The 288,358-nt window shown below is 39.5% G+C and overlaps 1 protein-coding gene across 2 annotated transcripts; it reads right to left on the bottom strand.

Moving 5' to 3' along the window:
• Window positions 1–68,928: 68,928 nt before the first annotated feature.
• Window positions 68,929–279,255, bottom strand: LOC126259820 (phosphatidylserine synthase 2-like). 2 transcript variants are annotated; one of them, XM_049956861.1, is made up of 11 exons: window positions 278,975–279,255; window positions 269,183–269,284; window positions 262,779–262,929; window positions 248,759–248,890; window positions 234,639–234,803; window positions 215,179–215,297; window positions 198,572–198,686; window positions 175,171–175,316; window positions 80,992–81,102; window positions 72,735–72,824; window positions 68,929–72,252 (listed from the first exon to the last, which is right to left on the bottom strand). In XM_049956861.1, the coding sequence occupies exons 1-11, from the start codon at window positions 279,154–279,156 to the stop codon at window positions 72,189–72,191; spliced, it is 1,377 nt and encodes a 458-aa protein (XP_049812818.1). In that variant the 5' UTR covers window positions 279,157–279,255; the 3' UTR covers window positions 68,929–72,188. The 2 variants fall into 2 exon arrangements, 1 of the variants encoding a protein (XP_049812818.1); XR_007546563.1 differs by lacking the exons at window positions 68,929–72,252; window positions 72,735–72,824 and adding an exon at window positions 117,798–117,881.
• Window positions 279,256–288,358: the final 9,103 nt, after the last annotated feature.

Genomic DNA, 288,358 nt, shown 5'->3' with positions numbered 1-288,358 from the left:
AATTTTATTTGATCCCTTCCGAATTCGGAATTCTTAAAATTTGCTGTGACGTCATATTCTCGGAACTTTTGGAACACTTTGTGTACCAATTCTACATGCTCTTGCCAGGTCTCCGTGGCTATCAAGAGATCGTCTACATACAACGTCACTTTGCTGATCAGTTCTGGACCCAATACTCTGTCTAAAGCCTCTATAAACACCCCAGCACTCACGTTGAGTCCAAATGGTAGTATTTGGAATTGATAGCTTCTGCCAGCATGAATGAACGCAGTATATTTCCTGCTATCACTATGTAGGGCTATTTGCCAATACGAAGCCTTCATGTCAACGGATGTTAAATACTTCACTCCATGAAATTTAAGCAATTGCTCATCTAAGTTCTCCAGCCTAGTGCGTATTGGTACGATGATCTTATTAATTTCCCGCGCATCAAGTACTAATCTGACTGACCCGTCAGGTTTGCTGACAGCTAGGATGGGACTGCAGTACGGTGAATGCGAAGGTTCTATCACCTTCCACAGAACCATTCTATCTATTTCTTTGCGAACCGCTTCCTTCTTTGCCCATGGTATCGCATATGATTTATGGCAATACGTTTGATGTGGGTAGACTTCCATTTTGTATTCATAATTTTTGATTATTGTCGGCTGTTTTCTAAAAATGTCTCGGTATTCATAAATAAGATCTGCTAGTTCTTTTTGTTGAGTTTCTGAAAGACAAGTGGATTTTCCTACCTTCTCGTGGGCGGCCTGTTCGTTAATTATTTCCTTGTCTAATTGTTCGGGGTAAGGAATATCTATCAATAACACAAATCTTCTAATTTTATTTCAACTTGATTCTGTAATTGGCCATTACGCTCTATTGTTGACTTTACAAGATTGACCTTTACACTACGACTGCCCACTCGGAAATAGCAAAGTCCACTGCCTATGTCGATGTTTACTTTATACTGCCAGAAAACTTCCATACCTAAAATACAATTGACGATTAATTTGTCAACGATTAAGAATGTACAGTTTATCGTGACATCGCTAATGGTAACAGGTATTTGTGTCTGCCACTTAATACTTTTTGACTTGTTACCTACAGCTGTCAAGATTTTACAATTTTCCGTTGGCAACACTGGTACTTTTAATGCTTTCGAAACTTCTTTAAATAAACTGCTAGAAATAATATTCGTAGATGCGCCTGTATCTAAAATTACGTTGATAATTATAGTTCCTATCTTTGCTGTTATTACAGCCTGCACGAAGTCACTTACCTTGTCTGGTGCTTTCATCTCTTCTTCACATAGATCATCTTCTACGGTAGCATCCTGATCATATCTTAAAAATAATTGTTTAAGATGTAATGTGTGCTTGTTTGTGCCCCCTGTTGTCAAATCTGTCGGCCGGTGGGGGCTCATTGCGACCGATTGTTGTTTACCGGGGGTGACAAAGGCGTTGCTTATTTACTGTCCGTTACCTCTACGAAGTGTACTGAGTGGTTATTCTGTCGCCAATTAGTTTCCGGACCGCTGCGTGCAACATTTTCTTGCGACCGGCCGTCGCTATTCCTCCTTGGTCTGTCATTCCTATTACTGTAACGATTGTAATTTTCATTTGTGTGCCGCCTTTCATCACGCGGGCCTGACCAATCGTTCACGTGATTTCTATCATTTCCATACCGGCGTGGACCGTAATCTGTATTATATCTTCGGTCTTCACGTCTCTGTGGCGCCGAATTCCTCCGATTTCCGTAATTCCAGTTTCCATTATTTGGCCTTGTCGCATACGGATGCCAACTGTGTGGGTTTTGTCCACTGCCATTAAAATGATATCCGTTACCGTTGTTTTGATTGGTTTCGGAATGTTCATTCCGATTACTTGTGCTCGGCTCTTCTTCGTATATTAGATCAATTGAGTCAAGCACGGAAAGAAAGTATTCAAGGTCCTTCTCCGGTATGGTTACCAATTTTTCGCGTAAGTTCGCGGGTAGTCTGTTTTTCAGAATTTTGAGAACATCTACGTGCGGTATTGGATTGTTCCAATAGCGCGTCTTATTCAAATACTTTTCGAAATACTTTCTCAACCCGCCGTTTTTGAGGTTGAACGGTTGTGGGTTGAATACCTCACGTCGCAGTCTTTCTTGGACCCCAGCAGACCAATATATCTCCAAGAAAGCCCGTTCAAATTGTTCGTAGGTGACGCACTGTTCAGCCATGTCTGTGGCCCACAAAAGTGCGTCGCCTTGTGTGAAGCCTACTACATATCTAATCTTCTGTGCCTCAGTCCAGTTTCTTGGTAAGACATTTTTAAATGCTCTTACGAATACGACTGGATGAGTTCTTCTGGATTCTGTGGAGAAAACTGGAAACTGTCTATGTTTCAACAGGCTCTCATCGACTAGAATCGTCGAGATGCAAGGCGACACGCCTACTGCCTGTTGCAGCACCGCGTTTGGCGAATATCCATTGTTTGCCTGCGCCGGTGCGTGCACATACGCCGGACTGGGCGCGTGATGTTCTGCGTTATTGACATCGTAATCTGGCACGGGCGAATAAGTGTCGCGCTGCCTGTTGCTTGACGTAGGCAAGTCATTTGAAACATTCAGTCTACCCGCAATTTCCTTACGTATTCTGTCCTCGGCTACTTTGATTTCATTACCTAATTTTTCAAGAAGTTTTGTTTCCCGGTCAGTTATTGATTCATTTACATTACTGTTTTCTAAAGTTTCATTTATTTTGATAATGTCCGCGTTGATACGTCGAGTCTCCTGTTTCAGAAAACCTACTTCTTCGTTAACTTTATTAACTTGGTCAGGTATTTCTTCACATGCGGACTGTACTCTGGTTAAATTTAATTGAATAGCCTGTACGTTTTCATGTATTTCTTTTTATATCGTTTGTGTTTGATTGTGTGTTTCTAAGATTTCTGACAGTTCCTGTTCCTGTTTGTTTGTAAGATCTGACAATTTCTTTTCTAAATCATTTGCCAATACATTGTATACACTATTGACTATTTTGATGACTTTGTCTTCGAGCTTTTGATCGATTTCATTGGTGAGTTTATGTAAGCGTTGATCGAAATGTCTGTGCATGTTTTCAAATTGCGTGTTTACACTTGAAAACTGCTGTTGGAACCCAATTTCCATGTTTGACAATTTTGTGTTTGTCATGTTGTGGCTGATTTCTAGATTCGGCAGTTTTGTGTTGGTTGTGTTGTGGCTGATTTCTAGATTCGCCAGTTTTGTGTTCGTTGTGTTGTGGCTGATCTCTAGATTCGCCAGTTTTGTGTTCGTTGTGTTGTGGCTGATCTCTAGATTCGCCAGTTTTGTGTTCGTTGTGTTGTGACTGATCTTTAAATCAGATAATTGCTCGCTCACGTTTGACATCAGACTATATAATGCCTCAAGCTTGTGTGTTTGTATTTAGGCCATTATTTGTTGCCATTGTTTCTCTGTCACGGTCTGATTGAATCGAAACCGGGCTAGGTTCACTGATTTCACGCGAAATATTTGCATCTGATCTGGTAATCGATGCTTCATCGACTGTGTACGAGGTTTCATTTGCAAGTGGTTCGTTATTGTTAATCCCTGTGGAGTGCAATTGAATTGTATTTACTTCTATATTATGTTGTGCTGAAAAACTAATTGCGTCATCATTTACGTCACTATTGTCAGAATCGGTGACGTGTCCATAAACATTTGTCAAATTAAAATTCTCCGATTCCATTGTGAAGCTATTATTTTTATCTGTACTTTACTGAATCTAAATCTTTAAATTCTCTCGCAATTGAATTAATAAAAATATCTCGCGACTGTTATTTGTTGCGCGTCGGAAATTTACAAGATGGCGCACTACGTCTTCTAATTTTGCGATTGTTGAACATAAAAAAGTAATTATCAAAGTTGCCACAAACACTACCAGGACTTTTAATATGGAAAGGAAAAGGTTCTGCTTTAAGTGGAGCTAAGCCAAGGTGCAGCCGCTGCATACGTTTGCGCTTTCCTACCTTAATTCCGGCTGAGCTGTGTCACTCACGATTACGTTAGTTTTGTAAATCCTTGTCCTTGTTCCTTCTGGTTATTGTGCCATCCGTTTATACAGTTAATATTGTTCCATCTTATTCGTCATTTTCCACGTGCGTCATGTAACAGAGAAACAGTAATTAGTACAAGTACATTTGTAGTACAACAATCAAGTACTTACTCCTTGTGTCACCAGCACTGTCCCTGTCAGCGGTCGCCAGTGTGGCGAAATAAATATAAAAATTAAATTTATTGATTTTTTGAAAAGAGGAAACATTATGGATATGGAACTGTAACTTTAGAATTTTTGAAAGGCTTTTTTACGGATTGTATTGACCGGCTTGAATGCGGACAAATACAGTGCTGCGTGAAATATGCCTCTAATATAATTTACCATTCCGATTAATTACATTTTGAATTCTACGTCATTGTTGATTTAATCAGAGTTCTCACCTTAGATGTAGAATTAGTCCTTCTGCCACAATATTAATTCATTAGTCGCCATCGATGTTCTTCTCTTTGTTGACCATGTGTACCATCATGAGTCGGCATCGGTTCACTTCACGAAGACGGTGGAAACCAAGGAATACAATGCTACGTCGCTTTAAATAATTTTCGTAACACTTCGATACTTTTCACTATTTTTTATTCACAAGACAATAAGACTTGCTCTGCTCGTCGCACAAACCATAATTACTAACAAGATGGCTGCCTTTCCGCACACACCAAAAATTACGTCCATGCTCCACAAGGCAACAATCGAAAGTGTCTCTTTAACTCCTTCTTGGAGTATGAAACAAAAGAGAATCCAATGTGAACATTACAAAGATTATAATCTACATGCCTGTCAATTTAATCTTTGGCGCAGCCTTTAAGGTATTGTATGTCTCTGTGTCGGAATGTGTCATTACACAATGTAACTTTGTACAAGTATTAAAATTGTGGTATCGGTAGCTATGATGCCCCAACATAGGTGCGTTCTGGTAGATTGGCACTACAAGAGCTGACGAAAAACGCTGACCACTGTGCCCTCTAGCTGACGCTGTAATAATCATTTTCTTAAGTAGTGGTTTTGACTTTGTACATATGCACTGTTTGTGTTTTCCTTTTCTTTTTCGTTTATAGATGTATAGCTATGGTGCTCTTTTAATCATTGAGAAAGGTCTTTTTAGGCACTTATGGGTTTTATTGTTGTTCTGAAGAAGGTGTAGTTATCTACGCCGAAACATGGGTTAACACTTAACACTAGGTGCGTTTTTCGCAATCGAGGCGGGTATTTAGTTTTTTAATATTCTGCAATTCAATTACATCACTTGGCCTAAGAGATATACAGCGTGCCTATATACTTTCATTCGTGGATTGTGCACATGATTAATAGTTTGATCATTCAAAGGATACTGAATTTCCGAAAAGATGAGATGCGCGCAATTTTTGTTTACGTCAGTGTCAGTAGCTACCTGCTCTCCTGATTCATCAAGAAGTCTTCCTTCAATATACAGACAACTAACGAATGTCAGTAGGAAAATGTTTTCATTTTGTATATCACAATGGTATAGAATCGTTGTGAGTGAAAACTGGTTGACCAATGGTTTACATTTATAATATACGAAGCCTGTAATAGAGTCGTCATCGAGATTTTTCTCATATATTTAGTATGTAATTCATCAACATCTTCTTCTTCCTCCTCTTTGCTGTTGAATGAAAGTTCGCAGAGAAGTGTGTTATTTATGGTACTGTGTAGCCTAATAATGACAGTGTATATCCATTGTGAAGAATGAATATTCTTTTTCAGTTTCTTGTTCTTCTTTGTCTCCATTACTTTCTTTTGGGACATAGTGTGCTGCCTGTCCATTGATGTCCATTATTTTCCTTTAAGTGTAATCACACAATTATTTCTTCACCTTCGATGATCACAAGGTTTCCATCTCGATCTCTACTTGATATACTTAACTGTGGAACGTTTCTTACTACAACCAGCATGTACATGGGCAAATTTAGTGATTCCACAATGTTATATCCAGTTGGAACTGCAGGCCAGAATTGATGTAATCTGTGTGCAGGAGCAGCATTATTAAATGAACCTCCTGAAACGTTACAGTCAATGCATAGGTTGTTTTACGTTCTGACTGTCTAATGGAGATTCTCCTGTCTTTAAGGTTCTTTTTCAATTACATCTCCCTCAAAACCAATACCTGATCCTGTTTTATTTTCTGTCTTAAATGCAACAAACCCCATACATTACTTCTCATCTCACATGGCTTGGGAGTTTTGTTGTAACGAATGTCCCATTTGACACTGATTTTGTGTTTTCTTCTGTATCATCTTTGTAGTATTTCTTGATGTTGATGACTGTTTCCCTCAACAAGGTGGAATTAATGTCATGGGGTTCATCAGATCAATGTTTTAAATTAACTCTGGCCAGAGTTTCCTGATCGCCTAGCTGATTATAGAAGCAGATGTTATTGTTTCTCGATGCAATATTCGGTATGGAATTCTTGGTAAATAAGCTGAGTGAGGCAATTTCTTATTTATGGCGAGACATTTAATGTGTGGTTAAATACAGCAAGTATAGCCAAGTTTTTAGTTGAGAGGCTAAACGTTACACAATGTTACAGTATGTTTTAGAAGACTTTCCAATTTATCTAGCGTTCAGGAACATTACATCTACATCTATGTCTACATGGATACTTTGAAAATCACACCTAAATTCCTAGCAGACCGTTCATTGAACCACCTTTACAATAATTCTCTGTTATTCCACCCTTCAACAGCAAGGAAGAAACGAACACCTATATTTTTCCATACAAACTCTGCTTTCTCTTAGTTTATTATCGTGAACGTTTCTACTTTATGTAGGTCGGCGTCAACAAAATATTTTCACAATTGGAGGAGAAATTTGGTGATTGAAATTTCGTGAAAAGATCCCGCCACAACGAGAAACGCCTTTGTTTTAACGATGCCCGCTCCAAATCCTGTGTCATGTCTGTGACACACTCTCCTATATTTCTCGATTTAAAAAAATGTGCTGCTATTCTTTGAACTTTCTCGATGTACTCTTTTAACCCAGTCTGGTAAGGATCACACATCATGCAGTACTCCAGAAGGGGACAGACAAGCGTAAGGTAGGCAGTCTCTTAAGTAGATATGTTACATCTTAAAAGTGTCCTGCCAGTAAAATGCAGTCTTTGGTTCGCCTTCCCCAGAACATTTTCTCTATGCTCTTTCCAGTTTAAGTTATTACTAATTATAATTTCTAGGTATTTAGTTGAATTTACGGCCTTTAGTTTAGACTGATTTATCGTGTAACCGAAATTTAATGGACTCATGCGGATGACCTCACACTTTTCATTATTCAGGGTAAATTTTCAATTTTCGCACCAGACATATATCTTTTCTAATTTGTTGTGCAATTTGTTTTGATCTTCTGATTACTTTACTAGACTATAAACAGCAGCTTCATCTGCAAACAACCTAAGGCGGCTGCTCAAATTGTCTCCTAAATCGTTTATATAGATAAGGAACAGCAGAGGATATGTAGCACTAACTTTTGGAATACCAGAAATCACTTCTGTTTTACTCAATGACGCTCTGTCAGTTACTATGAACTGTGACTTCTTTGACAGGAAATCACAAATCCAGTCACATAACGGAGATGATATTCCATAGGCACTCGTTTCAATTACAATCCACTTGTGAGATATCGTGTCAAAAACCTTCTGGAAATCTATAAATATGGAATCAATTTGAAATCCCTTGTCCATATGACTCAACACTTTTTTGTGGGTAAAGAGCTGGTTGCGTTTCCCAAGGACGATGTTTTCTAAATCCATGTTGACTATGTGTCAATAGACCACTCTATTCAAGGTAATTCATAATGCTCAAACAATACATATGTTCCAAAATACTGCTGCATACTGATGTTAATGATTTGGACCTAAAATTTAGGGGCTTACTCCTATTGTCTTTCTTGAATATTGGTGGGACCTGTGCAACTTTCCAGTCTTTGGATATGTATCTTTCGTCAAGTGAGTGGTTGTATGTGTTTGTTAAGTACGCAGCTATTACATCAGCATGCACTGAAAGGAACTTCATTGGCATATATTCTGGACCAGAAGACTTGCTTTTATTAAGTAATTTAAGTTACTTCACTACTCAGAGGATATCTACTTCTTAAGTTATTCATGTTGGCAGCTGTTCTTGATTCTAATTCTGGAATATTTACTCCATCTTCTTTGGGTGTATTTAGTAACTCTGCTTTAGTGGCACTGTCATCAGTAACATCACCATTGTTATCATGTAGTGAAGGTGTTGAGTGTGTCTTTCCGTTAGTGTACTTTACATATGACCAGAATATTTTTGGATTTTCTGCCAGTATTGTCATCGACAGTAATTTATATTTCTACAGCGCCACACACGCATCTACTATGGCGCTACAGCTTGTGGCTTGCTGTAATGGCATCGTGAGCTACCGTTCACGCAGGATGCCACAGATTCTGCATAGGTGCACAACTTTCAATAAGGCATCAATTGAAGTCATACGGGCTTGTATGAAAGTTACAGTGCAAGTTATAGCCTTTGAACTGTGACAAGAGTCAAATACACTCCTGGAAATGGAAAAAAGAACACATTGACACCGGTGTGTCAGACCCACCATACTTGCTCCGGACACTGCGAGAGGGCTGTACAAGCAATGATCACACACACGGCACAGCGGACACACCAGGAACCGCGGTGTTGGCCGTCGAATGGCGCTAGCTGCGCAGCATTTGTGCACCGCCGCCGTCAGTGTCAGCCGGTTTGCCGTGGCATACGGAGCTCCATCGCAGTCTTTAACACTGGTAGCATGCCGCGACAACGTGGACGTGAACCGTATGTGCAGTTGACGGACTTTGAGCGAGGGCGTATAGTGGGCATGCGGGAGGCCGGGTGGACGTACCGCCGAATTGCTCAACACGTGGGGCGTGAGGTCTCCACAGTACATCGATGTTGTCGCCAGTGGTCGGCGGAAGGTGCACGTGCCCGTCGACCTGGGACCGGACCGCAGCGACGCACGGATGCACGCCAAGACCGTAGGATCCTACGCAGTGCCGTAGGGGACCGCACCGCCACTTCCCAGCAAATTAGGGACACTGTTGCTCCTGGGGTATCGGCGAGGACCATTCTCAACCGTCTCCATGAAGCTGGGCTACGGTCCCGCACACCGTTAGGCCGTCTTCCGCTCACGCCCCAACATCGTGCAGCCCGCCTCCAGTGGTGTCGCGACAGGCGTGAATGGAGGGACGAATGGAGACGTGTCGTCTTCAGCGATGAGAGTCGCTTCTGCCTTGGTGCCAATGATGGTCGTATGCGTGTTTGGCGCCGTGCAGGTGAGCGCCACAATCAGGACTGCATACGACCGAGGCACACAGGGCCAACACCCGGCATCATGGTGTGGGGAGCGATCTGCTACACTGGCCGTACACCACTGGTGAACGTCGAGGGGACACTGAATAGTGCACGGTACATCCAAACCGTCATCGAACCCATCGTTCTACCATTCCTAGACCGGCAAGGGAACTTGCTGTTCCAACAGGACAATGCACGTCCGCATGTATCCCGTGCCACCCAACGTGCTCTAGAAGGTGTAAGTCAACTACCCCGGCCAGCAAGATTTCCGGATCTGTCCCCCATTGAGCATGTTTGGGACTGGATGAAGCGTCGTCTCACGCGGTCTGCACGTCCAGCACGAACGCTGGTCCAACTGAGGCGCCAGGTGGAAATGGCATGGCAAGCCGTTCCACAGGACTACATCCAGCATCTCTACGATCGTCTCCATGGGAGAATAGCAGCCTGCATTGCTGCGAAAGGTGGATATACACTGTACTAGTGCCGACATTGTGCATGCTCTGTTGCCTGTGTCTATGTGCCTGTGGTTCTGTCAGTGTGATCATGTGATGTATCTGACCCCAGGAATGTGTCAATAAAGTTTCCCCTTCCTGGGACAATGAATTCACGGTGTTCTTATTTCAATTTCCAGGAATGTACAAAGAAGACGAAACATAAATGTTGGATTTAAAAATAGATTTGACACAGGGATAAATGAGGGGAAACAAACTCGTTTATAAAAGAAATAGCATTCAGAGATGAAAATACTGTCTGCATTGGTAAACTATCCAGCAGCTGGCATGTCGGTATCATCTGCAGACATGCCACTCTTCCTATGTTTTAGAATCTTATTGGTTTCGTTGATACAGGCATCCTGGGTAACTAATGATTTGTTTAACAGCTGCCAAATCACACTCTGGAGCTATGTCCTACACATAATGCACAATTTATACAAAGCTTGGTCTGACAAATTATGAGGTTTGTGTGACTGGCTTTTTTGGTTACATAGATTAAGTTTATTTATTTATTCATTCAAAAATCTTTTAAGACTGTCTTTTAACACTGTCACTGATTTATAATTATTGCCCCTCCACACACACACAAACACACACACAATCGCATGCACACACACACACACACACACACAAACACACACACACACACACACACACACACACACACACACACATTTCTGCAGAGAATCAAATGTAGAATACTGTTCTTGTAGTTCTAGAAGCTGCAGAAGTGGACCTGCCGACCACTGTTCTCACTTTTTTCAAAAATGAGATAGAAACACACTGCAATCGGATGGAGTACAGCAGCAATTACTCTTCAATAACTGCGACAGAATGGTCGTTTTTCGAAATACTGCCATCAGGGAGTAGTGGTGGTAGGAAAGTGGCGCGCCAAAGTACAACCAAGCTGTACTTTTTGCGGTGTCGCAAAAGTTGCATAGCTTGAGTTGCGCCACTACAAGCTGGGAGTTCACACATTCAACTGCATTGTGCCACCCGGCTTAACATATGAGTGACGAATATGCCAGAGATTTTCTGCAACTTCGCTACTACAGAGCTGCGAAACGGCTAGCCTATATAAACATAACATACTGTGAAACGATTGTGAATGAGTGTATGGAGGGGACAAGAGTATTCAAAATGCAGTCGTAGTTTGTAGCTTACTGAGGATCTACAAATTGTAGCGCCGATCAAAAATATAATCTGGAAATATCCCCTTTTCGATTTCCAAAGGCTGATGAGATACAAGTTAATAATGTTACAAATGACAAAGGCTCACTTCAGGATGGCTAGTTATACTTTTGGGCATGCGAGAAAATGTTTAAGATTTACGAGTGTTATCCGTAAACTACGACTACAAAGCATGTGGCTTTAACATAGAATGTCCATGGGGGAAGTTGGTACCTTTGCCGTGTAACGGGTAGCCAGCAGAAGGAACGAGCATTCCTAACAATTAACTGCTCGTCTATTAATGTTGTGGTGACTGTTAGAAATGCGCGTTCTCATTCCGGCTTCCACCTAGTCCGAAGTTCGCGCTGTAATTCGCTACCTAAATGCTAAAGGCATGAATGTCACTGCGATTCATCGTGACATTGTTTTAGTTTATGGAGGGGACGTAATGTCAAGGCAGCATGTGACGAAATGCCTACCGGTAAGAAATTTCAATTTTGGAGCCATGGAAATTCACGACGGAAAAAAGGAGCAGAAGGCCGTCTGTTGTGACTGACGACGTGGTGCAGAAAACTGAAGAACATCTTCTCTCTGATCGCCGTTCGACAACTGATGGCCAACATGCTGTTTATCCAAATATGTCACGAAATGTTATTCATAACAACGTAACTGATCGACTAAATTATCGGAAGCTACAGATGCGATGGGTGCCCATAGTGCTTACCAAAGCACACAAAATGAACAGAGTCAGTGCCGCTCGAGAATTTCATGACCATTTTGAGACTAAAGACGAGGACAGGAAATGACACTCGAGCTTAACACCATACTCCAGAGAGCAAACAACAATCAGTGCAGTGGCGCCATACGCATTCTCCTTCAGTCAAAACATTCAAAACTCAACAAACAGCAAGGAAATTTAGGGTGTCAGTTTTTCAGAACAGAAAAAGGGATCTGCTCGTTGATTTTTTGAAAAGAGGTGGAACAATAAATGCTGCAAGATATTCTGAGACCATGATGAAACTTTTCAGAGCCGTACAAAACAAACGTCGTGAGATGCCCGCTCACTATGAGAATCTCTGTCCTTCATGACAACGCGCGTCCGTACACTGCTCGTGCAACATCAGCGTTGTTGACTTCGTTTCGTTGTGATGTTTTAAGACACCCCTCTCACAGCCCCGATCTCGCACCTAGTGACTATCATCTGTTTACTAATTTGAAGGAACACCTTGTGGAAATAGCTCTTCCGACGATGACGAGTTGAAAATCGAAGTGAGGCACTGGGTGACAAAGGTGGCAGAACATGTCTATAACACGGAAATCAAAAAAACCCGTCCCACAAATGGCGAAATGTATTGAAGTAAATGGCGATTATGTGGAAAAATAATGCAAGACCTATACTGTGAGGCATGTAAATTTTGTTAAAGTAAATGCATTTTTTGTACTTCAAAAAATTCTTGTAACCTTACTTGCCGGATTAGCCTCGTTCGTTCACTTGTAGAACACACACATCTATAGTCTGGGAGACGAGTCTTTGGTATTGACAGCTCGGTAGCGTCTTTCCGTTGCCTAGCGGCCTGACTTTGAGAGGGTAGCAAGGGCCACGTTGCCGCTCTGAAACCCGGTCGCTTATGAAACTTACCAGTGTCTCGCGTGCAGGCGGTGCGGTCGTTTGTCTGAAGTTGAATTCGCAGTTTATTTCGTTTTTGTTGTTTTTAGTGTTTCTTTGTAAACAATGTCTAGTGCGGCGGGTAGTACCAGCCCAACACAAGAAGTGAAACGGAGGAAGAAAAGTGTGCTACACACCCAGGCCCGTGAATTCGTGTGCTCTGTGAGGGATTACTTTGAGAAAGAAAAGGACAAAGGTGGGCCCTTAATTCCTGTTGTTCAGGTTGTGAAGAGAACTGCAGCAGCATTGAAAATAAGTAAGAACACTGTTGTAAAGATAGGGAAAGAACAGTATGGTGTAGATTGTGACGAGAGTGGCACAACAAAACTGCACACACTAGGAAAGAAGCGACCGAGAAATAAGCAGGTGACAGCTTTGGATGATTTTCAGAAAGACGCTATTCGTCGTCATATATACAGATATTATAAGAGAAGGGAACATTCCACTCTTTTTAAAGGGAGCAAATTTTCATTGCGTACAGTGTTGAAAGACATAGGCTTCAGCTATTCACTGTTTAACGGACGCAAAATATTAATGGAAAGGACAGATGTAGTTACATGGCGGTGCAGATTTCTGCGCAGGATCATGGGTGTGGAATTCGAAAGTATAGTGTGGTTAGATGAAACTTGGGTCAATGCCAGCCATTCTTTACGTAGAGGCTGGAATGATGGAACGCCCGAGGGGACAATGGCAGTGCCTGTTGGCAAAGGAGGGCGTATTATTGTCTTACATGCAGGAACATCGAAAGGTTTTGTGCCAAACTGCTTGAAAATGTTTCGGTCAAAAAAGACGGGAGATTACCATGAAGAAATGAACAGTGTAGTATTTCAAGAATGGTTCGAGACATCGCTTATGACGAATCTGACAAGTCCATCAGTGATTGTTATGGACAATGCGCCTTATCATTCCGTTGTTCACGATAAGACACCAACCTTGGCAACAAAAAAAGACGATATCATTCAGTGGTTGAAACGGCGAAAAGTAGATTTCAGAGAAGATTTAAGGAAGGCGGAACTGCTCGAAATTGTGGCACAAAAGAAACCCCAATTTCCAACATATGTAATTGACGAGATTGCTAAAAGGCACGGGCATGAAATCGTTCGGCTTCCTCCATACCACTGTCACTTCAATGCAATTGAAGGAGTGTGGGCGCAGATAAAAAATTACATTGCTGCAAACAATAAAAAATTCACGATCTCTGAAGTGGAAACTCTCCTTCCAGCAGCTATCAATAAAGTGACAAGCGAGACGTGGGCTAAAATTGTAAACAGCACTGCAAGTGCCATCAGAGAGGCGGCCAAAACCGAAGGGGTTGTGGAAGAATGCATCGAAAATTTAATTATACATCTGGGAGAGAGCAGTGATAGTTCGAGTAGTGCTGAGGAAGACAATGTCAAATCAGATTCTGACAGTGATGTGAGTGGTGTTTTTCCATTGCAGTAACTACAACGTATTCAGGAATGTGAGGAGGGAGTTTGCTATCGATCTACAACCAGATCATCATATTGTGAGTACTTTCTTCAGATTATAACTCTTAATACACTGACCAATTATTCTGTAGCTTGTAGTAGAACAAATTAATAATGCTAATACTTAACAATGGAAACCAAAACTGCTAATGTTCAACAACTTGCGAAAATAGTTTTCATTTCAGTTGTGAAGTTTAACAAATAACTTTATTATGTTTCAGCATCTTAGATACTTTTACTAAATAGCTCTTATCAGTTTTCGAGCTAATATATTTCAAGCATCAACTTTAAATAAATTCACGCGTACCAATACGACTTGTATTTTGTCTCGCTTTTATTTCTGCTGCTAGAGAATGCGTGTAGCAGACAGGGCGCCGCGTGCTGTGAGCCACGTTCGGCAACAGCGCCGTCTGCCCGCCGGAACTGTCAGTACCAATCACTCGTCTCACGGACTATAATATGGCGCCATAGCTTGTGGCTTCTGTAGTGGCATCGTGAGCTAACCATTTACACAGGACGCCACAAATTCTACATAGTTGCACAGCTTTCAATATGGTGTCAATTGAAATCATATGGGTGGGTGTGAATGTTACAGTGCAGGTTATGGCCTTAGAGCTGTGACAAGAGTTAAATACAAGTAAGAAGAAACCCAACTGCTGGATCTGAAAACTGATTTTGCACAGGGATAAATCAAGGGAAACAAACACATTTATAAAAGAAATAATACTCGGAGACGAAAATGCTATCTGCAGAGGAAAACTAACCAACAGCTGGCATGTAAATATCACCTGCAGACATGTCACTCTTCCAAGATTTTATAATCTTATTTGTATTCGTTGTTGTAAGCATATAGAATAACTAATATTTAATGTAACAGCTGCCAAATCATACCCTACAGCTATTTCCCACATATAATCCACAATTTATATAATGCTTGGTCTCAAAAATTATGAAGTTTGTACGTGGTCCTTTGATCATGACCGGGCCAAATATCAGATGGCGCTATGGTTGGCCCGCTAGATGGCACTGCCATAGGTCAAACGGATATAAACTGCGTTTTTTTAAAATAGGAACCCCATTTTTTATTATATATTCGTGTAGTACGTAAAGAAATATGAATGTTTTAGTTGGACCACTTTTTTCGCTTTGTGATAGATGGCGCTGTAATAGTCACAAACATATGGCTCACAATTTTAGACAAACAGTTGGTAACAGGTAGGTTTTTTAAATTAAAATACAGAACATAGGTACGTTTGAACATTTTGTTTCGATTGTTTCAATGTGATACATGTACCTTTGTGAACTTACCGTTTCTGAGAAGCATGCTGTTACAGAGTGATTACCTGTAAAAAGCACATTAATGCAATAAATGCTCAAAATTATGTCCGTCAACCTCAATGCATTTGGCAATACGTGTAACGACATTCCTCTCAACAGCGAGTAGTTCGCATTCCGTAATGTTCTCACATGCGTTGACAATGCGCTGACGCATGTTGTCAGGCATTGTCGGTTGATCACGATAGCAAATATCCTTCGACTTTCCCCACAGAAAGAAATAGGGGACATCAGATCCGGTGAACGAGTGGGCCATGGTATGGTGCTTCGACGACCAATCCACCTGTCATGAAATATGCTATTCAATACCGCTTCAACCGCACGCGAGCTGTGTGCCGGACATCCATCATGTTCGAAGTACATCGCCATTCTGTCATGCAGTGAAACATCTTGTAGTAACATCGGTAGAACATTACGTAGGAAATCAGCATCCATTGCACCATTTAGGTTGCCATCGATAAAATGGAGGCCAATTATCCTTCCTCCCATAATGCTGCACCATACATTAAACCGCCAAGGTCGCTGATGTTCCACTTGTCGCAGCCATCGTGGATTTTCCATTGCCCAATAGCGCATATTACGCCGGTGTACGTAAGCGCTGTTGGCGAATGACGCTTCATCGCTAAATAGACCGCGTGCAAAAAATCTGTGATCGGCCCGTAATTTCTCTTGTGCCCAGTGCCAGAACTGTACACGACGTTCAAAGTGGTCGCCATGCAATTCCTGGTGCATAGAAATATGATACGGGTGCAATTGATGTTGATAAAGCATTCTCAACACCGACGTTTTTGAGATTCCCAATTCTCACGCAATTTGTCTGCTACTGATGTGTGGATTAGCCACGACAGCAGCTAAAACACCTACTTGGGCATCATCATTTGTTGCACGTTGTGGCTGACGTTTCACATGTGGGTGAACACTTCTTGTTTCCTTAAATAACGTAACTATCTGGCGAACGGTCCGGACACTTGGATGATGTCATCCAGGATACTGAGCAGCATACATAGCACACGCCCGTTGGGCATTTTGATCACAATAGCCATACATCAACACGATATCGACCTTTTCTGCAATTGGTAAACGGTCCATTTTAACACGGGTAATGCATCACGAAATAAATATTGTCCGCACTGGCGGAATGTTACGTGATACCACGTACTTATACGATTGTGACAATTGCAGCGCCATCTATCACAAAGCGAAAAAACTGGTCCAATGACAACATTCATATTTCTTTACGTACTACACGAATATGTAAAAAAAATGAGGGTTCCTATTAAAAAAAAAAAACAGTTGATATCCGTTTGACCTATGGCAGCGCCATCTAGTGGGCCAACCATAGCGCCATCTGGTTTCCCCCTTGAAGCTAGACGAGTTTCTTTCTTTGTAGTTTTTTCGTTTGATGCTTATTTCGTGAGATTTTTGGCCCGGTCATTATCAATGGACCACCCTGTATATTAAGTTTATGTATATAAACATATATTAAGTTTATTTATTTATTCCTTCGTGGGGTATGTCATTGGTTTGCAAATACTGCATGCGCAACCACGCGCGCGCGCGCACACACACACACACACACACACACACACACACACACACACACACACACACACTGCTGCAAAAAATCAAGCACAGGTTGCTTGTTGTTTTTGTAGTTCTAGAAGCAGCGAAAGTGTACCTGCCGACCACTGCTTTCACTTTTTTCAGAAATGAAATAAAAACATGCTGAAATCGGATGGTGTACAGCAGCAATCACTGTGCAATAACTGTGACAGTACTGCTGCCACGAAGCAGTGGTGGTAGCAAAGTGGCGCAACAGAGTATAACCAAGTTGAACTTTATGTGGCGTAACAATAGTTGCGTCTCTTAAATTGCACCACTAAACACTGGGAGTTCACATATGCAACTGCAGTATGCCACAATCTGTGGCGACATTTTAGATGTGTGTGCGAACCTGGCCTTAGTTTCATATTTCAGTTACAAAAAAATATACACTGAAGCGCCAAACCAACTTGTATAGGCATGCATATTCAAATACAGATTACGCAAGCAGGCAGAATACGGCGCTGCAGTTGGCAATGCCTATGTAAGACAACAAGTGTCTGGCGCAGTTGTTCGACTGACTCGTCTATTAGAAACTACAGACGGTCCAAAACAAGGCGCTTAGATTAGCGCTTCACCTATCACGAGACTTCAGCACCGGAGAACTCCACACAATGGCAGGAATCCCGCTGCTAAAAGAGAGATTCCGGCAAGCCGCGCAACGTCTTTAAGCGGACGTCGGAGAACGCTCTCATCCGCGACTTGGGCCATCAAGTCCACTGGCACCCGACCACAAGACGGCCAGTAACGGAACGCCGCAACACGAGCAAGGAAGACCTCTCAGTAGTCACGCAACCAAGATTAAGATCCCAGACGAGAAGACCACGTAATACAGTAGGAGAAGTAGGAAAGGCGTCATTCGCCAACCCTACTACGCACCAGAGCATGAAGTTCCGTGAAATTTGCGATGCAATGCGCAGTTGTTAGATCGTTTACTGCTGTTACAATGGTAGGTTATCAAGATTTAAATAAGTTTGAATGTGGAGTTATAGTCGATGTGCAAGCAATGGGACACAGTGTCTCCTAGGTAATGATGATGTGGATATTTTCCCGTACGACCATTAAAACATCAAATCCCCGATATTATTGGGTCTGGAAAAAGATCCTGCAAGAACGGGCCCAATGATGACTGAAGAGAATTGTTCAACGTGACGAAAGTGCAAACCCCCGGCAAATTTCTGCAGATTTCATTGCTGGGCCATCAACAAGTGTCAGCATGGGAACGAAACGTCATCAATATGGGCTTTTAGAGCCAAAGGCCACCCGTGCACACTTGATGACTGCTCGATACAAAGCTTTACACCTCACCTGGGCCTATTAACACCGACAATGGACTGCTAATGGTTGTAAACATGTTGCCTAATTGGACTAGTCCTGTTTGAAATGGTTTTGAGCAAATGGGCGAGTATGGGTATGGAGACAATCTCATGAATCCATGTACCCTGCATGTCAGCAGGGGTCTGTTCAAGCAGCTGGAGGCTCTGTAATGGCGTGGGGCATGTGCAGTTTGAGTGATATGGGACCCCTGATACGCCTAGACACGACACTAACAGGTGACACGTATGTAAGCATCCTGTCTGATCACCTGCATCCATTCCTGTCCATTCTGCATTCCGACGGACTTGGGCATTTCCAGCAGGAGAATGTGACTTCCCGCACGTCCAGAATTGCTACAGAATGGCTCCAGGAACACTCTTCTGTGTATAACGATTCCGCTGGTCATACATGAACAGTACTGAGCATATCTGGAATGCCTGGCAACGCGCTCTTCATAAGAGATCTCAACTCCCTCGTACTGTTACGGATTTATGGATAGCCCTGCAGGATTCATGGTGTCAGTTCCCTCCAGCAATGCTTCAGACTTTAGTCGAGTCCATGCTATGTCGTGTTACGGCATTTATACATGCTCGGGAGGGCCCTACACAATATTAGGCAGCTGTACCAGTTTCTTTAACTCTTCGGTGTACATACCAGTATATTATTGTGGTTACCTACTAGAGTGAGTAATGAAATTAGTAGTTGAAAGTAATTACTATGGTCGTGTATAAACAGCCAAGAAATTGTTTACATTAGCTTGTCATAAGTAGTTCATGAAAGCAGGGAAACGTTCCGGTCTGCATTAGGCTACTTTATGCAGATATAAATGAAGAGAAAATATTTTACGGATAGTGTAATAATGTTTTGCCATCCAAAATGCATGCCTCTTTTCATAGATTAATCATTCATTTTCACTGCCCAGGATGAGCAAGAAATGGCTTATAAATATGAAAAAGGCCGATCTTATAAAGAACGTATGCAAGTTGTGACTGATGGAGGTGAATTGAATGCATCAGAGAGTACCCTCAATGCAGACTCCAATACAGAGGCTGCACTAGTTGATTCAGGTGCCTCTGAGTTCCTGCAAGAAAGAGATAATTAAATTAAACAGAACAACTGATCACCTGAAGAAGCAATCGATATATAAAGCTGCCAGAATTGTTCATTTACATAAGACGTGCGGACAGTTTTAAAGGTTCACATACCACCAAGAATTACAAGAAGAAAGCTGAATGCAGAAAATATGGCTAAAGACAGGGAGGTACTTAAGACCAAACGGTGTCAGTATTTTACAAAAAAAGATTTACATCCTGTTTTGAGCCAAGTTAGAATATCTATTAAGAGGAAATGTGGCATTTGATTTGATGATAAAATAAATGTGTTTACTTTTAATATGTTATATTCGCAGTACCCATGCATATAAATATTCATCAGAGTATTTGCAACGTCCATCAATTAGAACTTTACAGCAATATGTGGATATATTATAAAACTAAAATGTGGCATTAATGAAAAATGATAAAAGAGTACGTGAAGCACTGTTCTGAAAGTGAAAAATTTATCAATCTGTGTATGGACAAATGATAACGTGAGATTTATCATATGATGTTTCGTCAGATGTCACTGTGTTTGAAAACTTTGGTGACACTTGAACGCCAATTGGCACCACTGTTCCAGTAGTAATGATACATGGTTTGTTTTCAATGTTTGGGCAGCCATTATAAAATTTTCTAAAACAAATGCGAGCCTGCTGACGTATTCAATAAACTATTTTTTTCAATAGTTGAGAGAGGTTGGTACTAGTGCTAAAAGTTGTGTAACTGACAAAGTGTCAGATTTCATTGAATGGAGGAAATGTTTGTGTTTGTGTGAGAAGAGATGTTTTGTGACGTATGAGAGAAAAAAAAAGATTTATTTCGTTTTGTCACTCATCACCTCTTCAACAGAGTCGGAAATAATTTATTCACGTACAATATTTTACATAAAATGGAAAGTGGTGGCTATGGTACAGCTTCCTGGAAAGTGTTGCTGTATGAGAGTGATAGTAAACGCAGTATCTTGTAACCTTATCCCTGCAACTGCTTATGGCACTGCAGATTTTTCAAAAAAATTAATTCTCTGTTTGGTACTTTTAACAGCTACAGCTTTAGAAGACCTGTAACTCTGAAAAATGGTATCACAAGTCATTATGAGAGTTTAACAGTTCATTGAGAATGAAATCTTGCATTTAACCATGGAAATTGGAAGAATCAAATCCAAAATAGAATTGCAAATGACGGTCTCTTCACTGCAGTTGATGGTAGATTACTTCATAGCAGGATGTGATAAATATCTGTTAATGAAGAAGGTAAGCCAAGAAGGGTTGGAGAACTTTTTACCAGCTATCAGACCATAAAGAAGGGTTCTGAAGCAATCCTTTCCCAAAGCAATTCACTGCTTTGTTTAGTATTACTGCACTGGGTAAGCTGGTGATATGCCCATTAGCAGTTGTGAAGGGGAGATTGGAGGAAAGCAATTTCAGATGTTAAACTGTCCAAAGTATTAAGTCTCCTTTGTGCCACATTTACGTGAAACCCAGCATCTCAGTACTGTCTTTCATAGCCAAAGTAGTAGACCTGGGAGAAGAAGACAGTTTGAGACATGTTTGTGGTTATGTTGTGAGAAGAATATTGTCGTTTCATAAACGTGAAACATGTCCTGCCTTTATAACTGATGGTAGCAATGTGTTAGATATTTGTAACAAATTATACATCTATTTCAGAAACCACAAAGATGATAGTAATTTTGGTAGTTTAACCATTTGCAGTGAAGAGCTGTTCATTCTTTTGCTAAAACGTGAAACTGCATTGACTAGCAACTTTGAGAGGTATGCTCAGGATCATCAGGGTGCACTATGACTGTAAGAAGTTAATGAAAGCTGAAAGTTCTCCTCAAGGCTGTCGTGAAAAAACTGAGTTTCTGATTGTAAAATACTTTTTAACATTAAGGCTCTGTTTCATTCTCAAATTCAGTAATGACAAACTATTACAAAACATGAGAAAGAACATGAAATACTTGCAGTTTAGGCGTTTAGGACATCCATTATTATTTGGAAGAGAAATTAAATCTGTTTGCTCTGCCAGTTACTGTAGTCATTTATTTGCACCCGGATATCCTTTACCTATCATTTTAGTGCTAATGATTATAAGACTTTTTAATTAATGGCACTGAAGTAAGCAAATTTTGTAAAAATTAATGTAAATAGATGCTAAAGTTTTAAATGATGTTGTACATGACATGGAGCCTGTATTAAATTTCTCTGAAATATAATGAATGACATCAGTTGAAGAACATCATTTACACATATTACTGCAATTTTATATCATATAAATTACTTGAAATATGAAGCACTAGTATGACTGCATAAAATGTCTGTTATTAATTGCATCTGAGCAGTTTTTAACTTCTGTCAAAGAAAAATACAGCTCAGTGGGCGAAAAAATCTATTTATTAGATTAGATTAGATTAGATTTACTTTCATTCCAATTGATCCGTAGTGAGGAGGTCCTCCAGGATGTGGAACATGTCAGAAAAACAACAATACATGACAAATATTTACAACTAAAACAAATAAGCTAATGTACCATTCCACAGGTCCCAAGTGGAACGATCGTCATTTTTTAATGAACACTATATGAAAGTCATTTTACAAATACTAATGCACTGAATTTAAAATAAAAAAATATTTTTATTTATTTATAAGGTAATAAACATGTAATACAACTACTATAATACTTATTTACAATGAACACATTACTGCACTGAAATGGTGCAGAAGTTACATTGTACTTACACACACACACATTTACAATGAACACACACACACACACACACACACACACACACACACACACACACACACACACATATATATATATATATATATATATATATATATATATCAATGGAGTAGAAGGAGTTGGCCACCAATAAATCCTTTAGGCTTCTCTTAAACTGAGTTTCATTGGTTGCTAAGCTTTTTATAGCTGCTGGCAAGTTATTGAAAATGTGTGTTCGTGAATAATGCACACCTTTTTGTGCAAGAATAAGTGACTTTAAATCCTTGTGAAGATTATTCTTATTTCTAGTATTGATTCCATGAACTGAGCTGTTGGTTTGAAAAAGTGATATATTTTTAGTGGCAAATTTCATTAAGGAATAAATATATTGGGAAGCAGTAGTTAGTATCCCTAGTTCCCTAAAGAGACTTCTGCAGGATGTTCTTGAGTTCACACCACATACAACTCTTACTGCACGTTTTTGTGCCCAGAAAACTTTAGCTTGGAATGAAAGTAAGCATAGTATGCCAGCTTTTTCATTTTTAGCCCGCATCTCGTGGTCGTGCGGTAGCGTTCTCGCTTCACACGCTCGGGTTCCCGGGTTCGATTCCCGGCGGGGTCAGGGATTTTCTCTGCCTCGTGATGGCTGGGTGTTGTGTGCTGTCCTTAGGTTAGTTAGGTTTAAGTAGTTCTAAGTTCTAGGGGACTTATGACCACAGCAGTTGAGTCCCATAGTGCTCAGAGCCATTTGAACCATTTTTTGGAACCATTTTTCATTTTTATATCCTCTATGTCTGACAAAATTCGCATTGCAAACAGAGATTTGTTAAGACGCTTCAGCCTGTGGTGTGCTCTCCCAGTTGAATTTATTATCAAGCTGTAATCCCAAGAATTTAACACTGTCCACTTCTTCTATCTTCTAGTCATCGTATGTTGGTCATATACTCGTGGGACACCCCTTACAAGTTCTGAAATGCATGTAGTGTGTTTTTTCAAAGTTTAGTGACAAAGAATTGGCTAGGAACCTGTGATTAATGTCCACAAATATTTTTTTAGCTGATCTTTCTAAGACTACGCTTGATTTGCTATTTATTGCAATGTTTGTGTATCATCGGCAAACAAAACGAACTTGGCATCTGGTAATGTTACTGATGATGGTTGCAATAATCTAAGCCGGCCGAAGTGGCCGTGCGGTTAAAGGCGCTGCAGTCTGGAACCGCAAGACCGCTACGGTCGCAGGTTCGAATCCTGCCTCGGGCATGGATGTTTGTGACGTCCTTAGGTTAGTTAGGTTTAACTAGTTCTAAGTTCTAGGGGACTAATGACCTCAGCAGTTGAGTCCCATAGTGCTCAGAGCCATTTGAACCATTTTTTTTGCAATAATCTAAGAATGGGTCGTTCGCAAACTAACGGGTATAAAGGAACGGTTCGCCAAGATGAACGGAAGGAGCGAGGAATGAATTCTAACGAACGGTCTTTCATTGTTCACTTCGGTCGCGGCTTTCTATCTGTAGTTCCCGGGAACGGGAAAGGGTCGATCTCGTTCCCGCAGCGGCATGTCGGCCGGTCTCGTTGCAGCCTCGATCCCGTTCCCGTCTCTGTCTGGGTCTCGTCGTTCCACGCATGACCACTCGTCACAGTTCCACTGCCGAGTGCTCCACTTAGCTCAGTATCGCGTTGTTGTTCGTTTCGTTCGCTGCACATGCCCATTCTAGGTCTGTTTCAAACCTTTCTTGAACTATGTACTTCTGGTTCTTTTCGTATTCTATTCAGCGTCCACGACCGGTAATTAAAATTTATTTTATAATTACTTAAGTTACATAAAAATTACGTTATATGTAATATATTCATCTTTTCAGGTTACAAAAGGGCATATCAGCTTACTTCATTATTTCGATAAATAGCAGAATACATACTTTAAAAAAAGGCTTGTCTTTTTGTTATTATACATGCAAAGCAAGTTGGCACGTCACACACGAGTGGCCATTTCCCGTCTTTTTTTATCCAAGGTAAAATAGCATATTCATTGTTGTGGAAGGCAGACCGACTTACAAACGAATGAAGCCCGCGGTCCATAAAATCGAGTGACTAGCCGCATATTTTGTTAAAAGAATATGATAACTTCTACAGTATTATTTCAGTGGCATAGGGTGCGCCCGAAAAATCGGCCCCGAATACTAGACTGCTCACTGTAGCCCACCAATCGTCATCTATTGTTTCGAATTAGTTGTTTGCATTAGCTTATTGGTTATTTTTCTGCATAATTATTAGATGTTTATCTATTCTGCTCGTAGCGGTCAACAAATCGTGCGTAATTGGCGAGCACTCTGCTCCGGGCCGGTTTTTCGTGCGCCACCTTGTATTGTTTCACTGCGATCAGCCACATAACGCTACAGGTGGCGTAACGAGAGGTTTTGCAAAATCACGGAAATAACTTCTACAAGAGTGTGAGAAATCTCTAATGAATAAAAACTCTGTACTCCAGGAGGGAGGCAAGTGCCTCCTCTTGGCGCCTTACATCTTTCAGTCACCTATGATACTAATTTTCAATTTTTCATAAGAACTATATACCATGCACAAATGAACAATGAACGAGTAAAAATGAACGGTCCCAAAAAAGAGCGATCACCAGTGTACTAGTTTCAAAGGGTGAACGAGTTTGCCCATCTCTACAATAATCTTTAAATTCATAGATCTCACATGATGTCACTTAAACTTATTGTAATTTGCATTTGGTGCACATATTTTTACTGCGTTTATGAGTATGTTGCATGTCTGGTTTCTATAGATAAATGCCTAGACAGTTTTAAGGACAGAATGATGATCATGTTTTATTTGAGACCACAAAATAGAACATCATGGTGATTTCATCAAAACCATTGCTCCTGGTATTGAGAGCTCTTAATGATTTTCAGTTACAAGGGTGACAATTATAACATAGAATGTGTACCAAATTTCAGTTTTATTAGAGACAGACAGAAGGGAGTGGTGGAGGCGCTCCAGATATAGTTTTACCTCAATTGAGATATATATTATTTTCATAACTATGGAAAGGTGTTTTACAATGTAGAATGAAATAAACTGTTCTTCCATTTATAGGCAGTGTGGTATCGATAACAGAGAGATGGATAACTAAGTTACATTCTTTCTTCAAAGTGACTTTTAATAGTATGTACTCACAGATTAGTATAAGAAGTCAGAACCAGTACAGGAAAGGTGTAACACAAGGATGTTCACTGTCACCACTGATTTTTATTTTGGACTTTGTAAAAGGGAATGAGGGTAAATAAAGTACTATTATTGCTTATCAGGGACAGAGAGTTAGCACAATACAATTAATTCATGAAGCAGCAGAAGTAGCCTAAAGCGAACAGAAACTGGGTTTTGTGCTAAATGTATCTACAATTGGCGCGAAGCATCATAAAGTACTTGCCAATCACACGGATATAATCATAATCAATTCTTTTTGATCTTAAACATATCTGGCTACATTTTACGTCTTGTCTTACGCGATTTTCAACAATACGTTTACGACTCTGCTATAGTAAACTGTATTAGAAATTGACATAAACAGGAGATGGGATATTACTTTAATTACATTTTCGTATTCGTACTGGAAAATTCAACGCCACGTTTAGTGACTAGGAAATGTGGAAGTAACAGCATTAAAGATAGCAAGTTCTCCGTTTGCACTATGCGTCTTCTGTTACTACAGGCTTGCCACTTGGAGCGTTAGCATTTCTTTAAATGTGAAAAGGTTGCTCTTTTTTCCCTAAGGAGTTCGCGACTGTTTATCTTCTATCTTATGGGCCTAACATACGAGTGACGGTTCACACTGATATGCGATATCGCTTGCGATTGGTCGCTCCCCACAACACCCCCCACACGAGATTTGACAAGCCATTTGCAATCATTATTATGAATGCCTCTATGTCCAGAAGCTCTGAAATGGAAAATGAACTGTTATCTGTAGCAGCTGTTGCTGCTGATTTCTGTATCCCTACTAATACTTGCAAAACATAATTTTAAAATAGACTAGAATTATAAGTTATCAAAACTTGTTTTGAAATGCTTTTCTTGGAAACTGCGGGTTAATTTGCAGAATGTGTTACTTCTCCACTGATGCTAAATGGGTTGTCTAAACCAATACAATTCGTTTCATGTACATTAGTCGTCAGATCCTATTTTATTCATTAGGCTTATTGTTTAGTTACAGTCTTTAGACCTACGCAATTTAGTCAATGTTTCTAAAGAGATGTTGTCAACAGCAGCACTACTAATTACTACAACTCTTGTTATAGATTGTATGAGGGAGAATTAGATTACACATTGAAGCGTCAAAGAAACTGGTATAGGCATGCGCATTCAAATACAGAGATATGCAAACAGACAGAAAAAGGCTGCGGTCGGCAACACCTACGTAAGACAACAAGCGTCTGGCACAGTTTTCAGATCGTTTACTGCTGCTACAATGGCAGGTTATCAAGATTTAAGCGAGTTTGAACGTGGTGTTATAGTCAGCACACGAGTGATGGGACACAGCAATCTCTGAGGTAGCGATGAAGTAGGGTTTTTCCCACATGACCAATTCATGATTTTACCATGAATATCAGGAATCCGGCAAAACATCAAATCTCTGACATCACTGTGACCAGAAAAAGATCCTGCAAGAATGGGACGAATAACGTCTGAAGAGAATCGTTCACTGTGAGAGAAGTGCAACCCATCTGCAAATTGCTGCGGATTTCAATACTGGCCTATCAGCGTGTCAGCGTGTGAACCATTCAACGAATCATCATCTATATGGGCTTTCGGATCCAAAGGCCTATTAATGTACACTTTATGACTGCATGGCACAAAGCTTTATGCATCGCCTGGACTTATCAACACTAACACTGGACTGTTGATGAATGGAAATATGTTACCTGGTTGGACGAGTACAGTTTCAAATGGAATCGAGTGGATGGATGTGTATGGGTATGAAGACAACCTCATGAATCCATGGACCCTGCACGTCAGTAGGAAACTGTTCACGCTGTTGGGGTCTCTGTAACGGTGTGGGGAGTGTGCAGTTGGAGTGAGACGGGATCCCTGATATGTCTAGATACGACTCTGACAGGTGACTTGTACATAAGCATCCTGCCTGACCACCTGCATCCATTCAAAGTCCAACAGGACAATGCGACACCCCACCCATCCAGAATTTCTACAGAGTGGCTCCAAGTACACTCTTCTGAGTTTAAACGCTTCCACTGGCCACCAAACTCCCCAGAGACGAACATTATTGAGCATATCTGGGATGCCTTGCAACATACTGTTCAGAAGAGATCTCCATCCCTCACACTCTTGCGGATTTATGGACAGCCCTGCTGGATTCGTGGTATCAGTTCCTTCCAGCACTACTTCAGACATTAGTCGAGTCCATGCCAGGTCGTGTTGCAGCTCATCTGCGTTCTCGTGGGAGCCCTACACGATATTAGACAGGTGTACAAGTTTCTTTGGCTCTTCAGTGTATGTAATGACAAGGGACTTTAGTTCAACTGGGTAACAGATTTGCACTGAACATTTAAATTAAAATGTCCTCTTAACATTACAGCAGGTATGTATGTCATTCTGTTTAGAAGTCAAAAACTTTAATAATGTGTATAACTATTTCATAAATAACACCTTGCAGAAAAGACGTAAAATGAGCAGAGAACAATATAGCCTTGAACGTCATTTAATTTTTAAATAGAAATAAATTATATATGGCAAAACTCAGGCGATACGCTTCTTAGGTGACCTGGCGGAGAACATAACACGTTCTTGATTTTAGCTAACACGGTATAGTAATCAAAAACAAGGGTGATGAAAATTTGTGATGTCAACAAGGGTAATTTTTCTGCATGAGATATGTGTGGCGTAAAAGCGCACTGCTGATTTCCCATGGAGTTAAATACTGAAGCCACTACTTGTATTACAGTCAGTCATCTGGTAATCTCTTGAAGTCCTTCCATAATGGACTCTGAGGAATGCATTTTAATACTGCCACGTTTATAACGAGGCAATCAGAAACACAATCCCAAGCCACCGAAAAATCCACATTTCCTCCTCCTCTTTTACGTCGTGCTATTCTGCATTTCGCCATCATCTGTCTGTAATGTGTCATAAAGCTTTGTGCATTACTTCCAGCACATTTGGTAGTTTAAATGTCCTATTATTTCTTGTGACAGATCCCTTAACTCTGCTCTAGATGAACTCTATTTGGTTCAGATAGCAGTGGTTCGGTGACTACTGTAAAAATGCAGCAATTTGTACAGTGTGCTCGATGACATGATAATTATTGTTCTCCATGCTTGTAGGACGCTTATCACTCTGGCTCGTGTGAGACCACATCTGTCCTACAAAATAATGGGCATACTCAAATAATTTGCCGCGCGGGATTAGCCGAGCGGTCCAAGGCACTGCACTCATGGACTGTGTGGCTGGTGCCGGCAGAGGTTCGAGTCCTCCCTCGGGCATGGGTGTGTGTGTTTGTCCTTAGGATAATTTAGGATAAGTAGTGTGTAAGCTTAGGGACTGATGACCTTAGCAGTTAAGTCCCATAAGATTTCACACACATTTCAACATTTTGAACTAAAATAATTTCACTTTTCTAAAAAAAAAATGATTGTGTACTGTTTTCTTAATTTCAGCAATCTTTAAGAATCTCTTACAGAATATCGATACTTAAGAATTTATATTTGCAATGAAATCTGAATTTTGCATGCAGTCAGTAATTAGAAACTAGAAGACGTGAATTTTTCGTGAAAAATGACGGTTAAGTATGAGTTAATGAACGTATATTTGATGAATTTCATATTTAAATGATCTCGGTATTCAAACCGAAAAAATATAGATGACAAGGAGATCTGAACTGACACCCATAGCATACATGACCATCATTCTACAACGCAACCAATTATGCTACACATAAACTCAAAATATGTGTGAAACATACTATTTATTAGGTAGTGTTTCCGAAAAACGCTAGAGCTGACTTTTCTCTGTAAGGTGTGAAAAATCATTAAGAACAACTTGTTTCTCGTGATTAAAGGTGTTCCACGTGCATGTTTCACTATGAAGCAGGAAGCAGTATCATCCATTTACATAATACATATTAACAGCAAGACAATCAGAGCACAAGTAGCGTTTACAGATACTATGACTATACATGATATCTGAAATAAAAATTACATAGCTACAGTACAATTAAGAAAAAACGTTGATAGCTGTTAATACATCAGAAAGTCTTAAAGTTTCATTTAGAATATCATAGTAATAAGGATTACAAAAAGGACAACAGGAAGAAAAATAAGAGCAAATAAAAGTCAACACAATGATGGAAATGATGCAACAAAAGATTGAAAATTATAGAGAAACCAATTAACTGAAAATACATAATAGTCATCTCGCTCAATATTTAAAAAAGAAAAAAAAATATTTACACCTGGAAATATTTGAACCCACGCCCTTCAAGTGTGACATTGAGGGCTCTGACTGGAAGAAGACACATACAACACATGAAGTGTCAACTATCAAATAATTTTAATCAGACCATATAAACATCTCATCAGTTCTACTACTACAGCACGAACTCCAAAATGCTAATCACTGAAAAATCGGAGGGTGTATTTTATACTACTTCTACATACCAAAGGTATCTGCAGCTTCAACTTCTCAGAGTATTTCGTGGTCCCTCTATAAATTCTAACGTAAATTTCTTGCTCAACGTGGGCAAAGTGAAACGAAGCAAAACTGCCAACCACACTTGATGTCAGCTGTACCCAGTATTGCAAGCTATCCGTCAGACTGCCTGGGATTTCCATGCGGTCATCGATCGGTTGCTGCGATTTACCCACATACGTACAATCTACAGAGGGATTGGTCACCCATGCCGCTTGCGTGCTTTACATACGATCAGAATCTCTTTGGATTTTCTGCCAGTTTTCGAGACAACGTTTTGTTGTGGAAACTATTACAAGCATCTCGCATTGAAGTCCGTGCTTAATTTTGAGCTTCTGTAAAAGATCGTCAATCATAGGGATTTTTCGTTGTTTCTACAAGTGTTCTGACCTGTTTGGCTGTCGATACTATTTTTTTGAATTCAAGCCACATCTGGTCGAACTTATATTGTTAATTTGGAAGTGGTGGAGATTGTCTCTCAGTAAGGTGTCAAGTGAATTTTTATCTGCTTTTTTGAATAGATGTATTTTTCGTTTATTTTTGGAAAATTTGGAAGTTACAGTACTCAGTCTCGCAGGCAAACGGGCCAATTTGCAGACCCCTATGTAAGATCGTAAAAGGAAAACAGGTTTGGTCCGTATTTGGAGAGAAAAAAAAAGTTCTCCCTAAACAACCTTCCCACACGAGCGCTTACGAATATTACGCTAAAAAACCAGAAATACCAATTACGGGAGATATTTTACCCAAAAACTAAACAAAGATGGCCACGCCTCGGACAATTAGATGACTTGAAAATATGTTGTAGTTGTACGTCATAGTTTTTAAAACGCCTCACTATTTATGGAGGATGTGGTAAGCTGCCGAATCTAACAAAGTACGAGGGTGGTTTGAAAAGTTCCCAGAACGGAATAGAAAAAAAGTACTAACATCTCTGAAACTTTTTCAGTGCAGTCTCATTGTAGATTACTGCACTTGGTCCAACGATGTTCCAGTGCCTTGATCCCATCTCGAAAATGAGTTTCCTCCAGGCCTGCAAAATAGTTGTCAACTCTGGCTATCAGTTCTTTGTTTGAAGTGAATATTCGTCCACCAAGAAAAATTTTCAGTTCTAGGAAGAGAGGGAAGTCTGGCGGGGTGAATAAAGCGGGTGTGGCAACGATTCACATTCGAGTAATTTTGCCATGGTGGAGGCACATGTTGTTTGATCCAGCGTCAAGAGTCGCGTCACCCATGTTGCAGATAATTTTTTTCATTACTAATTCTTAGTTTAAATATGTGATATACCCTTTCAGATGACATCTGGCAAGCGTGAGCAATTTCACGCACTTAGCAATCGGCGATCCTCCATGACCATTTTGTGCACTTTTCCAATGATTTCTGGAGCAGTGACGAATCTTGGCCGATCACTGCGCGGATCATCATCTAAACTCTCCCGACCAAATTTAAATTCATTTGTCCACTTAGCTCGCTTCCCACGCCCGGGTTCCCGGGTTCGATTCCCGGCAGGGTCAGGGATATTCTCTGCCTCGTGATGGCTGGGTGTTGTGTGCTGTCCTTAGGTTAGTTAGGTTTAAGTAGTTCTAAGTTCTAGGGGACTGATGACCATAGCTGTTAAGTCCCATAGTGCTCAGAGCCATTTGAACCATTTGTTCACTTAGCTACAGTTTAATATGAAGGAGCAGAGTCAAAAAAATGGTTCAAATGGCTCTGAGCACTATGGGACTCAACATCTTAGGTCATAAGTCCCCTAGAACTTAGAACTACTTAAACCTAACTAACCTAAGGACATCACACACACCCATGCCCGAGGCAGGATGCGAACCTGCGACCGTAGCAGTCCCGCGGTTCCGGACTGCAGCGCCAGAACCGCTAGACCACCGCGGCCGGCAGGAGCAGAGTACCCCAGTGTATTCTGGAAATCGGCATGAATGTCCTTCGCTTTCATATCTTCCTTTAAGAAGTACTTAATCACTGCTCGAATCTTGATTTTTTACATCTTCGCAAATCACTACACGGGAACAACTACAGAGCCAAGTCACCGCCACAGCTCTCTTCCAAGAGCCCTGACGTGGCATGTGTTTACAGGCAACAGTCCAATGAAAATGAATATCACGTGAACAACTCGTTGCGCTAGCACTGACCTCTCGTGGCGATTACGAGAACCTTTCAAACCACCCTCGTAATACGCAACATTCCCCTCCTTGTAAGATACCAATGTGAACCAGGTTCATTTTGCATTTGGATGTTAGGGTAAAATATCTGGAATAAACACACCCTGAAAATGTGGTACTTCTGGCTTTGTAGCTTAATACTCTAAGTCAATATTAGTAAGTGCTCTCATTGGTAGACTGTTTAGAGAGAACTTTTTTTTTTTTCATCAACTAGAGACAAGCGCATTTTTCCTTATGTGGTCCTACACAGGGGTTTCCGGGTTTACAAATTGGACAGTTTGCCTGCTCATACTAGCTCCTGCCCACCGCGCTCGGGAACAGGTTGCCCGAATACGAATGATCGAAGCGGGCAGACTGGTTGAACGAGTCTTCGCTGGGACAGGGCAGAGGCCGCCCGACCTGGCCCACTCGCTGCGCTGGTTGCAACCGTGTTAACAGCAGCTGATGTCACCAGACATATGCCCACCAGCTGATGGTGCTACACTCAGATCAGTTTGTTTACACCGTAGACGTATATTTCTGGATGGCAGTGTCTGCTATGTTGACATCATTGTAATCCATAAAGGATGCAATAACGAAACTTCGGAAACAGTATCGAGTTTCATGGGAAAACTAACTATATCTACCCAGTTCTGTAATGATAGTTGGCCTCGTAATAAACGATCACGTTTCTTTTTTTTTCCGCTATCTTCTTCATTGATTCAAATCTATATATCGTCGATGAAGAAACAATACCGCATAAGTAGCAAAATAAGAATTTTACACGAGAAACAAAAAACTGTCTAAAATGCCTAATACATTTCACAGTGGCGCTAAATTTGCATCGTAGCACTACAAGGAAATATTGGATCAAATAAAAATGTGAAACAAAAAAATGCGCTTTAGAAAGCGTAATTACGGTACATACGCGGAATTGTCTCGGTATTTATGCCATGATCTTTTACTTACGCGGTATTTGTTTGTCAGTCTCCCGCCAAGACTTGACACATTTACATTGGTATTTGGTGCTGAAAAAGGCAGTAAGAATACGTTTTGGAGCATTAATCATTTTTTGTTGAAAGATTTCATAGAAACATTTTATATACTGTTTACATAGTTCCGATAATGTGTGCACATTTCTTCAAGAAAAATCCTAAACGTCACTCAAAGCAGCAACAGAGAATTACACTGCACTGATACTTGTCACATGCTACCTCCGCGTAAGTTTCATTCATAAGGAATGTTGTCATAATAACTATTACAATCTTTAGGAAGAACAGATTTTAGTTGTTGTAAATGATCGCATTTGGATATCTTGATTTTCAGTCTTTCCTTGTATAGTTTCGAGAAGCAAACATCTCCAAGAATTTTCTTCGGACGCCTCGGTAATTCTTGCTACACCTCGTTGAAGTAGCACTTGTAGTAAATAATACCATTTGGGCGGTTCTGTAGCGCCCTCAGATGGGTATCTGTAGGCTCATTTTTTGCAGCTCTTCCAGGCGTAATTGAGTCGTACAGCCAAAAAATCTTCTCTGCGTAGTTGATGAAAAAGCAATAATCTAGGTAATGGACTTCGTATGGCTGTGGCTTTTTTCTCGCTTCTTTGGATATCATAGCGTATTGGCTAGGAAGTGTAACTTTACGTCCTTTAAGCTTGCACTCAATGGAACTGTGAACTGAGTCACATTCCATCTGAGTATGGCCTTTCTACTAAAACTTTTGTGTAATCAATACTCCAATATCAATTGCTAATCTTCAAAGAGCATTTGATAATATCACATTTCTGTTCTGATATGTGCAGCCGTCAGAATACAGAATGACTTGAAATGGATTTTCCTTAATCGTTCTGGATAGGGTGTCCACGATGCAAGAGGCAAAACATGATGCAACCAAATCACCTTGCGTTTCATCGAACCAATAACATACTGCATCACGACTTTCTAAATTATACATTGTAAAGTTATGAACAGCCAACTTCGTTTTGTAATAAACTGAAGTTACACTTAAAAGTGGAGCTACTTTCATGGCCTGTAAGTCCATGTACACTGAGCAGAGCTTTTGCTGAGCTTCTTTCTTGTCAGCATCTTTTTGGATACTTGCCTCCTCTTTCCGTTCTGTGTGTTGCTTCCACACATCTTCACTCAAGTTACCAAGCTTGTAACTACAACACAAGTCGCTCTGGTCTTTGTTGGGGTAAAATAGGCTAATATTACAATCTTCTAAAATCAAGTTAAAGGAAGCCCGGCTTAATGGTGCAACCTTCTCCACATGACGTTTTTCCACATAATAGTCCATACAGCTGTTGTTTGGATTGTAGAATAGGCTCAAGGTACAACTTCGAAGAGGATTTCCTGCAGTAACGCGACGGAAGTTTCCAGGAATTATTTCATGACGGTTCTCTCATCTCTCTTCTTCGTCTGATTGATTCAAGGTCTGTTTGATTCAGGACTCACCCCATGTGTGGAATTACCCAGCCAACATCGGACAGTCCATTCTATAATCCCAAGAGTATCTTCTTGCATACTTTATGTTTCCCCAGCTCATTTTTCAAATGATAAATGAGCGTCCCTTTTCTCTTGGATTCGCCAGTTTCTTCCCCTGATGACACTTTCCTTTGAACGGATTTCTGGCACATCTCTTAAGTACATATTGGACCAAATTTTCGTGCCTCTCTTGGAGCATCATGAGTGATTTTACCAATTCCACTTCTTTTTTATCCAATATACGCCTGTCCACGCATTCTCAGAATTTTTTTGGCATTTTTCTTCCATTCTTCAATAATGGTTCAAATGGCTCTGAGCACTATGGGACTTAACTTCTGAGGTCATCAGTCCCCTAGAACTTAGAACTACTTAAACCTAACTAACCTAAGGACATCATCACACACATCCATGCCCGAAGCAGGATTCGAGCCTGCGACCGTAGCGGTCGCGCGGTTCCAGACTGTGGCGCCTATAACCGCTCGGCCACGCTGGTCAGCTCTTCCATTCTTCGGGACGTGGTTTAGACTTCCTTTTCCTGTCACTGCTTACGTCACCATAAAATTCTTGGCCTTCACTGTCAGCGTAATTATTGCTCCCGTGATCTTCCGATAATTTATCCAGTGTGTTTGGCAAACAATAAGCACCATCGCATAGCAATGAGTGTGAAGTACTGTCGTCTCTAGTGGAAACTGTGACTGTGGTTTAATTTTGAGCATTGTTGGATACAGCCACTGAAGTTTCTAGATGGAAGAATATTTATAAGACAAAGATGAAGCTCAAATTCATGTATTTATGAGAACGGCGGCATCAGTAATACTTTTAACAATAATTCCAAGATAATTAACCTGCGTCATTAGAATCCCATATACGAAATTAATTCTTCTTAGGTAAATGTAACTTCTGCGTTACGACTTTTCTCGCCTGTTGTTTGTTCTGCATTTACAACAAGAAAGTGGACAGTCTAGAAATCTTTGGCAGAAATGAATAAAGACAGGACGAGTGAAGTGAGGGCGTTCTGATTTATATCACAATAAGACACTTGCGGTGATACTAACATTCAAAGGTGAATAATAAAACAATTTTCTTACCGCTGTCAGTCACTCTTAGGAAAGATTCTCCGCTTTCATAAGCTGATTTCAGCTGAGAAACAATTTCTTCTTCAGCAAAAAGATCGTCATCTATATCGCTGTCCATTATCACGAATGAAGCTACAAACATGGAACCACTTTCGAGCACTGTTAAATACGTAATAAGGCAGTAACAATGTGCTGTGGCTGCGCGCGCTTTTGTATTTACGAGGTATTGTTTACAGTATCCATAGACTGTAGATACGCGGTATTTAATTCTCTACAGTTCCACGGTATTGCCAACTATTTATTTGCTGTCACATACACGGTATTGTTTCAGATAATTTTTTCGTGGTAACTAATTAAAAATTCGGCATTATGACGTTAAGAACAGATGCGCGTATGGTCAACGACATCATCTGACTGAAAAACGAAAAATCGGCAATTTGTCAGTTACGCGGTATTGTTTCTTCATCGACGATATGTGTTTGGCCCCCTAAGAAATTATGATCATAAGAGGGGAAAAATTGTCTTCAGTTCTTACCTGTTGGCTTAATTACAATGAATCTACTCGTTTCGCATCAAGTTTGGTTAGTCCATTTGATGTAAGGTTCCATGTCACTCTAAAATTTCTTTTGCTAGTCACATTTGAGGCACGAACACATGAAATTCTTTTCACCAAATGAGATAGCTTGGGGAAGTGGCTACAGTTACGCTTTCACTCTCATGTGAATCATAGTTCTCATGTGTCCATTCAGGTTAAATACAAGTCATCCTCACCGGTAGACTGAATATGGCATGACCCACAGTCTAATCACTCCAAAAACAGACTTCTTTTTACAAGTGATGTACTAGAATCTAGAAAATGCTATTATACATTAGTTGTGGCAAGGCAGAACTTTAGTGTGTTTGAAGATGTGACTCAAGAAGCATGTGCTTCAATTCCCATCAATCCTATTACTGACAAAATTGTATTACACCTGCTAGGAACTTCAGTGTACAAAACATAAATATATTTATTTATTACTTAACTAAAGAGACACAGGAGGATATACACTGCTGTACCAACACGAATGAAATGTTTGATAAATTCTTACATGCATTCCAGCATTATTTTGCACTATACTTCCCACTCAAAAACTAAAATCATGGAAAATAATACAAAAAGTAGTTGGATCTCTCCGGGCACATAAATTTCACTAAAGGGAAATAGATTTACCTAATAGATAGATAGCAAAGCAAACCAAAACAACTCCAGAATTTGATGCGTATTTTAACAGATACAAACAGATCTTAAATAAAATTGTCAGGAGCTAAGAAAAAAGCCAGCAAGTGAGAACTACATGAAAAGAGACACAAATAAAATGAGGTGTCAGTAGAGACATTGACAAAACACGGGAAAAACACTTAATATTAATCTGCTTGGAAATGGAGACAAATTCACTCTTATCATGCAGAGTAGCTGATTGTGTCGTGTGTATTTCAAAAGGAACTGCAAGCAGTCTGATACGGGGAAAAAAAGGCTTCTGAAAACAGAAATGAGCAAAAAATCTATTTAAATGAAATAACATTCTTTTGTATCAAACAGGAGAAAAGGAAATGCAAATATTATAAAGGAATTGAAATCAAAATTCTCTTCAGGCTTAGACAATAACCCTGATTATGTAAACATGGCAATAGTATTGACTAAGCTCCTACTTCATCTTTGCAACTCCCCATTGTGTATTGCTATTTTTCCAGAAAAACTAAAAATGTTGAAGGTAGTAAGACCTGTGTTCAAGAAGGCAGGAAAGACAAATGAAAAAAAGACTACTGACCAAAATACTGGAGACGGTATTTTACCCAGCAGACTTATTATCTTCATAGAGAAAAATAATTTTGTATGAAGTTCCCAACATACATTCAGGAAACATAAATCAACAGAAACTTCCAGCTTTGATTTTGTTAATGAACCTTATGCAGTAGACCACAAGCAACAAGCATCAGCAATATATCTGGACATCACACAAGCCTTTGATGTGACAGACTACACCTTACTGTTTCAAAACTTGGACTGTGTAGAAATTAGGGGGCTGGCACACCAGTGGGTGATGACATACCTGAAAAGCAGGAGCAAGGAGCACATAGTGTTATGGAAACCATGCATCAGGACGAAAACATATATTCTCTCTCTCTCTCTCTCTCTCTCTCTCTCTCTCTCTCTCTCTCTCTCACACACACACACACACACAGTGTGTCCCAAGGTTCTTTTTTGGACCCAGTTTTATTCTTGATAATTGTCATCAAAGGTCTACAGTCATCCAGAAACTTCCAGAAATATCAAGAATTTATGGACGACACAAATGTATTGATATAAGGCAAAACTGTTCCAGAACTACAATATGAAATACAAAATTACACGTCACACATTGCTGGATGTTTGCCCACTAACAATCTTGCTGTTATAGTGAAAACTGTCGCAATGCACATTCATACCACACAAAATAACCATCCATTAACACCCACTATAAGTCTATTTAATGAGCAATTATACATTGTAAATTCAACTAAATTTCTAGGAATATGTATTCAGGAAAACATGAGGTGGGGCACGCAGATCAATTATGTCAGCAAAAAGCTAAGCACTATATGGTATAGCATGAAACTACTAGCGAGATATACAACAAAAAAAACATTAAAAAATGTATATTATGCTCAAGGAGAATCACTGCTGTGATATGGTATAATTTTTTAGGGCAACTCGCCAATAACCAAAAGGTGTTTCACAGCACAAAAGAGGATTGTACGGACAACTGAAAATACAACAACCAGAAAGTCTTGCATACCCATGTTTAAAGCACTCCGGATGCTACCATTACCATTCCTATACATTCTTAAGGTAGTTACCAACATAAAGAAAATTTCAGAGACTAAAAACAAGATGTACAAATCCAGCTGACCACAAATATGACACAAGGCAAAATTGCACTTTCACAGTTAGAAAAGAAACACACAAAATGGAACGCTGCAAACTGGAAAAAATCTTTGGAGTAAACTTCACCATCACATCAAGACAATAAAAGACACACAAACATTCAATGTGGCTCTAAAAACAGATTTATAAGCTAGATGGTATTATGCTATAAGTGAATAACTTTTAACATAATTTAAATGATTTACCTCTATTATTAAAAGGACAGATGGCTGCTCACTGTAAACATGAAACATTGAGTTGCAGACAGGCATGATGTACAGATGTTTGCAAATAAGGTTTTGGTCAAAGCCTTCTTCAGAAAAGAGAAAGACACACTCATTCACACAAGCGTGCGCATCTAACACACACACACACACACACACACACACACACACACACACACAACCACTACCTCTGAGAACAGGAATGTGTTGAATGGGAGCAACAGTCCAGGGCAGGGCGGGAAAGGGGGAGGGATAACAGGGTGCGGGTGTGGAAGAGGAATCAGCATTGCCTGGTGAAGCATGATGGGACTAGATGCGGCAGCACAGGGCTGGGGGGGGGGGGGGGGGGGATGACGACGACAATGACAGGGAGTTGAAGAGAGGAGCAGAGAAGGACAAAAAATCAGTGGATATGCCTGCAGAGAGCAGCACACAATATCTACATCTACATCCATACTCTGCAAGCCACCTGACGGTGTGTGGCAGAGGGTACCTTGAGTACCTCTATTGGTTCTCCCTTCTATTCCAGTCTTGTATTGTTTGTGGAAACAAGGATTGTCGGTATGCTTCTGTGTGGGCTCTAATCTCTCTGATTTTATCCTCATGGTCTCTTCGCGAGATATACGTAGGAGGGAGCAATATACTGCTTGATTCTTCGGTGAAGGTATGTTCTCGAAACTTTAACAAAAGCCTGTACCGAGCTACTGAGCGTCTCTCTTGCAGAGTCTTCCACTGGAGTTTATCTATCATCTCCGTAACGCTTTCGCGATTACTAAATGATCCTGTAATGAAGTACGCTGCTCTCCGTTGGATCTTCTCTATCTCTGCTATCAACCCTATCTGGAACGGATCTCACACTGCCGAGCAGTATTCAAGCAGTGGGCGAACAAGCGTACTGTAACCTACTTCCTTCGTTTTCGGATTGCATTTCCTTAGGATTCTTCCAATGAATCTCAGTCTGGCATCTGCTTTACTGACGATCAACTTTATATGATAATTCCATTTTAAATCACTCATAACGCGTACTCCCAGATAATTTATGGAATTAACTGCTTCCAGTTGCTGACCTGCTATTTTGTAGCTAAATGATAAGGGATCTATCTTTCTATGTATTCACAGCACATTACACTTGTCTACATTGAGATTCAATTGCCATTCCCTGCACCATGCGTCAATTCGCTGCAGATCCTCCTGCATTTCAGTACAATTTTCCATTGTTACAAGCTCTCGATATACCACAGCACCATACGCAAAAAGCCTCAGTGAACTTCTGATGTCATCCACAAGGTCATTTATGTATATTGTGAATAGCAACGGTCCTACAACACTCCCCTGCGGCACACCTGAAATCACTCTTACTTCGGAAGACTTCTCTACATTGAGAATGACATGCTGTGTTCTGTTATCTAGGAACTCTTCAATCCAATCACACAATTAGTCTGATAGTCCATATGCTCTTACTTTTTTCATTAAATGACTGTGGGGAACTGTATCGAACGCCTTGTGGAAGTCAAGAAACACGGCATCTACCTGTGAACCCGTGTCTATGGCCCTCTGAGTCTCGTGGACAAATAGTGCGAGCTGGATTTCACACGACTGTCTTTTTCGAAACCCATGCTGATTCCTACAGAGTAGATTTCTAGTCTCCAGAAAAGTCATTATACTCAAACATAATACGTGTTCCAAAATTCTACAACTGATTGACGTTGAGATATAGGTCTATAGTTCTGCACATCTGTTCGACGTCCCTTCTTGAAAACGGAGATGACCTGTGCCCTTTTCCAATCCTTTGGAACGCTACGCTCTTCTAGAGACCTATGGTACACCGCTGCAATAAGGGTGAGGGGAAGTGAATTGTCAGGAGGTGACAGAACACAGGGGTGGAAACAGTGGGGTGGAGAGTGTGGGGACAGTAGGTTACCATAGGTTAATGCCAGGATGATTTCAGAAGTGCAGAATGTGCTGTAAGTATAATTCCCATCTATGTAGCTCAGAAAAGCTGGTGGTAGAGGGGATAATCCAGAGCGCCCAGTTTGTAAAGCAGCTATAGAAATCAAGTTTGTTATGTACAGGTGCCTGTGGTGCCACAGAGAAGTCCATTTTTCTCTTGACCACAGTTTGGCAGTGGCCATTCATCCTCAGGGATGATTGGTTGGTAATCATACCAATACAAAAAGCTAAACAATGACTGCAGCTGAGCTGGTATATAAGCTAGCTACTTTCACAGAGTCTGATAGGGGTAGCTTTTCCTGTCACAGAACTGAAATAGAAAGTGCAGAGTGGGTGAACTGGGCAGGTCTTAAAACTGGATCTTCCACGGGGATATGATCTCTGTGGCACGGGATTAGTATTAGTGGTGGTGTAGGGATGGGCTAGGATGTTAATCCCTGCTGTGGTACAGGTTTGTTGATGATATCTTCATGATCTGGACCCACCACCAGATCACCCTACCCTCATTCCTTCACAACCTACACAGCTTCTCTCCCACCCCTTCATTAGGTCACCCTCAAAACAGCATTCCACTTTCTTGGATGTTGAAATCCTCCTCTCTGATGGTTCCATACACACCTCTGTCCACATTAAACCCACCAACGACCAACACTACCTGCATTTAGACAGCTGTCATCACTTCCACACGAAAAAATCTCTCCTATACAGCCCGGCCAAATGTGTAACTGCAGTGACCGGACCTCCCTTGCCCAATATGCTAACTGTCTTAGAAAGCCCTTCACAGACAGGCACTATCCCACAGACCTAGTCTGCAAACAGATTTCCCTCGCCATATCAACAAATTACCCCAATTCTCCCAGCACCCCCAAGAGTCAGATGCAAAAGTGTGCCCCATTCATCACCCAATACCACCCTGTCTGGAACAACTGAACCATATCCTTCTTAAGGGTTATGATTATCCATCATCATGTCCTGAAATTAGGGACATCCTACCTAAGATCCTTTCCACCCATCCTGAAGTGGAGCTCTGTCACCCATACCAACCTCCATAAAATCCTAGTCCATCCCTATGCCACTCCAACCCCAACCCCTTGCTAGAGGGATTGTACCCTGTGGAGCACCCAGGTGCAAGACCTGCCCAGTCCACCCAACCAGAACATCCTATTTCAATCCTTTCATGGGCTTATCCTACTCCATCAGAGGAGCACATTCTCCACTCCCAAACTCATCCCGGCTTCAACCCATGGTAACCTACTGTCCCCACCCCCTTCTAACAATTCACCTCCCCTCTCCCTTATTGTGGGCTGCTCCCTGACAATGCATCCACCAATCCTTTCTCCTTCTCCGCTCCTCTCCTTTCCACTCCCCGTTTTTTCCCCTGCTCTCCCTCCCCCATAGCCTTCTGATGCTGCAGCCCTGTACTGTATATCTAGAGCCCACATTCTCCACCAGGCAACACTGATTCTTCCTCTTCCCTACCAGTACCCTGCTATCCTTCCCCTTTCCCCATCTTGCTCCAGATTGTTGTTCCCATTCAACGCATCCCTACTGCAGTCTGGCAGGAGGTAGCAGTAGTGTGTGTGTGTGTGTGTGTGTGTGTGTGTGTGTGTGTGTGGCCTTTCCATTGGTTAATTATTTCCCTCTTTCTGTTGTATGAGGGTTATCCGGGAAGTAACAGATGTTTCGAAATAAAAAATGAAAAATATGGGAAAAATCAAATTTTATTATGTACGTTATTTTTCTGCACAATTGCCATCCAAACTGAGGCACTTATCATACCATAGCACAAATTTTTCACTATCATTTGTAAGAGATCTGCTGCCACTGGTTCATATCAGCCTGCAGTTCAGCATCAATATGAAAGCAGTGTGTAGCGAGCCATGTCTTCATTGCTGGGAAGAGGTGGCAGTTGCTTGGTGCCAAATCTGTGCTCTATGTCACCATGAACCATGGACCTTCCCATTGGTGGGGAGGCTTGCGTGCCTCAGCGATACAGATAGCCACACCATAGGTGCAACCACAAGGAAGAGGTATCTATTGGGAGGCCAGAAAAACGTATGGGTCCTGAAGAGGGGCAGCAGACTTTTCAGTAGTTGCAAGGGCAACAGTCTAGATGATTGACTGATCTGGCCTTGTAACATTACCCAAAACGGCCTTGCTGTGCTGGTACTGCGAACGGCTGAAAGCAAGGGGAAACTACAGCCATAATTTTTCCCGAGGGCTTGCAGCTTTACTGTGTGGTTAAATGAAGATGGCGTCCTCTTGGGTAAAACATTCCGCAGGTAAAATAGTCGCCCATTTGGTTCTCTGGATGGGGACTACTCAGGAGGACATCGTTATCCAGAGAAACAAAATTGGCATTCTACAGATTGGAGCATGGTATGTCAAGATTCCTTAATCGGGCAGATAGGTTAGAAAATTTAAAAAGGGAAATGGATAGGTTAAAGTTAGATATAGTGGGAATTAGTGATGTTCAGTGGCAAAAGGAACAAGACTTTTGGTCAGGCGAATACAGGGTTATAAATACAAAATCAAATAGGGGTATGCAGGAGTAGATTTAATAATGAATAAAAAAATAGGAGCATGGGTAAGCTACTATGAACAGTATAGTGAATGCAGTATTGTAGCCAAGATAGACACGAACCACACGTCTACCACAGTAGTACAAGTTTATATGAATACTAACTCCGCAGATGACGAAGAGATTAAAGAAATGTATGATGAGATAAAAGAAATAATTCAGATAGTGAGGAGAGCCGAAAATTTAATAGTCATGGGGGACTGGGAAGGTTGTATACATGGAAGAGGCCTGGAGACAGTGGAAGATTTCAGATAGATTATATAATGGTCAGACAGAGATTTAGGAACCAGATTTTAAATTGTACGACATTTCCAAGGGCAGATGTGGACTCTTGACCACAATTTATTGGTTATGAACTGTAGACTAAAACTGAAGAAACTGCAAAAAGATAGGAATTTTGGATATGAGTTGTGGATAAACTGAAAGTACTAGAGGTTGTACAGAGTTTCAGAGAGAGCATTAGGGAATGACTGACAAGAACGGGGGAAAGAAATAGGGCAGAAGAAGAATGGGTATCTGTGAGAGATGAAATAGTGAAGGCAGCAGAGGATCAAGTAGGTAAAAAGAGAAGGGCTAGTAGAAATCCTTAGGTAACACAAGAGATATTGAATTTAATTGATGAAAGGAGAAAATATAAAAATGCAGTAAATGAAGCAGGTAAAAAGGAATACGAACGTCTCAAAAATGAGATCAGCAGGAAGTGCCAAATGGCTACGCAAGGATGGCAAGAGGACAAATGTAAGGATGTACAGGCTTATATCACTAGGGGTAAGATAGATTCTGCCTACAGGAAAATTAGAGAGACCTTTGAAGAAAAGAGAACCACTTGTATGAATATCAAGAGCTCAGATGGAAAACCAGTCCTAAACAAAGAAGGCAAAGAGCAGAAAGCTGGAAGGAGTATACAGAGGGTCTACACAAGGGTGATGTACTTGAGGGCAATATTATGGAAATGGAAGAGCATGCAGATGAAGATGAAATGGGAGATATGATACTGCGTGAAGAGTTTGACAGAGCACTGAAAGATCTAAGTTGAAGTAAGGCCCCGGGAGTAGACAACATTCCATTAGAACTACTGAAAGCCTTTGGAGAGCCAGCCCTGACAAAACTCTACCATCTGGTGAGCAAGATGTATGAGACAGGCAAAATACCCTCAGACTTCAAGAAGAATATAATAATTCCAATCTCAAAGAAAGCAGGTGTTGACAGGTGTGAAAATTACTAAACTATCAGTGTAATAAGTCACAGTTGCAAAATACTAACACAGATTCTTTACAGACAAATGAAAAAACTGGTAGAAGCTGACCTTAGGGAAAATCAGTTTGGATTCCACAGAAATGTTGGAACACGCGAGGCAATACTGACCCTATGACGTATCTTAGAAGATAGATTAAGGAAAGGCATACCTACGTTTCTAGCATTTCTAGACTTAGAGAAAGCTTTTGGCAATGTTGACTGAAATACTTTCTTTCAAATTCTGAAAGTGGCAGGGGTAAAATACAGGGAACAAAAGGCTATTTACAATTTGTACAGAAACCAGATGCAGTTATCAAAGTTGAGGGGCATGAATGGGAAGCAGTGGTTGGGAAGGGAGTGAGACAGGGTTGTAGCCTACCCCCGATGTTATTCAATCTGTATATTGGGCAAGCAGTAAAGGAAACAAAAGAAAAATTTGGAGTAGGTATTAAAATCCATGGAGAAGAAATAAAAACTTTGAGGTTCGCCGATGACATTGTAATTTTGTCAGAGACAGCAAAGGACTTGGAAGAGCAGTTGAACGGAATGGATAGTGATGGTGAGGGAATCAGATTAGGAAATGAGACACTAAAAGTATTAGATGAATTTTGCTATTTGAGGGGCAAAATAACTGATTATGGTCAAAGTAGAGAGGATATAAAATGTAGATTGGCAATGGCAAGGAAAGCGTTTCTGAAGAAGAGAAATTTGTTAACATCGAGTATAGATTTAAGTGTCAGGAAGTCGTTTCTGAAGTGAAACATGAACGACAAATAGTTTGGACAAGAAGAGGATAGAAGCTTTCGAAATCTGGGGCTACAGAAGAATGCAGAAGATTAGATTGATAGATCACATAACTAATGAGGAGGTATTGAACAGAATTGGGGAGAAGAGGAGTTTGTGGCACAACTTGGCAAGAAGAAGGGACCGGTTGTTAGGACATGTTCTGAGGCATCAAGGGATCATGAAGTTAGTATTGGGGGGCAGCGAGGAGGTTAAAAATCGTAGAGGGAGACTAAGAGATGAATACACTAAGCCGATTCAGATAGATGTAGGTTGCAGTAGGTACATCAAGATGATGAAGCTTGCACAGTATAGGGTAGCATGGAGAGCTGCATCAAACCAATCTCTGTACTGAAGACCACAACAACAACATGGCAGATGATCAAACACCTCTCTTCCAAAACTGTGTAGGAGCTCTCAGGTATGGCTGGCTGCATGTATACATGCGTTTGTCAGGAAAAAATGACTTTTGTGCATTTTCCTCGAAACTTGTTTTGTATCGCCCACCTTAACTTTCTTGGTGTCTGACAGTATCCCTCTGAGTTAATTATTATGTTATGTTCAAGAAAATCGATGAGAATCACTCCCTTAGAGTCCCAAGACACAGTAGCCATGATCTTCCTCACTAACAATGTTTGCTCTAACTTCCTTTGTTTCTTGGGAGAATGTGTGTGTCCCCATTTCATTGACTGCTTTTTTGTTTCACAACTGACATTCTTCACCTGAGTCTCATGGCCAGTTAGGACACGATTTATAACTTTGTTACCATGTATGTTCTAATCTTCGCCAAAGTCATTGCTGCAGCCAGAATCTGCTTTTTGTGGTTTTCCATTAGGATTTTGGGAACCCACCTACAAGGCACAAAATTTGTGGTAACAGATCTTCTCTGCCACAATTTCACCCATCAAACTAAGTGAAATTTGGGGAAAATGTTGCATAGGTCCCGTAATTGTGAAATGAACATTTTCATGTATTTTGACATTGATTTACATCACCATTTTTTCAGCCACAAGGCTAGGCCTACCACTGTTTTCTTCTTCTTGAACACTGGTATGGCCATTTTTAAAATCCATGCACCACTGCCTCAGTTGGCTTTCACTCTTTATTTCTTTTCCGTACGCATCACAAAGGTTGTGATGAATTTCAGTCGGTTTGCAGTTTTTTGCCAACAAAAACCATAACTGCAGAATGCACCTCACAAGTGGCAGGATTTTCTATTGCAGCACACATTTTAAAACATCACAGAAACCAAAGCAGCAGAGACACAGAACACATACTAGCACCGCTGGATGTGCACTGCATGTAGGAATGTTATGGTACCAAGATGACAGCTTAGCCCCGCCCAGCCCTGCAATAAACCAGAACATCTGTTATTGTCTGGATAGCCCTCATACATCTAAAATTACTTTTGTTATGTCTTGTACTATATTTTAGATTGTACTGTTATTTTAATGTATTATATTACAATGCTATACTGCACTGTTAACAGTGCAGTTAACATCGACTACAGATTCAAGTGTCAGGAAGTCGTTTCTGAAAGTATTTGTATGGAGTGTAGCCATGTATGGAAGTGAAACATGGACGATAAATAGTTTGGACAAGAAGAGAATAGAAGCTTTCAATATGTGGTGCTACAGAAGAATGCTGAAGATTAGATGGGTAGATCACGTAACTAATGAGGAGGTATTGAATAGGATTGGGGAGAAGAGAAGTTTGTGGCACAACTTGACTAGAAGAAGGGATCGGTTGGTAGGACATGTTCTGAGGCATCAAGGGATCACCAATTTAGTATTGGAGGGCAGCGTGGAGGGCAAAAATCATAGAGGGAGACCAAGAGATGAATACACTGAACAGATTCAGAAGGATGTAGGTTGCAGTAGGTAGTGGGAGATGATGAAGCTTGCACAGGATAGAGTAGCATGGAGAGCTGCATCAAACCAGTCTCAGGACTGAAGAAAACAACAACAACATCAAAAACTGCACTGTATTACATGCCTAAAATCATTTATGATATTGGATCAGTTTTACTGTAATGTACCATTTCTCAACTTCTGAGAAGCATTTAACTTAGTACAACCTCTACACTTATTATCAAAAGTATGATCGTATGCAGTATAAGCAAAATTTGTGACAGGATTGAGGATTTTTTGGTAGGGTGGGCAAAGTGTGTTATCTCGGATGGAGAGTCATTGTCAAATGCAGATCTAACTTCAGGTGCACCTCAGGGAAGCGTCTTGGGGCCTTTGCTATTCAAGTTGTTGTTGTTGTGGTCTTCAGTCCTGAGACTGGTTTGATGCAGCTCTCCATGCTACCCTATCCTGTGCAAGCTTCTTCATCTCCCAGGACCTACTGCAACCTACATCCTTCCGAATCTTCTTAGTGTATTCATCTCTTGGTCTCCCTCTACAATTTTTACCCTCCACGCTGCCCTCCAATGCTAAATTTGTGATCCCTTGATGCCTCAAAACATGTCCTACCAACTGATCCCTTCTTCTAGTCAAGTTGTGCCACAAACTCCTCTTATCCCCAATCTATTCAATACCTCCTCATTAGTTACGTGATCTACCCACCTTATCTTCAGTATTCTTCTGTAGCACCACATTTCGAAAGCTTCTATTCTCTTCTTGTCCAAACTAGTTATCGTCCACGTTTCACTTCCATACATGGCTACACTCCATACAAATACTTTCAGAAACGACTTCCTGACACTTGAATCTATACTCGATGTTAACAAATTTATCTTCTTCAGAAACGCTTTCCTTGCCATTGCCAGTCTACATTTTACATCCTCTCTACTTCGACCATCATCAGTTATTTTACTCCCTAAAAAGCAAAACTCCTTTACTATTTTAAGTGTCTCATTTCCTAATTTAATTCCCTCAGCATCACCCGATTTAATTTGACTACATTCCATTATCCTCATTTTGCTTTTGTTGATGTTCATCTTATATCCTCCTTTCAAGACACTGTCCAATCCGTTCAACTGCTCTTCCAAGTCCTTTGCTGTCTCTGACAGAATTACAATGTCATCGGCGAACCTCAAAGTTTTTAGTTCTTCTCCATGAATTTTAATACCTACTCCAAATTTTTCTTTTGTTTCCTTTACTGCTTGCTCAATATACAGATTGAATAACATCAGGGAGAGGCTACAACCCTGTCTCACTCCTTTCCCAACCACTGCTTCCCTTTCATGCCCCTCGACTCTTACAACTGCCACCTGGTTTCTGTGCAAATTGTAAATAGCCTTTCGCTCCCTGTATTTTACCCCTGCCACCTTCAGAATTTGAAAGAGAGTATTCCAGTTAACATTGTCAAAAGCTTTCTCTAAGTCTACAAATGCTAGACGCGTAGGTTTGCCTTTTCTTAATCTTTCTTCTAAGATAAGTCGTAAGGTTAGTATTGCCTCACGTGTTCCAACATTTCTACGGAATCCAAACTGATCTTCCCCGAGGTCCGCTTCTACCAGTTTTTCCATTTGTCTGTAAAGAATTCGCGTTAGTATTTTGCAGCCATGACTTATTAAACTGATAGTTCGTTAATTTTCACATCTGTCAACACCTGCTTTCTTTGGTATTGGAATTATTATATTCTTCTTGAAGTCTGAGGGTATTTCGCCTGTCTCATACATCTTGCTCACCAGATGGTAGAGTTTTGTCATGACTGGCTCTCCCAAGGCCATCAGTAGTTCTAATGGAATGTTGTCTACTCCCAGGGCCTTGTTTCGACTCAGGTCTTTCAGTGCTCTGTCAAACTCTTCACGCAGTATCGTATCTCCCATTTCATCTTCATCTACATCCTCTTCCATTTCCATAATATCGTCCTCAAGTACATCGCCCTTGTATAAACCCTCTATATACTCCTTCCACCTTTCTGCCTTCCCTTCTTTGCTTAGAACTGGGTTGCCATCTGAGCTCTTGATATTCATACAAGTGGTTCTCTTCTCTCCAAAGGTCTCTTTAATTTTCATGTAGGCAGTATCTATCTTACCCCTAGTGAGACAAGCCTCTACATCCTTACATTTGTCCTCTAGCCATCCCTGCTTAGCCATTTTGCACTTCCTGTCAATCTCATTTTTGAGACGTTTGTATTCCTTTTTGCCTGCTTCATTTACTGCATTTTTATATTTTCTCCTTTCATCAATTAAATTCAATATTTCTTCTGTTACCCAAGGATTTCTATTAGCCCTCGTCTTTTTACCTACTTGATCGTCTGCTGCCTTCACTACTTCATCCCTCAGAGCTACCCATTCTTCTTCTACTGTATTTCTTTCCCCCATTGCTGTCAATTCTTCCCTTATGCTCTCCCTGAAACTCTCTACAACCTCTGGTTCTTTCAGTTTATCCAGGTCCCATCTCCTTAAATTCCCACCTTTTTTCAGTTTCTTCAGTTTCAATCTGCAGTTCATAACCAATAGATTGTGGTCAGAGTCCACATCTGCCCCTGGAAATGTCTTACAATTTAAAACCTCGTTCCTAAATCTCTGTCTTACCATTATATAATCTATCTGATTCCTTTTAGTATCTCCAGGATTCTTACAGGTATACAACATTCTTTTATGATTCTTGAACCAAGTGTTAGCTATGATTAAGTTATGCTCTGTGCAAAATTTTACCAGACGGCTTCCTCTTTCATTTCTTCCCCTCAATCCATATTCACCTACTATGTTTCCTTCTCTCCCTTTTCCTACTGACGAATTCCAGTCACCCATGACTATTAAATTTTCATCTCCCTTCACTACCTGAATAATTTCTTTTATCTCGTCATACATTTTATCAATTTCTTCATCATCTGCAGAGCTAGTTGGCATATAAACTTGTACTACTGTAGTAGGCATGGGCTTTGTGTCTATCTTGGCCACAATAATGCGTTCACTATGCTGTTTGTAGTAGCTAACCCGCACTCCTATTTTTTTATTCATTATTAAACCTACTCCTGCATTACCCCTATTTGATTTTGTATTTATAACCCTGTATTCACCTGACCAAAAGTCTTGCTCCTCCTGCCACCAAACTTCACTAATTCCCACTATATCTAACTTTAACCTATCCATTTCCCTTTTTAAATTTTCTAACCTACCTGCCCGATTAAGGGATCTGACATACCACGCTCCGATCCGTAGAACGCCAGTTTTCTTTCTCCTGATAACGACGTCCTCTTGAGTAGTCCCCGCCCGGAGATCCGAATGGGGGACTATTTTACCTCCGGAATATTTTACCCAAGAGGACGCCATCATCATTTAATCATACAGTAAAGCTGCATGTCCTCGGGAAAAATTACGGCTGTAGTTTCCCCTTGCTTTCAGCCGTTCGCAGTACCAGCACAGCAAGGCCGTTTTGGTTAATGTTACAAGGCCAGATCAGTCAATCATCCAGACTGTTGCCCCTGCAACTACTGAAAAGGCTGCTGCCCCTCTTCAGGAACCACATGTTTGTCTGGCCTCTCAACCCCTCCGTTGTGGTTGCACCTACGGTACGGCCATCTGTATCGCTGAGGCACGCAAGCCTCCCCACCAACGGCAAGGTTCATGGTTCATGGAGGGTTGCTATTCATGTTGTATATTAATTACCTTGAGGACAATATTAATACGAACATCAGACTTTTTGCAAATGATGCAGTTATCTATAATCAAAAACAGCATGAAAGAATAAATAGTCAGTCAAATCTTGATAAGATTTCAAAGTGACAAAGTTTTGTAACTTCCTTTAACTGTTCAGAAATGTAGAAATGTGTGCTCACAGAATGAGAAAACATTTGGTACCCTGTGATTATATTACAAACGAGTCACAGTTATAATCAGCAAACTCATACAAATACGAGGGCCGTTCAGAAAGTAACCTCCGGTTGATTTAAAAAAATACACCAAGTTAAATAAAAATATTTTAATATATACATCTTACAACTACATCTTTGCACTATTTTTCTACATAGTCTCCATAGCGATTGAGGCACTTATCGTATCTCTTCACAAGCTTTGAAATTCCTTCTGCATAAAAATCACCCGCTTGTGCCTGGAGCCAGCCTGTGACCGCATCTTTGAGCTCTTCGTCGTCATCAAACCGCTGTGACCCGAGCCATTTCTTCAAATGCATGAAGAGGTGATAATCACTTGGCGCCAGGTCTGGGCTGTAAGGTGGATGGTTGATAACGTCCCACTTGAAGGACTCAAGAAGGGCCGTTGTTCTGCGAGCAGAGTGAGGACGGGCGTTATCGTGCAGAAAAACGATACCGGAAGTCAGCATACCACGGCGTTTGTTCTGTATAGCCCGTCGTAACTTTTTTATTGTTTCACAGTACACGTCTTGATTAATGGTCGTACCACGTTCCATGAATTCAACCAACAACACCCCTGTGGCATCCCAAAACACCGTTGCCATCAGTTTTCTGGCAGAAAAATCTTGCGAGGCTTTTCTTGGTTTGGTAGGCGAATTTGAATGTGCCCACATCTTTGATTGTTCTTTTGTCTCAGGGTTCACGTACTTAATCCAGGTTTTGTCACCGGTCACGATTCTGTTTAACAATGGTTCTCCTTCGTCCTCATAATGTGACAGAAAGTCTAATGCAGAGGCCATTCTTTGAGTTTTGTGGTGGTCGGTAAGAATTTTGGGCACCCATCGTGCACAGAACTTACGGTAACCCAATCTTGCTGTCACTATCTCATACAAGAGTGTCTTAGAAATCTGTGGAAAACCAGTAGACAACTCCGACATTGAGAAACGTCGATTTTCATGAACTTTTGCATCAACTGTCTGAACGAGTTCGTCAGTCACCAATGATGGTCTACCACTCCTCTCTTCATCATGAACATTTTCTCGTCCACTTTGAAATAAACGTACCCATTCACGGACAACTCCTTCACTCATAACTCTTGGTCCGTACACGGCACAAAGCTCACGATGAATAGCTGCTGCAGAATATCCTTTGGCTGTAAAAAACCTTATGACAGCACGCACTTCACATTTGGCGGGGTTTTCTATTGCAGCACACATTTCAAACTGCCACAAAAACTAAACTAGCGCAGGTACGACGTTCACTCGACCACGGCTTGATGCCGACTGACCTGTTGAGTGCGTGAATGCACAGATGGCGTCGCTACTCCCCCCACAACCCGCACTGTGACCAATCGGAGGTTACTTTCTGAACCGCCCTCGTACCTGGGTGTACCAGTTTGTAGGGATATGAAATGATCATGCAGGCTCAGTCAAGGGTTAAGCAGGTGGCAGACTTCAGTTTATTGGTAGAATGCTGGGGAAATCCAATCAGTCACAAAAGGAGATTGCATAAAAATTACTAGTGTCACCAATTCTTCAATACTGCTCAAGTGTGTGAGACCTTTACCATATAGGACTAACAGAAGATATTGAACTTGTACAGTGAAAGGCAGCACGAATGGTCACAGGTGTGTGTGACCCATGGGCGAGAGGGTCACAGAGATGGTGAATAAACTGTACTGGCAGACTTCTGAAGAGGGATATAAATGATCCTGAGAAAGCCTACCTACAAAGGTTCATGAACTGACTTTAAATGTTGTCTCTAGGAATACCCTACAGCCCACTACCTATTGCTCCCACAGGTGTCATGAAGACAAGAAGAGATTACTGCCCTCCACATGCAAATGGAATAGGAAGGAAGCCTAATAAGTGGTACAATGGGATGTACCCTCTGCCATGCATTTCACAGTTGTTTGCAGAGGACAGATGTAAATGTAGATGTAGAAGTGTACAAATAAAACCCATCATGTATCAATGATTTGAAGAAATGGATGTTTAATAAAAAAAACCCACAGAACTGAAAACATGGCAATGTGTTTCCACATACAATTAGATGTATTATACCTGGTTCTTATAACTGTGGAAATACAAATCTGATTATTAACCTTTCCCTTCATGAAAATGATCTCAAATTTAAGTGTGTGTGTGTGTGTGTGTGTCGCTTTGTAGTGTTTCGAGAATTTCTGCGTAAATTCTAGAACCACTCGGCCTTCCACCATCTCGAACACATGATATTTTAGATGTGAGAGTGGGATTATAGAGTCCTACCTACTGTGTGTCACATGTTTGTGTGTGAAGGTTTGAAGTTTGTTGTGAGAAGACTGTAGACATGGCGGTCGAACAGTATTTGTTGGTCGATCCATGGAAGTCGTAATGAAAGAGCAAGGAAGAACTATGAAACTTCTGGGTTATTCTGTGCTGTTTTGTAACTGTGACTATCGTTAGTGACAAAGAACAGTGAGTTGAGGAGGACTTTTATGTAACTCATATTTTGGACCTGCTGGAGGCAAGACGTATTTTACAATTTGTTTGTAATAGAGTTGTGGTTGTTAAGCCAACTCTTTTCTAAATGTACTTAAATCTGTTTCTAATGTGAGATGATATGAGTGACTTACAAGAAGTCAAATGTTTGAATGCGAAGTGTGAATTTTGTTCATTATGAAGCTCAGATACACCGATAGTTGTTGAAAAGTATTCTTCGAGTACCTAATTATTTCACAAGCAGATAGAGAGTCTATAAGGTTCCTGTAACTAGCACCATTCTTCGGAGAAGTAGTTTATAGAGATTCCAGAAGCCGGCTATTCAGAGAAGAAGATCGGCTGTGTACACCAAGTAAGTTGACTCGTATAAGAGAAGTGGGAAGTTTGCACATACACTTCACACACTCTTAGTCGTCAAATTGTTAGAACTTGGCAACCAGTGAGAAAGGACTGAAGAAAACAGGAATTTTGAGACAAAAACAAGAGAAAAAGCTATCAAGTGTAGACCTAGCAACCAAGCATAACAAGACAAGAGAACCATTGCATGGAATTGGATTCTGCCCAAATATCTGATGAGAAAGTTTGTAAATGCAAATAAGGGAGAAGACGTGAGAGAGTCACAACATGAAAAACCAGAGAGAAGATCTTGACGTATTAGACTAAGAAGAGATACGCCTAGAACGATACAACTAAGACGATCTGGTGTGGGGAGAATAGAGCTCTCACACGCATCGTGGGGACACAGACGTGGAAACCAACGTACGATGTCATTGGCACCAGTTGCTGTTCACTGGTGCTGACATGCTTCCACTTCCACTCACCGATGCTACGCGGAAACGAACAAGCAATGCCACTGGCACCAGTGTCTGTTCACCGGTGGTGATTACACATCCACTCAGCGACGCAGCCCAAATTCTATGCCGGGTGATCGTAAAATAGAACTTTATTGTTTTAATACAACGTGGTATAAACTGTTGAATGAACTTTATTAGTGTATGTTATTATACTTAAAGTTAATTTTTAGATGCTCACAAGGTCTAAAGCTTCTAAAAATGTGGATAAGGAACAGCAAGTTGGGGAAACTTCAGAACCAGCCATGGCTATGAAAATCACCAAAGAAGGACCTGACTGGTCAGAGTTAGTAAATCTAATTAAAGCTCAGAGTATACAATTAGGCTTAATGAATTCTCAATTAGATGATCAAAACAAAACTTTAAATGATAAATTAGATGCACAGAGTGAAGTTCTAAATAACAAGAGTGACACTTTGAATAGTCAACAAGCAATCTAGGTTTATTGAGTGCCAAGGTTAACACACAGGGTAGAGAATTTAGTAATCTATGCGAAGGCATGGATGCTTTAAAGACTGAATTTGACACCCTAAATAGTAAAGCTGAAAATATGAAATTAGATTTAAATAATGTCCTAACTAATTCTTTAAGCATTCATGTAAATCTACCGACTTCATTCGAAAACAGAAGGATAATTTTCAGGATCTGACAAAAAGATTAAAATTGAATATTGAGGAGAAATGTAATAGTGTAGAATCAGAGATTAATGAAAAGTTAGGATCATTGCGGGATGTATGTAATGCTAAGTTTAATGCTGTAAAGCAGGGACAGCATTCTTTGAAAGAGAACGTTGATAAGCATAGTGAATTAATGCCTGTCATTTAATCACAAATTACAGGTTTAAGTACACGAGTGGACAGTGTAGAAAGAAGCTTCAAAGAGAAGATAGCAAGCTCTGATATCATAAATGTAAGTTATCTGGAGGAACAGGTAGAAGAAATTATAGATCGGAAAGTCACTGAGAGAATAACATCTGAGAATGCATTGCCTATAGCTTCTTCCAAACTTACTGATACCACAAAGGGCATAGACGAACTCTGGAGAGAAGTCAAACTTATCCAGGAACAAGTAGAAAAACCGAGGATCTTCACCAAATGTTGTGTTGACTAGTGAGGTAGTTACTGATTTGCAATGGAGAGCGAATTCAGGGTTATCGAGACAATTCCCTAAGTTTAAGCCGGATGGGATGTACATCTGACTCAGTTTTTGAAAAGATTCAACCAAGCCTTGCCAAAGAACTGGGAAGATTCTAAAAAGATTGAATTTGCTGTGGAGTACCTTTAGGGGAAGTCTCAGAATGGAGTACTGTAAATATTGAGAACTTTTCTTCATGGGGAGACTTCCAGAAGAAATTTAAAGGGAAATATTGGTCCACTAGTGAGCAGGAGAAACTAATATTAGGTTTGTGGGACCCAAAATACAACAATAACACTTGGGCTACCATGAGGAAATATTTTGACTGGCCTCTAGTATTTAGATAAGCTGATGGAGGAAGAAGGGTTGGTTCGAATTTTAATTAGACGATTACCTATCTATGCAAGAAAAGATATCTTGTGTAGTGGCTGGAAAATGGTTGAATAATTGTTATTCTTCATTGACGCACTAGATGCCCTAAATAAAGACCATAATGAAACTTTACATCAAGGGGAAAATTCGAATTTTAAAAGGAACAGTGGGAATAATTTCAAAAAGCATGAAGTCAACATCGCAAAAGTACACCAGTATAATAAGCAGAATTGCAATGACAATTATCAAAATAAGCATCCACATTCAAATCTAGATCTAGTAACCTCATAGGAATTTGTACCAAGTAACTCTAGAACCCAGAATGGTAATGTAATATCCCAATTTGGTAACCAACCAGTAATTAGTAATAATGAGGAAAACGTGGTGCGATCTGGATCCAGGGCTGGGGCCCAGGTCAGAGAGATACACTAGGAGGCCTGGTTCATAATAAGTATGTTAATTCATGCACAGAATACCTACAAAAGAACGGTTACTGCTAGAAGAATCAGACCTAGTTATCAACAATCCACAACCTGTAATAGTTGGGACCGTGGAGACTTCTGAAGTTAAGATATTTATCGACTCAGGGAGTGAAGTATCACTCATATCTAGCGCATTCTTTAACTCATTACAGATTAAAATGCACTTACTGTTATTGCCAGTAACTGGAGTTATATAGTTGGAATAACAAGAACAAACAGTAAGATTGTAAAGTTTGAATCTCAAGTGAACTGCAGCATTGGAAATATTTCATTTTGTCAAACACTGTTAATAGTAGAGAATATCAATAGAGATATATTATTTGGTTTAGCTTGGTTATTAGAATTTAAAGTAATCTTAAACTTTGACAAAAATCTTCTATGTTTTGAGAAAGGGGGCAGTAGATATCAGACAGCATTTGTGACAGATAGCTATTGGAAAGCAAACAACTGAGTGTCAGTGTCTGTGATTAACAGCTACTGCACAACTGTCACCCAAGATCGATAATGTAGATCAAGTAACACATTGAATTGACATACAAGACAAGGTTAACGAATCTCTAATATTAACTGGTGAATAAAAATGAGATCTATATCAAATTCTAATGGAATATGAAGTATTATTTTCTGATCATTCAGGTAATATCAGCGACTACATAATCAAAATCAAAGATGACACTCCATTCTTCCGTAAGTGTGAAAGAAGCAGTTAAGGAGGAAATTAACAAAATGATTGATAACAATATAGTAGAACGTAGTTCTAACGTAATGAATAACCCTTTGGTAGTGGTGAAAAAAGCTACAGGTGGGGTATGATTAGTGTTAAATGCGCGTGCATTGAATAAGCATATAGAGACAGACCAATTAACATCGACGAATTGTTATCCAAATTTGAGAAACCGAGGTTATTTAGAATGATGGATCTGACTTCAGGATATTGGCAAATTAGGTTACTTTTTTTTTTTTTTTTGGTCATCAGTCTACTGACTGGTTTGATGCGGCCCGCCACGAATTCCTTTCCTGTGCTAACCTCTTCATCTCAGAGTAGCACTTGCAACCTATGTCCTCAATTATTTGCTTGACGTATTCCAATCTCTGTCTTCCTCTACAGTTTTTGCCCTATACAGCTCCTTCTAGTACCATGGAAGTCATTCCCTCATGTCTTAGCAGATGTCCTATCATCCTGTCCCTTCTCCTTATCAGTGTTTTCCACATATTCCTTTCCTCTCCGATTCTGCGTAGAACCTCCTCATTCCTTACCTTATCAGTCCACCTAATTTTCAACATTCATCTATAGCACCACATCTCAAATGCTTCGATTCTCTTCTGTTCCGGTTTTCCCACAGTCCATGTTTCACTACCACACAATGCTGTACTCCAGACGTACATCCTCAGAAATTTCTTCCTCAAATTAAGGCCGGTATTTGATATTAGTAGACTTCTCTTGGCCAGAAATGCCTTTTTTGCCATAGCGAGTCTGCTTTTGATGTCTTCCTTGCTCCGTCCGTCATTGGTTATTTTACTGCCTAGGTAGCAGAATTCCTTAACTTCATTGACTTCGTGACCATCAATCCTGAGTTAAGTTTCTCACTGTTCTCATTTCTACTACTTCTCATTACCTTCGTCTTTCTCCAATTTACTCTCAAACCATACTGTGTACTCATTAGACTGTTCATTCCGTTCAGCAGATCATTCAATTCTTTTTCACTTTCACTCAGGATAGCAATGTCATCAGCGAATCGTATCATTGATATCCTTTCACCTTGTATTTTAATTCCACTCCTGAACCTTTCTTTTATTTCCATCATTGCTTCCTTGATGTACAGATTGAAGAGTAGGGGTGAAAGGCTACAGCCTTGTCTTACACCCTTCTTAATACGAGCACTTCGTTCTTGATCGTCCACTCTTATTATTCCCTCTTGGTTGTTGTACATATTGTATATGACCCGTCTCTCCCTATAGCTTATCCCTATTTTTATCAGAATCTCGAACAGCTTGCACCATTTTATATTGTCGAACGCTTTTTCCAGGTCAACAAATCCTATGAAAGTGTCTTGATTTTTCTTTAGCCTTGCTTCCATTATTAGCCGTAACGTCAGAATTGCCTCTCTCGTCCCTTTACTTTTCCTAAAGCCAAACTGATCGTCACCTAGCGCATTCTCAATTTTCTTTTCCATTCTTCTGTATATTATTCTTGTCAGCAGCTTCGATGCATGAGCTGTTAAGCTGATTGTGCGATAATTCTCGCCGTCTTCTCGCCGTCTTGCCGTCTTCGGAATTGTGTGGATGATGCTTTTCCAAAAGTCAGATGGTATGTCGCCAGACTCATATATTCTACACACCAACGTGAATAGTCGTTTTGTTGCCACTTCCCCCAATGATATTAGAAATTCTGATGGAATGTTATCTATCCCTTCTGCCTTATTTGACCGTAAGTCCTCCAAAGCTCTTTTAAATTCCGATTCTAATACTGGATCCCCTATCTCTTCTAAATCGACTCCTGTTTCTTCTTCTATCACATCAGACAAATCTTCACCCTCATAGAGGCTTTCAATGTATTCTATCCACCTATCTGCTCTCTCCTCAGCATTTAACAGTGGAATTCCCGTTGCACTCTTAATGTTACCACCGTTGCTTTTAATGTCACCAAAGGTTGTTTTGACTTTTTTGTATGCTGAGTCTGTCCTTCCGACAATCATATCTTTTTCGATGTCTTCACATTTTTCCTGCAGCCATTTCGTCTTAGCTTCCCTGCACCTCCTATTTATTTCATTCCTCAGCGACTTGTATTTCTGTATTCCTGATTTTCCCGGAACATGTTTGTACTTCCTCCTTTCATCAATCAACTGAAGTATTTCTTCTGTTACCCATGGTTTCTTCACTGCTACCTTCTTTGTACCTATGTTTTCCTTCCCAACTGCTGTGATGGCCCTTTTTAGAGATGTCCATTCCTCTTCAACTGTACTGCCTACTGCGCTATTCCTTATTGCTGTATCTATAGCGTTAGAGGACTTCAAACGTATCTCGTCATTTCTTAGTACTTCCGTATCCCACTTCTTTGCGTATTGATTCTTCCTGACTAATGTCTTGAACTTCAGCCTACTCTTCATCACTACTATATTGTGATCTGAGTCTATATCTGCTCCTGGGTACGCCTTACAATCCAGTATCTGATTTCAGAATCTCTGTCTGACCATGATGTAATCTAATTGAAATCTTTCCGTATCTCCCGGCCTTTTCCAAGTATACCTCCCCCTCTTGTGATTCTTGGACAGGGTATTCGCTACTACTAGCTGAAACTTGTTACAGAACTCAATTAGTCTTTCTCCTCTTTCATTCCTTGTCCCTAGCCCATTTTCTCCTGTAACCTTTTCTTCTACACCTTCCCCTACAACTGCATTCCAGTCACCCATGACTACAGGTTACATACAGAATCAAAAAAGTATACAGCATTTATGTTTGATGGTAAATCATATCATTTCAATGTACTGCCATTTGAACTTAATATTTCTGTACTGGATTTATACGTGCACTGGGTGAAGCATTAGGCAGATATTTATTGAAGGATTTCATAATAAATGTAGATGATATTCTGATATCAGCTTCTTGGGAAGAACACTGTCTAACCTTGAGTAAGACCCTGAAGAACTTTAAAGAGAAAGATATGATGAAACTGTCTAAATCGTACTTTGCTCGCCAAGAGCTTAAGTTTCTAGCTCATATTGCAGGGGTGCAGGGAATTAGATCAGACCCTGAATGCATCAAAGCTATTAAAGAATGTCCACTCCCTAGAAATGTAAGGCAATTGAAGAAATTTATAGGAATGGCCAGATACTATCGACGGTACATACGAGGTCAAGAACTGAATGACCCGAAAATTTTACATTTATTAAGGAAGGGAATTCCGTGGATTTGGGATCAAGAGGCAAATGATGTGTTTGAAAATGTCAAAAGTGCACTTGTCGAATCACCCATATTACATCATCCAGTTATGGGCGAACCATTTAAAATTTCAACAGATGCATGTGATTACGGTATTGCTGCAGAACTTTTCCAAGGAGAGTGGGATCTAAATAATGTAGAACACCGAACCATAGCACTTGCTAGCCGCAGTCTAAATAAGCATGAATTGAATTACATGGCTACTGAAAAAGAACTACTGGCGATTGTATGGAGTATCCAAAAATTTCAAACACTAGTATAGGGGTCAGAAATCCATGTTTATACAAATCATCAAGCTCTATCCTTTCTAATGAGTAGTTGATTGTTACACAATAGATTAATGTGATGGATGCTTTTCCTACAGGAATATGATATTAGGATACAATATGTAAAAGGTTCCGAGAATATTGTACCAGATGCTTTGTCTAGATTACCCATAGGAATGGAAGAATAAAAACGTATGTAAGGACTCGGCATTATTTTTGCAATTAGTTTTATGTCACTAGAATATCTGAACATCAGGGTACAAGAGATGGCTCAAAGAATAACAGAAAATATCCATCATGATCCCTATTTTACGGAAATGTCTTCTATGTGTATCCGGGATTCCTTATCTCCTAATCAAGTAGGAAAATGGAAAATTATGGGTGATAATTTGTTTTGGAGAGACAGTGTAACATCACAACATTGGCGCTATTGCATTCCGAAGATAATGGAAGACGTACTTGTACGGTATGTTCACACTGGGTATGGACAAAGGCAAACCCTTTGTAGGAGAACCTTTCATTACATATCTTAGTTGGTCTGAAGAACCGAGTGTCAATTACGAAATGAATCAGGAAATAGTTTCTAAGAATTTAGTTGAAAAGGCACAACAAAGAATAAGTAAACATAATGAAAAAGCTGTTGAAGGTCAGTACAAGGCAAATGACCTAGTTCTGGTAAAACATCTTCAATGCTCTGCCTGAAGAAAGAGAGACACAAGTTTTTCCAAAAATATGAAGGACCATACCGATTACAATTGGTAATCCATACCAAGATATTATTTTTAGTGGATCCTACAACTGGATCATAAAAGGGAAAGTACAACGTAAAGGGTGTAAAGTTGTGTATCCCCCAGGGATGTTAACACTCCGAGTTAAAGGGCAGTGAGACAACCGTCAGATCCCAAGTTGTTTTCGGTGTTTCTTCCAAAACAGTTTTCCCACACCAAATTCCCTTCAAATCTTAAACTATTCTGTCATCTACTCCTAAAATCTTAAACTATCCTATAATCTTATTACCTAGGAAACTGGATATGACTACAACTTAGGAGAATCACAGACTAAGAAAGAAAGTGATCTCTAGACAAAATAAATGGAATAAGAATATTATGTCTGTGGAAAATATAATATAATGTGACGAACTGAACAACTGTTAGACTGTAGTGTATAATTTTTTATTTTGTATAGAATATTTTATACTTTTTATGAGATGTGATGTAGATGGGAGGGTTTGTATCAGTTTTGAAAGGGGTGGGTACTGTGGATGAAAGCATGGTTGATGAGAACACACAAATCATGACTAACACAAAACACACACCACACATTTCAAACAACCCTTGCAAACAAGTGTGACTGATTCTTCACCATTAGCCGTTTCCATAGGGTTGCTAAGAACCTCAAGGGTGAAGGTGGGAATGTCTGTTCTGTAGGAGACGATTTAACACCAAACCACTTCCGGCATCTCACTCAAGTACCTGCAAGGTAGGGATCCTGGGGAAGGGGGGCGGGACAGGTTTCCAGTCTTTGGGGGCTATCTTCTTTCTCTTCTTCGATCTTAGCAACTATTTCTATTTATTTCCTTTCTTACTTCTCATTTGAGGACCTATCTATTTTTTTCCTCTTTTCCATATTCATCTACTTCTATCACAAAAGTCCTTCTTGGTTTCTGTGGTTTCCAATAACTTACATCTTATCTTCAGATAAGAAGGCTGAAGAATCAGACTACACAAACACACATCCGCATACACACAAAATTACATTTATACACAAACATTAAAATTACAGACTAGAAATCTGTCGCGATGTGAGGGGAAAAAATGTGTGTACATAGGGAAATGTACACATTAAGTGTACATTAGAAGGAAGCATGAGTGATGAAAGAGAACACAAGCAAGATTGGAAAAAATGGTTCAAATGGCTCTGAGCACTATGGGACTTAACTTCTGTGGTCATCAGTCCCCTAGAACTACTTAAACCTAACTAACCTAAGGACATCACACACATCCATGCCCGAAGCAGGATTAGAACCTGCGACTGTAGCGGTCACGCGGTTCCAGACTGAAGCGCCTTTAACCGCACGGCCACACCGGTCGGCAGCAAGATTGGAGTTAATTGTGATGCTTATTTAAGAAAAGTCAATGCAGCAAATACTCTGATAAATTGATGAATAGTAGGATAGTGAGACTTGAATTATAGGTAGACATAGTATATGCTAAGGGTATAGGAGTCGAGAAGCAGAGGAGGATTCAAGGGATTAAATGATGTATTATAAAAGTGAATGTGAAGTGTAAAATAGATTTGTAGCTTTACCAGAAAATACTTAATTGTTGTATACATAGAAATGTATACTAGGGTAATGAACCATGAGGCCTACTCAGAAAGGATAACGGGGGCGTACCCGGCATTTGCTAAGTGTATAGGGCAGGCGTATCAACATGGAGACAGAATGACCTGTGGTCTGAAAAATAGGAATGTTTTATAAAGGGACGCATCTACCAGAATGGAAAGAGAAAGTGCTCTTGAAGGTCAACACACTTGCAAGGTATAGGTACCGATCCTAGGAGAAGGGGGCAGTATTGTGACAGAAGTCACACATTTTATAGGGATTATTCTGGTAAGTTTGAATTTATGCGCAACTAGCATTACTGTGTTTTATGGGAAGTTTACGAGTGCCAAAAGAACACTTTCATTTCGCCCAGAGTTTCTCCAAACTATAAGCTGCAAACTAGTACAAAGAATGAGAACAGAAAATAGAATACTCATGTGTCATGAGCACCCTCAATACTAGACAAGCTTACTAAATCATGAATGAATTCACAGGTCTTAATATCAAAGTAAAGTGAGATTAAATTAAAGAAATGCTTAGCTAAAGATTGTTCTAGAGAAAACAAAGTTTTGTTATTGAAGTGGAAGATGTATATATAAACTTATGTAAGAAATGTATACTGCTAAAATGTAAAATGATGTTATGCATGATACTATGTACATAATGATTATGTATAAAATATCGCGTGTTCAATTTGGGGGGGGGGGGGGGGGATATGTAGTGTTTCGAGAATTTCTGCATAAATTCTAGAACCACTCAGCCTCAGCCTTCTACCATCTCGAACACACGATATTTTAGATGTGACAGTGGGATGATAGAATCCTACCTACTGCGCATCACTTGTTTGTATGGGCAGGTTTTGAAGTTTGTTGTGAGAAGACTGTAGACACGGTGGTCGAACAGCAATGACAAGTACTTGTTTGTTGATCCATGGAAGTCATAGTGAAAGAGCTAGGAAGAACTACGGAACTTCTGGGTTATTTTGTGCTGTTTTGTAATTGTGACTATTGTTAGTGACAAAAAACAGTGAGTTGAGGAAGACTTTTAAGTAACTCTTATCTTGGACTTGCTGTAGGCAAGATGTATTTTACGATTTGTTTGTAATAGAGTTATGTTAAGCCAACTCTATTCTAAAATGTACTTTCTAACGTGAGACGATACGAGTGACTTACAAGAAATCAAATGTTTATATGCGAATTGTGAATTTTGTTCTTTATGAAGCTCAAATACACCGACAGTTGTTGAAGAGTATTCTCCGAGTACCTAATTATTTTGCAAGTAGAGAGAGAGTCTTTAGGGTTCCTGTAACTAGGATCATTCTTCGAAGTAGTTTACAGAGATTCCAGAAGCCGGCTATTCAGAGAAGATCGGATGTGTACACCAAGTAAGTCGACTCGTATAACAGAAGTGGGAAGTTTGCACATACACTTCACACTCTCTTAGTCGTCAAATTGTTAGAGCTTCAGCAATATAACTATAAATTTCTAGGAAAGATATTTGAAAACTTGAATGATACTGGATATTTCACATTTTCAAGTAAAGAGGATGTAATATCGCCTGATAAAGCGCTACTGTTTTCAGTGACATTGCTTGTGATTAGCAAGGTTATATTAAGAAATACTTCTGTGGCAACCTGGCAGCATTTACGTCGGCTGACATAGAAAACTCTATGAGCTGGCATTATGGTGAAGACAGCTTTTATCTATGTCAAACATACAGCAAAATTCCATAACAGTTAATTAGAGACAACACTAATGTAATTATTCTTTACAAATAAGACAAACATATTTTGAGGCTTGTAATCAGCAATCATGTTAATCCTGATATGAATGTTAATGCATTTCTCAAAACATTTAAATGGACATTGGTGAAAATGCAGTTTTCTAATTATAAGCAAAGATGATGATTTAAATAATGAATGCTATCCTATTAAATTTGGTAATGATATTTGTATTTGACATTGTCTGATAAATGTGAGCAGTTTCTGTATTGTCATGAATTGAGATGTTTGCTTGCAAGCAGTTCAGACTCAGATCCTCAGCTTAAGCTTCTGTTGTCAACATGCATCTCAGTTCCATGGTTGAAAGATTAAGTCTTAAAAGTAAGGTGTTCAAATCTCAACAAACTATCTGCATAAAAGTGTCATTGCGGCACAAAAGGCAATCTAAGGCTCAGTCTGTACTGAAAAAGGTACTTAAATGCACTTCATACTAAAGGGACTGATTCAAGAAGAGCAGCTATTTTGATGAAAGGAGAAGAAGACCAACCAAGATGAAGAAGATAAAGCCAAGGAAAAAATGTATTTATGAATGGTGGTGGTGGTGGTGGTGATGATTTTGTTCACTGGAATAATTCAAATGAATTGGTAGAGTGATTAGTCTTCTTGCGAGCTTTAAAAGCAGCAGGCAATAATCGACATGATAGTGAAATAATATCAACTGAAGAGGAACTTGTAATGCCAATACTACAAGCTGGAGGTTAAGAGAATGGACACGTAAGTTGGTGTCCGTCAGCCTTGCCAAGTATATATCTTATTGCACCTTCTGGGACAGTGACCACTCAAAGCTGGCTGTATTAACACCTGAGGTAGCTCGACTTATGACACGCTCACACATCAGGCACCAATAGTTAATTTACACCATGAAATTTTAGTTATTGCTATGTAAAGCCTTTCCGTGTAACCATTTACATTTGTTATGTAGCTTATGAAAAGGCGACTTCTGTATTTGAAATCGAACCACCAGTTCCTTGAATGTGCTTGTTCTGAGGACCACACTTGCATTCATGATTATTTCTCCTGTTCCTTGAATGAGTAAGTGTTGGGAGTACATGTGCATATGAGTCAGCTCAGTGAAATATGATGATTCCTTCAATGCAGATGTTTGTCAAAACAGGACTTGTCCTGACAAGTCACAACTTGCTGACTAATCGATTTTGCTTGTTGGAGCAAATTTCAACTTGTCAGAACTATTTTGAGCTAGTTGAAACTAGTTTGAACTTCCTGACTCAGCAGGAAGGTGGGTTATGAAACCGAAGCATAATGAGTAGCATGTTATTCATGCTTGACCATCATAGACATAATTGTTATCATCATCACTGTTCAAAAATTTGTTTGTCATTTATTAGTTTCATTCCAGCCTATTTGTTTATTATCAAAGTTGACAATAACTCAAACTGTATCCAAGCTAGGGCAAAACTCACTGCACTTGTGGAAAGAGCAATTCCTTTTACATAAGGATGATGTGACACTTTTATTGTAAATTATTAATTAATGAAAGTATAGTGTTTAAATGGTTCAAATGGCTCTGAGCACTATGGGACTTAACTGCAGTGGTCACCTGTCCCCTAGAACTTAGAACTACTTAAACCTAACTAACCTAAGGGCAACACACACATCCATGCCCGAGGCAGGATTCGAATCTACGACCGTAGCGGTCGCGCGGTTCCAGACTGTAGCGCCTAGAACTGTTCGGCCACTCCGGCTGGCCACAGTGATTAGTTTCTTGGTAATTGTAAACTATTCACCATACAATCTGCTGCAACAACTCTTTCTAAGCAGCTCGAATGTTTTAAACTGCATATGTAATTTGTTTTGTTCTAGATATATGCATACGGAATATGGAAAATTTTACTGGTGTATAGTTTAAGACTAACAACTGTCATTATGGGAGGTCCATCTCACAGCTATATAAATGTGACTAGAGGCTGGAGTGTGACTTTCATTTTGGGACTACAATTGATGAAGGAGCTACATTGGTTTGTGCAGTGATTCAGTCGTATATGTAAAATGGAACATAATTTTACATTTGTGCTTTCTCAGCACCTGTAAATTTTTCGGAGTTGACTTGTAGTCCAGACTCTGAAAGTATTTTGTTGTTTCTGAACTTTTTCTTGATTCAGTTAGTGTACTTTAACTTTTACAGTGGGTGTAGAACTTTAATAGTAGTGGCAGAATTGTTTCAGCTTAATCTCACTTTATGTACCACATATATATTAATATCTGAACATTTACATAAATAAAATTCAATGGTGTTAACAATTTTGTCTTGGCTGCAGTGGTTTGTACAAGCATACCCATGACCAACCTAATGTTATATTGTGCGCTTACAGCTATTTTTAGGTACAGCTTATGTCACTTCAAACTGACAGCTACAGATGCAGCCACTTCCTAGAGAACAAATAACCAGAAATGTAGGGCATTTAGAATTCAACACTCAACATAACATTAAATTTTAAAATAAAATAAATTAAGTTAATCACTGTTTTTGAGGATGAATTAGAATAATTATGCCACAAGCAGCAAAACAAGATAAGCAAGCATGTCTCATCCTTGGTGGGATGTTAAACCATAATCTTCATTTGTTTGTTCCTTACAAGAAAATAGGAATCTTCTGAAATTCATTCACAAATGTCAGGAAATATTTTTATAAGGAATGAAAAATGACAGAACTTAACATTGACAATGCTGTTACCAAAGATGGGTATGATGTCAGATGGGACAACTGTAAGTATCAAAATTAGCTGTGTTCTTTTCCAATGAACCCTCCCCCACTATTCATGTAAATGCATTTAATCAAGCTGTGGAATGCTTAAATTTAAGATGTGGACAGGCATCTGAATGGCAATCCTTACGTAACAGTCCAGAGCTTTAATCATTCTGCCATCTGACTCTTTCTTTCTTTCTCATAATTTTGGAATATGATGGGCGAGAAAACGACCCAATATACTCATGTAGTTTCATTACAAATGTTAATGGAAAGTTTTTGGTGGAATGTGTGCCATGGAAGGAATAAAAGTAACAACTCACTGTGTAGTTGAGTCTCTAGTTGGTACATAAATGAGACTGCAGATATTGTTAAGCTTCCAGGTTTATCCTTCTTCAGAGCTACAAAAATATTTACATACAGCTGCAAACTACTTTGTGCCAGCTTATTACATTGTTGCCTGAAATGGGAAACAAATGTTAAAATGTTTCACGAAGTTGAGTTGCAAGACTGAGGGGGGAAAAAAGTCAAATAAATGATTTAGATTGTTTATCAATTAGAAATGAATCAGACAATGACAGCAGTATGCTTGTCAATGGTCAATGTAATTAACATGTGTTTTTCTCTTTTATTGAAGTATATATTTAAAACAGTCTATATACCACGAAATACTAATCATCATCTATTCTGCATTGGGAAGAAAAATTAGGCCTTTATAATTATATTTCCAACAATAACAACAAAGATTACATCAATTTACATACACAAAAATATGTTCCACAATACACAGTTTTGCTATATTTTGGTATGATAACTGCAATCTAGTTTTTAAAACTTAACACTTTCGAAATATAGCATGTGAAACTGATAATATAATGTTTTACTTCAATGGTCCCAACAATAATACTGAATAAAACTTGCTTTTATAACTAAAGCATTTAATGAAATTGTATGTATGAAAGCTATTTTACCACAGAAATTTTCATTATTGTATTGTTCAAGTTCTGTAGCTTCCAAACAGTAACAGTTCATGACAGAAAAGCACTTAAGGTCATATTGAGGTACACAGTGTAGAAACAATAGCGAATAACTAATTTTGACAAGCTGAAGAACTTGAGAGAATGATATAACTCATCAAGAAACTGTCTTATTTTTACTAATAACAGCTAACCAGAACATGAAACTATGTTATCATTTTAGCTAAGAAGTTACAACAAATTTTAATGTAGTATTAATTATTTAAAAATATCTACTTCTCTGTTTTTTCCATATCCCTAATATATACTTGAACCTACTGAGCAATTAATAATATCAAATACACGATAAAACAGTTATGCATGGGAGGATTCAATTTGGATGGTAAAATATAGTTTATACAATGTTCATTTCTTTTTCCTGTTTCCTTCATTCATTTACAAATTATCTGTAGTTTCCACACACACACACACACACACACACACACACACACACACACACACACCTTTGCTAATCAAGCAGACACTTTGGTAAAAAATAAATATACTGAGGAATAAGACACACTAAGTTATGTTCCTACAAAATCCAAATTTTATGGTGCTACATTTATCAAAATATTAAACATTTTGAATATGGAAATATTGCAGATTCAACAATTCACTCCACTGATAAAAGCAAGGAATCTCAAGAAGATATTTTATCTTTCAGCATTAAATATCATAACCTGAGCATATGAAACTTCATTTCTATAATTTTTTATCTAACTTCAGGTTCAAGTTTAAAAGTCTTATTCATATGATAACAAGAGTCATTTCTAATTTATATTCCTTGCTGAGCTTGGAAAAAATAAGGCTCTTGTACTCCACAAGAAATGTGAAAATTGTTTCAGTTTTTTTTGATAAAGATATTCTTTTAAATAAGCTATACTGCCATGAATTACCTCAATGGGGACAGTATCTACAATAATTAATTACATCACTAAGTACATTCTAGGACATTCATTACAAAATTTGAGACAGTTATTATTTTATTTACTACTACAGTACTTATCATGCACTAACGTTTTTCTTTTTAAAGTAATGCTGCTAACTCTTGTTTTGTCAAAACAGGCATAAAATGGAATGCTACACAGAATATAATGATGATGCAGTCAAATACATGACTAGTTTGAAAACAATCTTAACTTTTTTGTATTTTTAATGCCAGAGTATCAACATTTTATAAAGGTTAATGCCAACAAATGTTATACATGTTTAAATAACCACATTTAACTGGGGAATTATGTAACACTTTGCATGTCATTCTCTTAATTCAAATTTATATGACAGTAGGTTTCTAACAAAAAAAGTTTCTTTAATGTTTTCTCAAATATAAAGGGCTCAACTGCAAATATCATGCTCCATTCAACACTAAGTGACTAAAATTCTCTACAGAATGTAACTGTATAAAAATCAGAATTCCTATCTAAAAACTATTTTTAAAAGGCCAATAGTTTAAATTTCATTTCACTATTTCCTCTAACTGGGCTTCAAATATAATTTTACTGTCAGTGTATTGATAAGCAGTTGTTATAGTAAAATCTTCATGTTTCTAGTTGCTGCCTCTCTTTCTAGCAAAGGGTATCAGACAAAAATGCTAGTAGGCACCTCATGTTAAGGCCTGTGCTGACGTGTTGTGTCAAACAAGTACACAAACATTCCTCTCTTAGCACAAAGAGACAGATTTGACTATGATGATGATGATGATGATGATGAAAAAAGGTGAAAATATTTCATAACCATTTACAGAAAATTAAAGAGATGCTTTCATGGTTAGTTACAGATCACAAGAGAAAGAAGAACTATTCATGTCCAACCACACTGTTTCTATTGCATGTGCTGTGCCAATGAAGCCTAATTGTGCAGACACTGATTGAATAGTCTGAGGTACTTTGATACATTAAGTTTGTTGAATCATGAATCATGAAACTACTAGAGTGAAAACTATGGATTAAGTGTGGCAATAGTATTCTCCCTTTTGTTTATTCATGGTACGATATCTGCATGCTGTCAGAGATACTAATGAATCCCTTTTGTAAGCAATCTCGTACGTAACTGATAACTGCTACTCAACTTAAAATTCTAATATTTTGAATTAAAATTGAAGCCATCTTCAGAATCTATATGGGCAGGTTTTAACGGTGAATTTCACACATGAAATCTTCTCATGTCACCGGAGTTGTGGCGTTGTGTTGCCAAAATATTTCAATAACAATTTTGTCTTCAGTATCTGTCAGATTAAAAGGACTATTGTGATGATGAAATATCACACAATGTCATAAAACAAGCATAAGATGTACATTAGTTGTAAGATGTGGCTTATCTGGCCACAACTCTGGAGTCAACACCTCAAGTAAACAGGATGGCGACAAGATGGTGACACCACAAATGTACATTTAATTTTAGTGCACTTGATACGAATTTTTGTTACTATGTTACATGATCCTTATTTTAAATAAATTTAATTTTTAAATACTTTTAAAAAGGACCTATGCTTCTTCTATAATACTATATCATATATTAAAATGGTTCCACCAGCAGACTAGTCCATAGAAAATTTTGTTATATTTATAGATTTTATGTAATATAAAATGACTGTATGAGTAATACTCAGAACTATAGATGCTATATTTGAAAGTCTGACAGCATTAACACCACCTAATAGCCACAGCATGTTTTACTTGAGGCACTCGGTATCACTGAATGGCAGCAATTGTCCCTGGTACTTTTATATGCTGGATTTTTTGGTGAGATACTAGGTATTGATATTCTCTTAATGTGGAACATCTCACTTTTTGTTAAATTTCTCAAATTTGTCCTTTTATCTGCCAGATTCTGAAGATTGTTTAAAGGTGAAACAAGTAGAATTGTACAGTTTGTACAATAGAAAAGATATCAAGAGGGAATATTACAGAGTCTAATCCAGCTACGATTGTTGACTCTTTTAATGACTCTATGTTATTCTTTGACAAGAATGATTTTGAATCTATTAGTAGCTGTTAATACTAAAATTTAATTTTTTTAACATAGAAAATACAAATTTAGAGCATTCCACACCATTAGAACAGGAATGGAACTTGAATATTAAAGTACTTTCAAAAGCAGAGTAGCATATTATTAGCATGAACTAAGGATGAATATAGTTACCGCTACTCTGAAACACACACATCAGTCAATGAGTACCCTCATCAGATTTTTCAGTATGCCTAAATAAATTCTGACATAAAAATCGTAATCTAACTGCTGATAGCAGCAATTCATGGTGCTAATAGGCTCTTAAAAACAGGACTGTTCTTAAAATTTTTCTGTTTCTTGTGAATGATCAGAGCTCATAAACCACTTTGACATGAGGAAAATAGTGCAGCAGTCTAATACAATCACTTTTCTTTTAGTCCTCCTCCTTTTCACAACACAAAAGCTCAAACAGCTGTTAAATAGTAAAAGAAAGGCTTTGAATATCATCCCATTCACTTCGTGTCTTAAATTATATAAGATTTGGACATGAATGACAGGAGAAACTTTCATTCTCTATCAAGGAATGAAACAACTGTTGCTTTGTCCTCATAATGAAAAACAGATCACGTCTCTTCTTTTTATGCCAGCAAATGAGATACAGGTTCAAGGAGGTAATTCTTTCTTCCAAAAATGCACAATTCACCTGATTATCAGGTGTAAGTCTATCATTTCAAGTTCTTTACAACCGCCCACCTCATACGTCGCTGAGCAACATCAGCGACACTGCTTCTGGAAATTAAAAATTGTAAATCTATAACATGCTTTTTAAAAAGGGAGGATATCTGCAACAGTTATAGTAAAAGAAAACTATTATGATTTGAACTTAGCTATGTGTCTATAAATATTATCACCGTATCATTTCTTAATATAAATAATGAAAAGTATTCTATACTTGTAGTAACACCAAGTATGCTCAGTCAAAATCCGTGGTTATTTACACGTATTATATGGGCAATATAATTATGCAAAACACATGCATACTGTACAGGGACTTGTCATTATAAGTGATATTACTTTCTGTGCAGATATTACAGACACCATACAAAGTATATAGATTTCTTAACAAATTCTGTTATGAAATTAACCAACGCTGCCATGATTCGTTGAGACTCCAAGACAGGTAATATTTAAAGTATTATAATTTTATTTAGAAGATATTCCTGAAACTCCTCACAATTAACTTGGAGTTGGTTGTTAAAAGCAAAACTCACCTTCTTGCTGTGTTCCTTGATATCAAGAAATTCCATATTGTCCATGCTACTAATGATGACAGACCAACAGCCCACAAAGCAGCTATATGCCTACAAATAGAACAAAGGAGACATTGCAATTACAATTAATTATATTCTTCTAATTTAATCTCAACAGAATAGAAATTTACTACTAATGCAAAAATTACTTGCATTTATTTGGATTAGCAATTTGTTGTGGTCTTCACTTCAGAGACTGGTTTGATGCAGCTCTCCATGTTACTCTATCCTGTGCAAGCTTCTTCATCTCCCAGTACCTACTGCAGCCTACATCCTTCTGAATCTATTTAGTGTATTCATCTCTTGGTCTCCCTCCACGTTGCCCTGCCCTCCAATACTAAATTGGTGATCCATTGGTACCTCAGAACATGTCCTACCAACCGATTCCTTCTTCTAGTCAAGTTGTGCCACAAATTCCTCTTCTCCCCAATTCTGTCCAGTACCTCCTCATTAGTTACATGGTCTATCCATCTAATCTATAGCATTCTTCTGTAGCACCACATTTTGAAAGCCTCTATTCTCTTCTTGTCTAAACTATTTCTAGTCCATGTTTCACTTCCATAGATGGCTACACTCCATACAAATACTTTCAGGAAAGACTTCCTGACATTTAAATCTATACTCGTGTTAACAAATTTCTCTTCTTCAGAAACGCTTTCCTTGCCATTGCCAGTCTACATTTTATATCCTCTCTACTTCGACCATCATCAGTTATTTTGCTCCCCAAATAGCAAAACTCATCTACTACTTTTAAATGTCTCATTTCCTAATCTAATTCCCTCAGCAACGTGCCCAATTTAATTCGACTACATTCCATTATCCTCGTTTTGCTTTTGTTGCTGTTCATCTTATATCCTCCTTTCAAGACACTGTCCATTCCGTTCAACTGCTCTTCCAAATCCTTTGCTGTCTCTGACAGAATTACAATGTTTTTATTTCTTCTCCATGGATTTTAATACCCACTCCGAATTTTTTTATTGTTTCCTTTAGTGCTTGCTCAATATACAGATTGAATAACATCGGGGATAGACTACAACCCTGTCTCACCCCCTTCCCAACCACTGCTTCTCTTTCATGTCCCTCGACTCTTATAACTGCCTTCTGGTTTCTGTACAAATTGTAAATAGCCTTTCGCTCCCTGTATTTTACCCCGGCCACCTTCAGAATTTGAAAGAGAGTATTCCAGTCAACATTGTCAAAAGCTTTCTCTAAGTCTACAAACGCTAGAAACGTAGGTTTGCCTTTCCTTAATCTATCTTCTAAGATGAGTCATAGGGTCAGTATAGCCTCACGTGTGCCAACATTTCTACAGAATCCGAATTGATCTTCCCCGAGGTCGGCTTTTACCAGTTTTTCCATTCGTCTGTAAAGAATTCGCGTTAGCATTTTGCAGCTGTGATTTATTAAACTGATAGTTCAGTAACTTTCACATCTGTCAACACCTGCTTTGTTTGGCATTGGAATTATTATATTCTTCTTGAAGTCTGAGGGTTATGCTTACTTCCAACAGGATGGGGCATTATGCCATAGATGAGTGTACGTTTTTGAATGATGTGTTTTGTTTAAGATGTATGGTGCATGCAGAAATTGCATGATTTGCATAGTGCATTCTCCCAGACTCACACCCATGGACTTCTTTGTATGGGGATTTACCAAGCAATATGTGTTTTGCTGACAATGTATCAAGTCACTGGTGGAGCTCCAAGATCAACTTGGAGAAGCTGCTGCAGCTGTAACACCACAAACACTCTGGAATGTCCATTATGTCACAGCCAGCAGCTGGGAGTTGTCTGGGGATGTGAATGGTGCTCATGTTGAATGTAGGGATGTGATCAAAATATGCCATTATAAATAATTAGAATTCAGTCATTATTTCAACAAAATTGACATGTAATTTATGGACACCCTGTATTTAATGTCTCCCATCTGTGAATTTTATTGTAAGAACAATTTTTATGAAATAATTAAATTTATCATTTACTTTGTGCTTTAGGTAATTTTTCTTTCTGAAGTCTGGTAAATTCTCTCTGAACAGTATGACACTTGCTCCCCATAGATTTACTTGCAAATGCATCTCACACATTTACTGAACACATCTCCTCCTCCCTCTCTGTACCCACCTCTTCCTCCCCCATCTCTCTGCTCCCCTCATCCTCCCACCTCTGTCTATCTCTTGCTTCCCCCTCACTTTGTCTATTTTCTCCCCCCTCCCTCCTCTCCAGCCATATCTTCCTACCTCCTCCCTCTGTCCATCTCCTCCTCCCTCCTCTTCCTCCTGCCCACTACCACTTTACACCTTCCACCTGCCTCCCGCATCTTCCCCTCCTTCCCCTTCTCTCTGTCCATTTCCTCTTCCCCCCTCTGTGTTCAGCTCAACCTCCACCACTGCCTGTCTTCTTCCTCTTGACCCCTCTTTATCTCTCTATCTCCTCATCCCCTCTTCTCTTTCTGTCCATCTCCTCCTTCCCCCTCTCTAACTATTCATCTCCTAACAGCCCCCTTTGCTTAGCAGTGCCCATCCACAAGTGTAGCCCCTGCAAGACATGCCAACACTACCCACACAACATGTCTCCACTCCTTTCTATCTGTCTGTCTCCTCCTGCTCCTCCCTCTCTCTGTGCATCACCTCCTCCCCCCCTCTGCTCATACATGCCTATCTGTACATGCAGCCCCTGCAAGGCAGTCCAACAGCTTCTGCATATACATCTGTTGCGCAGGGCAGCCCACCTGTCAGGCTGAAAAAATGTTTTTTTGCCTGATCTCTGCTCCTTTGGAAGCTAGGAGGTTCTAACTCCCAATGTGCTGATACTTGTTTTTAAGATGTATGCATACCAAATCAATCCAGTAGTTTCGGAGAAGATGCTGGAGATACTCATGCTTTTCATTTGACAATCCTAGTAGGCAAACTAATTATTGTGATGCTCACATCATTCACAAGAGAGAATGAAGAAACAAAACAAAGACACTAGCAGCAAAATGATTCAATTTATATAATAATTTGTAAATATATTACCAAAATACTTATGTAAACAGTAGTCTGATGCTTCCAGTGTTTTGTCTATGTATATACGATTTTAAGCATGAGAACTGCAATTTGACACTGACAGCATGGAAGAAGGTTGCCTAGTTTAGTAATTTGCAGTAAATGCTGATGGCGGTATACAAGTGTGTTGAAAACCATGTACAGCGATGCATCCCAGCTAGCAACAAGGTTATTATTCTTGCTTGTGGATGTCTCTATGTGAACGAAAACATGGGGCACATAGGATGTATTCTGTTTATTATCTGTGCATGGATAATAAACAGAATACAGTCTACTTGGATCATGTTTTCATTCTAAAAACATGTTGGGGCTGTGTATCCCAAAAAATTTAAGAATGTTTCTACAGGGTGAAACGGTGCCCCTGCGCACCTACCATTGTCTCTCCCCAGTTAATGATTCAGGGACCAACTGTAAAATCGAGTATATCCACTTTTTCACCTGAAGAAGCTTACAAATGCACTGTATCATGGTTATTAGAATACATGGTAGGTATCATGTGCAGAAGTGCTGTGTGCAATGATGTCACTGTTACCCTCTCATCTCATCACACTAAACAGAAGCTTATAACCACACATTTTTAACAGATGCACAAATGTGAATACAAATGGTGCTTTTCATTTTATAGAGTATTATTGTTATAATTATTATTCATTTATTATTATTATTATTTAAAAGCACAAAAAATTACCTTTATTTAAAAACATAATGCTTTATAAGATAAACAATGTGAACTTGTAGCCTCTGCTATATCTTCAGATTAACAGTCAGCACAGCAGCCTCCATAACCGCTCATTGTTACTACACAGAAAAAGAATCCTCAAGTATTTTGTTTCAAGTAACTCAGCGTTACACAGAGAGAGATTAAGCTTTGGCACAAATGGGTGTTGTCGCATTTACACAACTGTTTGTTCTCATAATTACAGTTTTCTCTACTAGTAGTTTCTTAATTGGTTGGTAATATATGCACCTATAAAATGTCTTGCATTTCTGTACGGGAGCTTCATTTGTGTGCCCAAATTTTTCTCTCATTATTAGGTTCATTATTACCTCCTAAATCAAATTTGGAGAATACGTGATACACAGGTGGAACAGCATCGTGCTTCAACTTGTGTTTCAGAGGAAGAGTCGACAGGTCACTTTTCAAACCCCTTTCATAATCAAAATCAGCAAAATGTATTGAACACACACCAGCAAATGAAAAGAAGTCGACATATTTTCAAGCACTTATCCTTTTTTGTTTCCTCACATTGTTCTTAGGAAATATGTGAAACTTAATCCCTACCTTTTTTTTGTTACTTGCAGCGGTTAGTACAACTAAGAATCAAATAAAATCTGTTTTTCACTGAAAACAATTCAAAACATACTCTCAGAGCCACTCAATACACTGCACTTAATCATCAGTCACTGATACGAACTCTTACTCAAGTAAACCACCTCATATTCATGTTCATCTTCATCTGCATCTGTATGTACATCGCTGCTCTGCAAATCACACTTATGTGCCTAGCAGAGCATTCATCAAACCACCTTCACAATAATTCTCTATTACTCTGCCCTTGAAGAGCATGTGGAGGGGGAAAAAAAAAAAAAAAACCACCTGTGTCTTTCCCCGTGAGCTCTGATTTCGTTTATTTTATTATGATGATCATTTCTCCCTATGTAGGTTGATGTCACCAAAATGTTTTTGTATTCAGAGGAGAAAGTGGGTGATTGAAATTTCATAAGAAGATCCCTCTGCAACGAGAAATGTCTGTTTTAATGATGCCCACTGAGAATCCTGTATCACATCTGTAACACTCTCTCCCCCATTTCTCTATAATACAAAATGTGCTGCTCTTCTTTGAACTTTCTTGGTGTACTCTGTAAATCCTATCAGGTAAGGACCCCACACCAGGCAACAGTACTCCAAAAGAGGACGGACAAGTGTAGTATAAGCAGTCTCTTACATAGATCTGTAGAATCTTCTAACTGTTCTGCTAATAAAATGCAGTCTTTCATTTGCCTTGTTTTCTATGTGTCCTTTCCAATTTAAGTTGTTTGTAATAGTAATTCCAAGGTATTCAGTTGAATTTACAACCTTTAGATTTGATTGATTTATTGTGTACCAAAGTTTAACGAATTCCTTTTAGCACTCGTGGATGACCTCACACTTTTCATTATTTAGGATAAACTGCCAATTTTTGAACCATACAGATATCTTTTCTAAATCGTTTTGCAATTTCTTTTGATCTTCCGATTACTTTACTAGAAGATAAATGACAGCATCATCTACAAACAACCTAAGACAGCTGCTTGGAATATCTTCTAAATTGTTTATATGGATAAGGAACAGCAGAGGGCCTATAGCACAACCTTGAAGAATGCCTTTCCATCAATGACCTCTCTGAAAGAAAATCATGAATCCTGTCACATAACTGAGACGATATTCCAACTCACTTGGGGGGTATGGTGACAAAAGCCTTCTGCAAATATAGAAATACGGAATCAATTTGAAATCTCTTGTAAATATGACTCAACTCTTTGTGTGAGTTAAGAGCTAGTTGTGTTCCACGAGAATGGTGTTTTCTAAATCCTTATTGACTATGTGTAAATAGATCTCTTCAAGCTAATTCATAATGCTCGACCACTATATATGATCCAAAATTCTGCTGCATATGCAACTTTCCAGTCTTTGGATATGGGTCTTTTGTCAAGTGAGCAGTTGTATATGATTGTTAAGTATGAAGCTATTGCATCAGCATGCACTGAAAGGAACCTAATTGGTATATATTCTGGAATGGAAAACTTGCTTTTATTAAGTGACTGAAGTTGCTTCACTGGGGATATCTACTTCTAAGTTACTCATGTTAGCAGCTGCTCGATTCAAATTTTGGAATTTATTTCATCTTCTTTTGTGAAGGAATTTCAGAAGGCTGTGTTTATTAACTCTACTTTTGCAGCACTGTCATCAATAGTATTACCACTGTTATCACACAGAGAAAGCATTGATTGTCTCTTGCTGTTAACATACTTTACATACAACCAGAATCTCTTTGGATTTTTTGCTAGGTTTTGAGACAAAGTTTCATTATGGAAACTATTACAAGCACCCCACACTGAAGTCTGCACTAAATTTCGAGATTCTGTAAAAGATCACCAATCTTGGATATTTTGCGTTTGTTTAAATGTGGCATGCTTTTTTTGTTGTTTCTGCAACAGTGTTCTGACCTGTTTTGTGTACCATGTGGGATCAGCTCTGTTGTTTCACTCAAATTTGCAATGACAACACAACAGATTATGCAGGAGCAGATACAGACCTAGTAGTTTGGTTGGGTGGCATTGGGAGTTGAGGGGGTCCACAGTCTATCACAATATCCCCCCTCCCCAACCCCTCCATACTCCCCTACCAAATACAGCTTGCCTAATCAGCATATTAACATGCCACAGGTACCTAAAATTATAATGATAACAAGAAAATATATTAATGTACTAATAACTCCTTTACATGTGACGTCAAACCTATTTAACATATTTGGGACTTCTTTGACAAGATGTGCACATCTTGGACTCAGCTCTGACCAGTCTCCCTCCTAGAGTTGCAGCTGGAGGATGAGTAACTGAGGATCAGGGTGTCTTCCAACATTTTTAATATCTTGTGGAATTCAGGTCTGAATACATCAAATGCATTTAACAGGGAAGAAGGGAATGCACGTGCATTTAACACTGAAGAAGGCAACATAACCCATTTCTCAGTAGGTATGACTAATTAAATTGCTGATGAGTGTAGTTATGTTTGATAGTTCTTCAAGCAGTAGAATTAACCATACTCACTTTATATGACACAAAGTGAAATTCTGTTCCGTCTGGGCAGTAATCTTATACATTGTGCACCACAGCTAATGAAAACTTAACCTTCAGCACTTGCGAACAACAAGCACAAAGTCTCTCCTGTTTACTCCAATAATAATAATAATAATAATCCGCCAGGAAAAATTAATCAGTTCACCTCCAACTGTCATTGTATCATTTGTATCTCAGACTGATGTAACAGATTTGGAGTGAAATAAGATTCGTAATCTTTATACGTAAAGCATCTCATCCTAGACCTGGACAAAATATGACACAAGATTTTGCTTCATTAGAAGATTAGAAAAATGAGGTACATAATGTTAAAAAAGGTATGGTGACTACTGGAGAGTAGAAGCCTTGATGTACAATAAAAATTAAACTAAAATAATGTTAATCAGCATGGATTCAAGATGAAAGAAGTCAACACTAACCACAGCTGATGATATTGATATCAGTGTAGAAGTTATTCTTACAGACACTGCTAACAAAAGAGTTGTGAGCATGTAAGGTAATCTATGTTAACTGTATTCTCATTCTAAAAGGTTATTATATTTTTCACACACCTGGCCCTCCTCCCCCAGAGAGAGAGAGAGAGAGAGAGAGAGAGAGAGAGAGAGAGAGAGAGAGAGAGAGAGGGGGGGGGAGATAGGGTGGGAAGGTGTAGGGGGAGAAAGGGGGAGGAAGAGAGAGGAGGGGAGTGGGAGGAGGGGAGTGGGAGGAGGGGAGTGGGAGGAGGGGAGTGGGAGGAGGGGGAAAGGAGGGGAGAGAGGGGGAGGGGGAGAGAGGGGAGGGGAGGGGGAGAGGGGGAGGGGGAGAGGGGGGGAGGGGGGAGAGAGGGGAGGGGGAGGGGGAGAGGGGGGAGGGGGAAGAGAGGGGGAGGGGAAGAGATGGGGAGGGGGAAGAGAGGGGGAGGGGAGAGAGGGGGAGGGGGGAGAGAGGGGGGAGGGGGAAGAGAGGGGGGAGGGGGAAGAGAGGGGGGAGGGGGAAGAGAGGGGGGAGGGGGAAGAGAGGGGGAGGGAGGAGAGAGGGGGAGGGGGAGAGAGGGGGGAGGGGTGAGAGAGGGGGGAGGGGGAGAGAGGGGGGAGGGGGTGAGAGAGGGGGGAGGGGGAAGAGAGGGGGGAGGGGGAAGAGAGGGGGGAGGGGGAGAGAGGGGGAGGGAAGGAGGGGAGAGAGAGAGGTAGGGAGGGAGGGAGAGAGATATCTCACTCACCTCCCCCTCCCCTCTCTCTCTAAAGGCTTGCCCATGTGGTCAGTTCACTTCTCCATTTATTGCAATGCTATAATATTCTCGTGTCAAATAGTTATAAACTCAAAATAGCGAGCAATGTATTGCTACTAAACACTTACCTCGGAATGGGTATGGTAATAGTGTCCCAATCAAATCTGGCAACAGTAAGGAATTCTGTTGACACAATAGCCAATGTTATCCACGACTGCCTCCCAATCTTAGTACAATCACTGAAAAATAAAATTTAAAAAATTTCTATTAGAAAATGCCTCTATGATAATTATAAGCTATGGATGGTCAAATTAATTGTTTACTGATGCCTTCAACATCATCATGACAATGTCATCACCAGATAACTTCAGAATATTTCTTTATAAAATTATTTTGCTTTGTGATGAGCACAAAGAAGGGCTAAATTTCCGGGCACAAAAACGTGCAGTGAGAGTTATATGTGGTGTGAACTCAAGAACATCCCGCAGAAGCCTCTTTAGGGAACTAGGGATACTAACTACTGCTTCCCAATATATTTATTCCTTAATGAAATTTGTCATTAAAAATATATCACTTTTTCAAACCAACAGCTCAATTCATGGAATCAATACTAGAAATAAGAATAATCTTCACAAGGATTTAAAGTCACTTAGTCTTGTACAAAAAGGTGTGCATTATTCAGGAACACACATTTTCAATAACTTGCCAGCAGCCATAAAAAGCTTAACAACCAATGAAATTCAGTTTAAGAGAAGCCTAAAGGATTTATTGGTGGCCAACTCCTTCTACTCCATTGATGAATTTCTTAGTAAAACCAACTGATTTGTATATAAGTACAACATAACTTCTGCACAATTTCAGTGCAGTAATGTGTTCATTGAAAATTTGCGTGTCGTGTGTGTGTGTGTGTGTGTGTGTGTGTGTGTGTGTGTTAGTATAATCTAACTTCTGCACCATTTCAGTGCAGTAATGTGTTCATTGTAAATAAGTATTACAGTAGTTGTATTACCTTATAAATAAATAAAAAAAATTCAGTGCATTAGTATTTGTAAAATTAGTATTAGTATTTGTAAAAAATGACGATCATTCCACTTGGGACCTGTGGAATGGTACATTAGCTTATTTGTTTTAGTTGTAAATATTTGTCATGTATTGTTGTTTTTCTGACATGTTCCACATCCTGGAGGACCTCCTCACTACGGATCAATTGGAATGAAAGTAAATCTAATCTAAAAAAACCTGAATTTGTTGACATTAATGTAATTGCTGCTTCACTTCATCACTTTCACGAACATTTGCCAGAAAATGTTTTGATTTAAAGAATACTGATATTAATAAATTTTGCTCAGAGCAGCACTTAGACGCTTGTGCAACAGAAGTAGTATTTTACAGTAAGTCCTTTATAACAGTAAGTATATACAGATCACCTTCACAAAATTTTAACCTCTTCATTAAAAATCTGGAAGCTCTGTGTTTGTGTAATCAGTTTCTTATCAGTGGAACATTTCCAGACTGGCTAAAATATGCTGAAGATAAGCCTCTTACAAGAAGGGGGATAAAGAGAACCACCAATTTCACTTTTGCTGGCTTTTTCAAAAATGTATGAGAAGGTCATGTTCAAGTGTCTCCTTAAGTATCTGACTGCAAATAATACATTATACAAGCCACAGTTTGGGTTTCTTAAGGGTTCTGATATAGAGAAAGCTATTTACACTTATTGTGAGAATGTACTTAATTTGTTAGATAATAATTAGAGGCTAAGGCTACTGGCATTTCCTATGTTCTGTCAAAAGCATTTGACTTGTGAACCACAGCATTCTCTTAAGTAAATTAGAATATTACGATGTCACTGGCAATGCTGCAAAATGGTTTGAGTCTTATCTAACTGACAGGAAACATAGGGTGTCATTGTAAATTACCTGTGCAGTAAGCAGTCAGTCTTCATCTAATGGGAATTAATTGCATTCGGTATTCCTTAAGGTTCCATCTTGGATCTCTTGCTTTTTCTTACGTACATTAATGACCTCTCGTGTTTTACATTGTGAGATGTTAAGTATGTTTTGTTTGTAGCTGATACAAACATTGCAAAAAGTAGCAAGTCAAGTACAGATTTAGAAATAGCTACTAATCAAATTTTCACTGACATTAACAAATGGTTTACAGCTAATTCACCACCATTAAACTTTGAAAAGACTAATTATATGCAGTTCAGAACCTGTAAGAGATTTCCTTGCACCATGTGTATAACATATGAAGACATGCAGATTGAAGAGGTTAACAGTGTTAAATTTCTGGAATTACAACTTGATAATAAATTCGGGTGGGAAGGACATACCAAAGAATTGCTGTGGCACCTAAACAAGCGGGTATTTGCAGTGAGAATTATGCCAAATGTAGAAGATATAAGTATAAAAAACTTGCGTATTTTGCTTACTTTCATTCTATTATGTTATACGAGATCATATTCTGGGGAAACTCATCAAACCGAGCAAAAGTTTTTTGCGTGCAAAGGCATGTAAATTCAAAATCATCATGTAGAAACCTGTTCAAGGAAATTTGTATTCTAACCACTGCTTCTCAGTATATTTATTCCTTAACGAAATTTTTTGCAAGTAATATACCTCTATTTCCAACCAATAGCTCAATGCATAGTATCAATACTAGGAACAAGAATAGTCAGCATAAAAACCTAAAATCACTCACCTTGGCCCAAAATGGGGTCCAATATTCAGGAATACACATTTTCAATACATTGCCAGCAACTTTTAAGAACTTGGGTTCAGATAAAGCAAGGTATAAATAGAGTTTGAAAGATCGTTTGGACGGCAACTCCTCCTCTTTCTATAGACAAATATCTTAGCAGGGACGGTTAGACCAGCTTAAGTAAAGATGTCTGTTAGATTTCAGTTCCAACAGCTTTTGGTCATAACAGTCAAGATTAGGTATTTTCTGCGTGATAAATTTATTAAAAGTGCATAACTACATTTCATTCTGACAATGTATTAATTCTGTAAATATTAGTAATTCCAGTTTACTGTTATGTATTAACATATTTTGATAATATCATGACAAATGATCAGGGTAGTATCATGCTCTAATGTTTTATGTTTTTTATGTTAAATTTTCTGACAAGTTCCACACCCACGAGAATCATCTCATTTTCTGGGTCTATGAAACAAAAACTGAATCTAATCTAATCTTCAAATATATGGGGATGGGAATGTGTATGAGTGAGTGCTCCAGCACAGCTGTGGCGTGCTAGGAGAAATTCTAGCCAAACTTGAAATGTACAGAGGAATACTATGGGTATGAGACATTCCTAGCAACCACCTCATAAGACATCAGTAGTAATTTCACTAAACAATATTCACAACATACACGAGTAAATGATACACGGGTAACAGATGTGTGCAGTGTTGCTGAACTTTTCAATAAGCACTTCATAACTGTTACGACAAGATGGGGTTGTCATGTTCAGTATATGCTGCCACGGAATGTCCTAGACCAATCACTACAAATAACTACAATAATATGAGTATGAGTCTCACACCACCACTAAAAATAATGTCCACCGCAAAATCCTTAAAATATAAAAAAATGTAGTATCTATGATAATATAACTGATTAACCAGTGTGCTTCTGAGTTTAGTGACATTTTAAGTTATTTGTGAAACCTGTCTTTTATCAGAGGAACATTTCCTGAATGGTTGACATATGCTGAAGTTAAGCCATTGTACAAGAAAGGAGATAAAGAAATACCATCAAACTTCTGTCCAATTTCACTTTTGGCCCCATTCTCAACAATTTCAGAAAAGATAATATACAGTCATCTTTTTAACTATCTGGCCACAAATAAAATATTAGTCAAGTCACAATTTGGATTTCTAAAAGCCTATCTACATGTACAGTGAGAATGTATTTAATCCATTAAACAATAAATTAAAGGCTACTGGTATATTTTGTGATCTGTCAAAAGCATTTAATTGAGTAAATCATTATATACTTTTATACTGGCACTAAAGTCTTTGGTCACTTACCAAATAGTATCAAAAGTCTGACAGATAACCAACAAGTATTTAAGAAGAAATTAAAAGAATTTCTGAATGACAACTCCTTCTACTCCATAGAGGAATTTTTAGATATAAATTTAAAAAAAAAAACAAAAAAAAATTAAAAAATAAAAATAAAAAAATAAATTAATAAAAAACAAAAAAATAAAAAGTTGTTATATTAACTTACGTATGTTGTTAAATTAACTTAATTATGTCATGTATTGGAAAATTTGACTCGTTCCACATCATTACGAAATATCGTATTCATGATCCATGGAACTAGTATTAATCTAATCTAATCGAATCTAACTAACTTAGGATATTACGGTGTAAGAGGAAATGCTGCAAAATTGTTCAAATCCTGTATCTCTGATAGAAAACAAAGGATGCCAATAGGAAAGAGTCGTGTATTAAACTATCAGGCATCATCAAACTGGGAACCACCAACATGTGGTTTCCCCCAAGTTCCATCTTAGGGCTCTCACTTTTTCCAGTGTACATAAATGACCTTTCATCTTTAACATTGCCAGATTGAAATTTTATTTTGTTTGCAGATGATATAAACAATTTTGTTTGCAGATGATATAAACATTGCAATAAATAAAAAATCATGTATGGCCTTAAAAAGGTCACCTAATGAAATTTTCACTGGTCAGTTCTGTCACTAAACATTGAAATAATGTACTATATGCAGTTCAGAACTTTGTAAAAGGTGTCCTACTAGTATATGCCTAAAATATGATGATAAGCAGATAGAAGAAGTTGACAGTGTTGTTATATTCTTGGGATTAAAGCTTGATAATAAATTTAACTGGAAGGAGGATTCCACAGAACTGCTGAAGCACCTAAACAAATCTCTATGTGCTAGGCGAATGCTGTCAGACGTGATATAAAAATAAAAAAGCTAGCATACTATGCTTACTTTCATTCCATAATGTGGTACGGGATTATTTTCTGGGGTAACTCATCAAGCCAAGCTAAAGTTTTACAAACCCAAAAATGTTAAATATGAATTATTTGTGGCGTGAAATCAAGAATGTTCTCCAGAGGTTGTTTGAGGGACTGGGGATACTAACTGCTGCTTTATAATATATTTATTCCTTAAGGAAACTTGTAATTTTTGCTACCCCCCCCTCCAAACCAACACCTCAGTTTGCACATCATTACTAGAAATAAGAATAACTTTCACAAAGATTTAAAGTCACTTACTGTAGTTCAGAGAAGTGTCCACTATTCAGCAATACACATTTTCAATAACATGCCAGAAGCCATAAAAAGTTTAGCTGATAATAACATCCAGTTTGAGAAGAGTTTAAAGGAGTTATTGGTGGTCAACTCCTCCTACACCATTAATGAATTTCTTAGCAGAACACGTTGACATGTGTATGGTATTAATAATATGAATCTTACATACACTAGGACTGATGTACAAATTTCATATAGTAATGTGACCACTGTAAATAAGTGCTGTAAAATGTTCTTTATTTTATTTTATTTTTTAAATTAATGAAGCGTGGCTACAATAGCCTAAGAATTATCACATGCATCTAAGCGTATTGAACATTTAATGTTTGGCAACAAGTTTTATAACCTTTTAAATGGAAATATGCTTAAGATTTTGGGTTTTTTGACCGACTTCACATCCACAAGGGCAATTTCATTTGTAATCTGTGACAGGTACATTAGCGTATTTGTTGTTATTTTGTAAAGACACACACACACACACACACACACACACACACACGCACACACACACACACGAGACTACATTGTCATGGCCAATCACTCTGTCCCAGCATTTACGCATGAATGTGGTGAGCGGTCGTGTCAGGTACAGTAGCTGAGAGAGGCAATGAGATAGAGAGGTCGTGGGAAGGGAGTGGTGGAGAGCAGGAAGAGGTTGAGAAAAGGGAGGCTGACAGCTGGAAGGGAGAGACACCAAGTGAATGGGATAGGAATGAGGCTCCAGTAAGTCCATGTTGGTGCAGGTAAAGGAAATCGAGTGTAGTCCGCAATGAAGCGAAGGAGATAACTGGGAAGGGAGGGGGTAAAAGTAAAACAACAGAGAATGAAGTCGACTACACAGAGGTAAAAAGGGTCATTATTGATTAATGGAGTGCAGTAAGGGTGGGTGTGGGACAGGGGTTGGCGAATATTAAAACCGGACGGATGTCAGAATCGAAGGCTGTGTTGTAATAACAAAATGATGATGTGCATCGTCATAATCACAGAAGTTACTATATGAGAGGAGAGAGGGGGTGGGGGATGAGGAATCCAGAAGACAGAGCAACAGGTTCCACCATTAGTTAGTCAACTCTTCTCTTGGCCACAGTTTAGCACTGACCATTGATTTTGGAGGATAACTGGTAGGTCATACCTAGCACTCACAAACACAGACTATATAGAAGCGTGAAAGTCCCAATGACGTTTTACATCTAGCTGCAATAGTGGGTGGGCAAGAAAATGGAAAAAATGAACACACATTAGTGTCAAATTTACACTTTTTGGGGTCAATGGACTAACTAATGATAGCCTTGACGACATATGTGTCAAATTATTTTTATAGTGAATATGAAAGTGTTTTTCCTTCTTAATTTATATACTGTGTGTCTACTTCTGAAATATCAAACAATGGAAAATCCAGGACGGACTGTAACAATATTATGAAAAGGGAATTTTCTACTCACCATATGGTGGAGAAGCTAAGTCACAGATAGGCACAACAAAAAGACTGTCACAATAAGCTTTCGGCCAGCAAGGCCTTCGTCAAAAATAGACACCACACACACACACACACACACACACACACACACACACACACAGACACACACACACACAGATGCGCGCACGCAAACGCAACTCACACGCATGACCGCAGTCTCTGGCAACTGAAGCCACAGCAGCAGCATCACTGCATGATGGGAGTGGTGACAGGGTGGCGGTAAGGAGAAGGCTGGGGCGGAGAGTGGGAAGGATAATAGAGTAGGGGTGGGGGACATTGAAGTATTGTTGGGGAGCGCGCAGGGACAAAGAGGGTGCAAGGTAGGGCAGGTACGTGCAGTAGGGAGGTTAGACGGATAGGTGCGATGTTGGAATGATGGCTGTGTAGCGCTGCATTGGGAACAGGGAAGGGGCTGGATGGGCGAGGACAATGACTAGTGAAGGTTGAGGACAGGAGGGTTATGGGAACATAGGATATATTGCAGGGAAAGTTCCCACCATTCAGGAAAGCTGGTGTTGCTGGGAAGGATTCATATGGCACAGGCTGTGAAGTAATCATTGAAATGAAGGATGTCATGTTGGTCAGCATGCTCAGCAACAGGGTAGTCTACTTGTTTCTTGGCGACAGTTTGTTGGTGGCCATTCATGCGGACAGACAGCTTGATGGCTGTCATTCCCACATAGAATGCAGCACAGTGGTTGCAGCTTAGCTTGTACATCACCAAACTGGTTTCACATGTAGCCCTACATTTGATGGGATAGGTGATGTTTGTGACCGGACTGGAGTAAGTGATGTTGGGAAGATGTATGGGACAGGTTGCGAGTTCACGAGTATTTCACTCTCATTTAAGTATATGGCCGAAAGAGTCAGCCTTCAGGAATTGTGAAACGAACCCTGTCGTCCAGGGCCGGATGCCACAAAGGGCGCAGAGTCACCAAGAGAGGGGAAACTCACAGGCGTCTGCTGTCTACTGACGCCTAAGTGCTGTAGTGTGCGAGTGAGACAGACAAGAACCTACGTCATAGGGAAACCCAGTAGAAGGCTTTTGTGGCCAAGGAGACGTAGCAGTGTTAAATATGGTGGACCTAAGATCGGCCATAAAGGGAAACATTTATAAAAACTATTTAATTCTGTAGTAATGCAGGGAATCAAGTCACAGTAATTTTAATCTGTCATCCCCCATAAAATTTTATGGTGATCCCCATAAAACTTGAATATTAATCATATCTATAATAGTTTAGAATTTACTGTTCAAGTGACATTAGCAAGTTGTGTAACAAAGACCTGAATGCTGAACATTTTGGTGGATCTTAATGATTGACATTTCATATAGAAGCACGTCATTGTTGTAAATATCAATTCTGTAACTTTATTTGTTTAAAAGATATAGAAAATTTAAATTATCAGTATTTTCAGTTAAGCATCAGATCATCATTTCCTCCACACAAAACACAATGAACGATGACAGCATGACACCTTGTTGAATCATTGGGTAATAGAATATTTGTTGTAAAGTTTAGTGCATAATAGTTACTTTTGTTCTTTATTTATTTATTTATCAGAAAGCACATTGGTGCAAGGCTACTGGCCGTGACATTCAAAATTAAGAAGGAAATTGTATTGGTTTTATGTAAAAGAATTTAACATTTATTATGTAATAGATATTATTCTTACTTTATTTAGAATGTGAAAGTGGTAAAGCTTTTATTATTTAAACACGTTAAAATGTAAAGTAATGTAGAATAAGCTGTAGCCAATCAGATGGATGGCTTCAGGAAAGGGAACTGCACTAGTCAGTTGAGCTAAGATGTTTGGTGTGCAGGAAACATGGTGGGAGACAGGCAGAGGGCAGTTCTGATCAAGACACCAAAGGGGACAGTTTGGATGGAGACACAAAAACAGTCAGTTCGGCTGGAGACACCAAAGGGTACAGTTCGGATTGAGATGTGAAAGCGGACAGTCAGTCTTTAGGCAACTAGGAAGTGGAACGACTTAGAAAATTTTGCATTGTGTGGTATCTCTGAGCAGTGAGCACCCACGTGCCTGGTGTGAATTCTAACTTTTCGTGTAAATATCGAGGTGGAGTATTGGACTTGTTCTGTGATGAGAATGTGAATGATCGAACTGTGTCAAATGGATATGCACTCGAGTGTAATAGTAATTCTAAATACGACCACTTTTGCTATTAGCTTTCTTTCTGAATAAACATTATTCTAACCAAATCGGAACTGTGTGGCCTACATCATTTATGGGTTGTTAATTTAGTTCCCGATATTATTATTACAGTTATTATATGTTATATTAACTGTGTATTTCGCAAACTTGCCATCAGCCAGACAATTTAACCAAAGGATCACAAGTGTCTAATTTACGGCAACATGTGTGGTTCAACCCCTAGACGAGTGTGAGCCACGACATTCTGATGAATGTGAGCTCGAACATCTATGGGATGTTAGCTTGCAATGTCTTGCATCTAGGTCTATTACAGGGATATGAGCCATGAGATAAGGGGCTGGGAGCAGGGGTTGCGTAAGGGTGGATGAGTATATTGTGTAGGTTCAGTGGATGGTGGAATATCGCTGTGGGAGAGGTGGGAAGGAAAGTGGGCAGGGCATTTCTCATTTCAGGGCATGACGAGGGGTAGTCAAAGCCCTGGCGGACAATGTAATTCAGTTGTTCCAGTCCAGGGAGGTACTAAGTTACGAAGAGAATGTTCCTCAGAAACTGGACAGGAGGCTTTGGGAGGTTGTGGGAGAGGGATAGATAAGGTACATGAGATTTGTTTTAGTATATGGTTGGGAGGATAATTATGGTCTGTGACGGCTTCAGTGAAATCCTCGGTGTAGTTCGAGAGGGACTGCTCGTCACTGCAGATGCGATGACCACAGGTGGCTATGCTGTATGGAAGGCACTTCTTGGAATGGAATGGTTGGTAACTATCGAAGTGGAGGTATTGCTGGTGGTTTGTGGGTTTGATGTGGATGGATGTACTGATATAGACATCTTTGAGGTGGAGGTCAACATCTAGGAAGGTGGCTTGTTGGATTAAGCAGGACCTGGTGAAGCAAATTGGTGAGAAACTGTTGAGGTTCTGGAGGAACATGGATAGGATGTCCTCACCCTCAATCCAGATTGCAAAGATGTCATCAATGAACCTGAACCAGGTGAGGCTCACCTGAGCACCTTGCTGGCCAAAAGCTTATTTGTGACAGTCTTTTTTTTGTGTGCTTATCTGTAACTCAGCATCTCTGCCATATGAGGAGTAACAACTTTCATTTTCATAATACTGTTACTCTGAAATATTTATTACTTTGATGTTGAACAATAAATAAGATTTATTTCTTTTCCAGACTAAAAAGAGATTGCAATAAATAAATAAATAAATAGCCACGTAACACATGGAAATAAGTTAGTACTAAATAAATAAAGAAGAGCTGTTTTTACAAAGATGGGGGGCGGGTTGATGAGATGACAAAAATAAAAAATGGAATCTGCCTTGAGCTGATTCCTCTAATCCTTCCATACTGCTTTTCCTTTCAAATTAACAAACATTAAATCAATAACATTTAAAACAAAGCTCTGGATTAAAACAAGCATTAAAATTCCCTACAGAAGGAAAATATTTGTGATAAGGTACATGAAATATATTTCCCCTTCCCTCTCCCAGGGTAAGTACATAAAAAATGTCAAAATCTACAAGGAACTTAAAACACCTGTCCAGTGAATAGGTAATAATGATTAAGTAGCAAAATAAATAAATAAAAAGTAAAAAGCAGAGTGAAACATTATACGAAGTGGAACAGGCTGTCAGCTGAAAATGACAATTCTGATTTACAACAGTTCCAAGGTCGAACAAATACAAGAAGATGCAAAAATATGCTCCTACATCTACATTTATGCTCTGGAAGACACTTCACAATTTTCTGGCATTTTGGCAGCTGATTTATTCCATTTGACTATAGGATGGTGTCAGGTAGTGTAAAGGGCAGCTAGGAAGGGCTCACTTAAAGCTAGTCCTTTCATGAGATAATCTCCATCTACCTAGATGTGTCTGCTAGCTCAGTTCTTTCATCATCACCTAGATGCTCTCCATGGGTCAGACAAATCTCTCAGCATTCAAACTGCTATTCTTTGTATATGTTTGATAGCCCCCATTAGTCCTATTTGTTACAGGTCACACACAGCTGAGAATATTCTAGGATTGGTCACATGAGTGTTTTCAAAGCTCTCTCTTTCATGGACTGATTGCATTTTCCAAGTATCGTACCAATGAACTTAAGCCTGCCAACTACTTTGCTTACAGCTGAGCCTATGAGATCATTCCAGTCCAAAATCCTTCACATTTTTATACTCACAAGGGAACCTCCCCATCGCACCCCCCTCAGATTTAGTTATAAGTTGGCACAGTGGATAGGCCTTGAAAAACTGAAAACAGATCAATCGAGAAAACAGGAAGAAGCTGTGTGGAACTATGAAAAAATAAGCAAAATATACAAACATCAAGGAAATATGCAACATCAAGGAAAGTTTGGGCTGAGGAGCGCTGTGGTCCCGTGGTTAGCGTGAGCAGCAGCGGAATGAGGGGTCCTTGGTTCAAGTCTTCCCTCGAGTGAAAATTTTAATTTTTTATTTTTAGACAATTATTATCTGTCCGTCCGTCCGTCCGTCCGATGCGAGGTAACTGCGCCGTAGTATGGGGACGCTACACCTAAACAAACATCGAAACACACGATGTCAGTCGACTGCAGCGCACGGAAGAGAGAGTATTCCTGCTAACGAGGCTCCCTGCCTGACAGTTGAGTGTTCGCTACTTTGGACGAGAATGCATTAAATACGTGAGATGCATTCCGTGGGCAATATGAATCCAGCAAATATAGCTCGCGACCTCAATAACAAGGTCAATGAATATTTTCCTGTGGAGGAATCGGTTGACCTATGACCTTGCGATCAAATGTTTTCGGTTCCCATTGGAGAGGCACGTCCTTTCGTCTACTAATCGCACGGTTTTGCGGCGCGGTCGTAAAACACATACACTAAACTTATTACAGTGAACAGACATCAATGAACGAACGGACAGATCATAACTTTGCAAAAATAAAGAAAGTAAACTTTTCACTCGAGGCAAGACTTGAACCAAGGACCTCTCGTTCCGCAGCTGCTCACGCTAACCACGGGACCACGGCGGTCCGCAGCGTGCTCTCCCCTTGATGTTGCTTATCTTGCACATGGACTACTCAGTTTGTGTATTTTGCTTATTTTTTCATAGTTCCACACAACTTCTTCCTGTTTTCTCGATTGATCTGTGTTCAGTTTTTCAAGGCCTATCCACTGTGCCAACTTATAACTAAATCTGAGGGGGGTGCGATGGGGAGGTTCCCTTGTCAGGTATTTGTGTGAGTTGACAGATTCCAGTCGGGACTCAATGATATTGTATTCAAAGGGTACTATATTTTTTCATTTTGTGAAGTGCACAATTTTATACTTCTGAAAATTTAATACACTCTGTCAATATCTGCATCATTTTGAAATAATACCAAGATTTTTCAAACAGTAATTCACTCAAGACAACTGCATCATCTGCAAAAAATTTGCTGCTACCATTAATAATCACTGCTATGTCATTAATATTCAATATGTACAGCAAGGGTCGTGGCATACTTCACCTGAGGTTACTTCTATCTATGTTGATGACTGTCCACCCAAGGTAACAACGCTGTGTCCTTGGCAATGAGAAACCCTCAACCCAGCCACAAATTTCTCTTGATATCCCACACAACTGTACTTTTGATGACAAGCATAGGTGTGGTATTGCGTCAAGGTTTTTGGAAATTAAGAAATCTGCATCTACTTCACTACCTTGAAGAGATGTCATATGAGAAAAGCGAGATACTGAATAGAAAACTAGAATATGGGTGAGCTCCTGTGAACAGCATAGTGAACACATTATAGTGGAAAAGGCAGACACACAGCCAATGCCCATTACAGTAGTAAAAGTTTATATTCGAACTTGTTCAACAGATGAAGAAGAGATTGAAAAAGTATGACGCAAAAAAATAACTGATTCAGACAGTTAAGGGAGATGAAAACTTAATTGTGATAGGGGACTAGTATTTGACGATAGGAAAAGGAAGAGACAGAAAAAAACCACAGAGGTGACAAAAGTCATGGGATATCTCCTATATCGTGTTGGACTTCTTTTTGCCTGGCACAGTGCAGTAACTTGATGTGCCATGAACTCTAACAATGGCTGGAAGTCCCCTGCAGAAATACCGAGCCGTACTGCTTCTACAGCCATCCATACTTATGAAATTGTTGTGGGTGGAGGATTTTGTGCATGAACTGATCTCTCGATTATGTTCCATAAATGTTCGATGGGATTCATGTCAGGCAATTTGGGAGGCCAAGTCATTCACCTGAATTGTTCAGAATGTTCTTCAAACCAGCTGCAAACAATTATGGCCTAATGGCATGGCACTCTGTCATCCGTAAAAATTCCATCATTGTCTGGGAACATGAAAAGTCCATGAATGGTTGCAAGTTGTCTCCAAGTAGCCGAAGATAACCATTTACAGTCAATGACCAGTTCAGTTGGACTAGAGGATCCAATTCATTCCATGCAAGGACAGTCCACATCATTATGAAGCTGCCACCAGCTTGCACGGTGTCTTGTTGACATGGCTTTGTGGGGCTGCACCACACTCAAACCCTACCACAGCTCTTACCAACTGAAATCAGGACTCTGACCTGGCCATGGTTTTCCAGTCATTTAGGGTCCAACTGATATGCTCATGAGTCCAGGGGAGGCCCTACAGGTGATGTTGGGCTGTTAGCAAAGACACTTGCGTCGGTTGTCTTCTGCCATAACCCATTAACGCCACATTGCACTACACTGTCCTAATGGATATGTTTGTCATATAGCCTACACTGATTACTGCAGTTATTTAATGTAGTGTTGCCTCTCTGTTAGCACTGACAACTCTACACAAACACCACTGCTTTTGGTCGTTAAGTGAAGGCGGTTGGCCACTGTGCCACCAGTGGTGGAAGTTAATGTCTGAAATTTGGTATTCTCGGCACAGTCTTGACACTGTGGATCTTTGAATATTGAATTCCCTAATGATTTCCAAAATGGAATGTCCCATGCCCCAAGTTCCAACTACCATTTACACATTCAAAGTCTGTTAACTCCCGTCATCAGGCCATAACAACTTCGAAAACCTTTCACATGATTCACCTGAGTACAAATGACAGTTCTGTCGATGCACTGCCCTTTTATACCTTGTATACACAATACCACCATCATCTTTAAATGTGCATATCACTATCCCACGAGTTTTGTCACCTCAATGTAGTAGCAGAACATGGAGAAATTAATTAGCAGGTGTACCAGTATGAAATGAGCGTTAAGATACAAAGTGTCGGTAGGGAACATTTGTTGAGAACGAGTCTTAATTTTTTTTGTTTGGTTGGTATGACATCTGTCAAAGATATTTAGTATACATCAAGTCATGGAACAAACGACATCATATGTTTCCATCGGGTTAACAATGTCGAATTTTGTACCAGAAAGTGATGATTTGTGGAAAGAATTAATTTTTTGTTTTCATTTGAAAAAAAGGGCTGCAGAGTCGCATCGAATGCTTGTCAAGGCATATGGTGATCATGCTCTATCAGAAGCAATATGCAAAAGATGGTTTCAACGGTTCAGAAATAATGATTTTGATGAAAGAAATGATTAACGTGGAAGACCACCATAAAAGTTCGAAGATGCCAAATTGCGAGCAATAGTGGATGAAGACGATACTTTGAGTGAGAAGCAAATGGCAGCAATGCTAAATGTTGCACAACAAACAATTTCTGACCGTTTGAAAGCTATGGGAAAGATCCAAAAGTGTGGAAAATGGGTGCCACATGAATTGAATGAAAGACAGATGGAAAACCAAAAAACCATTTGTCAAATTTTGCTTCAAAGACATGAAAGAAAATCAATTTTGCATCAAATTGTTACTGGCGATGAAAAATGGGTTTATTTTAAGAATCCTGAACAGGATAAATCATGGGTTAATCTGGGACAACCATCGACATCGACTGCAAAACCAGATCGATTCGGCAAGAAGACAATGCTCTGTGTTTGGTGGGATCAGAAAGGTGCGGTGTATCATGAGCTTCTAACACCTGGTGAAACTGTGAATACTAATCGCTACAGACAACAAATGATCAATTTGAACTATACATTGATCGAAAAAAGACCAGAATGGGCCAGAAGACATGGCAAAGTAATTTTTTTACATGACACTGCACATGCCGACAAAGCAGGATACAATCAAAACACTTGGCTGGGAGCTGCTACCCCACCCGCTGTATTCACCAGACTTGGCCCCTTCCGACTACTATTTGTTTTCAACAATGGGACACGCATTGGATGAGGAACACTTTGATTCCTACAAAGAAGTCAAAAATTGGGTGTCTGATTGGTTTGCTTCAAAAGACGAACATTTCTATTGGCGTGGTGTCCACAAATTGCCAGAAAGGTGGTCAAAATGTATAGAAAGCAATGGTCAGTACTTTGAATAAAATGTTTTCACTTTTCAATTCAAAATTAGTGTTTCATCTTCACAAAAAAACTCTCCATTTCATACCAGTACACCTTGTAAATGAGAAGCCACCTGGCAGAAATTTGCAAAGAGCACAATTTAATCATTCCACACTTGCTATGTTGTTGTCTTCAGTCCTGAGACTGGTTTGATACAGCTCTCCATGCTACTCTATCCTGTGCAAGCTTCATCTCCCAGTACTTACTGCAACCTACATCCTTCTGAATCTGCTTAGTGTATTCATCTCTTGGTCTCCCTCTACAATTTTTACCCTCCATGCTGCCCTCCAATGCTAAATTTGTTATCCCTTGATGCCTCAGAACATGTCCTACCAACCGGTCCCTTCTTCTTGTCAAGTTGTGCCACAAACTCCTCTTCTCCCCAATTCTATTCAATACCTCCTCATTAGTTATGTGATCTACCCATCTAATTTTCAGCATTCTTCTGTAGCACCACATTTCGAAAGCTTCTATTCTCTTCTTGTCCAAACTATTTATCGTCCATGTTTCACTTCCATACATGGCTACACTCCATACAAATACTTTCAGAAACAACTTCCTGCACTTAAATCTATACTCGATGTTAACAAATTTCTCTTCTTCAGAAACGCTTTCCTTGCCATTGACAGTCTACATTTTATATCTTCTCTACTTCGACCATCATCAGTTATTTTGCTCCCCAAATAGCAAAACTCCTTTACTACTTTAAGTGTCTCATTTCCTAATCTAATCCCCTCAGCATCACCCGACTTAATTCAACTACATTCCATTATCCTCGTTTTGCTTTTGTTGATGTTCATCTTATATCCTCCTTTCAAGACACTGTCCATTCCGTTCAACTGCTCTTCCAAGTCCTTTGCTGTCTCCGACAGAATTACAATGTCATCAGCGAACCTCAACGTTTTTATTTCTTCTCCACGGACTTTAATACCTACTCCGAATTTTTCTTTTGTTTCCTTTACTGCTTGCTCAATATACAGATTGAATAACATTGGGGAGAGGCTACAACCCTGTCTCGCTCCCTTCCCAACCGCTGCTTCCCTTTCATGCCCCTTGACTCTTGTAACAGCCATATGGTTTCTGTACAAATTGTAAATAGCCTTTCACTCCCTGTATTTTACCCCTGCCACCTTTAGAATTTGAAAGAGAGTATTACAGTCAACATTGTCAAAAGCTTTCTCTAAGTCTACAAATGCTAGAAATGTAGGTTTGCCTTTCCTTAATCTATTTTCTAAGATAAGTCTTAGGGTCAGTACTGCCTCACGTGTTCCAAAATTTCTGCGGAATCCAAGATGATCTTCACCGATGTAGGCTTCTACCAGTTTTTCCATTCGTCTGTAAAGAATTCGCATTAGTATTTTGCAGCTGTGACTTATTAAACTGATAGTTCAGTAATTTTCACATCTGTCAAGACCTGCTTTCTTTGGGATTGGAATTATTATATTCTTCTTGAAGTCTGAGGGTATTTTGCCTGTCTCATACATCTTGCTCACCTGATAGTAGAGTTTTGTCAGGACTGGCTCTCCCAAGGCCGTCAGTAGTTCCAATGGAATGTTGTCTATTCCCGGGGCCTTGTTTCGACTCAGGTCTTTCAGTGCTCTGTCAAACTCTTCACGCAGTATCGTATCTCCCATTTCATCTTCATCTACATCCTCTTCCATTTCCATAATATTGTCCTCAAGTACATCGCCCTTGTATAGACCCTCTATATACTCCTTCCACCTTTCTGCTTTCCCTTCTTTGCTTAGAACTGGGTTTCCATCTGAGCTCTTGATATTCATACAAGTGGCTTCTCTTTTCTCCAAAGGTCTCTTTAATTTTCCTGTAGGCAGTATCTATCTTAGCCCTAGTGAGACAAGCCTCTACATCCTTACATTTGTCCTCTAGCCATCTCTGCTTAGCCATTTTGCACTTCCTGTCGATCTCATTTTTGAGACGTTTGTATTCCTTTTTGCCTGCTTCATTTACTGTGTTTTTATATTTTCTCCTTTCATTAATTAAATTCAATATTTCTTCTGTTACCCAAGGATTTCTACTAGCCCTCATCTTTTTACCTACTCGATCCTCTGCTGCCTTCACTACTTCATCCCTCAGAGCTACCCATTCTTCGTCTACTGTCTTTCTTTCCCCCATTCCTGTCAATTGCTCCCTTATACTCTCCCTGAAACTCTGTACAACCTCTGGTTTAGTCAGTTTATCCATGTCCCATCTCCTTAAATTCCCACCTTTTTGCAGTTTCTTCAGTTTTAATCTACAGTTCATAACCAAAAGATTGTCGTCAGAGTCCACATCTGCACCTTGAGGTAAAATAGTCCCCCATTCGGATCTCTGGGCGGGGACTACTCAAGAGGACGTCGTTATCAGGAGAAAGAAAACTGGCGTTCTACGGATCGGAGTGTGGAATGTCAGATCCCTTAATCAGGCAGGTAGGTTAGAAAATTTAAAAAGGGAAATGGATAGTTTGAAGTTAGATATAGTGGGAATTAGTGAAGTTCGGTGGCTGAAGGAACAAGACTTTTGGTCAGGTGAATACAGGGTTATAAATACACTTGCTATAGAAGGAACAAGACTTTTGGTCAGGTGAATACAGGGTTATAAATACACTTGCTATAGAAATTATGAAAGAAGTACATATTAATGGAAGAGACCTGGAGAAACCAAAAGGTTTCAGATGGATTATATGGAAATAGGGGCAGATGTGGCCATTGACCATTATGTATGGGCCATGATTTGCTGATTAAAACTGAAGATATTCCAGAAATGTAAGAATGTAAGAAGATTGGGTTTGGATAAGTTACAAGAACCAGAGTTTATGAAGAGTTTCAAATTGAGCATCAGACAACTGTCTGAAATTATGTCCAGGAATACAACAAGAGACAAGGCCCATTAGAGGTCCTTGGATAGCATGAAAGAATTTGAACTTAAATGATGAAAGGATAAAAATGAAGAGTAGAAATGACAGAGACAAATATCTGAAAATGAGATTGGCATGAAGACACTACATGAATATTAAGAAGTCAGATGGCAAGCCAGTGTTAGCAAATGTGGGAATGCTGAAAGGTCGAAGGAACATATAGAAAGACTATACAAACAAACCACGGTATGTTGCACAACAGAAATGATAATGTACTGGACGAATGTAAACATTTTAAAGTTTTCCCAAGCCAGCACTGAGCCAAGTCAAGACAGACTTGAGTGCAGTGTCACAACCAAAATGGCAAACAAGCAGGAAAGTCGATACTGCAAATGTTGTGGCACACAATACACAAGGCCATTGCCAAACATCACTTGAGCTAGACATCTTAATCACCAATTCATCAATATGATCTCACTTCGAAGAGAAGATAACATCATTCTGACAGCACTGCATGGAGCCATAACATGCACATCTTGCACAAGAATGCCTTTCAGCCCACTGACCCTGCAGAAAATGCCAAGCTGAAGACCTGAAAGCTGCATTGAGACACTGAGGTGCAGTGAAGAATTGCCTCTGGCAAACAGCTACAAATACTCCGTTCACAAAACCTTCTCTGTTCCAACTGCAGTGAGCCAGCTTCGATGTAGTACCTATGGTGTGCTGACTAGCATTCGGCAGATGCTTACTACCTTTGAGACTGCACTGTTAGCCTGTCACTGTACCAGGAGGGATGCAAGCTATCTGCTGCTACCCCCCCCCCCCCCCCCTCCCCCTTCTATGGGTGAGTGGATACTGGGGTCCACGGCCTTCCTTTGGTGGAGCGGTCACGATGTGACCCTGAACCATCAACATTGTCCTGTGCAGAACTGTTGGAGGTTTAGTGGAGCATATCAATGAATGTGCCCTAAAGAAGTCAACAAGCTGTTGGGCAACACTGCCAGATGAGTAATGCATGCTGCCAGTTGGCCTAGCTACCCTGCATGATGCTGCTCTGGTTGTGTTAGCTACTGTTTCCTTACCAACGGCCTCAAGGGACTGCCAATGAAGATGCTTCAGCACATTTCAGTTCTATGTGCTGCAATTCAATTGTAAAACCAAAACTAATAAATGTCTACATGGCTAATGATGTCTCATTAGTGCCCAGGGCACCTGACACACTCTCACCGCTGTGCTCCATGCTACATCACCCTGCATCCGTAAGGGCCACAGCCTACTGACCCTTACAATATTGTGGAAATGGAAGAGGAATTGGGCTATGATACTGCAAGAAGAATTTGACAGGCCACTCAAGGACGTAATTCATAACAAGGCCCCACAAGTAGCTGACATTCTCTCAGAATTATTGAGACCTTGGGACAACATACCTCAACAGACCTCTTCTACCTAGTGAACAAGATATAAGAGACAAGTGAAATATCCTCAGACACATAGGAAATGTAATAAGTCCTGACCCAAAGAAGAAAGGTGCTAAAAAAAGCACGAATATTACTGAACTATCAGCTTAATAAGTCATGGTTGCAAAATACTGACAAGAACTATTTATAGAATACTGGAAAAACAGATAACCTACAACTTATCTTAGAAGCTGACAGCAGATGAACCTATGTTTACACAGTTTGCAGTTTTTGTGGAAGTTTTTAAGAATGTTGACTGGAATACACTCTCTGAAAATCTGAATACAGCAGGGATAAAATACACATCTATTACAAATGCTTCATTCACTTTCAAAGATCTATATGTTCCAAAGTATTACATGTACAATACATTTGATGTACGAATAGAACCATAAACTCGTAAAATTTGGATTCTGCACTCTAGAAATGTTGTGTGAGTACGCCTCTGTTCACACAACATATAGTTCGTTCCATACCTTATGTAGCAACAACCTGTTAATGGTCATCACAGCAGCATTGATGCATTCTCTGAGCTGTTCCAGTGTTCTTGGCAGTGGGGTACGCAAACGTGGTCCTTAATGTACCCTCAAGGAAAAAATTGGTGACCTGGGATACCAAGGGAACAGAGAAACATCATTCCCACCTCTACGCCCAGTCCAGTGAAGCAGAAGTTAGTCGTTTAGGTAGCAACTATCATTGCTCCAATGAGGGAGTGCCTCATCTCATTGGAAGATGAAATTCTCAGAATCAGTAATCAGTTGTGGAGACAGTCACAACTGCAACTTACGAGGTACCCATCATGATCTTCTCATAAAAGAGAAATGGCCCATACAACTTTGTCTGTGACAGCGCACAGAAACCATTAATCTTCAGCAAATATCATTTGTCCGTCCCAATTTAATGAGGATTTTCAGTGACCCATACTCTAATTGTGGTGATTAACCTTTCCAGAGAAATTAAAGGTTGCTTCATCATTCAATGTCTACTTGTGGGCAAAATCATTGTCTTTTTTCGTCTGCATTTAAAACTTCCCCTAATCCTCTGTTGCATCTGCACACTTGGTTGACTGGTACTTTTCTGTTTACAGAGACAACCAATGTTCCTAAATTGTCACTACCAATACAAAATGGCAGTTCTTTTCCTTAATTCTTTCTGAATGCATGCTGCACTGTCATAACAGATAATCATGTTGCATATTCCAAAACACACAAACTCTTTTATTGCTTTGTCACCATTTTGTCAGTGCACTACACTCATAACACCAGTTGGTGGACACAATGCAAACTTGGTGATTTTACCATTCTATTCATGCAGCAATCATATTTGCATATATAATACTTTGGAAAATGCAGAAATTTGAAAATGAATGAATCATTCATAATAGCCTTGTGCGAGACGAAAAAGGTCATCTACAACTTTTGTATAAACTAAAATGTAATTGTACGAGTCGAAAGACATAAAAGGGAAGCACTAATTGACAGTGGAACCAGACAGGGAAGCCTTGATGTCATTCAATCTGCACAGTTGCAAGGTGTGAAGAAAACTAAGGAGAAATTTGAATGGGAATTAAAGTTCTGGGAGAAGAAATAAAAACTTTAAGTTCTGCCAAATTACATTGTAATTATGACAGAGACAGTAAAGAACTTAGAAGATCAGAATGAGTAGTGACTTGAAAAGAGGTTGTAAGATGAATATCAACAATACTAAATTGAGAGTAATGGAATACAGTCCAGTTAAGTCAGCTGATAATGAGGGACTCAGATTAGGAAATGAGACACAAATAGTAGTAGAGTGTTTTAATATCTGAGCAGCAAAACAGCTGATGATAGCTGAAACAGCGGGCAAAATAACAAAGCATTTGACAGTTGAGTGTGGGAGTTAGCAATGTCAGTTCACGATTGTCTAAGCACACAATACAGCAGCAGCAGTAACAACAACTGGGAATTTCCATTCTGGATACATTCAAATTCCACACATTAATAGGCTGTGCAAGCTGGTAACAGTCTTGATCACTTTTCTGTACATTTTCACAACTCTTAAGACAATGTTTCATGTAAAATAAACAGACCTCACAAATAAAAAACAAAAACATATCAGAACTGTTACATCACTGAACACAAGTGTCGTCTGCAACTGGCTGTGGCATCTGGTACCTGAGGCAGCAAGGTGATATGACAAAAATGAACAGAAGGTGTGACCAAGCTCATCCTCTGATTAGTAGTTGTTATGCTAAATGTTGTGTAAACAACTATCTGTCTCATTTTATTATTATAATTAAGGAATGTATGGCAGTATTAATTGTAGAGCTGCATGACAAATAATAATGTATTTTCAAACAGTACTCTGTATTCACAGAAATAGTTAGGTATTTTATTTGAAAATAAAAATGTAACCCAATCATTGCTAAATTACCAACAGGAGATAAACAGCAGCTATTTAATATAACTAAGGAAGCAGCATCTTTGTTTCTACATTACTTTATTGCATTTAGCTTGCATAAACATATGATATTTAATTAATCAGTGTAGTACACATACTTATTGATGTGTTCTGTCTTATATAACCCTCCTCAGTTCAAAACAAATAACCAATACAAGGACCTGTACAAAACGAGGTGAAGCATGCTGGTGTTGAGGTTTTCAATTCACTCCCAAATTATATCAAATGTACAAGAAATAATAGACCTTTATTTAAAATTAATTTAAAGAAGTACTTGCCGACACCACATTTCACATCATGGAAGAATTCTTTAACAGTAGTAAATAAAACACTTTACATTAAGCTTTTGTATTACACACAGAATTAAAAATTTCTGTTGCTTGTCTGTGACAACATGAATTTTAATCTAAGGTGGGAAAAAGGAGTACTGCAGAATGCTCACTGTTTGTAAACTTATTCCATATACTGACTCATTTCACATCCAAGTAACATGGCCATGTGTACGGTTCTATGAAACTGATGGGAACTAGAGGGCGTGATGGATGGATGGTCTGTGGCAAGATAAGCCAAAGTACTTGTCAAATCCATTCTCCCATTGGAGACCAGTACAAAAACCTCGTATTGGAGCACAAAAAAGGCAAATATGTTCCTGATTAAAAGACTAACTGTAAAGTGAGGTACCAGCTATCCCGTTATATCTTTCACAGCATCTTTAAAAATTTTCCTGAAAATTTTAGCATGTCAACATATTCATGCTCTTTTTAACATACAACACACCTCTCACTTCTGCAAGCTGACCAACTCACTGTCATTGTCTCTTTGTGGCTTTCAAACTGTCACTGTCTCCTGTCGCAGCCACAGTCACCTTTGTTCCATCCTACTAGTACAGTCTCCTCTCGCTGTCACTGTCTCCCTCCTGTCCTTTGTTACTGTTACTATCTCATTCATTCATTCCCACTGCTTCTCTCTCTCTCTCTCTCTCTCTCTCTATCTCTCTCCCTTGTTGTCATTGCCATAGTCTCTGCCTCCCATTATCACTGGCTCTCACCCACTTCCATTTTCTCCCTTTCTTTATTCTGCCTCCCACTGGCACTGTCTCCTTCATTCTTTTCCTAGCAATGTTACACTGTCTACTATGTTCCACTGACACTGTGTACCTCTCTTTTCTTTCTCTCACAATACCATTGTCTCCATCACTCTTTCTAAATAATAACACCTGCCTACTCTCTACCAGCATATATTACTTCTCTGCCTCTTTCCCACTGCTACTGTCTCCTTTTTAATTCAGGTTGGTCTACTCCAGTTTGGCTAGAATATGAAAGGCAGTGATGGATTTTTATTTTACATTTGGGTGACTCATTGGCGGTAAATTAAACAAAACATCACAATCCAGTCACAGTAATGTTGTCGATATACAAACTGTTATTAATGAACAGCAAGAAGAGATTCGGCAGTTAAAAGCTGAAAGAAGCGAGCGTAACATTCCGAGAGACTTGTCAAATGATAGTTCATGCAGTACAAGTACAACTACAATAAAGAATTTTTCATTATTGCCATCAGTACCAGTGTTTAGTGGGAAACCCGAAGATGATGTGAAAGTGTTTTTTCGTAAACTTGAAGGTGCCGCCCTGTTAGGATCATGGACAGATTCCGATAAGCTAGTGGTTGCCAAATTAAGAATTCAGGGAGCAGCGCAAGATTTCATTAGTACGGAGGCTACTTGCGTGAAAACAGAAGATTGCAATGAGTTTAGAACGATTGTTGTTCAGAGATTTAAACGTAAAAACACCATCAGATTTGACAGAGAGCAACTTCACAGTTTGCGAATGCGACAAGACAAATGTATCGAGCAGTTTGCCGACAGAATTCAAAACATTAACGCTCAAAAGAATGAGTTAGTAGAAGATGAAAATGAAAATCGAATTCAGTTGTTCAAAGCCAACCAGAGAGCCTCGGACACATTCATTCATGGGTTGCACGGAGAGGAAGTAAGAAAAGCTGTTAGCTTGGCATGATGTACAATGTTTCAGGAAGCAGTAGAATCAGCTGTTGGTTTCGTTGAAGCACTAAGACGACTGAATGAGATGCAGAAACAAGAGCGTAGAGTTTTCAACACAACAGTACAATGCTACAGATGCAATAAGTTGGGTCACAAGTGTAAGGATAGTAAAGAGAATCGAATCTGCTATCATTGCGGGATGCAGGGTCATGTTTCGAGAGATTGTTGCAACAAGAAGAAAGGTAATGCAAACAACAGTACAGGGACGTACGGGCCACCACTCCATCCGCCCCTTGCCACAGACAGTGATTCCTGTTAGTTCCAGCGAAAATCAAATCGAAAATGACTTCGTGGTAGGGGCTGTATAATGCGGGAGAAACATCAAGCCAATTATTGACACAGGAGCACAGACCTCATTAATGTGGTGTTGCATAGATAAATGGGACAAACTGAAACTGCCCCTATTAAAAGTGCGTAGAATTTATTCTTGGCCAAGGCCAAGATGAATACACATCAAGGGTGCAAGTAGTTTCAAATAACGAAACGCGTTATGACAGTGTACTTGGATTTGATTTCTTGTCCGCTAACGAGGCAGAGATATTCGTCGCAGAAAGAAAGATCAGACTAGGCCGTAGTAACTACAACCTAGGAAATCGTTCTTCAGATCGTACTCAAAGGAACAGCAATACTGACGTCGTGGGAATGGACCGCCCAAACGATGCATCACTTCAAACCATCCGAGTTGACGTTCAAATTGATCAGCCTCAGCAGATTCCCACGGGAGCAGGAAAGACAATCTATGTTGAAGTTAGGTCACTCCAAAGCAAGGAAGGAACTTTATTATTAATTGAGTGATCTGAGAAAAGTGAGTTATTGGATACAATGCATTGTTATGTTGCTAGAAGTGTAGGTGTCGCTACAATGGCGAGACAGAATGTCGCAAAAGTCCCAGTTACAATAACGAATATGAACAATGAGGATGTTGTTTTGCCATGAGGAACAAAAGTTGCTGAAATGTCGAGAGTAAGTAAAAATGACGTAATACAGATTCCATATGAGGTAACAAATGCTGCAGTTATAAACAAAGATTTTTGTAACAGTACCACAAAATTGAAACAAAGAGATGAAGTTAGTAATGAACTGAAGTGCAAGATTTGGGAAAAGATAGAACATTTGACAGTTGATGAACAGATGATTTTAGTGCCTGTTTTGCTGGAGTATGCAGATTTATTCCTTTTGTCACTCATTTAGTTCAGCATCGTATTCATATAGGGAATGCTGCCCCAATCACACAGAAACCTTACCGAATACCATTTAGTCAGAGAGAGTTGGTAGAAGACATGGTTAAAGAACAATTAGAAGCCGGAATTATAAAATCAAGAAATCCTTCAGACCCACCGTGGTGTTCGCCTGTTGTCAGGAGAACCACAGTTCCATTTTTGTGTTGATTACCGATCTTTGAATGCTGTGACCACACCCGACATTTACCCCTTACCAAATTTAGTGGAAACCTTGGATTACTTGGGCAGATGTCGAATTTTCTCAGTATGTGATTTAACAAGTGGTTATCACCAGTTAACAGTGCATCCAGATGTTCAAGCAAAAACTTCATTTGTTATCTTCGTATGCCGTTTGGACTTCGTAATGCTCCAGCTACATTTCAATGCCTGATGGATTCAGTTTTACGAGGGCTCATCCCAACAAAAGCACTTGTTTACCTTAATGATGTAATAATTTTTGGTGAAAACATAAGGCAGCATACTGAGAGACTACAAGCTGTTTTTGAGCATATAAGAAGTGCAAACCTGTCTTTATCAATAGACAAATTTCATTTTGCACAAAATAAAGTTAACTACTTTGGTCATGTTATAACCAGTGAAGGTGTTCAACCTAATCCAAAATTAATAGAAGATGTAAAGAATTTTCCTGAACCACAGAATTTGAAAGAACTACAATCATTCTTGGGATTGTCAAATTCCTACAGAAGATTCATAACCAGTTATGCGAATATAGCACGTCCAATGAATGACACAGCTACTGAAGAAAGGAGCCACATTTAATTGATCAACAGAATGCAAAAAGGCAATGGAAGAGCCAATTTTGCCATAGGTGCAATCTTGTCTCAAGAAGTTGATGGTCATGAACATCCAATCTCATTTGCTTCCAGACAATTAAAGCAGAATGTAATTATACTACAACTGAGAAGGAGCTTTGTGCTTTGGTTTTTTGTATAACACATAAAAGATGTTTCTTAACAGGAAGAGAATTTACAGTTATTACAGATCATGCCACACTTAAATGGTTAATGAGCTTAAAGGATCCAAGTTCCTGATTAACAAGATGGGCATTAAGACTGAGTGAGTACCAATTTAAGGTTATTCACCCACCTGGTAAACAACAAGTGAATGCTGATGCAATCAGTTGAAAAGTCAATTTTTGTGTTACAATAAGTCGAGAAGAAGAGTTAAAGGCAGCTCAAGAAGAAGATCCACAATGCAAATTATGGAAAAATGATAAACGTTTTGTCGAAATAGATGGATCATTGTACAAAATCACTAGTAAAGGAGACCACCTAGTTATCCCAGAAAGCATGAAAGAGTAAATCATGAGAGAGCAACACGATTCTTTATTACCAGGACATTGCGGTAAAAAAGCAACAAAAATTACAATAGCTCAAATGTTTTGGTGTCCAAGTCACAAAGCTGACGTTTTCGAGTTTGTTTTACAATGTGATTCCTGCAACAGACGGAACAATGTAGGAAAAAGTAGAGTGCCATTGCAAGAACTGCCAGAAACAAGTGAACCATTTGCACGAATAGGACTAGTAGTCGTAGGACCGTTGCCTAAGACTAAAGATGGAAACAAATACATATTGACAATGTTAGATCATTTCTCTAGATATCTTCTCATTAAGTATAATTAGAGATCAAGGAACGAATTTTATGAACGAATTACTTAAACAGACTTGTAAGCTCATGCAAATAACTCAGTTAAGGACTACACCAGCACACCCTGAAGGAAATGGAAGAGTCGAGCGAGTCCACAGAACAATTATTAAAATGGTTAGCCATTATGTGAGAGCAAACGTGACAATTGGGATGTCTGTTTACCGTACTTGGTAAGTTGTTACAATGCCAAAATGCACAGCTCAACTGGCCTAAGTCCATACGAGATCGTCTACGGAAGAAGAATGCATTCACCCTTGGACTTTGCACGATCGACTGCTGGAATCAGCAATGAACACGTAAGGGATCTAGCACGCAAGCTAAAGGAAGCATGGAGGGGAGTGAAACAGCGGAATCATCAATCCTTTCTTCAGCAAGCAAGACAACACGACCGCCAAGTAGCAGTGTCACAGTATCGAGTTGGGACTCTTGTGTATCTGAGCAATGTGCTGTTAAAGAAGAGTCAAGTCAAAAATTTTAAAAAGTTTTGGAAAGGACCATATCCAATACTGGAGGCATTGTCGCCAGTCACTCTTAAGCTCCAACTGCCCTTTCGTTCAATTGCCGTTCATGTCAATCATGTAAAGCCATTTATGGGTAGATTTCCAGTAGTATCGCAAGACAATGAGGGCCGACTGAGAGGCAGACCTGCTGTTCTCAAACCCAGGAAGCAAGAATCACGAGGTCGCAGTCTGGACTTCGAGGCTGAGACATTGTCACGTTCCAAGCGATCCTGTTCCAGATACCCCTACAATCTGCGTATACGTGTGTAGTGTGTGAGTGCAATGCATGTGTTTATTTCAGCCATGTGCTTATGTGAATGTGTTGTGAAGATTTTGTATTGAAGCTATTGCAAGAGTGCACAAGTGAAACTAAACCTTTTATTCCACAGGTTACCCCAAGAAACTCATTATTTCCTGTTCATTGTTAACTCTAGTATTTAGAACTAATTAACCATGTTCATTTTTATTCTAATGCTTGCTACGATAGCGTATTCTACTAATGCTGTAGTAATAGTACCACAGAGTACAGGTGTTTTGTTTGAACCAAGATCAGACATGGTAGTTTCAACAAGTAATACAAAACTTGTTCTCAAGTACAATCCAGCAACAGTTCAATTCTGTAAAGAAGCAAATTGACCTAATTCGTTCTGTTAAGGATAATGATACAATTTTGGAAATGGGTACATCTTGGTATAATAACTAGATCACAGCCAAAATGCAGGTAGAGTCTACATTTGCTAATTATGAACAAGAGATTTACTGTTTTTTAAAGCTTCTGCCACATAAAACTTAAATCAGGCATAAATGAGCCTGGTTTGGTTATGGAGGGAGTATCCTTTGTACTGTATTTGGGATTTTAACTAGTCAAGATCTACTGGAAGTTAAAGGCAAAATATTAGCTCTTGAACAACAGTCCAGTACAGATTCAACTAACCTCTCTAATGAAATTATTGTGTTAAAGAATATGCAAAGAAAAATTACTAACCACACAGTTTTCATTGAACAGATTGTAAAGCAATTTATCTCACATTTCCACATACTTCGTAATGAAATGAATGCAAATATCCAAGAACTATTCCAAGGATTAAATGCTGGGAGTGCACGCTTAGATTTAAACACTCTTTTGTTAAGGATTACTGATTTTTTATCAAATGCTAGAATTGATGCCCTTAACTTAAGAACTGCCTAAGAAAGTAGTTCAAATGATTGTCTGAGCAGCATACTACTACATCCAGAGCAATTTTTACAGATCCTACTATCAATTGAACGAAAGCTAGATGCAACATATACCATGATTTACCCTGTTAACTCTTACAATTTATATGCTTACTATAAGCTAACCACCACACACTCCTTAATGATTGGAGATGAATTAACTGTTATTGTTTCTATTCCCATTGCTAGAGCAAAGCATAATTTTGAAATGTATAAGATTTATACTTACCCTGTGAAATGGAGACATGCAGGTATTCATGTAAAGTATGTACTGAATGATTATCTACTGATAAGCAAGGATCGAAGATATTTTGTGTCCATAAATGAAAATGATTTGCATATGTGTAAACATAGTCATAAGGTAATTTACCCTGAATTGGCAGTATTCTTAGACAGTAGAGTGTACAGCTGTGAGAAAGAATTGTTTATGAATCCTCCCCCACAAATGATTGCCCTAGAATTTTAACGCATCTTTATCATCCATTTCTCAAACAATGTTCTGAAGGTATAATTTTCTCATTTAACTCCACCCTTGATGTCACATTTACATGTAAAAACTATTTGATATAGTGTGTTGCCAACTAAATTTCATGCAACTGGACATTTGCCATTAACTAGAATGTTATCTGTTTGTTACAATGATTCATATATATTAACATATGGAAAGCATTCCTTATCAAGTTTTTCTGAAGACAGTAATTTGATTAAGGACATCACTGAAAATGTAATCTCTTCAAATAATGAGTTAAATTTCATTGAAGCAGCAAATAGAATTAAGTCCTTCGATTCCTCCAGTAATGTTAATGCTTACTTGATTGTCACTATTGTGTTTTTATTGCTTTTATTAGTTTGTCTTTTGTCAATAGCATTTGTTATGTTGAAATTGTCATCTCGAAGGCATGCTTCTCTGTACTGAACGTTACTGTGTCTGCAAATGAAATACATGTTGCAATGCCTTCTGATGCCACAAATGGCAAAATAGATTCATAATGCCCAGGAGGTCATTTTGAGCCACCTGTGGTTGCTCTTTTTCTCTGGAGAGAGTGATGTAAGGGTCTACGGATTGCGCGCAGACGTACGGTGCGTTAACACACACTCACCAGCTGACCTGTCTGGAATGATGATAATTTGCTTGGTCAGTAGATGCACGTCCGGCTGCACTGCGATGGGGAGTACTGACTGGCCGCCATCCGCAGCGGGCAGTATTAACTAGCACGGCCTCGGGCGCGAATATGTCTCTTTTCTTAGCTCACCATGGAGCCTTTCAATACGACCGTAATTAACCCGTGTTAGGATGTCAGACACAGTGATGATGGGTGCACATAGCATGCCTGTTTTATAATCCATCTTTGTTAATAAAACTGTTTAAACTTACTTCTCATGTTCGCGTATTGCCGTACCTCAAGGACCCACCGCTTACAAATCCTGATCGTGTAATCATCATCCGGCACAACAAACAGACTAACCCCCTTATACATGTTATCAACAAAAATCCCTACGTCATGTGAAAGTACATTGAATTTCCTACAAGAGACATCTGTAACATTCTATATTCTCAAACGAAGGGAGGTAACAAAACAGCAATTATGAAAAATGCAATTGTGCTGTCTCCCATTGGTGCTATAATTTCTGTGTATTATGCTTTAAAAAGGTTGAGAGGCTGTTTTAAATGTATCGAGGAGAAGTATTTAAAATTTTGTATTTATTGGGATCCACAGCATCCAGATGCTTAATAAATGTAAACATGCTCTGTAATAGGCTGTAATGTGATGTTTATTTAATCGTGCAATTAGCTGATTTTGACTAAGCGTCTTGTTAAGTACATTTTTAATATATGTATTTCATGTCATTTCAAATCAATCTTAATTACAAGTAACAAGCAGTAATATTCCATCATTTTAAAAAAGGATCCATACTACAGTGACACCTTTTAAGATCGTATTCTGAACTTTACTCAACTTTGTATCATGTTGCACATAGAACGAAGTATAGAATATGATCTTAAAAGGCGTCACTGTAGTGTGGATCCTTTTGTAAAATGATGGAATATGGGCCACTTGTTACTTGTAATCAAGAATGATTTGAAAATGACATGAAATACAGATGACACAAATGTGTTTGACAATAACGCTCAGTTGAAATCAACTAGTCGTACAATTAAATAAACATTGCATTATAGCCTACTATGGACCATGTTTAGATTTATTGAGGGGAAGTATGTTTGACAAAAACATCAACAAATTATATCTGTGACATATTAGGTACATAACACTGAACAGAAAGATGAATATGAAATCAGTATGTTGTAATGTACATATGTCATGAAAGAGTGAATGTCAGGTCCAGGATTGAGTCATCACTTTGGGTAGGTTCTCCATCTGGGAAAGAAATAAACCATTTAGTGACAGAATATGGATGCAAAGGCATAAGTGAACTATCGCATGAAGAAATGTGTGCACTGATATCAAGCAGCAGATCTTTTACTTGTCTCTGTTTGGCTGCTGGTGACCCAGGCAATGTTTCTTGGGCACCAGAACGTCCAGGTGAAGGGTCTTGTGTCTATACAAAGTCTCAGGAGCTGCAGAAGATCCAGGCTGAACAGTGAACTGTTGCTGTCCTTCAACTGGAAAAATAGCAACAGAATGATACAGAAATATGGTTAAGATGCATAATGCTGAAAAATATTGCAACAATTAACCCCTTCTGCACCCCAACTGCTGCAGACAGTGGTACTGCAAGGGCTTGTCCAAGTTGTCTTCATCTCCCATATCAAAAATTGATGTTGATGTTGGAACAAGAACTTTCACATTGCTGGCACAGCTTCGGTGGACCAGTCCTGACTGCCTACATCCACATCGACCTTATTTTTAGGATATAAGCTGAAGAAGCATCTTGGGAGGTGGGAGTTTCAATGCGGTGATGAAAGCCAATCCATTTGTTGTCAGTTTCCACCCCTCATTACTCTGGATCCAAGTAGTACAGTATATGTGACTAACAAGGACTGTTTGTCGCATAGATTTGTATGGTTGAGTGGGTATATTTTCAAATAAATTTATGACTCAGATATCCATTATGTACGAAGCAAGTACAATCAAAGTGTGACAGTTGTGTTTTATGGGACAGACAAAAGCAGTTCACAGAGATACAATTAAGCAGCACCATGACAGCAGCAATTTCATATATAACATTGTGAATAACAATGATAGACTAACCATCAAGCTGATGACAAAAGACAATGAAAGTGGAATCGTGTCCAAGCTCCAAGCAGGCAGCTAATGATACAGACACACCAAATGATCACCTTCTGGTCATAATGATAAGCCTCCAACACCCCCCTCCTCCCCTTTTCGACTGTATATTTCCTCATCGCCAGGTGAAGTATAGACAGCTCCTCTACAATCTGGGAAGTACAGCAGGGAAAAGTGCTGCTAACCACACACACTTCTTCCACACAATGAGTGGTTGTAGCTCTGTGTCTGTGTTATTCAACAAAGTCAAGGTTTAATTTCTCAAGAACCTTTCCAAAAATCCGGATCTTGAGTCATACATTACTAAATTCCCTGCTCCTTCAGACCATCCAAAGGAAATAATAACTTCTAGCAAGAAATTTTTGACTGCTCTTTATGGTGGCAATTGTAACGTGGGCAGTTTTTGCCAAAACTGTCCACTAACATACTTCAGAGGCTGGTATACAAATTCCCTGGATTAAGTAATCATTCAACACACTGCTCTGTAATTGCAGACACAGATTAACATTCCCAGTGGCTGTTTTTTGCATCACTTCTGCCTTACTTATTTAGTTGGTGGTGCTTCCGAAGACTGGACAGCTCATAAGACAGATGCACGAGAAAAAGAGTCTCTGTTACGAGAAGAAATTTGCTGCTACAAAACTGTAACACTTTGGTCAATGGCCAGTCAGCAGGTAGTGAGTCCAGTGTTATCATAGCCCTACATATTCTCCAGAAGGGATGGAGGAGATCATATTACTCTATCAAAGGAAACACTGAATTTTCTGCCAAAGCCCTTCAAGCCACGTAAGAGACCTCTAAGCAGGTGTGCCTCTCTATGGACATCTTATAATGTTCAATGTGCCTTGGAGTAGCGTCCTGTTTAAACTTTTATAATATGGCTTCCTGATTGTCTCACACTGTCATTTTGGCAGTGCCCACATTTTTTTGCTGTGCTTACATGCAGAGTTTCTCATTTGTACATTTCAGAATCCCAGCATGGGGTGGGAGAAATCTCCTGGGTCTAGTGGCTCACCTATGAGCAATTATACTGTATGATGTGATTGAAGAGAATAGGAGATTGTTTAATGCTATTTCGTATTTTTCATTTGCTGAAACTCAGAATCTCGATGAGACTTCTGGTTTGGTTGTTGTAGAATAAGCACTTTGCTTTAGGCCTTCATTCAGTGATGAGCTTGTTTTAGGCTTCTGTAAAGTTCATTTCTGCTCAAGCTCTTGTAGAATATAAACACCCCAGGTTGGCACAGGAACATGTTGGATGAAATTAGTCTTACAACCATTGGAAATATTAAGTATTAAGTGCAAAAGAAGGGCTGAAATCACGTACTCCAGCCACCACTGCCGCCAGCTTCTTTTATGATGCACTGCCTGACTGGTAAGATGGCACATCATCATGACCACTGAAGCAGTTAGAAATTAATCAAACTTCCTGCCTTCAGGAGCTGAGCTTGTGATCTTAAGGTCACACATCCAGCTTGTGGCTTTCAGTGCGCATTATAGGCAACCTGATGGTGTTTGTTCCTATCTTTCCATTTACTCTCTACATCTAATTAACAACTTATACAGTCAGTGACTGTGTCAGTGAAATACTAACATAACAGTGTTTCATACTCCCTACCCACCTGTGCCACGGTTATTCTTTAAGTTGTATTCACTTGTCCAATTATTAACGGTTCTTTCTAAGATGTCACTGGGAAACATACTTGTTAAAGTGTCCATTTGTTTCCATTCATAGCTAGAAGATCCCTCCTCCCATTAGTATATCTATGAGAGTCATATCCACTTGTTTCATGCTTATTTTAGACACTCGTATTAATACTGTATTCATTTAAATAACATGTTTCCATTGTGCAACAGTAGCCCTGTTTTCAATTAATTTGCACAATCATTCTGTTGGGCACCAAATCTACTTTTGTGGAGGTATAAGCAATACGTGACATCAGCCTACAAGCCCTCATCAAACACAGCTACTACAACCCCACTGTACCTGGAGCCCAACAACACACCTTCAGAGTTTTCCACCAGGTGCAGCAGTGTATCAGAAACTACTTCGATCCAGAGCAGTGCAGGTGAAAGTTGACAAAAAATAGGTTGGCTCCCACAGCAACACTAAAACCCGGGGTCCCCTAGAGGATCTTTCAACTTAAATCTTGCAACTGCAAGAGACAGATTGCCAAGGTCATTGTGGGTGTAAGTGAGCAGGACTGTTCTGCATGAAGCTGTGCCAGCAACGTGAAGATTAATGTTCCAACATCAATGACAATTTTGATACAGAAGACGAAGACGGCCTGGATGAGCCCCTTGTAACAACATTGTGTGAAGAAGTCGAGGTGCAGAAGGTATTAATTCGTGTAATACTTCACAGCATTATACATCTTTCCTACTCACTTTTTCTCTATCACAACATTAATCATTCAAATACATTTTTTTCAACTGAAGAACAGCAACCATTCATTGTCCTGCCTGGATCTTCCACAACCCCTGCTCTGCCTGAACCTTCCTTTGTCCAAATGGAGATGAGTAAAAGAATTGTGCATGGCATTAGTACACGTACTTCTTCACACACTGATAGTCAACTTACCTGTGTTTTGTATCCATAATCTGCCACTAAATGTCCTCTTTGTTTTGCAGATGGAGAAACTGTTCAAAATGATGATGCAATCCTGGGTTCATATATCTAATTTTACGTCCCATGTAAATCAGTACATAAATATTTGATATTAATCTTTCTGTTCAGTACCATGTATCTAATTAGTTGAAATATAATTTTTAATGTTTCATCAAACATACTTTCTCTCAACTCATTCAAAACAGCCTCTTTTAAAAATAATACATCAAAAGTGTATCACCGATGACAGACAGAGAAGTGAGAGGGGTCATTTGGCTGTAATACACAGAAGGCATTTTTCATAATTTCCGCTTTGTTTCCTCCTCCCTCTTGAGAAAAGTGAATGTTACAGGCCTCTCTTGTAGGAAATTTAATATAATTTCACATGGTGGAAGAGTTGTTGCTGGTGACATGAAAATTTTTGTAGTTGTATGGGGTGGGAGTGGCTACTTTTCAGTGCACCCTAGTGCCAATATAACTTAGCAGTAAATCAAACCTGACAGCTGGATTTAGTAGAAAATTTTGTCTCCTTTAATGTCGTACAGAGTGGTCATCTTCAAAATATACATAGCTTTTTTGAGATATAAGCAGACTTCCTCTTAGGCAGAAAACATGAAATTCAGATTTAGCACCCCAAAAAACATATAGAACTACTGATAAAATAACTTCTGCAATTTGGTTACAAAAAAGCTTGTTTCAAACAACAATTAACTGGACTAAAAACAAAGACACTACATTCCACATTCACTCATCACAGTCACAATAAAAGAGATAGACTTGAGAGGCTTTCAGATGTGTGAGTTTGAAATGAGGAAGTCACAGTTTGGCTAAAAATGCTTTTTCCATGGGACTTTACATATGCATGTAATTACAGAACAATTACATTATTTACCAGTAGTAGTTGATACTTGAAACAGCTGATTTGTATCTCAGAAAGTAACAAAGTTGTGAAAAAAAGTTTTAATAATTCACTAGTTGCATGCAATTTTCCATGTAAAACTTCTCCATCACGTAAAAAATTAGAAGTAATATAACAATCATCCTGAAGGAAAAGGGGGCCCACTTTGCAAATTTATCAGTTTATTTACTGACTTTTTGACATATACCCATGTAGGACCAAATGTAAGGTCTTACCACATGAAAATGTCAAACAGTAAATTTTATAATCACCTGAAAAGAATAGATTGTGAAATAGTCAAGCATAACTTAAAACACTGAAAAACTCAATCTCCTGGAATAACAGATTCCTTCTTTCAGAACTAGAGAGAACCATAATAATGGAAAAATGGGCTGCTAACATCGCTTTTCCAACACCATCTGCTAGACTGAAATAAAAGCAGATGATCAAGCTGTAAATACAAAGATAATGAAGAGGAGAAGGTTTTGTATTTTAAAATTTCCCCTCTTAAGTTGCACTTGTTATCTCACGGGATCCAACTATCCATTTTTAGGACCTATCAGTTGATCTCTCTTTGTTTTCCCCAGCTAGTTTACCATTCTTCACACAAATTTAAGTTTCTTTTGATGATTCAATTGAAGTTCTAAGTATATGTGATTAACAGAGATAAAATTGACTGGTGGCTTACAATATATCATTACCAGAAAAGCTTTGTTCTCAAGAGTGTGGGATCATAACAACTTGGCTGAGTCATCTTCACCTGTATATTGATTGTGTATCTCATATATACTGTCTTTTCCACTGTTCATGCTCCACACAAACTCCTGTCTGATTGGTAGGTTTTGCTGAATTCCATTCCCCGCTCATCCCCTACTGTTCTGTGGCTCTATTTGAAGAGACCTTTGCATCTTTTCATTCCTTCTTTCTTCTCTCTAGTTCAGAGGAAAGGAATCAGTAATCCTGAATTTGCAAGATACATGGCTACTGCATACTTTGAAATGTGCATACAAATATCACCATCAAGTTTTCCATTTTCACCCTTTGACTTCTACGATATACGAGTTTTTATTGTCTTTGTGCTCATCTTATATAAATTAAATAGCTATCTTTGGAAAAACTCTTAAAAGTTAGACATCTAGATTACTGTTCCACATGAATAACATTTAACCTTATATTTCTTCGCAACTATAACCTCTAATCCAATATATTGCAGTCAATAAACCAATTTCATTTTTCATATTCAACATAATTATGTGGTTGGTTTCCACACAAATTTTTAACACGTGCATATTACATCAGATACATTTGATTCCATAGGAATATCTGAATGGTTTCTCAAAGAAGTAGAATGTTATGTTACACAGATTTATTGTCATTCAAGTTACAAACCATGTAACTTACCCCAGGTTGTCAATTTCTGTGCAACGGGTCGATTTTAAACCTGCAGGTGGATGGGATGGCTTCATGTGAGATCAGAGTGGTTTCCTGTTTAAAGAGGCAGCCTCATATTGGTACTGCATGTATTTATTTAGAACAAGAGATAATTCAACACCAAAGCTTCACACTGTGAAAAGTTGCGAAATTGAGAAACAGAATCACTGATGAATTAATGAGTGAGAGAATGAATAAAATCTGCAGGTGATTATACATCCTAGACACAGAACCATGACCAAAGCATTTCAGCATGCAGAAGATAACATGCTTGGCTGGTACTGGCATGTTAGTACTGATACTGCAGTTGAAAATAAACCAACCGTACCAGTAAAGTTAGGATCTAGACAGAAGCATATAAGTGAATTAAGGTTCTATTGAGAGCAATACCCCACTGAATTATCTTAAAGAGAGAGAAAGCATAGAATGAAAGATGACATGCACAAGGCAAAAGGAATGCTGCAAATACGGAGGCTACTTGTAGAATAAATGCAGATAATATCAACAAGGTATCCCTTGCTGTTGCTCTGCTGGCAACCAGCACCTACACCATATACCACTCTGTTCACAGATTTTCTCACCTCTTAAGAACTGCTATTTCCTTTTTTTTCTACCATGATATGGCTGTTATGTTGATTAAAAAACAGTAAAACTATACTGCCTGACAAAAAAAGCATCCAAAAGTGGAGGAGGAAACTAAATAAAACTTCACAGGTTGAGAGGTATGTGATGTTATTTCAGGGGTTATGAAATCAAATCAGGTTTGCAAAGAACTTGGCAGTAAGAGCTCATTTATTAGTATGATGTTACACAGCCTCTGGCCTTGATGCTTGCAGTGATTCAGATGAGAAGGGTGTCATAAAGCCATTACATGTTCTTCTGAGGCACACACCTATTTTACACCCCAGATGTTAGCATTAGGATGGAGATGATGTCCACGCTGGTCCCATACAAGATCTATCAGGAAAGATCTGGATATCTTGCTGGTGACGTTAGTATCTCAACATCATGCAGGTCACAGAGACATGTGCCCTGCGTGGATGGGCATTGCCTGTTGAAAAATGGCATGATACTGTTACATGAGAGGTAATACATGAGGATGCAGGATGTTCACATCTTAGCGTTATGCTGTAATAGTTCTCTAGCCATGACGTGAAGTCATATCCAATGGCTTCCCACACCATGACGCCAGGAGTAAAACTGCTGTGGTTCTCCAAAACATTGGAAGAATAGGATTTCTCCTCAGATTGCCGCCTTGCTCACCAATGATGTCCCCTACAGTAAATCAGAATCATGATTCATGATGAACACAATGCAATGCCAATCATCGGCAATCCATGCTTCCTGGCCACAGCACTGCTCCAAATACAGTATTAACAGCAGCCTACACATGGGACAATAATTCCCTAGTTGGTTGCTGTTAGTCTCTGACCAATGGTGCATATGAGAGTGCAGATGCAAAGGGGTGAGAATGCGCTTGCTGCACAACACAGCAATACTCCCTTATGCATTCAAACATTGGACCACTGTCACATCCCAATGCCCACAAATCTGGATATTGCACAATTTGACCAGCTGAGTTTAAGGAGATCCACAATGAGGTCTCTTTGAAACTTTGGCAGGTGCTGATAAACCTGTATCATACAGATATGTAGCATCTCTGTGTCCCTCACAGTAACCACTCAACATGACACTGTTCTTGTCCCTTATACACCCTACCAGGCCTGATAACAACACTAAACATGAACAACACTAAAGCACTCATTTCCCTGACATCTGACCATGTCTTCTCCGTGCTTCACTTTTTTTGTCAGGCAGTGTTTTAAAAATTAAAATTCTTTGACATACTTGTTTTAGCTCAGAATACTAGGTATTTGTTTTGAAATAATTCAGATTGTTCTGCTTTTTCCTCCTCCAGTAGACTTTTCAAAATATCTCTTTTAGTTTAATCACCTAGTATTACAAGATACAATTATTTTTTGAAAAAAGAACTATTCTAACATAATTTAATATCCTTCTACATATTGCTATTAATGCAACTACCAGTTTGCTCACTGTTTTGTACAAATTAGATTATTTCCATGAACATACTTTTGCTATAATCTCAAAAGTTATTTCTTGTTCAAAATTCTTATGATTATTTTTGTCATGCCTCAATCAGTCGAGTTCCCTTTTGAGAAATGAGTTTATAGGTGGACCTTCATGTCCAATGGGAGTCAAAAAACTAAAATCTAAACATACACAGGTGAATGGATTTCTTGTCACCCATGCAGGGAAAAAACTGCAAATTCAAAGGCTTCCTTTCATTTGCTGATAGAACATTCTCCTACTGTACAGTCTTAATTCCTTCTACTGGTACCTTAGAGTGGTCTGTGAATCCTAAAGTGTAAGTTTATCAGTACTGGTGTTATTGAACCACTTAGAATTGTGTATTAATTTTAACAACACAGGGAGAAAAAAAATTGCTATTGCATTTCTACCCATTTATATGAGCTTCTACATTCATTTCATCTGCTTTCACATAATTTGTCTGTCATTACAACATTGTTCGTGATACGATAATTCGAATGAATTTTTATGTTCCTTGTCTGATTATATTTCATGCTCTGTGACCAGTTATGTCGTCAGTGAACAGGGAAGTTTTGCTAAAGAAGGGATCATGCATGTCGTTATGTATGGTAAAACTGGAAAAGTGATTTAAAAGTCTAACGAAATATAAATCAAATCAAATAATATAAACCACTGTGCATTTAAATACTGAAATTCAAGAGTGTAAAAACAATAAATTAATATGAAACTTCCTGGCAGATTAAAACTGTGTGCCCGACCGAGACTCGAACTCGAGACCTTTGCCTTTCGCGGGCAAGCGCTCTACCAACTGAGCTACCGAAGCACGACTCACGCCCGGTCTCACAGCTTTACTTCTGCCAGTATCTCATATCAGCGCACACTCCGCTGCAGAGCGAAAATCTCATTCTGGGAATAAATTAATACTCTTTCCACCACATTGGCTTTATCTTAATTTTAGTTTTCTTTAACGGGTTTCTATCCCCAAGTCTCAGTTACTGGGGGGTTCACTATATCCTGTTGGCTGAAATCACCGACTTTATGATTCTACTCTGTAAATCCTTAGTTAATATACACATACCAAATATCTACTTTCCACATGTGTGTTCATTACTTTATCCACTTTACTGCTGCATTAAATATACAGGGAGGTCCATCTGAAGTTTCGGATGAGATTATCTCGAAAACTATACATTGGGTAAAAAGTGGGTAAGACAAGTTCATAAGCTCAAAGGGGACATCAAATGATACTACATGTGACCCCCAGCCCCACCCCGTTGGACGTGGCGCTGGGCAACTTTTAAATCTTAAATGGAAACCCCCATTTATAATTGCAGATTCGGTTTCTCCATAAAAAAGTAATCAAGTTTTGCTTGAAATATTTTTTTAAACCATTGACAGATGGCGCTGAAATCGAGAAAAATTAAAATTGGGGATGAACTCTGATTTATTTAGACTGTTCTGAGAAGGATGCATCAAATCAATACAAAATGTGCACCAATTCTTTCATTACATAAAATTAAGCTATTTTTTTTTTTACAAAATGTATCCTACCCGCCACAGTTTTTGATGGAGGGACGTGTAATGATATTAAAATCTCGTTAGGGAACTCTTCACAATTGCATTACTCACCTGACTGTGGCACTACCGTGGCCAAACTGCAAACTATGGCTCAGTATAAAGGTCGGTGCAACGCGATCAGACGTCACCTCACTTTCAGATTGTGAACCATAAACAATCAACTGACGAAAGTAAATTATTCTTTAGCAAAACATGGCTCTCTATCCTCCTACAGAGATTGTTGATAAGATGTTAATTTTAGGTGAATGCCATAACAATTACGCTGCAGCTGCGCAATTGTATGCAGATTGTTTCCCAAACAGACGACATCCAAGTACTGGAGGGTTCACTATATCCTGTTGGCTGAAATCACTGACTTTATGATTCTACTCTGTAAATCCTTAGTTAATATACACATATACACATATTGAAAATGATTCACACATTTGATGTCCCCCTTTGAGCTTACGAACTTATCTTACCCACTATTTTTACCTGATGTATAATTTTTGAGATAATCTCATCCGAAATTTAGGATGGACCACCCTGTATATGCTTTACTAAATTTCTCTATACATTTTATACATTAAACAGAATTATGTATGAGCATTAATATTTCTTATTGATGGAAATGTACGCACCTTTTTAATGCAATGCAGTATATTCTCTCATGCACTGTCAATCTCGTCATCGTGAATACAATGAAAATGACGCTTGTACCCTTACTGTTTTCATCTGTGTTCAACTAGGTCCCGAAATTAGTAGTCGTGCAATTCAGAGACAAACTGGAATACCGAAATCAACTGTTTTGAGTATTTTGAAGGCACATAAATATCATGTGTATCATATCACAATGACACATGCATTAACATCGAAAGATATGCAAATACGCGTGCATTTCTGCCAATGGGCCTTGGAAACGATAACAGGTGACAATGATTTTTTTTAGATACGTTATTTTCACAGATGAAGCCACATTCAAAAACAATGGCGAATTAAATTGTCATGATTGTCACTATTGGTCCCCTGTCAATCCACACTGGCACAGACCCATTGACAATCAACACAAAATGGTCATTAATGGTCTGGTATGGAATTTTAAATGGTTACTTGATAGGACCATATTTTTTTGACTGAAATGTGACTGGGGAATCTTATTTACAACTTCTCCACGATGATTTGTTGGAGCTAATGGAAGATTTTAATTTAGAAACTGGGCAACAAATGTGGTTCCAACAGGACAGAGCAGCTCCCCATTATGCTAAAAATGTGCGGAATGTTTTAAATTTATGGTACCCTGGTCGATGGATAGGATGTGGCGGACCAATTCAGCGGCCTCCACATTCACCTGACCTAACATCTCCTGATTTTTTCTTGTGGGGTTATTTAAAAAATATTGTTTATGAAAGACAGTCCACAACCTGAAACGATATAGAGCAATGCATTCAAAGAGTGTGTGCAGCCATACCACAGGATGTGCTGCTCAAAACTGTGGACAACTTTCGCAGACGATTGACTTTATGCATTGAAGCAAATGGGGATAATTTTGAACAATTTCTTTGTGGCTAATTTCATTAATTAAGCACCCCAAATTGTGAGAGACAAAGAGACACACACTAATGCAGCACCCCAACATGTGAGAGGCAAGGGGGACTCTCACTAATGAAGCAATCCATGGGAGCATCATTCTACTACATCCATGTCGTCGTTCCTGGGTAACGCTAAAAGTAGGATACAGTAATTTTGTACAAAAATAGCTTAATTTGGCATAATGAAAGAATTGGTGCACATTTTTTATCCATTTGATGCATCTTTCTCAGATAATTCTAAATAAATCAGAGTTCTTCCCCAATTTTACTTTTTCTCGATTTCAATGCCATTTGTCACTGGTTTAAAAACAAGGGGGCAGGGGTGGGGGCTGGAGGTCACATGTAGTATCATTTGATGTCCCCCTTTGAGCTTACGAACTTATCTTACCCACTATTTTTACCTGATGTATAATTTTTGAGATAATCTCATCCGAAATTTAGGATGGACCACCCTGTATATGCTTTACTAAATTTCTCTATAAATTTTATGCATTAAACAGAATTATGTATGAGGATTAATATTTCTTATTGATGGAAATGTACACACCTTTTTAATGCAATGCAGTATATTCTCTCAATGTATGGCTCCCCTATTCCAGTGCCCTTGTCATCCTTTTCCATAGTGATGGAATTCATTCAGTGAAATTTAAATATTAAACCAGATTAAATTCTTATGACTGATTTCAGTCAAGTTCATATAGCAGAACTCAAACTTTTGCACACTTTGAAATTAAAATTTTATGGCCAATGAAGTGCAATGGTAAAAATTATTTTTCTTTTTTTACAGTATTCATTACATCAATTTTATTCTGCTTGTCCTCTCACTGGCAGTGTAAAAAAGTGATATTTCTCTAATGCTACAATTTACTTGAAATTTTTTTGTAGGCTTTTTATAATAAAATTTCCACTTCCAATACAAAAAATAAAGATTAAGTATTATTTTCCATCCAAAAGACACAAAATATGCCTTTATTTATCATGTCACTTTGATTCAAACAGTTAACTCTCATAATGATTCACACCTCTGTCTGATACACAAGTCAACTAATAAACTACAGCATATAATACATTAGTTAGACATATTTATATATTTCCTCGAGATATGTCTAAGTTTGACAGTTGCCAGAGGCATTCTTCACTGGAAGAGTTTTTCTGTGGATACACTGCTACAATACAACTAAGAAGAAGAAGAAGAAGAAGAAGAAGAAGAAGAAGGAAACAACCAAATTAGATGTGTTCATTTCATAACCAAATATATGTGATTCTTGTCCTTTAGAAGATGTTTCACTCATTTCTCAGGGAGGGGTTCACTGCTGTGTATTACTTCATTTGTCATCATGTACCACTACAGTGGAACTGAGGCCATGCATTACAATGTAGTTATTTGTGAAATGAACTGAATGCTGGTTGTTAATTAGTTTTACCATAGTCTGTTGGATAAAGCCTACCAAACTTTTTTCAAACTAAATGTTCTTAAAATGTAAAAAACTTGAGTGTGCTACCAATAAAGTTAAGTTCTTTGGTGCTCACAAGTTCATTCTTAAGGAGGTGGTTTAAGGTTCTACAAAGCAAAATGCATGTTTCTTAACAGTAACAAGCAATACACTACACTTACTTTTCTACATTCATATACACTGCCTGTTTTCCAGAAAAAAAGATAACGACGTTCCTCTTACTGGACACTATGTAACAGAAAATTATATGATGGCACAGAATGCCTCAATTTATTTGCTTTACTGTGCTTATATCCTTCAAGAATGAAAACTGGAGTGTTTTCTTTTGTTCTCTACACTTTCACCCAGCCAAAATGTGTGCAGACCCACTTCTGCCAGAGATTAGCAAATTCTTCTGATACACAGTGCCTAACCCTCATTTACCGATGATCATGCCCTCTCAATTCTCTGTATACAACCTTTCCTTGTATATCAATATAGTAAGCATTATCATAAAACAATTGACAATAGTATGAAGATGATTAGCTAAGAAAATCCTCACACTGTATAAGCAGTGAAATGATAACAAGCACATACCAGTCCTCAAACTGTAATAAGCACTACTAGAAGAGGGTCATATTTAACCTGAAATCATTTGCCATCATCAAATGATGTAATTCATTGTTCAATTGTGGTCAGGCTGACCAAATCATACACAATATAAAATTAAATGTCTGTTGCATCAAAAAATGATTAAAACAAAAATTGTAATAGTAGAAAAAGAAGAAAAAGTTGAACATAATCTGCAGTATTTACCTATGATTCAAAAGGGAGGAAGCATACAGATCAACATCATAAGACAGACAGACCACCAAATAATTAAAATATTAAACAGTGTCCCTGAACGTTCTTAACAATTTAAGATGTGATGTAATGGCCCCAAAGAATAAATGCAGATTTCAAAGCAAACATTCGAAACTGTCATAGGCCGGAAGAAGTGCTGACAACTGAAAACTACTCCATAACTAAGAAATTCTGACTGGTGATTTATACGTTGGGCACAATACAATTTATAGTTACTAAGAAAAGGATCACATTTCAAACACTACCTTCGGTGACAGCATTCCCTTATTGAAAATGATTCAGTAAAGCATCACCAAGTCACACACAAAATAAGACAAGGAAAGAAAGAATTGTAATAAAACATGGAAGACAATTCCGTCAACCCTATGTGTTTAGCTTTCTAAGGATAGTATACTCAAAAACACTCATTAATTGATACCTGAAACAGAAAGCATGTTGTACAGATGCCTCCTATATGGTCAGAAAATCAAAGATGGATTGACAGCTCCTGAGCCCACACTAAAATCAACTGAGGAGCACTCTAGATTCTAAGATTGTGTTACGGTGGCAGTTGATCATCTCCTCCAGATCTTTTCTTCTGTTGTGCTGAGGTTGATATAATGACAGCAATATGAGGATATATGGTTTACTATCCAACAGTGATTCAGATTCCCCAACCATAAGGAGAACACATCAAGGATATGCTAGCTCCAGGCGAAAGCTGTGGTTTGCACCTGTGCAAGTTTCAGCCACTGCAGCAAGCATGTGAGGTGGTGCTGCCCTTTGATGAGTGTTTACCATTAAATGCCACAGCCTAGCTATTACCAGCCAATCTCTCATTACTCACAGAAGCCTTTAGTTACGTACCATTGAATGGCAATTGTGTGACCTTGTCTGGTTTATGTTTGTGATTTGGATTGCTCTGTGGATTGTTGTCTATGCTTAAGATGACTTTAGTATGCTCTGAACTTGTTTTGGTTATTCATTCACTTTGTGATCTCTGCTGTTATTTACCTTTGGAACCACCTGTTTTAATCTGCTGGTCTCTACATTACCACCAGTGCAGGTTATCATAAAATGCATTCTACATATGCAGAGTAGGATAGAAAATATGGTGCTGCTCAGGTTTGTAAAGGAGGATTAAAACAGATTTTTTCCAGGAGTTTGTTTAGCATTTTTAGTGGGTTGCTACAATATGATATAGTGAGTTTTGTTGTGACTTGCTGTGTGCTGCAGACTGCATGAAATCCAAATTCAGAAGGAGAGAATGAAAACTTCATTAAACAAAGTTCCAGTCAACAAACCTTGGTGGTGGCAGAAAGCTGGATCCTGTCTTGTGGTGACAGTGATTCAAGTTGCATGCTCTGTCACAGTCTGGGCAATATCTCCGTTGCTAGCATTGAGAAATCCATTACTCATTGCTGCATTAATAAGGTACTTGGCACTTCATCTTAAAATCCTACAGTTGGTCTCTCTAAAATTACAGAATTTAATGGAACAACATGCAGAATTCTAGGACATCTGTGGCATTCTCCTCACTCCCTTTTATTATACAGCGGCATTTTGCCCTCACCATGAAGAAGTTTGCAAGTTTTTGTTCAACCTCCAGAGAGCCAAACACATCATAGATTGCAAAGTAGCACTCATCTTTCTACAAGGGAACAGGATGAATTTTAGGCTATCCAGAATATCTGGGCATGGATGAATTTGTTGCATTGTGGATTGTGCTTATTATGTGATTTACTCATTCTCTGTCACTGTCTTTACTCAGCACCGTACCAACAATCATTAATTAAATGTGCTATCATATGGGATATCAACCAAAATTTGTGACTATCTAAAGATTTCTTGATAGGGAGGATGCAGCACGTTATATTAAATGGAGAGTCATCAATATACGTGGAAGAAAATTCAAGTGTGCCATACAAAATTCTGTTGTGATTCTTACTGTTCAGTACAGCAATGATGTAGCAGCCAATAATAATAGTAACCACAGACTTTCTGGAGATGATGCAGTTATCTATAAAGAAATACTAACCCCCCCCCCCCCCAAAAAAAAAAAAAGTTACAGTCAGAGCTTGATAAGATTTTAAAGTGGTGCAACCTGCTTTAAATGTGCAAAAGTGTAAAACTATGCACTTCACAATAAGTAAAAATGTAGTATTCTATGACCTATAACTACAATATCAATGGGTCACAACTGTGATCGTCTATTCATATAAACTTGGTGTACCAGAGTGCAGGAATATGAAGTGCATTAATCTCACATACTTAATTTTATGTAAATCTGGTGAAAGATATTGGTTCATTGGTAGGGTACTGGGAAAATTCAGCCAGTTAATTCACCACACAGTGGAACTGTTGAATCGTAGACAGACCCAGTCTGACCTCGGCAGCCACAGACAGTGGTCACGTGTGTGAGAATTGCATTTGCGTGTGCGCGCGCTCTTCCAAATTACATACCTGAACTGGCAGATGCTTGAAGATAGACCTCAACTATTCTATTAAAGCTTAATTACAATGTTTCATGAAACAGTTTTAAGTGAGGAATCAAATAACTTTTGCCCCCTAGATATCATCTCACAGGCACTGAGAACACAATATTAGACTTATGACAGCACATACCTACCGCACTACATACATGAAAGGAATGGGGAAAAAATCTTAGCGCTTGGTACAACAGGAATTCTCCCCTGCCATGCACTTCACAGTGGTTTCCAAGATTACAAGATAGGTCCAAACAGAGGCAGTTGGTTGCACAGCTTTCAGTTTCTCTTGCTGATTATTAATATGGACAATTTACTTTTGGGCACTGCTGACTAGTGAAGTGTGTCCAGATTGGGAAAAGGTCTTGAATTGTTGAATTGTGCCACTCCCAGTTGATCAGAGTGAGTGAGTGAGTGAGTGAGTGAGTGAGTGAGTGAGTGTGTGTGTGTGTGTGTGTGTGTGTGTGTGTGTACACAGCCAAAGGTAAATGGTAACAGGTGTGTTCCTAACAACATTGAAGTTATGTTTCTATCCCATACACAGAAAATGCACCTATTCTAATACAAGGCTCACATCATTTTGATCACTGATGCAGGTTGTAGGAGTTGCCCCATTGCAATTTGTGTGTATTAGAACCACTAACGAGGATTATATATATATTGTGATGAGGTTAGTGTGAGCACATTTGTCAACAGATTCTTGAGGCAACAGAAAGACACAGCTTGCAATCAATCTACAAAGTTACAGGTACCATTTAGTAGTGAATAGCCAAAAAGTCTGTTTTTGAGCTAAGCGATTCAAACACAGAATAAGAATGAGAACACTCCTAAACTACGATACATTCATTTAACAGCATTATGAAAGTAAATGCCCTTAAGCAAGGAATCACGACAACTCCCAACACAAAGGGATTTTAGTGATGAAATCTTAAACATGGCAATCTATATATCCATAAACCTGACTTCCTGCTGCATCTATCATCCTACACATGCACCAACGAAGGTATTGTTCAACTCATTCTCTGTTAGTATGTTATCAAACAAAAATTAGACTAAATTTAAACAAATTTTATAAATGGGCAGGGAATTACAAAATGAATAAAATGATGCAGTTATTCAGTACTTCATAGCATGATTTCAGTTTTACAAAACTATAACCTGAAAAATAACAACTTCCACTGTCTTCACTGTTGCAGCCACTATGGAAGGAAAAAAATCTAACATATGTCAAACACACACAAAATGCACATTTGAGACTAAAAATACTGCTTAAATAACAATGTCAGTCAATAAATTTCATAATGCTTCTGTATGCCAAATGTTAAGAAATTGGTAATCTCATCAGCAGAATATACAGAAATGCACAGAAATATAATTTCTGTACAGACTGACTGACACAAGTATCAGCAGTGACAATACTGCAACAGCATGGTAGTACAAGGTGAAGCTATGAACCAAGACCACTAGGATGGATGACCTTTGCTTCATGTAACTTGGGTATCTAATAAGAGATTGTCCTACATGTTCTTATACCACCCCCGAGACCTATATTATATTTTTATTTTTTTACTCTTCTGATTTTTGTTAATAGTACATATGTGATAGTTGTATGAAAAAACTTACATCTCTTTCAAGAGTATTTAATTAGATTTCATTATTTGCTGTATAATTTAATGATTGCTGATGACAACAGTATGTTTGGTCGGAAAGGAAAACATTTTATTTAAAGAAATATTTCTGATAGGGTATACCTGCCAACCATGAGAATGTAAAAATTCTATGGTGCTAATTTCTTTTTTATTTTAAGATTCACATAGTTCATTTAAAAGCCTTCAATCTCCTCTTGCAACAAATGCCTTACTTTTCCAGAAAATGTAATACTTCAAAAGTCAATTGTATTCAAAATTTTTGTGTTCCAGAATGTTTCAGTCTTAAAATTATATTCTTTCCAAAACCCAATACCACAGTTCTGGAGCCTTGACTTTTCTGTTTCCAAAAATATATGCTTTTATTTAAATAACTTGTTAGTTTGTTAATTGCTCCAGTTACAAAATTTCACTTTATAGAAACATTGTGGCGAATTTTGGGGATCCCTCTCCACATTAAACTGCTCTCCTATAAAATAGTACTGATAATTTTGCCATTTTTCTAATCATACAGCTATTAGTTAAACAAACTAATTTCTCAGCCTACTGCATCACTGTCCGTTTTAATTCTCCTGTCTTTTGAGTAAATGCATAACATGTAATAACATTATATTTTACCAATTTTTAATTTCTGTAATACATTACAATAGACAACATTCCATTAGAACTACTGATAACCTTAGGATAGCCAGTCATGACAAAACTCGACCATCTAGTGAGCAAGATGTATGATAGAGGCGAAATACCCTCGGACTTAGGGAAGAATATAATAATTCCAATCCCAAAGCAAGCAGTTGTTGGCAAATGTGAAAATTACTGAACTATCAGTTTAATAGATCATGGCTATAAATACTAATACGAATTCTTTACACACCAATAGAAAAATTGGTAGAAGCTGACCTCGGAGAGGATCAATTTGGATTCCTTAGAAATTTTGAAACACGTGATGCAATACTGACCCTAAGACTTATCTTAGAAGATAGAGTAAGGAAAGGCAAACCTGCATTTCTAGCATTTGTAGACTTAGTGAAGGCTTTTTACAATGCTGACTGGAATACTCTCTTTCAAATTCTGAAGGTGGCAGGGGTCAAATACAGGGAATGAAAGGCTATTTACAATTTGTACAGAAACTAGATGGTAGTTATAAAAAGTCGATGGGCATGAAAGGGGTGCAGTGGTTGGGAAGGGAGTGAGACAGGGTTGTAGCCTATCCCTGATGAAGGGAGTGAGACAGGGTTGTAGCCTATCCCTGATGAAGGGAGTGAGACAGAGTTGTAGCCTATTCCCGATGTTATTCAATCTGTATATTGAGCAAGCAGTAAAGGAAACAAAAGAAAAATTTGGAGTAGGAATTAAAATGCATGGAATCGTAATAAAAACTCTGTGGTTTGTTGATGAAAGTATAATTCTGTCAGAGACAGCAAAGGGCCTGAAAGATCGTTGACCAGAATGCACAGTGTCTTGAAAGGAGGATATAAGATGAACATCAACACAAAAAAAACAAGGATAATGGAATGTAGTCAAATTAAATTAGGTGATGCTGAGGGAATTGGGTTAGGAAATGAGACACTTAAAGTAGTAGATGAGTTTTGCTATTTGGGGAGCAAAATAACTGATGATGGTTGAAGTAGAGAGGATATATAATGTAGACTGCCAATGGCAAGGAAAGTGTTTGTGAAGAAGAGAAATTTGTTAACATTAAGTGTCAGAAAGTCTTTTCTGAATGTATTTGTATGGAGTTGGGCCATGTATGGAAGTGAAACATGAATGTTAACTAGTTTAAACAAGAAGAGAATAGAAGCTTTCAAAATGTGGTGTTACAGAAGAATGCTGAAGATTAGATGGGTAGATCACATAACTAATAAGGAGGTACTGAATAGAATCAGGGAGAAGAGGAATTTGTGGCACAACTTGACTAGAAGAAGGGATCGGTTGGTAGGATATGTGCTGAGGCATCAAGAGATCACCAATTTAGATTGGAGGGCAGCATGGAGGGTAAAAATAGTAGAGGGAGACCAAGAGATGAATACACTAAGCAATTACTCGGAGATGAAGAAGTTTGCACAGGATAGGGTAGCATAGAGGGCTACATCAAGCCAGTCTCTGGACTGAATACAACAATAACAATATGTGTGTCCGTAAATAGGCATCACACATGAAGCCTGAGTCAATGACAGGCACTCTAGTTCATGACTGCTAGTAAAAAGGTGAATAGACATGTAATTCAAATTTAACACATTGACAGCCTAGAGGCTGGCGGTGGACACAGAACAGGTTCACACCTGTTATCTACCTGCCAGCAGCCACATGTTCCACACTGTATATGTTTGGCTGATTTATAGCTGCAGAAAACAAAGTTTAACACTATAGTGACCAGTATGGATCAAGTTTGGGAACAACTTCAGAACCAGTGGTGGCTGGCTGAGAGTGCTGACTGCAAGTCACCAGAGCACAACATGAAAGAACGACAGACAATACAGACAGCATGCAGAATAACAAGTCCAATGGGCAAACAAGATTGTATACTAAGATGCAGCAAATTCAACACCAAGCCAATGACTTGTAATGAGCTCTATATGGTAATGCAAAGAAATCACAATTAACGGACAGAATGGATGCGCTTACATCTGTGCCTGCTGTGCCCACAACTGCGGCCATCATTGATGTCCGTACCATCGGGAAGATATTCAAACATGCTGGCCCCAACACCAGAAAAATGTTGAATAAAATATTGTACATGATATGCTGTAAATACGCATCAGCTCAATCACGAAATACAAATTAAAGCACCACTTTGAACTACACATGGGCATACAGCATCAAATGTGAACCTCTGTTGTGTCTGCCTGAGGCCTCAGGCCAGTCAACTTTTTAAACGTATAGTTACTGTGTATCTGTCTGTAAAAGTTAATAGTAAATCTCTAACATGTACAGTTAATTTATTAATCGTTGCCACACAAACCTTTTAGAAATTGTTCTAATACAGAGGACTTACTGACCTGTTCTATGATATAGATGTCCTATAGCTTGCGAAGCTGATCAACGAAATAAGCTGTGTGTTAATAAACATGAAAATAAATTAAGACTAAATTCCACAGTTGTGTGCATCACTTAACAGCAGATCACCATCATCAATAACAAGAGAATGAGCATTAAAGCACAAAATCCATGACACGTATGAGTTAGAGGCTTATGAGCCAGGTTCCTAAGTTACAGTCTGTATGTTTGAGGCCCCTAAATCATGCTGTCACTTGCAGCAAACTCTTCTCCGAAAGTTAAGTACATCTACTTAAAAACAGAGTCAAGAAAACATATTGCCATTCATACTTATTAACACGATGACTGAGATGGAGCCGGCAGTGGATGCAATAAAGGTTCATGCCAGATTCTATATGCCTTCCAGTGGCACAAGCTCCACTACATTTAGTGCAATATATAGTTCAGTACTCTGCATTGATTTAATGGTGTGCAGGAAATCAGTTACAATATCTTTCTCAACATTTTAAATGTGGTTTTTTGCAACTTTACCTTCAACAGCCTTTTTATTACTAATTCTTATAAAATTTCAACATCACTCTACATCCATTATAAAGTTGACTTCTGATTTATACTTTGGTACAAACAGTACAATTTGCTTTGCCATATATCACAAGCATAAATGGTTTTAACTCAAATGGGTCCCCTACCTTCAACTAGCAAGATGGCACAACACTGATAATGCGAGCATAAATGATTTTAGCCAAAATGGATCCTCCACCATCAACCTGTGGATGGTATGATGTTGTAAATGTCAAAAAATGACTGGCTTCACTGATGAAGAATTACTGAGGATATTGAAAGACTCGGCTTTTAGTGTCCGTTACCCAGCACTGTCAAAATTTTCTAATGAAGAAGATGTGTTTCTGTGCACAACTTATAGAGACAGCAGTGATGACGATAATGATTACATTGGTCATGGTGAGGGCAATGGACTGCAAGAAATTCGCAGCAAGTAGATCTGTAGAGCACAACTGCAACCAAGGCTACACTGATAATACTTCACCAACACAAGATTGCAATTACAGGCAACATTTGTCTATAGTATGTGTTCCATCAGCAAGCAGCATGTGACTGTGATTGTATTACAAACACACCATTTAGAAATATGATGTACTAAACAGAGTGAAGTGTGTGGTCACTGGCTGGCACACAGCATCAGGTGTAAAACTTTGCTGTGTCTGCCGGTTACCTCGTGGCAGTCGACATGTTTAATAACAACTTCAAAATTACATGACAGTAATTTGCACAGATCATACAAAGGAGAAATTTTAAAATATCAATTCTATATCATATCACTTCCTGTTATTCAACATGCAAACAAACAAATTTTAAATATAGAGGTGTACCTCTGGTTTCACACCCTGTGTGCTCCCTATGATCTGAATTCACATAATCTGAGAATTGTAAACAACCGGTTGACTGTTTAAGAGACTGAACATGTCAGTATTGGTATATCATAAAAGATTATACACTGTTATGAGGTATGTCTAATATATCACCCACAAAAGAGCTATATCTAAATGTAACAAAAATGAAAAGAAATTTGCTTTTTCACTGGCAAAGGTACTGACATTTCCTCTGATATCTGCAAAACACACCAAAATTCACCACACATTAGTGGAGACACTGCAGTGCTTAAAAAATGAGTTCAAAATGAACATACTCTCCTAAATCTTGGCAAATGTTAAGTAGCTACTGTATCTTATTTTTTGAGTGTAGAACAGGGAGTATTTACTGGAATTCACTGACAATTTAGTCCACAAAATATTTAAGAAAATGTTAATAATTCAGAAGTTAATATAACCACTTGCCAAGTAGTCACAGTGGTGAGTCATGGACATGAACATATACAAGACTAAAAACTTTGTTATATTTTGACTGATTCTGTTGTCAAGGTAGAGCCTGCACGCACACATTCTCCAGGCATTCGCCAGACCGAAACACTTTCATTAGATTACGTACATCTACATACTCACCAAGCCACCATACAATGCGTGGCGGAGGATACGCTGTACCACAACCGGTCCTTTCCTTTCCTCTTCCACTCGCAGGTAGAACGAGGGAAAAATGGCTGTCTATATGCCTCCATATGAGCCCTAATTTCTTGTATCTTATCTTCATGGCCCCTATGCAAAAGGTATGTTGGCGGCAGTAGGATCATTCTGCAGTCAGCTTCAAATGTCAGTTCTCTAAACTTTCTCAGCACTGTTGTTTGAAATGAATGTCTTCTTCCCTTCAGAGATTCCCACTGGAGCTCCTGAAGGATACCCTTAACACTTGCATTCTGATCAAGCCTACTGGTAAAAAATCTAGCAGTTCACCTCTGAATTGCTTTGATATCTTCTTTCAATCCGACCAGGTTGCACTAGAGTCCTATATGCCATCTCCTTTACAGATTAACCACACTTTCCGAAAATTCTCCCAATAAACTGAAGCTGACCCTTCACTTTCCCTACCACAATCCTCACAGGCTTGTTCCATTTCATATCGCTTTGCAAATATTATGCCCAGCTATTTAAATGATGTGACTGTATCGAGCAGGACACTACTAATGCTGTATCCGAACATTACAGGATCGTTTTTCCTACTCACCCACATTAACTTACATTGTTCTACATTGAGAGCCAGCTGTAATTCATCACACCAATAAGAAATTTTATCTAGGTCATCTTGTATCAAACTACAGCCACTTATCTTCAACAACCACCTGCACACCACAGCATCATCAGCAAACAACCACAGGTTGCTTCCCACCCTGTCTGCCAGATCATTTATGTATTTAGAAAATAGCAACAGTCCTATTGCACTTCCCCTGAAGCTCTCCTGATGTTACCCCTGTCTCCGATGAACATCCGTTGTTGAGGACAACATAGTGGGTTCTATTACTTAAGAAGTCTTTGAGCCAGTCACATATCTGGGAGCCTATTCTGTATACACATACCTTCATTAACAGTCTGCAATGGGGTACCATGTCAAATGCTTTACGGAAATCTAGCAATATGGAATCAGTCTGTTGTCCTCCATCCATAGTTCGCAGTACAAGGTCTGTTCCAAAAATTCCAGAACATTCATAATTTCGCGTCAATGGCATGTTGGAGCAGAAAGCTGTTGGTATCTCTGCACATGCCTGTTTTAATGTGTAACTTCCAGAAGTTTCACTGTTGTATGTCTGTTAGTTATTGTTCAGTGCTGTATTGAGTAGAACATTGTGTTGTACAGTTTGTGAATTTTGAAATGGCAAAGTTAGAGGAGAAACATGTCTGCATTAAATTTTGCATGAAACTCAAGAAAACCATTACAGAAACACACCAAATGATGCAGGAAGGCTACAGTGATGAGCGCTTAAGCCATACTGGGTGTTAAAAATGGTTCACATGGTTTAAAAATGGCCAGACAGAAGTTAAAGACGATGCTTGTTGAGGGCCCCCTTTGACATCTATCAATGATGCTCATGTCAGGATTGTCAATGAAACTGTGCATGCCAATCGAAAACTGACTGTCCAAGAGACTGCATAAGAATGTAACATTTCAGTTGGATAATGTCATGAAATCCTGACCCAGCATTTGGAATGCACTTTGTTGCTGTCAAGTTTCTCCCAATCTTCACTATCTGTGAAGAGTTTTTGGATCACACAAATGAGAATGAGATGTTCCTTAAGAGAAACATAACTAGTGATGAGATGTGGGTCTATGGTTATGATGTTGAGACCAGGGTTCAATCTTCACAATGAGTCAGGAAAGGTTGTCCAATACCAAAAAAGCTCGTCAGGTCAGGTCAAACGTCAAAACCATGCCGATAGTTTTCTTTGACTTTGAAGGATTAGTTTATAATGAATTTGTGCCATAGGGACAGATTGTTAATCAATGGTACTATCAGGACATGTTGCAATGACTAGGAAAATGTGAGAAGGAAACAGATTGAAATGTGGCGAGAAAATTCATGGCTCTTGGACCACGATAATGCATCCACACATTTATCCCTGTTGGTGCGTGACTATTGCACAAAAAACTGAATCACTGTGGTGTCTCATCCTCTCTACTCCCCAGACCTGGCCCCAGTGGACTTTTCTTTTCATTTTCAAAGTTGACAACCCGGTTGAAAGAATGAAGAGTTGCAACAATAGACAAGATAAAAGAAAATTTTCAGATGGCGCTTAGCATGATCCAGTGTGAGGCATACCAAGACTGCTTCTGCAACTGGAAACGATCTTGGGAGCAGTGTATCAATTGTAGAGGAAAGTATCTTGAAGAAGACCATGCACAATAAGTAAAAGGTAAGTGTAGAAAAATTTTATGGACAAAGTTCCAGAATTTATGGAGGAGACCTTATACATCATGTGAGGAAAGAACAAGCTAGGTTTCACACGAGCGATGCTTTCTAAATCCTTGCTGATTCATGGACACGAGATTTTCAGTCTCTAGGAAATTTTTTACATTCAGACTCAGAAAATGCTCTAGAGCTCTGCAGCACAATGATGTTAAGGATATTGGTCTGTAATTTTGTGGGTCCGTTCTTTTATCCTTCTTATATACAGGAGTCACTTGTGCTTTTTTCCATTTGCTTGGCACTTCGCGCTGATCAAGAGATTCTCGATAATGCAAACTAGGAGCCAGTGACATAGAGTACTCTTCGTAAAACTGAACTGGGATTCCATCTGGACCTGGCAACTTATTTGTTTTCAACTTTTTCAGTTGTTTCTCTATGCCATGCATCTTATTACTATGTCATCCATATGTGAGTTTGTGCGATGGTCAAATAACATGATGTTTGTACAGTTCTCCTGCATGAACGATTTCTTAAATGTGGAATTTAAAATTTTCACCTTCCTTTTGCTATCTCCTACTCCAAACCGGACTGGTCAACGAGTGACTGAATGGAAGCCTTAGACCTGCTTAGTAATTTTACATAGGACCAGAATTTTTCCGGGTTCTTTGCCACATCTTCAGCCAAGGTGTGATGGTGGTAGCTGTTGTATGCTTAAGAGTATAGATCATTTCACAGATGCATGAATCTCCACTAATCTTTTTCGGTAGTCATTTGCACATTCTCTTCTGAACTGAGAGTGCAATAGCCTTTGATTCCTCAGCATTTTCCGATTTTTGTTATTAAACCAAGGTGGGTCTTTTCCATCCTTAATACACTTATTTGTCCAGAGTACAATTTACAATCCATTTAAACTTCACCAATAATTCCTCTATGGTCATCATTCTGGAACTAAATGACTACAATTCATTGTCTAAGTGTGATGCTAACAACTTCTTATCTGCTCTTTCTAGCAGAAACGCTCTCCTAGCCCTCTTGACTGATTCATTAACTTTCATAACTATAGTTGCTATGATGACATCATGATCACTAATACCCGTCTCTATACTGACGCCATCGATAAGGTCCAGCCTGTTTGTAGCTTCAAGGTCCAAGATACTACCACTGCATGTTGGCTGCTGAACTAGTTGCTCAAGACAGTTTTCGGAAAATGTGTTAAAAAGTACTTCACAAGACTGACTGACTGTATCCTCTGCAATGAATCCATACATGCTGCAGTCTATGCCCAGAAGATTAAAGTCATCACCAACTAGTATTTCATGATATGGATATTTCTGCACAACTGACCACAGACTTTCTTTCAATGACTCTAGAACTGTCACAGTGGAGGCACATGGTTGATAAAAACATCCAACAATTAACTTGGTTTCACCTAGACCTGTTATGTGCAACCAGATAACTTCACTATCACGCTCAATTTCAACCTCAGTAGAGACAATATTTTTGTCAACTGCAATGAACACTCCCCCTCCTACAGCCTCTAATCTGGCTTTCAATAAACTCACTAAATATCTCAGAGCTTTTAACTTCAGGTTTTAGCCAGCTCTCAGTCTCCGTGATAATTTGAGGTTAAGAACTTTCCTGGATGGCAGTAAATTTGGGAATTTTATTATGAATACTTTCACAATTTACAATAAAATTTTTACAGTTGAACTGCCTTTCCTCTGAATGTGGTCTGATTTCTCTACACGTGTATCAGTTGGCAAGTGTTAATGAGAGTACCTCAACTACTGCCTAACCTAATAAACTCCCACGTGTAGTCCACAAGTACTTTGCTACCAGAGTAACTGCTTCCTTAGTATAGTGCACCTTTGTGTAGTGAACTCTCAAGGGGAGTCCTACAAATCCCCATCTGACAACGCAGGTTCAGAAATCTGCAGCCACACATCTGGTCGAGACCCTTCACTCAGCTACAAACCAAAGGACCCCTATCAACTCTGGGAACAATGCTGCAAATAGTGAGCTCTGCTTGCACCCTGTGTGTACGGCCAGCAGTCTTCAGCACCTCTGCCAGCTACCTGTGAGAACTGAGGACAGCCTCAGAACCCATGCAACAGGCATTGCTGGTGCCAACATGGGCCACAACTTGCAGACCCCTGCACCCTGCAAGCTTGAAAGCCGCAAACAAGGCCACCTCCACATCTCGGATGAGGTCCTCCCAACGGCAAACATACTGAGTGCATAGTGGCTTTCTTTCCAGCCCTGAACGCTATCTTCCTAAGGGGCTCCATAACACACCTAATGCTGGAGTTCCCAATAACTAACAAAACCCCTGCCCACATGTTCCTGTTCAGACCCTTTCAAAAGAATGGCCACCTGTCAACTCATAGGGTGAATAGGTGAGGCCATACAACCAGACTCCACATTAGCCCTCCGTCTCAAGTGACATGAATGCTTTAACCACAAGTCACTACGCTGCGGGTCCACCACATCAGGTACCCTAGAAAGTGCCTCAGAAGTAGAGACTTTGGGCAAAACAAGAGACACCTGAGGCATCCCACGTGATGCTCCAGAATCTCCAACACCACTACACCCCGAGGTGATAGGCTGAAGGCGACAGATTACAGCCAAAAACCACATTCAACAGTTTGCGAACTGTTGCCAGCTCCTCCTGCGTCTGCACACAGCACACACACATCATACCCTTTCTAGCAAGACTAACTGAAGAGTAAACAGTAAAAGCTGGCAGAAACCTAGGTAAACAACTTGTTACCCTCATGACATGTAACCAAGGGGTGCTGATACCTCAAACTATGTAGTTGGCTGTTCAGAAGAAATGATAACTGAGTAACAGACTGCCTGAATTTGCACTTACAGTTTAAAAAAAAGGAGATTAAATGTCATAAATACCAAAACATGCAAGCAACTGAGCAAATATACATTATTAAGAAAACACAGGGAAAGCTAAATATATAACTTGATACCCTGGAGATGAGTCACAGGCAACAGCTGGCTTTCGACTTAGTGGCTAATTAGATTGATTACAACGGTCACTAGTCTATAAAAAAGGCTGAGTAACTACTACGCTACCAATTTATTGAACGTACACTTACAAAATACAAGATTAAACTCTGAGTATATGAGGCTAGAGGTCTACTGAATATTTACTATTCACAAGGATCATGGAATCAAGTAAATAAAGTGGCACTAGTGACTTTGGCAGTGGAGAGCTATACTAGGAAGTAAACTCACTGAAGACAAAAGATCGAGAAACACACAATTCTTGCAACAAAGATATATAGCAGTACCAAAAACATCTAAATAATCAGCTACTGTCCACTTCTGCTCAGAAATAAGTTAGAATAGCACAAAGTAAATGATATAAACAAACTTTGTACAACCAATAGGCTGCTGTTGCTGCTCTGTGCTCTGAGGCTGGAGGTCTTCTCCATAGGGGATAGCATGAATCATCAATGCAAATAACTTGTTTCCTTTCCTACACTGTCCAGTGGCATCACTCTTTACACTATCTTGAGCATCACTTAAACTGACTAGAGATATCTGTGGCTTATGAGGAACTACTCAACCATGTACCCCATTTTTTGAACTCCCTATGCACAGTCACTGTGTTAGCTGCACTGCTGGAGCACTTTGGAACTCACGAGTATTTGTTTTTGCTGAATTCATGTGCTTCTTTACAGCCACCCTATGCAAAGCTGGACACTCTCAAGTCTGTCAGTACATGAAATATAGCTTGTGTTGATTTAGCTGTGATTGTTACTTCATGTTTCCATCTTAAAACATGTTACAAAAAGTTGACTTAGGCAGCTTTAGAAAGGTTGACACGCCAAAATCACTGACCCGCTTGTCTATTGACAACACAATACTCCATGTCTCCTTTTATAGTGGTGGGTCTGCCTTTCATGACATCTGGTTGTGAATTCCACAATACGTAGGGGTGTCTGGATACTTTTGATCCGATAATGTATCTGCCCTCTATTCCCACCCATGGCCTTTCTATGATCCATTTTGTACAGGGTTTACCCACACAGACACCATATGATGTCTATGTGCTCCAGAAAATGCCTGTTCCCCCGTCCCTGGGCTGTGTTGCTGCAGTTGGAGCTTATATCATGACCATATAAATTCCTCAGCATTATTGTTGCCATCTTTTGCCACACCTGCCACTCGAAGGGATGCTTGCTTCATTTCCAGAATATCAAACCACATTTGCTGCATGTGTGGGTAGACAGAACTGTTCCTTCAAATACTTCACTATGAATTCTCAAGCTCAGCTGAACTGGTGGTCAGCATCTCTCCTGATAATGTGTTCCATTCACTTGATTTGAGTTTTTTCCCATAATGACACTGTCTCATAGCCTAGGAATATAAGTTGCGATTCTGTCTCATCATAATTCATCGCATGTTTGTACTATAGACAGTGCTCAGCTGCTGCAAGTCCTAGCTTCCTTATGCATAAATTATCCTATAAACTGTGCGCCCAGCAAACCACTTGGCTTGATCATGGACACGCAGTGGCCATCTCTGTAAAGATCATCTGTCTCTGTAAAGATCATCCTCAAGAAACACACTGTCAAATGTGTGGCATATCCATTGACCAAACAAGTGGCCTAGATAGCAGCGTAAAGGACCATTCGGGCTAATAAAGGCCAGATATTTACAGTACTTATGCAAGTGTGATATGTCATATATTGGTCAAATCAGTGGAAGTTTGATACATGGACAACCTTAGTAAATCTGCAGTGGGAGAGCTCAATCTAGTGTACAAACACTCCAAAATTATGATGAGATAGCATCTTGGTTTAGACTCCCAGGTTGCAGGGCAGTGTCAAACAACTATTATGGAATGTTAGCACTTCCGGCTTCTTGCTATATTCTATCCAAAGCTCTTTTCTACCAAGCAGAGGCACAACCAGTCTCAACTCAGCCAACACAAAGGTGAATCCAGAAAAGGGCAACAATGCACAGAACAAATTATTAATTTGACAATTCAATGAAATATTCCTGTATTACACCAAAAAAGGTGAAGCCATTACATTTGTCATTTTGAAAAAGCATTTAACAGCATGGATCGAGAATCTCTTTTTGGAAAAATAGCTGTATTTGATTTAAAGACTACATAAATCATAAAGAAAACACACAAATGGACAAAATCAAAGTAAAATTTATGAGAGAACTGAGCAAAGAATTTAAAATAGAAACAGGACTGTAACAAGGGGATGGTCTATCCTCATGTAACAAGGCGATGTCATATCCTAATTTCTATTCAACTGTGCCCATGAATAATTTAATAATATAATGGAGAAGAGTGCAGATGACATACTACCGATTTCCAAAGACATCCCTGATGCACAAAAACAACTTAAATATTGCACGAATACGCTGAGAAAATTGAACACACAATTTCATCCTGAGAGAGGGGAGGGGTGGGGAGGGGCAGAAGAAAGTGGGGGGAGGGGCAAGGTGGTGAGGGTAGGGGTGGTTTGGTGTAGAGGTTAGTGTCACTGACTGACATGCTGCCAGTCACCAGTTCAAACTCAACTATTTCCTATTTCGTATTTATCACTTCAGCAAGATTAAAAATTTCTTGTGTTTATATATTTTGGAATATCTGGTATGACCTTGAAGCTTTTCATCATGGCATCCTTGTACAAAACCTTCCCAACATTCAGACTGAATCAAGTCTTGAACTTTCAAATATTAACGCTGTCTCCTTTGTTAGGAGATGACTGACTGCCGGGGGTGAAGACTGCTTACTTCATAGTGGTGTTCAATCATGTCATTGGTCAGGTGATGTCACATGGAATTGTAACTTCTCTTGATGACTACATCATCTGTAGGGCAGGAGTCACATGAACAAATCCAGGAAATCATTAATGTAGAGTTAATCTATGAAAGCTCGAGTTTTAGCTACATAAAAATCTATGGCTGTATAAATCTCAGTATTCTCCATCCGGGATTTCAGTTCCATTCTGTTCTGGCTATACATTGGTGCTCATAATAAATATGGTATCAGTGGCAAGTATTGTCATTGATTAATCACCCTGCTTTCAGATTTGTACTTGATTTTGGTTATGATGTAACCCTATTTAGGTGGAAGTCACAGGTTCTTCAAAACAACTACATCACTGTGGCTCTAATTAGGCAACATAAAAGTCATTGCCAACACGGACAGGAAATTGAATACAAGCAGAACATCGTTCGCACAGTCCTTATATTCAGGAGACCAATGGATTCTAAAACTGCTGTAAGTTAGTTGCCCATCAGACACCCATCAATGCTTTCTGGAGATGCTGGTCAGGATCCAATGAAAATGGCTGAGAGAATCTGACCACGTCATTTAGATACAAATAATGGGATGGGATGACATGGTTTGAGTACGTTTACTTGGACAGGGCAGAGTAGCAACGATGCAAAAAACACATTTGGGGACTATCAGCAGCAAGTTTACTTAGTGAAAGAACAACTGAACAAAAGACGTATGAAAGTCACCTCTCTCTCATATGCCAGGTTGTAAGAGATAAGAGATAGCATTTTAAGCCACACAGACTGACAGACTGGTAAGAAATAGGTAGGAGCCACAAATGTCAACACCATGCATCAAAACGTCATAAGGAATGTGGAAGATGAGGTGTACTGATCTTTAGCACCATTCTCCGCCATCGGTTGAACACAGTAGGAAGAATGGACTCATTCAACTCTGACTTATCAGGCACCTGTCAAACTATAAACCAGCACACAACCTATGCAGGTAAAACCAACTCCTCCACCATGTATAACACCCCACAGATACCAGACATTTGGAGGACAGAGGACAACATGCTGGTATGTAAGTCTGCAGGCTTTCGTGGCCATTGTCGCTGAAGTTAAAATCTTCTGGGTTATTAGGCCGCATCAATTTCCTCTAAAATAAGACGAAATCTGATGCGGCCTAATAACCCAGAAGATTTTAACTTGAACATGCTGGTATGTTTCCACCGTGGATGCATTAGAAAGATTTCACACTACCTCGGCGGAAGAAGATAAGATTTGATAACTAACACACCACCAAACATCAACCATCACAACAGCTCTATTCACCCAGCCAATGTCAGATGATTAAAGTCAGCCTGTGGGAGGAAACCAATCACTGTACCCAGGACAAGGTCACTCCCCACATGCTATAGCCATTTCCTGTCATAAGAAAATCTTACTGACGCCAACATTAATGGCCAACCTGCGCTAGTCCTATTCAGGGCTTCCTTTTCTTTTTCTAGCTAAAGAAGACTATGTTCCATGACAAAAAAGCAACTGTGCTCACAGTCACAAATGGGGAGTTTGTCCACCCTACAGGAACATGTTTTGCAAGAATAACTATCAATGACAGAACAGAGGCCTTCGAATTTGTCATTCTAGCAGAAAGTATTCATGTTATTCTTGGACGGGGCTTCTTGCAGACACAACAAGCAGTCAGACTGTGGGAGATCAGAGCTCCAGACTGACGAAGCTATTTCAACAAGACCAATAATAATGATTGCCCTGGGCAGCTGTTTGCCACAAAAGATATTATCCCACCAGCATCTAAGAGATGAGTATCCCACCGTCATTTAAGAGATGAGTTACAGTGTCAATCTAGATGCTCAGTTGAACTTAGAAGCAATTGCAAAAAGCTATGCAGGCTCACAAAAGGATTTGGAACATTAATTGTCACTAGCAGCCACAATTTATCCCTAAAGCTAAACCAGTCCACAAAGAGCAACTCAGTGCCACTGACAAAGAACTGTGCTCTGCTATCACAACATAGTGGATGAAGTTACTACTGAACTGCCAATAGGACCTGGCCTAACCAAGCAACAATGTTGGCGAATATTAGCCATTCTGCACCAATTTTTGGATGCTTTCAAATCTGGAGAGGAGTAAAGACAGATCAATAGGTCCATGGCAAAACACTGTACCAGTACTGTTGATCATTTACCAAGTAACCACTTCCTGTGTAGAGTATCTCTGGCTGAATAATGCACAATTCAGGAGAAAGTGGATAACATGCTGCAAGATGACATTATTAAACTTGCAGGGTGTCCTTGTGAAAAAAAGAGGACAGCACATGGGATTTACGCATGCACTACAGATGACAGAAGCAAATGATGAAAAAAGATGCCAGCTGTTTGTCATGCACTGATGACTCCCTAGACTGTCTGAGAGGATCAATGAATTTCTCAACTGTGGACATTCAGAGAGGCTATTGGCAAAATTAGGGTTGACAAGGCTGTCCAGGAAAATACTGTCTACATAACTCCTGATGCCTCTACGGGTTCAAAGTTGTGTCCAGCCACCTTCGAGCATACAATAGATGCATTCCTTTGCCACCTTAAATGGATTACATGTCTTTGTTATCTGGATGACATTCTTGTTTTTTAAAAGACATCTGAAGAACATCTAAGCTGCCTGACAATCATGTTCAGAGTGCAGTTATCTGCCTGAATATGAAATAATGCCCCCCACCCAATAAATAAAAATCTTGCAGCATATAATGGATGATGATGGGGTCCATACTAATACAAAGACTATAAGAGCAGTCACAGATTTTCCAACGCCTCAGCATATTTGTGAAGTGAAAACCTTTCCTGGAACGTGCTCTTAATGCCAACGATTTATAAAGATCTTCTGTGGCGAAGCATGTCCCTAGCAAGAACTGCTTCAGGCACATGCCACAGTTTCCTGGAATTATGTGCAAGAAAGGTCTTTCCTTGTCCTTAAGGAGGTACTGTCATCATCTCCAGACTGTATGATGAGAATGCTAAGACAGAACTTCACACTGACTCTAGCAGTTATGGGATAGGTGCAGATCTAGTGAAAATTAAGGAGACACCGGAAAGGTGATGGCTTATGTCTCCAGAGTACTTTCCAAGTCTAAAATGAGCTACTCTTCAACTGAGAGAGAGTACCTTAGAGTGTTATGGCCAGCAACACATTCCACCCATACCTATTTAGCAATTCACTTACCATCGTGACAAACTGCCATCCACTATACTGGCTGATATTCCTGAAGAATTCATCAGATCAACTGGTGAGATGGTCTTTAAGGCTTCAGGAATATGTTAAAGTGTACATAAAAATGGATGCAAACACAATGATGTGAACTGCCTACCCAGGAATCCAGTGGGGGGGGGGGGTGATTTTCCCGAACTCAACAAATGGGACATGATGGAGAACTGTCTGCATTGACTCCTCACCTGTTACACTATCACTAAAGCTGTGCTGACTTCTGAAGCTCCAGAAATTGCAAGGTTCCTTGTAGAAGGCATCATTCTCAAGCACAGAACACCTTGTGTTATGATCTCTGACTGTGGAAAAGTTTTCTAGTTGAGTTTAGTATCTGAGGAAATTTCACACTGAGCCATCAGTCACAGAATAACAACTGCCTATGATCCACAGACAAAGGGTCTCACAGAACACTTTCATAAGATGTTGACAGTTATGCTCTCAATATATGTAAATGTCGAACAGAGACATTGGGATTCAATATTGCCTGTCATGGCATTATCATATGACACAGTGAACCAAAACACTACAAGTTTCACGCCATTCTTCCTGCTCCATGATCGCGAAAGCATAATGACAATAGATACACTGATGTCGCTTCAACAGATGACGTTCAGGATAACTATATGAAACACCTAATCACGAAGACCAAAGAAACAAGACATGTGGCTTGCATAGGGACCCTGGATACCAGGGATTTTTGCCCAGGGGGACAAGTTTAAAAATTTAATGCTCCTTCTTTCACCCTCTTCATCAAAATCAACTGTTTTATAACAGTAATTTGGGTACTATATTTTGAAATAAATGTCACGTCTCATAATGTTAACTTTTTATACTAACTGAATTAAGGTCAAATTAAAAACAAACAAATAGCAATTAAAAACATTGTTGTTGTGGTTTTCAGTCCAGAGACTGGTTTGATGTAGCTCTCCATGCTACTCTATCCTGTGCAAGCTTCTTCATCTCCCAGTGCCTACTGCAACATACATCCTTCTGAATCTGCTTATTGTATTCATCTCTTGGTCTCCCTCTACGATATTTACCCTCCACGCTGCACTCTAATACTAAATTGGTGATCCCTTGATGCCTAGGAACATGTCCTGCCAACTGATCCCTTCTTCTAGTCAAGTTGTGCCACAAATTTTTCTTCTCCTCAATTCTATTAAATACCTCCTCATTAGTTATGTGGTCTACCCATCTAATCTTCAGCATTCTTCTGTAGCACCACATTTCAAAAGCTTCTATTCTCTTCTTGTCCAAACTATTTATCGTCAATGTTTAACATCCACAGATGGCTACACTCCACACAAATACTTTCAGAAACGACTTCCTGAGACTTAAATCTATACTCAATGTTAACAAATCTCTCTTCTTCAGAAACGCTTTCCTTGCCATTGGCAGTCTACATTTTACATCCTCTCTACGTTGCCCTTCATCAGTTATTTTGCTCCCCAAACAGCATAACTCCTTTACTACTTTAATTGTCTCATTTCCTAATCTAATTTCCTCAGTATCACCTGATTTAATTCGACTACATTTCATTATCATCGGTTTGATTTTGTTGATGTTAATCTTATATCCTCCTTTCAAGACACTGTCCATTCCGTTCAATTGCTCTTCCAGGTCCTTTGCTGTCTCTGACAGAATACAATGTCATCGGCGAACCTCTAACTTTTTATTTCTTCTCCATGGATTTTAATTCCTACTCAAAAATTTTCTTTTGTTTCCTTTACTGCTTGCTCAATACACAGATTGAATAACATCGAGGATAGACTACAACCCTGTCTCACTCCCTTCCCAACCACTGCTTCCCTTTCATGTCCCTCGACTCTTATAACTGCCATCTGGTTTCTGTTTATATAGTAAATAGCCTTTCACTCCCTGTATTTTGCCCCCTGCAACCTTCAGAATTTGAAAGAGATTATTCCAGCCAACACTGTCAAAAGCTTTCTCTAAGTCTACAAATGCTAGAAACGTAGGTTTGTCTTTCCTTAATCCATCTTCTAAGATGAGTCATAGGGTCAGTATAGCCTCACGTGTTCCAACATTTCTGCGGAATCCAAACTGATCTTCGCCGAGTTCAGCTTCTTCCAGTTTTTCCATTCGCCTGTAAGGAATTCGTGTTAGTATTTTGGAGCTGTGACTTATTAAACTGATAGTTCGGTAATTTTCACATCTGTCAAGACCTGCTTTCTTTGGGATTGGAATTATTATATTCTTCTTGAAGTCTGAGGGTATTTTGCCTGTCTCATACATCTTGCTCACCGGATAGTAGAGTTTTGTCAGGACTGGCTCTCCCAAGGCCGTCAGTAGTTCCAATGGAATGTTGTCTATTCCCGGGGCCTTGTTTCGACTCAGGTCTTTCAGTGCTCTGTCAAACTCTTCATGCAGTATCGTATCTCCCATTTCATCTTAATCTACATCCTCTTCCATTTCCATAATATTGTCCTCAAGTACATTGCCCTTGTATAGACCCTCTATATACTCCTTCCACCTTTCTGCTTTCCCTTCTTTGCTTAGAACTGGGTTACCATCTGAGCTCTTGATATTCATACAAGTGGCTCTCTTTTCCCCAAAGGTCTCTTTAATTTTCCTGTAGGCAGTATCTATGTTACCCCTAGTGAGATAAGCCTCTACATCCTTACATTTGTCCTCTAGCCATCCCTGCTTAGCCATTTTGCACTTCCTGTCAATCTCATTTTTGAGACGTTTGTATTCCTTTTTGCATGCTTCATTTACTGTGTTTTTATATTTTCTCCTTTCATCAATTAAATTCAATATTTCTTCTGTTACCCAAGGATTTCTATTAGCCCTCCTCGTTTTACCTACTTGATCCTCTGCTGCCTTCACTATTTCATCTCTCAAAGCTACCCATTCTTCTTCTACTGTATTGCTTTCCCCCATTCTTGTCAACGTTCCCTAATGCTCTCTCTGAAACTCTCTACAACCTCTGGTTCTTTCAGTTTATCCAGGTCCCATCTCCTTAAATTCCCACCTTTTTGCAGTTTCTTCAGTTTTAATCACCATTCATAACCAATACATTGTGGTCAGAGTCCACATCTGCCCCTGGAAATGTCTTACAATTTAAAACCTGGTTCCTAAGTCTCTGTCTTACCATTATATAATCTATCTGAAACCTTCCAGTATCTCCAGGTCTCTTTCATGTATACAACCTTCTTTCATGGTTCTCGAAGAAAGTGTTAGCTATGATTAAGTTATGCTCTGTGCAAAATTCTACCAGGCGGCTTCCTCTTCCACTCCTTACCCCCATTCCGTATTCACCTACTACGTTTCCTTCTCTCCCTTTTCCTACTATCGAATTACAGTCCCCCCATGACTATGAATTTTCGCCTCCCTTCACTATCTGAATAATTTTTTTTTATCTCATCAGACATTTCATCAATCTCTCCATCATCTGTGGAGCTAGTTGGCATATAAATTTGTACTATTGAAGTAGGCATGGGCTTCGTTTCTATCTTGGCCACATTATTGCGTTCACTATACTGTTTGTAGTAACTTACCCGTGCTCAATTTTTTTTTTTAATTAATTATTAAACCTACTCCTGCATTACCCCTATTTGATTTTGTATTTATAACCCTATAATCACTTGCCAGAAGTCTTGTTCCTCCTGCCACCGAACTTCACTAATTCCCAGTATATCTACCTTTAACCTGCCCATTTCCCTTTTTAAATTTTCTAACCTACCTGCCAGATTAAGGGATTTGACATTCCATGCTCCGATCCGTAGAATGCCAGTTTTATTTCTCCTGATAATGACATCCTCCTGAGTAGTCCCCGCCTGGAGATCCGAATGGGGGACTATTTTACCCAAGAGGACGTCATCATCATTTAACCATAGAGTAAAGCTGTTTTATTAAAAACATACAAAAAATAAAATGATTGCTCACTATACAAACAATGATTTTAAAATTTGGCTTTCAATGCTTTTTTTACAGTAAAAATGTTTATGATCCCACCATTGTTTACAGAAGCATCTCATTTGTGCTCTGTGGACATTATAGACTGTAGTAAGGTTGGGATATCCCTCTACTAATTTACTTTTATAAATTAATCTTTATGTGGATGATGTAGAGGCACCTTGCAAACCTCTCTGCTGCCACAACATAAAAAATAAATTTTCTAGTTAAGATCATCTACATTGGTACCTGTTTAATATATTATTATTGATTAGTTAATTTAAAATATTTTTTATTTATCATTATAAATAAATATTCTTTATGTGTGCTTTTATTTTAATTATTGGTTTAGTTATTGGTTTTAGTTGGTTTAGCGTAGTTCCTTATTTCCTTTTATCTTTACTCTCCTGAAAACCTGGAAAATATAAATATTTCAAATACCACAGGAGAACAACAGACATATTCTGCAGTGGTGATCTCATGGAAATTCCTTGCTGTTATTTGCCCCATCTGCCATCTCTAAAACCTTTACTCGCTATACAGACCGTTCGGCACAACTGTGTGCTATGTTGTTTGACGAGTCAGGATGATAGGACCAACAATTTATCAAGTTAAATCTCTCGATGCATTCTGACCGTGGAAAACGCAGATTTGCAGTATTGTTCCAAACTTCACCTCTGAGTGATCTATGTTTCGTAATATCTGTACCATGATAATTCACTAATTTCAGTATGGAGATATACATACCTTGAATACTTGAAGTTAGTTATTGGATATTATTTTGTGCAAAAAACTATTTGAACACTTACTGTATACATTAATGCTGTCTCACAAAAATACGTCTCTCATCCTCTCAGATGCCCAATCTATCCATTTCCTTCACAAAGAGTTCCAAAAACAAATCTTTGGTTCAGTATGACACAGAGATGCGTTCGTAGCATGGAATGTCTAATTCTCACAATCGGTATATGTCGTTCACCACAGTATCAATTCGTTGCACTGAAATTAGAGTTTTGCATTAATTAGTATACCATACATGCCATTTCTGCTACTTTGGCCTTTAAGTGCTCCACTTCCATTTCTTAAATTTGGGCATCACACAAAAAACTAAACTTTGCATTAATTTTCTCCAGCGCCTTAAAGCTGGTACTCAGCTCCTTCATCACTCTGCAAAATTATTTCTAGAAGGGACGTCCTGAACAAACCTTCCTGTGAATGTTAGGTACTTCAGCATCAAAAAGATTGTTGGCCATTTTTTTCCTTTCCTCTAATCTGTCTTTTTGAAAATTTCATTGATATCTCATTATCTTCTGCTAATACTTTGGCCTCAGAAGTAGCTTTGGAGGTACAGGAATCTAAAGCTTTAAGAAAGGTCAAAAAGTTTTGTATATTTTGAGCAACTTTATCAGTCGTAAGGTCTTCTCTTTGCACAAACTAATTAACATAATCTATTTCTTTTAATACTGCATACCATAAACTAGTTGAAGCAATGAATTTGACTTTTTTTCACATTCATTAAAATAAACTTTGCATCAGTTTGTGTTTCTGGTGTTGACAAGTTATAACTTTAAACTTCTTGAGCCTTTACCAGTTTATAAAAATGATTGTAGACAGCTTCGATACCTTGTACTCTTCCAGACCACCTAAGCCATTACAAATTACATTTATATTATATAATCTTACTTGATACTTTGCTTTTATTAGTGGCAGCAGGCTTTGTGGAAAGCAAATCCTATTTTCATGTTTGAGACAACACCTCACTTACTTCATTCCTCTTTTTTTCTGCTAATTTCCTATGTGTTGCTCCTCCACTTTGTTTTCGACCATCCACTATTAAAAAAGTTATTAAACAAATTTAAATACACAACTATTAACTAAACAGAAGATATAAATAAAACAGCATTAGCAATTAGCATAAAATGGAATCTCATGTGACAGGAGAAGGTAGGTTGCACATGCAGCCATTTCCCTGCCAACTTGGAGGAACTTTAATGTTACTGAATCGTATCGCCCTTTTATTGTACTTGTTTTCAGCTGTATAATCCGTGGTGATTATTTTTATTAAAATTAGCAGACAAAAATATTTTATACTTTGCCTAAAACAAAATGTCGAATGTTGCCCATGATTTGCCACCTACTACATTCTACTGCCTGGGGCAAGCGACCGACTGCCCCCACCCCAATCAGATTATGATGGATGTCCAGGAGAGAGACTAAAGAGTATTATGACACCAAGAGAGTACAGGCCATGAGAATTGTTATGGATTTTTGCACCTGTGTGGAAAGTAGGACTATTGCAAAAGTTACTGAAGTGCTATTCTGGGTAGTATCGTATCCTTCGTCATTTGTCATATGTCAAATAAGAAGTCAAGGATGAAGGCCCTTCACTCAAAAGACAAAAGAGCAGAGACATCATACATGTCCTCTGTATAAAGCCCAACTACCATCCTGAGGTGAAAATCGACAATTGAGGGCTTCTTGTTCAAGGAAATTGAAGACGCTCTCGACGATCATGAAGCTTCGATGGGAGGGGCTCCTTCTAGTGCTTGTCATAGTGAAAAGGATGTGACAACATGACCACAATGGGAGGATCTGCCAGTGCTGCCATACAGAGGACCACTGACAAGATCTACATCCAAGGTGCTGAAGTCAGCTCAATGACATCTTCTGAAACAGCAGGTCACTGTTTCTCCAGGAGAGGGAGTAATTCCGCGAGCCATGCGGCATGCTGTGTGGTGTAGTGGTTAGTGATGCTGGCTGGCATGATGGAGGTCACCATTTCACACCCAACTACCAGCAATTATTTGTCACTTCAAATTTATCATTTCTGGAAGGTTCTCGAATTTCATGTTTTTACAGGGTGTGGCAGAACCTGTTAAGCAGTTTTGAGGAGTTATACAAAAGAAATCAGTGTATACAGAGAAAAAAGTTTTCATTTTTGAAGTTAGTGGTTCATATCATTTTATATTCATTCACTGTTGAAAATGATGCTCTCGAGGTGGTTGCCGTTAGCAGCAATAGACTTCTGGAGAACATTTCTGAAGTTATGAACAGCTCATTTGTACATATCATGGGGTATAGTATTCACTTCTTCAATAATCTGCTCCCTTAGCTTTGCTAGGGTGTGAGAGTGATGTTTACACACCTTTTCCTTCACATGCCACCAACGAAAGGAGTCACATTATGTTCAAATCTGGTGACTGTGTAGGCAAATCTGCTGACTGTGTAAGCCACCCCACATCACTCCTCAAAGAGACCAGACATCCAGGAAACATTTTACTCACAACATTAAATGAATTTTGGGCTCTGTGAGCTATAGCACCATCGTCTTGAAGTCTCCAATCCTTCATCTTCAGTAATCTCTTCCATTCTGGGCTACAGAAAATTTTGCAATATTGAAACAAAATACAGAATTCATGGTCATACCTTCCTCCACAAACTGTTATAGGGCACACCACACTACACCACTAGTTTACAGGAATGTTGTGGTCTTTCATGAATAATTCTGGTGTTATTTTCAGCCCAGTAGTGAAAATTTTGTTTATTCACACTCCCACTGAGACACTGAAGAAAGCTGTTTCCAGAGGGATGCACAAGCATTTGCTCACATAGATTTGGCAGTTGGCATAGTTTTCTGGGCTCAATTCATGAACCATCATTATTTTGAAGGGCTGGAAATTCAAGTTGAAATGCAGAATCCTCCTCAAATTGTGGTCTGAAATCCCCAATGCAACAGCATGCCTTTGAGCAGTACGTCTTGGTGATTGCTCAAGTTAGTGTACTGATGGACCTGTGTCAGCCATGTTTCTCTCTTCTTAGTGTGTTGTTATTTTCCTCCAACTGTTGAATCCAGGACCAAATTGTGTTCACATTAGGAACGGCATTGTTGTGCGTAATGTTGAACCATCACTGAAAAACTCTTTGCGGCACAATTACAGATCAGTTGCTTTCAAAATATGCAGACGTGGCAAAACCCTAACATGCTCTGGTCCACACCATGTTGGCTACTGAAATGAGTCACTGAAGGTTTGGGGAGACCATGTGAAACTTTCTGCCACCATCACTGCCTGGGCAGTTATCTCTTGAAATTGTTTAGTCGTTCTTGCTACACCCTGTACATCGTGAAACATTCAACTTTTGTATAAGAAGTAACACTACCCATCCAGGAGTTCATTTCTGTTCTGGCTGCACATTAGCGTTTATAAAAAAACCATGCTTTCAGTGCTAAGTGTTGCACTTCATTGTTGACATTGCTTTGGATATGGATATGAATCTGGTTTTGACATGATGTTGTTGTTGTGATCTTCAGTCCTGAGACTGGTTTGATACAGCTCTCCATGCTACTCTATCCTGTGCAAGCTTCATCATCTCCCAGTACCTACTGCAGCCTACATCCTTCTGAATCTGCTTAGTGTATTCATATCTTGGTCTTCCTCTACGATTTTCACCCTCCACACTGCCCTCCAGTACCAAATTGGTGATCCCTTGATGCCTCAGAACATGTCCTACCAACCGATCCATTCTTCTAGTCAAGTTGTGCCACAAACTCCTCTTCTCCCCAATTTTGACATGAGAGTATCAAAACAGCACTGTGTGTGCTCAAAATCAGTGATAACAAAGTATTCATTGTTAAATAATTTAAAAATTTACAAGAGAGGACCACTGAAAATTGTAATGAAAACTAGGCAAAAAGGCCACAATTCAGTTACAAAATATGCCTTTCCTGGAGTTGCAAAATCCAACACCATATAATGGTGATCAAACCAGAAACACTCTACGCCACAGACACACGTACTCTCATACACAGAACATTAAATAGCTATTAAAAGTTAAAAAATATACAATTTTGAAAAAAAAAAAAAAAAAAAAAAAAAAAAAAAAAAAAAAGAAAAAGGTCTTGAGGCCAAGAATAAAAGCTGGTACACGTCATCCAAAACTCCAATGCACAAATCTACAGGTAAAACCCTAAAATGCAGTTACTGTGTGTGTGTGTGTGTGTGTGTGTGTGTGTGTGTGTGTGTGTGTGTGTGTGAACAGTAGTTTGCAGTATGTACATGTAGATGTAGACAAAGAAGTGCACCAGGGAAGTGTGATATGACTGTTACTTTTTCTATACACATAAGTGATCTAGCAGACAGGCTGAGCAGCAATCTGCATTTGTTTGCTGATGAAGCTGTGGTGTTCAGGAAGATGTCGAAGATAAGTGACCTTAAATTGATGCAAATTGATCTAGACAAAATTTCTAGCTGGTGAGATGAATGGCAGCTGGATCTTAATGTAGAAAAATGAAAGTTGATGTGGATGAGTAGGAGAAAAAAAAAAATCCGTAATGTTTGGGTACAGCATTAGCAGTATCGTGCTTGACAGAGTCACATCATTTAAACAAATAGACATAACATAGTGAAGAGGTATGAAATGCAGTGAGCATATGAGGACTGTGATAGGGCAGGCAAATGGTCAACTTTGGTTCATTGGGAGAATTGTAGGAAAATGTGGTTCATCTGTAAAGGAGATTGCATATAGGATGCTAGTGTGACATATGCTTGACTACTGCTCGACTATTTGGAATTCACACCACGTCAGATTGAAAGAAGACATACAATCAATTCAGAGGCCGAACTACTAGATTTGTTATCGGTAGGTTCGATCAGCATGCAAGTGTTACAGATATGCTTCAAGAGCTCAAGTGGGAATCCCCAGAGGAAAGAAGAGATTCATTCTGAAGAACACTAAAACTGAGACAGTTTAGAGAACTGGCATTTGCAGCTGACTACAGAACGATCCTACTGCCGCCAACATACATTTCATGTAGGGAACGTGAAGCGAGAAATTAGGGTTCATGTGGAGACATACAGTCAGTCATTTTTCGCTTGCTGTATCTGTGAGTGGAACAGGGTACCATGCACCATATGGTGTCTTGCAGAGTGTGTATGTATGTAGATGTATAACTAAAATCCAGCTCATGGGGCACAGAGAAATAATTGACTAAAGAAAGGAACAGACATTATGGTCTAATTTCCTGTCAGTAACAGTGTTATCATGTAAAGTACCATCTTCCACAATACAAATCGTGTCTTACCACCACACCACCTCACTCAGTAAGAAATGGATAGAAACAAGATAACCCGTCAGATCCACTCGCTCTTGAAAAACAATATTACTAGACCCACCTGGTACTGACAAACACAAAAATACCTTAAAGAATAATGATCACTGAATTTACAAGACCAATATGCAATGAATAAAGTCATACAAACACGGGATTTTGAGGAATAAGGGAAAAGGCCTACATAAAGTGTCATGGGCAGAGCAATGGAAACATATTCACTTCATACACATGTAAATACTCTGGGTTAAAATGAAGGGCAACAAATGTTAATTTTGCACAGTCTGAAGTGATACATTTGTGACAGAAAAAAAGGAGAAGAAGATATCACAAGGAAAGGAAAGTAAACGAAATATGTGAGAAAGAACAACAAATGCCAAATAAACAGAGTGAAGGGAGCATTCTCAGTGTGTGTGTGTGTGTGTGTGTGTGTGTGTGTGTGGTGGTGGTGGTGGTGGTATTGGGAGGAAGTAACAAAACTGCTTACAATGCATGCTCTGGTGAAGGAAATAGCATCAATGATTGAAATCTCCATCACCCACAGATATCCACTTAAAAATGAATTTATCAGAAGGGTGCTTATCGATCTTCTTCATGCAGATCTATGCAATGTTTCTTGATGTATAACACATGAAAGTAGCCCAAATAATAAACTTGCTGAGCAATCAGATATTTTTGTAGCAATCAGATATTTTTGTATGTAATAAAGTAATTTGCCATATTCCCAAAATAACACTAATACATAATGTTAGTTTCTGTGACACACACACACATTACCACCATCTTTGGGAAGAAAAGGATGAGCTGAACACAAAAATGGTATTCTACAACCGACTACACTAATGGCTGCAAGGTCCACAGCAAAATATGACAGCACAAGTTAGGGCTTCACTCCTAAGCAGTTGTGTATTATAATATTGAAAAGGAAAACACTTCAGGCGACACATGAAGATGGCCTAAGAAGCTGAAAGCTGGTTCGTGATTAAATAAATATAATATTAAAAAAGAAAAAAAATCTTCCTAATATGGTGCAAAATTAAATTTATTTGGTCATGAACTGGATTTTGGCTTCTCAGGCCACCTTCAGGTGACAACTGAATGTCGCAAACACAGATAAATGTGATGTGTGACTTACACTGATAATATTTGTACAGAAGATACAAAAATGACAAAGTGTTTACATAGGAAAACATTACAATGATTATGTTAACTAAAAAAGGGTGCAAACAAAATTTTTATGTGAGGTTACATTTAACAAATGATGAGAAATGTGATGAACTTACACTTTGAATTTAGTATTTGTAATGAAAACATGGAAACTGAGTCTGTTCATTTAGGCTGGCATTCTGTGTCATGTGTTTGTTGATTTTCATTATTTCCAGTCGAATCAGCTCTATAGTTTTCTCGACAGAATGTAAAACTTCACATTCTACCACATATGAATGATTTTCTACAGAAAGATGGTCAGCAAAGGTCAAATCTTTCTTCCTTAATTGCCAGCTTCTCTGGTGTTAACATAGCCTAATTGTCAAAGATCTGCCTGACTGACCAATACACACTTTTTCACAATGTTTGCAAGTGATTTTACAGGTTGGCAATTATTGAACTATATGAAATACAATTTTCATAACTTCTGAATGGTTTGTGTTAGGACATTCAAACTGCATGGTTGGCCACGGGCCATGTTGGGAATTAGTGTGAGCATGTATGGTCTGGTTTAGTGATTTAGCCTACTTTCATTTGGATGGATTCATCAATAAACAAAACTGGCACATTTAGGGGACTGAGAATCTGAATTTCGGGTGGCTGTGTGGTGTGCAATGTCCAGTTACGGAATGATCGGTGCGATATTTGGTTTTGAAAGATGACTTTATCCTCACTATCCAAAGTTGCCCTAATTTTGTCAAGATGTGGTTCATGCAAGGCGGAGCTCAACCCCATCAAAGCAGGAGAGTGTTTGACGTCTTGGAGGAGCACTTTAGGGACCACATTCTGCCTTTACAGGACCCAGATGCCACTGGTATAGACCTCTATTGGCCACCATATTCTCAGTTTCTCAACACCTGTTACTCCTTTTTGTGGGGCTATACTAAAGAGACTAGGTGTACAGCAATAACCCCAAAACCATTGCTGAGTTGAAAACAGCCACTTAGCAGGTCATTAACAGCACTGACGTTCCGATACTTCAGCGGGTCATGCAGAATTTCGCTATTCATCTGCGCCACATCATCGCCAATGATGGCAGGCTTATTGAACACATCATATCCTAAATCCGAACATCTGTAGTGATGTTTACACATTGAACACAGTGTGTGCTCATCATAGTTTGTTACTAATTTACGATTTTTTTTTTCATATAGCTCAATAATTGTCACCATGTACATACACTACTCTGTGCCAAGGGTTGCAATTTGTCTTTACTATTGCATAAAATTTTTGTTATGTTATTGGTATTATAAAATACAGGACTGTACTTGTAAGACTTTAACTTTCTTGCAAGATTGTCTCAAATGTTGCCAATGTATGGAATTTTGCACGAGGCTTTGAAACTATGGAGTGACTGCAGTTGGGCTGCGTACAGATGCGGTGTAATTTTATTTTTCTTTATTCGTAGAATACTGTCAACCAGAACAAAGCTATAGCCATTGCTGGAAGCTATTTGTTTGACAGTTAGCAGTCTTGTCAGAAAGACTGATTTGGGTAATGGGACAGATATGAGGCGATGCACCATCAAATGGCTGCGTGGATGCTGGGAGCTTGCAGGGATCATCATATCAGTAGTTATGTTTCTTCTGTAAATGCAAGATACTTGTTTTGTTGCACTAATACCTATATACCTATATCAAGGTCCAAGAAATTTATATAAGAATCTCCAAGCTCCATTGTAAACTGAATTGTGAGTTTAAATGCTGTAGTAATGTATCTAACCATCTAGTGGTACTGCTCCACACATACACACAGCAGTTCATCGACATATCTGAACCAGTACTTAATTTTACAATTCAATGGCTCTTTCTGCAAGAAAATTTATTTGAAATTGTCCACAAAAATTTCAGATAGTATAGGACTAAGACGTGAACCCATAGCTAGGCCATCAGACTGACTATAATACTTCCTTTGTTCAAAAGAACTAAACAGCTCGATTTATTCGCTTGACAATTACATTGCTGAAGATTATATTCCTTTTTAACTTGCTTAATGTACTGATTTCATTGCGTAAGAGTTTGTCACTAGAAGCAGCAGTAGCTTTTCAATCATGGGCTACCAAATGTTTTTTAAGAAGCATCATCACCTATCACGAGCTCAAGATCCAGTTTTAGCACATCTAGCTGTTTTTCAGAAACCATGCATGATGGAGCATATTTAATACCTTTATTTAACACTTTGAGCTAATCCTCAGTAACTGGTACATTTGATAAGTTTGTAATCTGATGAGCGAACAGTTGTTTGCAGGCAGGCGTTCTCAGTGGTTTATATTTTGTTAACTGCAACAGTTTTTCTTCTTGGCAGAGATACATTTGGTGAACATTTGCATTTACATCTTCATGCATATCAATGATCGAAACTGCTGAAATTGCATGGCTGTGTGACGGTCGTAATAAGCAAGTGACAAACTTTTAAATGTGAACTTGTGTTATCACAGATTCTGTACCAGCTTCATATTGTCCACATTCGCTCACTGATGTGGATAGCTCTCATTGGAGCTGATGAATTACACTTTGATTTAATGCTGACATTAAAACAGAATGGTGTATATAAAATCAGTTGCAAGTCGTGTGAAAACGTGCATACTGGCCAATCAGACAGAGCTGTGGGAATTGGGCTATGTGAACATGAGAGAAGCTGGTGATTAAGGAACAAAGATTTGACTTTTGATGATATCCTATAGCAGAAAACCAACTGTTAATATGATGTAGAAAGTGGTGTTTTACAATTTGTCAAGAAAAACAGAAAGATGACCCTACTGGAAATCAACAAACACATGATGCAGAATGCCCACCCTAGTATTAAATGATCAGACTGAATTTCCATTTTCTCCTTTGGTAAATTAAGTTTTCATTACAAATACTGGATTCAAACTGTAAATTTATAATATTTCTCATCATTTATTAAATTTATCTCCACACAAAAACTTTTTTTGCCTCTATTTTTTAGTTAATGTAATTACTGTAATGTTTTCCTATGTAAACACTGTCATTTTTCTATCTTCTATGCAAATAGTATCTGTGTTGTACACTATGTTTATCTATGTTTGTAACATTCAGTTGTCACCTGAAGATGGTCTGAGAAGTCAAAAGCTGGTTCGTAATCAAATAAATATAATTTTGCACAGCATTATAAAGTTTTTTCCTTTTTAATATTATTATCATGTTCCACTATGCACAAATGAAAATTTAACAAATGAAATAAATATAATTTTGCAGAACATTAGGAAGTCTTCCCCCCCCCCCCCCCCCATCACATTCTGCCAAGCACTGACAGAAAATTCAACTAAAATTACCTTAATACACTCTAATGAATCACAACATCTAATAGGCACCAGTGTGAAAAATGTACATATATACAACCGTACATAAAATAAGAAAAATCCAACCACTCCCCTATAGCAGACTGACATGTGGCACATAGATACACATAACAGAAAACAGTATTCACACTAGCTTTTAGGCTCTTACTCTTTTTGTAGCAAAATAAGAAACACACACACACACACACACACACACACACACACACACACAGGCATCCAAACCCACACTCCCACAGTGAGACTTTTTTTCGTCTGCCAGCCATAGCATAGAATCCATGTTAACTATTACATTAACACAGACTATTATACATAAAGGAAGAGTAAATAAACAGGGCTGAGTTCTTATTTTATGAATAAATTTGTTCTAAATTATAAAACTGAAATTTGTTTTTTGACCGAACTGCAGGATGAAGCTAAAACGAAATTTATTTAAATGAATAATTCAAACTTTTCTATTCAGGGTATAACACTCACTACTTATTTGAGAAATGAGTGGCAGTTGTCTGTGACTTAATAATTATAAAATGTTTTTATTCAAAGAGAATTAGTCTTTCTGCAACTGTAATAGTAACACAAACTTGCCAAAAAAAAATATTTTTCTCAACAATATTAATGAATTTATGACAGAAGCATCATTCTACATTACTTTATTTTCTTTGCTTCAGGTCAATGAAGTCCAATGTGCTCAACTTATGGAGTCTTCTGATATCGAAATATGCAGACTATATTAACACAATATGAAAAGCAAAATATTCAGTTGATACAAAAGGAATATCAGAAAAGGCATCCCCTCTTACTATGGAGACATAACAACATTTCAAGTATGTCACTCACCATATAGCGTAGATGCTGAGTCACAGATAGACACAACAAAAAGACTTTCACAATTAAAGCTTCCGTCATTGGCCTTCATCAACAGCAGAAGCACATATGCGCACATATGAGCACACACACACACACACACACACACACACACACACACACACACACACAAGTGGTGGTTTCAGTTGCCTGAGACTGCAGTCGTGTGTGAGAGTTGCGTTTGTTGTGCCTATCTGCGTCTCAGCATCTCCGCTATATGGTGAGTAGCAACTTTCCTTCTCATAATATTGTTACATTCCATCCTGGTTTTTCCAGTGTTTAATTTCAAGTATGTCAACAGGAGATCTAGACACAAGGGCCTTCCAGTGCCCCATTACTATTTCACTGCTTTACTGCTGTCACCAGAGAACAATCTATTGAACTTATTTCCCTGTTGGGTATCTGGAAGACCATCCTATCACCACATTTTCATCCTGCATTGGCTACTCTCACCCACAGTGAGATATGAAGACCTGGCTGGACTGAAATCTAAAAGTTGACATTACTTACCTGTTCCATATGGAGTACTTTGGATGTTTTGTTTTGTTTTGTTTGTTTGGTGCACTAAAATTGAAATGTAAGGATGTCACTGGCTACCAATATTTTATTTCCTTTCATTCACTGATCTGTTGTGGAAAACTAATGAAAGCATTTAAAGATATAAATGCTGCACATTCAATCTGCTCCCAGATTCTTGTACTTTATGCAGAAGCCACCATTTTACTAGAGTTCTGATGCGGGAAATGTAATACTGCTGACGTGGTATTAAATGCCAAAACAGCTTATATTTTCAGCTAGATTTAAGTGTCTTGTTAAGGAAACTGTGCAGCTGCCTCAGGACCTTTTACACATTCCTGGTCTGGACATAGTTAATAGAAAATTAGAACTTCAGGCAACATTCTGCTACGATAAACAAATGTACAGTGTGCCTAGCAGATGACACGAAGGTCTGGCTATGAAAGCTGGAAAAATTGCATTTTCACAAACCTATTACATACTTTGTATTACTTAAAAGGAAAATATTTGTTAGGTATTCTACTTTCATGGCGACGTATCTCTGTTATACACACAAGTCATTCCAAAGTAGAAGAGCAAAACTAGCCTTCAGTTTTTACTCAATGAGAGTCCTCCAACTATTTTTCAATGTCAAAACTGTTTTAGCCTAATAAGGCATACGCCAGTGATCCACAAGCTTCATGAGAAATTTTTTTGTTTTGTTTTAGATGATGACATAATTTTGTAGTCTAAAATAGAGATTTGCAGTCATACTGATGTACATCATTTTCTGGTTAACTTCAGATGAGTGCAGTATGAGCTGAACTTCATGGGGGGCTTAGTTAGTTAGTTAGTTGGATGCGTGTTCCATTGATCAATTGCACAGTACGGTAGCCGTTATGATGTGGAACGTGTCGAGGGCACAAGAAATGCACATATGAAACAAGATTTTTTAAATAAATATATACATATATATTACAATATAGAGTTAAAGACTAATATTTCTATTATTCACCCAATTCCCTTAAATGGCACAAAATGCATATACTATATTTATAGATTTATTTATTCCTATTCAAGAATTCATCTATGGTATAGAAGGAGTCGTCAAGGAGATATGTTTTCAATTTATTTTTGAAGCTATTACTGCTGTCTGTCAGACATTTTATTTCACTTGGTAATTTGTCAAACATTTTTATAGCAGCATATTTTACCCCTATATTTGCCAAAGATAGGTTGAGTAAAGGATAGTGTAAGTAGAATGAAATTTTCACTCTACAGCGGAGTGTACACTGATATTAAACTTCCTGGCAGATTAAAACTGTGTGCCGGACCGAGGCTCGAACTCGGGACCTGTACCTATCGCGGGCAAGTGCTCTACCTACTGAGCTACCCAAGCATGACTCACGCCCTGTCCTCACAGCTTTAATTCCGCCAGTACCTCATCTCCTACATTCCAAACTTCACAGAAGCTCTCCTGTGTTCGAGTCTCGGTCTGGCATACAGTTTTAATCTGCCAGGAAGTTTGATAGAGTAAGTCTTTCTTTTTTCTTGTATTATAATCATGAATGTCACTGTTGTTTTTAAACTGGTCCATGTTGTTGAAAACAAATTTCATTAGTGAGTAAATGTACTGTGAGGCTGTTGTAAGAATTCCCAATCTTTTAAAAAGATGTCTAGAAGATGTACGACTATGAATCCCACACATTATTCTAACCACTTTCTTTTGAGCAGTGAATGCTTTTTGTCTAAATGTTGAGTTACCCCCAAAATATTATTCCATATGACATCAGAGTGTGAAAGTATGCAAAGTATGTTAGCTTAGTAATTTCCATATCCTCAAAATTGGCAATTATTCTGATTGCAAAAGTTGCTGAACCTAGTTGCTTTAGAAGATTCAAAACATGAATTTTCCAATTAAGATTCTCATCTATATGTACATCCAAAAACTTAATATGCTCTACCCTGTCTACTGACTTCTGTTGATGTGTTATATTTATTGAAGGGACTGTACTTTTTGCAGCAGAAAATTCGATGTACTATGTTTTTTCAAAGTTTAGGGCAAGCCCATTTGCAGAAAACCAATTAATGACTTTTCCAAAGACTTTATTTGTATCATTTTCAGTTGGAGTTTCTTTTACTGGATTATTAATGATGCGTGTATCATCAGCAAACAGTGTCAGTTCAGCTTCCTGTTTCAGATAGGATGGGAGATCGTTCACACGTATCAAGAACAGAAGGGGACCCATGATTGAACCCTGTGGAACACCTAATGTAATTCACCCCAGTTAGATGAAGTGGCAAACTTATTTAAATCACTTGACCCATATAAGGAAACTTTTTGCTTCCTGTTCTGTAGGTATGACTTAAACCACTAGTATGCTATTCCATTTATACCATAGAATTGTAATTTCTGTAACATAATGTCACGGTTCACACAATCAAATGCTTTGGGCTACACACAGAAAATTCCTATTGGTGACATTTTACTATTTAAAGACTCTATTACATGGAGAGTGAAATTGTATATTGCTGTCTCAGTGGAACAGCATTTTTGAAATCCAAACTGTGATTTACTAAGTATCCCATTACTGTTGAGATGGCTAACCACTCGAGTACATTACTTTCTCGAAGATTTTTGAAAATGCTGTAAGCAGTGATAGTGGCCAATAATTATTGACATCTGTGGTGTCCCTCTTTTTGTAGAGAGGCCTGACAATGGCATATTTTAACCTGTCTGGGAAAATAACTTGAGTTAGTGATGCATTTCATATGTGACTCAGAACATCAGCTGTAATTGCTCCACATTATTTTAATCTCATTAGACATGTCATCTACTCCATCAAAACATTTATTTTTCAAAGATTTAATAATTTCACTTCACAAGAGGTTGCTACATGAAACTTACGGTAATCTCACTAAATTTTTTTCCAAACAGGCTCTTCCATGTACTGCCTGTCTTTTTCTTTTGAACTGTTCTCGCCGATTTTTTTCTCCTTCACTTAAGAAATGGTTGTTAAATACATTAGCTACTTGTGTACTGTTGCTTCGGATGGTCTCGTTCTCTTTAATAGTAATATTACCTACCCCAGTGGTTACTTTTCCTGTCTCCCTTCTAACAACATTCCATATTGATTTTATTTTATTGCCAGAGTTGTTAATTTCTGCTCTAACATACATATTTCGTGATTTCCTTACAACTTTTTCAGTATGTTACAATAATTTTTATAGTGTACAACTACTTCTGGATCTTTACTAGTTCTTGCTGTCTCATACAGTTTGCTTTTTCTTTCTGAAGACACTTTAATACTTGTAGTAATTCAAGGTTTCTTTGAAAAGTGTGTGGTATTACATTTAGTAATTTTCTTTGGGAAACAATGTTCAAAAAGGGATATAAATTTATCAAGAAATATTTTGCATTTATCATTACCATTTGACTCATTATATACATCTCCCCAATTAACATTTCTTAAGCTTTCTCTGAAGTGCTCTATAGATACCGGGTTGATTGACCTCACACATTTATTTATTGTTTTCCGAACTGTAACCCTGTTAGGTTTTGTAAGTTAATCAGTTGTGCATCATGGTCTGACAATCCATTTACCACAGGGAAAGCATGTGTGTTTTACATCCTCTTTCTGTACAAATACATTATCTATTAGCGTGCTACTGTCTTGAGCTATACGTGTAGGGAAATTGATCACTGATTCTAAGTTATATGTTGTTAATAACACTTCTAGTTCACTTTTCCTATCAGAATTACTTAGAAAGTTTACACTGAAATCACCACAGATTAATAACTTCTTCTTTTTGTCTGACAGACAGCATAACAGGGAGTCAAATTTTTTTATGAACAGCTCCCAGTCTCCTAATGGGAACCTGTACACTGTTGCTAATATCAATACTACATTATCTAGCTGAAGTTCACACGCAGAAACCTTAAAGTGCTGATCAACACAAAATTTGCTTACTTTTGCAGTTTTGCATTTATACCCTTGTTTTATGAAAATGGCAACTCCTCCTTTACCCATCCTAGATCTACAAGTGTAAGATGCTAAATTATACCCACTTATACTACACTATCCATGCCCACAGTTACATTGTGTTCAGACAGACAGAGTGTATCAATCTCATTCTTATTTTTGAGATCATATAAACACACTAATAGCTCATCTACTTTATTTTTTATTCCCCTGATATGTTGATGAAGAAAGTTGATACTGCCCTTAGCTTTACCCCTATTTACTGTACATCAAGTTTCTTTTATTCTGTTTAGCTTGATTTTCATGTGTCTGGACTTTGGATTTAATCTAAAAAAAACCTGTCTGCCTGGACCCATTAACCACAGGGATAACCCCTTGCGAGACTTTGGACCCCCTTACAGTTTCTGCAAATAGAGAAGCTAACTTATTTTTCCCCATCCTATTCAGGTGCAGGCCAGGTGTAGTGTATCCCCACCTACCAATAGGATTTACTGGAACTACACTTACGTGAGATTTTGCTGGTGTCTGGAGCATCCTGTTCAGCTCAGTGTTAACATGCCTTACAGTAGTGTTTACCCAGGGCTGATCATGGGGCTGAAAGACCTCCACAAATCCCACATTTGTGTGTTCAGTTTCTGCTCCTATTTTATCCAGGTCATGCCTAATACTGTATCTTGGATTCATAGCCAGGCTGTTTCCTGCTCCCCAACTATAATTACCTGATGTTCCTTCTCAAAGTCCCTGCATAGCTGACCTAAGTTTTCTGTCACCTGGCTAAAACTAGCACTTGGTTTCACAAAACTTGTCACCTAGTACACTGCACCTAATTCCTCCTGAAGCTGCTGGCCCACGCCCCTCCCTTGGCTGATGCCTATAAGCAGAATTCTTCTTTTCCTATTCTGGTTTGATCCCGATCTGTCTTTTTCCTTTAAGCTAATATTCTGCTTCAACCAGATCACAAACCAAATAATCTAATGATCTAAGTGTGATACTGAATACACTGTTTCTTTGCAAGGACCAAGAGAGGACCAACACATAGAGGTCTTGGAAAGGGCCATATACAGAGCGTCAGAAACAAGTGAATGAAAGAGAATGAACTCACAAACCATGTAGCCAGTAGTGAGAGATCAAACTGATTAAAATTTACAATACAATACAATCAAATCTCTTCCACTCTACTAGAAGGAGAAGGCAACACACAGAACATTTATGACAAAGTAGCAATGAGAAAAAAAGCACCAAACTTGTAGAATAAACATCATTACTGCAGCAGATGAATGAGGGTGATCAATAGGATTGGGGTCATGTGACCAGATGCACAACATAAGCCACCTCATATCCATACGGTGTTCTTCATATCATTCTGACATAATCTGACTGTGTTAGTTTAGCATCCTCTCTTGTTAAAAATGCATGTCACATACAGGGTGCTGTAAATAACCACACAGAGCCACATGTGCAGACAGTAGGTCCACTACCAATTGCTGGCAAAAGACGATGGCAGATGTGTCAAGGGGGATGGACCCATTTCATTCCATGAAATCATATGAGGTAGAAGAGTACCTCCACCACCTGCCTGAAAGATAATCTGTTGGCAGGATTCATCACTATATGTGGTTTCCAATATAGTCATACCCCATCACCAGTGAGTATCAATATGACCACAACTTATCAGTCCAGGTAAATTTCAAGTGTCCAATGGCAGTGCTTCTGCACCCATGCTAATCTCTGTGCCTTATGAGACGTGGCAAGCAAATGTAGATACATAGGGGTGGTCAGTTCAGTATCACATAGTGGGGTCTTGGTTCTGGCTGATCTGGCTGATCACAGGCAGCTGTCGTCATCAGTGCTAGTGTCCAGTATTGTAATGGGGAGTGATACTTCACTGCAGCCAGTCTATCTGTCATTGCCATATGCAATACTTGATTTTGACCTCTTTTATCAATATGTTGTTTGGCTACAGCAGCTGACACTCTTAGTGATGGTTTCCCCCAAATGATGGTTCTTCTGATACATTTTTGACACAGTAGCACATGACAAGCCCTGCGCCTGCATCTCTGAATTTCTCTAGAAATGCGTGATCTGCCCATAATGAAATGCACAGATATTGCGCATATTGTTTATCGTGTGCTTGACTGCACACAAATTGGTAATACAATTTCTGATGTTATCCCAGTCAAGTGACATGCTGAACTAACCCGTTATGCCATGGCAACAGGAGCAAAGCATTCTCTTTACTCCTGCTCCTGCTGCTGCTCCCCTTCTCCCTACCCATGTCCACACACAACGGCAGTTGGTTCTGTCTCAATAGATCGGTATTTTATACACCACCTTATGGAGAAGATGCAACATACTACTAGAAAATTCAACTCTAGATCAATTGTTTGTTAAGTGCAGAAACAGTTGTTTGAAAATAATGGAACTACCATAATGCTGGGCACATACATTTACATTGAAGAACACAATGTGTTTATACACAGTTAGGTTTATGTTGAACTGGTGGTACTGCACACAAGGACTAGAATTTCTATGTACAAACTGTATACAACTGACAAGGCATAATAAAGTGCTATAACAGAGACATAATGAAAGATACTAGAAACAATTTTAAAGCTTGACCGTCCTCACCATCTTCCATAGCATTACCTTCTGCACTCTACTGTTTTAGTCAGGCAACCTGATAGTACAACTTTGTCATTTCTTCACTGTCTGTGCACAAAAATCTGTAGAGATTTATGTCTCCTAAGCTATATTTCTCTTGTTATTTCTGGCTACATGTTCCCATTGTTGTTGCAGAAAATATACATACAATCATGCCAAGATCAAATGCTAATAATTTGTCTATAACATGCATTTACTAATAACTGAAAATGCAGAAATTAACACAATTAAATTATTGTGATGGCGATGATGGTGGTAGTAGTGATGATGCAATCATAACACTGGTAAATGATAATTCTAAATAATGTAGATTTTTCAGAATCTGAAGTAGTGAACAGATTCATGGAATAAATATAACATCTTATTTTGACCGATGGCACAGAGACAACAAATAAATTAAATACCATGGATAACATCTAAACATACAAATATTTGTAAAGAAATCTATAAGGTTCCTACAATGTGATATTTGTAGAGTCAATCCCTCACACATGTTACATAACATTACAGAAAGACTTTGAAAGTAAGTAGTTTAGTGAAAGAGACCACTCACCAAATAGCTGAAGCATTGAGTCATCGACAGGCAGGCACAAAAACGAAGGAAAACTTGCTAGCTTTCAGAATGAATACTTTGATAAGCCAGATTAAAATTCACACACATGTACACACAGTGAAGTCCTACTTTTATACTTCTCAAGAGACTTCAAAAAATGGTGAAATATGCAGTAAAATGTGGGAAATAACTTTTTAAGTGGTAGTAGTTATGTATTGGATCCGCCCTCGCATTGTCATAGTTTATTTTGATATAGGTACATAATAGACATCAAAATACTTGTTAGAGACTTGTTTATTATCCAAAAAAGGTTTCCTGAATTTCCTACTATGTTTACCCGCTGATGTAAATGGAACTAGTTAACTGTCTGGGAAGTAGAAACACTTTACTTAATCTCGTTCACCACAATCGATGTTTTGGAAAGGTCTGCAATTGTGTAATTCATTATCTAACTAATGAAATGCTGCATCACTTATGTATTTTTTGATGCTTAGAAAGATGTTTTCCTTGAATTTATTCCTATTGTCAAGTGCAAATGTTTACATAAGTATTTTGTGTTATGGTTGCATATGTGATGGTATGCATCTCTTGCTATCTAGGTGCCATACAAATAGGTACTGCACGTGCACGCGCACACAAGGTTTTTGTGTGAAAAATCACAAAAATATTTATGTAAATATTTGTACTTCACAATGAGAATAAATTCTCAAAACACATTTTACTAAGCATGAAAGAATACTTAACTGGTGCAGTGTTTCATTATTTAAACCAGAAACATTTAAGCAATGCACAGGTGTCAACTAGCACTACACAAGTGTCCAAACAACAACACACGTGAAATGTGATTTTCAGCCATCATGACGAGAGCAACAGTCATGAAGTTGCACATGTGCAGTAGAGACTAAAAACTTGTCATTGGTTATTACTCGAATGAATGTAGTTACTCCCATCAGTCACTATGCCGATTAGGGGTTGGCAGCAGAAGGAAATAAAGTACGAATTGTACCAACTCTTACCAATTCATATCTTTTGAGTAGAGTGTCATAGTTTCAAGAAACTTAAATGTATAACGATTGTAAACACCGCTTAAAGACCAACGCCATGCCTGTGTCATTTTATATCAATTACGTCAGTTTTCTCTCCATGAACACTGTTTCATAAAACATAAATTCTGGGAAAATTATAAGTATATTAACATAAAATTGGATGCGAATTAACAGTGTGAACATAGGAAATTTGCCAGGAGTGAAAAAAATGTTGTAAACGGTGGAAAAACGTTAATTCCAGGAACATAAAAGCGATGTTATACTGTATGTCCAGCTATCATAATGTAAGGACAGAGGTGTGTGTGTGTGTGTGTGTTTGTGTGTGTGCGTACGCGTGCGCACATTAACGTGTTTTGTTTTGTATGTGTATTTTACTCTAGCTCATCAAAGGATTTATTCCGAAAGCTAGAAGTTTTCTTTCTCTTTTGTGTGTGTGTGTTGACAGCTCAATGCTTCTGATATTCAGTGAAAGGTCCCCTTTACTCCTAAATTATTTACATTCTGTCAGAACTTTCCTTATGGTATTAGTAGGTTAAGAGATTTAAACTACGATAACCAAATTCTGAAATTGAAGACACAAAGGGTTTAAAAGAGAAGGCACTGATAGTTTTGGATGTATGAAAACAGACATTTGTCTAACTCACACATAATCCTCAGGTATGCTGTGTTTGTTTACTCTCTGCCTTGTGTCCTATTACTCTGACCACCATTTTAATTAAAGCTAACTTCTCAGCTATGATGTACACTAACTTCTTTATCCCTCTCTCTTGACACTTTGTAAAGAGTGACCGAAACTTTTTATATCTCCTTTCACAGCTCTTAGTGCTCCTCAGTTTTCATTGCCAGTCATTATCACCACGAGGAAAAAAAAAAATACTTCCATCAGAAATTTACGTGTTTTTACTGAGTGTACAGCATACTTATTGACACTTGCACAGTCTAACCAACTAAAAATGAACAAAAATGGAAGAAAGCAGCTGTTACATCACCCTATTATGACATTCCACTACTTTTTTTTTTTTTTGAGCCCACATGAAAAGTCGCACAATGCAACATGCAAGAGAAGGAGAAGAGGATAGAACTGGATCTGATCATAGAGAAGTAACACATAATCACATTTCTGTAAGGTTACTACATGCCGTTCTTTCTCAGACGGATATACAACTCAAGCTTATAATCATTCTTCAGAAGTCAGAAGTTTCTACTGACATATGCAAGTGTCCAATACTAACAAGAAATCATTTTACATTATGAAAAGATTCTTTGGTGTTCACTTGCAGAAAATCATTGACATATTATTTATAAAAATCAACTGGCCATGTTTAACTCTACTATTCAATGCTCGTTTTGGGAAAAAAAACATTATTGTAATAAAATCACATGTTCATTAATTATTTTTTACAATAAAGAATACTGAAATCTTAATGAGCATTAGTTTTTCAAGACAAATTTGTTAATGGTGTTCTGTTTGCTACGTGTTTTGACTGCCAATCTTTTTGATGTTCTCTCTCATTCTTCCATTAATCAACCAATTTTCTTCTCTTACCTCATTTTTTATTTAATCACTCAACCACATTGTGTTGTTTCCTAATACCACCAGCTGAGCTATGTTTTCTGTATGTCCTTGTTTGACCAACATTCCCACCTTAAATATGTACTTACTGCTTTTGCTTTTACCTGACAACCTTCCAAAATATTTAATGGCTTACTCCTGCTTTATCGATTTATAGTAACATGTATTCTTCATTGTTTTAGAACCACTTACTATGTTCCAGTTCTGATGTTGTGCATGCCTACTACACGCCTGTGTACCTTACTCTAGCAACAGGGTAGTGTCTTACAGCATAGAATTCCTGATACACTCACTGAGTATAAAGGAATACATCCTAAAATAGTGCTGTCCCAGGTGATGCTTACTTAGTATGCATTTTTCTTGTTATGGGTGTATTGTACACTTCTTGTAGATTCAATACTGCCTCTAGTCTCACTGCAGCTGTTTTACTCTCTTCTTTTTTTTATTTTACAACAGCATGTGTAAGTGAACTAAATGCAGCTGTGAAATTCTGCTTCATCCTCAAGAAAAAGTCACAAAACTGTTGTGATGTTGAAACCAGCTTAGAGGGATGATAATATGAAAAAAAATTAACCCTGTGGTGCATGAATTTCACTGCAGTGGACAGCTTTCAATGGTTACTTTTCTGGTATTTTCAATCAGTCATGAGGCTGCAAATGCATGTAGGGCACAACACTAGCAGGAAGTGCCCACTGCAGTTGACCGTGTGCATTTGCCTGATAGAAAACACTGAAGAACCAACCATTACCAACTGTGCACTGTAGTGGACGCTATGTGCCAGAGGGTTAATCTTACAAAAATGGCAACTTGACAAGTCTCATTCTGGACACTATTAATTTCGAAGACAGACAAAAAGTCTACAAAATTTGTGGAGTACGCTTGAAGACCAACAACTGATTATGAACACATGACAGAGTTAACTGGCTTGTCTTCACATTTAGTTCAGAAAATTTTAATCAAAGATCTGGGAATGAGAAGGGTCATTGCTAAATCTGTGCCTTGGCTTCTAACTCATCTACAAACATAAAGTTGAGTACACGCAAGCTGTACTTTGAAAGAACAGCTCCAAATTGAGCCAGAATTTTTCCACAAGTTCATTAATGGTGACCTCTCACGGCAGTTATGATTCTGAAACCGAACAACAATCAAAATAGACAACATCATTGTCACCTAACAAAAAAAGGGCTTGCTAAATGTCAGGAGAATGTTCATTTGGTTTTGTGAAGTCACACTATGTAAAGTTATTAGTGCTTCATACCTGTACCATTAATAGTGTCTCAAGAAACTCATATCTTTTAACTGTGCTCTCAAAAATCACAATACAAACACTGTCCAGTTCTTGCAAGTAATATAATGTACCAAATACTTTTTCTCAGTATTCAAACACAAGCTACAAATTAATTAAATGTGTCTTGAGGATAGCAAGTATGTATTTTGTTTAGGTTTTGCATAGAATGATAACAAAATAGATCTTTGGTTATAAAAATGTTCTTTCAGTATCACTGAATCACTCTGCAGTACATGACCGCAAGTGCATTAGCCAACCTCCTACATTATTAAGCAGCTAAAAGGAGTATAATGCAGTTGGACCAAATAATATGAATACCTCATTTCTGAAGCTTGATTTCTGTCATATCTAGAATGGAATAGTAATGAGGGCTTTTGAAATAATTTTGAAAGACTACATTCAATGGTGCAGGTGCTGCTCATCCACTTACATGAGTGAAAGAAATCCTGTTTCAATTCTATGCTTCACATTATGTTCTTCACACAGGGTGATTATAATTAAACTTTTGCTACTTGAAAAGGACCCCCATGAAAAACGAGTGATCATAAAACAATGAAACACTGTAGAAACCTCTGTAAGAACACACAGAAGAGAAATAATGAATAAACAACTGAAAGAGACACATTTTAATTTCCACATGAGAAGGTAACATTTGTTGATTGTGTACCATATTTACTTTCCAGGTTACAAATGTTGCTCAATGTGATGACTATCTGCATCCATGAAACCCTGTAACTGCACTGGACACACCATTTCACTATTCTTTGCACCACTTTTTGCACGGTGACTATGGAAAGTTCATCTGTCATGACACAGCTCGAGCACTGCTTGAAGATCGCACACTGTGTCCAGCATTCTCAGCTATGCCAAAAATAACTTCAACAATTTGTGGTGCAATAGGCCATCGGCCTCTACCAGGAGCAATTCACAAATCACCCGTTAATTTGAATTTCCAAGTCACGTTCTTCAACCATGTGCAGAAAGAGGACCACTAAAACTTTATGAGTGAAACCATGCTTACCTTCCCCAGACCTATGTTGACTGTGCAGAACTGTAATGCACACTGATGCTTGTATTTCAATCCTACATTGCTGTTCCAGTACCAGCACATAACGACAAGTAATGACATGAACACTACTAACAACACAACCCCTGGAGCGCACAGCGTGAATATTGTTCCTATAAAGTTGGTTATCCATATGGCAAATAATTATCCATCTACACTGGCTCAAGCAATGAAAGTTTCATTATAACCACCCTGAACATTGACACATTCTCTAGTAGGGAACAGCAAAAAGTAGAATAAATTGACCAAAAGTTTCATTGCTCTGCAGCCCAGATGCTGTATTCTTTGCACTAGTGAATCCTATTCTTTGAAATCACCTGATTTACAAGAAGTGTGGCAAAAGCACTTCAGCCACAAATCCTTTGTTTGTGCAGCTGCTGCCACTCTTGTGTTATTTACAGTGTGTGCTCTAGATTGATTTAAGCTCAGCAATCACATTTCTATTCCTCTTTAATTCCCCATTGTCTGTATTATTACATCTACCTTCTTGACCACTGTCATGTTTAGCAAGTAAAAGTTTTCCTAGAAACTCTGTATGCTCACATAAAACTCAATACATTGGCTCTAAATACTGCTGGCAAACACAAGTACAGTGCTAAAAATATATAAACTCATTACACCTCATTTGGGCAATGGGAGCACCAACTGCATCACCATACAATTTACAAGGACATGCCCATCATTGCAGTTTAGCTGGAAACAAACTCCTTTGCTAACACAGAACTATCAAAAGTCAAAACAGATTTGGAATATCGGAGGCAAAAACAACCTATTTCAATGTAAAAACAACAAATTACAATAACAATGAAGAGGAATGAGTCGGTTTCTGACTGGAGCCATATTTTGCTTTTGTGGAATCTACAGATTATGTAGTGCACTCTGATTGGGATCTGCTATTATTGTTAACTCAAGAGAGAGAGAGAGAGAGAGAGAGAGAGAGAGAGAGAGAGAGAGACTGTGTGTGTGTGTGTGTGTGTGTGTGTGTGTGTGTGGATAACTGGATATCTTGTCTTTGTTTTTACTTCAGGCTTTCTGTGCCTATGTCCAAGTTCTTCTAATTTAATGGCATACATACTTGTTGCAGAATTCCACGCATATCCGCTACAAACTTAAATGAGGCTGTAAACCACAAACTAATCTCAGTTTATACATTTTCAGCAGAGCATACAGCCTATCCATTTTCAACAAAACGTTTACACAGAAATGAACTCGTGGGAAAAAAATATTCGTCACACAAGTACATGTAACTGCACTTAGAAACTGCTTTTAAAAAATGTAACAGCTATATGTACTCACGGATCATCCAAATACTGGAAGACTTCCCGCATTGATACAGCACCCCAAAGTAATATGAAAAACAAGCGTACAAGGTTAAAGTAGTGTTCTGGTGGAATCCACATCACAAACTTCAAGTAAAACGTATTCAGTTCTGCAACGAGGAACTGAAAATGATGAAAAAAGATTAAATGTTAGTTAATTTTGCAGTATTCATTTTAAATCATCATAAAGGAAAGTCTATGCTAAGTTTATTTACAGGAGGAAGTAGTGGATGGAATTCTCATGTGAAACACCAATTTTCAATTTTATGCTACTTCTGTGACTTTCATGTCACTGCTGCAGCTTCGTACTTCAAATGTCTTCGCAAACCTGACTTAACTTAGAGAAAAAATTTAGATTCTCACTAGGAAAAAAAAAACCTTATGTTAGTGAGCTTTATTAGCCACTAATCCACACAGGCAGTCCTGAAAAATGGTGCCAACAAAAAAGAGAACTTTCAGCGATATGCAAACAGTACACACACTCTCAAAATAAACAACATAAGGTACAAATATTAGAATACTTAACAATCTACTTAAAACAATGGTGTTAATAAAAAGCTAAGTACACACAGAAAAACCTAAGAAATATACTAGAAGATAATCAGACTGACTGACTTTTTTTTTAATTGCTGTCTTTAAGACAATGAAGGCCTGCTGGAATGTTATGTGACAGTCGTCCTGTGAGGTCATCTACATATTGCTAGCACAGTAGTAACAACATCACGCTACACTAAGCTCCCTACTGTATGATTCCTGACAAAGAAATGTATGAAGTGAAGCATATTTTGCAAGACAGAAATGAGTGAATAAGTGACAGATCTCATAAATGTTTTCTGCACTGTGTATAAACTGAACAGAAAACATGCACATTTTTCTCTACCTGCATGTTATTGCCAGTTTATGCAACATGCAATGTCTTCACTCAGAAAAGAGGGGTCAAACTGTAATGTAATAAACATATCACAAACATATACAACTTACATTGTCCTCTTATTCTTAGATTAGTGTCTTCAGAATTTTGATTGTGTTGAAAACATTAACAACAGCATCCATACTAACATTCATTAACAGAAGAATGTCTCATTTTCATATGTAGCTAACAGTATATTCCTTGTAGTGTGTCGGGGAATAGTGTTATGTAACAACATTACTGTCCAACAGTCCTATAATGTTAGCACTGGGTGACAAACATACAGGTTTTGTATAAAAAGTACATGGAAAAGTTTTGGAAAAATGGATTTATTCGAGACACTGGTACAATGACTTAAAATTCTTCGAAGTACAGCCCTTGAGTGTTGACACACTTTTTCCAGCAGCTTTTCCACAACTTGAAGGCTACCTGATAGGTGGATTCCGAAAGGATCTTAAGAGTATGGGTGCAAGATTCCGTGACGGCACTCAGGGTCCTCATAGTGATGTGTAGTCAGCTGGTGCCAAGTTGGGACTGTAAGGGGATTGGGGAATCATCGTGATGCTGTTTATCATCAGGCGGTTGGTCACCTTGGAGCAGACGTGGCTGGGTGCATTGTTGTGATGCAGTTTCCAATTTCTGGCAATGGCTGGCCTCACCCGGTTGACACTTCTCTTGTCTTTTTAGCACTTCTAGGTAAAAAGCACCATCCACAGTCTGCCCTTCACGTACAAATTTGTAGTGGATCACGCACGTGGCATCAGAGAAAACAATGGCATTGCTTTCACTCTGGATCTGCTCATTCAAGCCCTTTTCAGATGAGGCGATGGAGCAGTGTGCCATTCGGAACTTTGCTGCTTTGTTTTCAGGTCGTATTTGAACATCCAAGTTTTGCCTTCCAAGATTATGTTGTCCAAAAAGCCTTGGTCTTCAACAAATTATGAAAGATCTTCACAAGCAGACACTGGCCTCTGTTTTTGGTCGTATGTCAAGACCGTTGGGACAAGTTTAGCACAGATTTTTCACATCACCAAATCTTCAGTGATAATGGTGTGTACTATCAATGCCAACTGCATCTGCAACGATGCTCACACTTAACTGATAGTATGAATTCAGTTCTTCAAGCACACCGAGCACATTGCTGTCAGTTCTAGATGTCAATGTCTGTCCGGCACGGGGCTCGTATTCCACACTCTCTCGGCTGTCTTTGAAGGGCTTGTTGTTGTTGTTGTTGTTGTTGTTGTTGTTGTTGTGGTCTTCAGTCCTGAGACTGGTTTGATGCAGCTCTCCATGCTACTCTATCCTGTGCAAGCTTCTTCATCTCCCAGTACCTACTGCAACCTACATCCTTCTGAATATGCTTGGTGTATTCGTCTCTTGGTCTCCCTCTATGACAATTAAAAAATTTCAGTTTGTGAGATGCTTTCATAGTTGAACACTTGTCGAATCATGGCCGATGTCTCCATATCTGATTTCCCATACCAACACAAAATTTGATGGTGTACTGCCGTTCGATCGTTCACAGTATTTTACATTTGCACCAGTTCACTTGACAAGGTTCCACTAAAAACACCATCTCTCCTCAATGAACGCTTGCATGTGACTGGTGATTGGTGTGTTTTGAAGGCCATACCTCTCCCATCATTGAACATGAATGGTTATAGTGCAGTGCACTGTACAGTCAGGTCAGGAAAAAATTGTTCCCGATACTTTTTATACAGACTGTGTGTTCTGAAAGATGGCTTATTTTGTAAGACGAAAGTCAGGTCTAGTGGTATAGTGTGTGTCACCGAGCGAGGTGGCGCAGTGGCTAGCACAAGGGACTCGCATTCGGGAGGACGACGGTTCAATCCCGCATCTGGCCATCCTGATTTAGGTTTTCCGTAATTTCCCTAAATCGCTCCAGGCAAATGCCGAGATGGATCCTTTGAAAGGGCACGGCCGACTTCCTTCCCTAATCCGATGAGACCGATAACCTCGCTGTTTGGTCTCTTCCCCTAAACAACCCAACCCCAACCCTTGAAGACAGAATACAGTGTGTGTCTGAAAACTGAGCGGTTGTGGGATCAAATCCCAGTCATATGACAGAAACTTTTCTGTCTGCCTCTAAGCAACCTTTTACTCCTCAATAAAATTAACTGTGAGTATTTGCCATGAACAACATGTTATTCGAATTGCATCATAAACTGTACGTCCACTTTCCCTGGTAGGATTACTGGGGTAGGTTCAGGACATGTAACTCGCCAAAGAGGTGTTCAATTGAAAGGCTTGCCACACAAAATTATGTAAGACAAAAACAGTAATATGTTTTCCTTCACGGATATGATTGTCAACTAAGCACCCCATTAGGAAAGTAGTTTAAAAACTTTTAATGTGACCACAACAGTAAGAGGAACAAACATATTTGGTTAGTCCATTATAAGCTGACATGTAAATAGACATTATACTGAAGTGACACTTCAAAGCAAAAGTTTATGGTCTGCAAAGTGAGAAGTTACCACATGAAAAGGGAAGCTATTGTTATTATTACTTTGAGTAATTATTACCCAGTAACTAGGAGCCAGATATAGGGTTCATTGATGTAACCTGTGATTGAGGCTTTTTAGGGAAAGCCACAGTACAGTACACCATATATTACGTGAGGTTGCAGACAACAGTCTGAGCTGTAATCCCAATATACACCTCAAGATCACACCAGAAACATTTCTGAGAATACTTCTCATACTAATGTGAAGATTGTGTTACACTTTCTGTGCTGTAATAAGTGTTGATTGTTCTTTGGGAAATATTAACACAGAGCTGGAGAGTTGCTCAGGAGAATGGGTCATTTTGCTCAGGAGAATGGGTCTTTCATTTGGTAGCATAAAAAGTGATATAGTCTGCATCTGCGTATTCTTGTATGACAATACTTACATGCCTCACTGCTACATCCAGTCTTACAATAATAGTATCAATAATATTGAAGCAATTTTCTGTATTTTTACTACACCTGTTTTAAGGTAAATTCTTCCGACAGACAGAGCTGCAGAGTAAGTGTAGCTACAGTTGAAACCTAATAGCAAAGCATAAAACTGAAAATTGGACAAAATCTTGGATCTCAAAGAATTCTCATTTAGTGTGTTCAGTAAACATATATAAAAGCTGAAAGAAAATGTATGAACTGCTAACATGAAATGGAAGAACATATGCAATGTCAGCTGATACGTTGTGCTTATAAGAATATCATGTGTAAATCACTGATGTTAACACACACATCTAGATGGACACGAGGTAATGTCACATTACAGCACAAGTACTGAAGAAAATGGGGAAACACCTGTATACACGCAACCCTTACATGGGGTCCAAGCCCAGAAAAATAATATACAGAGAGTTTAGAAGCTCTTTTATAGCTGTATCAGTATAGCCAATCTGGAAACACACAAGTTATTAGCAGTGACTGTTTACAGGTCTCCATCAGGAAATATCCAGCTCTGCATTATTTCTCACACTAATGCTTCCAGCAACATGAATTGAAGGTCATGGTGCAATGGGCATTGTTTTTAGGACCAAAAAACCTTTGTGATTTAAATGTGTAGGCTATAATAAGTAGTTTATCTGACAATTATGGTCACATGGAAATGAAGAACATCATGTGTAAATTCCCCAACCATGCCACAGTCATGGGGGATTGCTGTAGTTGGGAGAGAAATGTACTTAGAACAAGAAGCAGGGACAAAGAATCTTGCAATGCTATATTAAATGTTTTTCTTGAAATTTATTTAAATCATTCATTAATGATGAATAAAAAGTTAAGCAAGGTACAAACACATAGGGCTATTCTAAATGATTCATTTGTTTTCAGAGTTCTATATTTTACAAAGTATTATATTACTGATGCATGAATAGAACCATAAACTCACTGAGTTTGCATTGTACACACCAGTGTAATAGCACAGTGTCTTCACAAAATAGTGAGAAAGCAAGAAAAGAGTTTTTGTGTGTTTAGTGATGAAGCAACCTGCCATTTATTTGGAAAAGGTAAATCAGCACAATGTGAGAGTGTGGGCCACTGTAAAACCTCACAAAATTTTGGCACATGAACAAGATTCACCGAAGGTTAATTTTTTCTGTGTAATGTCACAGGTGAAGCTGTACTGCTTGTTTTTCTTCTGTGACAGGCACTTCTTATCTTGATATGTTGAACTTTCCAACAAGATGGGGCACCCCCCTCATCGCAGCAACGATGTATCCCTACCTATACAATGAACATTCGCAGCATTGGATTGGCATAGTGGTGAAGGTGGTGTGGCTCTGTTCCTTGGCCCCCAAGGTCTCCTCACCTAACATCTTGTGACTTTTTCCTATGGGGGGGGGGGGGGGGGGGTGTCCTTCAAGGACCATGTTTATGTACCTCCACTGCCAAGAACACTGGGACAGCTATGAGAACACATTAATGGTGCTCTGACGGCCACTGATGTGATGTTGTTACGTAAGGTATGGAATGAACTTCACTATCACTTGCACGTGTGTTGTGTGACCAGAAGGGCACTCGGAGTCATTTGTAGAGTGCAAAATGCCAACTTGTTGGGTCTACAGTTTTATTCATGCATCAATTTGTACATGTAATCCTTTGGAAAATATAGAGCTTTCAAAATAAATTAATCATTTAGAGTAGACCTGCGTTCCTACTTAACAAGTGTTATGGGAAAATCATTAGAAACTTCCTGAGCAGTCAGCAGCAAACATTCACTCTGTGGAAGATGTCTGGCAGATATTCAATCATATTACACACCATGTGCTTATTAGTAGATGCCCTAAAAGGTAGTGTGTGACTGGTATGAGCCACCAGAGTTCAGTGTTAATAAAATGTTGGGAAAACGTTTTGTATCAGCTACATATCTGCAAATATGTGTGGGATTAGATTCAATGGCAGAAGGAAATGAAAGAATAAGCTTCTTTTTTGGCAGGGGGTGGGGGTGGTGGGTTGTACAATTACCCTGATATAAAAATAAAATAACTAAAAGAAAGGCAATCAGTTAGAAAGTACACATCTTTGCACATTTGTGAACTAAAAAGCAGTTGCTGGGAACATTCAAAACAGTGTTGCTTCACCCCATGCATTGTAACACAATTGGATCTACCTTGCATACCATTCATTTGGTCGAGATGTTGCTGCTCAAGCTTGTCCAGATCTTGTACAGTGATCTTCCTGAAGTCATCCAGACTGTGAGAAATGTTCCTGTAAAGATGCAGTGCCAGTTTCAGCCAGCATGAAGCATGCTCAACTGGGTCACGCCAGCAGCTACAGTATTCTAATAATTTCCGGGTATGCAGCCGGATCCCGTCAACATTCTGCCACGATATTTTGGCCCAGAGACGTCCAGCCATCATCAGGTGAGTACACAACTACTGAAGAGCCCAGGTGCAGTCACGATATTTATGTCGAATCTCACACATGCAAAATGTACTGGCATCCAACAGCGCATGCGCCAGGTGTTGACATGCACGGCATAGCCGAGTTGTACGTGCTGCCCTCAGTGGTGAAAGTAAAAGATCATCTAGTCATTGAGTATCGAATGACGCTGTCGATTCCGCTGTGACTGTATAATTTTAATAACAGGATTCCAGTTTTTATCCAGCTGAAAGCCGTTGTCACGATTTATAAGATTATCGGCAAGACATATTTCCACTGATTCTTTGATTACGGAATCCCAAAATCTGGAAACCGGAGCTAAACGCAGAATTGAAAAGGACCCAACAAAACGAATATAAAGGAAAACTGCCACTCTTTTGAACGACTTTCTCTACCTGAACAAGTTCTCAAGAGATTGAGACCACACAATGCAGTACCACCAAGACTCTATGGTCTTCCCAAGATACACAAGGATGGTGCCCCACTACGATTAATAGTGATTAATATTGGTGCTGCGACCTATTCTACAGCAAAATATCTAGCCTCACTAGTAAAGCCGCATGTGGGTAAGTGTTGCCACCATATACGTAATTCCGAGGATTTTGTCAGTCGCTTGAAGGAAGTTAAGCTTAGCAGCTCGAATTTATTAGTTAGCTTCGATGTGGTCTCACTTTTTACCAAAGTGCCTTTAATGGAATCGTTACATCTTATTGGTAACTTATTCAGTGCACAAATGACAGCCTTGTTTGAACATGTACTCTCCTCAACATACTTCTTATTCAATGACGAATTCTTTGAACAAACAGACGGCGTCGCCATGGGGAGCCCTTTGTCCCCTGTGGTAGGTAATCTCTTTATGGCTGACTTTGAGGAGAAAGCACTCGAGTCTGCTCTTTTAAAGCCTACGGTCTTCTGGCGGTACGTAGATGATACTTTTGTTGTATGGTCTCATGGCAGACAGGAACTGGAGAAATTCCTTCATCACAAACTAATTATATGAGAATATCAAATTCATGATGGAGATTGCAAAAGATGGCACTTTACCATTTCTAGACATACCAGTACGCCGTAAAAATGATGGGTCATTAGGACATTCTGTGTACAGGAAACCAACTCACACAGATCTGTATCTCCAGGCATCAAGCTGCCACCACCCAGCGCAAACAGCCGGTGTTCTCAGTACCTTACTACATCGAGCGCACGTAATATCGGATGATGAAAACCTCCGTGCAGAATTAGAACGCTTGGAGAAGGTTTTTAAAGAGAATGGCTACACTTCACGCCAAATAAGGAAGGCCATGCGCAACTGTCATAACAAGAAGCAACACACTGAGCACGATGATGACGAATACAAATCAACTGCATCCCTTCCATACGCCGGGAATGTGTCGTCGAAAGTAGGGCGATTACTGAAGAAAAATAAAATCGAGGTTATCTTCCTTCCACCAGCAAAGAACCGGACCCTGGTTGGATCCGTTAAAGACGATTTACAATTGAAGCAATTGAAGAAAGCAGGCATCTACAAAATTCCCTGTGAATGTGGCTCTGCATATATTGGCCAGACGACAAGAACTGTCCATGAACGATGTGCAGAACATGAAAGATACACCTGTCTGCGCCAACTGTCAAAATTGGCAGTAGCAGGGCACTGTATTTCTTTGGGACATTCAATGGAACACAATGAAACAAAAATTTTAGCTCCGGTTTCCAGATTTTGGGATTCCGTGGAATCAGTGGAAATATGTCTTGCCGATAATCTTATAAATCGTGACAACGGCTTTCAGCTGGATAAAAACTGGAATACCGTTATTAAAATTATATAATCACAGCGAAATCGACAGCGTCATTCGATACTCAATGACTAGATGATCTTTTACTTTCACCACTGAGGGCAGCACGTACAACTCAGCTATGCCGTGCATGTCAACACCTGGCGCATGTGCTGTAGGATGCCAGTACATTTCGCATGCGTGAGATTCGACATAAATACCGCGACTGCACCTGGGCTCTGCAGTAGTTTTGTACTCACCTGATGATGGCTGGACATCTCTGGGCTGAAATATCGTGGCAGAATGTCGATGGGATCTGGCTGCATAGCCGGGAATTATTAGAAGAAGAAATACGCCAGGAAAATTTCAGAAGTCACAGCTACAGTAGTGTTCACTTTTTCCTTCAGGAGGTGGACAATGTGTGCAATGTGTGCATTGCTTTAGTGTCTGAAGGCACATGCATTGCCACAATGTTGACTGTAGGGATGGACAATAGATTGGAGGGTCCTGGCCCAATACTGCACAGTCGTCAAATTACCCTCAATAGCAATGAAGGCATCAGACAACCATGCATGACAGTAGCCCAAAACATGACTGATCCACTTTCCTACTGCATCAGTCACACTGGATGCTCAAGACCTGCCTGCCTTCACACTCTTCCATTACAGAGGTGACTGTACTTTGTGAGAAAGAGTGTTAAGGAAAAGGTTTCTGACTTTTTTTAAATCAGAAAGAAAAAAGAAGAGCCTGTTTAAGCCATTACGGTGAACTGTTTTAGGAAGCTAACATGAAAGCAGAGAGAGCCATAGCAAATTCAAACAAAGCTAGACCTTGGTCAACAAACAAAACTGAAGGAAGTCAAAATGGGTGTAAAGGCAGTTATACAGAAAGCATTCAATGAATCTGAAAGCAAAATCTGAATTGTCAGAAAATACTAAACAGTTTTGGGCTTGCATAATATCAGTCAACAACACACCAATTACAACAATCTGCCCAAAGGTTTGTTGACCATGATGCCACTATAATGTAAGATGATAAAATGAAGGCCAAAATACTAAACTCTGTCTTTGAAACTGTTCCACCTAAGAAGATTACAGCACATATCGTGTGTTCACCTACCACATGGATGCAGAAATGACAGTTGTAGAAATAAGGGGGAACAGAACAGAAAAGCAGCTCAAATCACTTGATAGTGAAAAGAAGAGAAAAAAGCCATAGGATCCAGTGCAGTGCCCATAAGATCTATATTGAATATGCAGAGGAATCAATCCCTCTATTAATGTCAGTTAACTGTACATCAATGGAATAACGGTGCATGCCATATGGTTGAAAAACGATGCACATAGTTCCAGTCTATACAAAAGGATTCAACATCTACTCGCAAAACTGTAGACTTACTCACTGATGTGAGGGGGGAGTGATAATGGCACAATATGTACTCTCCACTACACCCAATATAGTGGCTTGTGGGCTACTGATGTAGACGTAGATGTTGATGACACAGCTCAGTTAAGATTATAACATGAAAACAGTGTATAACTGGGACTCAATCAATGACTCTGTCACATTATTATTATAGGAAAAATTCTGGGAAGAAATTTACAAAGCACAAGGTGGTGTTGAGAAATATCTTTATGTTATAAAAATACTTCTACAAGACTCTGAATTCTGTTCCCTGTTGAAACATCTGAGAGGCAAACAGAGTAGAAGCCAGGATATATACTGATGATCCCCAACATTATAACCACCTGCTTAATGGCATGTTGGACTATCTTTGGAACAAAATACACCAATGATTCTGTGTTGTATAGATTTTACATGTTCTTGGTACGTTTCTGGAGGTAAGTGACACCAGATGTCTATAGCTGGAATCACAAATGATGGTGTTTGAGGTTAGGGTCAGTCTACAGACCTACGCCACGTGTTCTCTGACAGCCAGTGAGCATTCAGTGGTATCCTGAGCACTCTGCTGTGAACAGCAAACCTAGTGTGAGCATTAAACATGATTGTAGAGTGTTATTCAGTGAATTTTTATTCCACTTGCTGCAAGTTGTCACAGCTGATGGTGAACAACAAATTCTACATAAGCAACTGAGAGACATAATTTGCAGGCAACACGCTTTCTCCAAGTGCAAAGCACATGTGTGCCAATACCACAATTATCGCTTGCAACAAGAAATGCTGCAACCACTGTATAAAGCCCTACCTGTACAGGCCAACATAGTTCATGAATCAGACTATATGCACAGGTCATGCAATTGACTTGTTGGTAGTGTGGATGGAGCTGATAGCATCCCAGATGTGTTCCATTTATGTACAGGTCATACAAGTAATGTAAATTACGAGTCAGTTGTTTCTAGGCACAGAGTCAGTCATGTCCCAGATGTGTTACACTGGGTTTAGATCACGTGAATTTGGTGGCCAAGACATAGAAGTGAGTTCACTATCACGCTCTTCACACCATGATTCTGGTTTTGTAAAATAGATTTCTCTTGCACTGCAGAGCATATTTCCCGATGTACCAGCTGGTGCTGCTGCTTCTCATTTCATCCACATATGGAGCATGAGTAGAATGATTGCTTGCTTGAACACCTCTGTGTGGGCTGTAATTAGTCTAACCTTGTCATCGTGGCCCTATGTGAGAAATATAGTATATACTTAGATCACTCACTTAAAGCTGTTTCTTGAAACTTTGCAATTAGGCTGTCTGGGATAGACTGCAACTATCTCCAGTATCTGCCGGTCTAGGTTTTTCACCTCAGTAATGTTCGCTTATGGACCCACAAACCTGTGACCATATGTACTGCTTTAATATCCCCTGTTAGTCCTACTAGTTATTGGTCCCATGCACTTGAACAGTATTATAGCATAGGTCACAAGAGTGTTTTCAAAACTATCTCCTTTCTCATCAATAATGATGTCACTGGGTCAGAATAGTAACAAGCAGGGGTCATCTGCTGTGGTGGCCCATCATCAACAATGTACACTGAATTGTTTGTTCTGAACAATGTTTTATGAAGCACTTGCACCTATGACAGCATTGTGCTATGCCACATATCACTGACCATTCTGCTTTACACAGTACGCAAGCCTCTGATTTCCCCATTTTTGGATGGGACATGAATGTCAAACACATTGTCGCCCACTTGTGGTGTCACCAGCCCTCGACTACTTCCTGCAAATGCTCGTGACAGCAGAATTTAACCAGCTTTGCCATTTCTGAGATGTCAGGCCGTAACAATCTGCCATTTGTCAAAGTTGCATATGTCAGGGGATTTTTCATTTACAGCCTGTATCATTACTGGAATGACGCGGCACTCATCTATACTATGCTTAACCCTTTGACTGCTGTTGACGAGTTTACTCGTCATGCTGCGTGCCACTCCCTGGGTGCTAATGACGAGTATAGTCGTGGCTGCCAATTTTCTCCTGAGCGCTGTTGACGAGTTAAGTCGCACCCGCTTGCCAGCCCCTGAGCACTGATGACGAGTATAGGCGTGCTGCTACCCGAGTGCTGATGACGAGATAACTCGGAAAGTGGACTTCCCGTCCCATGTCTCAGTAGCCTTTCACAGTTCTGGCCGCTAGCTTGTCTGTTGTGAGCCTAGGCTTCACACTACAGTTCACTGTTCATCGGAATTTACATCAGTGTTCTTCGCGTCCTGTATTTTACAAGGAAAATGGCGAGACGTCGTGGTTGCACTGAGGAAGAAATCATAGAGATTCTTACGAGGAGCGACAGTGAGGGTGAACTACTTGATTTTGACAAAAGTGATAGCTCTTCCACAGAGTGCGAAAGCTCTATTCATAAGCCGTCCACGTCAGCAGAAGTGTCAAAGCAGTCTCATGTTTCAACAAGAGATGTTAGTTGTTCTGAATCTGAAGAATCAGAAAATGATAGTGAAACGCCTATGAACAAAGCACATCTTAGTGATATATTTGGCTGGAAAGAAAATGACTTTCAGCCAGTTAATCACGCATTTGATGATACACTGTCGGGACTTGTGTGTCAAATAGGGAATGAGTCAAGTATTCTGTCAGTTTTCATGTTATTCTTTACACAAGGACTGATGAAATATATAGCTGACGAAACCAAGAAGAATACTCCCGAATCAGTGCATTCTCGAATCTCAAAGTGGAAAGATACTGGATATGAAGAAATGTATTGTTTTATAGATGTTTGTCTTTTGATGCCTCGCATGAAAAAACTGAAAATTAGTGAATACTGGACCAGAGATGTTCTTCTAAATACGCCAATTTTTAGTGAACTTATGTTAAGAGACCGCTTTTTGTTACTTATGAGAATGTTACATTTCAGTGACAACTCTGCCAATACTGGAGGAGACAAATTATTCAAAATTAGGAACATTGTCAATAAAGTTGGTACAGCTTTCTGTTGCGCATTTAATCCACATCAGAAACTCTGCATTGATGAATGTTTGTTATTATTCAAAGGACGCTTATCTTTCAGACAATCCATTCCATCGAAACGGAGTAGATTCAGTATAAAAACATTTGTGTTATGTGATTGTAAGACTGGCTATGTCTTCGATTTCATTGTTTATACAGGGGCATCAACAGAAACTGAGTTCCACAATTTGGGGAAAAGTGGTGACATAGTGGCTACACTTATGAAGCCCTATTTAGAACATGGACATACCCTCTACGTCGATGACTGGTACTCAAACCCAGACTTGTTTGCCTGGCTTCACAGTCATGGTACGAACGCGTGTGGTACTATCCGTAAGAACAGATGCAACACGCCGAAACTTCAGAAGAAACTGGAACGTGGAGATATTCAATTTACGTGTACTGATACAATGCTTGCTATAAAGTGGTGTGACAAAAGGGAAGTGTGGATGTTGACCACATGTAACACCACAGAAATGGTTGACACAGGAAAGATTGACAGGAATACTGGAGAAAAAATTAAGAAACTACAAAGCATTTTAAATTATAACTTGAATATGGGAGCAGTTGATCGTTCTGATAGGCTGCTTAGCTCTGTCAGATGTATACGGAAAACAATGAAGTGGTATATAAAAAGTTCTTTTTTCACGTTCTAGATCTGTGTGTTTTAAATGCTCATGTCCTACACAGACCACTAACAGGTCGTAAAATGACGATAGCAGAGTTTCTTCTGTTACTGGTAAGAGAACTTAAGAAACGTATGCATTAGAGTGCAGAAAAGCTGGCAGAGGAAGGTGTTCTGATGATAATCCTCTAAGATTTGTGGGAAGGCATATTCCAGACATTATAACAAGTGAGCAATCCGAGAAAAGTGCGCTAACATGTAGATGCATTGTTTGCTGGAAACAAAAAGTGCATCGAGAAAGCACGTACGGATGTAAAACTTGCAAGGTACCATTGTGTGTCGCACCCTGTTTAGAAAAATACCACACAAAACAGAATTACTAATTGCAGCATAGAACGAATACAATAATGCTATTAGAAAAAAACTTTGAGAAAAAAAATTATAAAAAGGGAAAAACAAAATAAAAATGATTTTAACTTCACCAGTGCCGGTCCAAAGCCCTGATCAAAAAGGATGGGAAACATATTACAAAGTGTAAAAGTAACGCCTAAATTTACAGTTCATGACTTGAATTTTCTCTGTAAGTGAATTTAATGTGCCAACAAAAGACAGAGATTTCACAGCTTTCAAATGTTGGAAAATCTGTTGAATACTTATGTGCAACAATCACAAGTATTGTACAAATTTCGTCAAAGAAACAAAATTACGCATAGTCGGGTAATTACGTAGCGCAACAAATATTCGGGCAATTCGGCGATACAAACAGTAGGCCATGTGAAATTTCTTATCACACCAGATTACAAATATAACGACGTGAAGTCAAAGTGTTCTTACCGTTGCTCACAGTAAATTCCGATGTTGTAGTGCGATATGAAAGATGATCTGTATGTCGCTTTCTCCTATAAACGACGTAATACGATGTTCTGAACAACAAAAATAACGTACAGTAATCTATAATCTATGGCTTATTTTATTTGTCCTTGAGTTAGTACAGTGAGGAACGCATAGATAAATGCAGACATTATAAACAGGTATCCAAGAAAGAACAATAAACTATTGATGTAAAGCTAACGAATCACGTCGCTTTTGGCATAATCTACAAAAATAGTGCAAAACTACAAGCAAGATATCATTGTTGGTGATGGAAAATAGTTTTACCAGACAGCTTGATTCTGCAGTAATTCACTTGCAGGGTAACTACGTAGTGAGAGCATTTATGAGTATTCTGTATCAGCCGTGAGAGGACACAATATTTCGCGTGGAGTCGCGGTCACTGCAGAATTATTCAGCACAGGACAGGTGGGGCAGCGAGGGGCGCTCCGCCCCAGGTGGCAGCTCGAGGGTCAGGCACATTAGCACAGGTATACGGATGACAGTTCAGGCCGCAGCACCTCAGTGTGCCAAGCGGATCATGCGCCTCCAGCAATTAACATACTTTCCTTAGCTTGTTATGTGCCTCCAACTCCACCAGAAGACAATCGACCTCTTGGGGGCAATGATCACATTGGTTTGTCTCATTAGTTTATGATGGATAACACTTTAGATGAAAGTATCTTCAAAGAGAATGAAATGTCTACATATCCAGTAAGCAAGCTGTAGTCAAGACTTAATGCTCCTTTGCCAACATTGTAGTAAAATTACTAAATACAAAAACTCTTGAAATCAAGCCAACAAAAGTAAATGTGATGTGAATGAAACTGCCTTCCCAAACAATAGTAGTATGATGGCACAGTGCAACCAGTTGCTACCAAATTAAATACTTACTTACTTGCTGTGTCTACTAATATACAACTAAATGAATATGCCTTAATTTTATCCACTGTGGTTCTCCATTGGGTTTATTCCACAAACACTGAACATAGCACTTACAAGAATTAATTACAAATATTAAAAAAATCTAATTCATTGCCCGGTATAAAGTTTAAAACTAACCCAGCATGTTGATTGCTGCATAACATTTTTGGAATATTGTTGGATGTTCATATATAGCTATCCAGCTATTTTGGTTCAGAGTATTTTGGCCATCTTCAGGTGCAAAGTGACAGAAGCCAAGCAAGATCGTAAGAGATGGAAAAGAGCCACCGTGGTACAACAACTGAGTTAGAAAACTGCTGCGGAAGCAAAGGGAACTTCATAGCAAACATAAACATAGCCAAAGCCTTGCAGACAAACAAAAATTACGCGAAGCGAAATGTAGTGTGAGGAGGGCTATGCGAGGGGCGTTCAATGAATTCGAAAGTAAAGTTCTATGTACTGACTTGGCAGAAAATCCTAAGAAATTTTGGTCTTATGTCAAAGCGATAGGTGGATCAAAACAAAATGTCCAGACACTCTGTGACCAAAATGGTACTGAAACAGAGGATGACAGACTAAAGGCCGAAATACTAAATGTCTTTTTCCAAAGCTGTTTCACAGAGGAAGACTGCACTGTAGTTCCTTCTCTAGATTGTCGCACAGATGACAAAATGGTAGATATCGAAATAGACGACAGAGGGATAGAGAAACAATTAAAATCGCTCAAAAGAGGAAAGGCCGCTGGACCTGATGGGATACCAGTTCGATTTTACACAGAGTACGCGAAGGAACTTCCCCCCTTCTTGCAGCGGTGTACCATAGGTCTCTAGAAGAGCGTAGCGTTCCAAAGGATTGGAAAAGGGCACAGGTCATCCCCGTTTTCAAGAAGGGACGTCGAACAGATGTGCAGAACTATAGACCTATATCTCTAACATCGATCAGTTGTAGAATTTTGGAACACGTATTATGTTCGAGTATAATGACTTTTCTGGAGACTAGAAATCTACTCTGTAGGAATCAGCATGGGTTTAGAAAAAGACGGTCGTGTGAAACCCAGCTCGTGCTATTCGTCCACGAGACTCAGAGGGCCATAGACACCGGTTCACAGGTAGATGCCGTGTTTCTTGACTTCCGCAAGGCGTTCGATACAGTTCCCCACAGTCGTTTAATGAACAAAGTAAGAGCATATGGACTATCAGACCAATTGTGTGATTGGATTGAGGAGTTCCTAGATAACAGAACGCAGCATGTCATTCTCAATGGAGAGAAGTCTTCCGAAGTAAGAGTGATTTCAGGTGTGCCGCAGGGGAGTGTCATAGGGCCGTTGCTATTCACAATATACATAAATGACTTGGTGGATGACATCGGAAGTTCACTGAGGCTTTTTGCAGATGATGCTGTGGTGTATCGAGAGGTTGTAACAATGGAAAATTGTACTGAAATGCAGGAGGATCTGCAGCGAATTGACGCTTGGTGCAGGGAATGGCAATTGAATCTCAATGTAGACAAGTGTAATGTGCTGCAAATACATAGAAAGATAGATCCCTTATCATTTAACTACAAAATAGCAGGTCAGCAACTGGAAGCAGTTAATTCCATAAATTATCTGGGAGTACGCATTAGGAGTGATTTAAAATGGAATGACCATATAAAGTTGATCGTCGGTAAAGCAGATGCCAGACTGAGATTCATTGGAAGAATCCTAAGGAAATGCAATCCAAAAACAAAGGAAGTAGGTTACAGTACGCTTGTTCGCCCACTGCTTGAATACTGCTCAGCAGTGTGGGATCCGTACCAGATAGGGTTGATAGAAGAGAGAGAGAAGATCCAATGGAGAGCAGCGCGCTTCGTTACAGGATCATTTAGTAATCGCGAAAGCGTTACGGAGATGATAGATAAATTCCAGTGGAAGACTCTGCAGGAGAGACGCTCAGTAGCTCGGTACGGGCTTTTAACATTTCGAGAACATACCTTCACTGAAGAGTCAAGCAGTATATTGCTCCCTCCTACATATATCTCGCGAAGAGACCATGAGGATAAAATCAGAGAGATTAGAGCCCACACAGATGCATACTGACAATCCTTCTTTCCACGAACAATACGAGACTGGAATAGAAGGGAGAACCGATAGAGGTATTTAGGGTACCCTCCGCCACACACCGTCAGGTGGCTTGTGGAGTATGGATGTAGATGTAGATGTAGAAGCGCTCCAAGCTCCTCTATTTACGACAATGTCGACACACAGTATATAAGCTGCTGCACATGGATTACTTGAGAGTATACCCTTTTACTGTAAGCCGACAGGTTGCTCAAACTGTGCTGAGTGGTGAAGGCTTGCTTTTTTGACAATGGATCAATGACTTCTGCTTGTTGTACTGAGCAGAGAACTATTAATCATGCAGAGAGAATGGAGTTACCTAAAGGCAAGATTTCATGCATTAACCAAATGGAAACGCCATCTCAATTGATGAGATCTTCAAACTGTCTTCTTTCCACCAACTCCTCAATGATATTATTCCCTAACTTGGAGATTTGCTCTACAATTTTTGTTATATTATATTTCATCAAAATATCACTAGAAATGCAATATTCTGCAATAGAAGATTTGCTGACTTGAAAGCAGTGAGTACGCTGCTCGTTTTCCTTAACATGCTATTGAGCTGTGTGTGGTAATCTTGTCACATTCATACAGAATCCTGTAAATTCATGCCTTTGATGACACTATATTGTCAGGGGTTAAATAGAGGAGTTTAGGATACTTTCACCAGTTTACATCTAAAGAGCATCAGAAGGCTCTACACAAAAATGCTGGGACAGGAAGTTTTGGAGACCTGGCAGTTTTCCCAAAATTTTGTGGAACAATTGGTAGGGGATTGCAAAAATCATTAGATTTAGACCGTCAGCGAGAGCAGCACCGCTAGTTCCTGCAACTAATAAGATGAGTACACCGTTCACTTGTTACACATCTTTATGAGCTTCAAACAGGAGCGACTTATTTTCAGTTGCCTGGGTAGTTACTAGTTTATTTTTGTAATTTATTTCATGTTTGAGTGCTTACTAAGCACAACCTTTTATTTCAATAACAGTGTAACATACAGTACCGCCATTGTTATCGACACTTCTATCAACCCTCGTATCGTACAGGCTTTTGTTTGTTTGGTTAGAACAGCTCGGTGTCGGTTAGACCGTCTGCGAGAGCAGCACCACTAGTTCCTGCTACTAATAAGGCGAGTACACCGTTCACTTGTTACATATTTTTACAAGTTTCCAACAGGAGCAATGGCAGTAATGGATAGGAACTATGATTGTTGTGTACAGATGTGAGCTAAGTTGGTGACCCTTTGCTCACAGCTCCAAGCTGCTTTGTCTTCTGTCACACAGCTTGAGGCTGCTGCCAACGGGCGTCACCGTGGGGGATTGAACGCGGGGATGTGAGGGATGTTGAGCACGTCCCACGTGTCCTCCGATCGGTCCACTGCTGTAGCTGCCCTGGGTTCTGCCTGCACTGAGGTTGACCCCTCACCCGTGGTCGAGTGGGAGATCATTCCAAAGTCTGGCAGGCAGCAAAAACTTTCCGAGGGGCTGATCGTAGGGCCTCCCCGATTCGTTTGATGAACAGGTTTGGAGGGTTATCTGTGGCTGACGATGTCTCTGTGCCGGATGCAGTCGTCCACCCTGTTCCAGAGGAAGCTTCTTGGCCCGCAAGGCCTGGGTATTCACAGAGGGTGGGTTTGCTGATAACTGGGAGCTCCAATGTTTGGCGCGTAATGGGGCCCCTTAGGAACATGGCTGCCAAGGAGGAGAAGGAAGCCAGTGTGCACTTTGTGTGCATTCTGGGGGTGGGGGGGTTGGAGGGGGGGAGGAGGCATTCTGGATGTGAAAAGGGTGCTTCCGGATGCCATGGAGAGTACAGGGTGCAGCCAACTGCAGGTGGTGGCTCATGTTGGTACCAATGACGTGTCCCTTTGGATCGGAAAGATTCTGTTTGGTTTAATGCGGCTAGCGGAAATGGTAAAGACTGCCAGTCTTGCTTCCGAGATTAAGGCGGAGCTCACCATCTGCAGCATCGTTGATAGAACCGACTGTGGTCCTTTGGTGCAGAGCCAAGTGGAGGGTCTGAATCAGAAGCTCCAGTTCTGTGACCGTGTAGGCTGCATATTCCTTGACTTGCGCCATCGGGTGGTGGGTTTCTGCGTTCCGCTTAATAGGTAAGGAGTCCACTACACAGGTATCGGGGGCTGTGTGGAAGGGACTGGGCAGTTTTTTAGGTTAGAGGGTCTCAGGGAACCACAGAAGAGGCGTCTGTCTAAAAGTGGGCAGGTAAAAAGCAGTAAGGTAGTTGTAGAAACGATTGGTATTTTAGTTGTAAATTGTCATAGCCCTAATAGAAAGCACTGAAGCTCAAATAGTTGTAGGTACAGAGAGCTGGCTAAAGCCGGAAATAAGTTCAGCGGAAATTTTTTCAAACAATCTAACAGCGTTCAGAAAGGATAGATTAAATACAGTTGGTGGTGGAGTATTTATTGCTGTCAGAGGTAGTTTGCCTTGTTGCGAACATGAAGTAGATTGTTCATGTGAAATAGTATGGGCGAGGTTATACCTTACAATCGGACTAAACTATTAATTCGATCATTTTACCAACCTCTCGACTCAGAAGATATAGTTGCTGAACATTTCAAAGAAAATTTGAGTCTCATTTCAAATAAGTACCCTGCTCATACAATTATAGTCAGTGGTGACTTCAATCTACCCTCGATATGCTTGAAAAATTACACGTTTAAAGCTGGCGGCAGGCATAAAATGTCATCCAAACTTGTACTGAATGCTTTCTCAGAAAATTATTTTGAACAATTAGTTCATGAGCCCTCTCAAAATGTAAATGGTTGCGAAGGCATACTTGACCTTTTAGCAACAAATAATCCTGGACAAATAGTGAGTATTGTGACGAATATAGGAATTAGTGACCACAAGGCAGTTGCTGCTAGGCTGAATACCATAACACCTACAACCATCAAAAAGAAACATAAAGTATATTTATTTAAACAAGCTGATAAAAATGCTCTTAACGCCTTTTTAAGAGACAGTCTTCACTCCCTCCGATCTGATCATGTAAATGTATAAAAGTTGTGGAATGTTTTCAAAGAGATAGTATCGACAGCAATTGAGAGACATATATCACATGAATTAATAAGTGATGGTACTGATCCCCCATGGTACACAAAATGGGTCAGATTGTTGCAGAAGCAACAAGAAAAGCATGCCAAATTTAAAAGAACACAAAATCCCCAAGATTAGCAAAGTTTTACAGAAGTTCAAAATATGGCGCGTACTTCAATGCAAGATGCTTTTAATAATTTCCACAATGAAATTCTGTCTCGAAATCTGGCAGAAAACCCGAAGAGATTCTGGTCATACATAAAGCACACCAGTGGCAAGACACAATCAATACCTTCACTGCGTGATAACAACGGTGAAGTCACTGATGACAGTGCCACTAAAGCAGAGTTATTAAACACGGTTTTCCGTAACTCCTTCACCAAAGACGACAGAGTAAATATTCCTGAATTCAAATCAAGAACAACTGCCAAGATGAGAAACATAGAAGTAGATATCCTCGGAGTAACGAGACAGCTTAAATCACTTAATAAAGACAAGGCCTCTGGTGCAGATTGTATACCACTCAGGTACCTCTCAGAGTATGCTGATAAAATAGCTCCATATTTAGCAATTATATACAACCACTCGCTCACAGAAAAATCCGTACCTAAAGGCTGGAAAATTGCTTAAGTCACACCAATACCCAAGAAGGGAAGAAGGAGTAATCCGCTGAATTACAGGCATATATCGCTAACGTCGATTTGCTGTAGGGCTTTGGAACATATACTGTATTGTATCTCAAAGAAAACGATTTATTTACACATAGTCCGCACGGTTTCAGAAAATATCGTTCTTGTGAAACACAACTAGCTCTTTATACTCATGAAGTAATAAGTGCTACTGACATGGGATGTCAAATTGATTCCATATTTTTAGGTTTCCAGAAGGCTTTTGACACTGTTCGTCACAAGCATCTTCTAACCAAACTGCATGCCTACGGAGTATCGCCTCACTTGTGCGACTGGATTTATGATTTCCTGTCAGAAAGATCACAGTTCATAGTAATAGATGGAAAGTCATCAAGTAAAACAGAAGTAATATCCGGCATTCCCCAAGGAAGTGTTATAGGCCCTCTATTGTTCCTGATCTATATTAATGACATAGGAGAAAATCTGAGTAACCGTCTTAGATTGTTTGCAGATGATGCTGTCATTTACTGCCTTGTAAAGTCATCAGATGATCAAAACGACTAGCAAAATGATTTAGATAAGATATCTGTATGGTGCGAAAAGTGGCAATTGACCCTGAATAAGGAAAAGTGTGAAGTTATTCACATGAGTACTAAAAGAAATCAGCTAAATTTCAATTACGCGATAAGACACACAAATCTGAAGGCTGTAAATTCAACTAAATACTTAGGAATTACAATTACAAATAACCTACATTGGAACGATCACGTAGATAATATTGTGGGTAGAGCATACCAAAGACTGTGATTCATTGGCAGAACACTTAGAAGGTACAACAGGTCTACCAAAGAGACTGCTTACACTATGCTTGTCCTTCCTATTCTGGAGTATTGCTGTGTGGTGTAGGAGCCGCATCAGGTGGGACTGACAGTTGACATAAAAAAAGTACAAAGAAGGGCAGCTCATTTTGTATCATCGTGGAATAGGGGAGATAGTGTCACAGATATGATACGTGAATTGGAGTGGCAATCATTAAAACAAAGGCGTTTTTCGTTGTGATGGGACCTTCTCATGAAATTTCAATCACCAGTTTTCTTTTCTGATGGCGAAAACATTCTGTTGGCACCCACCTACATAGGGAGAAATGATCATCACGATAAAATAAGAGAAATCAGGGTTCGCACAGAAAAATTTAAGTGCTCATTTTTCCCACGTGCTGTTCAAGAGTGGAACAGTAGAGAGTTCAGGTGGTTCATTGAACCCTCTGCCAGGCACTTTATTGCGAATAGCGGATAATCACGAATATGTAAATGTAGATCACTAGAAGGTCACTGGCCATGACAGTCCCTCTATCAGAGTATTAAAAGATCTTGTGCTAACTTGAAATGGCCACTTTGGAGCAAACTTCACAGTCAGTCAATGATTCAAGGCTTATTTCAGATCACAGTGAAATATCTAGTAGTTACATTCACATACAAAACCTGAGGTAGGCAATACATTTCCAGTTAACATCAATTTCAATATTTAGATCATTTTCAAATATTTTTAGGAAAGTGATTTACACTAAAATTCTCTCTCTTTTTTCCAGGCACAATTTGTTCACTACTTCTCGGTTAACCTAATGTAAAATATTCTGCACTGTGAAATTTTTATTGACCTCAAAAGTGCAAACCTTAAGAAAAACTGTCTTTTCGATATATTATGTGACGTTATCAAGACCTTTGATAGTGTGGACTATGAAAATCCAATTAAATGAAACTACATGGTTCCGGAGACCTTTGCAAGAAGCAAACATCCATGATGAATGTATGCAGAATGAAGTGACAAATGAAAATTTGTACAAAGGCAGGGTTTTGAACCTGGGTCTGCTGCTCACTAGGCAGACGCGCTAACCATTACACCACCCTGGCACAGTTGTTTTGCACACCTCTCTCCTTAACCCAAATTCCCATTCACACCTCAGCCCACTCATTATTCTCTCTAAACTCAAACAGCATTGCAGAGGCTTTCAATTGTATTGGAATAGCACCTCAGTATGTGTGTATATATTTCTATATGGTTCCAAAGACCTTTGCAAGTCTCAAATAGTGTTCGAGTTTAGGGAGAATACCAAGTGGGCTGAGGCATAAATGTGAATTTGGATTGAGGAGGAAAGCATAGCAGTGTAGCCCATGTAGTTGTGCAAAGACTCTGTGGCAGGGTGGCATAGTGGTTATTGCATCCGCCTAATAAGCAGGAGATCAGGATTCGAATCCTGACTTTAAACAAAGTTTCACTTGCTGCTTCATTCTGCATCCGCAAAAACTACTTACTAACTGTAACTTTACGCTCCTTCTCCCTTTCATCTGAATTGTTTGAACCTGGAAAAATTCATTTATTCTTGCATATCACACTGAGACTTAATGCTTCCTCCCATTGTAGATCTTATCTTGCATTTTACTTTTAAGGCCGGCAATCTTCAGAATTTGGTTGTCTGTTTAATACTAGAGACTCAACATTTCTCCTTTAGAACAGCATGTTTAAGACACTCATGATAAAGATAGCTATTAAATTTCAGCATTTCATCTATACACGAGGTAAAGCATAGCACACTTTTCCGTAATAGTCTCTGTGTCCTACACCAATAATTAGTTTATCCAATGCTTCTTTATTAACTACTTATAAACTACAACCACTAGCTTTTACTTACCACCAATATTATTCCCAACATTGCAATCCAACGACCAAGACTAGATGTGGCTTTCCAGTCAAAATCAATCCAACTATATGGCCCAAACTGAGCTACAACTCGCATCAGCTTCCCCCTGCAAAGCAAATTTCAAAGGTTGTATCAATACCCAGACTATGATACATAATGAAATAAAATAAGAAACACCTTAGATCCTTAAAAATTACATAAATGAAACTTTGAAAAATTGAAAATACATAAAAAAGACAGAGCACATAAAATTCAATTCTAGGAAAAACAGAGAACACATATCTCAGTGAAAGTATGAGGTAAATTAACTACCATACCTGTTCAGTATGATACACAAGTGATCAACACCCCTTTATGGGAACTGGTAAGTTATTTGTTTCAATTATTTAGAATAAAAATACATAAAATATGGAATACAAAACCTCTCTTACAAGGATCAGCTATAATGGACACAATTTACAACAAAGTCTACTTAGAAGAGAATTTCAGAAAAACTGGCAATGTATTTTGATAATTTGTATGTGGAACATAAATCATACACTGGATTATGAAAATGTATGAAAGTATTATAATATTCTATCAGATACCTTTTACCACAAACAAACAAAACTACTATTTTCGCTACAACTACATTTACTTAATGTTTTCTGGCAGCAGGTTATAAAGGACTAAATGGGATCAATCATCCACATTTTGCAAACACTTGACTTAAAAACTTGGAATGTGACTTTTTTTCCCAAATGACATTTGATTGATAACTGAATTTTATTTCTGCCCAGAAATATAAAGGCTAAAGAACTGATACAGAGAAAAAGGCCAGGCAATCACCACATAACAATTAATTCTTTCTTTCTTTTGCTTGTGCCTTTATCCTGCAGTTTTGCAGAGTCTGCATGTTTAGGTTCGGATTTGGCAAGGTTAATGTTAAGGGGTGGCTGGATGAAATTCCTGCCGCCACCCTGAATCCCCGGGATGGAATTAGCGTACCCTAGTTGTCTGCGGCTAGTGTAATCCATGGAACAGTGTGAAAGTGTTCAGATGTCTGCGAGTCGCGTAACTGAGGCGGGAAATGGGGACCAGCCCAGTATTCACCAAGGAGGATGTTGAAAACTGCCTAAAAACCACATCCAGGCTGGCCGGCACACCGGCCCTCACCATTAATCCACCGGGCAGATTCGATCGGGGACCAGCGCGCCTACCCGAGTCCAGGAAGCAGCGCATTAGCGCTCTTGGTGGGTCACCACACAACAAGGAATAATTAAACAAATTTGAGATTGTTTATTCCTGTTGACAAACATGCAAATAAGAGGGGTCACTCACAGTTTTGGGAGCATAACATAAATTTCTGTTTTCCAGAGTTTCCCATCATATATTCTCAACCCTCTCTCCTTTAAGTTCTATGTACAAGCTGAAATACAACTGACTCAGCTCAGGACTATGTAGTGTATGATGGCTTAGACTAGTGAAGCACAAAATACTTGTGTATTTCCTAATCAGATGCCTGTCTCTTTTTTGCATAGTGACATGACATTTTTTGAGATAAAAGAGAGGATGTTAGCTTTACATAAATGTCCAAATTAATAATGTAGGGTAAAAATATGTTGGTAGTGGATACTTTATTGTTGAATCATACATAAATGAACAATTAACATGTGAAAACAAGATTATATGAAGAAGACTAGATTGTACACAACTGAATGCAACAAAAAATTAATGAATATGTGCACATGGCAAATGTAGCAAAACCAATACAGATAAAGCCAAACATAATTTAGCAGATATCATCTTCAATTATTCACCAAAATACAAAGTATATTTTCTTCTGCAGCAGCTGCCATTGGGTGAATGAACTAACTTCCACCTTCAAGAGAATTTCTTCTGACCCTGTCTTGAAAGATGTAATTTAATACCATGGCCACAGAGGAAGACGATATCCCAAATACCAGCTGCTCAAGCAGGGTGCATACGTACCAAGAGAAAAGGATTCTCTGCTCTTTCCCAGATTTCCTGGTTAAAAATACACTTTTTCCTGGGTGAAAAGACACTTTTCTCGGGTGAAAGTGCATTTTTCCTGTGTTAGTTGACAATATACTTTAGCTCAGAGCTGCAAAACTTATCAGTCCTCTGAACAACAAATGTTTTATGCACTGGCATAGAGATTCCCGATACTACAGGAAATAAAGCCCAGCATAAAACTATGCATTGTGAAAAGATCTTATGCATGATGAAAGTATAAATATGAATTCCATGCAACACAGCACTGTAGTTTCCAAAGCACTGAAATCGAGATTGTGTTACACGATGTGCCTTTGTCAAACAATCATAGCTCACATCACGTGATCCCACAAGCCAATGACAGCAGAGATTCAGAGTGTAGGACATGTGATGTAGTCAGCCAACAGCAACATCAATATTAAGTAGCGTGAACACACAAATAGGAAAAGTTAATAGTTTAAATTAATACACATGTATTATTAATATACATACAGTATAGGTGCCCCCCACCTACCTACCTCCCCCCCCCCCTCCAAGAACCAAGGATCTTGCCATTGGTGAGGAAGCTTGGTTGTCTCAGCGATGCAGAAGATAGCAGTGACATAGATGCAACCACAATAGAGGGGTACCTCTTGAGAGCCAGAGAAACGTGTGGCTCCTGAAGAGGGGCAGCAGCCTTTTCAATAGTTGCAGGGGCAACAATCTAGATGATTGAGTGATATGCTCTTGTAACATCAACCAAAATGGCCTTGCTATGCTTAATGCAAGGGGAAACTACAGTCATAATTTTTTCCAAGGGCATGCCGCTCTACTGTGTGGTTAAATGATGATGGCATCCTCTTGGATAAAGTATTCCGGAGGTAAAATAGTCCCCCATTTGGAGCTCTGGGTGGGGACTACTAAGGAGGATGTTCATATTAGGAGAAACAAAACTGGCTTTCTACGGATAGGAGCGTGGAATGTCAGATCCCTTAATCAGGCAATAGGCCAGAAAATTTAAAAAGGGAAATGGATAGGTTACAGCTAGATACAGTGGGAATGAGTGAAGTTCAGTGGCATGAGGACCAGGACATCTGATCAAGTGAATACAGGGTTATAAATACTAAATCAAATAGGGGTAATGCAGGAGTAGGTTTAATAATGAATAAAAAATAGGAACGCAGATAAGCTATTATGGTCAGCATAGTAAGTGAATGATTGTAGCCAAGATAGATACGAAGCCCACACCCACCACAACAGTACAAGTTTATATGCCAAATAGTTCCACAGGTGAGGAGGACATTGAGGAAATGTATGATGAGATAAAAGAAATTGTTCAGATAGTTAAGGGAGATGTAAATTTGATAGTCATGGGTACCAAAATTCGATAGCAGGAAAAGGAAGAGAAGGAAATGTAGTAGGTGAATATGGACAGGGGAAAGGAACGGCAGAATTTTGCATATAGCATAATTTAGTCACAGCTAATACTTGGTTTAGGAATCTTGAAAGAAGGTTGTAAACATGGAAGAAACCTGAGAGACCAGAAGGTATCAGAAAGATTGTATAATGGCAAGACAGATTTCAGAACCAGGTTTTAAATTGTCCAGGAGCAGACGTGGACTCTGACCACAATTTATTGGTTATGAACTGCAGATTAAAACTGGAGAAACTGAAAAATGAAGGAATTGAAGGTGATCGGAGCTGGACAGACTGAAAGAACCACAGGTTGTAGAGTGTTTCAGAAAGAGCATTAGGGAACGATTGACTAGAACAGGGGAAAGGAATACAGTAGAAGAAGAATGGGTAGTTTTGAGAGATAAAATAATGAAGGCAGCAGAGGATCAAGTGTACAAAAAGATGAGGGCTAGTAGAAATTATCAGGTAACACGAGATATTGAATTTAATCGATAAAAGTATAAAATATAGAAATGCAATAAATGAAGCAGGCGAAAGGCACTACACATGTCTAAAAAATGAGACCAACAGGAAGTGCAAAATGCTTAAGCAGGAATGGCTAGAGGACAAATGTAAGGATGTAGAAGCATGTATCACTAGGCGTAAGATAGATGCTGCCTACAGGAAAATTAACGAGACTTTTGGAGAAAAGAGAACCACTTATATTAATACCCAGACCTAAGATGGTAAAGCAGGCCTAAGCAAAGAAGGGAAGGTCTAAAGGTGGAAGGAGTACATACAGAGTCTATACAAGGGAGATGTACTTGAGGGCAATATTATGGAAGTAGAAGATGACTTAGATGAAGATTAGAAGGGAGATATGATACTGTGTGAAGCATTTGACAAAGCACTGGAAGACTTAAGTTGAAACAAGGTCCCAGGAGTTGACAACATTCCATTAGAAATACTGACAGCCATGGGAGATCCAGCCCTGACGAAACTCTATCATCTGATGAGCAAGACATATGAGACAGGCAAAATACCCTCAGACTTCAAGAAGAATATAATTATTCCAATCCCAAAGAAAGCAGGTATTGACAGGTGTAAAAATTACCAAACTATCAGTTTAATAAGTCACGGTTGAAAAATACTAACATGAATCCTTTACAGAAGAATGGAAAAGTTGGTAGAAGCCAACCTCGGGGAAAATCAGTTTGGTTTCCGGAGAAATATAGATACACACAAGGCAATGCTGACCCTATGACTTCTCACAGAACATAGGTTAAGGAAGGTGAACTTGCATTTATAGCCTTTGTAGACTTAGAGAAGGCTTTTGGCAATGTTGACTGGAATACTCTCTTTCAAATTCTGAAGGTGGCAGAGGTAAAATACAGGGAGAGAAAGGCTGTTTGCAATTTGTACAAAAACCAGATGACAGTTATAAGAGTCGTCCCCAATTTCATTCAATCTGGATATTGAGCAAGCAGTAAAGGAAACAAAAGAAAAATTTGGAGTAGGAATAAAAGCTCAGGGAGAAAAAATAAAAAGAACTTGAGGTTTGCAGATAACATTGTACTTCTGTCAGAGAAAGTAAACAACATGGAAGAGCAGTTGAACAGATTGGACAGTGTCTTGAAAGAAGGAGATAAGATGAACATCAACAAGAGCAGAACGTGGATAATGGAATTTAGTCAAATTAAATCAGGTGATGCTCGGGGAATTAGATTAGGAAATGAGACATTTGAAGTAGTAGACGAGTTTTGCTATTTGGGAAGCAAAATAACTGATGGTGGTTGAATTAGGGAGGGTGTAAAATATAGATTGGCAATGGGAAGAAAAGTGCTTCTCAACAAGAGAAATTTGTTAACATCAAGTATAGATTTAAGTGTCAGTAAGTCATTTCTGAAAGTGATTGTATGGTGTGTAGCCATGTATGGAAGTGAAACATGGACAAAAAAAGTTTAGACAAGAAGAAAAAATAAGCATTTGAAATGTGGTGCTACAGAAGAATGTTGAAGATCAGATGGGTAGATCATATAACTAATGAGGAGGTACTGACTAGAACTGGGGGGAGAAGAAATTTGTAGCACTACCTGACCAGAAGAAGGGATCGGTTGGTAGGACACATTCTGAGGCCTCAAGAGATCACTAATTTAGTACTGGAGGGATGTGTGGGGGGTAAAAACTGTAGAGGTAGATCAAGAGATGAATAGATTAAGCAGATTCAGGTGGATGTAGGTTGCAGTTAGTTACTTTGAGACTAGCATGGATAGCTGCATCAAACCGGTCTTTGGACTGAAGACCACAACAACAACACAGTATAACTACAAGGAAAACTAATCTTTCACATATATTATTCGTCTTTTTTAGCATGTATTATCCTTTGCAACATGTCAAATACAAATGTGCCAGTAAAAGTTTAAATAATGGCATAAATGACTAGGCTTCTGGGCCCAAAATTTTTCTTAGTAGCTGGTCCTCAAAGTGGTAAGTTTCAGCATAGGAATCACACAGCCAACTGGTTACAAATTACTGTCTGGTACAATGACCTAGGTTTCGACACCTCAAAGGATGTCTTCATCAGAATGAAATTTTAAGAAACCTTATAATATAATGAATAGAAAATTAAGTTTGACACTATTACTAGGGTCATCCACAAAGTAAGTTCTGTTTCTATTTCTTTCTGCGGAAGTGCTACGATCGCAGTTACGAGCATGTGCAGCAGTTACTCTGACTCAAGGAGAAGACATGTATGCCATTTTCAGATCGCTGCTGCTGACATGTGCTTTGTAGTGCTTCTTTATAATGTCAGCCGTAATTGAAAATGCCGCCACGTGTGAAATCAGATCTGTGTTTCATTTTCTAAATGCAAAGAAAGTTAAACCAAAGGAAATTCACTGGCAAATCTGCGAGGATTACAGACAAAATGAGACTGTTCAATGAAGGACATGATCAAGTGCATGATGAAGAACAAAGTGGATGCCCATCTGTGATTACTGATGAACTGGGACACATTTGATCATCCTCCATACAGCCCGGACCTTGCTCCTAGCAACTTTCATCTCTTCTTACACCTAAAATCTGTCCTTCAAACAATGGAAAATCCAGGATGGAATGTGACAAAAGCTATGATTGTGTGAATCTTTTTATTGTGCCTATCGCGACTCAGCATCTCCCCTATATGGTGAGTAGCAACTTTCCTTCTCACATAAAATCTGTCCTTGGTGGTCAACATTTCAATGATGATGAAGAGCTGAAAGAACTTGTTACCACATTGTTGAATACACAGGTGGCAACCTTCTATGAGGAAGGCATACAAAAACTTGTGCCACACTATGACAAGTGCCTACAAAATTTCAGAAGCTTTGTGAAAAGCAGTTTAACAGTTGTAGATTTTTGTACAATAAATATTTTTTCTGTATCTGTACACGTTTGTTTTATATAACCAAATGGAACTTACTTTGCGGACATACCTCGTATTAACCAAGACGACAATTTTCATGCCATACAAAAGTTACTTACATAAAATTACATCACGTGAAAGCAGTGGCCAAAGTTTTGAGCGCATATGCTAGAATCAAAAATTAAAACTAAACGCGTTCAAGTCTTTGGCATATATGCCTTGCTAGGAACATCAGACTGATCAGCCCAATGGCTTACAGTGCTGTCACAACAACAATACAATTTGCACTGCCTATCTGGTGTTGACAGTGAAATGTGCCCATTTGAGACATTGTAATAGAAGTAATTGAATTAAGCAACACTTAATTATAAAAACAAAATACAAAGTAAGAGAGCTTAAAGTAATACAAAGGAGTCAAGTAAATTAAGTATAACAGAGCCATATGTTAGGCCACACAGAAATTACCATTATGTAAAACACAGGACATTAAAGAATATTTGTTCAAACTGCTGCACAATCCAAGAAATATCTGCATGAAGTTAACTTTAGTAGCATACATCTATGAGATTTGAAGAAAAAGATGTTTTGGAATTATAGGTGGGAAGCCAAGGTAAAAAATAAAGGAATCAAAATTCCGCAAGTAGTGTATTAAAGCCATGGAAAAAATATACCGAGGGTCTCACTGAAGCCTTCACTGATTGTAATTATCATCCCAACCTACAAAAACAAATGTCCCATGCCTTATCTTTAAAGTCTCCCACTAACCCCCCCTCCCCCCGAAGTCCTACCGTCCGGACAGAGAGGAGCATTCCCCTTGTAACTCCATACCACCCAGGACTGGAGCAACTGAATTACATTCTCCACCAGAGTTTCAATTATCTCTCGTCATGCCCTGAAATGAATAATGTCTTGCCCACTATCCTTCCCACCCCTCCCACAGTGGTATTCTGCTGTCCACCGAACCTACACAATATACTCGTCCATCCTTACATAACCCCTGCTCCCCATCCTTAACTCATGGCTCATACCCCCGTAATAGACCTAGATGCAAGACCTGTCCCATACATCCTCCCATCACCACCTACTGCAGTCCAGGCACTAACATCACCTATCCCATCAAAGGCAGGGATACCTGTGAAATCAGTCATGAAAATTAGTGAACTTTGGTGGCAAGAGGATAAGGTTTTCTGGTCAGGTGAATACATTGTTATAAATACTAATTCAAATAGGGGTACTGCAGGAGTACGATTAATAATGAATAAATAGGAACACGGATAAGCTGGTAACCTAATGATTGTAGGCAAGATAGACACAAAGCCCACACCCACCACAATAGTACAAGTTTATATGCCAACGAGTTCCGCAGGTGAGGAGGAGATTGAGGAAATGTATGATGAGATAAAAGAAATTATTCAGAAAGTAAAGGGAGATGAAAATTTAGTAGCCATGGAGGACTGGAATTCAATAGTAGGAAAAGCAAGAGAAGGAAACGTAATAGGTGAACATGGAATGGCGGTAAGGATTGAAAGAGGAAGCTGCCTGGTAGAATTTTGCACAGAGCATAACTTAGTCACAGCTAAAACTTGGTTTAAGAATCATGAAAGATGGTTGCATACTTGGAAGAGGCCTGGAGACACTGAAAGATTTCAGATAGATTATATAACGGTCAAAGACAGAGACTTAGGAACCAGGTTTTGAATTGTAAGACATTTCAAGAGGCGGAAGTGGACTCTGACCACAATTTATTGGTTATGAACTGTATATTAAAACTGAAGAAATTGCAAAAAGGTGGAACTCTATGGAGATGGGACCTGAATAAACTGAAAGAACCAGAGGTTGTAGAGAGTTTCAGAGAGAGCATTAAGGAATGACTGACAAGAATGGGGGAAAGAAATACAGTAGAAGAAGAATGGGTAGCTTTGGGAGATGAAATAGTGAAAGCAGCATAGGCTCAAGTACGTAAAAAGATGAGGGCTAATAGAAATCCTTGGGTAACAGAAGAGATATTGAATTTAATTGCTGAATGGAGAAAATGTCAAAATGCAGTAAATGAAGCAGGCAGAATGGAATACGAATGTCTCAAAAATGAGATTGACACGAAGTTCAAAATTGTTAAGCACAGATGGCTAGAGGACAAATGTAAGAATGTAGAAGCACATATCACGAGGGGAAAGATAGATACTGCCTAAAGGAAAATTAAAGAGACCTTTGGAGAAAAGAGAACCACTTTTATGAATGTCAGGAGCTCAGAAGGAAGGCCAGTGCTAAGCAAAGAAGGGGAAGCAGAAAGATGGAAGGAGTATAAAGAGCGTCTATACAAGGGCGATATATTTGAGGGCAATATTATAGAAATGGAAGAGGATGTAAGTGAAGATGAAATGGGAGATATGATACTGGGTGAAGAATTTGACAGAGCACTGAAAGACCTAAGTCGAAACAAAACTCTACCATCTGGTGTGCAAGATGTATGAGACAAGTGAAATACCCACAGACTTCAAGAAGAATATAATAATTCCCATCCCAAAGAAAGCAGGTGTTGACAGATGTGAAAATTACTAAACTATCAGTTCAATAAGTCACAGCTGCAAAATACTAACGCGAATTCTTTACAGACGAATGGAAAAACTTATAGAAGCCGACCTCGGGGAAGATCAGTTTGGATTCCGTAGAAATGTTGGAACATGAGAGGCAATACTGACCCTACGACTTATCTTAGAAGAAAGATTAAGGAAAGGCAAACCTAAATTTCTAGCATTTGTAGACTTAGAGAAAGCTTTTGACAATATTGATTGGAATACTCTCTTTCAAATTCTGAAAGTGACAGGGGTAAAATACAGAGACCGAAAGGCTATTTACAATTTGTGCAGAAACCAGATGGCAGTTGTAAGAGTCGGGGGCATGAAAGGGAAGCAGTGGTTGGGAAGGGAGTGAGACAGGGTTGTAGCCTATCCCTGATGTTATTCAATCTGTATATTGAGCAAGCAGTAAGGGAAACAAAAGACTAATTTGGAGCACGACTTAAAATCCATAGAAAAGAAATAAGAACTTTGAGGTTTGCCGATGACACTGTAATTCTGTCAGAGACGGCTAAGGACCTGGAAGTGCAGTTGAACAGAATGGACGGTGTCTTGAAAGGGGGATATACAACGAACATAAACAAAAGCAAAACGAGGATAATGGAATGTGATGCTGAGGGAATCAGATTAGGAAATGAGACACTTAAAAGTAGTAGATAAGTTTTGCTATTCGGAGAGCAAAATAAATGACGATGGTCAAAGTAGAGAGGATATAAAATGTAGACTGGCAATGGCAAGAAAAGCATTTCTGAGGAAGAGAAATTTGTTAACTTTGAGTATAGATTTAAGTGTCAAGAAGTCTTTTCTGGAAGTTTTTGTATGGTGTGTACCCATGTACGGAAGTGAAACATGGATGTTAAATAGATTAGACAAGAAGAGAATAGAAGCCTTCGAAATGTGGTGCTGCAGAAGAATGCTGAAGATTAGATGGACAGATCATGTAACTAATGACGTGGTACTGAATAGAATTGAGGACAACAGGAATTTGTGGCACAACTTGACTAGGAGAAGGGATCGGTCGGTAGGACTTGTTCTGAGGCATCGAGGGGTCACCAATTTGGTATTGGAGCACAGCGTGGAGGGTAAAAATTGTAGAGGAAGGCCAAGAGATGAATACACTAAACAGATTCAAAAGGATGTAGGGTGCAGTAGTTACTTGGAGATGAAGAAGCCTGCACAGGATAGAGTAACACCGAGAGCTGAATCAAACCAGTCTCTGGACGTAAGACCACCAGACATGAACTTATTTCTGTACTCAAAACTCAAAGTCACATTTAATGAACATTATTTTTGAAGCATATATAACATCTATTAACATCTGAAGAGGGCATTGTGTCATCTCAAATAATGCATAACAAGCAGCATTCAAACAAGAACAAGTGCCACGAACTGTATGTCACCAGATAAGGGCATCATTTTAAAGGGATCATGCTTAAAAATCTGTAAGATAAAATTTGTACATGCCAGTTTGTCTTTTTCTGACAAATCTCATGCAAATTAAATAGTTCTCATATCAAATTAAAAAGTTGTTTATTATTTTCTCATATGTAGTGTTGTTCTCCCTACAACTATTTCATTTTCAATTTCTTCATACCCTTTTCTACAAAGTTCTTCAATAATTTTATATGGTTTGTTCATTCACTAATAAAATTGTGCCTTACTAATTAGCACAAGCCTCTTCCAATCTAACACTGAGCAGCATATAAATACCCACACTCATTTATTTCTTACCAGAGTGTCACATCTTACATTACACAGCCTATTGGAACTGATGAATTCTGGTGCATGAAACACAAACAGTACACGCTGCTGCTGCATGCTGATAATCATTGAACGCTGCCTGAAGCATGGGCACACTATAAATTATGTATTATCAGGCAAAGTGAACTGGTAAAATGGCCACAGTGGCAGCATTGTCATGTTTACACCCAATAAGCAGGGAGAGGGGGCAGTAACAGTACACACTCAATTAGTCTTTCAAGTGGCATACTGTCACACACTACACATCTGTACATGCCACTGAATGAAGTGCCCATTTAGAACAAGAACAGAAATGGGACATACAGTACAGCTCTTCTTTGCTGCTCACAATACTTCACTGGCATCATAAGAAGAATTGATAGCCAGAGTTAACAACTATTTTGCAGGCCTGGAGGAAACTCATTTTCGAGATGGGATCAAGGTACTGGAACATCAATGGATGAAGTGTATTAACCTACAAGGAGACTACACTGAAAAATAAAAAAAAGTTTCAGTGATGTAAGTATTTTTTCTATTCAATTCCAAGAACTTTTACCCTCATATAATCACATCTTTCTCATTCTCATTGTCGATAAAATTAATTACATTAGCTGCAAGTTGTTACAGTCTTCTAAGAAGATATTTTCTGCAGTTACTTTAGATGCCCACCCTGTAAGGTAACAGTGTGCACTACTTTGAACTGGAACGTGACTGTACCTCATCAGAAGACCAAGTCAATTCATGCAACAGCCAGATAATCACTTAGCCTTGTCAAGCAATACAAAGTAAGGTTATGGCATATGCTGACTAACTGTCTGCACGAAATAAGGACAAAACAACAATGAACAACACGAATTGAAAACAGACTAACATTGCGATCTACAGAGCTCTTGATGATGGAAGCTGGATAAAATTAAATTTCTCAGTTTATTTTCATTTTCTGGCGGTCGAAAAGTCATAATTACCATTCAAGGAGGAAGCAGATAAATAAGACACATGGAACAGGGCTGGTCTGAAAATCCAAAGTTTTTAAAATTTCTTCACAAGAAGAAATGCAAGAAACAGCAAAAACAAAGAATAAAATATAAAGGTGGCAATATGACACAGGGTCAAAAATTAAATGAAAACTAAGATGTATATTCCATGCAACTAGTAATGATGAGTCATTGGGAATAGAGAGGTCAAAGACAAGTGATTAATTCATCATGAGGTACAGAATAACAACTTACATCTACATATACATCTACATCTACATCCATACACCGCAAGCCGCCTGACGGTGTGCGGCGGAGGGTACCCTGAGTACCTCTATCGGTTCTCCCTTCTATTCCAGTCTCGTATTGTTCGTGGAAAGAAGGATTGTCGGTATGCTTCTGTGTGGGCTCTAATCTCTCTGATTTTATCCTCATGGTCTCTTCGCAAGATATACGTAGGAGGGAGCAATATACTGCTTGACTCTTCGGTGAAGGTATGTTCTCGAAACTTTAACAAAAGCCCGTACCGAGCTACTGAGCGTCTCCCCTGCAGAGTCATCCACTGGAGTTTATCTATCATCTCCGTAACGCTTTCGCGATTACTAAATGATCCTGTAACGAAGCGCGCTGCTCTCCGTTGGATCTTCTCTATCTCTTCTATCAACCCTATCTGGTACGGATCCCACACTGCTGAGCAGTATTCAAGCAGTGGGCGAACAAGCGTACTGTAACCTACTTCCTTTGTTTTCGGATTGCATTTCCTTACGATTCTTCCAATGAATCTCAGTCTGGCATCTGCATTACCGATGATCATTCCATTTTAAATCACTCCTAATGCGTACTCCCAGATAATTTATGGAATTAACTGCGTCCAGTTGCTGACCTGCTATTTTGTAGCTAAATGATAAGGGATCTATCTTTCTATGTATTTGCAGCACATTACACTTGTTTACATTGAGATTCAATTGCCATTCCCTGCACCATGCGTCAATTCGCTGCAGAGCCTCCTGTATTTCAGTACAATTTTCCATTGTTACAACCTCTCGACACAACACAGCATCATCTGCAAAAAGCCTCAGTGAACTTCTGATGTCATCCACAAGGTCATTTATGTATATTGTAAATAGCAACGGTCCTATGACACTCCCCTGTGGCACACCTGAAATCACTCTCACTTTGGAAGACTTCCCTCCATTGAGAATGACATGCTGCATTCTGTTATCTAGGAACTCTTCAATCCAATCACACAATTGGTCTGATAGTCCATATGCTCTTACTTTGTTCATTAAACGACTGTGGGGAACTGTATTGAACGCCTTGCGGAAGTCAAGAAACACGGCACCTACCTGTGAACCCGTGTCTATGGCCCTCTGAGTCTCGTGGACGAATAGCGCGAGCTGGGTTTCACACGACCGTCTTTTTCGAAACCCATGCTGATTCCTACAGAGTAGATTTCTAGTCTCCAGAAAAGTCATTATACTCGAACATAATACGTGTTCCAAAATTCTACAACTGATCGACATTAGAGATATAGGTCTATAGTTCTGCACATCTGTTCGAAGTCCCTTCTTGAAAACGGGGATGACCTGTGCCCTTTTCCAATCCTTTGGAATGCTACGCTCTTCTAGAGACCTATGGTACACCGCTGCAAGAAGGGGGGGCAAGTTCCTTCGCGTACTCTGTGTAAAATCGAACTGGTATCCCATCAGGTCCAGCGGCCTTTCCTCTTTTGAGCAATTTTAATTGTTTCTCTATCCCTCTGTCGTCTATTTCTATATCTACCATTTTGTCATCTGTACGACAATCTAGAGAAGGAACTACAGTGCAGTCTTCCTCTGTGAAACAGCTTTGGAAAAAGACATTTAGTATTTCAGCCTTTAGTCTGTCATCCTCTGCTTCAGTACCATTTTGGTCGTAGAGTGTCTGGACATTTTGTTTTGATCCACCTACTGCTTTGACACAAGACCAAAATTTCTTAGGATTTTCTGCCAATTCAGTACATAGAACTTTACTTTCGAATTCATTGAACGCCTCTCGCATAGCCCTCCTCACACTGCATTTCGCTTCGCGTAATTTTTGTTTGTCTGCAAGGCTTTGGCTATGTTTATGTTTGCTGTGAAGTTCCCTTTGCTTCCGCAGCAGTTTTCTAACTCAGTTGTTGTACCACGGTGGCTCTTTTCCATCTCTTACGATCTTGCTTGGCACATACTCATCTAACACATATTGTACGATGGTTTTGAACTTTGTCCACTGATCCTCAACACTATCTGTACTTGAGACAAAACTTTTGTGTTGAGCCGTCAGGTACTCTGTAATCTGCTTTTTGTCACTTTTGCTAAACAGAAAAATCTTCCTACCTTTTTTAATATTTCTATTTACGGCTGAAATCATTGATGCAGTAACCGCTTTATGATCGCTGATTCCCTGTTCTGCGTTAACTGTTTCAAATAGTTCGGGTCTGTTTGTCACCAGAAGGTCTAATATGTTATCGTCACGAGTCGGTTCTCTGTTTAACTGCTCAAGGTAGTTTTCAGATAAAGCACTTAAAAAAATTTCACTGGATTCTTTGTCCCTGCCACCCGTTATGAACATTTGAGTCTCCCAGTCTATATCCGGCAAATTAAAATCTCCACCCAGAACTATAACATGGTGGGGAAATCTACTCGAAATATTTTCCAAATTATCCTTCAGGTGCTCAGCCACAACAGCTGCTGAGCCAGGGGGCCTATAGAGACATCCAATTACCATGTCTGAGCCTGCTTTAACCATGACCTTCACCCAAATCATTTCACATTTCGGATCTCCGTCAATTTCCTTCGATACTATTGCACTTCTAATCTCTATAAACACGCCTCCCCCTTCACTGTCCAGCCTGTCTCTGGGGTATACATTCCAATCTGAGTTTAGGATTTCATTACTGTTTACGTCTGGTTTCAGCCTACTTTCTGTCCCTAGTACTATATGGGCGTTGTGACCGTTTATTAAGGAGAGCAGTTCTGGGACCTTTCTATAGACGCTCCTGCAGTTTACTATTAGCACATTAATATTGTTATTCCCTGTTGCATTTTGCGTACTCCTACCTTGCCGCGTCTCTGGAGGCGTCTTGTCGGGCCTATGGAGGGAATTCTCTAACCTAAAAAACCCCCATGTGCACACCACACGTACTCCGCTACCCTTGTAGCCGCTTCCAGCGTGTAGTGCACGCCTGACCTATTCAGGGGGACCCTACATTTCTCCACCCAATAGCGGACGTCGAGAAACTTGCACCCCAGATCTCCGCAGAATCGTCTGAGCATCTGGTTTAAGCCCTCCACTCGGCTCCAAACCAGAGGACCGCGATCGGTTCTGGGAACGATACTACAAATAGTTAGCTCTGATTCCACTCCACGAGCGAGGCTTTCCGCCTTCACCAATTCCGCCAACCGCCTGTACGAACTGAGGATGACCTCTGAACCCAGACGGCAGGAGTAATTGGTGCCGACATGAGCAACAATTTGCAGTCGGGTGCACCCAGTGCTCTCTATCGCCGGCGGCAGGGCCTTCTCCACATCTCGGATGAGACCCCCGGCAAGCAGACAGAGTGAACACTGGCCTTCTTCCCCGACCTTTCCGCTAACATCACTTAAGTGATGTTGTCTCAGAATACATTTTACTTTTCTTAAAAAATGTTTAACTTTGGTTGCAGAACTGTTATAACTAAATGTTTTGTTTTAATCTGTTATGTTCCAAATAGGTTCATCTTATTAAGCATTACTTTGTTCTACAGCCACTCCATTACCTCGGTCAGAAAAGGAGGAGATTGGTGTTCAATGTCCCGATGACAACCAAGTCATTAGAGACTGAGAACAATCTCAAATTAGGGGATGATGGGGAAGGAAATAGGCTGGGACCTTTCAAAGGAACCATCCTGGCATTTGCCTGAAGTGATTACGGGGAATCACAGAAAACCTAAATCAGGATGTCCAGATGCGCGTTTGAAACATCATGCTCCCGGATGCGAGTTCTAACCACTCTGCCACCTTGCTCGATTTTGGTCAGAAAATACGTTCTCATTGCTTCATTATACTTAACTTTTTTTACACTAGTGTCTATAGGTTATGAAATAATTTACACACAATGCCTTACAAGCACTTATTCTGATGGCAATGGTTTTATCAAGAATTTATTACCATTTGTGAAAATTCATAAAACAAAGTCAAAAAATAATAATAAGATGACTCCATAAAAGTCTGTCATGTTCTAGAACAAACTCTACAATATTTTGATTTTATTTTTTGTGACAGTAGCCTCTGTGGTCATGTAACTACTGCAACACACTGCCTTCTATGTGAACACAATATAAATGCTGTAAGAAATCATAAGAGATATAAGGAAAACTTTAGAAAGGTGTACTCCAGTCTATACAGCATTTTAAAAGAATACACAGAAACGGGGGCTTTGTGTCTCTAACATATGTCACTTGTGCATTAAAATAAATAGCTCCATTGCAAAGCTATACCTTGAAGATTTAAATGCAAAATCTTTTCTGCTAAATACCTGTATGTTGGGATGCCCCATAAACCTCGCCAATGGTATGTCTTCATGGAAAAGTAGTTTAATGTTTTTATGCCAAGATAGATGCCTAGTCCATTACAAACCAGGGCATCTAATATCCACTGTTAAAATAAACAAAAAATACATGAACATAAAGAAATATCTAACAAACCTTAAAAAAATTAAGCTGAGCTTAGTGTTACAATCATTATTTCATATTAACAAACAATAATAACAGTACAGCCTTTAAATTAACATTACAGCATTTAAATTATGATGATAATGATTGAGGGACAACATTAATTTAGAAGCTCCTAGCAGTAATGTCTGAAAAGCTAGAAATAAAATAAAGACAAAAGACTTTCAGTTATTCCAGATAAAAAACACAGATAAAAAACACTGAAAGGCAACAAAACAGAAATGCCACACACACCAATAGAGATTTGCCAGTATTTTTCATCTTTGCTAGTAGGTGAAGTAAATGCACTTGAGCTATATTCTAGGATGGGTTGCACCAGTGTTTTGTAAGCATCTTTTTTGTGACATGATTGCATTTTCCTAATATTCTACCAATGAAGCAAAGCCTGCTACCTACTTTACTTGTGACTGAGCCCATGTGATCAATGGATTTCATATGCCTAAAATTTTTACACCTAGGTATCTGCATGAACTGACTTATTCTAACTGTGAGTTATTGATATTGTCATACTATAGAATGTTTTGATTTGTTTTGTGAAGCACACAAATTTACATTTCTGAACATACTAAAAAGTTGCCAATCTCTGCATCATTTTGTCATCTTAACAATATCTGACTGAATATTTGTGCACCTTTTTATCAGACAGTGTTTCACTACAGATACATGCATCATCTGCATAAAAAACTAATACTGTCTGCAAGGTCATTAACATACAGTATGAACAGCAAGTGTCTCAACACATTTCCAAGATAACATGCTGTGTCCTCCCTATCAAGAAATGTTCAATTCAGTCACAAATTAATATAAACTATCCTTTTCTTACAAAGCACTGGTGCTATAATGAGCCTAAATTCGAAGGTTAAGAAATGCTCTATCTACGAGGGTCGGTCAAAAAGTAATGCCTCCCATTTTTTTCTACTTAAAGAAATTAAGTTAAGTGAAAAATTTGAATTTGGCGCCATTCCTCAAACCTTCTTCTGCAATCCACTGCAGTAGTAACTTTCTGTGTCAACAGGTGGCAGCACAGCAGAAGTTTGTAAGATGGCCGACATCGATGTTCGTTTGAGACAGCGTTGTGTGATTGAATTCTTGAATGCAGAAGGTGAAACGCCCATACGCATTCATGAAAGACTGAAGAAGGTGTATGGTGTTGTGACAGTGGATGTCAGCACTGTTAGACGATGGGTTCGTCGTTGTAAGGAAGCTGAAGGGCAAACACCGTTGACTGACGAAAAGCGGAGCGGCAGGCCGGTGAGTGCAGTGACTCCGCACAACATTCAGCAAGTTGATGACATCATTCGTGGTGACCGTCGGGTGACTGCAGATGAAGTGTGTCGCATTATTTCTCTTAGTAAAGGCAGTGTGATCACGATTATTAAACAATTGGGGTACTCAAAAGTTTGTGCACGGTGGGTTCCAAGAATGTTAACCGATCAGAATAAAGAGGCAAGGAAAACAATAGCCTCCCAACACTTGCAGCGCTTCCGTTTGGAGGGAGATGAGTTTCTGAAAAAAATTGTGACCGGGGACGAAACATGGGTGCATTTTTTTGAACCCGAATCAAAGAGGCAGTCAATGGAGTGGCGTCACACAAGCTCGCCGAGGAAGAAAAAATTCAAAACTGTGCGATCGGCAGGGAAAGTTATGGCAACAGTTTTCTGGGATACAGAGGGTGTGATTCTGGTTGATTTTTTGGAGCAGGGATGCACAATAAATTCTGTTCAATACGTCACAACCCTCAAAAAACTTAAAGCACGTCTTCAGCGAGTTCGCCCAACAAAATCAATGGCAGATGTTCTTCTTTTGCATGACAATGCAAGACCACACACCAGTCGTCACACCTCTGACGAGATTGTCAAAATTGGATGGGAAGTTTTGCCTCATCCCCCATACAGCCCTGACCTGGCACCATCAGACTTCCATCTGTTCGGGCCACTAAAAGAAGCTCATCGAGGGATTCATTTTGAAGATGAGGAGGCCGTCAAAACATCCGTGCGTCAATGGCTTAGGAAGCAGAGCTGTGATTTTTACCGTGCTGGGATACATGCCCTTGTTCAAATATGGACCAAAACTGTAGAGATGGGCGGAGATTACATTGAAAAATGACAAAATGATCCTCAATGTTGTGGTTTTCAACCTATGTAATTGCATTTAAATTTCCTGACAATTAAACGTAGAAAAAAAAATAGGAGGCATTACTTTTTGACTGACCCTCGTACTTGACTGTCTAGATCTATGGCTGCAAGGACATAATGTGAGGAAAGGCGACTTGCATTTTACTTGACTGATGTTTATGGAATCTGTGTTGGTTGGCAAGGAGGAGATTATTCTGTTTTCGATATCTCACTATGTTTAAACTCAGAATCTGTTCTAGGATTCTATAACAGATGGATGTGAATGAGATACGACAGTAGTTTTGTGGATCACATCTGCTACTCTTCTTACAGGGCTAACTCAGCTGACGTGATTCGTTCAGTTTCAGTGACTTTAGCTGTTTCTCTGTGCTGCTGGCACAACACATCACTCATCTTTGAAGTGCTGCACGAATTAAACTGGGGTAGTACTGGATTTCCCTTTCGTGAAGGGACATTTTAAAACCTCTGCTTTTGATTTCCTACTATCAATTTGAGATCCTGTGTCATCCATGAATGTCTGGACACTAACTTCAGTGCCTCATACAATCAAAATTTATCTGGGTTTTGTGAGTGTTTTAGAGGACCCACCATGCATGCTGGTCATAATGGAAGGGTGCGTCTGCTTTCATAATGCGAAATGAATTTCTGGTTTGTTCTAGATGCTTATCAATGCTTCTTTAAAATGGCTTTATGTTCAGTTATTTGCTTTTCATGTGTGACAATTATTTCATTACTCTCGTTTCATTTTTCAGAACCTAATTTACTGCACTAATATTTATAGAAATTGTAGTCTCAAAAAGGTCGTGTATCTGAAATGAAAGTTATACCACAAATTAGATATGTGACAACTTACAAATGATTAGGATTATGTAACAGTATGTGATCCTTATGAAAGCCCAACAAATATCAACAAAGGTTGCTGTATGATTATTGCGAAAATTAATTTATTCACCCATTGTGTTCTCTAAATCCTATTATGAAGGGAAGTCTTCACTGCTGTGGCATGAACCAAATTATACACTAACTGGTAGAAGCAGCCATCACAGGCAACTTCTGTAAAAGATTCTATCAATCAGTTATGACATTAATAATTGTGGGAATTACTGTACTTCTAGATTACTTTACCACTGCACAGGGTAAAGCAGCTAAGGCAGATCCCCCAAATAAAAATTAAAAAAACTAAAACCTGAATCCCAATTGCCCTCGGAAGACCCATTGGTACTGGCTGATCACCATGTTACCCTCAACTGGTAGTTGTCACAGGATGTGGATAAGGAGGGGCATGAGGTCAGCACACTGATCTCCTGGCTGTTGTCAGCTTTCATGACTGGAGCTGTTAATACGCAATCAAGTAGCTACTCAATAGGCATCACAAGGGCTGAGTGCCCCCAATGGCCAACAGTACTCGGTAACCCAAATGGTCGCCCACCAAACTGCTAGCCAAGCCTGACAGCGCATAACTTCAGCGATCTGATGGGAACTGGTGTTACCACTGTGACGATGCCATTGGCTCCAAATATAATCTGAATGACTAAATTTTTATGTAAAATTTTTACTAAGTTATGGGAGACAATGCAGCAAATTTTCTGATGTACAGAAGCAATTTTTAACATTGATAGCTGCCACATTATAAAACTGACTTTTTTCAGTATGGAATTGTATACGTTTTCTGTGTATTTGGAAAGAGACTATAAAGAGGTTTCAACAACATAATCTGTGGTACCTGATGAAATACACTCCTGGAAATGGAAAAAAGAACACATTGACACCGGTGTGTCAGACCCACCATACTTGCTCTGGACACTGCGAGGGGGCTGTACAAGCAATGATCACACGCACGGCACAGCGGACACACTAGGAACCGCGGTGTTGGCCGTCGAATGGCGCTAGCTGCGCAGCATTTGTGCACCGCCGCCGTCAGTGTCAGCCAGTTTGCCGTGGCATACGGAGCTCCATCGTAGTCTTTAACACTGGTAGCATGCCGCGACAGCGTGGACGTGAACCGTATGTGCAGTTGACGGACTTTGAGCGACGGCGTATAGTGGGCATGCGGGAGGCCGGGTGGACGTACTGCCGAATTGCTCAACACGTGGGGCGTGAGGTCTCCACAGTACATCGATGTTGTCGCCAGTGGTCGGCGGAGGGTGCACGTGCATGTCGACCTGGGACCGGACCGCAGCGACGCACGGATGCACACCAAGACCGTAGGATCCTACGCAGTGCCGTAGGGGACCGCACCACCACTTCCCAGCAAATTAGGGACACTGTTGCTCCTGGGGTATCAGCGAGGACCATTCGCAACCGTCTCCATGAAGCTGGGCTACGGTCCCGCACACCGTTAGGCCGTCTTCCGCTCACGCCCCAACATCGTGCAGCCCGCCTCCAGTGGTGTCGCGACAGGCGTGAATGGAGGGACGAATGGAGACGTGTCGTCTTCAGCGATGAGAGTCGCTTCTACCTTGGTGCCAATGATGGTCGTATGCGTGTTTGGCGCCGTGCAGGTGAGCGCCACAATCAGGACTGCATACGACCGAGGCACACAGGGCCAACACCCGGCATCATGGTGTGGGGAGCGATCTCCTACACTGGCCATACACCACTGGTGATCGTCGAGGGGACACTGAATAGTGCACGGTACATCCAAACCGTCATCGAACCCATCGTTCTACCATTCCTAGACCGGCAAGGGAACTTGCTGTTCCAACAGGACAATGCACGTCCGCATGTATCCCGTGCCACCCAACGTGCTCTAGAAGGTGTAAGTCAACTACCCTGGCCAGCAAGATCTCCGGATCTGTCCCCCATTGAGCATGTTTGGGACTGGATGAAGCGTCGTCTCACGCGGTCTGCACGTCCAGCACGAACGCTGGTCCAACTGAGGCGCCAGGTGGAAATGGCATGGCAAGCCGTTCCACAGGACTACATCCAGCATCTCTACGATCGTCTCCATGGGAGAATAGCAGCCTGCATTGCTGCGAAAGGTGGATATACACTGTACTAGTGCCGACATTGTGCATGCTCTGTTGCCTGTGTCTATGTGCCTGTGGTTCTGTCAGTGTGATCATGTGATGTATCTGACCCCAGGAATGTGTCAATAAAGTTTCCCCTTCCTGGGACAATGAATTCACGGTGTTCTTATTTCAATTTCCAGGAGTGTAGTAACAAGACAACAGCATGGCAAAGCAATATCCTGCCATCATGAAAAGTCCCACAAATGTCTGCCCTTCTACATTAAATGTAAGCAAACACATAATTCAGGAATGTGTTTCTCCATGTGCTTCAAGGGAAAAAAAAATCAAGAAACTCATAAAATAAAGAATAAAATACACTAATGAAAAGGAACAGCAACTGATACGAGAGATGCGAAAAATATTTTAGCAGCAGCAACACGCAATATAAATGGCAGTATGCGGTAGTTTGAATGTGTAGATGGGATCAGCCACAAGATGTTCTGTAAATATTAAAATCCAAAACATTTCATCTTTTCCACTTTTCAGTACATTAACAAGTTTGTGGTGAACGGCTTTCAAAATCGGTTCCAGTTCTCTGAACGATGTCTATGAAAACTGCAAAGTGATGGAGCGTTTCTATGCAAGATTTTGTTTACAAATGAAAATCATTCAAAAACTGCAGGCAAACAAATCCTCATAAAGTGAAATATTGGTCAAATGAAAGTCTATGCTGACTGACAGAAGTGAGTAGACAAAAATCTTGGTCTCTCAATGTGTGGTGCAGACTTTTCAAGAATTGCATGAGTGGTCACTGTTTTACTGATGGGACTCTAAATAGTTAAAAGTATCTGCAGTTCCTAACAGATATGGTGCTGCATGTATGGGAAGACATCTCACTGAGCATACTGGTACCAATATGATGGATGTGCCCTGGTCATTCTGTACAAATAAATAGTTGTGCAGGTCGTTTGTTTGGGATACACTAAATGGACTGCATGCTCACCAGACTTAATACCTCTGAAATTTTGTCTATGGAGAAGATTAAAACAAGAAGTCTACTAGGAAACATCACAACATTCAGTGATCACTTTATAGCGATAGCTTTATAGCACAAGGTCAACATTTTGAACACTTGGTATGATACTCATATATACAGAGTTGGCCAAATTATTATGGTAAAGCTGTAGGATCAACATATGATTTGAGTGTGTGTAGTGTGTATTTCACATAATCAGGGTAGATAAAACTACTTGGAGGTGAATGTGGAGTATCTGGAGCCGAGTTTGAGTATTTTCAGAGCATGCAGAGTTGTTTAGGTGCACTAAAATGACTGGAAGATGCTGACAGCTGAAAATCGGGTATATTTTTGCAGGCCTACATACATTCTCTAATGAGAATTTGTTAAGTTTATGTTGATTATTGGGAATATTAGTGATCTTCAGTTGTTTAATCAGTGATTAACAACTTCAGTGAACAATTGGAATTAATTCTGTGTAATATATCAGTGGCCAAAAGGGTGGTTTAATTCATTTCATTTCGAGACAGGTAATTTGAATTTATCGACAGCAAGAAAGACATTTCACCCATGACAGTTGCTACTGTTAGGACACTTTTGGCAGAAGGGCACTACACACAGCATCAAATTGCTTCCAGACTCAGATCTCACAACAGACAGTGAGTAATTTAAAAAAAATGAAAATTGAAAAACTTTGTTGATTGGCAGCAAGACACAGATGTGGAAGAAAACCAAGACTGAGCCTTAAAATTCAGCAAAAATTGAAAAAAATATGGTCAAATTCAAGCTATAAGTATGCAACTCTCTATATGCAGATGGACAATCATGGAGTGACTGTCTCAGCTAAAACTGTAAGGAGAGTGGTGTCCAATGCAGGCCTGTGAGCATGTTGACCGTTGACCATGACCTAAGCACAAGATCATCACAGAAATAGCCAAAGTGGTTAAACTGGGGAAAATCCATACAGAACTAGACTGCTGATGACTGGAGAAAGGTAATTACTAAAAATTTATGCATAAGTAAACATTTCATTAAATGAACTCATTTCCAAATCATGATCTTGAACAATTCTGGATGTCATCGAAATGACTAGCAAAACTTGCCTATGAATATACCTAACAAACTTTAGTAATGTGAAGTGTGGTAGTAATATAAAGATATTATTTTCTTATGGGTGTCTTTCACCAATGAATCAATGTTCTGCATCACAGAGGAAAACAACCAGTACGTGAGGAGGAGGGAATCGGAGGAGTTTCATCAGGTCTGAGTATGCAAAACTGTGATGCACCAAACTTTGGTTATGGTCTGGAGTGTTTTTTCATGGAATGGTACAGGAAACCTGAACATTGTTGAAGGTTCAGTGAACCAAGGACAATATCTCAGTGTTAAAAGAGAGAATTCTGCCCCAGACTAGGGAATGGTTTAATGGTGAAGATTATGTTTTTATGCATAATGGAGCACAAGGCCATAAAGCAAAAAGTGTGGAAAGTTTTTGGATGAAAATGATGTTACTGTGCTCCTGTGCCCTGAAATTAGCACATCCGTGAAACCAATTGAAAATCTTTGGGCAATAGTTAAGAAGTAAATAAGAATACAGAAGGTCACAATAAAGAATGGTCTGATTGAATTGCTGACACAAACATGGTTACATGACCCAGCTATTCAAAACGCCTGTAAAAACTAGCAGAATGTATGCCTAAAAGAGCAGGGATGGTAATAATTTTGGCCACCTCTGCATACTATGTTATTTTATTACATTGCAACCAGTTTCGGTGACCCAATTCACCATCTTCAAATCTTAAATGATGCTGAGGAGGTGAACTCCAATTGCATATATAATCCCATCAGTGGCCAACATCTCTGAACTGGCTTCCATAAAATATTGTAAAAGTGACGTTGTGTTTGCAACCATCAACTGAAACTGACTGTTGGTAATTAGTAGTTGATTCGCAAAGATGGACATACAAAAAAAGAAGTTTGAATAGAGACAGCTTATAACCTGAATTAATACATAGGCTACCTTATACCTACCCACCTATCAAAGGAGTGGGGCTGAAAAAGAAGTGTGGTGCACTACATGCGAATAACCATACCTTACTCATCCAATATTTGAGAAGGAGAGCACTTTGTGACTTGTAAAGAACTTTACACTTAATATCAAACCTTTATGAAACTACCACTTGCTGACAACCCCCATAAAATGATGAGAGGAAAAAAGTTTATTGCATACTAAATTTTCCCTCTATATGCAGCAACAAAACTGCCACTTGAAGTGTTGTTTTAAAAGGGGGGGGGGGGGGGGGAACCAAACTGCAAAGTCATCGGTCCCTTGTTCCCAGCAATATAATAACTCAAGGGAAAGAAGAAAAGAAAGGAGACATACAGCACAATGACAGGACAATCAACACTACTATGGACAAAAGAGGAAAAAAACCACAGAGAGAAGCAAGAAACAGGTACAAGGGGTAAAAACAAGAGAGCAGATAACGGTGGCTGGCCGACCACGAGAATAAAAAGGAAAAGCTGGCCACTCTGCAACACATTAAAACATCCACATCAGAGAGCAGAGCACAAAGGGACAAAAGACATGTGCTAAAACTTATATAGAATGATCAAACCCACCGTCATGTATACAACGTAAAACTAAATTAGCCAATCACCTAGATATGAGCCACTGTCAGGCAGGTGCCGCACCGACACTGAGGTGAGTGATCACGGCGCAGGAGGTAGCCTTGTGTCACCCAAGCCTGGCCAATGCGGAGCCGCAGAGAACCACAGAGTCCCTGTGAGAGGCCCACATGGAGGACTGCCACACATTCGTAGTCTCCTTAATGGCATGCAGGTTGTTGTGCATGCTGAGGTTATGCCATTTAGTCTCCCAAAGCCACGAAACCTAGCAGCATAGTACTGAACGCAGGTCAGTTGCAGAGAAGCCGATCTCCATAAGCAGTTTCCGCATAGCCTGTTTGGCCAGCGTGTCGGCAAGTTCGTGGCCTGGGATTCCGACGTGACCTGAGGTCCAGACAAACACCACTGAACAACTGGATCATTCCAGGGCATAGATGGACTCCCGGATAGTCGCTGCCAAAGGATGACGAGGGTAGCACTGGTCGATAGCATGTAGGCTGCTCAAGGAGTCAGTACACAGAAGAAACGACTCTCCAGGGCATGAACAGATGTGCTCAAGAGCACGAGATATAGCCACCAGCTTGGCCACGAAAGCACTGCAGCCATTGGGCTAGGAAAGCTATTCAATGGACATATGCGAAGCCGATGAGAGCATCAGCCATCGAGCCATTGGTGTAAACCAATTCATGGCCTTGGTACATGGCAAGAATCGAGAGGAAGTGGCAGCGCAGAGCTGCAGGGTTAACTGAGTCCTTAGGGCCATGTGAAAGGTTCAGGCAAAGCCGTGGTCTAGGTGTACACCATGGAGGTGTACATGAATGGACCTCAAGTATAGGTGGTAAAGGCAAACACTCCAGTTCAGAAAGAAGGGATCAGACATGAACTGCAACTGGAAGCCCTGACCTGGGCCGCCGATGCGGAAGATGAACCACTGTGGGCGGAAAAAGGAGACGGTGACTTGGATGCGCAGGAGAACTACGAACACGTGCAATGTAACTGGCCAGCAGTTGTGCACGCCTAACCTGCAATGGAGGGACTCCGGTATCCACAAGGATGCTGGTCACCAGACTCGTCCTAAACGCTCCAGTCGCTAGGCGAACACCACAATGGTGCACTGGGTCGAGTAAAAGCAACACTGAGGGTCCCACCGAACCATAAACCACACCTCCATAGTCAAGGCAGGACTGAACAAGGGCTCTGTAGAGCTGCAGCAGTGTAGAGCGATCTGCACCCCAGTTGGTGTTCCTCGCGCAGAGGAGGGCATTGAGGTGCTGCTGGCACTTCCACTAAAGCCGACAAAGGTGAGGAAGCCAAGTCAATCGGGTGTCGAAAACCAGTCTTAAGAATCGATTCCACTATGGTGAGTGGATCATCATTAAGGTACAGTTCTGGTTCTGGATGAACGGTATGACACCGACAGAAGTGCAGAACACATGACTTTGTGGCTGAAAACTGGAAACCGTGGGCTACAGCCCATGAGTGTGCCTTGTGGATGGCTCCCTGAAGGTGCCGCTCAGCAACACCAGTACTGGTGGAGCAGTACGAAATGCAGAAGTCATCTGCATATAGAGAAGATGAAACGGATGGCCCTACAGTTACTGCTAGACCATTAATGGCCACTCAATACAGAGCCTTGCGGGGCCCCATTCTCCTGAATATGGGGGGAAGTATTGGAGGCACCAACTTGGATACAGAAAGTATGAAGTGACAGGAAATTTTGGATAAAAATCGGGAGCAGGCCTCGGAGACAGCACTCGTATAATGTGGCAAGGATATGATGTCGCCAGGTGGTGTCATACACTTTTTGTAAATAAAAAAAAAAAATGGCAACCAGGTGTTGGAGTCTGGAAAAGGCTGTGTTCAGATGGTAGACTCGAGGGACACAAGATTATCAGTGGTAGAGCGACCGTAGTGGAAGCTGCCCTGACATGGAGCCAGTACGCTACGTGATTCCAGGACCCAACCAAACTGCCAACATACCATACATTCCAGCAGCTTACAAAGAACGTTGGTGAGGCTGATGGGCCGATTGCTATCCACATGGGTTTTTACCGGGTTTGAGCAGCGGAATGATGGTGCTCTCCCGCCATTGTGATGGAAAAACGCCATTGCACCAGATCCAGTTGAAGATGACGAGGAGATGTCACTTATAGTCAGCTGAGAGATGTTTAACCATCTGACTGTGGATCCGATCTGGCCCAGGAGCTGTGTGAGGGCAATGTGCAAGGGCACTGAGGAGCTCCCACTCTGTAAATGGGACATTATAGGATTCACTATGGCATTTAGTAAACGAGAGGACTTTCCCTTCCAGCCTCAGTTTGAGAGTGTGAAAGGCTGGGGGGGGGGGGGGGGGTAATTCTCCGATGCAGAGGCTCGAGCATAGAGCTCAGCAAAGTGATCGGCAATCGTGTTTGCGCCAGTAGATAACACGCCATTTATGTTAGCACTGGGAACACCTGTTGGGGTCTGATACCCCAAAACACATCTGATCTTTGCCCAGACTTGGGAAGGTTACGAATAGCACCCAATGGTCGAGACATATCTATCCCAACACTTCTGCTTCGTCAAATGCAGGCACAGAGCCGTTCAAAGGCTATGAGGTGCTCCAGGGAAGGATGCCGCTTATGCTGCTGTAGAGCTCACCGACACTCCTTAACCTGGACTGCAAACTGATAAATCAGTGGTCGAGTAGCTACCATGAGCCACACTGAAATGTGTGGCAGCCCCAGTATTTAAGAGGCAGAGTTTGAACTGAGACAGTAAAGTTTCAACATCTCTGCCTTGGCCAGTAAGCACGGCACCACCCCACAAGGGGTTATGGGTGTTAAAATCTCCCAAAAATAGGAAAGGTTTAGGGAGTTGATCAATCAGTGCAGTTAATACATTCAGGGATACTGCACCAACTGGAGGAAAATATACATTGCAGACAGTTATTTCCTGTGTCGTCCTTATTCTGGCGGCCATAGCTTCAAGAGGAGTTTGAAGGGGCACAGTTTCACTACAGGCTGAGTTTAGGATATAAATGCAAACTCCACCTGACACTTGATTATGGTCGCTCCGGTTCCTGTAGTATCCCTTATAGCCGTGGAGGGCAGGGGTCCGCATTGCCGGGAACCATGTTTCGTGAAGGGTAATGCAGAAAGCAAGTGTAAAGCTTAACACTTGCTGTAGCACAGCAAGGCAGTGGAAAAAACTGCCGCAATTCCCAGTGGAGGATGATGTCATCGTGAGACCGGAAAGGCATGGAACATTCAAAGAGGCAGTTTACGCCTCAGGTCACCTGCTGCCAATGACTTATTGCCTGAGCAGCCTATATCCATTGTGCCCAAGGGTCCGGCAAGATCTAGGTACTCGGCGAATGCCAGAATCTCTACCTCATCCGCAGATGAAGAGCTTGTAGATAGTGGTGGTGTGGGTGGCACTGCAATTCCCTTGGTCTTGGGGATCTTCTTTTTGGGTTTCTCTCACTGCTCCTTGGGTTTCCCTGGCTGGGAGGATTTCACTGATTTAGTCTCCGGGACTGACGACGAGAGTGAAGCCCTATGACCAGCTGCTGTTGGGCTCTTCAGCCACTGGCGGGTGTCAACTTTCCCACTATCAGAAAACTGGGATAAGGAGTGACCCAAGGGACCCCTTCCTAGTGAGAGGAGTCGATGAAGATTTACGCTTCTCCAGATCAGAAGTGGGGGCTGATATCTCCAATGTTTGGATGGGGGGTGGTGGTGGTGGTGGTGGTGGTGGTGGTGGTGGTGGTGGTGGTGGTGGTGGTGGTGCTCCCGAAGCAGGTGGTGCAGGAGAAACAGGGAGGGAAGTGCCCCCGACTATCAAGCGGGCAGGTGTAGTCTTCTGGTTTTGAGAGGCGACAGGAATGTGAGTAACTGATGGGGTGACAACTGTTCTCGTAGCGGCAGCGTAAGATGAGGTGATAGCCACAGGATGTAGGTGCTTAAATTTCCTCTTAGCCTCAGTGTAAGTCAGTTGGTACAGCATCTTATATTCCATGATTTTCCTCTCTTTCTGTAAAATCCTGCGGTCTGACGAGCAAGGTGAATGATGCTCTCTACAGTTGACACAGATGAGAGGCGGGGCACATGGAGTATTGGGATGTGATGGATGTCCACAATCTCGACATGTGACGCTGGAAGTACAGCGGGAAGACATATGGCCGAACTTCCAGCACTTAAAGCACCACATCGGGGAGGGATGTATGGCTTGACGTCGCAGCGGTAGACCATCACCTTGACCTTCTCGGGCAACGTGTCACCCTCGAAGGCCAAGGTAAAGGCACCAGTGGCAACCGGCTCTCAGACACCAACGGATGCGCTGGACGAAATAACACCTCGCTGCTCTAAATAGGCGCGTAACTCGTCGTCAGACTGCAAAAGAAGGTCTTTGTGGAATTAATACCCTGGACCATATTTAAGATCTTATGGGGTGTGGTGGTAACAGAAACATTCCCCAACTTGTCACAAGCGAGTAATGCCCGTGACTGGGAAGAGGATGCGGTTTTTATCAAGACTGACCCAGATTGCATTTCGGACAAGCCCTCCACCTCCCCAAACTTGTCTTCCAAATGCTCCACAAAAAACAGAAGTTTCATGGACATGAAAGATTCCCATAAACTCTCATACATACGAGGTACTGGGGGAATAAGCTCCACAGCCATCCTTGGCCTCGCTTTCCTCCTACGGTATGGAGGGAGGGGAACGATTTGGGGTCATATTTCTTAGTACCAAAGTTAGACTTTGTCCGCTTAGAGGCTGCTGGCGGCAGACCACCAGCAGGAGATGGCGTGTCATCCACTCTGATGCCACCCACTTTGGCCAGGGGGCCCTCCCCATGGGCACCAACCAGCCTCAGCAAGGGCCACCTGGCAGGATGGCCGTGAGTCCTGATGCCCCAGGGAGATGGGCATCTACTCCATAGCATACATGAGGAGTTAACGGCGCAGGCATCAGCAGAGTGATCCCTGTGTTGTCAGGGGGCTACAACCCACAGGGTAAATGGCAGCCTCACCACAATGGACTGGCTACTGTGCTGGATGAGGTGCAAAGAATTCCATGGTCCTCATCAGTGCAGAAAATGACACTGCATAATGGGTGAAGAAGAATGCACCCAGGAAGGTGTCCGTGCTCAAGGGATGGAGGATGAGTGGTACTGCAATGCCCCGATGAGAAATTGGGCTAAAGATCTCAATGCACGATGGACACGATGCACCATGTAAGACACCCTTCCCCAATTGGCTCGCTCTTCAGGAAAGTTTTGATAATGGAGGTCAAACCCTACAGGAGACCATCACATAAGGGCCAAAAGGTGTGAGACTCCTTTTAGTCACCTCTTACGACAGGCAGGAATACCTCAGGCCTATTCTAACCCCAGGCCTGCAGGGGGCCACTTGAAGTGTGGTGTTCTAATTTATTACTTCTTTACTACAAACTGTATTCCCACACACATTGCAGGCAGTATCCACATATGTTGCTGAATGTAACAACAAAAATATATCATTGCGTGACACAGAGTTCAGGAGATATGATGTCATAAAAATTGAGCTGCGTGAAAATGAAACTGCAGTGCGAAGTTCACTACAGATACAAGTGAAATGTGTACAAACACATGTGAAATATATCTGACATGTGCATATGTGAACAAAGCCATGGGGAAAAAAGCTTATCCTAAATCCTGGAACTATACATATTAGTTACGATCTGGAAAGAAATACTGTGGGTAAGAACCACCATCCTACTAGAGGAGGGGAGACAATGTGGAGAGAGCAGGGGGAACGAGGAGATGATGAGATGGAGAGGGAAAAGGGGGAGGAGGAGTTGGGCAGAGAGAGGGGGAGGAGGAGATGCACTAATATAAGATTGGAATAAATACACATCTGGGCATTTTTTAAATATAAGACTGTTTAACCATAGGTAACACTGTGGGGCAGAACTAGTTGTAATAATAAACACATGAACAGTACCCAAACCATGTGTTTTTATACATTTGGTAACGGTAGGGCAGATGTTTGTCAGTGTTCTCCTAATAGCATGACAGTGGTTTGCTGCATTATTATCTTATTAATGTCAGACCAAGTGCCACACATTATGCTATCGAAATCTAATTCAAAGGCTCTTTCGAATGCCACACAGAAAGTACATAGTTCAATTTCAAAATGAAATAAAAATAATGAAATCACTCTGTTTCATGATATGGCAGATGTAAACATTAAAATTTTTTATGTATGTCAGAAGATTTGCCAAATTATGCACCAGAACTTGCCAAAAGCTATACTTCAGTACATACACTCATTCAAGATATATTTTGGTTGACTTGTTTTAGCTGCCTCACCCTGTATGTATTAGAAGGATAAAAAAGAGCACTCATGCTACTTTTCCACTGCTCTGCTTGTGATTTTATATAACACTTTATACTAAGCATTTACGTAACTACACACAAACTAACAGCTATATACCACGAAGAACCTGTTTAAAATGAACATTAATGCTTACCAAAAATTACGCCCTCTAATGAAAAAAAATATAGGAGTAGTGGCTCTTTTACTTCATTTTTAAATATTTGAGTTTTTCAGTTTCCTGTCAGACAACTCTTACAACCACTTTTGCACAAGAATACAGAAATACACTGAGGGCAGGAGAGAAAAGGCGCAACACCCCCAAGGATAAGGTCATATCACTTACATGTGAGGTAACAGGTGGTTCATCACTGCAGGAGTATATGACAACAAATTCAGACCAAATGAAACACATACGTCAGAGTAAAGGGAGCCTAAAAATTTGCATGAATGCAGAGTGTACCCATCCCTCTCAGGAATGCATGTGTCTATTCTTGCACGCAAACAATCATATAGGTGCTGAATGGCACCTTACAACAGAGTGTCATAAGGATCTTGCACCTTTTCTTGTAATTTGGTGATGGTTCTTGCAGACCCTGGATAACGAGGAACTTCCCACTTCATCGTGTCCCACAGTCGAGACATCTGGTGATCTTGTTGGATAGGGCAGTTGTTGTTGACCACATAAAGAATGTTACACTGCTGCAGCCATGTGTGTACATGCATTGACCTGCTGAAAAAGCACATCATCTTCCTGTCAAAGAAATGGCAGTAGCATAGCACAGGGATAACAGCCTGTGCAATGTAGTGAGCACTGGTAACTTCAACCTGCAGAAATGTCAAATATGACAGCAAGCTGTTAACTGATGGCCTCCCATACCATGATGACAGTGACAGGGCGTGTGTGTCGTGGGCGAATGCACTCTAGAATAGGCAGCTCAACAGGTCTGCACCATACATGTGTATGTCCATTACTCGCATAAAAACAGAATCTACTCTCATCACTACCACTCTCCAGTCAACAGCTCCAGAGTAACCATGCTTAGCCGTATCGTGATTTCAGTGGTAGCCTGGCCTTAGCCACACATTATCTTAACCCTGTTGCAAGCAAACGGTTTCAATGATCCCTATACCACAGCAGGTGCAATATGTGCCTGGATTTGGTTCCTGGATGATGATCACTCGGCCACCACTGCTCACACAATGTGTCGAGCTTGACGTATGCCTGCACTACGTGGACATCCAGAACATGGTCTACAAGTGTGGGATGTTCCACAGGCCACTGTTGAAAGCAGCAACACACCACCAGTACATTGTGCCCGACATGTGGAACAATCTGTTGATATGTCTATCCAGCTTCCTGTTCAACTGGCTGAAGCTGGTCGAAACGTGTACATACTCGTCAGTGGGGCATGGTTGTAACCTAAATTGAATGTTGCACACACTCCGTATATCAACTCAGCACAGTTACTGCCTACAGAGTCAAAATGGAGGACATACATGCAGTCCTCCTGAGTGTCATCTGATCACCGATGACCATGACAAATGAATCACTAACAATACTGCCCTTCAGTATGAACATACTATAGCCTTGTGCCACTGAACACAGTCCTTGAGGGTGATGATCCTTTCTCTGGCAGTGTACATTCTTAACTCTTGGCAGGGTTGCATACTCTATACGAAAATTATTTTTACTTCTTGTTAATCCTACATTCACTGTTATTTATCATATTCTTAGTGCATGCTTCTGCAGATTAAATAATTGCATTGCTCCACAAAGCTTTTTGTTAATTATGCCATGTGCTACTGCCACCTCAGTTTGCTATCCATCTGGAAGCCCAGAAATTTCAAACATGCAGTTTCATTTAGAGGGTGTCCACTTCTCTCTACTTCTGTCTTCCAAGTGTAAGAAGCAATCAACGGGAAACAAAAGAGATGACAAGAAAGTAAGTAAACTATTTATTATTTCAAAAATAATTGCCATAAACGTTAGTTACATTTATCCCACTGTGAGACAATATCATCAATGCCTTCATGGAAAAAAGTTTGCGATTGCCTATGGATCTGGTTCTACCCAGGTGCGCACCCCTTCATCTGAAGCAAATCAACAGCCATTAATGTCTTTCCTCAGGGCTCCAAAAATATGGAAATCTCATGGTGAGAGATTGAGATTGCCTGAAAGCTGTGTAAGGACCTTCCAGCAAATCATCTGTAGTGTAGTCTAAACAACAGGCACACCAGCTCCAGGAAAGTCATGATTACCTTTTTCTTTGACTGCAAGGGCCTGCTGCTCACTGACTTTCTGGAACACAGTGCCACAATCGACACATCGCGATATGTGAAAGCTTTGCAAAAATTGAAGCTCACTATCAAGTCCAAATGACCCATCAATGTTGATGGACTGCAACATTCTGTTGTCAAGGTTGTTTCGACTATGCTGCAGAAGTTTTGCTGGGAAGCCCTTACAAATACTCCATACAGCCTTGATCCCTCCGCATGTGACTTCCATACTTTTAGAGCCCTGAAGAAAGACATTCGTGACTGTCAATTTGCTTTGGGTGGAGAGGTGCATGCCTGGATGCAATCACAGTTCTATAGGGAACTGCAAATACTTTTCCATGAAGGCACTGATCACCTCGTCTCACAGTGGGACAAATGTATTAACATTTAAGGTGATTACTTTTGAAATATTAAACAACTTACCTTTTTTCTACCTCCCTCGTTTTTATTTGGGTGCCACTTAGAATTTTTATTAGGCTGAAATTGCATAATGTAATAATCTGTGAACAGTTTCCCACTGCTGGTAGCATCTGCTTGGAACACAAGCCTCTCCATGTTCTCCAGTCTTCCCAATATCTCCCTGCCATTACTCTGACCCAGTCTTCACCTCTATTTTAAATGTTTCTTACATTTCTTCTGGCCACTTCCCATTCATTCCTTACATTCCATCCTCATCGCATCTATTCTCCTAGAAACCATAGAAGATGAAATGATGACAATTACCTGCTTAATGAAGAGTGAAGTCTGCTTTCTATGACCCAGTTTGAGGCTTGCTGCACTATTCTCCTGGCCACGTGTGGTACTGATGTGTTGTGAACCTTTATTAGTACACTTGTATCATGAGCAAATATGACTGTTATTATCCTTGACAAATCATTTGTGTAGCTCAAGAACAGGATGATAAAGTACTGAATATTGTGGGATATAATTAATGTATCCCTACTCTGAACGTTTTATTCCTATTTTATCATTTGTTAAGGTCACCCTCTGATTTCTGTGGATAAGGTATGACTATTTGTGCAAGGTGATGCATTTAACACCATTAGATTTTAATTCCTTAGGTACAATTTAATGAGCAACACAACTGGAGCACTTGGCAAGGTCATGGAAATAAATTTCCAAATAACCGTATCATCGACATATTTGTTGTGTATGATGTAATGTGGATGTGTAGCCCAGGGATGCAATAGTACCTACCATTCATTGAAAGATGTTAACATATTGCTTGTCACATGTGCCCAAGTATTGCCCTTATGAAAATGGTATGTAGAGTTCCCATAATGAATAGCAAAGACTTAGGCTCTATGTTACCCCAGCACAGTGGTCGCTATTCATATTATTCACAATTAGTAGGTGATAAAATTGCATGTTGTATTCAGTGAAGTAACATCACAATTGAAATTTATCTGCGATTGCTTGTTGTCAAATGTGCGATTACAGTAGCTACTTGACACTGATTATAATTCACTTTTATCCAATGGCTCTACACATGCACTACTGTTGTGGCAGCATTCTCTGGACAAGATGCGCTGTCACAATACGACAAATACAGCTTCTGGCAACCAATGGCCCTTTCTCATTGATATTCATTTACATACTGATATTGCAGTCTCCTATGTTCATGAAACATGTTAGCACTTGCTTTCACACTTACACTTCCCCTTCTGGTGACTCTTCGGTACCTAGGTTTGCGTAACACAGACCTTTATGATGACAAATTGAAGTGCAATGGTGAGCCTATGTATATAACATCTTTCTGAAATCTTAAGTCACTTATTGGTCATATGCATCTTCTGAGTTTGGTTTCACCCATGCAGTTCTTTATGGGAGTTAATATTTTCATAAACACTTGTGTAGTCTTAGCAGATAGCAACCTCTATCTTGTATGCCATGTTATCAAGATATTTCTACTTACATGATCCCACCAGCATTCACTGAAGTTTGGCAGCTGGTGTTCCAAAGTGTATTCAAGAAGCTCAAACATGACAGACAAAACGGTACATAGCCACCAATCTCTGAGAACCAATGTCTTCAGCCACCAGCCAATAAAATGAGTAGGAACAAATATATCAAGTTTTTCCTAAAAAGAATAAAACATATTTTATCACTACTTGCACAAACTAAGAAAAAGATAAATAAAATTTTATTAATGTGTTAAAATCAGTGATAATCATGTACACTGTGCAGTACTGTTTGAAATGATTAAATCCTGAGTTATGTTTCACCACTTGGCTAGAAATAAGAATACTTTCCACAAAGACAAGTCACCTGCACCTTCTACACTGAAGTGCCAAAGAAACTGGTATAGGAACGCATATTCAAATACAGAGATATGTAAACAGGCAGAATACAGCACTGCGGTTGGCATGCCTATATAAGACAACAAGTGCCTGGCACAGTTGTTAGATCAGTTACTGCTGCTGCAATGGCAGGTTATCAAGGTTTAAGTGAGTTTGAACGTGGTGTTATAGTCTTCGCATGAGAGATGGGACACAGCATCTCCAAGGCAGCAATGAAGTGGGAATTTTCCCATACGACCATTTCACAAGTGTACCATGAATACCAGGAATCCGGGAAAACATCAAATCTCCGACATCACAGCGGCCAGAAAAAGATGCTGCAAGAATGGGACCTAAGACGACTGAAGAAAGTCGTTAAAAGTGACAGAAGTGCAAACCCTTCTGCAAATTGCTGCGTATTTCAATCCTGGATCATCAACAAATGTCAGTGTGCAAACCATTCAACTAAACATCATTGATATGGACTTTCGGAGCCAAACGCCTACTCGTGTACCATTGATGACTGCATGATACAAAGCTTTACGCCTCACCTGTACCCATCAACACCAACACTGGACTGTTGATGACTGGAAACATGTTGCCTGGTCAGATGAGTCTCATTTCAAATTGTATTGAGCAGATGGACACATACGGATATGGAGACAACCTCATGAATCAATGGACCCTGCATGTCAGCAGGGGACTGTTCAAGCTGATGGAGGCTCTGTAATGGTATAGGGCATATGCAGTTGGAGTGATACAGGACCTATGATATGTCTAGATATGACTCCGACAGGTGACACGTACGTAAGCATCCTGTCTGATCACCTGCATCCATTCACATCCATTGCGCATTTTGGCTGAGTTGTTGCAATTCCAGCAGGACAATGTGGCACTTCACACATACAGAATTGCTACAGAGTAGCTCCAGGAACACTCTTTTGAGTTTAAACACTTCCGCTGATCACCAAACTCCCCCGATATGAACATATCTGGGATGCCCTGCAACGTGCTGTTCAGAAGAGATCTCCACCCCCTCCTATTCTTATGGATTTATAGATAGCCCTGCAGGGTTCATGGTGTCAGTCCCCTCCAACACTACTTCAGACATTAGTCGAGTCCTTGCCACATTGTGTTGTGGCACATCTGCATGCTTGTGGGAGCCCTACATGAGATAGCCAGGTGTACCAGTTTCTTTGGCTCTTGAGTATAGAATGATAAAAAAGAGAGCCATAAAATTAGTTTTAACAACATTAACATTTCTGAAAACATTTTTTTTAAATTTATGTACAACCATGTTGAATGTCACCTTACATAAAAATTAAAACAGTAATGGATGAACTGTGAAATTTACAGAATAATAAATAAATAAAAGTAATAATTTCTGTTGGTTTCACTGTGGGTACTTAGTGAAGTATTATTACAAGAAGAAAACACTTTTTTGCCACTCGTTCCATTCAGCATCTCCCCGTCCATACCCCTTTGCTATGTTTTCACTAATTGTGAATAGTCGCTGTGCTGTTTCCTCAGAAGTTTCTTTACTGTGACTGGATACCACAGATTGTCCCTCCCATCATGAATTGTTCTAGAGAATCAATTATTCTTTTAAAATTCTACATGCTTCAGAAATAGATGTTTTGAGTTATTCTACAAAGTAAGTCATAATTATCTCTTCATCTAATTTCCTGAACATGTAAATATTCCTACTTGTTTCAACTGTGCTTTGTACTTTAGTAATCATTGTTTCTACACTTGCCTCATGGTCACTGATACTGCTCCCAGCATGGACACCCCGTAAGAAGTTGTCAGGTCTACTTGTCGCTGTTAGATCCAATATACTTCCATCACAAGATGGATTCTGAACAATCTGTTCTAGGTACTTTTCAGAGGAGGCATTTATTATTGTTTTACAGGATGTCTTGTCACACCCACTGCTTTCAAAATTTTAATCATCATCATCATCATCATCATCAAGACTGATTATGCCTTTCAGCATTCAGTCTGGAGCATAGTCCCCCTTATAAAATTCCTCCATGATCCCCTATTCAGTGCTAACATTGGTGCCTCTTCTGATGTTAAACCTATTACTTCAAAATCATTCTTACCCGAATCCAGGTACCTTCTCCTTGGTCTGCCCCGACTCCTCCTACCCTCTACTGCTGAACCCATGAATCTCTTGGGTAACCTTGCTTCTCCCATGCGTGTAACATGACCCCACTATCTAAGCCTGTTCGCCCTGACTGCTGCATCTATAGAGTTCATTCACAGTTTTTCTTTGATTTCTTCATTGTGGACACCCTCCTGCCATTGTTCCCATCTAGTAGTACCTGCAATCATCCTATCTACTTTCATATCCGTAACCTCAACCTTGTTGATAAGGTAACCTGAATCCACCCAGCTTTCGCTCCCATACAACAAAGTTGGTCGAAAGATTGAACGGTGCACAGATATCTTAGTCTTGGTACTGACTTCTTTCTTGCAGAAGAGAGTAGATCGTAGCTGAGCGCTCACTGCATTAGCTTTGCTACACCTCGCTTCCAGTTCTTTCACTATGTTGCCATCCTGTGAGAATATGCATCCTACGTACTTGAAACCATCCACCTGTTCTAGCTTTGTTCCTCCTATTTGGCACTCAATCCGTTTATCTCTCTTTCCCACTGACATTACTTTCGTTTTGGAGATGCTAATTTTCATACCATAGTCCTTACATTTCTGATCTAGCTCTGAAATATTAGTTTGCAAACTTTCAATCGAATCTGCCATCACAACTAAGTCATCGGCATATGCAAGACTGCTTATTTTGTGTTCACATATCTTAATCTCACACAGCCAGTCTATTGTTTTCAACATATGATCCATAAATAATATGAACAACAGTGGAGACAGGTTGCAGCCTTGTCTTACCCCTGAAACTACTCTGAACCATGAACTCAATTTAACGTCAACTCTAACTGCTGCCTGACTATCCATGTAAAGACCTTTAATTGCTTGCAAAAGTTTGCCTCCTATTCCATAATCTTGTAGAACAGACAATAACTTCCTCCTAGGAACCCAGTCATATGCCTTCTCTAGATCTATAAAGCATAGATACAGTTCCCTGTTCCACTCATAGCACTTCTCCATTATTTGCCGTAAGCTAAAGATCTGGTCCTGACAACCTCTAAGAGGCCTAAACCCACACTGATTTTCATCCAATTGGTCCTCAACTAATACTCGCACTTTCCTTTCAACAATACCTGAGAAGATTTTACCCACAATGCTGATTAAAGAAATACCTCCGTAGTTGTTACAATCTTTTCTGTTTCCATGTTTAAAGATTGGTGTGATTACTGCTTTTGTCCAGACTGATGGAACCTGTCCTGACTCCCAGGCCATTTCAATTATCCTGTGTAGCCATTTAAGACCTGACATTCCACTGTATTTGATAAGTTCCGACTTAATTTCATCCACCCCAGCTGCTTTATTGCACTGCAATCTATTGACCATTTTCTCCACTTCCTCAAATGTTATCCTATTTCCATCATCATTCCTATCCCATTGTACCTCGAAATCTGATACATTACTGATCGTATTTTCACCTACATTGAGCAACTCTTCAAAATATTCCCTCCATCTGGCCAAGCAATCCACAGGATTCACGAGCAGTTTTCCTGACCTGTCCAAAATACTTGTCATTTCCTTCTTACCTCCCTTTCGAAGACTGCTAATTACACTCCAGAATGGTTTTCCAGCAGCTTGACCCAAAGTCTCCAACCTGCTTCCAAAGTCTTCCCAAGATTTTAATTATCCCCTTTAATTGCTGGTTGATTTTTTCGATGGTGAGAGTATGACTGGGGAACATTCATACTAGCAAACTTAGGATTTCTCAAAAGTTTTCAGCTATGTCTGGGGATGGAGGCTGGTGGTCCATAGAAACATCCAATTACAATATTATGCCCACTCTTGCCCAAAAGCTTAAATTTTTATCTCAGTGGATTAAAGCTTCTTTTCTACTGTGCAGAGCCATGTGACATGAATTGCAGCACAGCCCAGTGGGCCAGCCCAAGTAGAGTGGGACCCGGCAATACCAGACTGGACAGAGTTTGCATGGGCTACATGAGCTAGAGACTCTAGTACAGGCTAGCAGAGCGTGCTGCATGCCTCTGCTACTGCAACAAATGCATCACCTCCATTTCTGATTAGCCTAGCCTTTCAGTATATATTTAGGTTCACTCCAAAAATCTTGCTTCTCTCAGTTTCTGTTTTTAGCTAGCTTTCTGTACTTAGGATTATAAAATCCCCATGCCTTTTTACGTAGTTGTTCCCCAGAAAAGAGCCTATAGCTAAGAAATGAGTAATATGTAACTAAAAGGCACTGGCTATTACATACTGATGACACAACTCTAAGTGCACAAAATTCTGACGAAATTCTGTTTGGAAGTATCTTTGTTTGTTCACACCACTTCAACTGAGAATCAATATTAATACCTCAAAATTTTATGTGTTATGCAGTCAACAGAGGTAACATCTATGTTTAACATAACATTGTCATTTCTCTCTCTTCGAACTAAAATTCACAGCATTTGTTTTATTTACATTTAACATAACTTTACTGCACATCGATCTATTGTCAACTTCCTTGAGGATTTCATTTGCTTCCTCTGAATGGAGTTCTCTTGTTTTCGATTCAGTGACTGCAATGTTGCTGTCATCAGCATACAGATTTTTTTCCAATGACTAATACTGAGAGGAAAATCACTGATGTTTATCAGGAACAGTATTGGTCCTAATATGCTACCACAAGGAATTCAAATATTAATTTGTTTAGGTTTGTATAAGAGTATCACTACACGTTTGGACTGCACTGCGGTTTGTGTCATCTATACTGTTTGTAGTATGTGCAAGTGCTACTCAGTTTCATCTGATATTTGTGTTCATGTAAATTTTTGTTGTTGAGACTGTTTACAACTTCTGCCATTTTACTAAAAAGGTAGCCATACTACCACTAAGTGATAAAAACACACACGCACGCACACACACACGCACACACACACGCACGCACACACGCACACACACACACACACACACACACACACACACACACACACACACAGAGGGAGGGGGAGGGGGAGGGAGAGGGAGAGAGAGAGGGAGCTAATTTCTTGTCAATATCCGAACCTATTCAGTGAGATTAAACATCATTACTTCAGTGCTAATGTATCTTATTACCACTAATGTATCTCAACACAGGCCAGAAGTTTCTGTTGTCAGCCACCACAGTAGAATGCAATGTGCTACCAATACCAATCCAACATATGTGGGGGAAGAGGAAGCACAATAAGTTGATAAATGAGACACACAGAGGCACCAAATCTTATTTCAATTATGTAATAAACACAGGAAACAGGGAGATGGAATTAGAATTGATTCTATAAGCACATAAGAAGATGCAGCAGCATTGTTGTTCACAGGCTATGCCGAAGGCATCCATGGTGCCACAGTCGACACCTCACAGGTCCCTTTTGTTCCTGCTACCCTCGACCACAGCCTCAAGCTTTTCGACAGTGGCGAACACAGCTTCTACCAATTTGCGGAATGTGGCCAATTGTCTCTCCATTCATACACAACAAGCTGTAAAGTAAAGGAACAGACTGACTTTTAATGAAAGCTACGATTCCTAGCCAACTGAATCATTCGATACCACTTCACAATTTACATGCAATGTAACCAATCTTAATGAGCACAAGCTGTAATGTTATTAATTGGTTAAACTGAGGAAATTATGGTACTTTGAACACAGTTATGATGAACTATAGTGAAACTGTTATGAAATATAGTTCTTATTCAAACAAGTACTCAATGAATGTTAACACACAGTAAAACTCACACTTACAAAACTGTTATAGAAAAACATATCTGATATTATTTGACACGTGTATTGATTCTTCTCCACAACTGCAAATCTGGCACAGAGAGATTAATTGCAGTCCTGGTCTAGGGGATGGGCAGTGTGGGGAAAAATGGTTGTTTAGGCGATGACTTCAGTTTTGTGTCCACATGGCGTGAAGTCAGAGAGATGGTGTTGTAGTGCAGATGTGAGAGGCCATTTTCTGCTGTGACTGGACTGACTGACTGGACTGTATATTGGGGAGCAGGAGAGCGATAGTGTGTATCACTGCTTTGGTCTACTACATGTGGCATGAGATGTGCATGTTATTTTAACATTGAGACTTTCCTCTGACCTTGCGTGACTGCAGTGGAATGAACAGTGAGCAGCTCTTGTTCATTGTCTAGCAGTCCTGTTTTCTGCAACGCTATGAATTGTGTTCTATGGTGTCAGTGACATTCACCTTATACTCTCCAGGTTTTAATTCCAATGGGTAGATTAAAGTCTGTTTTGGCCTCATTTGTGCACTGCTTAGCATTGACCTGTAAGCTCAGCTCCTAGTGTAATAATGTGTTGAAGCAAGATGTTTTTCTAGTAGCCCTAGTCAGTCTATGGTAGTTGCTATTGGTGTAAGTATAAAGTTCAGAGATTATATAAGCTGGATGTGCCTGCCATATGTGCAAACTAATCTGGCTCTCTGTCTGTTTTAGACACCAATTTATTACTTTGTTCTCTATTATTACTAGTGCAGAGTGTAAAGGGGCTGGTGTGTGGCACCAATGACAACCAAAAATAAAAATATCAACAATAAGCCAGTGCAACTGAGCCAATGTTGGGACAAGGAATGGTGTCGTGTTCACTCAATCTGTACTTCTGACATTAAATTTTATGCAGCTGTTTTATTGATGCTGTGATTTTTTCACAAGTTCTGTTTTTTTTTACATGAGATTTTCATAAGCTACTCTGATTTTAGTTATTTTCTATGAGTTTCTGCCTTGAAGTACTTAAAGAACAGATGCAATTTGGCTGTTGGCCCTCATAGACAAGCTCTGTATATAAATTTCACTGCCTGCTACTATAATCTGGCCAAAGAAATTTAGTATTTTAATTCCTTTAACCTATAACCCTAGTTTATGTTAACTGCTTCAGTGGGCAGAAGACCTTACATGTGTAATGGTTTGGGCAGTTGCCCATTAAAATTTTGAGAATTCCTTTCAACCATAAGATTAACTTTCACTGATATCCGGGCAGTTCTCTATAAAGGGTTCTTAATGTCTGCTAACTTAAATGTTGCTTGCTGCTATGAAGTTTTGGTGATCTTTCTCAGAATACTAATTGACTGATCTTACAGGGCTGTAACAGTGTTAATTGTTCATGTGGGCAGCAGCACAATGGGTGTGTCCAACTGTTTGGCACAGGTGCCAAGTGAAAGTCTTTCAATTTTAATGGTTGTTAAGGTATTAGATGAACTTTATAATTGCTGAAAGGACAAGCCCCATCAAAGCTTTCCAATTGCTAACCCAAATGTTTGGAGACAAGAAGCCCAATAACTTCTTGGACAAAAAAAAAGTTTCATGTTCATCAAATTCTAAATGGGGGGGGGGGGGGGGGGGAAGAGAATTATTTTTTCTTCTAACTTTATTGACTAAACATATTGCAAACAAAGTGTGTGTCTAAATGCCAATTAACAAAAAACTTTTACTGTAATAACGGTTGTTAATAAAAGTGAAAAGCTGTTTTTTTAATAAAAATTCTGTGGTTTTCCATTTAGTGATCTTTGTATCCAAATAAACCAGCTCTATGGTTAATTTTCTATAGTAAGTTTCATTACCAATCACATTAATGAAAAGTCAGGAAACATGCTAGTAACAAAACCAATTCTGTAATTAAAGAGTTATTTAATTTTGTAAATTACGTATTACTGTAAAATTACATTTTCTGTGTTTTGGCAACTTTAATGATATTCTTTCGGTGTGTTTTTTATTCCGGAGTGTTTGCAACCATTTATTAATCTAAATTCTGTAACTTATCCTCTAACACTGCACAACTTTAATTGAAATTATCAACATTACAACATTAAAAAATGTAATCAGCTATTTTCCGATTGTTTGGATATGAATAAACCTTGGTGCCAACAGCCTGACTCAGTAAGTTTTGTAACATGTTTCAAGTCAGTTTTTTTAGAGCTCAGTTGTGTGTGAAATAATCTTGTGATCCAATAAAAGTGTTATAGAACAGGTCCTTGTATTGTGGCTACACCATTTTATAGAAGAAGATTAATCATGACATAGATTGCCTGATTATATGGGAAATCCAGAATCTATTTTTGAAGTGGAGCAAACTGAAGCGAAGAGATACTACTCATCGACAATAAAAGCTGAGTTGGGTTCCCTAAAAATTAAAGTTATGTTACAAAGCACAGTCCCACTACTAAACTAAGCAATCTATTTAACCTAGAGTACGGAAGCAAACTTTTCACTGCCAGAAAGGGTGAGAGTGAAAGCTGCCACAGAATAATCAGGAATGGGAATCAGTGCAAGGAATGTTAGTATTGTTTTGAAGCAGGGTTATGTCCTGCAATGCACAAGAGGAGTGATGCCAGTCATTTGAAGTGTTTATTGCAAAAAATACTAAAAAAGGAGCCACTAATATTAGTTTTCCAGTAACACAGAAAAGATTAAAAGAATTGTGAACTGCAATCAGCAGTAGTAATGTTAGTTTCAGATCAAAAGGCCAGAATGTAGTAGGGGAGTTCGCCAAAACAGTAAAAAGGCACAGGAGATGCAGCACTAGCTCATTGTTGGACATCCCCAACAACTTCAGTGCTTTGGAGACTGTGGATAAACGCATTTACACAACATAACATATTCAAAAATAGTGTTACCATATAAGAAGCAACATGTAGGCTATGTCTAGGAAGAAGAGGGTTAAGGACACCAAATAGGTCTCACTGCCAGGTGGTAGTCATGGGAGAGACATGACAAAATGGTAAAAATCTCTGTATGATGATTAACAGTTAATTAGTATTATTAAACCAAGTGCAGGACTCCATGACGTCACCTGTAATTTTGCCTCTTTGGTGAAATATCTTAGAAAAGACAAGTATTGTATTTACCAGGCTGTAAGACTACCCTAAACATTAAACGACCCCCGCCATATATTTACCTGTGACGCCTTGAGAAATTTTTATTTTAAAAATATTTTGACTATACAAAATTATAAGCTGTTTTACTGATAAAAATTATCTGCTTAAAAAGTTAATATTACACCTATTCTAAAGTTTACCACTTACTAATTGCCTACATTTTGATAACACAAAGGAAAATAAAATAAACAAAAAGAAATGGTTTACATCAATTTTTTATTTTCACTTTCTTTTTTTACTTTCTGTCTAAGCCAGACATGTGTGGTATCACTATTTTTTATGATGATAATGTTGTTAATAATAATAATAATAATAATAATAATAATAATAATAACAACCACCACCACTGGTATCACTGTCTTTGATTTTAAGCCTACTGCCATTTCTTGCTTCTTGACACTCTTCTCACTGTACATCATCCTTAGAGTTACCTACAGCATTGGGTATGTGAGCATTTTTTCAATCCTTTCACAATAGATTCACTTGAAATTCTGCTCCAGGCAGTAAGTATCCTCTGGCCCAGCAGGGATATTGAGTGTTTCTCTAACTCCCCAAACCCTGGAATGAGGGCATTGTATACTTCAGAGCTTCACAGCAAACATTGTGAGCAGTGAGCACAGGCCTATAAACAGCAAGTAGTGTACACCTTCCACTGTCAATGGAATAGGGTGGGGAGCCATGTGGAGATTGATGTTAATGAAGAAATCGATCCTGAGGGAAATGTTTGGAGTATTCTGGACTATCTTTATATTCACTGTCATATTACAGGCCAATTACTTTTAAGCTGCTGATCAGCATGGATTGGGTACTGGAAGCATGGAAGCATTTTATTTTTCCCATTCAGATGGACTATGAATCGCAATTTTTTTTTGCCACAGAACATAAAATAACAAATTCCATAACAAACCCATATTTTCTACACTTTCTTCCAAGCTGCAAAGAATGCTTGACTGGAAGTGAACATAAATGTTCAGCTGCAACTACCAGGTATTCTTTTATTAAATCACCATTCGTGAATGTGGGCAAAGACTGTGCAATTTTGTAGCTCATCCAATCAGCATGCTCACTCGTTTTTCTTCATCTTTTCTTTGTCTTCAGGATCTTATCACTTTCCGTTTAAGTAGTCTTTGGCATAGTAAGACACGCAGTGCCTTGACTTCCTGAAATTCTTCTTCTGTCTGGTATTCGGTTCCCAAAACCTTAAACCAACCCAGTATTAGATCATTTGTCATCCAGCCCTTTTCTTGGCATTTAAATTAAGCCCTGCAAGCAGTTTTTCTCTTGATCTGGTTTTCCTGAGATGAATCCTGTGTGGGAGGAGCCACCTTCCACCTGACAGCACCTCTAACATTACTGTTATTCTAGCCTTTTCATTGGCAGAACTTCATATAGAACACTTTTAACTCCCTTTGCACTGACAGTACCTTTTGTCAGCATATCAAAATAAACAGGCATCTTATTGGCATTGCCCATATTGCCTGCCCGATAGTCATGCAGTTTCCTAAGATTGATTACATGATGCTGATAAACAAGCCACTTCATCAAATACCCTGGGTAGTCAATGAGACAGTGATGTTCTGCGACATAATGTAAGTGTTGCCCTCATCATCATCATCCTCACACGCCACCCAGGACTAGTTTTGAAACCCACAATACATGCTGTTAGAAAATTACTCTTAATCTCCAGCATCTTCATTTGGTTAATTTCTCGAATCATTTGGAAGTCTCCACCAAATTCCTAATTCATACGCTGAAAAAACCTACTGCTCCAATTCATGAACTTTTCCTGCTTGGATCTCCTGAAAGTTTGGCATGTAGAACTGTCTTACTCTAATTCATTCCTTATTTGATGCCACTTATGAATATTCACATCTGTGACACCAAATGTTATTCCCCTCCATGAATCACCATTAACTCAAAATTAGTGTCACACTGTCTGCCTCAACCGAATAAGAACTGAAAACTCCGAGAGCTTTCTTTCCAACAGTCACAACTGCATTTCAATAGTCAACATCGTATCAGCATGCATTATCAAATGCTAGAACTTACGTCTCTTATGGAACCAATAACGTAAGCAAACTAAATGATGACAATATATCGCTCTCTTGGCTCCCTAGAGCTGAACTGACAGAACTCTTACCATTTCCTATTAACACTGTAGCCAACCTTGGAAATCAACAGTGTTGTAAAACAGTAGCAGCTTTAGTGGCATTTGATGTGGAGAGTCTCAAGTGTTCTGAGGGAATATATTTTTGTTGACATTAATTTAGCTCCTGTAGAAATGTATACTGTTGTTGAGTATTTGCCCAAGTTCAAAGGCAATTCCAGTCTGACTACAAATGGATTCGAGCAAACTGCAGCTAAAATATGGTAGTCATTCATAAAAAGCCAAGGTACTTGTTATAGATTCTCATGGTTGGTAGCACAATGAATTTGTTGCCTGCTCTCCATTCCCCTTCCCAAGTTCGTCCTAGTGCTCAGCTGAGCTGGTGTTACACACTATAACGGAACGTAATGCAACAAAACTGACAAATCTAAAGGTAATTTCTGTTTGCTTCTTGAGTACCATATTTACTCGAATCTAAGTCGCACTCGAATCTAAGCCGCACCTGAAAAATGAGACTTGAAATCAAGGAAAAAAAATTTCCCGAATCTAAGCCGCACCTGAAATTTGAGACTAGAAATTCAAGGGGAGAGAAAAGTTTTAGGCCGCACCTCCAAATCGAAACAAAGTTGGTCCATTGTAATATGAGACACAATTTAGGTCAAATGAATGACGATACAGCTACAGTAGTTTGGTTCGAGCCGCCACACACCGTCAGGTGGCTTGCGGAGTATGGATGTAGATGTAGAAGTTTAGCAGTTAAGTTTTACCAGGTAACCATTGCTATGCGTCAGGCGCTCCGTCCGTATTTTATATGGGTACCCTTCCTTTTTCACGTGCTTCGTCTGGTTGAATTGATTGCTTATTTTTCTCTGATCTGATAAGTGCCCTTCTCTTTGTTATAGGTGTTTACGTCACACTAAGCAGAAAATGCATTACTGTACTGCATCATGCATTGTTTGTCGCATTCTGATAATGAGTGTTTACGGCCTGCCGCTGCTCGTGGCATAGCTTGCTTTTGTGCACGCTACCGCTGCTTACATTTAAAAAAAGAGAGAGAGAGAGAGAGAGAGAGAGAGAGAGAGAGAGAGAGAGAGAGAGAGGAATCGTCTCATTAGTGAAACAATGGCAAGAGACTCCTATTTGTTGTTACTTACACGGCTGCTTTCTTTGATAATGATCAACAAGAACCAAATAATAGACTGCGTATGATAGAAGATGTTCTGAACGAGAGTTTAGCGAAAATTTTTCTCTGTTTGAAAATCTTTGCAGACGCCTCTTTAGTACATAGCATTCTGGGCAGAAATTAGAGTCATCTTAGATTTGAAAATCTAGTCAATTGCCGTGCTTCATTTATGACTGTATCACTATTAGGCATAAGAATAACACGAATATAAACATCCCATGATATGTATATTCTTCGCGTTTGCTGTTGTCTCACTCTAGTTTCGTAGTTTATTAGGCAGACAGGTAGTGTTGAAATCGGGGGGAAAAAAATAATAATAATTTTTGGTTATGGTTTGGAGTGGGTTACGTATTATTGAGTATAAGGTAAGTCTTTCCGCTCCCGGGATTGGAATGACTCTTTACCCTCTCCCTTAAAACCCACATCCTTTCGTCTTTCCCTCTCCTTCCCTCTTTCCTGATGAAGCAACCGTTGGTTGCGAAAGCTTGAATTTTGTGTGTATGTTTGTGTTTGTTTGTGTGTCTATCAACATGCCAGCGCTTTCGTTTGGTAAGTCACATCATCATTGTTTTTAGATATATTTTTCCCACGTGGAATGTTTCCCTCTATTATATTCAAATGTGTATTTATACATACATGCAAAACAAGTATTTGTGCAGATATCAGATTTGATCTTATGTTATGAAATAGCTGCAGCTATTAAATACTTGTTCCTTTAGGAAAAAATAAGCTTTAAAATGTGGTGAAAATACTGTGGTTATTAAACTCTGTTCATTTCACATGTTTACATTTTTTTTTTGTGTAACAGGACTTATAATTTTTATAGCAAATAGAGTTTTACCATTATTTTCAGTGTGGAAGAATGTTAGGCTGTCATGGATGTCACTTAGTCTGTGTCTATTAAGACACTCATGGTTAGCTACTTAGGATTTACGGAAGTGGAACCAGTAAGTCATTTTTTGGTTTTGTCTCAGCGTTATAAAAATTGTTTTCACAATCTGTCACCTTGTAATATAGCTACATACTCTCACTAGTAACCTAAATTCAAAAAATTATGTAGACTGATGAAGCAACTGACGATGACCCCCCTTGGGCTCAAACTGCATTGTGGATTGAAATAAAAATCATGATTTGTGACTGAAGGTGATTTGTTTTCTTATTTCATAAAAGTAACACAGTTACAGAAACAACAGAGAGCAAAGGATAAAACTAAGGCATATTTGATTGATGATGATCATACACAAATATGCTAGTCTCATCTGTAACAAGAATCACTGGCAGATTCTAAATCAATATGACAATGGAAAAAGACTTTCAATTTTATTTCAAGTACATCCACAAAATTAAGATTTCCACAACAGATTTTAATCAGAGAAATCTTGAAATTTGGAAGAAAACCACTTTTGTTTACCTCATACCAAGAGAAATCATGATTTGAGCTTATGAATAACTTACCCAGACATTGTGGAATGGATCTGATGCCTCTGTGTCATATATGCGACAATTTCCACCATAACTTTTTTCTTCCAGTGGTTTCCCAAGAGAAGAATCAATATGGCTCAGGAGACTAATTGCATCTTTCTTGGTCTACAAACAAAAAATTAACTGCACAAAGAACCTCTTACAAATTTATTTTTATACGAGAGATACAGTAATCATTCACTTAAAGAATATTTTCAAGGATTGGTTTTGCCTGTAACAAACAAGAATCACTTGTTTATTGTCCATATGGCCCATTTAAATCAAATGCTTTCTAGTCATCATACTGCATTGGGCAGGTATTTGGTGCTATTACTCTCAAATAAACTGAGGAAGGTAGTGTAGAGGAGGAAGGAGAGGAATAGAGTGTGGTATGGGTGAAAGGAGAGCAGCATATTGCAGGGTAGTGAAATGAGGGGAATAGATTGTTATATGGCAAAAGGAGATGAGGAAATTATAGGATGGAGATGCGATGGGATGAAAGGAGAGAGAGGGAGAGGGGGGAAAGGGGGGGGAAAGGGGGCAGAGAGGGGGGAGAGAGGGGGGAGAGAGGGGGAGAGAGGGGGGAGAGAGGGGGGAGAGAGGGGGGAGAGGGGGGGAGAGAGGGGGAGAGGGGGGAGAGAGTTGGGAGAGAGGGGGGAGAGAGGGGGAGAGGGTGAGGAGGAGAGAGGGGGGAGGGAGAGGGGGAGAGAGGGAGAGGGAGGGAGGGAGAGGGGGAGAGGGAGAGGGAGGGAGAGGGGGTGAGGGGGAGGGAGAGGGGGGAGAGGGAGGGGGAGAGGGGGAGATAGGGAGGGTGAGAGATGGAGGGGGGAGGGGGAGATAGGGAGGGGGAGGGAGGGAGAGAATGCGCACACGTTTACATTTGCAGGGATGGGGGGCTTTCTGATAAATGTGCGAGATGTTTATTTGTAGCATTCATAAACATCAAAAAGTCCTGCAGGTTGCCAGGGTTATCTATACTATTAGCTTCTCACCATTTATATCTGTATCACCCACAGCTCTTCTTCAATATTTTAAAGGGAACATGAACATGAATTAACAAATAGGTAGCTGGAAGGAAAAAGATTGACAGGTAACAGTGAAAAGTAAAGGAAAAGTACAAAGACATAGAAGTTGCTTGTCAAATTTTTACATCACAGCAATATCATTTCAACAGTCAACCACTGTCTTAAATACAAAACACTGAAGATTTGCCTCAAAGTAGTTGCTTGCTTGCAGTCAACAACACTAACTGAGAGCTACCTATAAATTATGGTTCACAGATACCCCACAAAGACTGCAACCCAACTGTACCATGCTCTTTTGGAGATAATGGGAAGATTACATTGATCCACACAGTATGCAGCCATACACACATAATCAATTCAGCCTTTAGGAGCCTTTCATCTATAACAGTACTAATATCCCCACTCCCAATCCCTGCCCATCTCTCAGTGTCACAGGGCACAAAGTAGGTGGCCACACAGGGGTGAAAGCTATATGAGCGAAGAGGCAACAAGCCACATAGTTCCATTCCAGACCACTAGAGGCACTAGGGGTCAAATGAAGCTGGAATTGACCAATGAGAGCTGTCTAAACTCCAATGGTGGTTGTTTTGAAATATTCTATCATCTTGCTCTGCACTGAAGTCTGTGGTCCTCGGTTACAGTCGTCTTTGTATTTGTTTCATATTTTCATACTACTCATCTTCATTATAAACAGATTTTTTACTTTAAATTCATAAAGCTCACCGTGGAATTGAAATTTCCTGCTGAAAAATGTCCACAATTAATTGTAAGGTAAGACATTTAATTTTTCATTAAATAATCTCGTAGCTTATAAATGAAATGTATTCTCTTCTATCGTGAATTAAGCAGTGTGGTTTCCGTTTGTTTATTTAAATAACTTTGATATGTCTGTAGCAGTTTTATTTAATGAAGTCGTTTATGTTTTTTTCAGAATATTCATCACAACAGATTGACGTTGAAATACTCCTGCAAGTTCCCCGACTGTTCATCTGGTTATTACGTGGGTTCAACGGAGAAAATTTGCAACAAGCATTTCTACAGGTTTCTAAAACAACCTCAAGAGTAGCTTCTAAAGTGGAAGTGTGTTTGTAAACTGTCACCAGATGTGAACTGTGTTTCTTATTTTGTTTGTGAAGATCATTTTTTCGAAGAAGATTTTATGAATAAAAGTAGGCATAGGCTAAACAGGGGTGTGTTTCCAAAACATGTGACAGGTGTTCCTTGTGAAATTACCAAAATCGGTAGTGAATCAGGTGACACTGTTGTTAATAGTGAATTGGGCCTACCAAGCACTAGTGGTGCTGGCAACTGTTCATTTTATAGCTGCTAATACCAGAAGTGAAACTGGTGTTAATGAACTACAAAGCCTTAGTTGTGCTGTGGCAAGTAGTTCTCATGTAGGTGTTTGTACCAGAAGTGGATCAGGTGAAACTGGTGTTAATAGTGAATTAGACTTACCAAGCACTAGTGATACCATGGAAAATCTTTATTACACAGGTGCCAATACCAGCGGTGAAACTGGTGTTAGAGAATTACCTAGCACTAGTTGTGCTGAGCAGAGTAATTCATTGAGTGATGCACCTCTTAAATTTTTTATCTCCCCTCAAAATGAATCTGCAGATAGTGAGTACACATTCTTATCTGAAACATTTTGTAATGAGGAAAGTGGGGTTTAGGTACAGGGGTTTCAAAAGCAGACTTAACTCCAACAAAATTAAAAATGTACAAGATTCATAGGAATACTCTAACAAGGATATCAAAACTGAAAGCAAAGCTAAATCATGAAAAATCAGAACTGAAAGCATTTAAAGATTTATATGACTCTGTCAAAGAATCTAATTTAAACTCTGTTGCCAAAGAGTTCATAAACAGCCAATTACGAAATGCTCATCGAACAGCAAATGCAAGACGATGGACACCTGAGGACAAAGTATTTGCTTTATCCTTATACAAACGAAGTCCCCGCCTATACAAATATTTGTCAGTTAATTTTTATCTTCCTTCTGTGAGGTATATGAAATGTCTGTTGTCTTCTATATCTTTTGAACCAAGATTGAATACTCTGGTCATGAATGTAATGAAAGCAGAAGTTGAAATAATGAACAACAGTGACAAATATTGTGCTTTGTTGTTTGATGAAATGTCTTTAGAAAGAGGGTTGTATTATAATGCAAGCAAACAAGAAATTTCAGGTTTTCAAGATTTAGGGCATTTAGGGAGGCCAAATGTTCATGCAAATCATGCATTAGTTTTCATGGTTAGAGGCATACATAAAAGCTGGAAGTAGGTTGTTGCTTATTATTTCACTCACAACTCAGTTTCAAGTATCACTTTAAAAAGTCTTATTACCGATGTCATAAGGCAATTGCAAGAAATAGGGTTAAAGGTAGTTTGTACAGTTTGTGACCAGGGTGCAACCAACCAGAGAGCACTGAAGGAACTCTGCTGTGAGAAATCTACTGAGTCCAGTCCATTTCATTTTGTAGTCAGAGATGAACCTATTGCAGTCATTTATGATGTCCCATATCTATTAAAAAATACTAGAAATGCTTTGCTAGGAAATAAAATACAGTTTGAGTTTAAAAAAGAGGCCAGTTTTGAATATATTCACAGGGCTTTTCTTCTGGATCAGCAGAAGACATTTAAGACATTGCCAAAACTACATAGGAATCATTTTGAATTAAAGGATTCTTTTACTAAAATGAAAGTCAAGGTAGCTGCAGCCCAGCTTAGTCATACAGTTGCTGCAGTTATTGAAACTTATGTGGCATTTAATATCTTACCTGCTGAGGCAATATACACTGCAGAATTTGTTGAAAAGATGGATTGTTTATTTGATTAACTGAACAGTTCCTATTGTTATCCACAAGATGGCAAGTCTTATAAGTGTGCCCTCTCTGCAGAGTCCCCACATATTGAAATGTGGTACAGTCTGTTAAAGGAAATGGAAAATTGGAAAGTGTTGGAGCTAGGCACAGGGAGAGAGAAGACAAATATGTTCACTTTCATAAGTGGGTGGCAAACTACAATAAGATCACTGATGTTCATTTGGAACAGATTTAAAAAAAAAAAAAAAAAGGCTTTAGTTTTTTAAGCATGAGGGCTTTCAATCAAGACCCATTGGAGAATGTATTTTGTTGTGTGAGGCAGCATGGTATTGCAAACACCAACCCAACTTGCTTTCAGTTCAAAGCAGCATTGAAAACAGTTATAGTCAATAAAATGTCCTTACCTACAAAGTCACTAGGTAATTGTGAGGATGATAGATGCATGCCATTAAGCAATTTAAGGCAATTTTTTTGGAGCTAGTGATGACAACTTTCTTGACTCCACAACAGACCATTCCATTATAGATCAAAGTGCTTTATATTGTGCCCTTGCTGATAATGAAGCTGCTGCTGGTAGTGGTGGGGCTGATGAAAGAAATGACAGACAAGCACTAGCACATGTAGCTGGTTACATTTTACGAAAGATTGGTGTAACACCTGAAACCAACTGCAGTGACTGTAAAACAACTCCGTTCTCACCAACACCCACAGAGCATCATTTATTTACAAGTTTCGAAGAATATGATGCTTTAAACCCAAAATTATTGTATGCTAGTGACAGTTTAATGTCCTTTGTAGCAAATGTTCATAGTCAGTTGTATGTATTCTTAGATAAATGTGGACACCACGGACAATTGGAGAATACATTCTATTCACTGTTTAAGTTTCCAGAGGAAATAACATTTTGGAAGGCCCATTTTTCTGTACAGTATATTTTAAGACAATGTGTACCTCTATTGATTTACAAGTATGTGAAAGATTGGAAACACACCATCAGTAATATATTGATATTGTTAAAGACAAATTCAGTAAATGGTTTAAAGCTTTATAACAGTTAAAAGAAAAAGTAAGTTTTGTTTTCATTTCACTGCTTTTATCCACCTTTCCTGCTTTTGGTACTTGGTATTGATGTTTTCTTTTTTGTGTTGAAGCATTTACAGTAGTAAGATGTAGCAACCTTTTTAAGAAATTAATGGTCAGTAGTGCAAGTTTGCTGGGCAGTTACTCAGAACTTGTAGTCCAGAAACATATTTGTAACAAATTTTAGAATTCTTCATTAATTAATACTGTGATAAATATTTCTTAATTGAACCTCTTTAACTGCTGCTTATTCTCTTAATAATAGGCTTTTTTTCTCCAATGATCCAGCAGCTTGTATGACGTAAAAATCATGACATTATTCAGGAATATTTGTAGTCCAGTTTAGCTGCTACAATGTTATTTTTCTTTTGCTTCAATTATTTACACTACAAGCTTTTTTCGCCTTACTCTCAGTTTCAAGTGTTGCATTTGGTTCTTATGAGCCATAAAACATGCTGGAGCTTTTACATGTTGATAGATAACAATATAAGCATGTCAATTTAAAAGTCCATTTTTGAAGTTTGCGCCTGACAGTCGCTGCTCCTATCATGTTTTCTTGTCTGTCAGACGCAAACGTCAAAAATAGACTGAAAATATTACTGAATAAGTTTCTCTCTGCTGTAGTACAGTGTGCTATAGCTGTGTTTCAATTATTTTATTATGATGCCAGCCAAAATAATTACATAGCACGCCCAGAAAAATAAGGTAATAGAATTGAAAGAAAAATAAAAACCTACAACATAAGTAAACCAGGGGGGGGGGGGGGATGCAACCCGCAATGTTTTCATATTTTAGTTCATCACCATACCACTTGAGGCGCTGCTGTCGGTCTGTGTTTCCCACTTTTAACACGGGAGTTGCGTTTCTCTTTTTTCTTGTTCTGTGGATGGCCAGGTGAGCAATCTCAGATGCCGCTCATTGCTATTGAGGCTAAACTGAGGGCTCCATAGTATTGGAATGGGCTCTTCCAATCTATGTCTAGTACACCAATCAAAATTTTGGTGATGGGTTCATCTTGCAAGATGATAATGCATGAGCACACTGTTCAGGAATGAAGTGAAGATAGTGCCTGCAATATCTGCCGACATGGATCTAACTAAGCTAAAACTTGTATTGTGTTGTTACATGAACCCTTCACACAACAGGATAACCTCAGGGAAGTCACCGCTGAAGAGTGGGATATGGATCTTACAAGCACCATCTTGTATAGACATTTTTTTTTCATAAGGCTTGTTACTTCATTTGCTGATTCCACTGAATCTAAGCACACACCTATTCACAGGTATGAAAGCAGTTAAAATTTATTGGAGTAGTTTATTTGGTTTGCTTTTCAACTAGACTCACACAATATCTAATTTAGTTGTCTTGCTTTTCCGTTGAAGATTTATACGGTGTTCCTTGTACGTGCAATCATGCACAAATTGGAACCAGTAAAAGAGGCAGTAATGCATGAGGCAGGCAACACAAGTGTAGCTTATCCAGTCAGTACAGATACGTCACTAATAGCAGATCATCTTTTGTGATCAAAGGACCACCAAATACGATTTTCTGAAATGAAAGTTTTATTCCAGGTCAAGTCATAACTACGTAAGAACACAGAGATGCCATATAAATTGACAAACACAAGAACAACTTCAACAAGAAAGATAAAGGATTCAAAGTAGACAAGTGTGGGCCTTGGTGTTACATAAAACAAACAGCAGTAATTCATGCTCCGAACTCCAGGATGGAAATAATCTTCAACTGCATTTTAATGGGGTCATAAAAAGACGATTGTTATATGGATACAAATAAACAAATCAACAGTTCTTGCTATTGCTATCTTTAATGTGTTTGCATTTTTTCTTTGCTAAGCAATTAATATTAAATGTCCGCCCCCTCGGCTGTATGGCCCACGCGTTCACTGCCATGCAGCAGGCCCAGGTTTGATTCCTGGCAGGGTCTGAGATTTTCTTGACTCAGGGACTGGGTGTTGTGTTGTCCTTACTAAGCACCAGCAATACCCACACTTCAACAGCTGCCACCCATTCCATACCAAGAGACCCCTTCCATACAGCCTAGCCACCCGTGGCCGTCGCATCTGCAGTGACGAGCAATACCTCTCAAAATATACTGAGGGTCTCACTGAAGCCTTCACTGACCGTAATTATCCTCCCATCCTTGTACAAAAACAAATCTCCTGTGCCTTATCTTTCCAGTCTCCCACCACCTCCCAAAGTACCAAAGTCCGGCCACAGAGGAGCTTTCCCCTCGTAGCTCAGTACCATCCAGAATTGGAGCAACTGAATTACATTCTCCAAGGTTTCGATTACCTCTCGTTCTGCCCTGAAATGAGAAATGTCCTGCCCACTATCCTTCCCACCCCTCCAACTGTGGTATTCCGCCGTCCACCGAACCTACACAATATACTCATCCATCCTTACACAACCCCTGCTCCCAATCCCTTACCTTGTAGCTCATGGCTCATACCCCTGTAATAGACCTAGATGCAAGACCTGTCCCAAACATCCTCCCACCACCACCTACTCCAGTCCAGTCACTAACATCACCTATCCCATCAACCAGTCATGTGATTTACAAGCTAAGCTACAAACCACTGTGCTGCATTCTATGTAGGCATGACAACCAACAAGCTGTCTGTCCACATGAACGGCCACCGACAAACTGTGGCCAAAAAACAAGTGGGCCACCCTGTTGCTGACCACACTGCCAAACACGATATCCCTCATCTCAATGACTGCTTCACAGCCTGTCCCATATGGATCCTTCCCACCAACACCAGCTTTTCTGAATTGCACAGGTAGGAACTTTCCCTGCAATACATCCTACATTCCCGTAACCCTCCTGACCTCAACCTTCGTTAGTCACTGTCCTCACCCATCCAGCCCCCTCCCTGTTCCCATTCCAGCACTACACAGCCGTCATTTCACCGCCACACCCAGTCTTTTAATTTCTTTTTATTTCTCTCGTTTCCGCTACTTATCCCTTTCCACCCTCTGCACCTTCTCTCCTGCCCTACATCTAAACTGCAACACTTCACTGTCCACCACTCCCATCATACTATCCCTCCCCCCCCCTCCCTGCCCCAGCCTCCTTACCCCCACCCAGTCGCCACTCCCATCATGCACTGGTGGTTTCAGTTCTCTGAGACTGCTGAGACTACAAACGTGCGTGCAAGTTGCATTTGCATGTGTGTGTGTGTGTGTATGTGTGTGTACTGCTGACAAAGACCTTAACGGCCGAAAGCTATAATTGTGTGAATTTTTGTTGTGCCTATCGCGACTCAGCATCTCCGCTGTATGGTGAGTAGCAACTTTCCTTCTCTGGTATTGTTACATTCCATCCTGGATTTTCCATTGTTTGATTACAATCATTTCTTCATCATTGACACACATCACCCAATGTAGTGTCAACTGAAAAGACATGCAACTCAGTGGACGAACTTCCCCAGAGGGGGACTCCTGGCCATCAATGCCATATGATTATCTCCTTTCAATATTAAATAATCAAAATAAACTATCAATGAGTACATATTGCTTAGCAAGAGACAGTATTCTGTGCAGAAAATTATGCATAGAACCATGACCTACATTCCAAAATCTGTATGTCAATAAGGGTACTGCTGTGTTTACAAAACACTTCATATTTTTATAAATTAAACAAAAATATTTTAAGTATTATATTTACCAAACAACAGGCCATGATAATAATTGATTAAAATAAAATTTAACCCCCCCCCCCCCCCCACCAAAAAAAACCACACACACACACACACACACACACACACACACACACACATGGGGGAGAGCATGTATGCACTCGGGTCCTGAGTGTCATGCGTTTCAGCAATATTAGCGTATATTTTCATAGTTACAGAATGTTTTCATAGTTACAGAAGAGTGACTGTCATCTAACTGCTCAAGGAAATTAAAGCTAACTGGGTACAAGTATTTAAGTGGATTAGTATTTGCTATTACTATTGTGGGACACACATATTTTGAGAAAGCTTTTGTTTCTTTTTAATCTAGTCTTACAGCTATCGAAAAAACAAGGCATTGATTCAGTCTATGTTAGTATACTGAAGAATGTATATAGCAATGCTACAGCTTCTGTCAGATTTCTTAAGAACAGTGGAAAATTTAGAAGTGAAAGAATAGTCAGACAAGAAAGTCCACATCATTAAAACTATTCTCAGCAGCTGTTGAAAATTATTGTTGTTGTTGATTGAGTTCAGTTCAGGTTTTCAATGCCAAGGCTATTGGCGTAAGTATAAAATTCTCTCTCTCTCTCTCTCTCTCTCACACACACACACACACACACACACACACACACACACACACAAAAGTTCTAAAATGATATTTGGACAAAGATTGTAAAATACAGAGTAAAATTAATTATGCATATCAATGTGGCTGATTGAATGTAAAATATATAGGATGAACCAGCCACTCTGTTACACATTAAAATCTCCCATCTAATATCTTATGTGGTAGTTCCAATTACTGAGAAATTGTTTCAAATATAGAGTATGACCATTCCATTGTTATGGAAAACTGTGAGCAAATCAGTATTTAAACTAAGGATTGTAATTATATAAAATACAATCAGTTAAAATATGTTTCTTCGCAATCTGATCTGAGTGGAGATTCAGGGACAATGAATGCAAAGCCAACATAATCTCCTAGCTTAGATATGTGTGTGTCCAAAGCTTTAAAATCATACTTAGAGGCACTTTTTCTGATTCATGTGGAGAACTACAGCCTGAACACACTTCAATACAGTTGTCAGGCAGCTTAGACATTCTTCAAACACCTTACAAAAAAAAGTGACACTGTCTTCCAGATAGCAAAGATACAATATCTATTTAAGGTGTTGAAGCAGCTTGTCCATCATACATTTGAAGGTGGCTGCAGCATGACACAGGCCACGTGATATAACGATACACTTACAGAGGCCTTCAGGAACTAAGAAGACAGTCTTTTCCCAGTCAGCCTCATAAACCTCAATTTGCCAGTAGCCTCTCTGCACGTGCATAATTGAGAAATACTTTGCTCTTTTTAAGTAGTCTAAGGTGTCACCAATGAGCAGCAACTGGTAGATGTGTTTCTTTGTGATTTTGTTATGTCATTGGTTGTCAATACAGAAATGCCTCGTGTCATTACTCTTCTCCACAACACCACAGGAGAGGACTTAGGACACTCTTAAGGTTCAATGATGTTATCTTGCAGCATCTTTTCTGCTTCCTCCCAGATTATCTGTCATTTGGCTGCTTACTTCCTTGTGAGTGATGGCTAATTGATGGATAATCCCCAGTGTTGATATGGTGTCACATCATGGATCGCATAGCCTGTCTTTTCTCCACTCCTGATTTCCACGCATCTGAAAATTGATGCAGAATGGCTATCACGTGCCACCATCATTCCTTGGTCACGCTAGATTATAACAGAAATTCAATAGTGCATGCTGGAAAAAAATGCAACACCATCAAGGACAAGGTCATTTTACCGACAAGTGTGGTGACAGGTAGTTCATCGTTGTAGTAGTATATGAAAACAAATTCATGTTACAGTAAAGCATCAACACACTGAGTAATGCCCACTGGCAGCAATGCGGGCATGTATTCTTGTATGTAAACGACCATAAAGGTGTTGAATAGCTTCCCAAAGTAGACTGTCCCAGACATATTGCACATTTTGTTGCAATTTGAAAATAGTTCTTGCAGGTGTTGGAGAATGAGTAAGCTCTTCATTCATCATGTTCCATACATCTTCAATTGCGGAGACATCCAGTGATCTTTCTAATCAGGGCAGTTGTACACCACAAAGAGCATTGAAAAAATGGCAATAGCACAGGGATAACAGCCTTTGCAATGCAGCAAGCACTGGTTACTTTACCTGCCAGAACCATCAAATGTGATTGCGATATATAACTAATGGCCCCCGCACTGTGAATCCTGAGATGGGACCTGTGCTTCATGGGCTTATGCACTCTGGAATCAGTAGCTCACCAGGCCTACGTCATACACGTGCACGTAGATCACTCGCATACAAACAGAACCTACGCTCATCACGGAAGACAACAGAGTGCCATTCCACTCTCCAGCAACTCTTTCACGGCACCATATCAGCCCTACTTGGCAGTGTTGTAGTGTCATTGGTAACCTGCCCAGAGGCACACATGAACTTAGTTCCACTGCACACAGCCAGTTTCCAATGATCCCTGGCGACACGGCAGGTGCTACACATCCCTGAATTTTGTCTCTGGATAATATTCAGTCGACCACTACTGTTCACACAATGCATCGATCTTGTGCACAACTGAAGCTGTTTGAACGGTACATGTACTCATTGGTGGTGTATGGCTATACTCTAGAACGAATGTCATGAACACTGTTCACCTCTAAACTCAGCACAGTTACTGTCTGCAGAGTCAAAACACACGGTCCACAGGCAGACCTCCTGAGCTCCATCTGATCGCCAATGATCATGATAAATGGATCAGTAAGCACTCAGTACTGCACAATAAACCTAGTTTTGGTGCGGGCAGTGGCAGGCCAGACCTAAGCTGTTTTAGCTCTCCTGTTAAAATCAATCAAAACCCCTCAGTATGCACATATTGTACCCTGATGTTACTGAACACAGTGTTTGAGGCTGTTTCATTTTTTCCTGACATTGTAGCCCCCCTGCCCTCCCTGCATAGTCCATTGCGATAGCAGAGCACAATTCTTTGTCAATGTCACTAAACTGCCCCTCCCGGGTTGTTTTGGTTGTCCCTAAGCACCTATACCTTTAGAAATGATTTGTGGCTGCTTGTGACAATGCTTCAAAGTTCTCCTTGACTACCTAAAATTTTTATGATTGTCACTGGCAGGCAGATTTCTTTCATGAAACTGAATAGTGTATGCAACCAACAAAAGCTTCACCATCAGAGCATTTTGATTGATGACTGTAACTCAAGTTATCGATGACAGTGGGCTATCTGAACTTACTGAAATAGCTTCGTCAGTCTAGAGTTCTGATCTTCCACCATCTATGAATGCTTGTGACACCTACAAGAAGTCCCCTCCAAGAATAGCCTTACAAAACTATATTCCAATAAAACAACAAATTCCAAGGGCTGCATTCTGTCATTGATAGTTATCTTACAATACATGTTCCTGTTGGCTGGACATATTTTCCATTTGCGATCTTCAGTACAATCTCTTCTGTATCATGGAACATAGTCTTCCATAGCAGACGACAATAAGCATTCACTATTACAGAAAAAGAAGCCACTAAATAGATTAGTGTCCAGACAAGTTGGCTGTCAATGATGACATTGATGAGATTCCCTGACATCTTGGTGACTATCATCCACAGAGGATTCTCATCCATGATGGCCTCACCTCCATAGATGGTGCCTGGCTTAATTTTCCTGAATTCAGCAGTTATGTGCGCAGATGGTTCTTTCATACAGTGACAAAGAATGGGTATACCATGTTGGACAGCAATTTCGTCCACGGTACTGCGACATGCTTTGTTCCACTATAGTTATCTGCAGTCAACTGGTATGAATAGGACTGTTGTGATAGTTGGCATCTTGCAGCATATCACTCATTAAGGAATGCCAGGATGCCACAGTTAAAACATACTGGCATGCTGTTGCTCGTCCTCCAAATGTCTGTACGTGTTGTACTCAGTGGAGGAGTTGGTTGATCTGTGCTGGTTAGTTACCATGTTCTTGTTTGAAAGTTGGGGCATAAGTTTGAGTTGGCAGAGTCCATTCTTCATGATGCAGTCACCTAGAGCTAGAGATTGGTGCCAGAGATTGATACACTTCTTCTCTGAGATTCTCTTTCAGCTCAGGGTGTATGGGGTCAACACGCATGGCTACTTTCTGAAATTTCTGACTGGCAAACACATCATCCCTCTTCTCTTATCATCTGGTGTATGTGAGAGGAGAGATCAGGGTGGTCTTCCACAACTGGAACAGAGGCAACAGTTGTAAGTCAGTCATATCTCTTGTCTCTCTTTCTTTTCTATTGAATTTCCTTGAGTCACTGGCACTACTTGATGAATTCCTCTGTCACAGTGGCGTACTTCACCTAAAGAGATCGAACAATGTCTTCTACAACTCTTTCATCATGTGCGAGATTTGGTCAGCTTCTGTAATATTTGGATTTACACTGAGGCATGGGGCCAAAACACTGTTTATGTATGTCTGTATTGTTCCCTCACAATGTTGGGCACTATTCTTCAATTTTTCTTCCATTAAGTGGGCTTTCTGCTGATTGTTGTCACATATTTTCTTCATTTCGGCCTGGAATTTGTCCCAACTAATGAGCTTCTCTTCGTTTTTGCTGAACTACCGCTGGAGTATGCTATTCCAGTAAACGTATACATGTGCCAAACACATCTTGTCCACTCACCCATTGTACTTGGCAACTCGATCAAATCTCTTCTGCCATTTCATCAGGTCCCGACCAGCATCTCCAGGAAACACTGATAGGTGCCTGATGAAAAGCTCACTTACTGCTGTTTCGAAATCCATCTGTCTCCTTAGTAATTTTATCTTAGGAATGTTGTAATTCTTGATTTCTGGGACCTGTCTGTGTAAGCAAAGGCTTTTAAACTACATAATTGGAGCCACGGTGAGGCAGATGTTTTTGTAGTCGCCAGCGTCTCCACCGAACAATATCACATTGAAACCACAATCAAGCCCATACTCAAAGGCAGTACATCAAAGTAGTACCCTTGGACTTGAAAGCATGTTTATCTCTGACACCAATCTAAATTCAGAATGGAACTAGCTCGATGACAATGGTGCAGCTATTTACACGAACACTGAATATTCCAGAAGGCTGGTATTTATACAAACATCAAATATTTCAGAGTATATTTCAAGAACATTTCAGAAACTATAAATACTAACAAACATATAATTGCCAGCAGTTGGGTCTGAACTGGTGATCCCAGTATGCCAACCAGCAATGCCAACCACTACGCCACACTACTTGCATAATAGCCCACGGTAATATTGAAATACAAAAAGATAAGTTCAAGAAAAAAATAACATTTTAAGTCACTATTTAAAACACCATACCTGAAATAACATAAATATCAGGCCCAGTTCATAAACAATACTGCAGCAGAATGTGAACCTCCAGACAGCAGGGTGAGGACGTTGAAACACACCGTCCGGGGTAACAGTGACCCCCAGGAGAATGAAAACAAGCACACATGCTAAAATCCCCCTGAAAGAGTGTTAGTAATGTGTTAATAATAACCAAATCCTTAATTTCAAGTTACTGTTCTTATTGATAGCATCACTAATATTAATTTTCCATGTCATAATGATAAATAAAGGACCACAGTGATATTACTGAGCCATGCAAAAACAGAGCATTATTCCAAAACATATTTCAACCTAAAATACCTCAACTGCTACTACTACTAGTACTCCTACCACGGCCGCCGCCACCACCACCACCACCACCACCACCACTTCACTGTACATGTAGGAGGAAAAAATATAGCATGACAAGAAAAAATATCATCTAAAATTGCTTCTTCTTCTTTTTTTTTGAGTATGAGTGTATGAGTATGTGAATAAGACAATATTACAGTTAGTTTGTATGTGTAAGGGGGTGGGGGGTGGGGGGGGGGGGCTTACAGTTAGTTTGGGGGATGATTTGCTTCATGCAAGGAATATTTCCTGTAAACTTTCAAAAATTTAGATATTTTTGAAAAACTGAAAAGAAAACTGAGATTGTTAGGGCAATGCATCTATTTTTATTTTATTTTGCCTCTTCCATTGGAGTTTGCATTATATGGCAGGGAACTGACCCCCGAATGGTCCATAATGCTTGAGGAGCATTCACAAATAAGCCACTCCCAAGTAATTTCCATGCATGTGGCAGCACACAGACTGACATCACAGGTATAAATTTTTTCGGAGTAAACAAACTAAGAACATTCTGCCTTTTTGACTGTATTGTAGATATTTTAATAACAATGATGGACAGTGATCTTCAATGGAGCTGCACCAAGGCACTCTGGATCTCATGTAGAAATTTTCATTGTGTGCATTAAAGCTTATGTCAGGTTGTGGACATAAGTTAACTGTCATGTGAGAATTAATTTGTTAAATAAGATGACTGAACAAGTTGTGCAAGATTTTTTATCAGAAAAAGGTGAAGTGAAGAATCGTTTTGTCAACTTCTCATTGCTTCATGTCATCTTGTTAGGCAACACAGTCGACTTACAAGTGATCTAGCCTCATACAGTTATTATTTGGTCCCTCTGATGGTCAACACCACATCTATTGGTCAAATATTAATCTGCCCTTGTGTTATTATTTACATCCACCCAAGATTTCCCATATGCAACACTTTTCTAAAATGAAAAAAAAAAATTAAAAAATCTGAATGTAAATTACAACACAAATATATCATTTCTGAAATGAAAATACCATAAATTCTTAAATTACATTTACAAGCCTATGGCTTGCTAAATTTCAATAGTTACTATCTACCAGATATTACACCTAACAGAGATTAACTTTATGTCTACAGTAAGCAAATAACTGCCTAGGGCTTGTGACATCATCTTTACTCCCTATTTCACTCAAGGATGGTACAATACTGTCATTGCACTTTTTTACAGTAGCACAATCTGAAGCATACATGAATAATGCAATACTTGTTCAATGCTCATCAACATGGTCTGCATTCCTTACTACCTTCCATAGTGAAGGTTAAAGTTGTTACTTTTCTTGCGAAGAAGCTGTGAATCAGTGTGAGAGTTGTATTTTGATATCAGGGCAGTTCATCCCGCAAAAAACAAGCTTTTCGTAATATTGTATAACTTCAGGCTTTGAAATGCAATGTCCATAGTAACTGCAGTGAAATGTATGCTGAAGACAGACTTACTACAGCAGAACATCTTTTAGAAACTGGTTTAAATCCTGCTTCAGTGCAACATGTTTCAATATGTAATAGAGCACTTCAATGTATACTAGCAGCAAAGTCTACATTGTAATTCTCCTGCTACATCCGAAGTAGATCTAATGTTACATGACTATCCAATGATGACTTCCAAGAAAACTGTGACTGCAAATTTGTATTTTGCAACAATACGTCATAAATAATTACCTGTGTTCTTAAATAATTTGCAGGTCCTTTAATCAAATATGGAAAAGTCATTTACAATATAGTTGTCAATAACATCTGAATATTAAATGTTCAACTGTTGGAAAAGAAATAGTGCCACCCCCACTAAGAAGTACTTAAGTGAGTGACAAATTACTGCAGATTAATAAGATAGGAAAAAGAAAACTGGCCTTCTATGGATCGGAGTGTGGAATGTCAGATCCCTTAATCGGGCAGGTAGGTTAGAAAATTTAAAAAGGGAAATGGATAGGTTAAAGTTAGATATAGTGGGAATTAGTGAAGTTCGGTGGCAGGAGGAACAAGACTTCTGCTCAGGTGACTACAGGGTTATAAATACAAAATCAAATAGGGGTAATGCAGGAGTAGGTTTAATAACGAACAAAAAAATAGCAGTGCGGGTAAGTTACTACAAACAGCATAGTTAACGCATTATTGTGGCCAAGATAGACCCGAAGCCCACGCCTAGTACAGTAGTACAAGTTTATATGCCAACTAGCTCTGCAGATGATGAAGAAATTGATGAAATGTATGATGAGATAAAAGAAATTATTCAGGTAGTGAAGGGAGATGAAAATTTAATAACCATGGGTGACTGGAATTCGAGAGTAGGAAAAGGGAGAGAAGGAAACATAGTAGGTGAATATGGATTGGGGCTAAGAAATGAAAGAGGAAGCTGCCTGGTAGAGTTTTGCACAGAGCATAACTTAATCATAGCTAATACTTGGTTCAAGAATCATGAAAGAAGGTTGTATACATGGAAGAATCCTGGAGATACTAGAAGGTATCAGATAGAGTATATAATGGTAAGACAGAGATTTAGGAACCAGGTTTTAAATTGTAAGACATTTCCAGGGGCAGATGTGGACTCTGACCACAATCTATTGGTTATGAACTGCAGATTAAAACTGAAGAAACTGCAAAAAGGTGGGAATTTAAGGAGATCGGACCAGGATAAACTGAAAGAACCAGAGGTTGTACAGAGTCTCAGGGAGAGCATAAGGGAACAATTGACAGGAATGGGGGAAAGAAGTACAGTAGAAGAAGAATGGTAGCTCTGAAGGATGAAGTAGTGAAGGCAGCAGAGGATCAAGTAGGTAAAAAGACGAGGGCTAGTAGAAATCCTTGGGTAACAGAAGAAATATTGAATTTAATTGATGAAAGGAGAAAATATAAAAATGCAGTAAATGAAGCAGGCAAAACGGAATACAAACGTCTGAAAAATGAGATTGACAGGAAGTGCAAAATGGCTAAGCAGGGATGGCTAGGGGACAAATGTAAGGATGTAGAGGCTTATCTCACTAGGGGTAAGATAGATACTACCTACAGGAAAATTAAAGTGACCTTTGGAGAAAAGAGAACCACTTGTATGGATATCAAGAGCTGAGATGGAAACCCAGTTCTAAGCAAAGAAGGGAAAGCAGAAAGGTGGAAGGAGTATATAGAGGGTCTATACAAGGGCGATGTACTTGAGGACAATATAATGGAAATGGAAGAGGATGTAGATGAAGATGAAATGGGAGATACGATACTGCGTGAAGAGCTTGACAGAGCACTGAAAGACCTGAGTCGAAACAAGGCCCCAGGAGTAGACAACATTCCATTAGAACTACTGACGGCCTTGGGAGAGCCAGTCCTGACAAAACTCTACCATCTGGTGAGCAAAATGTATGAGACAAGCGTAATACCCTCAGACTTCAAGAAGAATATAATAATTCCAATCCCAAAGAAAGCAGGTCTTGACAGATGTGAAAATTACCGAACTATCAGTTTAATAAGTCACAGCTGCAAAATACTAACACGAATTCTTTACAGGCGAATGGAAAAACTGGTAGAAGCCGACCTCGGGGAAGATCAGTTTGGATTAGGTAGAAATATTGGAACACGTGAGGCAATACTGACCTTACGACTTATCTTAGAAGAAAGATTAAGGAAAGGCAAACCTGTGTTTCTAGCATTTGTAGACTTGGAGAAAGCTTTTTGACAATGTTGACTGGAATACTCTCTTTCAAATTATAAAGGTGGCAGGGGTAAAATACAGGAAGCGAAAGGCTATTTACAATTTGTACAGAAACCAGATGGCAGTTATAAGAGTCGAGGAGCATGAAAGGGAAGTAGTGGTTGGGAAGGGAGTGAGACAGGGTTGTAGCCTCTCCTCGATGTTATTCAATCTGTATGTTGAGCAAGCAGTAAAGGAAACAAAAGAAAAATTCAGAGTAGGTATTAAAATCCATGGAGAAGAAATAAAAACTTGGAGGTTACATTGTAATTCTATCAGAGAAGCAAAGGACTTGGAAGAGCAGTTGAACGGAATGGACAGTGTCTTGAAAGGAGGATATAAGAACATCAACAAAAGCAAAATGAAGATAATGGAATGTAGTCTAATTAAGTTGGGTGATGCTGAGGGAATTAGATTAGGAAATGAGACACTTAAAGTAGTAAAGGAGTTTTGCTATTTGGGGAGCAAAATAACTGATGATGGTCGAAGTAGAGAGGATATAAAATGTAGACTGGCAAGGGCAAGGAAAGCGCTTCTGAAGAAGATGAATTTGTTAACATCGAGTATAGATTTAAGTGTCAAGAAGTCGTTTCTAAAAGAATTTGTATGGAGTGTAGCCATGTATGGAAGTGAAACATGGACAATAAATAGTTTGGACAAGAAGAGAATAGAAGCTTTCAAAATGTGGTGCTACAGAAGAATGCTGAAGATTAGATGGGTAGATCACATAACTAATGATGAAGTATTGAATAGAATTGGGGAGAAGAGGAGTTTGTGGCACAACTTGACAAGAAAAAGGGATCGATTGGTAGGACACGTTCTGAGGCATCAAGGGATCACAAATTTAGCATTGGAGGGCAGCGTGGAGAGTAAATATCGTAGAGGGAGACCAAGAGATGAATACACTAAGCAGATTCAGAAGGAGGTAGGTTGCAGTAAGTACTGGGAGATGAAGAAGCGTGCACAGGATAGGGTAGCATGGAGAGCTGCATCAAATCAGTCTCAGGACTGAAGACCACAACAACAGCAACAACAATTTTTTAGCAACATCAAATGGTCCCTGCCATAATGAATTACTGGATTAAACTATTTTCACTGTTAGGACATATTCCATGCAGCAATTAAAACCTAAACATGAAAATTTTTCATCCATTTTTTCTTGTCTTCGTCTTCATTAAATGATGAACCAGTAATTATACATCAAGAAGCACAGCACCCAAACTAAAGGCAGTTTAACATCCCATTTGTAATTAATGGTGTGCTCCCAGGTAGTCTGTGAGTTGTTGTTTACATTTTTTGTGCAATATTTTGACCACCAACCAATTCATCTTCAGCAGGTGCTGCAAATTTTGCTGTTATGTGAACTCACTGCCCGGCCTACAACCACACTGTGAACTATTGTTGGTCTTGCATCACTATTTATACTTGAGTTCAATTCATGATGCCCACTATGTCCTATGATGATGTTTTGTTTTCTACAGCCCACACAGATATTCCACGAAAAACAAATTTTCTTAGCGTTTTGCAGCTCTGGCGCATGCAATGGCCAGTGAGATCTTAGTAAATTGAGTGCCTTGTTTAAATTGAAACCTCCATCCTTGTGCATTGAGTTTTCTGAAATCTTTATTCTGGCACACTCCTTAATTATGCTGTCCCAAAAGCTTGGCATTTTCACTACAATACTATTCTCACATTTTGCTTCTTGATTAGATTTGAGGCATATTTGGCAATAGATAACTTATTTGGCTGTTTTAAGCAGGTGTGTCACTGACGTTCCTTGCATCTTGTAATGGAACTGGTCAATGCACCTCTTTTTTGTCAGTTACCGGAAAATCTGATGCAACTTAGTTCACAACACAATCCAATGAAATCGAAACTGTAATTCCCCATTTACTACAATTTTGATGTTACAACCAAAATGAACACATATCTTATAAACAAAAATAAAGCATGAAGTTAACATAAGATTAATTATCTTATGAGAAATATAATGGTTTTTTGCATTTTCAGTGTGTTTCTCTTATATCCATATTGAAGTCATGAACAACTAAAATTCGAATTATGATCATACTTATTGTCTCTTGTATAATTATTCTGAAAGATACATTAATAGCACACCATTAATCAGTCGCACCAAGAAAACCTGAGAGATTTCATCATTTTTATAATAATTTAACACACCTTTCACTCTCATGTATCTGCAGCTTTAAACTACTTACATCTGAGTGCTTATCTAGTATGCTGTTGTACACCAATTTTAGAAAATTCGAAACATAACTAGTGTAGTAACAATTATTATTGTTGAAACAAAGAATTCATAGACTAGTCAGAATATCTTACCTTTTTGTGTTGTATGTTGTATCATTGGAAACAGGCTCAAACACAGCCACATAAACCAATGAGCAGATAAAAATAAAAAGAACAGTAAGTGTATGCGCTCTCCTGTGAACATAAGATAAACAATAAAACATTCAAGAACATTTATCACTGACACAAATAAATAAAACACACACACACACACACACAGTCAGAAAATGCCTTTTAATATAAGTTTAGGAATAAAAGATTGTACAAGCTCTCTCAGTGGAAATGCAACTATATAAATATTTAAAAACATTGAGAAATGGTTCAAGGCAAGTGGATTTATCATTAAATTTTGACAAGACTCAGTAGCCTACATGCAATTCAGTACCTCTCATAAACCTGCAGGATCTATAACTAATTTATTAAAACTATAAAATAAATGAAAAATAGTTTTCAGTTTTTGAGACTACAAATCGATCATAATATGAACTGGAAGTCTCATACAACAGACTTAAAGACAAGCATTATTTCATTTGCGCTATGTATGAGTACAGTTGTTGGTCATTGAAACATGAAGTATGTTAAGAGTTCCAATTGGTGTTTGTGAGAGGACATCCTGTATACACACAACAAAAATAAATAAACCAGCTATTTTGCCAGATATGTCCAATAATGTAATTTATTGTCAAAACTGTTTCTCTTTTTTCATAACAACATAACAATAAGACCCACAACAACCTGTGTTAAGTCTCAATACAAATGCATTCAACAACCTGAAAGAGTATATTGGGGGTAATATAGTTGAGTTTAAAAATGAATTAAGGAACATTCTTATATAAGAACGTAGGTTTCCGCGGCCAATGTCATAACGATTAAAATTCTTCTGGGTATTATGCCGTGTCATTGCTAAAAAAACTAACAACAATAATAAACTAAAACTGACGTTTCGGTCGAATTGCAACGGCCTTCCTCAGGGCATGACTGGTTTTGCATGGGGATAGGTGCTTCTATTTATTACGGATTACCGATGTCTGACGTCACTGTTGTAAAACTTTTAATTGGCCCTCTAATATGATTGGCTAGTCATGACGTAAGGGAAGATGGAAGAAAAGAGGGTATTCATGGATGTTCATGTCATCAACGATTTTAATCATTATGACACCGGCCACGGAAGCCTACGTTCTTATATCAATGACCTGTATGGGCAGGAAATCTACCAACACATACAGAAACTGGAGCTGCTGAGGAAGAGGAATGTGAAACTGCTGAATGATTTGGCGTTCCTTAAAAGGTGCCGAGATCATCATGTCATCCCGAAATTCATCAGTGTACGGCCTCAAATCGATATGAGACGAGCAAGAACCATTTACTATCGGGCCAGCCATGCATTATTAAGGGAGAGGATACAACACCTCCAGAGCTTCATAGACTACAACAACAGGCAACTGTACAGCATGCATTTATGGCTGTCAACTATGTTATCAGCGAAGGAGTGGGATAACATTGACCGAATAACCCACAACCAGGCCTGCATGGGGGAGGACTTGGTCAGCAGTTGACAGAAAAAGAAATTTGAGGAGCTAATGGGAAACAAACATCACTCACAGCTAAGTCTGGATACAGCTCGTACCATGGTTAACATCTCGACACAGACCATCAGTGAGGCAGTGACATCAATTCTGTCCAAATGGTTAAACTTCGCAGTTACGCCCACAAAGATTCACGCAGAAGAGATCATTTAATCTGTGGAGGCATTACTCTACCAAGTACCATGTGTTGAAGCAGAAAAGATAAGGCCAGAAACTGTAAGAATTTTACAAACAGCAAAACCACCCAGAGCCAATATCACACGTGAAGAAAGACAGGCCATAAAGGAGCTCAGGAATAACAAGGATATTGTGGTCCTACATGCGGACAAAGGAAACGCTACAGTTCTGATGGACACTTCTGAATATGAAAAGAAGATGGACGAACTACTAAGCGATCCCATTTACAGAGCAGTAAGGAGTGACCCGACGGTGAGGATAGGCAGAAATATGAAGGCCCTCGTAAAGAACTCGAGAATTGATCCTGACACAGCCAAGAGACTAATCACCAAGGTGCCTGTTCCTCCTAGAATCTACGGAGTACCTAAGCTCCATAAGGAGGGTTATCCGCTGAGGCCCATAGTTATGCCGCCTTGTGGGACAAACAGACTCCTACGTGAAATACTCTTTCCACTTCATACAACTGATTAGGGAACAGGGAATAAAGCCATCAGACATTATGGTCAGTTTTGACATCAAGTCTCTCTTCACTAACGTACCTATTGAGGAGACTGCGCGCATTCTACAGGATTGGATCCCACCAGATATCTGCAATCTGGTGCGCTTATGCCTGTCATCTACGTACTTCACCTGGCGGGGAAAATATTATGAACAGTTAGATGGAGTGGCAATGGGTTCCCCGCTCTCCCCTGTAGCTGCGGACATCTTCATGGAAGCCTTTAAACAAATGGCCCTGGCTCCTGCTCTGTTACGTCCCAGTTGTTGGCTACGATATGTGGACGACACATTCATTATCTGGCCTCACAGTGAAGAGGAATTGGGACACTTCTTAAATAGCCTGCACAAAAATATAAAGTTCACACATGAGACTGAAAACAATGGTACCTTGCCATTTCTGGATGTGGAAGTATACAGAGTTGCCAAAGGTAAACTGGGACACAAAGTGTACCAGAAACCCACGCACACTAACTGGTACCTGCACGCGGAGAGCCACCACCACCCAGCTCAAAAGTATTCTGTTCTGCATACATTAACTGCCCGAGCCTACCGGATAAGTGAGGAAAATAACATCAAAGAAGAATTGAAGGAGCTACCACACACATTTCGTGCCAACGGCTATGATGACAACATAATAATAAAGGTAGCTAAAACCAAAGGGAGCAGAACACAAAGGAATGCAAAGAAGAGAATCTTCCACTGGTACACTTACCATATGTAAAAGGCATCAGTTAACGGCTAGGCAACGTCCTCCGCAGACGAGGTTTCAAATCGATTTTTCGAAGCAGTCACAGGATCCACAAAATGATAGGTTCCACCAAGGATGTAGTCAACAATCTTAACACTGCAGGTGTTTACGAACTACTGTGTGAGTGCGGAGCTGCCTACATAGGAGAAACAGGGAGACCTATCAGCTTACGAGTAGGAGAACACGAACGGTATGTACAACTACAATAACATAATAAATCGGCGATAGCAGAACACCACCGTGACTGTGGACAACCTATCAGGTTCCAGGAAGCCCGAGTACTGATGAAAGAATCGTGGATGTGAGAGTGCAAAATACAGGAGGTGATCGAAATTATTAAGCAGCCTGACAACATCAACAGAGAAGATGGCTACAAACTCCCGGCGTCCTGGCTGCCGGCCACCCCAGTCCAACGGGCCGCGAGCAGTCGCAGGGCAGAAGCTACATGGGACACGGACGTATCTGCACAAACAGCTGTAGAGCAACTGTCAGTCCACTTCTGCACACTCCAGGAGGTAAGCTTGCCGACCAGAAGACGAACGCTGATTGGCGGACAGCTACCAATCGTTGACGACACGGACATCCACTAATAGCCTCTTTCCTTCCATCTTCCCTTATGTCATGACTAGCCAATCATATTAGAGGGCCAATTAAAAGTTTTACAACAGTGACGTCAGACAACGATAGTCTGTAATAAATAGAAGCATCTATCCCCATGCAAAACCAGTTGTGCCCTAAGGAAGGCCATTGCAACTTGGCCGAAACATCGGTTTTAGTTTATTATTGTTGTTAGTTTTTTAGCAATGACACGGCATAATACCCAGAAGAATTTTAATCATTATATGGAACATTCTGTCGTGCAACTACTTTCACAATGTCAAAATAGTCATATCAGGTACTAATAAATTAATATCAGCACTGTACTGTTGTAATTTTTTACAAAGTCAGTCTATTGTAATGCACCTAAGTAAAATGTGCATTTTTGATTGTTTCTCACATCAAACACATATCCCCCAGTGAGATCCAGGAAATGATTCACATTCCCAGATTGTTATGAAAATGAAGGCCTTAAAGCACTTCATAACGACAAATTAACTGAGCAGTGTTTTATAAGTGTAATGAAAACAATGTGCAAGACAGACAAAAAGGGTTGATGTCATGGGGTAAGCTTGTTATTTGTGTTTTTCAAAAATTGATTATGAAATAGTGGAAGTTGATTACAGAACATCTTACAGCAGTGTCATCATGGACATAGCAATTTTACACTTCTGTGTTAACACATTTACTCACTGATGCTAACTAACAATAGTGAATTTAGAATGAACAGTGAAATTTACAATCATAACAGTAAAAGCAATTTCCATACAGATTGTTGCAGCCCCTGCATACAGACTAGTTTATATTCTGAAGCTAAGGTACTTATCAGATTACTTGCAGACGTCTAACAGGAACTTAAAAATCCTCACACATTCAAACCTGAAGTACACAAGTGACTTATTAGACCCTCATTTTATACCTCATCAGGATTTTTTTGAATTTAGTGAAATAATTTAGAATTGACATTAAAGCTAATATTCAACAGATTTTAACATAGAGACAGCATATAGTATTCCATGAAAAGTTCAGTTACACAAAAGCTTAGTTGAAGTATTATATCATGGGTAGTTAAATGAAAATGACAGATGGAAAACTGTTTATTATGTTAAAGTAATTACATAATTGTTAATACGACTATCCCACTGTGAGACAAGATAGTCAATGCCTTCATGGACAAATGTATGTGGGTGCCTACAGAACCATGATTATGCACCTCTTTGGTCAAAGCAAGTCCACGGCCATAAATGCCTTTCTTCAAGGCTCCAAAAATACAGAAATTGCATGGGGAGGGATTGGGACTGTATGGAGGATGTGTTACGAGTTTCCCAGTGAAATTTCTGCAGTTTAATCGAAATAACCTTGGAAACAAGTGAGTGGAAATTATCCTGCAACAGAATGATGCCGTCCATCAGCATCGCTGGGCCTTTGGACTTGATGGAATGCTTCAACTTTTACAAAGAGTCCACATATTACTATGTGTTAATTTTGCTGCCTTGTTCCAGAGTGTCAATGAGCAGCATGCCTTTGCAATCAAAGAAAGAGGTCATCATGATTTTGCTGGAGCTGATGTGCCTGTTGTTTAAACTACGTTACAGAAGTTTTGCTGGGAAGCCCTTACACATCCACCTTACAGTCCCGAGCTCATCCTATGCAATGTCCATATTTTTGGAGGCCTGAAGAAAGACATTCTTGGCTGTCAATTAGCTTCAGATGAAAATGAGCAAGCCTGGGTACAATCATGGATCCATAGGCAACTGAAAATATTTTGTCACGAAGGCGTTGACTATCTTGCCTCACAATGGGAAAAGTATATTAACAGCTACAGCAATTACTTCTGTTTAATTACTTTTTCCATTTACCTCATTTTCATTTGACTGACCCTTATATAAAAAGAAGTAGGTGAGTAGTGTAACAGGAAGTGTGGTGCCTTTTTTCAAATAGCTGCTCTTTTGCATGCGTGTTTGGGCAGGGGGGGGGGGGGGGAGTGAGGGTGTAATGAGGGAATTCCCATAACTATTAATATAAATAGATTAGCACTTGTTGCGGTTGATTGTTAGTATACTTTACAAAAGTAACCAGTAGAGGCTGCTTCATGAAGACACTTGTGGAACTCTAAGTGCAAATGAAAGAAAAAATAGTGAAGGTGCAACATTCCTCTATTTTCTAATTGTTGCCAATAGCCTTTTTAGGCCACATACTCATAACTCTTCAGAGAAAAATATCGGGTTGTGGCACCTATCTCTCTCTTTTCCACATGAAGAATGGTAGAAATTTGGTACTAGCAAGCAGTGTCAACCTAGTTTCACCATAAGACAAATGTTGAAATTGAACAGTATTTAATAAGCAAAGGTGGCCCCCAACATAGTATCCCTCAAAAACCCATAAAGATAATTAAAAAAGGTAAATGAATGTGGAAAATGTCTTAGCTCTGCATAAAAAATGACAATTGTTCCTGCATATATGCCACTTCCCAACAGAATTTTTATTCTTGTTCATAGTCTTCCTGCTTAACACAGTTTTGACTGAGATTTCTAGTTACCAGTATTTAATCTAGATATGGGCTAATTTTATTTATATTTATTGACTTTTTGTCCAGTGAGACTCTACAGTCATCCTGTGTTCAGAAACAAAAGAGCCAAATACCTAATAAACACTTCCTATGTGTCTGTTTAGGAGTTAACAGACACTAGACTATTAAATTTTGCGGGAAGGAAGATGGGTTTCATGTCCTGGCAACAATAAAATAGTAGAAGATGAAGCATAAGTTCAAACTAACAGAAAATGTGGAAGGTACTCAACCATATCCTTTTAAAAGGAACCAATCAGCCTTCGCCTTTATAGGCTTGATTTTGGGAAACCAAGGAAAATCTATACCTGTATGGCCGTATGATAATTTGAATCGAAGTCTTCCCCAATGCAAGCCCACTGTCTAAGCTATAGTGTCTTCTCACTTAGTGATCTTGTTGGAGTTTGGCTACATGCACTTTTAATGTATCTATGTTTTAATTAAGCCATTAGTCAATGGACCAACACAGTTATTTATAAGTTCTCTAGGGACTTTGTGATGCACCTGGTGTGGCTCCATGCATGAGAGGATAAGTGTCAACCTACAAACCTAGAAATCAGAGCATTTAGTTTCTGATTAATTCTACTTTTTCCCATTATCAAAAGTTAAATTCACTTGAGAAAACTACAAAATTCTGAAATAATTGCTTGCCAGAACTTATCTTCAAGAGGACAAATTCTTAACACAGCTGACAGACATATTTAAAAGTATAAGCAACCATTCCAGTTCCTCACTTGGCGAAAAATGAGTTTTGGGAGGGAAGGTTTAAAAAAAAAGTCTCTCTCAGACCCACAATGATAGCAGCTGACAACAGCATCCTGGGGTCTCTGTGAGCTGCTCTTCCTTCTTAATCTTCCCCACCCTCTTGCTCTCCCTCCAAAAGAAACTAATAACTATGTACGCTAGGATAGTTTCCTGTATTTTTATATGTGTTCCAGCAGTACTAAGAGTCTCTCCTCCTCAAAGTAATTACTGGCTAGGATTTTTCCTGGCTCTTATCACTTCTTTCATCTTAATCAATTACCAATACACATGAAAATTGCAAAATGTACCATAGTTTGGAGTCTTGCCAAATGTCAACTAAGCTCAGTCAGGAACTGTTAGGAGTTGTACTACGTGCCAATGGTGTGGTACTTCGTGTATACAAACTGTCAGGATTCACAAAAAAGTAATTATAGCAAATTCCTTGGAACCATGCACAAGAAGTAGCTGCAAGGTAGGATAATGAATAAAATTATTAGTACAGGACAAAGGTGGTTCCATTTGCAAATGTGGGTTACAGTGCCACTGTTTGGGCACACAAGCTATGAGCAAGCAGATCTGCTGCTAATATGAGAAAGAACTTTGAGGAATTAGAGAATCATCAACAGATCTTTTAGTAATAAGGAATTCAGAATTTTTAGAATGTTAGCAGAGGTGTAATTCTTGAGACGCAAGAATGAGAACGTTTCAGTTTCTTGCTGAAGTAAATGAAAGGCTTCATAAAACACATTTCAAGCCAAATAGAGGACTGGTTCACTAACTTACTGCATACGAGCCATATCCCACATATCTGAACAGAACTGGTATGAGAGCAATGACCAGCTGTGAAAGAGACAGTCCAAAATGAAAAACTAAATACAGAGTCAAGCAGGTACTGCTGCGTATTTACAGAAATTGTGAAACAAGAAAGCGAAACTGGTACACCATATCATGTCTTATGAGAATGTTAGCTGGAAGATATAACAAGGACTACTAAGTAGGCTTTAAGAGATAAAACTGTTTATGACATAACTGCACTAGAAGAGAACTTTGATACCCTAAATCTTATTGTTGATGATACAGTGAAGAGAAGTAATTAACCTACACATGACAATACTCCATTTAACTGTCAGCATCCATAAGATTATCATATGTAATCATAGTAGAGGTAATTGTATTACTAATGCAATATTCAGTTGTAGTAGTAGTTGTCATTGTTGTTGTGGAAAGTAACACTAGTGCAAAAATCAACTTGCCCTTTTCTCATATTGTATCCTGTGAATTATGGATGAAGGGCAACAGGCAGATTCATATTCTCTTGTTCTCTATATACATAAATGATCTGATGGATTGAACAAGCAGCAACCTGTGACTGTTTGCTGCTGATGCTGTAATATAAGGAGGGAGGTTTTGGTGACTCTGGAACATTTTTACAAAATGTGAATAAGCACAGTCCAACAGACAGAAAGCCCACTGCAATCAACTGTAAAGGTGGTTTTCATTTGACTATGGGCCCATGAGACTTTTCCTTTAAAAAAGTCTGTCGAGAAAAATGTGCAACTTCATAGTATGTAACCCAATTACAACACCAGGTACGAAGGATCAATAACAACACAGAGAAAAAGACTACAGCACATAAACATAAGATATTGCCAGCACAAGGCCAACCAGATTGCTGTAAACATTGGATGAGCATATATTGTAGGAGAAGTTGTAGTATTACAGTTGCAAATGCATTTATTTGCACTTCTAAAAGATGCATGCCACTCCCCCCTCCCCAAAGCTGGTCATTTTACAAACAGAAGCTATCTACTGAAGTACAGTTCAATTTGAGCCCATTACCGCTCCTCACTGTACAAGGGCTGAGATACAAACACTCAGTTTTGTAGATCCTGAAATTTTCTCACTCTTCCTACACAACGCAAAAAAGGAGTATCTTGGTTTAATACTGTATTGATAGTGTTCTTAGTCATTTACAAATCCAATACAATTTATCCAAATAATGGAAAAATCCATATTCATATGTGGACGTGTGAATGGCAGTGAAGCAGGGATTCTTATGAAAGAAACCTGAATCTACACCTACACTCTGCGACCTACTGTGTGCTGCGCAGCAGAGGGCACTTCCCATTGCACCTGTTATTAGGGTTTCTTCCTGTTCCACTCACATGTGGAGCGCAGGAAGAATGGTTGTTTGAATGCCTCTGTGCGTGGAGTGATTATTCTAATCTTATACTTACAGCCACCATGTGAGCGATATGTATGGGGTTTCAGTATATTCCTTGAGTAATAACTTACAGCTGGTTCTTGAAACTTTGTTGATAAAATTTCTAGCAAATGAATAACACCAATGAAAACTTGCTTCGAGTTAAGAAAGTACAATTAGATACCAGTGATGTGGATAGAAATGGTTCAAATGGCTCTGAGCACTATGGGACTTAACATCTGTGGTCATCAGTTACCTAGAACTTAGAACTACTTAAACCTAACTAACCTAAGGACATCACACACATCCATGCCCGAGGCAGGATTCGAACCTGCGACTTTAGCAGTCGCGCGGTTCCGGGCTGAGCGCCCAGAACCGCTCCGCCGCCGCGGCCGGGCGTGATGTGGATAGTGGCCGGGAGAGGAGCGGATTAACCTCCACCGTGTTACGTACACAACAAAAGCAAAACAAAAAAAATAAACGAACTGTGTAATGCAGTATAACACTCATAACAGATAGAATGATACCATAACAAACAACGCTAGGATGACCAACTGCCATATGCCAGTGAGTATAAAATTCGTTTAACAGCAGACAGTGATCGAAACACCCCAACAGGGAGGCTAACGCAGTTTATTGTGAAAATGTGAATAGCCACAACCGCTCATTCAGTTTATATTGGTACATTTAAAATGAAAGCACATACCAGAAAAACGTCAATGTGCCATCATCTGAAAATTTCTCTACGGGAGACGTTTGCGAACATTTCAGATTAGAGGAATTAACACCTTTCTCGTATGTTTTAGCAGATAGATGAGCGTCTTGCAAATCATTCGATGTCTTGGAATCAATTTCTTTCAGTTTCACAGATTTTCTTAGGGTTGCCATTACTTATTCTGTTTGTCTTTCGCAGATTTTCGACTCTTTAACATCTTCCGTCACTCAGACATCGCCGCGCACTTTCCGCATGCCGCAAAAACAAACAACGTAGTTCCTTTGCCGTATGCATTCCAAAGATGTTAAATTCCTTCCACATATATCGACATACAACAAAAAGTTTTTAGAGCTGAGGGATACATTTTCTTTCACTGTGTTTAACAGTTCGTTGTTGGAGATGTTCTGACAGTGCAAATATGTTTATTTTCTCTGAAAACTAAAGAGCAGCGCGCGGCTCCCCCACGTTTCCCGTTTCATCTTTCTCAAATTCTCAGTATGGTATGTTTCACGGCGCAGGAGTCAAACGAATACTCGAATTGCATCTATGGGATACAGCGCAACCAAGTACGTAAGTTTTCTTATTTCAGAGAAAACTAAATTTCCTTTTAACTACCCATTTCGTTACACAGGTTTTCAGCTTACTGCTTTATTTAAACCACCAAATTAGCACCTAATTACTACTATAGAAGATTATCATTGGTATGTACTTATTCAAATCAAATATATATTCATCATATACTTTTTCATTCATGTAAAATTTGGATATACCATACACAATGTGAAACGCGAAGAAAGTATGTGTACTTCCATACCTATTTATAGTGGAAGACATGGTCTCTTTATTATTTCACATATTTGCTCTCAAGACTTGAATGTTACTTGATCATTCAATTTTTCTTCTTTCCTGCTTCTTTTACTCTTCTCAAAATCTCTTCATTCTTTGACTGTGGTCATGTTTCTTTTGCTTTGTCTATATTTTCCATCTTTTCTTCATGTCTTTTCTTCAGAGTTCGTGTTCGTAATTTTGTTTCTGAGTTTGTCTCCTTCCTTTATCATTTCCTAAGTATTTGTGCTTATTTTAGGTCTCCTTCTGTTTCTTCATTTTTTATTTTTATTTTATTTATTTATTTATTTATTTATTTTTTTTTTTTTTTTTTTGCTACATCAAAAATTTTCTTTGTGAGTCTGCTGCGATCTACGTATGCGTCCATAGTGTCGGAATTGTGTGAACAATATATTTCGTGTGAGACGGCGTCAAAGTGCATCATGTGGAATATAATGTACCTCTCTAGTGATATTGTACGCTCTGTGTTTGATGTGTGTAATGTAATGTTCCTCGGTTGTTGTGTTCGATTTATTTTACCCGCAAGTGCAAATATAGTTACTGGCACTAAATGTCTTTTACTCACTATTATTTATTCAACTGTGTCTACTCTAATAGGCTATGGGCCCAGCGATGTATTTGGTATAAGTATCTACATACTACAATAGTGAGAAAGTATTGGAAAGTTTAAAAGTAGTGCACTTGCGTCAAGTACGAGTTATCCTTACAAGACGAACGCAACTCTTCTGTCTAATTCTTCAGTATTACTCTTTACGTAAAGAAAGATCACAGTTACCATGAAAATGAGCGTAGCTCAAATTCTGCAGATTGAAAGACTTATGGGTCGCGAAAACTATGCAACTTGGAAACTTGCAGTAGAAGTGTATTTACGTTTGGACGACCTATGGGAATGTGGTGAATGGCACAATGAAATCCACAGATCAGAATTATTCAAGTAAGGGTAGGAAAGCAAAATCGAAGTTGACATTACTAGTTGACCCAGTGAATTATGTTCACGTTGAAAAAGCTGCGACAGTGAAAGAAGTCTGGGACAAATTACGAAGTGCATTTGAGGATAGAGGTCTTACAAGGAAAGTAGGATTATTACGTGGATTAATTATCACTCAGCTGGACAAATGCAAGAGTGTAGACAAATACGTCAATAAAATAATAGCTGCGTCGAACCGACTGAGAAACATTGGGTTTGAGATCGCTGACGAATGAATATGGACACTACTGTTGGCAGGACTGCTCGAAAGGTATGCGCCTATGATTATGGGGCTGGAAAGCTCAGGTATACTGATCATGGGCGACAGTGTTAAAGTGAAAATCCTACCAGATGTAAAGAGTACTTCAAGCTGTCATGTATTGGAGAAGGAAACTGCATCTGCTCTTTAGTCAAAAAAACGAAAGGAAGAAATCAGTGAGGTGCTATAGATGTCAGAAGAAGGGACATATTGCATCTCAGTACATAGAAAAAGTAAACCCAAGGCCAGACACGCAGCAGAAGAGGTATGATGCTGATAGCCCAAAGAGAGGGACCAATAAAAAAGGTAAGGCACTCTCATGTTTCTATTCTCTTGGCGATGTGGGTAATCGTCAACTGGAATGGATTTTAGACTCAGCTGCATTTGTACTCATTGTTAAAGACAAATCTCTTCTTTGTGATGTTAAAGATAAGACACATATGGGAATATCTACTGTTGATGACAGCAAGCTCCAGTGTTATTTAGCTGGGTAACTAGACCTACATGTAAGTGTAAATAGTGAACCCAAAATGCTTACAGCACATGATGTTTATTACGTAAAAAATGTTGCAACTGACCTACTGTTTGTAGGGGAAATTGTCAAGAAGGGTAATACAGCCATTTTTGACATGCACAAAGCAAGAGTAATCAACAAAAATGGTAAAGTTATAACTACAGCAAGTGACTAAAGGGGTATTTTTAAGTTGGATACCACTGACAGAAACATAGAAATGTTAGTCATTCAGTATACTCAGTGGAATGTTTTTTATGGCACTGCAGACTTGGACACCCAAATAGAAAGACAATGTCTTTAATAAGGCATATGGTAAATGGAATACAGAATTATAGTGTATCCAAGGACTCTTGTCAAATATGCGTAAAAGGAAAACAAGCCTGGCTACCTTTTAAGACAAGTAAAAGTAAATTTACAAAGGTCTTACAGTTAATCCATACAGATGTATGTGGCCCGATGGAGTGTGAAACCATAGGTGGGAGTTATTATTTTCTTACGTTTATTAATGATTATTCACAATATGTTGTTGTTGTTGTTGTCTTCAGCCCTGAGACTGGTTTTATGCAGCTCTCCATGCTACTCTATCCTGTGCAAGCTTCTTCATCTCCCAGTACTTCCTGCAACCTACATCCTTCTGAATCTGCTTAGTGTATTCATCTCTTGGTCTCCCTCTACAATTTTTACCCTCCATGCTGCCCTCCAATACTAAATTTGTGATCCCTTGATGCCTCAGAACATGTACTACCAACCAGTCCCTTCTTCTTGTCAAGTTGTGCCACAAACTCCTCACCAATTCTATTCAATACCTCCTCATTAGTTATGTGATTTACCCATCTAATCTTCAGCATTCTTCTGTAGCACCACATTTCGAAAGCTTCTATTCTCTTCTTGTCCAAACTATTTATTGTCCATGTTTCACTTCCATACATGGCTACACTCCATACAAATACTTTCAGAAACGACTCTCTGACACTTAAATCTATACTCGATGTTAAAAAATTTCTCTTCTTCAGAAACGCTTTCCTTGCCATTGCCAGTCTACTTCTTATATCCTCCCTACTTCGACCATCATCAGTTATTTTGCTCCCCAAATAGCAAAACTCCTTTACTACTTTAAGTGTTTCATTTCCTAATCTAATTCCCTCAGCATCACCCGACTTAATTAGACTACGTTCCATTATGTTCGTTTTGCTTTTGTTGATGTTCATCTTATATCCTCCTTTCAAGACACTGTCCATTCCATTCAACTGCTCTTCCAAGTCCTTTGCTTCTCTGATAGAATTACAATGTAACCTCCAAGTTTTTATTTCTTCTCCATGGATTTTAATACCTACTCCGAATTTTTCTTTTGTTTCCTTTACTGCTTGCTCAATATACATATTGAATAACATCGAGGAGAGGCTACAACCCTGTCTCACTCCCTTCCCAACCACTGCTTCCCTTTCATGCCCCTCGACTCTTATAACTGTCATCTGGTTTCTGTACAAATTGTAAATAGCCTTTCGCTCCCTGTATTTTACCCCTGCCACCTTTATAATTTGAAAGAGAGTATTCCAGTCAACATTGTCAAAAGCTTTATCTTAGTCTACAAATGCTGGAAATGTAGGTTTGCCTTTCCTTAATCTTTCTTCTAAGGTAAGTCGTAAGGTCAGTATTGCCTCACATGTTCCAATATTTCTACGGAATCCAAACTGATCTTCCCCGAGGTCGGCTTCTACCAGTTTTTCCATTCGTCTGTAAAGAATTCGCTTTAATATTTTTTTAGCTGTGACTTATTAAACTGATAGTTTAGTAATTTTCACATCTGTCAAGACCTGCTTTCGTTGGGATTGGAATTATTATATTCTTCTTGAAGTCTGAGGGTATTTCGTCTGTCTCATACGTCTTGCTCACCAGATGGTAGAGTTTTGTCAGGACTGGCTCTCCCAAGGCCGTCAGTAGTTCTAACGCAATGTTGTCTACTCCCAGGGCCTTGTTTCGACTCAGGTCTTTCAGTGCTCTGTCAAAGTCTTCACGCAGTATCATATCTCCCATTTCATCTTTATCTACACCCTCTTTCATTTCCACAATATTGTCCTCAAGTACATTGCCCTTGTATAGACCCTCTATATACTTCTTCCACCTTTCTGCTTTCCCTTCTTTGCTTAGAACTGGGTTTTCATCTGAGCTCTTGATATTCATATAAGTGGCTCTCTTTTCTCCAGAGGTCTCTTTAATTTTCCTGTAGGCAGTATCTGTCTTACCCCCAAGTGATATATGCCTGTACATCCTTACATTTGTCCTGTTAGCCATCCCTGCTTAGCCATTTTGCACTTCCTGTTGATCTCATTTTTGAGACGTTTGTATTCCTTTTGGCCTGCTTCATTTACTGCATTTTTATATTTTCTCCTTTCATCAATTAAATTCAATATTTCTTCTGTTACCCAAGGATTTCTAGTAGCCCTCGTCTTTTTACCTACTTGATCGTCTGCTGCCTTCACTACTTCATCCCTCAGAGCTACCCATTCTTCTTCTACTGTATTTCTTTCCCCCATTCCTTTCAATTGTTCCCTTATGCTCTCCCTGAGACTCTGTACAACCTCTGGTTCTTTCAGTTTATCCAGGTCCCATCTCCTTAAATTCCCACCTCTTTGCAGTCTCTGGTTTCTAAATCTTTGTCTTACCATTACATAATCTATCTTATACCTTCTAGTATCTCCAGGATTCTTCCATGTATACAACCTTCTTTCATGATGCAAATACGCTTCTCGGGTTTGCCGCCGGATCGTATTGTGTAAATCGTACAATATTTCCTCGATGCAACTGCTCGACATCATCAGGTGGTGGTAGCTGCTGCTGTCACTGCTGCAAGGCGCGACTGATGATAATCGCGCGGCGGCGTCGGAATTTATCATGACGGGAGCAGGCAATACGCGTGCGCGAGAAGACGCTCATAGTTGGAGAAAGCGGCGCTCCTGGTGCCCCCTACTGGGAGCTGCAGAAAGGCCATCCACGCGTGCGCTTTGGGCAATAACTGTGCTGCCTAACGCTCCTGCGGATAAAGTTTGAACTAAATCTCAGCTACGCGTTGAGTCACTTGAGGAAACGGAAGTTCTTGTTTTCCCTGTTTTTGATTTAATGGCAGCCAGTGCTGGATTCCAGGCGGCGCTCAGTTGAAAACCTGCATCCCTGTTGATTAGATTGTCCGCCGTGCGAATATGTATGGCCTCCTTAATAACACAGTCCCAGAAAGATGACGCTGGGGATAAAATTTCCGTCTGTTCGTAAACCATACGATGTCCCGTGTCCAGGCAATGTTCCGCTACCGCTGATTTATCAGGTTGCTCCAGGCGTGTATGACGATGATGTTCGACGCAACGTTCTTGCACGGTTCGGCATGTCTGTCCGATATAAGATTTTCCACATTGGCATGGGATTTTGTACACGCCACGTTTTCTGAGGCCAAGGTCGTCTTTGACAGAGCACAATAAATTCCTCAATTTTGCTGGTGGCCGAAAAACACACTTGACGTCGTGCTTTTTGAGGATTCTTTCTATTCTCGAAGACATGCCGCCAAAATAGGGCAAGAACGCTGTTGGAGTGGGTGCCTCCGCATCTTCATATACATCCCTGCGTAGAGTTTGCTGAGAACGGAATGCATGGCATATCTGCCTTTCTGAATAGCCATTCTGTTGGAATACCGTTCTCAGGTGTTGTAGCTCACCAGGTAGGCTGTCAGCATCTGAGACTACATGTGCTCTATGCACCAAAGAGCATAGGACACTACCGCGTTGAGCAGGATGATGGCAACTTGTGGCCTGCAAATATAGCTCTGTATGAGTTGATTTGCGATAGACGCTGTGTCCCAATGTACCGTCAGCTCTTCTTCTGACTAAGACGTCCAGGAATGGTAAGAGGCCATCCTTTTCCACTTCCATAGTGAACTGTATATTGGGATGTAGCGAGTTCAGATGTCCGAGAAACACAGGTAATGTCTCTAGTCCGTGGGGCCACACCACAAAGGTATCGTCTACATACCGCCAAAAATAAGAAGGTTTGAGACTTGCCGACTGCAGTGCTTTTTCCTCAAAGTCTTCCATAAAATAGTTGGCCACCATTGGAGACAGAGGACTTCCCATGGCGACACCGTCCACTTGTTCAAAATACTGGTCATTAAATAAGAAATAAGTTGAGGTAAGCACATGATTAAACAACGCCACAATGTCTCTCTCAAACTGGCTGCTGATAAGCTCTAACGAGTCCTGCAGAGGTACTTTCGTAAACAAAGATATAACGTCAAAGCTAACTAAAATATCCGACGCTTGCAACTTAAGTGTCTTCAGGCGTCCTACGAAGTCCTCTGAATTCCGGATATGGTGATCACACTTGCCTATGAGAGGTGCCAACAGCGTAGTAAGATATTTGGCCAGAAAATAAGTAGGAGCTCCGATGTCGCTCACTATTGGGCGAAGAGGTGTCCCATCCTTGTGAATCTTGGGTAGGCCGTAAAGTCTTGGGGGAACTGCAGCCTGTTGGCGTAGGCCTTTGGTCACTTTAGAAGGAATAGAACTTTTCTTGAGGAGATCTAATGTTTTTCTCTGTATTTTGCCAGTCGGATCCTCTCTTAGCTTGCGATAGGCAGGATCGTCGAGCAGTGTCTCCATCTTGCTGTTGTATTCAACTCGTGAGAGAAGAACAGTGGCGTTCCCCTTGTCGGCAGGTAAAATGACGAGGTCTTTGTCTGATCTCAAGTCTCGCAGGGCCTTCCTTTCTGCTGAGCTGATGTTGTACTTGCTCTGTGGGGGTCGTGTTAAAATTCGGCAGGTGTCCCTCCTGATCTCTTCTGCAACGTCACTGGGAAGCTTCAAAATTGCCTGTTCTATGCCAGCTATGACATCTCGGATTGGAGCTGTCCGTGGTGTTGGTGCATAGTTCAAACCTTTCTCGAGCACTGCAACAGCTGCGTCGTCCAGGATTCTACCCGTGAAATTAAACACGGTGCGTCGATGTGGTGCATTCCCTTCTTGCTGTTGGGCCTCGAGACGTGAATACTTGGACATTTGGCGGGCCTTGGCTTGTTGTTTTGACCAGTCTGCTAGCGCCCAGGTAGCGCTATCTACCCAATCCCATTTTAGTTAGCTTTGACGTTATATCTTTGTTTACGAAAGTACCTCTGCAGGACTCGTTAGAGCTTATCAGCAGCCAGTTTGAGAGAGACATTGTGGCGTTGTTTAATCATGTGCTTACCTCAACTTATTTCTTATTTAATGACCAGTATTTTGAACAAGTGGACGGTGTCGCCATGGGAAGTCCTCTGTCTCCAATGGTGGCCAACTATTTTATGGAAGACTTTGAGGAAAAAGCACTGCAGTCGGCAAGTCTCAAACCTTCTTATTTTTGGCGGTATGTAGACGATACCTTTGTGGTGTGGCCCCACGGACTAGAGACATTACCTGTGTTTCTCGGACATCTGAACTCGCTACATCCCAATATACAGTTCACTATGGAAGTGGAAAAGGATGGCCTCTTACCATTCCTGGACGTCTTAGTCAGAAGAAGAGCTGACGGTACATTGGGACACAGCGTCTATCGCAAATCAACTCATACAGAGCTATATTTGCAGGCCACAAGTTGCCATCATCCTGCTCAACGCGGTAGTGTCCTATGCTCTTTGGTGCATAGAGCACATGTAGTCTCAGATGCTGACAGCCTACCTGGTGAGCTACAACACCTGAGAACGGTATTCCAACAGAATGGCTATTCAGAAAGGCAGATATGCCATGCATTCCGTTCTCAGCAAACTCTACGCAGGGATGTATATGAAGATGCGGAGGCACCCACTCCAACAGCGTTCTTGCCCTATTTTGGCGGCATGTCTTCGAGAATAGAAAGAATCCTCAAAAAGCACGACGTCAAGTGTGTTTTTCGGCCACCAGCAAAATTGAGGAATTTATTGTGCTCTGTCAAAGACGACCTTGGCCTCAGAAAACGTGGCGTGTACAAAATCCCATGCCAATGTGGAAAATCTTATATCGGACAGACATGCCGAACCGTGCAAGAACGTTGCGTCGAACATCATCGTCATACACGCCTGGAGCAACCTGATAAATCAGCGGTAGCGGAACATTGCCTGGACACGGGACATCGTATGGTTTACGAACAGACGGAAATTTTATCCCCAGCGTCATCTTTCTGGGACTGTGTTATTAAGGAGGCCATACATATTCGCACGGCGGACAATCTAATCAACAGGGATGCAGGTTTTCAACTGAGCGCCGCCTGGAATCCAGCACTGGCTGCCATTAAATCAAAAACAGGGAAAACAAGAACTTCCGTTTCCTCAAGTGACTCAACGCGTAGCTGAGATTTAGTTCAAACTTTATCCGCAGGAGCGTTAGGCAGCACAGTTATTGCCCAAAGCGCACGCGTGGATGGCCTTTCTGCAGCTCCCAGTAGGGGGCACCAGGAGCGCCGCTTTCTCCAACTATGAGCGTCTTCTCGCGCACGCGTATTGCCTGCTCCCGTCATGATAAATTCCGACGCCGCCGCGCGATTATCATCAGTCGCGCCTTGCAGCAGTGACAGCAGCAGCTACCACCACCTGATGATGTCGAGCAGTTGCATCGAGGAAATATTGTACGATTTACACAATACGATCCGGCGGCAAACCCGAGAAGCGTATTTGCAACAGATCCGTCGGGAAAGCATGGAAAGTCACATCTGGTACCTCTACGGGGAGGAGATGGCCAACGACGTACGTGAGTTTGACAAGTTACGTAATAAGAGAGGTAGACTGCTGTGCACTATGGC

This window comes from Schistocerca nitens, chromosome 5 (genome assembly GCF_023898315.1).
Source record: "Schistocerca nitens isolate TAMUIC-IGC-003100 chromosome 5, iqSchNite1.1, whole genome shotgun sequence".
Taxonomy (NCBI): domain Eukaryota; kingdom Metazoa; phylum Arthropoda; class Insecta; order Orthoptera; family Acrididae; genus Schistocerca; species Schistocerca nitens.
Note: the sequence above shows the minus strand (reverse complement) of the source record. Positions and strands in the feature narration are given on the sequence as shown.

Bases quoted from the DNA above. Each gene is read 5' to 3' on its own strand.
- LOC126259820 (XM_049956861.1), bottom strand. From the start codon at position 279,156: ATGGCAACCCTAAGAAAATCTGTGAAACTGAAAGAAATTGATTCCAAG. The intron at 248,891-262,778 runs GTATGGTGTTTT...TTTTGTTTGTAG, and splicing joins TGATATTTATGTTATTTCAG to ACCAAGAAAGATGCAATTAG. The intron at 198,687-215,178 runs GTATTTAGCAGA...TTTGCTTTGCAG, and splicing joins TGGGGCATCCCAACATACAG to GGGGAAGCTGATGCGAGTTG.